Consider the following 284,220-nt stretch of genomic DNA (forward strand, 5'->3'; position numbering starts at 1 on the left):
ACCCAAAACTAGCGAGAAGGAAAGGGGTTGCGAAAGGAGATTCTCATTGCAGAGAAATAACTTAGAATCTATTAAACACAATACTTAACAATTTTATTCACATTTTACTGCTTTGCTGGTTCAACTAGCTAACAGTTAGGGTAATTAATGTGTCCTTTAACATGGCTTTCGTATTTGTTAAAAGGACAATAGTATAAAATTAATTGGGCTTAAAATAGTAAATCACTTATGGAATGATAACAACCACCGCATATCGATTCAAGTCATTTTCTCGAAAATCCAACAATTTATCAGGCCAAACATAGCCATTGAATTCCTGAGCACTTGAAGTTTTCCAGCACGACAACAGAATCATGGCTGAAATGTATCTGTTTGGATACCCCAGCCACTCTGGCGTCCACTTTAGATCTGCAACTGCGTATTTTGTTTGACATCATTGTTGCACATGCCACGTGCTGCAGTTGCACCTGCACCTGTGCCTGCAACATTCGCAACATTGCGGAAAAACGCCCCAAAAAGGCGGCAACATGCAACAGTAGGAGTCGCAAAAAATGCAGCCAGCTGCATGTGCGTGCATAAATTTACAGCTGCCTCTGTTTGGTTGTTGCTGTTTGGTTGTTTCGTTGTTTGCCGTTGCTGTTTGCATCCAGCAATGAAGACATGACACCAACAAAGAACGAGGACACCTCCTGCAATTGCAATGCTCCACTGGCCTTCAGGTGCACTCAGAATTCAGAGAATAACCATTGCATAGTGAATTTAATGCGCAAATTGCAAAATGCGGAAATGAGAACGAACCTTATTTATATAAGATAATAATATATGATCTAACAAAATGATTTGTTGCATGCTAATTAAATCACTTTATTATGCCTAATGATACATATGTAGTTAAAAGATGTTGTTTTAATATTTGGAAACTATATGGTAAAGAATGACTGATACCTAAACATAAAATATCATTTTCCTAAAGTTAATGTTCTGCTTGTTGTAATTCTACTGTGCCTGTAATTAACTGCAGTGCTGTGGCAACTTGGCCATTCTTCCAAATAAATAACTCACGACAAATGTTGCTATTGTTGCCGGTGTTGGTGTTTTCTCGGTGTTTTCCCATTGTTTGACGGAGGCAACAATGCGGCGGCAACAATTATGCGGGGCATTTGGGCAAACCGAAAAGCTGAAAAGACCAACTAATGCAAACAATAGTTGAATGTTTGCCAGCCATTTCATAGGGCGCATATATGACAGACAGCCCGAAAGGAGCAAACACTGAGGGAAGTGGAATCCTGTGGGGGGTGGTAAACATCCTGGGCGGCGGCAAAAAGGATATCGCGTGCGAACAAAAAATCACCATGTAAACACACATCGCACACAAAAGGCGCGATACTGGAGAAAGCTTTCAGGACTCTCGACTAACCATTCCTCCTCCCCTCCCCGCTCCATCCCACCCACTCATGGGCAGGGGGAAGGATACATGTGTACAATAGTCGCCTTCGGGTTGCAGGATCCTGTTGTTCCTGCGCTGTTTTGTTTTATTGTGATTTTTATGATAGTCGTTTTGTTTTGGCATTTTTGGCAAGTATTAGTTCCATACTCCTGTCATCGTCCGATGGCAAATGGAATGCTATTGTGTGCCGTTCGCTTTTCTCTGGGGCTAATAGCCATAATTTCAGAGGGAATTCAGAGGGACGTTGGGGGGTTATTGGATAGTTACACTGAAATACGCATGAATAGATTCGGGTTCTACAAGAACTTTATTTCATATGTTTATTAATACAGTACTATTTCTAACTTTTTGATTTGAACTTCTTACGATCAGCAAACATTAAGTTACAAAAGTTATATATAGTTAAAATTTGTTGAAATTACTCATGTCTTTGTTTTTCATTGTGTGGCAAGCTATTAGAAAACTCTTAATCGGTAGATAAAAATCGTGTTATTTTTCAGAAGATTCTTTGCAGATCAACATATATGAGAGTATTCATTTTAAGTTATTCCGAAAACAACAAGTAAATACACTGTTGCTTCCGCTTTCTCCAGCTTCAGCCTACTTTAATCTCATTATAGTTGCAGGAAAAAGCTATTCATAAATCCATATACTAGTTAGTACTGATGCGTAAAATCCCAACGAAGCGTTCGGAACTTAGGGCTGCTCCTCCTTCTCGGGATCTGCAAGTGCAAGATTATTAAATTAGATACGTTTTTGGTAAGCTTGTTGAGTCAATTATAAGCTAAAGGCAGAGACTGCAGTTCATGCAACGCAGACACAATAATTACAAGACATTTATATTAAGTTTAATTGCATACGTGCGGCAAGTATGGGCTGCCATCCACTACGTATGGAATATGTAAAGCGTTTTATGATTTATGCAACCCCACGAGCTCCTCAAACCCAGAAACAAAATCAACAAATCATTTTTCTGGCCAACGCTGACAGCTGCAATTTTTCACTGCTACCAACTGCGAGCCTCTGGAAGTCATGCAACATTTACAACATTTAGCTGGCCGAAGTGGCGTTCAACTTTAAAATGCATTCCCCAAGCCACCACAATAATTCCCGATTGAAAGCCACCCCGAAAGTGAGCTGGTGCACACAGACTCCCCCGAAAGTCCAAAACCGAATCAATTAAATTCAATTAGGCTCGGTAAAACCACAAGCCAAGTGCATAACCTTATCGGTCAGTGCAAGTGCAACTGCCATTGCAAGTGCAAGTGCAAGTGCAGGATACAAGGATATGAGGGCACACCCAGCGCCAGTTTGATCCCAGTTACACTCCCCGGGCTTAGCTGTCAATCTTATTCTAATTGAAACGCATGCAGAGAGAGCCCTGAAACACAAATTGCCTACGACTCGAATTTCGCATCACAAATTGACTTTTACGCATAAACAATTGATATTCTGCCCAGAATTCCGGTTGAGACTTAACCACCTTTCCACTCCGAAATGTACCCCTTTTTGTGGCAAAATCAACAAGTTAACTGCTCTGCCGCCCGTCATTCAAATGGAGATTGCGAATTTACCCCCTTGGGGGCTATTTGGCTATATGGCATTCAGTGTTTGGTTTCTCACTGTCTAATTGACTGGGAGTGCAGTTCGGAATTTGATTTGCCTCAGGTTGGGGAAATTTAAAATCAGAAAGCAAAACTCAAAGCTCAGGAAACACAATTTCAAATTCTGGCACCAGAATGGGGTTCTTCAATGACGGTTCGGTTTTCATAAATATTAGAGCAAAGACTCTGCATTGCAATAATTTTACACCTTGGGATCTTATATCTATCGATATTCCGATCAATTGTGTATAACATATAGGTTAAAAAGTGATGTTGCGTTGCTTCAAAATATCTAAAAACATTTTTGACAACGTTCGAAGCTTGTAACACATGTTTAATGCCGCAGTGGTGCTCACCTTTTTCAAGCCAAAAATTGTTCGCATTCTCTTGGCTCACAATTTTTGCATAATATTTTCTTTGCACCCCCGGCGCTTTCGTTATCATTGCCTTAATTAATTAAAAAGTTGTTGCACCTTTTTTGGGATCTCTTTGGGTTTTTTGGCGCAAAAAATGTGCACAATTTTTATTTCGCACATGCGAAATTAGCGCTGCTGGCCCCGGCAGCACATGCCTTGTTAAAATATTTGCAAATATTTAAATTGACATTTTTCCGTCATGTTATGACTATGAACAATGTCAATTTAGCTGGATGCCTTGAAGGCCCAAACGTTTTTCTGGTTCCTTTCCTTTCCTCACCTTTTCCTTCCTTTGGGCTTGCCCTTGTTTTGTGAGTTTAAAACTCCAGCGGCGAACACTTTAAGCTGCATTGGCAAAATGCCCGCACACACATCGAGCAACTAATCAAAACAAATTCAATTAAACGACACACGACAAGCCACGACTGGCATCGAATGGTCCTGGAGTTCCCGGAGTTGCGGTCCCTCACTATGTGCATTTATATGTGGAGTATTCCCCACTCCACACTCCCCACTCCCCACTCTTCGTTTCCGAGGCTCCTCCTTTGGCTTATCTGGCAGCACAATCCATTAAAATTGCACATCGTTTACACCAAAAATCAATTCGCCAAAGCATTTAGGCATTACAAATGCCAACCCAGCCACTGGAGCTAGTCCGCAGTCCACAGTCCAGGTTTTTCGGGATCCCGCTTCAAACTGAACGTTGATGGCCATAAATTTCGCATGGGGCCCTCACTCTTTTTTCTCTGTTTGTTTTCTGGCCCCTTGGTCTCTCGGAGTCTGAGTCTGGGCTTTTGCCGGGCTACCAGGCGATAAACGCAGTCCAGTTGGCATAGCTTTGAAATGTATCCGCCAGATACGAGTACTACAAAAGCTGCATTTGTGGAGAGCCAGTCGCAATCTGGGGCCAAGTGGATGGCCAGTTGTTGTCGCTGGTCAGTTGTGGGCAGAGGTGGAGCCGTTGGATACTTCTAGAGGGTTGGAATCTACACAACCACGGATCTACACCTTTTCATATGTTTAATGGCAAAATAATGGCCGAAAAGTACCCCCTTTGAGGCGCCACTGCGTGTGAGCTATGTTTTTGGGTCGTGTGTCTCCTCTGGAGCGGAGTTCTCAAAAGATTGGAGTAGTACTATTGCCTGGTGTACTTTCAGAGGCTTTTGTGGGTATCGCTACAGCAGTTAGGTTTAAAGATCAACTTACTAGGAAAGTTAAAATTAAATAATTAAATTGGATTTTAATTTATTTATTCCCAATCTAATTTGCCTTTTGTGGGTAAAAAAATTATTAAATTAAAGTATTTGAATTTAATAATATTAGGTGAAACTCTGAATATGTATCTTGTGAATTCCCATCCCTGAAACGTCAATCGTCCTCTGTTTCGGACCTTTTGTATGTCAGTGTCACCTCATGCCCGACAAGTTATGTCTATCGAAATCACAGAAAGCCTGCAGGAGGACAACCATAAGGAGACTCAAATCCAATCCGAGTATCGACGGCAGCACAAATGCATGTGGAGCGCCGATGTGGATGGATGGTGGTGTTCGGTGGCGTCCCAAGTGGTCAGTGGTTCGATTCCAGTGGTGTCAGTTCGTCGTGCGTTTTATTAGTGGCAACTCAAACAGCAAATTGAGATTAGAAGCCAGTCCACGACTGACTGAGTAAGTGAGGCCATGAGTTATGGGCTGCATTAAAGCGCATCAGAAAAATAAGAAACGTAGTAGGAGAAGCGGATTCCAAAATGCCACCCATTAGGTCCTTAAACTGGGTGACAACTGATAAGGAGTTGCGGATAGTACTTAAACGACGAACTACAGCTTTTACTATAGAACAAATATAGAGTTTAATATATTTTTCTTTAGAAATGTTTTGCTCTCAAAAACTCCTAATTCATTTATTTAATAGTATGCTACATTATGATTTCATTCAGCTTTTATCTTATCTGCATCTAGTTACGCGTTCTTTGAATTGAATTATTTTAAGCACCCATTTAAAACGCTTAGAGGTCTTTAGGCCACCCCAAAGAACTCCTTTCTCCATTCACAGAAATTTACATTTGATTGCTGTTCAATCAACTCTCATCGCTGGCGACCCACAGAGTTCAACATGTGATATCCTTGACATTTATGAGATGTTGGCTCTGTGGGACCCCGCTCCCCTATACAACGTAACATGTTAGATCAACAACACGAAATGACAGATATTATTTGCATAACACTGAAACATTCTTCATGATTTTTTTGTACTTATCCCTGTTGCTTCTGTCGGTTACTGGATTTTTTGTAACTTAAATGATAGCAATCTGAAATGTTTTTCGCTTTCCCCTCGCAACCCGCATAATTCACTTGATATTCCTCATCTGACTTTCACTTACAATCCATTCCAGCCCTCGATGGATGAAATGGAAGGGAAATAAAGGGAAGACAACATTAGGCCTTATTACATTTGACATGTTGCTGCCTGGAAAAGTTTTCTTTCATTTTCGAGGCAACCCACCCCTCGGCTACAAATCAAAAGATAAATTGTTTTTCTTCATGATTTATATATAACAACGTTCTGTTGACTTCGCACCAACCTCCTCCAACTTTCTTTCCTTATCATTGAGTCGGCGGCGTTGAAAGCGAGCTACAAATATTAATATTGTTTGTATTTCATGCGCTATCTGCTTTTTATTTCGTTTTCAATTTGGCCATGTCTGACTTGGAAGGGAAGTCGCATGTCAAATTTAATATAAATTATTGGCGAAAAATCACTGGAATGGGATGAAAGTTGTATCTTGGCTCTACTCACATTCCTTGGCCCTTTTCCAGGAGTGCGTGGGCATCGCCTTCAGCTGATTCTCGTACGCCTTCTTGGCCAGCACATCCTTCGCCTTCGGATTCGGCTTGTTGCAGTTCTCCGAGTCGGCAAAGTGGTCCAGATACTCATCTCGCTTGCAGTAGATGCACACCCCGTAGATATACTCCTCCTCGCAGATTGTGGCATTCGTGGATCGGGCCCAGTCCGCATTATTTTTCGCCGCCTTGAAGAGCTTGCCCACGTAGATGTGGGCAGTTGGTATGGGGGTGAAGGCATTCAGGGCAATGGTGGTTATCGGGTTGTGCTCCAAGTTAAGAACCTGCAGGTTCTTTAACTTGTCAAAGAGGCCGCTGGAAATGGGGGATTCAGAATGTCATTTTATGGTTAATGATTTTCTATTTGAAGAGTTTTAACAAAACTGTAATAACAACTAACCTCTGAATGCGATCCAAGTTATTGAACGCCAAGTGAATCTCCAGAATCAAAGGAGTGTTCCTGAACAGCTGATCGGGCAGCCTGGCGATATTGTTCCTTTCCAATCTCAGAGTAAGCAGCTTCTTTTGCACCTTGAGGAAGTCCTTGCTCAAATAGCTGATGTTACTCCTTATTCCAATGTATGCCAACTGCTCCGACATCCAGAACAGCTCGGTTGGCACATTGTCACCACAGTTAAAGAGCTCGATGGACTGAAGCTCGGTCATGTGCCAGAGTTCCTGAGGTCCAAAGGCGGACATTTCGACACTGCTGTTCTTGGCATCGCAGTCGATCATCAGATGCTTGAGCTTCGATTGCTTGGCAAATATTGCACCCGACACTTTGCCTAAATTCTTGACCACAATTTCCAGATGGGTTAGGTTTTTCAGAGGATGCAAAATGTTGCCGGGTAAGTCACTGCTGCCCTTTAAGGAGAGCTGTTGAAGCGCGGGCAGGTTTTCCAAGAAATTCTCAGGCAGCGTAGACTTGAATCCAATGATGGAGACTTTCTTGAGACTCTCGTGGTCCGTGTAGTGCTGCTGCAGGACCTCTCCTCGATCAGTTTTCTTGGGATCGAAATAGTTGAATATCTCCAGTTCGGTGTAGTTGCTAACACCCAGCTTACTGAGCAAGTACTTGATGCTTTGTGCATTTGGAATGGCACAGTTTTGAACGATAAGTGAACCGATATTGCCCACCTTAAGAGGCGGTATATAGCCGAATCCCCTGGCATCGAAAATGCTGCAGCTAATGCCGTACAGCTGCACATTGTCACTGTGCAGTTGAAGGTTTTCGCACTTGATCTCCTGCTCCTGGCACTCGCAGAGATTTGGCTCCTTGACCAGTGCCTCACAGCCCGCCTTGGTCACATAACTAGGAGTGATCACTGTGGCATTCTCCTGCCACGACGGCGCAATTAGGGACAGCAAAAGAAGTAGCCACCACATCCTGAGGCTGGCACTCCGAGCAGACTGATTGCTGTAAGGCAGGAGCAGAGGATTTTAAAATTAGTTTTTACGATCCAACAGCTGCTCCCGAGGCAGTATCTACAGATACTTTACTACTGCTATGTGCATCTTTCTCTTTGCGTCTGGATTTCCTGCAGGTAGCACGCATTTCCCTGGAAGTGCTGCTGCTTCTGCTGCTGCTGCGTTTTTCCTCCTGGCCGAAGACGCCGCCCCCCATTTTACACCCAAAGGCCGGCTGCCATTTTACACAAATTTGATTACCCGGGGCCGGTCAGGTAAACCCCCTGCCGTTTCCCTCCCGCCTTTCGCTCTACCTGCTCGCTTAATGGCCCATAATTTACTACGCAACTCGCCCGATTTGTGCATAATATTAAACCATTTTGAATTCGCCATGCAACAAAAATCGAAAAATCAAAAAAATCGAAGGCAAAAAAAGCGGCAACAAAATGACTTAAATTGCCATTTGCGCTGCCTTCGGTGGAGTTATTTTTTGACTTGGCGAGGACTTCGGGGTTTTTCGGGGAGTGCGAGATGATCTGTACGCAAAGGCAGCGGCGTGAATCCAAAAGAGTGGGTCTGATAACAGTTGAAAATGCGCGATTTTACATACGAATTGCAGGCCGCAGATGAAGAAGCGAATGGGAGCGATCTGAGAAGCGTTTAAGAAAGTGGGCTTGAATAGTGGAAAAATGTGCTGGATATAAGTTAAAGTTTTTGAATCACTTGGATCTAGAATTCTGATGTAGTATTAAGTATTCAATACGTAAGTACATTTTATATATTGAAAGAAAAATATGGCAAATAAATGTAAAGCCATCAAAAGATATACTGGATAATTAAGGGAATTTTTTAGAGTTGGTATGTTGACTTTGTGCAATTGCTAACCCACTGTGCCTCCTATCCGAGATTATTCATATCAAGCTCTTCCCACCTCATCGTCATCGCCATCGCCATCGCCATCCTCAGCCACAACCTTATCCCAAACCACTTTGAACATCCTGAAGTGCAATTTCAGTCCGGGGCGCTGTTGATCTTATTTCTGGTGCGCGAAACTGGGACTTCGACTGGCTGCTGCTGCTCGATTGCGAACAAATTACGATTCATTCTGGTTTTCAGTTTCATTACAAATGCAAAAATGCAAAATGCAAAATGCAAAATGGCAAGCCGGCCATTATCTCTGAGACCCAGGATGGTATGGCCTGGGTCGAAATGGTATGGGATGGGATGGGATGTCTGTCTGTCTGTTGATCGATGATCGCTGTGGCCGCCGATGATCAAGTTTTGTGTATCGTTTGAGGCGTACATGCGTAAGTGCCTTTGATCCCCTCCCCCCCCCCCCCCCCTCTGAGATCGGCCCTCCTCCTGCAGCAGTTGCATTCACAGATCGGGGCCAATGCATTTGAATTTGTCTGGCCGGCAGCCAAATCGATCGACAACCAATCAGCCCCAGTCCAGTTCGGTCAGCCATCATGCCAGTTTCGCAGTCTGCTCATGTGCACTCAGAGAAATTACGCTCTCATAATCATAATAAAAAATACTACTGAATTACAAATTAGAAATTGCAGTGAATTTGTCAAAAGATAAGTAAATGGGTAACTTATGTTTATTTAAACTCTTCTACTTTTACATCATTATTTGTTGAGGTATTTAAATAATTTGTTTCTTGGGCTTCAGAAGGTTTCTGTTCATATTAAATCATATCAAACATATATATTAAGTTAAGATATACCTTTTATGCATATTTATTTTATATCAGTGCCATTTGGAAGAGCTGCTTCTGCTGCTGGCAGTGGCAAACATTTCATTTTTCACGATCCACGAACAGTCTCTCGTATTCCCAAGAGCTAAATCAATAAATTACGTGACAGGCATGCAGAAAACCTGATGCCTCCAACTTTGCGTTGGCTTTGGCTTCAAGACCACTTCTTGATCGCCGTTTGCGTTTTGCTTCGTTTTGATTGAATCAATCAAAAACTTGTGCATTTATATGAAAAGTATTAAGCAGTGAGGACGGCCAGCAAAATGAAGAATGAATACCCTGAAGTGTATGAATAAATTAAAAAATGATATGTCAGGAAAGGCAGGATATGTTTGTGGAATGAAAAACGGAAGGTTATTAACCTCTTGCATGGGTGTAAGAATTATGTAAAGTGCTATTTGCAAGTAAATAAAATAAGGTGTTAAGCTATTTAAAGAATTTACATGTTTCTTAGCTTTTCCATCTGGGCAATCTATATAGTGTTCCAGTTTCAAACATGCTAGTAGTTATATTTATAATTTTATTTATACTTTTTTGAATACCTATTCTCTCATCCTTAATCAGAGTAGAGTATTGAATGCATGTCGGTGAGCATGGATCATACATATATCGTTTGCAGATCTTCTGGCGCTGCCATAACATAAGTTATTATTATGTCTTGCCCAATGGCCGGACCAGATATATTTTCCGTTCGCCATTTACCTCACTTTGCCATCTTGGTAAGTTCGCATTAAATTTGATTGGTTTCCATTTGTTGAGAGCAGGAAATGCTCAATAAAGTTCTTAACTCGGTTTAATTAACTTTGACAAATTGAACTCTGAGCAAAATGTTTTCCGAAAAGTAATCGAATTAAAGCCGAAGGAAAAGTCATTCTTCGATTTGCGAGTGCTGCTCTTTCAATTAGTAATAAATAATTTGGGTTGGTTGAAAAGTTTTACGCCAGCTAAGCGATGCATAATCCTTGAAAGGGCAGGGCACCAGCAAAGTTCAGGAAGCCAAGGACTCGGGCCCAAAAAGTCTCAGAAAGTGGAAACCAAACCGGGGCAGGACACTCTTTCTGTTAATACCGCTCCATTGTGCGCCAAAATCTTCATTGATTTTGATTTCTTGTACCGAGGAAAATCGCCTTAGGCCAAAACTTTCGCCCACCACAGGAGTATTTACCATTTTGCAGGACGGACAGGCAAATAAATGGTCATAATCCTGGCCAGACAAAGGCTACTGTTCCTGCTCCTGCTCCTGCTCCTGCTCTTGCTCCTCCACCTTAACCCACAGCCCATAACTCATGTCTGTGCTATTTTGGGGGAGTTCCTGCTGCTCCTGACTCTTTTATGCGTTTTACATTTGATTTATTCCACATGCAAATTGCGGTATATTCTCGCAGTACAAAAATTAAGTTGTTGGAAATGTTTTATTCCGAGAAACGTTTTGCGTCTCGCCGCGACTAAATAATAATTCGCCTCAAATTCAAATGCGCACGTTTCACAAAGAATACAGAGTACAGAGTACAAAAAAGCCATAACATAGCCCAAGGCGCCCCCATATCGTGAGTTCTTATATAAATGGGGGGTAGAACTCGCCCCTTCCCAAACTCCTTTGCCCCGGGACACAACCCGCTCTTCCCATCTCCCAAGTAAATGTAAATGTAAATGCATGAAATTGAATACCAGGCCCACAAGAATATTTTTGACAGAGTAACCGAGAACCATCATCTCTATTTGGCATTGTAGTTATCCAATGGCTCGGCATTTCTGTTTATTTATGTGTTTGCGCCTATTTATTTATTTTAATTAAAAGGGGCACGTGTTGCTGTTTTCTTGTTTTCTTTTTGCCACGGCAACATTACGCCCGGAGAAATTGGCGATGGAAAATCGGAAGGCATGTGGCTGAAAGGTGTGGTCCCTTTTTTGGGAGTGGGTGGGAACGGGTTGTGGCAAGTGCAACGCAGAGTTGTATCAATGACAACCCTGAACTTTCATCAATATTTAATACTGTTTGCGGAGGTACATGAAAAATTAATTAACCTGTGTTATTTGTCGAAGCTTTCAATAGAATAATAAACCAAGCTTATTTCAATTGTGTTTTTTGCAAATTTAAATTGTAAGAAAAAGAAAGAATCGGCTGCTTGAAACCTCTTTTATTTTGGCGGACTCAGTTGAAGACTTCATTTCATCACGTGATTTCACCCTTGGAAATCGAAACTATTAAAAGTGACAGCAATGACGACATTGTTTTCCATTTCACAGCTTTTCGAAAGGTCAGTGCTTTCCACCCCGTAATTTTGATCGCCCATTCAATCGAATAGACAACTGCCAACTGTCATTAAACTGCAGCAAATGAACATCAAACGAGTGTCAAAACAAACAGAGGTCCTTCGGCGTGGATAATTTAACTGACTAAGCCGAGAAGAAATGGCCAGCAAATAGTAATAAACAGGGGAAAAGCGACAGGACGAGGGAGCAGCAACAATCAGAACAACTAATTAAATGCCACAACCCCCACGGAAAACAAGCAGACAAAGTCGGAGTCAAAGTTTCTCGACTCGTTTTCATTACGAGTTAATTTGAATGTAAATGAACAGAGGAGTGAACGGCTCCACCGCTTTTGGGGAGTGGGAATAGCTAAAATGTTTGGCTAATGTTTCAATTAAGAAGACAGTGAAAAATTTAATTTTCTTTCATTTGGCCTGGCCTGTGCCACCCAAGCTAGTGCTAGAAGTTCTCCGTTTGAAGGCGGGCAGTGAATTTCATCTGGACTGTTGTTGTCCCGGGTGATGTTCACAAGGAATTTCAATGTTCCACTCATAATTTCATATAATTTCCATTAATTGTATGAAATTAATGCCGCTGGCTTTGAGGCCGAGTCATCTGCACAGAGAAAAACGTGGGTTTCAACAAAATTGGCACTACATAAATATTTACTGGGAAACGTGTTATTATTGTGGTACAGTACTGACTGTGATTTGCTCTTTAAGATATGTATTAATGTGTATATATTATTTTAATTGCTTTTTTGTATGATAATTTTAATTTTAATTATAGGGTAGGCCTCATTTAGATGAATAACATTTGTTCTAATGCCTTTAGAGCATTGTACCTCTGTAATATTTTAAATATCTCCCTTTAATAAATAAAGGCTTCTTAGATATTAGTTTAGAAACATGATACATAATAAACAAATGTCTACAAGTTTTTTTTTAATTTTTTCCGTGTGGATATTCAGCTGCATCGTGCTTTTGGCTCGTCGCTCGTTGGCCACTCCAGTAGCCATTTTTATGATTTTCTACGCACTTTGGCCATGGCTGGCTTGGAAACTGTCTATGCTAATTTCCCAGTTTTGATGACTAGTCGGCTACCAGCGAGCTACTGGCAACGGCTACCTTTCATTTGGCTGTAACCAACCGCATAACCACGATCACCATCAATCCTCCGATCTTGGGTCCTGAGCACCGCCTTTTGCTTTGCATAGATCACTCAAGGGCATCGCTACATAGCTTTTGTTCTGCTCGTGTTCGGTCGGGGTATCAAGGAGTATCGAGTATCGAGTATCCATCATCGTCATCATCATTTTCATCATTTCCATCAGCAACGTCCCCGTCTGGGCCATGGTCAATTCCCAGCTGAGGCCGCGCTGCAACATGGCTAGTTACGCCCCATTTTGACTGGGCAATTGTCATGGACACGGCGTGGAAATCAGACTGATGTGAACATATTTTTTTGAGTGGGTAGATGGGGAATGTTTCTTCGGGCTACTAAATGGGTTAGCAGAAATCGAGTGAAAGAGACAGTAAAATATTGGAAAAATGCTTCAGCTCTAAAAACGAATTGGGCTGTAACGATTCCAGGAAGATTAATCCAACTATTAAATAACGATGGCGTGTCCCTTTTCAAATGGTATTATTTATTATTTCCCATTGAAATCAGGTATTTATATTGGTTCCTACTCCCTTTATCTAATCCGGAGCTCAAGCTCCTTTGCAGTCATTTCCCTTCTGCACACTCAGCACAAATTGCAATCAAAGTCCTCCCCGTCCAGTAAACCCTTGGTCCTCTTCAGCCACCGACTTTTTAGCACTTCAAATTGGCAAACAAACAAACTCACGTTCAAATGAAATGTGAGCATAAACAGAAAATTTTTCACACAGCGCTGGCATCGCTTGCATTCCCCTCGTCCTTTTTTGCTTTTTGAAGCCAGCTCGTGTGCAATGGTAAACAAACTTGAAAAGCAAACCGAAAAGCAAAAGCGGAAATGTTGCGCATACGTCGTGTTGCACGTACAAGGAGATGAAGAGAAAGCAGCAGAAGCCGCTGAATAAGAGCAATGAGCAGAGAAATGCGAATCGCACAGGACGAAGGAAGAGGAATTGGAAGGAAGAGGACGTGGCATCACTTGACACGCAAATATGCATAAACAAGGCATGAATATTCATACTCACAGCAGACACTTCGCCCCGTCTCTCTTGCTCCCCGTAGCAGCTAGCATCTTGAAAAGGACTCGCGTCCTCGTCCTGGTGCCCATATCTCGTTTAGAGATGAAATGCAATGCGCATTGAAAAATTTGCCCGCAAAAAATGTTTGCACAAGCCGAGGTGAGTGAACCGAAAAGCAGAGCAGACTGCAGGCACAGTGGTAATGCCAAACTTTCAAGTTGGGAAAAGCTTAATGGAACCATAATATGAACTGTTATCATTCACTCATAAATATTTATCGTTGAAAGGTTCCTATTTGTACACAATTATTAGTTTGTTCACGCTATTCATAATTTTCTATGCACTGGTTACACTAATACCATTTTCATTTGTATCTATTTGACAGTTTTATTCACTGTAGGGTACATGTACTTTATAGAATTCTTTATATCAGATATTGAGTGACTACTGTTTGCCCACATAATATGCAATTTTCACACATTTGAATGAATGAGTGAATGTTTGCCAGTGTTTGTTTAGCCATTCACGAAAAGAGACAAAATGCAAGCGGGTCATTCACTTTGGTCTGCAACTCCGTCACCCTTTCCCTGCCTTTTCAGCTTTCCGAGAAGGACTTTAGAGAAATTTCAACTGCTTAGGCAACAATCATAAATCCCTGTCAATCACACTCGGCTGTCATCATCATCAAAACAGTCATCAGCGCTCTAGATAGGCCGTGTAGTTGCGACTTATCCTGCGACTTTTGTGACTTGTGACTTGGCTAAGCGGAACTGATTACGCCGCCTTCTGTTGCGACGTCATCGATTTGGCTGCGTGACAAAAATGCCGCCTTATTTTTTGTTTTCTGCTGTTTCGGTGTCATTTATATGATGCTCCGAATTTGACAGCTGCGTGGTGGATCGATTCCGGGGGTGCGAGAGTTATGCAACACTCGAACAGTTAATTTCTTTGGAAGCTTCCTATTGACAACAATCAATCATTTTCTCGTGTATATGCTGGGGGAAAGTTCGCAAGACCTTTTCACCGAATTGCAAAAGCAGTAAGCCAAGGTGAATAAAAGTTAGCCCAATACCTTAGAAGTAGAATACTGGTGATATATTTTTTTGAGGCGGAGACTTTTGTGTTACATCCCTCGTGTACTTTTAAAATTGTTTAGTATTAAGGGTGCCAACTTTCCAGAATAATTGCAGGCGTATAGCAATAAAATCTTATTGTTACTGCAATTTACACATCTTAACATCATCATGCGGATTTCAATCTTATTTTTATTTATGTAAATATACAATTATATATATATATATAGGAAAATGCGAATTATCTAAATAATTTTAGATAAGAAGAGTAAGTTTATTTTTTAGTGTATATTAATAGTAAAAAATTAAAAAATTCGGGGTTGCCTAATTTAAATACAATGAAGTGCTACAAAAAAATATATTGCCAGACAAATCGGGATACAGGCGTCTGGGCAAAAACCTAATTAAGTGTGTTTTCGTTTAGAGAGGAACGGAAGGACTCACAAAAATTTGCATACCTAATAAAATCAGAGTAGTAATAAAAAAATCAAATATCAGTAAAAAGCTGCAAAAACTCGTCCAAATCACCGGCTAAAACTAATCCCCCAAATCTGCGACGATTGCCAAGGCAAATCAAAGTCATGAAACCATAAAAAGCGAAAGAGCCTGGGGCAACAATTTAAGATTTACGCCACTTAGAAGACATTTAGGCGTGCAGCAAATGCAGCAACAACAACCAACAACCGAACCGGGTCCACATGCAAAAGGCCAAAGTCAAAAGCCGCCAAGAAGAAGTCGTTGTTGTTTCTGTTGTTGTTACTGTTGTTGTTACTGTTGTTGTTCTTGTTGTTGTATCCGTGCGTGCTGAGCTTTGAGCTCCTTCTTCTGGAGCTTCTTCCCAGCGATTCTTCTACGGTCTGCGGAGCCTGCCAAAAATCAAAAAGGAAAAAGGGTTTCTGCCTCAGCGACCGACAGTTTACAAGTCTTTCTCGTGTTTCGACAACATTAATTTGTTGTCTCTTCCATGTTGGGAACTTGAAAGGGCAGAGCCTAGCCGCATATGTTGCCAGCAACAAGTTGCCGGCCGCGGGAAACCGCAAAAAGAGAGAACAGTAGCTCTATGGCAAACAATAAGAAAAATTGTTTAATTTGAGTACTTTTCGGGGCCGGTTTATTTTATTCTCAACAGCAAATTGCTGGCCCTGGATGTGCTAAACAGAAACCAAAAAACCGCAGAATTTTACGAGCTCCTCGTCGCCCTTAACAATGTCTCATTGTCAGGTCTAAATCATTTTTAACGATCAATAAATGAACACGGTGGAAACAAAATATCGCGAAGGTGGCACCGTGAGTGAACGACAGAAGACGCGAATAATTTTATTTGTAAGCTTCAGATGTTATCTAATCTACATTCTGTACCAAGCTCATTAAAATGAGGCATTTCCTAAGATTTTTTTTCAATTGCATTTTAACTTTTTTAGTTTGTTAAACTGTTTCAAATATGTAGGTTTCATTTTGTTTAAAAAGTAATTTAGTTTCAAGTTAATAATGGGTGTGTAGTGTTCAGAGTGAAATCACCTGTCACGATCGAATTATATGTCTCAGGATCTCATCACTGGCAACTTCTCGTATTTCTGTTTATGTGGAACTCATCCCTCAACTGACTTTGTGTGCGGTCTCCTCGCGACTTAACTTGGAAGTCGGGAAGGTGTAAAGCTAATTGAAAGTCCCGCTCCGGGCGGCGAACTTGAAAGGTGCCACAACGACTTTGTTGCGGAAGCAAAGTCACTTCAGCCGGCGAACTATTGGATGCCAATCCCCCAGAGAATTCTCGCCCAGACGCAGACATATATCGCGCTATTTTATTGACAACTGCTTTATGTGGGTGGGAAAGTGGGTGGGAAAGTGGGAGGCAGATAGGGGAGCCACGTGATAAGCTGTGGATTGCACACATGTTTCGATATTTAGCCAAAGGTAAACAAAGCGACGAGTTGACAAATCTAGCTACAACACTGCAAACACTACTTTATCAGTCTATTACTTTTGTCTGTATTTACCAAACGCTTCAAACAGACAGCTGTACGCTGGCTGTCCACTGAATTTTGAAAATCGAAAATACTGCGATTAAATTGCAATTTCCACAACAGATGTTCGGGCTTTAGCTCATTTCTTTGTCTAATTGTAAGCGGATATTTATTCTCCATCATTTCCGCTCATTTGAATTTTTTCGCCCCTCTTGGATGGAAAAGGAAACTTATTTGCTAATAAAAATTCAAAAGATAAATACACAAATCAAAGTCATAAGCCCAAAATGAAACCGAAACTCTGCGAGACAAGAAAAACCGAATCAAATGGGAGTAAAAATGCGTAAAAAATGCGTAGAAAATACTCGACATTTTTGGGGTAATTTGCCTGGGTGGTTGATGCCGGATTATTAAAGCAACACGTGCGGGGAAATACCGCGAAATCTTATTAAACAAAATTAAACGACTTAGTTGACTTTGAGCGCTGAAAGAAAACGAGCACACAAAAAAATAAAACCCAATGGGAGATTTGCATTTGTACAACTGATTGCACTTACAAATCGTAAAAAACGAGCATCGAGCTGCGACAGCAAACATCCATTAGGCCCACTGTGCACAGTGGGAAGCAGCCGGCGGCGGTTGGGGTTGGCAGCATAATGCTCAAAAGGAAATTATAATAAGCGCAGCTTTTCCCCGTACGGAAAAGCGGACAAGAAAATTCATAAATAAAAGACGCCGCCAAGTAGGCAATGCAAATGTTGTCTGCAGCTTGTGTAATTTCCTTGGTTCGCTTTCCCAGAACTTTTACATATTTCACCGGCCTTTATCGCACTAATAAAAAGGATTTTCCTCGAACGCCGGGAAATTTTACTGAAAAGTCGTCGTCTCGCATTTCTTTGTATCATTTTACTGCAGGCAACGGGGGTTCTACCAGCGGTTGGGGCTCCGACTTCTGGGGGCCGTCCGCCTTATTTATTTACTAGTCCTGTCATATTGCAACAACTGACTTTTTTACTTTGCCTGTTGTCTGGCTTATTTTGTTTGTTTTTCCTTTTCCTTTTTTCTCTTTTTTTCTTCGCTTTTCCTCGCAGTTTTCCCTGGGTCGCTGTGCATTGTGCGACTATGCTACCTTATAAATGGATTATGGCAATTAGATGGTATTCGAGGGTTGTGGCTTGCAGATTGGGTCGCTTGAAATACACAATCCATGTTCTTCGGCGGGGTACGAAATCCATTAGAGTGGCTTAGGACTCGATTTGCTTAAAGATGAAATAATGATATGTGGCAATGGCTATAGTGAACTGGATAAAGTGTCATACTAAAGAGGGTTAGATTTGCTTTTATAGAGAAAATAATACTCAAGTGTAGGGTTCACACCCCTTTAACAATGCGTATAAGAAAGTATAACTAAATATGAGAAAAAAGGTGTACTTCCTACCATCAATCCGATGTTTTTTCCATCACTCAAAACCATTACAATTTCCAACAAGTTCTGTAACTTTTTATGCCAGTCATGCACCACCAACCGAATGAAAAACCAATTAAATGCGAAACAATCATCATTAGGCAGTGCCACAAAATGATAATTCAAATGTTTTCGGCTGAGTGGCCAAAGCGAATCGAAACCCGAGAACATAACAACTATAACTAAGTATGTACACCGTGAAATTGAACAAATAATATGCCAAGAAAGTAGGCGCCGAATAAAAAACCGAAGAGGAGATTGGAAAAAGTTCGAAACCAACTATTATTAATGATCTGATATATCAATCGGCTGGCAGATCAAAGAGGTTGAGGCTGAGGTTGAGGTTGGCCAGTTGTAAAATGTACAGATTAAAATTTGAATAGGGTAAATATTTCGGATTCGAACAGTTGGAATTCCTTGGAGCGCACAATATGCACAAAATGCCAAACTAAAACCCAAAACTAAAATTGGTAACCAAGTTGTGGGTGGAGGAGTTCTGTTAGTGGATGTTTGAGAGCCAGCCATCAAAGACATTTAAGCATTTTGCGGTTTTTTGTGTGCCCGGGATGCCTTTTGTCCTGTGGCAGGACATGTGCAGCAAAGTGTCGCATATGTGGCTCGACTTTTTTACATGATATCCTCGCTAGGAAGCTGGGATTCATCCCGCCGCTTTGGGTCGCTTATTGCCAGGCATTTATGAAATTTCGTGCGGAATTTCGGGGCGGGCGACTTGAAAAGCCTGAGAAACCCAGACAACTATTACCAAAAGCACAAGAACGAGACTGACGAGCTGAGGTTAACAAACTGCCAGCTAAAGACCGACCAACCTCCAAGTGATGTGTGCGATGTGAGTACTTCTCTCACTTTTTCTAGTTTTAATTTATATGTAAATTAGCCAGCTCTGTGGAGATGGTGAAAAAAGCATCTGCTGAATGAAGGCAATGAAGGCAACTATTAGCACAAAGCTGTAAGTAATGACAAGCTGAGTGCAATTTGATGACAGTTGCCAGTCAGATGGAGCAGCTTATCCCCAAGCCAGTCGAATCGATCCCAAATTGATGGGTAAAAATATATCAGCCTCATTTAGACCACAACAAATCCCACTCGGCCATGACAAATCAGGCATAAAATTGTACAATTTACGAACAAGTTCATCTATGGTCAGACATCATAAATTAAACAAAGTTTAATCAAACAGAAGTGGCACAACCACTTCGCAGATCATCCGATGTTTTTCCAATTTTCTCACAGTTCACTTTTATGATCCACAAATCACTCGGGGCGAAATGCGAAGAAGCCACCTCTCTGGGTTTATTTAAACATTAATTAAATGCCCGAACATGGGAGTGAAGTAGCACAAATATCAGGCGTGAAAGTCTGCATACTCGAATACAAAATTTATGAAAGCCGCCACAACATTTTAACGCCAGTTGGTAATCGACAACCTCATCGTAATCGCAAACGCAAACGCAAACGCAATTGCAATCATCCACTGACAGTCGTCATAATTTATGGGTCCTTCTGCTGTCTGCTCTGGCTCCTCCTGGTCTCCTCAAATAGCCCAATAACATATTAACTAAATTGATAAAAACCACAAAAAGCGACAGACGACAATCAACTGAACAGAACGGGAGCAGATTGTTAAGGTGTATGGGGTCATGGGTCGACTTGTTTATGTCCCTGCAAAAAAGGTAATGATCTCAAGCAGCAATTTAAAAAATATCTTAGGTCATTCCAATTTATATTCCAAAATTATATTTTAAATTCCAAACTATTTTAAATGCATTCCTTAATTTCTATGTTCAGACTTAGCTGGATGCTTCGACATATTTCCTTCTGGAGTCTATGAGTGTTTTTGCCCCATATCCCCGTCAGCTACAGGGTACCTACCGTACCAATTGGGAGCTGCTGACTGACGGCAATCGAAAGCTATGCAATAATAATAACAGCAACAGCACAAAGTCAGGAGGTGAGCCAACAGAGAACAGCTGCCAACATTCACACGTCATTTAATTTCGATTAGTCGCCCGAAAGGTCCGAATGGCCCGAAAGACAAATAAAGCGACAAATGCAGTGTCGAATGCGAATGGAAAGCCAAATGTTCTGTGGTCAATACTTTGTCTTTGGTAATTGTCGCCTGCGACCACGAAGAATGTACAAAATGCCTAATTGGCACTTGGATGTGCCAGAGTATTGCGAACGCGTCGTCTTAATTTTTCAATTCTCCCCTGAAAATATCGATCTTCGATCACTCCATCGGTTTTTTGTCTTTGCCAGCTTGCAGCTGAATATCTTGATCATTATTCGTGCTCGGATAGCAATCACACTTTTGAACTGCATTCGATTCTTACATTTGATTGATGACTGCATATTGCTCGCTGGGAGTTCGAAAGGTGAGAGAAATCTGTTAATGAACCTTGAATTGCATCCGCTTCTAGTTAATTTTTGGGAACAAACTGATTGACCCATGAGAAATTGCCCGGGGTGATGGAGCAGTGATAAGCTTTGAATTTGATTTCGATTGAATGGGAGTGAGAAAGCTATTTTAAATGAGATTAATTTAAGTTCAACAGAAAGACATTAGACATAGAGTTTTTAAATTGTTTATTGTACTAGTGCAAATATTCGAAATTAATTTATTCCAAGAGTTTGTAAGCAGATCTTTTACAGATCTCAAATTTCCATTAAAACTTGCTTAATCCACCCATTCCCAAAACATTCATCAAAGCGCCCAAATTGGGCTGGATCCAAAAATCCATTCCTGAAAACTCTACGCAATAGGCCCCATGCACACAGCAACAAAAGGCTAAAAAAGGAAAATGTTTTCCCCAAGCGCTTAACACCAGTCGCCAGTCCGCCCATTCGAGCCCCCCTTTCCACCCCTTGCCCCACACAAAGTGTGAATGAAATAAGTTAGGCCAACTCGGCAGCAACAATTTTTCGCTTTGAAAATGATTATTAGGTCAGTTGCTGCTGGCAGGCCAAGGAAAAGTGGGAGTGGCAGGTGGCAAGTGGGCAGCAGCTGGACAAACGCAGCCCAAGGCAGTGAACAGGACAAAGACCTCGGAAACGGGGGCAACAAGGGGTTAAGCCGGGCAGCAGGCACCTCGCACGAAAATAGCAGAGATTCCTTTTGAAGTTTACGCACAAGTATGCCTTCGAAATAGCCCCATGGAACTCCTGAAGACCAGGATGCAGGATATTAATTAACGCAATAATCATCGATGACTCGGTGGCAGGAGAAACAGGGAAAGCCGAGGAAAATGATTGAGAGAGGGAAAAGTGAGCTGGGCAGTGTTTCCAATCTGGCTATTTTCTAGCTTTAAATGTGAGAGCCGAATGTATGATACCTTTTATAATGTTACGTTTTGATTTTCATAATTCTGACTTGTTGTCGAAGTAAAAAATATTTACAGTATTTGATCGACAACACTAGAACCAAATGAAAGTAGCTTTGGTAAAAAATAATAACTTAAATTTACTATTAAAGTATTATTATTTTACGGTAAATATAAGTATCAGTATCTTATCAGTATTTTAATAAATAATATTTAAAGCACATTTAGAAAAACAATATTTTGTAATGCGTTTAAATGACGATTTGGCTACCTTTTTGAATCGAACGTTGGCAACACTGAAAGGAGGCTGAGGCCGGTCAATGCTAAAATGATTAACGCGCTTAACCCATTGGTGCTCAGGCATGCGCTCGGCACCTTTAACCCCCCTTAGCCGGCTTGTAAGTCCCCTGCAGCCTGCCCCTGCCTCTTCCCCACTTTGGCTAGCGCTGCGTGTGTTCATTTTGTAATTTGCGTAGGTGATGCCATGGAATTTGATTTTCACACGTGTTGCTTGCTACTGCCACACACCTGCTTCCCACTTTTCCACTTTCCACTTTTCCCCGCCCATCAATCCTTGTTGCTCATGTTAATGTTAATAATAATGGAAATGCTGGGTGTGTGCAATTATCTTCCATTTCATTGATTCCACACACGCGCCATATAAAAATAGAAAGCCTCGCGGGTGAAAAACAGAACTAGAGGCCTATCCGAGGCCCTTAACCCATTAGGAAAACGACGGCAGATGGATATGAAAATTGGCAGCTGAGTGTACTTAGAAGTTATCGAACAGAACTAGAAGTTTCGTATCGAATCGATGGATCACTACAGAGCTAAAACATTTTATGTATGTATGTATGTTATAGACAAATGTTGAAAAGGCCAAACGAATCTTGAATTCCCGCTCGACCAGCAGCTTACCTGCAGCAGCTAACCTCAACCTCGAATTCAATAACTTCTTATGAATTAAAGTTGCCCTGGCAAGTTCAAAGCTCACGAAACAGGCAATGGAGTAGAGAAGGATGAAATAGTAATAACAATAATCATAAATACAGCGAGACGATGACGATGACAACCCTAAAACTTCCCAGCGACTAGCTCTTGACAGGAAAAACTGCCCAGGCTAGAGATGGAATCACATGGAATCACAGGTAAATTGTGCAAGTCTCGTAACCAAAGAGGTAAAAGCCTGGCCAGCAACAGGAAAAGATGGAAAAAAAAAACGAAAAACGAAAAACTTGGGGAACGTGAGTGGGAGGTTGAAATGTTGCGCGTGCGCAGAAATTGAAATGAAAATTGCTGTGGCAGCGACGGAGTCATGAGAAGAACCTTTTTCCAGATAAGTCATGGGAAGATCTTGGCGTAGATCCCCTCTTTAATTGCTCAATTGTGTTGACAACGGCAGCCACACAAAATGTAAATATTTATATAGATTACATGTAAAACGAAAGATCAACAGAAGAGCACAACAAAGTGCAGCGGGGCAATTTCAGCGAAATGCAAAAATCACATTAAATGGCACGCAATTGTTTTCTTTTTGCACAAAGTCTTGGCCTTGTTTTAATGGCCAGATAAGCATCAACTGCCACATATGTACATATATATTGAGCCGACAGCTCTCTCGGCCATTTTGTCCAAACGAAATGTTTGCGTGTGCCGGGCAATTTATCAAAACATTTGATTTAGTTGTAAGAAAGCATTTTCAACTCAATTTCGGAGGGGTCTTACGTAATGGGGAAACTGGCAGCTAGCATGGTCGCTCCTGGAATTGGAAATTCGACCAGCCCGAAGGTCCTTACGCCGCCGGCAATCGCAAGGAGTCCTGGACTTCTGGTCGTCCAAAGTGAGCTGACTAACGTAATTGCCAGTAAAATTTATGTAGCTGGTGCGGCTCTTGTGAAAACACGTTTTAAGACCAAAAGAACGACAGAAAAATGTTAAGCTGTTCAGACCTCCACAAAATTGGTGGCGAAATAAATATTATAACAACTTCTTATAGGTGCAAAAATAATACAAAATGACATATTCCCTTTACTTTTATTCTTGTACTTTTTTTTAAATATTCTTATAAAGAGTATACTAGATCATAGAAGACCATTATTACGGAAATATTGGAAACATGCATGTACATACATCTCATTTAGCTTTTTTACCTGCCTTCTGGATATCGTATAATTTGAGCACCCGTAGCTCCCCAGCCAGAAAACTTCAGAATCTCTTGAGGAAATTATGATTGGAGTTCATCAATTAGTTCTCACATTTCCCATAATTCCACGGGCAATCAAATGCAATTAAACAACTCGACTGAAACATCGAAACGAAGCTGTTGTAGCATTTTGTAATTAAAACGTCTGATACAAAACCAGATGCAAATTTACCAACAAAAACTTGTAGCATTTTGCTATAATTTCTGCGGCTAATAATTTTATGCAAGGCCCAAACGGTGAGTAAGACGAGGGGTTAACCTCGCAGTAGGCCGAGGGGGCAGCAGTGGGTTAATTGCCCCGACACCAACAACAGCGACTAAGAAGACAATGTAAGCACCAAGAACTTATGAATTTCCGTCATTTTTGATTGTTGATTTAGTGCATATGTTTTATAGTAACCCAAACTCGAATTTTTAAAATGCAACTTTACAAAAATTTTCAATAATTAAGTTTTTGTCATAACAATTTCCCACTCTCCTTTAAGTTGCAAATAACGAAAGCAAGTTCAAGTCTTTTACCAGAGCTAAGAATCCTATGCAAGAAATGAAGAATAAATTATTAAATGTAGATACAAGACACAAGTTCTCACTAAAGACCTTAACTTGACCAGATTGCAGGGCATTGTCTTAAAAACTAAACTTAAACCAAATAAAGTGTTATCTCACATGTATGTACTTGAGCCGCTCCTTCCAGAAGGTTTTTGATCAAATTGTTCGAAAATTCAAAAATTTGGAAAATGTCCTCTTGTTTCTTCCCTTCTTGCTCTTTTTTTCTTTTGCTTGATTATAATTTGTTTTATTTGTTTTGAACACGTTTCGGGGATTGCTTCTGCTCACAACAAACAAAAGGACGCAATGGGAAGAGGAGAGCGGGAAAGCGAGGAGCATGGAGGAGAAAGAGGCGCGAAAAGGGGAGCAAATGGAGGCAGCGACGTCGACGCCGACTGCGCAGCAATAACTGTGCATTTGTATTTGTTTGTCATTTCGCTCTCTCATTGCGAGAATGCGAGTGTGTGTGCGTTTCCCTCTCTCTTTTTCTCGCTCTCTAGCTGTCTCGCTCTTTTCCATTTCAATTCCCATTTCAATTCAGATTGCGATTTCATTTCCATCGTTGAGACTCCGCCCCCAAGAGCGTGTTCCACTTGCCGAACGTTCCCCTATATACTGGCTTCCTTTCTTTGCGTTTGTGTTTGCGCTTGTGTTTTTGCTTTTCCCGTTGTCTTTGCCCTGCCATTTCCTTGGTTTTTTCTGCTTTATTATTTACTCAGCGACTTTTTGTGTGTTTGGTTGAGTTTGCGTTTGTGCATTTGTTTATGCGTCTCGTTTTACAATTTAAAGGCATTTCCTTTGTGCAAATTTCAGCACTGCGCACTCTCGCTCTCCCTCTCTCTCCCGCCCTCTCTCTGTCGCTCCCTCGGTATCCTATCCCCGTCCCGTTCCCTCGTCCATCCCTCAATCAGAAAATATTGTTATATTGAATAAATATTTTACTTACAAGGTAAAAACAATATTTTGGCTTTAGTCCCTGCTTAATTTTCGGGCCTTGTGGGGCCAAGGGTTCGCTAGGTCCTTTGACCAGGACTAATTTTAAATTTATGTTTTCAAAATTTCGTTGGGCAATTTCAGTTTGTCGGCTGTAGTTTTACTACCATGATAAAGAGGGCAAAATGAGGTGGGTTTTGGGGGGGTTAAGCTGGTCCCGACTAGGGTTATTTATAGAAAAGTCCTGCGCAACTTCTGCGGTATGTAAATTCCTTTATAAACAATTCATTTCAAAGAGGCCCCGAGAATTCAGGAAAAGACAATTTTTTTCGTAATTTGTTTTACTTTCAGAAATGACGAGGTTCTATGTCTTCTATTTTGTTTATAAATTGCAGATATTTTATTAAAAAGAAAGAAAATATATGAACAGGAGAAAACGATATTGTACATTTCCTCGACTATAAGATATTATTATTAATTGAAATACTTAAATTTTTGTTGGAATATTGGCATCTGGTTAAATAATCTTTAATAAAAAATATATAAACATATTTAGAGGGCGTGACAGCGATTTTTGGTTTCTAAAACAAACTTTTGCTGTATGCCTAATATTTCCTAAACGGACGATAAACGGACATGGTTAGATTAAATCGGTGGTCCTATTCAATAATACATATATACTTTATAGGGTCAGAATCACTTCCTGTTACATTCTCTTTAACGAATTCTAGTAAACCATTTTATTAAACTCTCGTTTAAGAATTCGAATTATTTTCCTTGATATATGAGTTGAGCATTTACTATCGTATTTTAACTGTTAATTGTCTGTTAATTAATTACATGTGTAAACGTGTAAGAATATAGAGTAATATTTTATAAAAATGAAAAATATTTTGTCCCTAACAATTAAATGTACAATTAAATGGAATAATTATTCATTTGATTTTAGCTAAACATTTATTTATCCCTTGCCTAGACTTCAATTAATTATTCCACTAATAATCAAATATATCAAACTCTTTCTAATTTTCGCCGACAAGTAATTTTCCCCAATTATCTTTTGTAGTTTAAAATTGAAAGATTAATTGCTATTGGAATGCAAAAATAATATCGTTTCTCCGCAAACCGTTTTCATTGTATACTTCCTTCCTTTAAATCTCTTTATTGAGGGGGGTTTATGTACAGTCCGTGTACATGGGAAAGTCGCTGCTCCTGGCCTTCGCTTTTCTTTATATCCGCCATTTTATTGCTTTTTCTCCGCCCCTTTTTTCCTTGCCCGCCCCTCGAATCCCCGGGAAAAGCTCACAAAACTCTCGACATTTCATTTGCAATTTTCTTTTCTTGCTTGCATTTTACGACTTTTTCTTTAGCACTTGGTGGGCGGGACAAAGGGAAGAATTTTCACAGGATTTTCCCCACGCCTTCAGCTTTTACTTGCCCCACCCTCTGCAAAATTGGCAACATCTGCGTAATGCAATTTTCCCTTTTGACTGGCAAGTGAAAATTTCTGCCTTCTTCGTTTCTTTTGTAGTTGCTGGCTTTTCCTCTATCATTCCCGTTTTTCCCCACCTTCATATTCTCTTTTCCATCTTTTTAATTCCTCATGCCGTGGCATTGCATTTTCCTGTGCCAAGACGTCCTGCAGGATTTATGCTGCGGCCAGGATCTTTGCGGCGGCCACACCCCTTTTTCTTGGAGCTTGGGAGTTTTAAGAGAAATAAAAGGAAACTCACCCCTTAGTCTTTGTTTGATTTTCTTCGCCTTTCCCCAAAGTATGCTACGAAAATTGTACAAAGTTTCCACATTTAATGCTGGCGTTTCCCATGCAGGATATGTCTGCGGATGAGCGTAATTTAGATATGAGCCCAAAGAGCCCGAAATCTTGAACATATTTTCCTATTTTTTATTACCCACTTCGATAATACTTTGTCGTGGAAAGGGCGTCCACGTATGAGAGGGTTTTCTGCTCAAGTTGCCCCAGCCTATGGTTTATGGACCTCCTGGCCATCCCCCTACCAGGACCTCACTGCTCCTGATGCTGCCACATCATTGTTGCCCGTGACAATAATTCAGGCAGGCCAGGACAAAAGCCAGGAGCACCTGGAAATTTATGGCCGACTCGTTCTCCTTAACCCATTCTCCTTCCAGCGGTACTACTTGACCCCTAACTACTCAAGCACGTTGAGAAATTATTTGCATTTCTTTTCATAAAAGTGTGGCTCTTATTTAAGTGTTTTATGTTATACTTATGTAACATATGCTTAATAGTTACCCATTTAGCATTAGCACCACTAAGAAATGCAAAAAGGGTTTCTTGTGACAATTTTTCCCAGTGCACAACTAGGCTAACTTACAGGTTTTGGAAATCTACTTTATATTTTTCGGCTGGGACATTTTATCGCATTTGCTTAGGTCGTAAATACCTGAGTGGATGTGAAATCCTTGGTCGAAAAAGTTATGCAAAGTTCACAACTTTCTTTTCTCTATCAGAATCTTCTGCTTTTTTATAGTTTCCTGCATTTGGCAATGTCCTGGCCACTCCCCTTCCGCCCATCCCTCCAACTTTATTATCATATTTGTTTAATATATTAGAATTTTTTCCACTTAGTTTTTTTTGCGGTTCAGTTTGCCACCCCTGATTTGGCTTCTTTCCTTATTTTTTTGCGCTCTGACTTGTAGCAACTTTGCTCAGCAGTTTTTGACATTTTCCATGATGGATTGCATTTTATGCTAATTGAGTTTAAACACAGTTACACTTTCCCCCACACACTGGCGTTCAATATTTTTTCTTGGCATTTTTTTTTCCACTTTTGTCTTATTTGCCCTGTGGCCAGAGGGGCAGAGTAGATGTAGATGTGGTCCTGCGATTGACAGACAGCTAGTGGTAGTGGGTTGGCTTAGGATTGGTGGTTTGGGACTTAAGTTTGAGTGATTAGCTGGTGGAAGCTGCTAACTTGCAAGCCAAATTGATTTAGAAGTAATTAGGTAAGACGAAACAGTTAAAGCATATATAACTTTGAGCTCAATGTAAAGATCATTTCTTGTAAGGTTCTAAAAGGTATTAGCTGTGTACCAGACTAATTTACCTTCTGCCACTTTAAATGGCCAAATATTATATCAGCTACCCAGCTGTATCAATAAATAAATAAATACCAACCCCTTCTTTTATTTTTCAACCCCTCAATCACTCATCACGTGCCAACCGCGTCCAATGCGAATCTCCATATGCATTCATTAAACAAATTAGCCAAACAGAACACAAAGGACAGTCAAGCGCCGAGCCCAAAATTATACAATCGCAATCGGAGAAACCTCAACAAAAATTTAGAGAAACATGTAGAAATACCCCCTACATTGGCCAATGATGATGATGTATGATGATGGATTGTCAACATAATTACAACGGCAAACAATGGCGAGTTGCATAAAGTACATTTGCCATTGTCCGAATGGAGTATGCAAAAAGGACTCGCACAAAAAGGACTCTCAACGTGCGACACATGGTCATGGAAAATGCTGAAATGCTGGAGAACGAGGGCGTGTGCTAAGGGCTGAGCTGGCTAATCTTCGGCTGCAATTGTTCGCCAGGATGTGGACAGGGCGGAGTGCCGGAGTACCGAACCCAAAACCGCATCATAATTACACTATCACATTCCAAACACACGAAATGAGTCGGGGAACTTCACGGCTAGGCTAAACCAGCTCACATATCCTGCATCCTTTTTCGCGCAGCTCTGTAAATTAGAATGTTTTTGCTTTTTCGCACAATTAAAGTCAACACAGGATGGGGAAGGACGTGTGTTTGGGTATGTGTGTGCGGATGGAGTACAATTAAAATTCCCACTTACCCAGCTAAAAAGTTTCGAGATTCAGTTATCCTGTGAATAGAGCTGTAAGTTCCATTAATTAATGTCGGCAAGGATAAAGACTGCCGGGGATTATTTACTATCTCTGACTTTCATGAGCCACTTCACAAAAATTCGCTACATCATTCCTCTAATTAGTGATTCAGTTAATCACCCAAATGTTTTTAACACTTGTCGTTTTAGAGGAAATAACAATTAAAATAGACTCACAAACGCTATAAACATTTAAATGTAGTTTTCCAAATTCTTTTTTTTTCTTTCCATACTTTTGTTCCTGTCGCTCAACTTATATTATTTTTGTTTCTTGAGACCCCAACCTTTTAATGGCATCAATTAAAATCTTGTGTACGTGACAGGAATTTTTAGTCGGGCTAAGCAAAAATACGAGGAGCAGGCAAAAGAATATGCTGGAAAATAAAACTTTACTTTTGATGTTTGGGGCTAAAGACGAGAGGCCCCAAGAACCGAATGAGAGAGATAAAATAATGAAAAAAAGGGGGCAGCCTAGCACAAAGTGTGGAAATTATAAAATGTCGAAGCGTAAAATTAAAAACCCAAAAAGGCAAACAGGCAAACGCAACGAATAAGAAATCCTAAGCCAAGATATTGAAACACAAGTGTGGAGGAAGTGGGGATAAATGACCCCGAGACCCTCGAAGGCGACTCTTCTTGCCTTTTGGGGGCGTGGCCCAGAAGTTGCACCGACAACGAAAGGGTTAAAGGGTCTCTGGGCCCGCAAAATGTGATGGAGATGATCTTTGGCCGTCAAAGTTGCCTCAGACTGAGCTCTCCAATCGATTCCCAGGTCGACTTTCTTTGAGTGTCTGCTAATTGAAGATGTGATGGATAAATTAATAGATACGTGATATAAGGCTGATCGATTAATTGTAAACTTGTCTGAAAAATCAGAAAAAGCATTGATGAAATTGAAGAACCAACTAAATTTGACATTTTTTTGAAAATTTTATTTATAGATGCTTTTTGAAATATTTAGTGTAAGGTATCAGTACAGAGCTTTGTTGGCATTCATGAAATACATATATATTTTATATATTTAGTCCCCTAAAAGGCCCTGCTAAGTTGCAATACTTCAGTACATTACCCCGCCCGATTGCAGACCATATAAATATATATTCGTCACCCCTTCCAATCGAATTGGCAAGCCGCAACGCATTTACTTGTGCAATGGTGCGTGAAATAAATGTCAACCGCAACTTAAACCGCATATGCTGATAGCGCCTAGCACACGCCCCTTCCCCCTAACGCCCCCGCCCCCATCACCCATGTCGCCCATATCACCCACATCACCACCTCCCGAGGGGAACGAACCGCCCGAGACCAAGACACATGGCTATAACCTCCCCCCAGACGATTCGCTTGCCTGGCTTTATCTTTTTATTGGCTGCCATTGCCAAAATAAAAAGGAATAGCCCAGAATCAATGTCGCCTTATGATTCCTTTGCCATTTTTATACCCGTTACTCGTAGAGTAAAAGGGTATACTAGATTCGTTGAAAAGTATGTAACAGGCAGAAGGAAGCGTTTCCGACCATATAAAGTATATATATTCTTGATCAGGATCAATAGCCGAGTCGATTTGGCCATGTCCGTCTGTCCGTCCGTCTGTCCGTCTGTCCGTCTGTCCGTCTGTCCGTCTGTCCGTCTGTCCGTCTGTCTGTCCGTATGAACGTCGAGATCTCAGGAACTACAAAAGCTAGAAAGTTGAGATTAAGCATACAGACTCCAGGGACATAGACGCAGCGCAAGTTTGTCGAATCATGCTGCCACGCCACTCTAACGCCCACAAACCGCCCAAACTGCCACGCCACACTTTTGAAAATGTTTTGATATTTTTTCATTTTTGTATTGGTGTTGTAATTTCTATCGATTTGTCAAAAAAATTTTGCCACGCCACTCTAACGCCCAAACCGCCAAGCTGCACGCCACACTTTTGAAAATGTTTTGATATTTTTTCATTTTGTATTAGTCTTCTAAATTTCTATCGATTTGCCAAAAACTTTCTGCACGCCACTATAACGCCACAACCGCCAAGCTGCTACGCCCACTTTTGAAAATGTTTTGATATTTTTCATTTTGTATTAGTCTTGTAATTTCTACGATTTGCCAAAACTTTCTGCACGCCACTATAACGCTACAACGCAAAACTGTGTTTAAGATCTCCTTCTCCTTCCTACTGAGTACGGTATCAGATAGTCGGGGAACTCGACTATAGCGTTCTCTCTTGTTTATGCTTAGCTCGAAAGGTAAATTTTCGACTGACAGTTATAATGTGAGAAATATGCTGTGGGGATATATGAACATATATGTACGTGCTCGATAAAGATTTCTGTCGGGGTGTTCTGGCACAGGAAGAAATCGTTATTGTTTTCAATAGTTATTTAGCCCCAAATATATATTTTCAGGCATATGAACTTCTTAATTAGAGAACTTAATGGTTTTAATATTTTAATCTTCTATACAATGCAATTCATTTGGACCAATAATAAGAAGAAAAGATTTAGCAAGATTTACAAGGAAAATGTAACCAATTTTTGTACTTTGATTAATGGCGGAATTAAAAGGCTGGACGGAGTTGTTCTACCTTTAATAATAAACTCCAGCGATATCAAAATGTTTACAGCACAGACCCTTTTTTACGTGTATGCGGAATAGAACCGGCTAATAAATTTCAAATGCAACAAAGTGTCGAATCGATAGACAGACATGCCCAGGGAGAGCGAAACGGGAGGAGGGGGGATACCCCAACAGAAGTGCAACGAAGATTGATCTAGCGGAATGAATGGGCGACCAAGTGGGGCGGGAGAATTAATGGGGGAGGGGAATTGGGGGATGGCAGTGGGTGGCAGTGGGTGGTCGGCAAGTGGAAACAAGCGATTGCGCCCGACTGACTGCGGACATTATTCATTGTTCTCCCTCGGCACAAAACTCCCCTCTTTCGGTCAAAAACAAAAACTTGACCAGACGACCACGAAGCGCAAATAAATTTACTCCCCGCCCAAAAAAGGCGGAGGGGGAGAGGGGAGGCAGGAAAAATTGAGGGGAGCAGACACTCGGTTAAACGTTTGTACAAGCCCATGAAATGTCCTTGCCCGAAAAATCCGAAAAAGGGGGAGAACTCAGTTGAAGCGTCGGGCAGCGGAAAAAATCTCTGGACTTCAGTTCGCCAGTGACGCAGGGGGGAATTTACTTCATGGATTTCCGGGGTAAGGGGGGCTTTGCGCATTTAGTCAGTCAATAAAACTTGTTAACGCCGTAATTGCCGGCAATTTATTTATGTGGGCTTTGTGTGGTTTGCCACTCGGAAGAGAAGAATCGAACTGAAGGACCTCCAACTGAACTATGAGTGAGTCTGCCTAGGTATAAATAGGTGCTTAGACTAGGTTTGGACAGTAATTGAAATATATTTTAATATCAGCTACTTAGTTACTTAGTAAAATTCCTTAAATACCATAAATATTAATGGGACAAGATCTGTGCTTGCAAACCATTTGGGTAACCTTTTCAGCCTATTAACTAAACCTCATTAAACTTTCAATTGCGATTGTCTTCTGATCGAATCTTTTCTGTTTGCTCGCAAAACAATTAAAAGTTCATTAGGAACGCACATGAAAATTAGTCGGGAGCACGCAACAGCTGAGGTTATCGCCAGTTCGTGAGGAGCCCTCGAGTGGGTGAAAGAATCGCAGGGTATTTAATGGGTGTAGTTCGGCCCAGCAAGTTGATTAATTTAAATTGGGTCTCTTGGTGGAAGCGGTGAGGAGACTGCATGATTGCGACGAATTAAGTTGTCGCAAGTGTTAAAGTCAGAGTTGTAGGTTGAAAGCCGCTTATTTATCGCTCGGTGCCGCCTTAAACAAGTCGGAAACGCGTTCCACTTGCAACTACTATTTTTCAAAGAGCTAATGAGAAGAGAATCCGCGAAGAACCGATTTTCCGAAGCAAGCATCGGAAGGTAATGAAGATTCTAATTGCAGGAAGAAACAAGACGCTTACAACAGGTGGAAAATTGCAAAATTTTAATGGTATGTTGTGCGCTATATATATGAAGAAAATCAATTTATTACACTAGGGATTAAAATAAAACTTCTTTCTTTCTTGGTAGTAAATATAATCTTAAATGTGGCCTCACATCAAATGAAGCAGGTTAACTACTGGCACTCTAAGCTCAAACATGTATTTTAACTTTTGTATTATTTCATATCATTTTTCAAGCGTTTTATGTTAATTTTAAATTCCATCTGCTCCTGCCAAAAAAAATTCCTTTCAACTCTTTGTTGCCCGAAAGTTCAAATGGCTACACAATGTTTTCACAGTCAAACGGCTGACAATTTGCATAAACGTCGCGCACCCAGATTTTCACCCTTTTCCCGAAAGGAAACCCCCATCGGGGAGGGGAAAATCTGAAAAGCTTTTCGAACGTATGTGTTACCCTTGCTGTTGTTGCTGTTTTCACACCCAGCTACATGTGACAGGAACAAACTTCCCCCTCCATTTTAAAAAATATTTTTTGAGGACCGTGGGTGGGAATATTTCAACTCATTTTGTTTCATGTGTCAAATTTAGAATGACAGCAAATTTAATCGATTTATGCCTTTGTTTTCCTTCAGTCGCAGATTTGTGTCGAAGAATTTGTGCATTTTAGGGACGTATGTATGTATGTATGTAAGTTTAAAAGCATTTTGGTTAATTAATTTATGCAGCTTTTGTAAAGTGGAAAATGGTTGGGAATACGAAAAAGTTGTTGCCGCAAAAGTTTTTCGATAAAAGGCGAAAGAATTTAATTGAATTGAAATGTCTGCTTGACATGATATTGTATGCACTCGGAAACAATTACTAGCCCCTTTTGACTGAAACTTTTTAAATATTCTGCATTTCGCAATTAAAAATTATGAACGAAAGGTGCACACGAAAAAACTATTTTGTATTTTTTATATTTTCCTATTCCTATGTATGTAAAACGGTAGCCACTTATGAGTTATCCAAACGAAATACAATTTATATGTATATCTGTTCAACAATCAACGTAACGAGTTGAATTTTCCTTTGCAGCGATTAAAAAATTAAAACTAAATTGCCAATTTGCATGTTGGCGCGTTGTTAGTGAATAGTGAATCGCCTGCCTTGCCATAACACCATGGCACATAAATATATATATTATACATATATTTTATATCAAATTAGGCGCAACAATGTCCGAGAGAAAAGGAGGCAACGCGGGGAGGCAAGTTCTCGGTTCTCGTACATTTTAATAAACATTCAAATAAGCTGCGTAGTTTCTGCCGCTGGATGGGTGAGAAATTAATTAAGGCCAGTTGGGAATATAAGGCGCTCTCACAGTTTTTAGCTGGTTCCGTTCGACCGAGGTGTTGAGAGACTTCAATTAGTCTTCGGCAGAATGAACCAGGCATTCTGCAGAATGCGGAGTGGGCACCTCCTCGGGGCATGCTGTTCTACAAAATTGCAGCGGTTCATAAAGATAAACTATGGAAAAAGATATAGAGACGTCAGCCCAAGGGGAAAACCGAAAAAAGCCACGGGATACTGTCACATCTAAATGAGAAATGTGACGTGCAATCCCTTATTCAGGTGTACTTTTCACTGTATGTATATAATGCAATATATATAATTCCTTTCCAAGGCACACAGTTTTTAAGTCTCGACCCCGTAGATTGGCTTTTTCCAAGAGTTCCACCCAATCGAAAGCCAATCCTTGAGATCTTATCCGAAACCCCGAACGAAAATATCAAATCCAATCACATTGTCTTTTCAAAACCAATTCCAATTGATTTATAAGCCTTCGACTTGGACCCATTGGATCCCTCCAACGTCCCCCTACAAACTTTCCAATCCCGCATCAGTGCAAATGAAGTTGCAAGGGCTCGTTCTCGGGAAAATTTGTGTGTTTTTTCGGCAGAGAGCCAGGCATGCAACCAATTTCTGCCTATGACAGCCGCACAAAAGTTCAACTGATGATACATCGTGCGGCAACTGCAGTCTGCCCACAGAATGGATTGCAGTTGCAGCAACGAGTCTTCATTGTTTCAGTTTTCAGTTCGTTTTGCGGTCGAAAAGTGTTGCAAACTGTGACTGGACGGACGGGGGGCAGCTGGTTTATGAAATGAAAGCAAAGATAAGACCGAAATGGGGGAGTGGTGGGTGGAAAACCTTTCGGGTGGCGGCAAATTGCATTTTGCAATGGGAAACACCAGCCACGGATGTCGCAGGTACACTGCGAGTAAAAGTCGAACAAACATATATAAATAATATATATTTAATGTCCTGTAATAATATAGAAACATCATTCAGTTCCTTGCATACTCATGCAATTCATTGCATCACGATATTGGAGGTATGTCTCTGTGAGCACTGTATGATTTTTTACGGTGTATGCACACCCTAAAGAAACAGGCGGTGGGCGAGGTGCCCGGGGCTTGTGGATTGGGGGAGTGGCAAGTTGACAATGTGCGAACAAATAATTCCATCAGCAGGAACAAAAGCGTCGAGTGTTTGTTTGGGTGGCGACGATGGCATCGGCTTCGCAATCGAGCTGCGAGCTACGAGCTACGAGCTACGTTGTCCTGGGCGAAAAGGACCAATGCACACATGGACATGGGCATGGGCATGGGCATGGGCATGGGCATGGGAGTGTGCATGTGCAATATGTTACACTTGCCGACTGGATGCTGCCACATCCCCATTCTTTGGCAATTCCCCTGCTGTAATCTCGCCCAAGTGCAGTCGGCAATCTTGCAACGCCCTCTTCAAACTCAGTTGCTCGATTATCATTGTTGAAATTTATGAATTGCATTGCTGCAGGAGCATGGACGTAGTACGGAAGGGGGTGAACCCCTGAAGCTGGGTGGGGTTCTGTTTGTCCATTGCACACAGACAACTCAATTTGGGCTCTGTAGATTACGCAGCTAACCCCATTTTTGGGGTAAGTAATGTAAGGAATGTGTATTCGGAGTCGATGATGTTCACCGCCTGTTAGCACGATGAGTTCTTGTGAAACAGAATGCTTTCAATAGCTTAAAATTATTGCACAATTTTCCTACAAATATTTTGGCAACATTAAAAGCTTAAACTAGCATTATATTCAGTGGAAATATTTCATTAAACACTAGTATACAGAACAATATTTATTTCTGTGGCAATTGGAATGGTATTATGTATCCCCATCACTTTTATATATATTATTTAAAATAATATTCTTTTAGTAGAGTAATTGCCAGTTACTGTTCCACAGGACATTTGGTGCTAGTACTTCCTCAAGTTCCCTTTGTTTACTTCATATCGCATCTCCTCGTCAGCTTCCTGGTGCATAATTAGTCGTATGTATTATCGGAACTTCATTACAAACGCATTCATTCATACGAATGCTCATCCAGACGATTCTCCCAAAAATAAATCACACTCCCTAAGCACGCAATGTCGACGCCCACGCGGCGTATGTGTAATACTGTGGGTCCGGATAATTTGCGGATGGGTACAGGCTACCTTCAGCACGTCTGAGCCCCATTTAATTGTCCGCTGTAATTTATACACGCATTAATTGCACATTTCTAACCGCCATAAATCTGCAGCTCTGTTGAAACATTTTCCTTTTTATTAATTTGCCAAAGGGGGTTGGGCCGTCGACAAAAGGTTAAAGTTAATGTGTGGGAAGTTTTCTTTTACCTACTCTAATGAGTAGAGAATTCTATTAGAGATGCAATATTCATTTATAGTGCACGGGGTTGCAAAACTTGTAAAGGAAGTGAAAACTGTGCGGTTTGTCCAGTGTTTACTAAATTGAAATCATTGTATTGAAAAATAGTTAGATATTGAAGTATTTTTCAATTATAAGCCTACTATTTTTGTATATTCATATGCTACAAAGATGTAATTGCGTAAATACAATTAGTGACTTGTTTAATTTGGTGTACTCCGATTTCTGATAGCTGATCAATAAATAATAACTTATAATTCGGCGGGTTATCCCCTGAAATTACTAAAAAAGAAACACATACGTATCCTGGTAGAATTGCATTCCAATTTTGATGTTGTGCCCATTTGAGTTCATGATGATGATGGTGATGCCGCCCATTGGCCAGCTCGTTGCAATTTCGCCGACCAATTCCGTGGCCCCGGGATCGTCCCCTTTTTTCCTGGCAACCGCACCGAAAACTGGCAGAAAACCCCCACTATATCATCGCCCCAATCCCATTCCCGTTCCCACTCCCGTTCCCGTTCCCGTTCCCAACTCTCCGGCCATTTGTCGAAAGCAATATTTTCTGCATGCAAACCAAAAAATTTGCATATAAATGCGAAAACGCATTCAAACTAACAACGACCGAAAGGAGGAGCGAAGTGCAGGACGCGGATATTGCAGTGGACTGAGAACTGGGACTGCAAATGGAGCTGTAGCTTCAGTTTCAGTTTCGGGGCATTCGGGGCATTCGGGTCTTTCGTGGGGCGGTTTGGGGGGCCATGCGGACGAAGGCTTCATTTGCAGTGAAATAAATAAAGATGGAAAAAAGGAAGTTTGCAGTGCGAAACGCGCCATCGAAAATGTACGAAAAAGTAATTAACTTGTGGGCCCGACCCGGCTAAAATGGCTTTTGGGTGGTTCGGGGATACCGACAAATGCAAATTTGGCCAAATGCACATTGCACTTTCAGTTGATGGCGGCCATTGTCGACGTCATCGTGGCTGGCCAATAGAAAACAGTGGAAAAAACACGTATATTGTGGAGAAACATTTCTCTTTAACAGTGAATCAGATAAATATTCAATCTTCTTAAATATATTTCTGTAGGAGCGGGAATTATTATAGATTATTTTCATTTTGCATGAAAATATGCAAACATTCTGTAGATCAAAGGTGTAATTTTCTGGAAAAACCATTGAACATTCCTGGAGTGTTAACTAATATGCCATAATTCAAAACCACTGTTTCGCGACGGCCATTGCCAACACAGACACACTTATGCACGGCACACTCGCACACCCAGCTCAATTGCATGCAGAACCGGCCACGCCCCCTACTCTGCCCACTCGGACGGCCTTCCCTCCCCCTTTCCCCGGGAAACTATCCCACAATCATACTGCCCAGCCCTACCGCATTGCCACCGTAACACCCCGCACCCCCCAAACACCATGCCCTGCACCACAGACACCGCATGGCCGACAAAATAATATCATTTGACGATCAAAGTAATTATTTTGCTTTGGTCTACAGCATAATTGCGGGTTCTACTCCGACTGCGGGGTTGGCCTAGGGTTAAGGCCGGAGGGGTGCTGAGGAGAAAGAGTAGGAGAAGGAGGAGAAGGAGGCGCTGGGAGGCGGAAGGGGAGGAGCGGTCTTGGTGGCTTGGGCATTGGACATCGCATGGCCGTCGCTTTGGTTGGCTGATTGCCCGCCCAAATGTACAGTGGTGCCCTCGATGGCGATCGTTCTAATTAATTTTGTTATTAGGGGTAGAAAAATAAATAATGATCACGGTCAATTAAGTTAATACTAAATATCATATCAACAAATACATTCTATAGTATGCACTCAACCGATTTTTACTTTGCCAAAGTTATGGCTGTAGCTAATAATGTAATATAGAAGTAAGTACATTTAAAGGATATATTTTGTAGTTTCCCCATATTATTAATTCATTATTTATTTGTGTTTAGTTATGAGTTTCGTACCACTGTGCCCTGGGAAATAGTCGTACTTCAACCGGTTGGTACTTGCTACTGGCGGCCCCTCGCCCAGTGATGTTTGCCTTTTTGCACATGGTTGACATTTTCAGCAACGCCATTTTGGCCATGTTGGCAGAGGGCTGGCGATGTTTTATGGCCGAGAAAAAGGGAAAATATTCGGGAAGATGGGGGAGCTAGTGGGCCTGCACTTTTCCGAATAAAATGTCGCGCACTCGCTCTTTTGCGGGCCAAGCCGATGCAGAAAATATGCAAATGCATGCAACAATTTCCCCGGCCAGACGCCATTTTGTGGCATCAACTTTTGTGCGCCGACCGAACACGAGAAACCCAAATAAATTTATGTCATTGCTCGAAACAGAAAAGGAGGAAAACAGCAACAAACCAGAAGCGAAATTGCTAAAATTTTGAAATTGCATGCCAAGCGGAACTCACGAAAATTGAGCTGAATTTTTCCTTATTATTTTCGCTTTATATACACAGCATTTTGAATGTGCGCAGGAATATATATTTGCAAGTGCTGCACAAGGCGAAATTTTTATATAACAATCATTTCCATTTGCGGCAATTCAATAAAATGCAACAAACTCAAAACATCTAGAACCACCTTTACTGTAACCGTAAATGCGTGAAAGATGTTTTAAAATATTTTTGAATCGGATGTACAAAAAATAGTACGGTTTTTCTCAATGTGGTACTGTGCGCCTGTTTCCTAATTACAGTTAAAAGCTCTCCCTCCACGTGGCCATTAAAAAGTTAGTCGAAAAGTTTTCCTTTCTGGCCAATGGTTGGCAAAGTGCTGAATTTTCGGTTCTTTTCAAAGCGTCGGAAAAATGCTGAACTATATAGAGTAGATATCTGCACATCTCACTCTATAAGCCACAAAAACTAAATCGAAACTTCCAACTGTCGGCTGAGCAACAGAAAAAAGTAATCAAAATGCAAAATGCGGAGTGGCGGATGCAGGAGCAGGAAATATGGCCCCGGGCCATACCGCCAAACTGCATTCCAAATCAACAACAGAAGCTAACACAACATGCATCAAGCCCATCAACATCCCCATCAGCAAAGGCAACAACAACCGACTACGACTTCGACTTCGACTCCGACTCCGGACCAGGCCAACAGCCAAAGAGCCCAACAGCCAACAAAGTAGCAGCCGAAAATGGACGAAGGTGGCAGCGGACTAACCTGATCTATGCCCAACTCTTGGCCAACTATTCTGCACAGATAGAAAAACACATCCGAATAGGTGCACATTTGGTTTGGTTCAGGCCTGGAACACTTTTAAGCATTAACTCACATAATTTTACATTTTAAGTCTTGTATTATAATTAGCAAATTATTGTATGCAAAAAAAATGGATATTTTTCATACCAAAGCATTTGTTTAAACGATTTATTAAGCCTTTTAAATCTAATGAGCCCTAAAAACCTCCTAAATTTATAAAATGTTTGTCTAGTACGACAATAAACATCTATCTTTGTTTAGAAATAAGTATACTGAGCGGCAAATGCTGAAATTTATATCAGATCTCCACCATGCTCCTGTCCAAAACTGACTTATTAAAGCAGAGGAAATATTATTTTCAATAATTTTTGTATTATTGCAATAGTATTTTTTCTGTGTATTTTAGACAGATAGGCAGGCAAACTATTATAGAGAGAAGACCCGACACTTATTACTCACCCAACCACTCCGAAGTTCGTAATGAACTTGGGGCATTTGATTGACTCGAAGACTCAAAGACTTGCAGACTCGAAAAGCCGCACAGCAACTCCGCGAATCGCGACTTCGCCATATTTGCTATGAAAAATCGCAGTCTGCCGTTGTAGTGGAGTGGAGTGGAGTGGAGGCAATGAATGAATGATGAATGCCAGTTATAGACGGGCTGAAGGCTGGTTCTTCATATCGGATCGGGGGAAACTTGGAAACATGGCAACATGGAAGCCGGCAGTCGCAGTTGCAGGCCGCAGAGCAACATCTAAATGTGAATTTTATGCATTTTATACAAGACGAAAATGGAGACGCGACACAGTGGGACAACATCAATTGGATAACAATGAAGTATAAATAATTTTAGTACACAGTAGAAGATGAAAGACAAAATGCCTTAGGTAATAAAAAGTGTTCCTATATATACGATCTACCACTCATTGCCAATCTGGATAGTATTTATATGTGAATATTACTCAGTCAAATCATCAACATATGTAAATAAAATTCCATACAAATTAAATTTATCGTACGGATTGACTTTAAACAATTATAATTAAGTTAATGATCTGTCAACGATGTTTCTAATTAAATTTTGTGCATCTACAGGACAAGTGCTTTTACTAAAATTGATCCATTTTAGAATTAAAAAGAACATTCCCACTGTGCCAAAACTGAGGTGAGGATGTGGCGCGGCTTGCGCAACATGTAATCCTTGATGCGGCATGGCGGCATATATACCCAATATATATATGTATATATGTGGCACATCAATAGCTATATATAAATGCGAATATATATAATATAAAAAGTGCTTTAGGCGCGGCACAGCTCTTTCGGCAGCAGAAGCAGCGGCAGATGGCAGCTGAAAGATGCAAAGATACAAAGATACATGAGGGCATCGGAGGATGATGACGCAGTCCTCGAGCAGGGGCGTTGCGGGAAGGGGGCGTTCAAGGGAAGAGGGGCGGACAAACCGAGGTGCAGACATTGCGCATAATTTCGCGTACGTTTTGTGAATTTGTAATTTTGAAATTATTATTGCCAGGGCGGCGGAAGCGGGAGACGAGGACGAGGACGAGTGAGACAAGGAGCTCCATGTGAGCCATGTTCTCGTCTTCGTGGCCTTCTCCTCATCTCATTGCGGTGCTGGTTGGAACAAATTGTGTCTGATTGGAAGTCTCTGCCAAGTTGTGCCATGGCTTTCAGCTCTTTTCGATTTGATTCGCTGCAGAAAAAAGACATTACCAGCAAGGGAAAAGAGGAATCTCGAAGGCGTTGCCCGCTTTTATGGAATTGGAAATTTCAGCGCATACATATATATTTTTTCTGAGAGGTGAGAGCTCCGCCACCCACACTCACACCTTTTTCTGTTTTGGGGGCCCTTTCACCGCATTTTCCTCGGGTAAAATCATTTCCCTCAAAAAAGTAAGCGTTCCATTAGGAGGGCTTTTGACCAATTTTTAAGCGACGCGCTTGCGGTTATTTACACATGAGCCCGCGGTACTCCAGTTCCTCGACTACTAGATACCCATTGCTCAGCTAGTGTACGTTTAATGTAGTTTTTGGCATATCAATTAAAATGAACGAGATAAATAATAAGAAAAATGAAAAGAATCATTTTTCAAGATTCTGACACCCGAGGAACGGGTATAAAAAGCAATAATAATATCAATAAATTAGTTTTTTAGAAATATTTTACACTGTACGCATCTGCGGACAGCATAAATGTATGGAAAAAATTACCTCCGCAACTCATCACCAGCGCAAGTGAACTGAACTGAACTGTCAACTGTTTACTCATGTAAATAATTAAGCAAAATAATGGCGCAGCAACAGCAACAACGAGGAAGGACCTTCGTTATGCGGCAGTGATTTTTCACACACGTATACACATGGGTGTCCAGCTGCGTGCGAGTGTGTGTGTGTGTGTGTGCCAACAAAAAGACAAAGTGACGCTCAGGTTCATTGTTGTGGGTCCTTTTTTGGTCCTTAGCACGCGTTGCCCTCAACTCTTTAGCCAGCATATATGTATGTATATATATACAAATATATATATCCCCTGATTCATCCTTGCGTGTCTGGCGTGTGAAAAAATGGTCAGCTTTATTTTTCATATTGTTAAGCAGGCACTCACACACAAAAGGGACCTCACGCAGCCTCATGCATTTTTTAACAAATTTATTGGGCGTAAAAAATGGTATTTAATTGTGTGTTTGGAATTGTTTTCCGCGCTAGAGGAGATTAAGGGAAAGGCGGAAAAGAATACATTGTAAAAGCGTTTCACAAATTCAGGTGCAAACAACTGGCAGTCAAAGCTAAAAGTTGTAACGATCTAAGACAAGTAAATATTTAAATATAGTAGGAACGTAGAGGCAGGGAATTTTCCTTAGCGTTTTCCAGCACATCCTATGTATGTAAGTGTGAAATCCTCCACCGAAAACCACCTAAAAACCGAATGCAAACCACTTTGCCTTCCTCCCTTCGGCCACCGCAGAAAAGTGCGGCCAAGTCGTCTTGACTCCTATTTACCTTGGCGCAAATACCATTTGCCAGGCTAAGAAGTGAAATTGTAAATGAATTATTGGATCCATTAGCAAAATCCATTTACACAAATTTAATGCCAAAGCAGCTGGCTACCCCATTCCAGTGCTGTGCGAAGAAAACTTTACACACTTCGTTGAACTTTTTGGCAGACGAAAGGCTAAAGTAGAAAGGCCGCAAAGGGGTTGAGTTGGGCTGAGGTGGAAATAAGAACTTAGCAATTAAAAAATAAGCAAAGCAAAAGAAAACATTTTTAGAATTACGCATAATGCGCAAAGGGGTTGTGATTGCAACAGAGGTTTTCCTCAGACTGGCCCAAAACTTCCGTTTGCTCAGTGAAATCGAGCGATTTGCATAGGAAAATAGACAAATGTGGATGGTCTGTGAATTTGGCCTCCAGCTTAAAGAGCCCAGACTTGTTCGAGGGATGGGTCTTGTCACAATATTATTTTAACTTTGGCCTTATGTAAGAGTTGGTGGTATTATTCGAGTTTCTCCAAAACGATTTTAGAAGTAGACTGAACTGTACATCCGATGTAGACAGCGCTGTTTTATGTGATTAGTTATTGGTTTATTTTATTAATGTATTGTTTGTGATCAACAGGCAACAAAAAATTGGCAAGCGCAGTTTATGTAACAATAACATGGCCGCAAATTTATTTACTTTTTTTACGCACTCGCTTTTCAATTTATTTACAAACCACTTAATTTGTTTTTATTTAATCAGATTCTGATTTAATTACATTCTATATGCCGCGTTAAGTCCGAAATTAAAAATGCATACGCTTCGATTCCAGATTTTCATTTTTTCCCCCAATTCCCCATCAATATTTATTGGAGTGTCCACGTGGCTCAGTGTTTTTTAATGCAATTACGGGCAATGCAAACAATTGGTTTTTATGGACTTATAAACCATTTTTATGACCAACTTGTCTGTCTCTGCTTTCACCCTCTCTGCCGAGATTTATATCCTGCTTTATATTTTTATATGCATTCATATTTTTTCGCAGCTCTGTTTGAATATTGTTGGTAGTGTGCATTAAGTGGCATTAATTATTATTTATGACATTGTTTTTGTCATTTGATTTTGATGATATATTTCAATGAATTATTGCCGCCGCGACTTTCTTTTGTTCCGTTCCAAAGAATACAAATTAATTAGACTGGTCCCAAACTTTTTAAAAATATGGAAATACTTAGTTCCGGCCATGTAAAAAACTAGTCATTATTTTGCGTTACTTGACACCTAACACCTATCTATCTCAAAGTAACAAAGTACTTCCCATTACGTTTTAGCCCTTTCCGAATAGTACGCCCTGCAGTAGTGCAAAAAACGCATTTTGATTGACCACAAAGCGGAATATTGATTTACGGCAACAGTTATCAGAAAGTGTAGGACGGAATTGGCCAGAAATGAGGCTTAATGCTGAGCCAGGGCCAACTGTCGCCAGTCGCCAGTCGCCACCGCCACTAAGGCTTCCCTTCAGCTTCTGCTGACACTTGAGCATCTGAGGGCCGGTAAATCACATGAGCCGGGCCAAGGGCCAACCGAAAGCCAGGCCAATAAGCCAGTCAGTTAGCTGCAACTGGTAACTCGAGCCCACAAAAGGGAACACATCAGGCTGGCCAAATCGACGCCAGAGCCAATTGAGCAGAAAACCAGAAGGCGCCATCGAGGAGAGTGAATCGGGGAATCGACGTGCGACGTGGTAACAATCCTTTTGGGCCATGGTATTTTGACACTTGCCACTCAACGACAACAGTTATTTGGGCTTATAATGAATATGAGCAACACACCGAAGGTCATGCTGCTCAAAGCGAAGTCCTTCAAGGTCCTCTTGGTTTTTTTGTATTTGGTATTTGGTATTTGGTACTTGGTATTCTGTGTTCTGTTTTCTGTATTGGTGACATGTGGCGCCATGTAGTCATCCGCAAAGCAACCAAACCAAAGCAATATCCGGACCCGGCAACGAGCAGGAAACCCAAGCTGTCAGATAGATGGATAAATTCCAAACTTACTTTGCGACCCGAAGTCTCTAATGAAGACAGCAATAAAATGTCCTCACCTAATGAATGGCAGTCCGGGCGATTTTTGGACGGACTGCCTCCTTGTAATGAACCTCCAGCCTCGTCATGGACACAGATAGCTCAAGAAGTGCTCTTTGACTCATTAAAAATTAAAAGCTCTAGGTGGGTTGTATTTTTTTTGGGCTGCACTCTATAATATCGACCATAATGGGCCACTTTGCTCGAAATAAGTAGATTACATCTAAAAATGCATTGCATCTTTGTAAGAGATGTTCCAGACGATTAATTTTTTAAAAATAGTGCAAATACTTAAAAATGAAATTAAGACTATAATTGAATTTTGCAATGCATTAGGAAGGGTGTGCCATATTCGCTTTTGTCATTAACTTTATTCATCTGCTGTTTTTCGCTACATCCATTCCTTTTGCGCTAGAATCAACAACAATTTTTAATTTCATTTTTCAAACGTCGCTTTGATACCTGCACGCCGCATTAACACCCCAGGTCCCTTAGACCAAAAAAAATTGAAATCCAAGGCTCGACCCAGAATTTCCTACGGATGGACTGACTGAACGAATGACTGAGTGACTGAATGAATGAGTGACTGACTACTGCCCAGCCCTCGCCTGATAATTTGATATGCCCCGGTCTGTTAATGCGGTGGCTTCATAAGGGCGAAAATGGCGTGGGGGCGCTTTAATTTTATTTGCACAAAAATGCGCGTCAATATTACCGAAAAAATACATTTAGACAAGACGGCGTTGCCCCGTGTTGTTTTCGTTTCGTTTTTTTGCTCTGTGGCCAAAGCAAATAAAATTCATTATGAATTTCTAATTATATTGCAGAGGCCACCCTCAAAAAAAGCCAAAAGTTGCCTCAAAAAAGTTTACATTTTTTCCAAGCCCCCTTTTGGAAAATGTCAAGCCGCACATTTGACAATGATGAATTTCCTGTTGGCCAGCAACCCCCAGAAAGGCGGCCAAAAAAATGCTTTAGATAAACTGATTAGGCACATCAATTGGGCAGAGCACTCGTCTCTTCTGGCGGCAATGGAAAGCGGTCGCCTAATGGCAATTGTTTTGTGAAAATTGAATTTTCCTCTGTTCTGGCGGGCATTGCATTGTCTGCCCGGTTACAAATACTTCGGAAAAGCGTCGGCTGTCTAATTAGAAATAAGAAATAAGGCAAATGCTTTGCGGTTTTCTGCACCTGCTGCCACAGATAATGAGGCTGAAGGTGAGCCTGGGGATGGCAAAGGTATTTGTTTAAATTATTATTGGACTTAATTATTGCCAAGCGGGATCCCAAGAATGCGCAATAATGGAAACCAATTTCAAGTTTTCCCGGCAAGGAGGTAAATAAAAATGTGAGAAAGGCTCAAGGGGATTGGAAGTGCTCAGTGTTCGTGGTGTTCGTACAATTGATGTTGATAATTTACAAAGGATTTCCAATGACTAAATGGTATTGTTTTGTACTTGTTATTAAGTTATTAAATAAGGCCAGGATATAAGGAAAAAGTAGAACTCTTTAAGAACGAAAGTGGTTTGAAAGAGTCTTATTTTCAGGTCCGACTTTCCCATATAGGTTTTATCAAACACTAAAGCTTATGTCCACACCACAGCTCAGCTCATAAGTGTAATTTAATCTGACCGTATAGCACGTTAATTCACACATTAAGCTATTTGGCATTGATTTCTATTTGCCCAGAATGGTTGACTGATTGATGATATCGAAACTAGCTGAAATAAACACACCAAACGACCCAAAAAGCAAATAGTTGGTAGATGGAAATGGGGATTTGTGGCTAATAGACAGTGGACATGGGCTAAGGTCAGAGTTGGTTGGGCTTATATCTGGGCCACAATCATATACATAGGACAGATATACATACACATTGTATGTGCGGAGGGGTAGGGTGTGGGGCAAACAATGAGCTGATGATGAGCCGGGCCTCCGATATAAATCAAACAACAATGAGAGACACAGATACAGATATGGCTGCGGATAAAACGCACACACAATCGAGGACATTTGAGGATAATGCCGCCTCTCATCACGAACACGCCTTTCAGACCTCGCCCCCCGATTTTCCCGAGTTTTCATTGTCAACGCTAAGCAGCGTGTGAGGATTATTTCGCATTCTTCGGCAAGGACCCGCCATGTCCTTTGTCTAATTGGTTGTGTCACATACTCGTAGTCGTACGAGAGTAGATCCCTGAGTACATCGGATCAGAGATCCATCCCCATCGCTTTGTTGTGACTGTCGTCATTAGCTGTCCCATTTCGACTTCTGCCCAAGGACCATCTTTCGCTGCTTTGTTTGGGGTATTTAATGCTTCAATTGATTCCTGATTTAAGTGCCTCCCCGTGTGCCCAAACCAGCTGCCGAAGATCCGGCAGCCCAGCAGGTTGTCCTCCACTCGAGAGTCGGCTCTTTTGGAGCGATTCGGGTCAGCTAATTGAAAGTCTTTCACCTTCATCAGGAGCCAAATGTCGACAGCGATGCTGATGCGTAAAAAGAGGTGGATCATGAAGTAGCTACGGCTATGTATCGAAGATATTGAATTCCCGTTGGTATCAACTGTATTAAAAGCACCACAACACAAAAGCACTAAAAACTGCGTTTTAATGATTAATTCAAAATAGTAAACCATACATTTTTATTGTAGTACTCTAAGAGTTCATATAAAAAAGATTTATTTAATTACAAAACCTGCATTATAACCTTCAATAATCTTCTAAGTTCTTGTCAATAATTATTATTTATAACATATAACTTTTGTTTATTTCAGTACCCTTTGCCAAATCCAAAACACTCGCTAAAAACGTGAAATATATTGCCATAAAAAAGACCCCTAAAAGTTGAGTCACGGCAATTCGTGAAACTGAATTAGCTGACAGGGCATCACAAACAAACGCAATAAAGTCGGAAAACATTGACAGGAACTACGTAATGCCTGGAAACCAGATAATGGCATCATCGGCAGAACAGTGAGATAAGCAAAAATACAGCAGCTGAGCTATAAAGCTTTTGAATGGGATTTCAGTTGCTAGTTATCAGCCATAAAGTCAGGACGTGGTCTCTGCCAAAAGATGAGATTCCAGTTGTGTTATTTACTGGGCTTGCTCAGTGTGACAAGCCTGAGCCATGCTGCCAGCAATCTGATTTGCTATTATGACTCAACCTCGTACTTGCGCCAAGGTTTGGCCAAAATGCATACCCACGAACTGGATTTGGCCCTGCAGTTCTGCACCCATTTGGTTTACGGATATGCGGGCCTGAAGGCCGGAACCCTGGAGCTATTCAGTCTGAATGTGGACCTGGACATGTTCTACTACAAGGAAATCACCGCCCTGCGACAGAAGTTTCCCCAACTGAAAATTCTCCTCAGCGTGGGCGGAGATCGCGATGTGGATGAGGCCCACCCCAATAAATATGTGGAGCTTCTGGAGGCGAATCGCACTTTTCAGCAGAACTTTATAGACAGCAGCATGATTTTGGTAAAGAGAAATGGATTCGATGGACTCGATCTCGCATTCCAGTTGCCCCGCAACAAGCCCAGAAAAGTCCACGGATCCTTGGGAACTTACTGGAAGTCATTCAAGAAGCTCTTCACTGGTGACTTTGTTGTGGATCCTCTGGCGGAACAGCACAAGTCACAGTTTACCGATCTGGTGGGAAACCTAAAGAATGCATTTCGTTCTGCCAATCTCATGCTGTCTCTGACAGTCCTGCCCAATGTGAACTCCACTTGTAAGTGTAATCCATTATATATATACATATATATATCCATTATTTTTCTTGCATGTAGTACAAACTATTATATTAACCTTTTTGCAGGGTACTTTGATGTCCCCAAACTGCATCCCCAGTTCGAATATATCAACCTGGCTGCCTTCGACTTTCTCACCCCAGTAAGAAATCCGGAGGAGGCGGACTTCACAGCTCCGATTTTCTTCCAGGACGAGCAGAATCGCTTGCCGCACTTGAATGTGGAGTTTCAGGTTAATTACTGGCTGCAGAATAATTGTCCCGGCCAGAAGTTGAACCTGGGAATAGCCAGTTATGGGAGGGCTTGGAAACTATCGAAGGGATCCGGACTCAGTGGAGCTCCCATTGTTCAAGAGACATGTGGAGCTGCACCCGGCGGAATGCAAATCCAGAGTGCTGACGGCTTACTCAGTTGGCCGGAGATTTGCTCCAAGTTGTCGCAGAACGCATCCGCTCAATATAGAGGAGAAATGGCTCCGCTCCGCAAGGTCACAGATCTCACACAGAAATACGGAAACTACGCCCTCCGACCTGCGGATGATAATGGAGATTTTGGCGTTTGGCTGAGCTTCGATGATCCGGATTTTGCTGGAATCAAGGCGGCATATGCCAAGGGCAAAGGACTCGGAGGAGTTGCCATTTTCGATTTAAGTTACGATGACTTCCGTGGACTTTGCACTGGTCAAAAGTTCCCCATTGTGCGATCAATAAAATATTTTATGGGATAGAAATTTTGTTAGTTATTGCTAATAGTCTTCTAAGATTTTAAATAAATTTTTCATTTGATGTACAAATATTAAATGATTTTTGCTTTACTATGTTTATGGAAAAACGAATTACTGAAACAAAAACGAATTTGATTTACTTTACAATAATGTCCAAATACAATTTGTGGATAATAGTTTCAAAAATACTTAAAAGACCAAAATAAAATGTTTTGAGCGGATAGTAAATTTAATTCTCAGACATTCTGTGTACGTACTTCAAAAACTGAATTATAAAGTGCGTGTGATAAAGTAAATCATGTTTTATAGACGGGTATTACCACCACATTTAGTTCTACATGTGTACTTGCGAAATAAATCGAAAATACTGTTTTCGGATTCTAATCAGCAAGCGCGTTTCAATGTTTTAAGATTAATGGCTTGTTTTTTTTTTTTTACTTTTAGAGGTCTCAACGTTTTGACCCTGCGTCTGCCTCGTCGCAATCGTCGTCATTAACTTCTGTGTACACAATTAAGTCATTGCGAGAATAAGTAAGGCAGCATGAGCTCGGTTTCAGATCGACTTCAGACCCCTCCTAAAGCTCTGCTCAAGCTTTTTGTCGTCGGCTGGGGCTGGGGTTTCGCTTTTGGTTTCGGTTTCCATTTCCATTTCGATTCCAGTCTCAGTTCGATTTCATTTGATTTGCTCTGCGGTCGTGCCTATAGAGATATATTCCTCGCACCATGAAGGCGTGGATCTGGCTTACGTTTGTCGCGTGCCTCTTTGCGGCAAGTACCGAAGCTGCCTCCAATTTAGTCTGCTACTATGACTCTTCGAGTTACACCAGAGAAGGTGAGTGAGGGGGTCGGAGTACTCCAGAAAGTGAATATGACAACAAAACATGCAAGTTACTTTAGAAAACGTAGATCACAAGTTGATGAGGTTCGATTTTTCAAGGTGTTGTAACATATTCTATATAGCACCCGACGTAGAGAGTTTACACACTAAAATGTTGTTTACCTGACTTAAATTTGCTCAATTAATGAAAACTGTACGGCTCTAGTTGTACGTAGTTGAATATAGTTAGTCGATCATCATTTAGACAAGCTGTAGAATGCCTTTTGAAAAGCTTGGAGGTACTCAACTTCAAGAAATTGTAGTAAAACCTTGTTTACCAACGAAACCACGTCTTGAACAGAATGACACAAAACGAGTAACGGGTATAGAAATGAATAGGGGAAAGATTGATATATAAAGCCTACCAAAATACAGCCCATCATTTGAGTAGCGTGTGCCAAATTTGCAGACGAACGAAAACAAAAGCATGCTAATCAAGTTACATAACCATTTCTGATTCAAAACAAAACTCGGATTTAATTCAATTCAGCTCAGCTTGCATTGCTTATCGCCTGGCGAGCGAAACGGAGAGATAAAGAGAGCCAAAGCTAGTTTTATAGAGGTCAGTGGCTTATCCGGCCAGTTTATTTCTTCTTCAAAATAAAACACAGAGACAGAGACTGGCTCTCCCGCAGAGTTTGGCTGGCAAAGCGATTAAAAGCAGCAATTGTGATCGCATTAACAAGCTCATTTGAGCGGGTGTAACTTACCAAAGAGTAGTAATGAATTGAATACTCGAAGTATGGCAATTAGTGGCTTTATTTGGTATCGGACGAGTCAAGTCTATATAGAGCCGATCCCACGCATTCGAAATGAAAACCAGAGCGTTCAACACACAGCGAGTCCAGCACGACAACTGCCCCGCCAGCGGACTCTGACTTGGCACCAGCGATCCGAGCAAGTGGCAAGCAGAGCACCAAGTGACTCAGCAGCGCTGCACAGTGTCCTGGGATGGGGGAAAAATGGAACGAAAATTAAATTGGCCAGCAGGTGGAATGGGGATCCCCTGATGCACTTAAATTAAAAAATCATTCATTCAAATATTCAAACGATTATTATGAAGTTAAAAGGAAATTAGTTTGAATATAAATCTTTTGGCGACATTACCGAAAATCTTAGATTTAGTTTAAAGGTAAGTACTTTTGGAGTAAGCATAGAGAAAAAACAGTTGTTTTTGAAGACCCTATGACTGAAGGTATATTGCCACGTATGCATTCCACCTTATTTTATAACGAATTTCTATTAAGCTTTAAACACATCGCGACCCACTGTGCTCTGCACCCGAGTCGAACAATAATAAACCGCTCGCTGCGCTCACACTGTTGGCGTTCAATTAAGCCACCGAAGTCGACGAGACAATGGATCAGCATCCGAGAGGGGGTGGTGGTCAGGGGGAGATCCGCCGATCTCCGCTCCCCGGTAGTTTCAACCGAGAGCGAGAGTGTTGGGTGTCCGATCACTGGGCGCAGATAGTGTCTCACAGCAATGACCACTCCGAGTCCCGGATTATTTGTCACTCGAGTGCAGCTTGCATACTAAATATGTCATCTTTCGCATATAAACTGTGCACTTTGCAGGTCTGGGCAAGCTGCTCAATCCCGATCTGGAGATCGCCTTGCAATTCTGCAGCCACTTGGTCTACGGATACGCTGGACTACGAGGTGAAAACCTCCAGGCGTACAGTTTGAACGAGAACCTGGATATATACAAGCATCAGTTCTCCGAAGTGACCTCCCTCAAGAGGAAGTATCCCCACCTGAAGGTTTTGCTGAGCGTGGGCGGCGATCATGACGTCGACCCTGAGCATCCCAACAAATATATCGATCTGCTGGAGGGCGAGAAGGTTCGTCAAGTGGGATTCATCCGATCGGCCTATGACTTGGTGAAGACCTACGGCTTTGATGGCTTGGATCTGGCCTATCAGTTCCCCAAGAATAAGCCCAAAAAGGTTCACGGGGATCTGGGATTGGCATGGAAGAGTATTAAGAAGCTCTTCACAGGCGATTTTATAGTGGATCCACACTCAGCCCTTCATAAGGAGCAGTTTACCGCCTTGGTGAGGGATGTAAAGGACTCCCTAAGAGCTGATGGATTCCTGCTCAGTCTGACTGTGCTGCCCAATGTAAACTCAACTTGTAAGTATTTCAAAATAATTGTTATATGTAATTATACTTTAGGTTGATTATGACTCTAGGGTACTTTGATATTCCCGCTCTGAATGGCTTGGTGGACTTTGTGAACCTGGCCACCATCGACTTCCTGACTCCAGCTCGTAATCCCGAGGAGGCGGACTACAGCGCTCCCATCTACCATCCCGATGGATCGAAGGATCGGTTGGCTCACCTTAACGCTGATTTCCAGGTGGAGTACTGGCTATCTCAGGGATTCCCAGCTAATAAGATCAATTTGGGAGTTGCCACCTATGGCAATGCCTGGAAACTTACCACGGACTCTGGTCTCGAAGGAGTTCCTGTGGTGCCGGAGACAAAGGGACCAGCACCCGAGGGCTCCCAGTCCCAGAAACCCGGACTACTCAGCTATGCTGAGATCTGCGGAAAGTTGTCCAATCCCCAAAATCAATTCCTCAAGGGCAACGACTCGCCGCTGCGAAGAATTTCCGATCCCACCAAGAGATTCGGGGGCATAGCTTATCGCCCCGTCGATGGTCAGATAACCGATGGCATTTGGGTGAGCTACGATGATCCCGACTCGGCCTCCAACAAGGCAGCCTACGCCCGCGTCAAGAACCTGGGGGGCGTGGCACTGTTCGATCTGAGCTACGATGATTTCCGGGGACAATGCTCAGGCGATAAGTATCCCATCCTGCGAGCCATCAAATACCGACTGTAAATCGAAACAAAAACATTTAATACTTTTAATAAATAATGATCACTTATATAGGAAGCCTTGATTTTTTTTAGTTTTTGAGCTTTTATCTCTATAAAAAACTAAGTTGCAGGATTGGAGTTTTTAATCTTATTACATATTAATATATTTTCGCAGTAGGTATATGTACACTATATTTATTTGGCACTTACTCGTTATGTACCACTTTTCATTGGACCTTGAAAACGAACAATTATAAATCGCTCGTGTGCATAGCAAACTCATCCGCAATCCCTTGAGCATTTCCAAGCCAAATATTTACACAATTTTGGGCATGAGTAACGAACAGTAGCGACCTTGCTAATTCGTCCACACCTTATAAGGTGCAGACTTATCACTACCCGTAGAATTAGCCTATTTAAACTATGAGTCGGTGGGCATTATCTCGAGAAAGACGTATAATCTGTCCTTTTTTTGTGTAAACTACCGAGCCGAGAGGTGATCTCATTGAACTCGATGTCAGCTGGCACTTGAGACAAACAATTTCGTTGAATTTCGTTGATAATGATACCCACGAATGGCGTTCGCTATTGTTCGCCTGGGGTTTTCGATTCACTACGGGGAATCGCGCGGAGGTGGTTCCACTGAAAAGCTCCACTGCCCATGTTTATTCCAATTCCCGTGCTAAGTGTCATTTCGAATTCAGTTTGGTTTCGCATCTCGCCGGCGACGGACCGCATTGCCAAGTAGCACCTCCAAAGTATATAGTATTTGTTTTGACTGCGTAGAGCTCTCCGGGTGTATCTCTGTACAAAGATGACTGGCTCTCTGTGGCTCAGTTTGGCACTCAGTCTGGCGGTTTTGGCTCAATTTAAAGTGAGTGCCGCTCCTAATCTGGTTTGCTTCTATGACTCGCAGGGCTTCCAGCGTCAGGGCAAGTATTCCCATTTGGAAAACATACTATTTGTATAGTTATCAACATGAGTATACCCCATTGCAGGCCTGGCTCAGTTCTCGATGACCGACATGGAGCTGGCCCTGCAGTTTTGCACCCATTTGGTCTACGGCTATGCGGGTGTTAATGCCGATAACTATGAAATGCAGAGCATTAACAAGCGATTGGACCTCGAGCAGCGCCATCTGGCCCAGGTCTCCAGTTTGAAGGAACGCTATCCCCACATCAAGTTCCTCTTGAGCGTTGGTGGAGATGCCGATACGAATGAGGGTAACCAGTATATAAAGCTCCTGGAATCCGGGCAGCAGGGCCACAGGCGTTTCATCGAGTCCGCTCGGGATTTGGTGAGGCGTTATAATTTCGATGGTCTGGACCTGGCTCTCCAACTGCCAAGAAATAAGCCCCGAAAGGTTCACGGGGATGTGGGCTCTGCCTGGAAGAGTTTCAAGAAGTTCTTCACCGGTGATTATATTGTGGATACTGATTCGGAAACGCACAAAGGACAGGTGACTGCTCTGATCAAGGATTTGAGTGCCGCTCTGAAACAAAATGATCTGCTGCTCAGTCTCACCGTTTTGCCAAATGTTAACTCAAGCTGTAAGTATTCTAGCAACGGGCAATTAGTTTGTTCATTCCGACGATCTGGTGTAATTTGATGAGTCAGAAAAGTGCTTTATTTGCGTTGGGTATCGATGGAACCTACTGATATAACCAACTTTGTTTAATTGTTAGCTCTCTCAAAAGCAGCTGTTAAAGCACAATGTTTTAGAAAGTGTTAGGGAATGAGTTATTATATAATGAGTATTATAGACTTTTCATGCTTTCGGAACAACTTTGTCAGAACAAGCTTTCATTTTCCAGGGTACTACGATGCCCCTTCGATCGCTCCAAGCCTGGACTTCATCAACCTGGGAACTTTCGACTTCCTGACTCCGCAGCGCAATCCTGAGGAGGCGGACTTCTCGGCGCCAACATACGAGGCAGTTGGCCAAAACCGTTTGGGCCACTACAATCTGAACTTCCAAATGGAGCACTGGCTACTGCAAAGAGTGCCTGCTAATAAGATAAACATTGGCATTGCCACCTACGGCAGGACGTGGAAGATGACCAAGGACTCGGGAGACTCTGGAATGCCAGTGGTTCCCTCTACCCAGGGACCTGCTCCCGCCGGACCTCAGAGCAAAAAGGAGGGTCTGCTCAACTGGGCCGAGATCTGCTCGCTGATGCCGAACCCCGGTAATACCAATGCCAGAGGTCCCAGTGCTCCAGTGAAACGGGTTCTGGATCCCACAAAACGTTATGGCAGCTACGCATTCCGTGCCGCCGATGAAAATGGAGACCACGGACTTTGGATCAGCTACGATGATCCGGACTCCGCATCCAGCAAGGCCATGTTCGCCAGGGTAAGGAATCTCGGAGGAGTGGCTCTCTTTGATCTGACCCAAGACGACTTCCGTGGTCAGTGCACCAACGATCGCTTCCCCATGCTGCGCGCCATCAAGTACCGACTTCTCTAAGCCGCCTTCTCTAAGCCGACTTCTCTAGACCAGGCCATAAAGACATCTCCAGCACGCAAATGTCAGATGAAAAGTTGGGGAAGCGGAGCTGGGAGGGAACAAATGTCACCCTTTCGGTGGCTAAAGGCCTCCTTCTGTGTCTGTCCCTTTTTGCAAATTAATTACAAAGTTGTAAACTAAAATGCACCGCAAATTAATTCGATGGGCTTGGTCCTGAAATGGGAAGGGGAGTAAAGGAAAGAGTTATGTACTGAGAGAAAAGAGGAGAAGCCAAATGAAAATGAACAAAAAATATTTAAGTATTATGTTGTTATCTCTGTTTGTAGTTATGTTTGCCTCTCAAACTATTCATAAACTATTTACGCAACCAAAAAGGTTTAAATATTTACTATATCTTTTGGCGCCCATGGTAAATTAATTCGCAAAGTTCATGATGATTCCGATAATACCAATTTAATTTCAATTTACCATTAGTTTCAACACCATCTGGGTGCCCATATTTTTTGTGAATGCATCGTTACCCTGCTCTCCCGTTTAATTGCCCCTTTGCATTGAATTGCTTGGCGCCCACGTCTGGGCGAATCGGTCGCTTTATCATCTCGGACCCATCTTGGTCAAATGGCATTTTGCGGTGGTTTTTCTGTGCCGATTTTCCCCTCTTTTTGTGCCCCAGCGAAGACTTACAGATTTCGCCACTGAGTTCGAACTGCTTGACTTGGCTTTGTGTAATTGGCGCTACAAACGCGACTCCGAAAAACTCGATCCGCGATCCAAATGCGTACTCCACCACGGCTGGACTTGCCCCCTTTGGGCCGTGTGTCCCCTGTTTACAGAATTGCTGACATACCACCATGCAAAGGCTGCCACTACAGTGAACTGTGGCCACAAGGACCCGGATCGGGGGTGTCTGGGCCGACTGCCTCGACTGCCTCTACTGCCTCAACTGGCGACGACAGCAACACGATGTAAGACAACTAAATTAAGTTATTGTTTCTTGGTCAAAATCCACGAGCCTAATAACTTGGGAATACCCTTCTATAGGGACTGGAAATAGGAGATAGGATATCCAATTATTCTCCATGTCAAGGTAATGCAAATAGAGATTTCCTCTTAAATTTATATATATTAGGGTTATGTTAGTTATGTAGGTTTGTTTTCTATATGCTGACAAGAATTTCAGTAATGAAAAAACACTTCGAATTGAATCAAAGTTAAACTCCATATTTCAATCAATATATTTTTCTAAACATCTCTCTGAGATATTAAATCAAAAAGCACGACCTGACGTATCAAACTGCCCTCTCCGTTTATCTAATAATCTCTGGCCAGCTGGAGAACTTCCTTCTTATGAACACGCCGTGTGACTGGGTCTCCCACACTTACCCTAGCCACTGTTAACCAAATTCAAACCCTTGGATCTTGGAGCTTGGAGCTTGGAGCCCGCTGGAAGTCCTAGTTGCTATCTAGGCGGCTTATCTGGGAATCGTGATCTTATTAAGCTGACTATACATTCGGAATTATTTGCAATTGGCGCAATGCCTTATTGGAATGCAAAATATGCCATTAGTGGCAGAAGTCGAGACTTGGCCAGCCCGAGGCAGCTTCCCAGACTCCGAGTTAAGGGCCCAAAGGGCATGTGTTTTGGGTAACTATATTGGCTAGATGGTGACAGGGAAGGGGGTGGGCAGGAGCATGCCACTTGCATGGCTTACAAGTTGTAAACACGGCATTGTTTTGGCCACCGTTCCATAATGTATCCCCAAACAGAGCTAAGTCGCAATGCACTGGGAAGAAAACCGAATAGAATTGCAGCTCTGTACTACACAATACGCTCTTATGCTTTTATTGAAATAACAATTATCTGTGTTCTTGCTGAGCAACTGGATAAAAATAATGTACTTTTAAGAAAGCATTAACATAATTGTTAATATTAAAAAAAGCTTATATTTTCGAGTGTAAGCAACTTGCATATATCGATGATCGTGTTCCTAGGCTGGGGACGGGGACGAGGACGGGGACAAAGCTGCGGACCAGCTCCCGGATTTCTTTAGGCTTGTCGCCCCATCTAATTAAGGAGCATTTGGTCCATGGCGGCGTCTACAAGATCTGTTCATGATTATTGCCCCGGGCCATATCGCCGCCTGGAGCTCCCTGCGAATGACAAATATGCTGCTTGCACCACGGATGCCAACTGGGAACTGGGAACTGGGAGTCAGGAGCGTCAGGAGGGTCAGGGACTTCTGTTGTCTTCCAAGGAAGCCAGTCCAGTCGCTGGCTGGTCTTTAAATAAAGATATTTTCGCCCTCATTACGCGCTGTGTCCTTTTGTTTATTTCTGTGTTTTCGTTTTCCCCACTGCGCCTTTTGCAGTTTGCTTATTTAGTTTATTTTTTTGCTGGTCGATGAAGTGTCGCTGATTGCGCGTTGCATTGTTTTGGCCGGTTCGAAAAAGCGATGATGGCGATAAGAAAATGCATGTGGACTGGTCAGGGATTTGGGTTTGTTAGTCACCGATATGATAAGCTGACCGTGCCGATAAAGATTTCCTTGGAAAAGTTGCTTTAGTTTTTGCAATCCCCTGAATTTGGTATTAGAATGACTAAGTATCACAGACTGCGGCCGCTCAATTGGCTTATACCCACAATGAACTTATTTTACTGCAGGCCATTTCCAGGTCTCATTCTCCTCTTTCTCCCACATTGTTATCGCCCTCTGCTTGCCTTGAGTTTGCATTTTTATTGCTTTGTTAATTTTAAATAAGCCACTCGACTTTATGTTCGTATATGAGTCCGTACAAGGCATTCGTCGTTAAGGGACTTCGTTAGAGAAACTGAGACCTGAGAAATGAGAACTTGAGAACTTGAGAGCTCCAGCTCCAGCTTCAGCTTCAGGACATCCCAATTGAGCTGTATTCTCCTGCTGCAGCTCGTCCCGAAGATCCTCCACCAATTGTCAGCGGGTTGTCACACAAAATGATTTACAGATGACGATCATTGACGTGGACCATGGCCAAGTGGCGCCACAACATCGACTGAGACTGGTGGGGGATGCTGGTAACATGGTTCCACTTAAAACCAAAGAACTTCAGATGCTCTGCATTGAAACACAAGCGAGTTTAAACCAGGTTTATAATAATCCTTATACTACGTTTTCGAGTAATCAGAGCCCTTACTTATATGAAACCTATAGTAGAGCTGAGCTATTAAAACCCCACACTTTGCTAAGTTTTTATTTTCGAAGTAAAACTGTAGGGTATCCCCCTAATTATCTTGTTCACTTTGTAAATATACCTTGCACTTCCATATAGGGTATACCGTCAGCATCGTGCAGAGCAGAGATACGTTTATAGATTTTTAACGCCCAGATCGTGAATTCGTCTGACCACAATTATTTTGAATGCCAAAATAAAAGGCCTCAGCTTTAGCTGCACTCTGCGCCTTACTGTTTTGCCTTTGTTTTTTTTTTTTTTTTTCATAAACAAGCGACAATAAAAATGTGCCATAACAAGTTAAGGTTATTCTTGTTTAACGAAATAAACAACTCATAAAATTATGCTACACAAAAAACAAAAGTTTTGTTTATATTTCGCGTAGTTTTCTGTTCGCACCAATTAAATTCAATTAGCTGTCAGCAGCAGAGGCGACTCTATATAGTCCGATGTGATAACCCGACTCCCCGACATACATATATGTATATATATATACATCGTTGTGTGTGTCTGCGGCTAGATGTAGCGCCACTGCCTCATAAAAGGTTAGTTTAAACAAATAAACACGTGGAATTTAATGAAGAAACGTGTGTGGCTCCATGAGTTATATGGCTTTCGATGGGATGTGAAAAATGGTGGAGAGCGATCGAAGCTAAGCGTTATAAGTTAATGCTATAAGTGGGCACATTGGCTCTATTACAAAAAATTGGTTAAATCGGTAATAACTAAGAGGTATGCATTTGACAAATAATAAGAAATATTAAGCTGAATTTAAACACAGTAATTCCGAAATATTTAGTTTAGTCATTTGAGTTTTGGATAACCTGTTTTTTATATTTAAATACTTCAGGTATAGTCCTCAAGGTTCGACTTGGTATTTTGAAACACTTAAGTTGCAATGAATTTCCTACATATTTCATAGATCTTTCTTGCGGCTTTCTGAGGTATTTACAAATTGGACAGTATTACAAACTAAACAAAATAGGAGCAGCAACAGAAATAACAAACAAATTGCCAAAGACTTGTGGTCACCGAGGAATGTGCATAAACATTTGCCAAACTTTTGATTGCGGCACTAAAATGCCAAAATTAAGAAACGTGTGAAATTGCATTTGAATCGAGACAAAACTGGAATATGGGGCTACGAATTGAAAGGAATTAGAGGGCGACGGGGATGACGACGCGCCTAAAGCAAACAAATAAAACGCTGCAACTAAATGGCCAACTAACAGCATTAACGCATCAACATCAACATCCACATCCACATCCACATCAACATCACATCAACATCGCATCGACTGGCGGCACGCTTTGGAAATTTAATTAAATCGTCAGAGAAACAATAAAAACTTCACTACAGCACACACATCGAGAGTCGAGAGTCCGGGCCGAGGATTTTTATTACGCACTGTGCGCACTATGCGCAATAACTCAAAAAATACTTGCCCCGTGTATCATTAAAATCAAAAACCACCCACGCTGGGTGGGATTCCGATTTGGACTTCCAGGGGCCAACTGGCACTGTTCTCGGGCGGATCGTGCGATTTGCCATTAAAAATGTTTAGATGCACAAATAAACACTAAGCGGGCAATCGTTAAATATCGTAGATATCGTCCGTCCGTCCCCCAAAAGGCAATTCCTCATTTAGCTTGTAAACATAGCCGAGATGGCAGAGAATTCGCTTTGGGGAGAGTTGGTTTCCTTGATCTACAAATGGAATAAGCTCGAAAGAGAGCTCTTTCTTTAATTTTGATTATCATATGTACATATGTGTGAAATAACTCTCGAGCCAAATATATTAGGTCTTAAGTAAGAGCTAATCAAATAACTGCAAAATGTAACAAGCATTTACTTCCGAGGAATGACTTCTTGTGGCTTGTCGTAAATTTACTCAAGTTGCAGAGCTTATGATACATAATAAAATCATTTCCCATAACCCATCAACTGCTAAACTCAATCAGTGCGAACGCATTCTTATCTCTCCCTTGGCAAGGCACCAAAAAGAAAATGGACCAGCCCATACCCTTATTTTCCATTCAGGAATTGGAATTAGTATGCAACCCTTTTTTCGCTGATACCAAAAAACGTTAATGTCAAGCGTGGTCTAGCGATACGTCATCGTGATTTGGCAAATTTGACAGGCGAAAACGCCGAGAGAATGGGAAATCGTATGGGAAAGGGGGAATTGCTGTTTGCATAAATTGCTTAACAATTGGGCAACGTACATATGTATGTATGGTTATCCTTGATTCATTCAATCGCTTTTCCAACTGACAGCAGCTGAGAGATTACGGCAATGATTTGCCAAAAAATCAAAGTCTACAGCAACTGCAACACTTTGACATCATCAGTTTCATCAGTTACTTGCCAGGGGTCTTATCCCCCACATTTCTGCTCGGGTTGCGTGTCCAGAAGAGATTCCTCATTTGGTTGCAAATCGAACTGCCAACTTGCCAAATGGAAGAGCGTGTGTGCTGTTGCTTTGTGGGCCAAAACAGTTGGACAAATTGAATCTACGGATTCTCAGGTATTCCCCCCCTCCCAGTCAGCACCGCAAAAAAAATTGAATTATCATTTGCTGGTGCATCACATTTAATTCGTTTTGGCGCTGTACGCGTGCGCACGCAAATCCCCAAGTCCTCAAGTCCCCAACTGAATGCCCCTTCGAACTCCACAATGGGTACAAAGTGACCGCCTGCTGGGTAACAAACACAAGCGACTGACATAATCGTGATATATTGACACGCAGCCCAGTTGCAACTTCGTCTTTTTTGTCAGCCAAACGAAATCGAAATCGATGAATTGTTAGTCTCGGAACTTCATTATGCCAATTCCGTGAGAATAAGTGTGGTTTGCAATTTGAAACACTTTTGTTCATACATATATATCCCTTACAAAACATTAAAAAATCTAGGGAATCAAATACACGCATGGGAAAGTGTTCTATGGTCTTGCTATAGTTTTTATACCCGTTACTTGTAAATTCAAAGGTTCTTTTAATATTGTGTAAGGCCTAAAAGAAAGCGATTTTAACCCTATACTCAACGTATATACTCCTTGCTTTGCTGCAAGGAGCACGAGCGAAGGGTATCTGATAGTCGAAGAACTCGATAGATTAGATAAAAAATGTACTGATTTGGGTTGCGGTTTTCCTTCGTTAAAACTTTGTAGTATACTATTAAGATTACCCGAAAAGTTAAACATCTGAAATAAACCCTATTACTTTCTTTAGGCCCGTCAGTTTGACATATTTTTTATTGGCCATCACTAGCGCGTAACACTTTCAATTTAAATTAAATTTTGGCTCTAAGTCCCCGCTACCCCGCCCCCGGAAAGCCATCCATCACGCACACACTCTCACGCGCATATGGCAAATAAAAACGTCATCGATCAGAAGCTGGCAGGGCGCCCAATGCTATGCAATATCCGTGTTTTAGTTGAGGAAAATAAAATTGAAAGGAAAATCGCTGACAAATTAAAATGCAGAGCCAAGTGTGGAACTGGCGCAATGGATTTTCAAAAAAAAAAAGAACAAGAACAAGAACAAGAAAAACCGATGACGAATGCCGAAAGAATTAAGATGGATCACATGAATGGATGACGGCTAGGAAAAATAAAAGGACAACGACAACTGCAGGAGGAAAAGGAAAAGAATCGAAGAGTTGAACTCGCGCACAATGGATAAAAAAGAAAAACCAGAAAACCGAAAAGCGAAAAGCGAAACAGAAAACAGAAAAACATCTTCCCGATATGTACAATAATGCCATTTGGCAGTCCGTCGAATCGGTGATTCAGCAGTTTAGCTACCTACTATATAGTCATGGTCATGTCACTCACTCAGTTTATAAATCCCAAGTCGGGAACATCAACGGCAGAAGCAGCGGCAGCGGCAGCCGCCAAAAAGAGTTTGAATTTCAAATTGAATTGAAACGAAGTAAATGACGTTGAAAACTTAAAAGCGGGGGGGGGGGGGGAAAGGCGGCGTCTGGATTTAAAATGCCTTAATGGTTAATATAGCAATGAGTCGTCTCGGGATCTTGTAAAGTCATGGCGCCACAAGAAAGCAGTGCCCTTCGCATCGTTTCCCTTCCCTTCCCTTTCCTTCCTTTACTCGCAGCAAGAAACTTAAACAGGATATGAGCGTGGCAATGAGTAGCATGTGGCAAATCATTTATAATGTTGAAATTTTTAATAAATATTCTCGCATGGGTTGTTCTAGATGTTCTGGCCCTCCCAGCCGAACCCTTTGTTGGCTGCTTCTTTAATCAGCACAGGAATCTGATACTTGTACAAAAGGATTTTCTTTGTAAACACACTTCCTGAACTTTACCCAGCAACCAGCGGGCCTTACCCCCCTGGTATTGTATGGATTGTGCGCATATTTACACATATGAAAAACATGTTAACCAGAAAATTAATTATAAAATTTTCAGAAACCTTAACAATGTCTACAATACGGCGTTGATTTTACTCAAACAAAAACTAACTAACTGCCGTTCGACAATGGGTGTGCAAGAGCACAAGATGCTTGAACTAGTGTTAAGTTACAGGATCCTTGAAATGGCACCTAGTAAGCTTGTAAAAATTATTTATACCTTTTAACTTTAAGGGCAGTTTAAAAAGTAAATATCTTACTTATTCATTTCATATTTGCCTTAAATTGCGCTACACAGTATATTTCCTTCAACAGACCAGTTCACTTAAATTGAAGTATAAAAACTACGATAAATATGAGGACGTATTTGAAATTTTCCTCGAATATACATTTCAAGCTGTATCGAATTTTTTTGAACAAAACCAATGAGTCTGTCACCCTGTATTCCCGGCAAACAAGGACTTTATTCCCACCTATAAGAGTTCAGCAAGTGAAAGCCATACACAATACACACTCCTACACTTGCCACATATCTAGTTATAGACATTGCTTGATATGGCAGGACACAAAAACGGCAGGGGGATGTGGGGATGTGGGGGAGGGGCCTTCTCCAACAAAAGGCAGAAAAAGTGCTCGTAATTCAAACTTCCTTTACGAAAATTTACAATTTCTTTTCTCGGGCAAGAAATCCTCGGGGCCTTCCACCACACCAGCTCCAATATTCCGCCCGCAATCCAGCGGCTAAGCAGGAAGGATATGGATATTGTGCTCCTGCGAAATTAGACAAGGAACAAGGGGACAGGGAGCAGGGGACAGGGGGGCAGGGAGTGTCGAGGAGTAAGAATGCCAGGGAAACGTGCACAAGTTGCGGTTCGCTTTCTTGAGCCGGAAGAGGCTGGGAATGAATCGAAAGTCTGAGTTTAGCGGATGCAGATCTTGGAATTTTTCAGCATGCGGGCAGATTGCGCTGCTAGTCATGTAAATAGCGTTTAAAGTGGTACAAATAATTTAGCTATAAATATATTCATAAAAATCCCCAATGTACGAGTATTGTAAAGCAAAAAAAGAGAAATTAAAGCCTACTTAGTCTTCCCAATTTGACCTAAACCAATTGCTAAGGTCCTTTAATGAATCTGCCTTCCCCATCCCAAGCTCAACCAACTGTGCCCCACTGACAGCTGTTGTCACCTGTCTGCGACCTCAGAAACTGTAAATCACGAAATAAAAAATAAAAATAAATTCAAAAGTGTGGGCGTAGCAGCTTTGGGCGGTTTGTGGGCGTTATAGTGGGCGTGGCAGAAAGTTTTTTGGCAAATCGATAGAAATTTAGAAGACTAATACAAAAATGAAAAAATATCAAAACATTTTCAAAAGTGTGGGCGTGGCAGTTTTGGGCGGTTTGTGGGCGTTAGAGTGGGCGTGGCAACATGAATCGACAAACTTGCGCTGCTTCTATGTCTCTGGAGTCTGTATGCTTAATCTCAACTTTCTAGCTTTTGTAGTTCCTGAGATCACAGCGTTCATACGGACGGACAGACAGACGGACAGACGGACAGACGGACAGACGGACAGACGGACAGACGGACAGACGGACAGACGGACATGGTCATATCGACTCGGCTATTGGTCCTGATCAAGAATATATATACTTTATATGGTCGGAAACGCTTCCTTCTGCCTGTTACATACTTTTCAACGAATCTAGTATACCCTTTTACTCTACGAGTAACGGGTATAAAAGCAATGAAAATAAAGATGGTATAAAAAAGACAGGCAGTGCCAGGCAGTGCAGTGAAATTATGATTAACATAATGTGTGGTCTGCGCCCACATAACGGTTTATATTCGGTACAGGGAACGACCCGCAGACCATACTATCCATATTATACATATTATGTGGCACATAAATAACGGATCAGATTGCATTCACATAAAATGCGTATTATATTATATTTTTTTCGCCAGCAAAATGATCATAATAAGAAAAATCATGAAAAATTATGCAAAGGACCGATGGGGTAGGAGAGAGGGTAGGTAGGTACCCGTTTGCTTGAAATAAAAGTATCGAATTAGCGAAATAATATCGGATAACCGCTCGCCAACTACTACCACTACTACTACTTTTACAAAAAAGGAAGAAATCTGAAAAGAAATATGAAAATAAAAAAATTCCACTTGAATTGTCAGCCGGCATGCTGGCGCTCCTTCAACCGAAAACCTAACACGAATCTTAGGGAACCTCTCTGTAATCATTCGGTGGATAGTTTGCAAAGTATCTGTATCTGTGTCAGCTGGGTGCGAGCAAAAAAATCAAACCGCATCCACGGCTGTTATGTAAGCCTTTCGCTAATCTTTTTTCCTTCGAGAGATAGTTGCATGTTGTTGCCACATTTATAAGTAGTTATCCCTTCAATAGTACACAAAGGCAGTGCCAAGAACTCCCCTCGTTTCTTGCCTGAGTGCATTAGAATCGCCGGAGAGCCACTCAGGGATTTATGAAATAATTTTTTCCATGTTGCCCCTGCTGCCCATTCTTTTCCGCTCTTAAGTAACAAAGAACCATCTTTTTTTTTGTAACCAGCGGATTTTGGTTGCGGCTTCTGCGGGTTTCCTCTGTTCTCGTTTTTTCTGTTAAAATTGCATTCGAATTGACAAAGAATTCGCAAGACGCTTGTATGAAGGTAGATTGAACGGCAACAGGAGCACCTGTCGATATCGTGCTGTTTAGGGGGCATCCCTATAAAGAGGGGATTAAGTGGATAGATGTCTTTGAAGAAAATCCCTGACTATTGGGTCCAATTGTTGTTTATCCGACTCCAATACAATGATCATTACGGGCTGCTTGGTTTTTGATAGTTAAGTGTATCTTTTTAAATACCACATAACATTTAATATATCATCCACCCACTTTAAGCACCTGATTTATCTCATAAGAACCCGACGTACCTTTAAGCATTGCCATTTTCCATTCGTGCCATTTGCTGACCCATAGCCCGAGAAATTCCACCTGCTCACCAGAAATCCCCACCCATTTCATTGGAGTCCACCCTCCGCCGCCCTCATCACACCCACCTAAGAAATGGAAAACAGAATTAAAAGCACAAAAAATGATAAGCCATAAATTGCCCGCCCAAAAGTCTTAAAACAAATACGAGCTCTCCTCCGCAGCGAAGCAATTAAAGAAGCGATGAGGAGCTGCTTGCCAAGGAGACTGGTCTACAACCACAGCCATAGCCCATAGCCAACGGATTGGATTGGGAGGGGTCGGGGTGAAGATACAATTAAAAGTACGATTTTTCATATGCATTGGCAATCGGTGTGATTGCAGCTGCGTATCTGTTGGGTTAATTCGTATCTTGGCAATCGATCGAACTATTTGCGGTTCTTCGATTGCAAAAAAAGTTTCAATTAGAAAAAGGCTAGTTGTAACTATTATAGGTGGATATCGAAGTTGAAGTGGGGAAAGGGGAGTTGGCTTGGCTTTGGGGGTGTAACCCGTAATCTTTGTTATGAAATTAATTTTAAATACCCTATTGCCAGAGGGCTTAGTGAAACATTTGCTTGGTAGAGAGAGACAATCATATGAGGATATAAGAGGATTTTGTTGGATATTTAAAAATGTTTATAATTAGTATCACTGAATCTAAAATTTCATACTTATTTTCCAACCAACAAAACCACCTATGTATATCGGTCCTAAATGATTTGTAGAAGTAATCTTTTTAAAGAAATAAAAGAGAGTACCAGCAGTTCTTGCAGAGCCCTTGAATATTTACTCTGAACCAAATGCCAAAGTTCTATTTGGCTAGTTCCGCTCGCGTGTTGCCAGCCTCGAGCGTTGGCAACTAATTCGATTTGTTTGGCCGGCCATTAAATGCATAAAGGATCATCTCGCTGCAGATCTCGCTTTGCGGTTTCTGCGGCCCGCTAACATATGTTGCATTAATTGTTCATGTTGGCTCGAAAGCAACTCGTGTTCAATGGGTTTTATTGCTGCTCGACACACACAAACAGCGAAACAAAACATTATTATTTTTTTTTTTATTTCAGCTTCTTTTCGCAAGCTGGAGAGGCACGATACGAATGAAAAGAAAAATTGCGCACAAAGCATTTTTCATTACGTGATTTTCGAGCATGATGCTGGCGAGGGAAAAGGGCAGGGGTTCTGAACAGCCAAACAGCCAAACAACCGAACAACCGAACAACCAAACAGCCGAACAACCAAACAACCGAAGTGGCGACAGCCGGCAAAGTGCCATGTATACAACATGCAACAATAACAACAACAAATACAACAAGAGCGAAGGGGTTAACTTAGCAGCAGCCTGCTGTATAAGGATCGCCTCGAATGGGATCGTATGGGCCGCTTTCGAAGACCGAGATTCGCCTTTGCATTCCCACACGCGATCGCAATCGCAATCGCAGCCAAAAGCTAAAGATCCAAGCCCCAGCGAACTAAGCACCTAAGCAGCAGATACAAATGTATCTATGAGCTGCAGACGCGACTCGCGACTCAATTACAATTTATTAAAAGCCGCGCAAACTGATTTATAACCAGCGACTCATCGGAGGAAGATGCAACCAAGGGAAGCCTAGTTTTATACCCAGTCTTGCCCAGCACCGTGGGTTCAGCATACACTATTGGTAAAAAAGTTTAAGATGTGCAGCTTTGTATCAAAGTTAGGCATAACTTTCTTTATGAAATACGTTTGCCAAGTATCTATTAGATTTCCGTTTTCAGATATAATAAAAATAACATAGTTATGATCATTTTAGGAGGGGAAATGTATGGTTAACAACCTTAACGGACTGTATAGCAATTATTATTTGCTTTCCATTAAATACATATGTATATAAAATATATTAAATAAATCAGTTTTACAGTAAATATGAATAAATTGCAGAAAATGCACTAAATTGCTATATATAAGGAACATTTTTGTTGTGTTTAGTTTTGGGGAACCATTCCACAGTGGCCGTGCTCACGTGTCTGCGGAGTTGACGTAGTGTCTGGCGGGTTTCGCTCGCCTTGTTTCGGCCGTCTGGTCTAGGGAGTATCTGCCCTATGGAGGGGGCCAAATTGGCGGCTTATTTGTGTGTGGAAATTGCCTGCCAGGCAGTTGGGGCCGCTGTACTTCTGGCCAGGGTATAAGGATGGATTCGAAGTTGGGGGATGCAGGCTGAGGTAAAGGTGGAAGTCGAAGTGAAGCTCCAACAATATGGCGCCTGGGCCGCTGGTGGTGACAGTTGCTTGTCAACAGTATACACGATCCACGATCCGGGAGGAGAATCATGATCTATGAGGCCTGACAAGAGCTACAATGAAAGTGCTGTTAGATGTTCCAACGATGATCTATGGCGGGTCATGTGGAAGGTTCTTACGAGAGGGATTAGTAAATTAGATTCAGGTGGAAGCAATCATGCTAAATGAAACAAACAAGATTTTAAGGAATACTTTTGCGAGAGATAATGACTACAAGCACTTTCAGTTTGCAGTTTTGAATGCGTTTGTATTGGAACACCCAAAAACCCTCGCCTTATTAGGAGTGGCCCCATGAGCGGTTTCCCCAGCGTTCCCATGATTAGCCCAGTTTTAACTGGTCGAAAAGACGCCCGGCTAATAAATCTGATTTATTGTCAACCAGTTCCCGCAAACTGCAAACTGCCGAAATAACAGTTATATATGGGCGAGGACCCTTCAATAAAACAGAAAATGAATGCATTTAACGCAAAATATGATTGCCACAATTTAGTGGTCGGCTGGAAGGGCCAAGGAGCAGCGGTCCGAATGGGAAACCCGCAATCAGCTAAACGCTGCACGTTGCCAGTGAGAAATTAACGAGAATTAAGCGACCTGCCCACCTAATGCTCCAGATCCAGCGACACATACGAGTATCTCCATCTCCATCTCCCATACATTGTGTGTTGCCCTTTCTCGGATCGGGACGAACATAGCAATCAACAGCATTCCTTTTAATTTCAACTTTTTACTGAGATGCGCCCCGAAAATCAAAAAGTCCAAATCAAAACCAATAATAAAGTTAAATCGATAATTGAGGTCATGTCGGAAAGGTATTTTTGGAGTGTGTTTCGCAGTTCGCAGTTTGCAGATCGCGCGATCCGGCGAAAAGATGTTTCGGGGCCTTTGGCGTACATACGTGATCGTTTAACTGTAAATTAAATATAATTTACCAATAATCATAATCACAATATGCAGTTTCTGTTTCTGTTTCTTCGCGCCACTCGCAGATTGAGAGCTGATCCAAAGTGATTTGATCCCCTTGAGCCAGACGCATAAATCATCATCTGGCGTATACATTTTATGGATTCTGGATCGATAACTGTCCAAACGCGCGCCTCGCAGCTGATGGTCAGATAATAAAAATAAAAAAGGAAAAATAATAAAAAAAAACACAAAAAGAATGCGCGAGGTTCGCTGATCTATTGGTGCTCGTATCTCTACTTTTTTGCGGGTATCTCACGCTCCTCTGATGAACGACTGCCTGGTGCTATAATTAAATGCTAAAATCGCATAGACTGGCATATGTTAGACCAGATTGAGGCCCCGCACACAACGAATTAATCTGCGAAGCATAAAGCCATTTCTATAGACATTCTATAGACAGCAATTAAACAAAGATACATCCTAAGCCAACGATTTGGGATCATTAATTCAAGAAATCAGCAATATAAGCGCTTCCTGTTATGGGAATTACACTGCCCGTTTATTATTTAAATTCTATTTATAGTCTTCTTTCCTATCATGAGCAAATTACTTGAAAGGAATTTTACCCTATATGGTGCACATTTCAGGTTACTTACCCCTTGCCAGTGGTATTCATTAAAGTTCCTTTAAAATATTTCAAGCTTAAAAGGCTGTACAAAATATCCCACAATTTAATACAGCATTTAACCCATTAATTGTGGCCCACATTTTGGTGGAGCTACAGACACCTCCAAAAATAAATAAAAACACTGTTTGTCGCTCTATTATTTTTGCAATAATAATTTATTATTATATATTATTTTTAAACTTTTTCGCTTGGATGTTGGTGTTGGTTCTGTCTGTCTGTTCTGTCGGTTGTCGGTTGTCGGCTGCTGTATTATTTTAATCGTATTTATTATAATAATTTCTGTGTTTTCACTGCGAGCGGCGAGATGTTGCACAATATTTGAATCGTTATTGTTGTTTGCTGATTCGCGGAATTATTTGTTCTTTGACTATTGTTATGACTAAAGTTAATGTGTGTATATATATAGGGTGTATATATAATAGCATATGAAGCGTTTAAATAGTTTTTAATGTCAATTTTTGATCATTTTTCCTTCATTATGTTTTTGTTTTGCTTTTGCAACGGGCATACAAGTTTGTTTTGTTTAGCATTTATTTTTAATATTTTTTTTATTTGATATATATAATATGAATTATTGTTTATCGCCTAGGCAAGTGAAATACTTGAAGTTAATTATTTTTATATGCTAATTTTTAGTATTACGGACTTACTGCACTCCTGCTAGGCTAGTGAATAAATTAAAAGCTTATCATTAGAAAAACTACATCGTAAAATAAATCAATCAAACTTGCTTCCATCATTTAAAACACTAAAAAGCGGCTCGTAAGATTCATTTCTGTACTCCCTAAATATCTACGTATTACTTTATATATTATATGTATATTTCTGTTACATTCATATACTCGAATTGAAGCTATATCGTAAGGTTTATAAGCAATGCTAAAAATGGTTTCTTTTCGGGGAAGTTAAATGCTAGGTATGCCAACTGCCTACACGGGTTTTCAGCTTATCGTTTTTCAATTCATTAAAAAGTCTTTCGTATCGGCTGCTATATACAACGTTACTATAAGCTTACAACTGCTCGCTATCGCATCTAAGCACTCTATATGGGATATCGGAAGTTCTGCATCTTTTCACTACGTCCTTTTTCTCTATGTACAAAATGGCCGCTGCAACTCCTGCAACGCTTGCAACGTTCTCAAAACTCGAACTCTTCATCTTCCATCTTAGGTATGTACACATTTTCATTCCATTTCGCCCATCCACTCCCACTCAAGAGCCGCCGCCGGTTGGGATTGCACTCTGAGATCAAATAAGTCCTCGCCACCAGACCATCTCACCACCTGACCACTTGACCACCTGACCCGCCCAGGTGTTTAGTTGGCGCTGCCGTAGAGCACGGAGTTCTTGTAGTAGGTCGTCGGTCGCTCCGACAGCGGACTTTTCACATCCCGCTCGGCGTTGGCGGCGCGGCTCTTGCGCTCCATTTCCAGCTCTTGGGCCAGGGATTCTGTAAGGAGAGCAGCGGGAAAGAGGGAACCTTCTTTAGAGACAATTTAAGGAGGTAACGTAAATTTAATAATCATCAATCAATTCGATGCCCAAGACCAATTGCATTTAAAATTGAATATGACAAAGTTATTTTTTAAGGAAATTAAATTGAAATAATTCTTTTCAGGACTATGAGATCCTTTATAATGCAGGATTCAAGGTTTGCGTATTACTTAACTGACTTTACTTTAACCCCCAACCTAACGTAATATAATATGTTTCAGGGTGTCAACTCACCGGAGTAGTTCTGCCAGAAGGCGCCGGTGGCCATCAGATCGATGCCCGGGTAGCTCCACGGACCCTTTCCGTTGCTGGCTGCTGCTGCGGCTGCTGCTGCGGCGGCCGCTGCTGCAGCAGCCAAGCTGCCCTCTGCCGCAACAGAGGCAGCTGATCCGCTGGGCGGTCTCTCATCCCGATCGCGACTGCCGCATCTGGGAAAACATAGATATATGCAAAATATTATTGTAAAGTATTGTATTAATTGAATAATATATGATTTATAAAATATCCTTCACAGGTAATGGAATTTTTATGTTTTCAAAATGGCCATTTCACCATTGATGCAATATGAACTTTGCGAACGCTTTGATAATGGAGATTCCACATACCTTTTTGAGTTATCCTCGTCGTGGGCGGCCAGTGAGGCGGCTGAGGATCGTGGTTGGCGCTCCACGGAGCCCTCGTGATCGGAGTGCGGCTCCCGTTTGAAGTGGGTGGGGGAATCCGGGCAGTTGAGGCCGGCGGAGATGGAACCGGAAACGGATCCAGCCGAATGTCCGGCGGTCACATCACAGGAGGAATTGGAGGCCAGCGACTTGTCCGATTTTTCACTGCCAGCGTCGTTTTCTACGGAAGATGGTCAATAGAAGAGGGCGCTGTGTTGGTTAAAAAGCGTAGGGTGGCATTTTGGACGTGGGGCAGGTGCTGTTTTTATTTTGTGTTTTGTGGTTTAAGCAATTTTTCAGCAATGGCTTTATTTTAATTGTACTCTAGATTCAAAAAGTATTGTCTTACTTATTTACTGGGCAAAGTTATACTGGTTTGTTGCATTATTTTGAAGAAGTATTTAGGGAACTTTTAAGGAATCTAGTTGAATTTTTGCTATTATTCAATTAATGATTCAGTTCCATTTCGTAATCAATATCTGGTTGGAAGAGGTGGTTTTGGGGTGGTGTGTGTGTTTTGGAATGGGTAATAGGATCTGTTAGCCATGCGTGGTGCGTGTCCTTGACCCTCGAAACTCACCTTTCATTGTCTCCACGTCGCCGCCGTGACTGCTGCTGTTGCTGTTGTTATTGTTGTTGTTGTTATTATTATTGTTGTTGTTGTTGTTGCACTTGGCATCACCGCCACCGCCGCCACACGCCTCCGACTCACTGCACGCGGATCCGGACCCACCGCCCCCGCTCCCGTTGGCATTGGGACTGCCCTTCACGGCACCGCTGCCACCGCCAAGTTGCTGCTGATAGCGGATGCGGATCTTCCGCTCGCGACGGAAGCGCTTCTGGTAGAGCACTAGAATGGGCAGGAAAAGAGAGAGATATACTTAATGAATATATGATTTTTTGCACAAGTTAGCACTAAGGGGTGCAATTTAACAGTAGATACCCCCCATAGGAATTATTTCCTCAAAAATACGTTAATGCCGAATGGAAGAGAAGTATTTGCAAACTGACAGATTGCTATCACTGACCCACTGATCCCTGCGAAAGTACCACCATTCCGCACAAGATCATGATGCGAACATTAACACGAAATTCCTTCCGCGGAAATGTCAGGAGATTGGAAAAGAACAGCAAATACTGAGCCCCAATGAGCGATAGATAGATCGTGCGGCGATCTCTGACTGGTAACTGGTAATTTGATCGATTCAAACGATTCTGGGTCTCTCCGGCGCTGGTTTTCGATCGGGCTTTGGGTTTTGGTTTGATTCTGGTTCTGGTTTTGGTTCTGGTTGTGGCCTTAGTTCTCTGGCTTGTTGCCTGTGCCAATTCAAGTGCGCATCCGGCCGTGTGTGTGGGCGCAATTATGTTTATTGATCCTGACTTGCAATCATTTCAGATCGCGAGCCATAGAAAAAGTGCACAGAAACAAATAGAGGAGGTGGCACTTGTAAGAAATAATAAAAATTTGAAACAAGGCTTTTACAAAAAATTGGTTTCAAACAAAAGTTGCTTCTTAAACAAGCCAACATAAGCTTCTAAGTCGGCCAAATTTTCCTATTTATTTTAAAATATATTCCCTACAGTTTATAAGTTTGCTTGATTTCGAGAGGAATTTTCGGTTGGTTCAGACAATTTCTGCGAGTGCACCTGATCGACTGCATCGATGTGGATGGATGCGATGAAGCGTGGTGACAGCCGTTTTGAGGTTTGAGGGTGGAGCCACAAAATCAGCCTCAAATCAAATCCAAATCTGTTGCAGGCATATTGAATTTCAGCGAGGATCGGCTGATGGCATTGCCCTCCATCCGCAGCTCCATCCGCAGCTCCATTCCATTCGATTCGATTCGGTTTGGCGCTATTCCAAAACGCCACCACCCACGCTCCCCCATTGCAAATGGCCAATTGTTGCCATGTTCTGAACTCGAAACTCGAAGCTAAAATCTCGAAAAGTGGAAACTCAAGCCCGTACATGGCTGCGATTTTTATCGCCGGCGTTATTATTAGTTGCAATTAGATGTCTATGTGCCTGTGTGGCATTTTGCATAGTTGCATGCAATTTTTTCGGTTTTCGTTTGCTGATTTATGTGCGGCATTTCCCTCCATAATTTTCCCACAAAGTAAGGGGAAAGGCGGAGATTAAGTTATGGCCGGGTCGGTCAGTCGGTGGGCAATTATAGTCTGCCCTGGTTCCCTTTGTTTTCGCATTGTAATTCTCCTGTTTTCGTTTCCCTCATGCTTTTTTCTGTTTTTTTGATTTTTTTTGGGTGGAGCTCAGGTTTTTTGGGTGGCTCAATGGCGGCTTCAAAATTTGAGGGTTGCAAACTTCAGTAGTTGTTCGCCTAATGAATTGCGATCATTGATTACAAAGTGGGCGCCGATATGTGGATCAAATTTTGAAATGTGCAATTGAAAAATTAACAGGTACAATTGCACATAATTGGGACATTACCAAATTACTTCAAACTAGTTCATTTTCTATTTTTCAAACTTCAAATTTGCCCTAAAGCCATAGTTATTGTTTTTAAGTTGAAAAAGACATTACCAATAACCCTTTCAATTCATATAAAGCTTCTTTCAGCTGATGTTTGGTTAATTGGTTGAGTGGATTCTGTTTTCTCAACTTTTCTCTCAATTAGGCTTAGTTCTTCACCATCGCTGCCTTTTCGAGAGGTAATCAACCCTTAACCCCTGACAACCCTTTTAAGGTCTTTTCAAGAAGTCATCACAAGGAAACGCCAGAGCAACAACCAATTAAAGGATTTCTGTATGTGCAACTCGGATTCCAGTTTCCAGCTCCAACTCGCTCCATATTTTTGTTTGGCTACTTTTTGCCAATCATTGGAGTGTAACTAAATAATGAAATGATATTAAATTCATTTGAATTGTGATTTCTGTTGAAAAAGGCCCGGAGACAGAACGGCAGCCTGAGCCTTCAAACCCCTTATACCTCTTCCTTTTGCCCGCAACCTGGCGACGACCACCAGAGTGGAGGGGTTAAGGGGGCCCAGGGGGCCACAAGGGGTTAAGAGGGGGGCATTTGCAGACAGTCGGCATATCAGGTGTCATTGTCATTTGAGTCAGATTGCATTAAGTGCGGCCGATTGGAGTCGGAATCGGCATACGGCGAGCGAAGGAGCTGGCCGGGATGTGGGTATGAATCTGAATCTGGAGCTAAATGTGGACATGGATGTGAATGTGAATGTGAATGTGGCGCACTGTCAGGACTGATTTGGTGCGCCAACTGTGGATGGATCGCCACTCACAGTGAACTGACGCTAATGTGGACCGGTTTGCCCTTCAAGAAGATTTCGAGACGCAAATAGAAAAGGGGTAAATATTCTAAAGCTCAGGCAGCGGACTTATTTAAATGGTTAAAATTATGTTTTCCTTTTTTATTTTAACCAACTATTTATTTCTTTACTCACCTCTCAGTTTACGTTCATCAACCAGCTGGCGTTCCAACGAATCTTTCACTTCGCGTTCCCTCAAAACATCCATCTTGAGCTCAGCTAAAAGTATATGTAAACCGAGATTTATAAGGATTAGTATTGAACGCAAAATGTTGTATTATTTTTTTGCAGTCATACTTGGGAAATAGTTATTCTTTTGTTCCAAGTGGGACTGCTATTAAGATACGCATTTCTAGATTTTAAAGCTAACGAGTATTTGAGACTCACCCTTTTCGTAGCTGATCTGCCGCTCCTGCTGCCTGGCATTATCGGCGGCCACCTTGAGCAGGCTCTGGATGTTCCTGAGCAGGGTTTCCGTGGAGCTGGCCGGCACGGCGGCATGGGCATCGATGCCCAAGGGGCCCAGGGCGAGTCCTCCGGCCAGGGCGGCCGCATCATTGGCGGCCAGTAGCGCGTCGTTGGGGGTAAGGGCACCGCCGCCGCCGGTGGGCCCGTTGGCCACCGCACCACCGCCCACTGCCGCCCCGTTGGCCACGGCTGCAGCTGCGGCCAATTGGGAGTAGTTCAAGGCTCTTTGGTGCTGAAGCGCGGCTGCGGCCGCCTCCGCCGATGAGGGGGAGCCCCGCTGGTGTGGGGGCACCACGCCCAAGTGGGACAGACCCACCGTTTGGTGGTGGTGCGAGGCGGCGTGCTGGTGGAGCTGGTGTGCGGCTGCTGCCGCTGCAGCCGCTGCAGCGGCCGCCGAGCCCGTGGACAGATTATCACGTTCCGTGTCACTCAAATCTGTCAGAGAAGACACGAATTCCGAACGGAGTCAGTCAGAGAATGTCACATTTATCGTTTATCGCGCACATTGTGCACCGCTTATCGCACAACTGGGTTCGGGTTCGGATCAATGTAAAGTCCACTCACCTTCGTCATCTTTGGCCAGGCAGCGTTCATCGACTTCGGATTGGTTCTCGTCGCTCAGGTTCTCCTCTTCCTCCTCATCGTCCTCGACCCCGATTATGCCGCCGCCCACATGGGAGGCCACGCCCCCTCCGACGCCACTGCGACTTCCCTCGTCCAGGCTGCGGGAGCCCCCTCTTCCCGGGGATCCTGCCACCGAGTGGCAATCACTGCGCTCACTGCCCGCGTCGCAGTTGCTTCCGCCGTGGTCTGTATTCCCGCCGGACTTGCTCAGATTGAGCACCGGACTCTGGCGCGTGGGAGAGCCTGGGAAAATGAAATTAGAAACACCATTTATAAACGTTTCGGGATCTTGGGTACTATATGATCCCGAAATTGGCAACTTGCGTGTGCAGTTCTAGTTATATTGTTTTATACGAAAAATCCAAAAAACCATAGAAGGAGGATCTTAATTATTTGTGCACTACAGTGCGTTTACTTACAATTCCGGGAGCTGAGATCCCTGGGCTTGTGCTCGGCCACCATCACATTTCCCACCCGATCGACCACCGCCCCACCCACTCCCATCGCCTGCTGACGCTCATCCGTCCGCTCCTCCCGCAGTCGCTCCAAGTGCTTGACGATGTCCTCGTAGGCCGCACGGCAGTTCTCCCAGATTCCGGATCTGGCCAGGGCGTCCATATTGGCCGCCGACATTCCGGCGTTCTGGGCAGCGGCCTTGAGCATCTGGCTCTCGGGACGGGCGTGCAATCCGTGGGGCGGCATTCCCGGCGACATGAGAGCCGCCGCTCCCGGGTGGTGGGCGTTCATCTGCATGAAGGCCATGTGGTTGATGGGCGGCGGATTGTAGCCGTTGGCCAAAAGCGGCGATTTCATATCTGGCCAAAACAGGAACACAATATTAAGAGCAATGTAATAAACCAAATTGACTTAAAATGTAGGTTGTTATGATTAGTCTTCCTAATCTTTAAGTGATCGATGTTCAAGTATTTCAAACTATTACTATAATTTAATTACCCAACTTTAAGTACTTGCCAGCTTAACGTTAATCAATACTTTCATGCCTCTGTTCTGAGCTCTGCTAAATATTTTAATTTCCAAATTACATATTCACTCGTCCATTGGCCCATCCTCGCCAATATTTGCCTTTCATTTTGATGGCTCACCCAACTGACACCTGTTCTTGTCTGCGTCTGCCACATAGTATAACCTATATGTTTATTATACTGTATATACATATATATTTATACCTATACATGGCCTGTCTATTGTCTGAGCGGCCAGACTAAACACAACAACTAAATGCACCCACACACGGCAAATATACAGATGCTTTTCTATCTGGCGTGTGTATCTGCGGCTGTCATTTGTTTGCACTATACGAGTATATGTATACTCGTATATATATACTGTCATGTGTACATGGACATATGCATTTAGACAGTTTAGTGGGCCATTAAATGCTTTAAAATTCACTAAAGTGTTAACATTGTACGTTGGCAAAGATTCGTTGGCATCGGAATGCAATTAAACGATGGCTAGTACGTGAAAATGCAGTTAAAAATTTATAGAAATGCCCTGTGCACTTTTTATTAATAATGCAATATCACTCAAGTATCAACGCCCCATAATTCACTCAGGCAACCTTTTCTTTATGGCCATAAATGACGGGGCGAAAAAGAGCAAACAGTTTTTCAGACCCATCCTCGTTTCAGAAGGCGCCGGCGGCGCATGGTTCTAAAGAAGGAGATTTTGAGATTTCATTCGATTGGGCTTTTGTGGCGGTTCGGGTATCTTTCAATATTGTGCGTTTCGGACACGTTAATAGAAAGAGGCGTGGACGAGGTTGTCAGCTCGGCACTCTCTCTCTGCTTCCAGCGATCATAGAGAAATATGTAAAAATCAATTAAATATAAGTCCGCTTGTGCTTATCATAATTACATACACAGATACAATTCAAAAATTCAGCTGAATGCGATTTCCTGTGCCAGCACAAATCACAGTGTGGAATTCGACTTGATTGTGGCTTTGGCTGCCATTTATCTGTGGTGGCCCTGGCTTTAGCTTTGGCTGGGAACGTAGCCAAAGTATCTGTATCTGTAAATGTATCTGTGGCAGTGGCTGTGTATCCGTTTCGTTTTTGTTCGTTTGGCTGTGCTGTGTAAGCTGTAATCAGCCAACAAGCAGCGACCACAAATCACAAATGGCGGCAGCGACGATCATCGATCGACTGGGGAAGCAAAGTACAGAAATACAGAAACACCACAGCCGCCGATCCCCGAAAGCGAGTTATGTGGCCAATCTGGGAATGATTTCATTACAATTCGAATCCGAATTCGTGGCCCCTGCGGCCATGCCACTCAATTGTGAGAGAATCGCAATTGGCAGCGGCAAGTGGGAACTTGAAGTGCACCGGAAAAATAGTGGTGGCTGTCTTCGTGATTTTAAAGATCAAGTTATGAATTGGGTACTGGGTACTGAAATATGAAAAACATAAAGGCAAATCAAAAAAAAATCTCCGAAATTATACGTAATTTTCTACATAAAGGTCACACTGCCTACTATATTAGTGATCATATATATGGTCCAGCTAAATGAATGATATCCTGCTTACTCGTACACACACTGCATTCAATTACTCACCACTTATGTGCCCATTTTCATAGGCATAGTCCCCGTTGTCCAGGCGATGCTTCTTCAGCTGCGGATGCTGCGATAGATGAGTGGGCGGCAGGGAGAGCCCCACGGGTCCCCTCTTGGGCGGTCTACCCGGTCTGGAACTGCGGAATTGCAGAGAGTTACTGTTGGGTTGAGAGCAATGGACAATATCCGTGGTATCAGTACAAAAAAATGCCAAATGCCTCAGCACAGTGATCACAATTTATGGCAGCTAAGTCATGTTTTGCATTGCGCTGCTGCACTTTCACGCTTATGATTAGATTTATTTGATAGAACGCAACTTGAGAGCTTAAAGTGGAAATTAAAAAAAAAAATAAAAAAATGCCTTCTTGTACATAACCCGTGGTAAATATTCCATTACCTCTGAATTGCCCCAGTCAAGATTTATTTGTGCCAGCCCATGCATAATATTTAAAAATAATATTGTTGTAAATTATTTTGTTTTATTTGCTTCTGTGAAAACCGAGCAGTTCCTTTAGCAAAAAGTGTCTATAATTTTTGATAGCCTGTATCGCCATAAACGCATCCATCGCGGCCTAACTATTCCGAGAAATCTCGCTGTTTAATAATTTTCCCCTCCGAAAAATGATATTTTTAAGCCATATTCCCCACCTCTCGCCCGCAAGTTGCATTGCCTAATTAAGCTTCAACCAACTTTAGTGAGCGCCCCGTTGACTTGAGACAAATAAAAAGCCAAAAACGAGTAGAACGAAACGTGCTACCATTTTAATTATGTGCCATAAAAAAATGAACAACCCAAAACAGCAACAATAATAAAGCGAGCCCACAAAGAGGAGAGGGCGAAATGGGAAAAAAGAGTTGAAATAAGTAAGTTTTTCTAGTAATTTATGCCTGCAATTGCTGATATTTGTATAAAAAATATTTAAACAAGCCGTGGGCAAATACTTGACGCAGGTTCAGCTAAATAGTTAACCACCAAAAAGGCATAAACAAGTTGGCGCAGCGGGTGGAAGTTATGACAAACAAGAGATAAAAGCCCCAAAGCAGCGCGGGGGTCGGATCCAAAAAACCGAAAAGTAAAACTGACTACAGATGTAGGTGCAGATGGTGCAGCAGCAAATACTACGAAGGGGAGCCGGGTCTTGGTCAAATAGAGAGACCCCTCCATTCAGATGGTACCTCTTCCTAGCAATTAAGTTATGGAATCTTCATTCCATGTTTGCCGCTGGTACACAGGTGTCCCCTTAGAAGGCAAGCAAAAACAAAAAGACGACGACGATGGGCAAATAAACACAGGTAGCAATGATCGTGTGCACGATATAATTATGCCAAGCATACGCCGTACACATATGGCGAAAGTCTTGAACAATTTGTAATTGTGCGTTCTTCGGATAACGATAATAATTCTTCCAAATATTTACAGTTACATATTGCCACAACCAATATTTGCGGCTGGATTTTAATTGTGCTCCATTAAACGTTTAACCACAAACAGTCGGAGTTGTTGTCTTGGCCCCCTTGGGTCAAATAAAGAGACTCCTTAGCCATGAATCATTCCGAGAATGAATGCCCCGGTCTCCCAGCGAAAGTGTTTCTGGGTTCTAATCGGAATCGGAAGGCCGTTTGCCCCAGCTATGACGTGCAAAAAAGACCGAGACCCGTGCGCCTGTCAGTCAAGTTGTATGAATTTATGGAAAGTGAGTTGGGGGCTTGGAGCTTCAGAGCCTCGGAGGTTGGGCGGGCAACACTTTCATTGGAAAGTTTTTGGATCTGCCAGGCTGACATGTTTGCTGGTTCAGAACAGTTGGCTAAGTTTCGGGGAAGATTGGATAATTGGGTCGAGAAATATACGTAATGGTCGCATGGTGATGCAATATTTACGTTCTGCGAAAAGGTTTGACTTCTAGAAATCCCTCATTTGCTTGCTTCAAGGACAAAACCTTGAGCGATTCTATTGTAGAGTAACTATTATAGTTTTCCGTACAAATACCAACTAATTAGTTTATTTGGTTCAGCAAAGTAGTTTTCCCTAACCGGATAAGCCCCAACATAATTTTGTGTTAATTTGCATTCCGAAATGTTTAGTGGTTTAGACCAAATTGCAATCTGTCGCGCAGAGAGCAACTGCCATTTTTGCTAATTTATGCACCGTTGTCACTAGCCGTAAATGTCATTTTGCATTCAACATTTTTTTCGCGCAGCGGACAAACGTTTAGTCAGGAATAAACAACAATTTGTCAAAATAGTCGCTGTGTCCAATGCCTGTGGCCGAAAACAAGTAAAACATTATAATAGCAGTCCGTGGAGGAGGGGAAGTATGAGGAGGAGATAGGAGGAAGGAGGAACCGGTTGCCAGCACTGGCCACTCAATTCTCCAACCAGTTTGCAGCTGTCTCCTTGCGTCTCCGCGACGATCGTGCATATATTTCAATAGTCAAGGGATAGCTGAGTTGTTAATTATTGACTTGTGGCCGGGACGCTTGAGAAACAGCCGCCAAAATATGCGCCAAACTGCGCTAAATGTGCCACTGCCACTTCACTTGCACTCGCACTCGCAGTTGCAGTTGCAGTTGCAGTTGCAGTTGCAGTTGCATAAATCGAATCGGATCGAGTCTTACCAAATCGAATGGTGCACATCGGACTAGGGAGGCGTTCCCGGCATTTGTCAGCGAATCCACACTCCCTGGGCTTAACCCACTGCCCCCGGCGATTTGGTGTGGCGTCCAGAAACTGGGGCTAAGCTGCAAATTGGCAAATCAATTATATTTATGGCCAAGTTGCCACCTTGCGACCGCTGTAACGCTGCAGCGCTGCAGAGCGTGCTTGCCGGCAACTAAATCAATGCAATCCCAGTAACCGACAATTAAATGTGGGCCTGCAACACAATTTCCATATTTGCAATTACCAATGCCGAGTGCTCACAGAGCAGAATGTTAATTGAATCCATAGCCTCAAATTGAATCTCGCCCCGCGAACCGCTGCCATTTGTCTGAAAGCCGTAAACCCGACAATATGCTTTGGAAATTCCCAGAAAGAAGCCGGGAAAGAATACCCCTTGTGAGTTGGCGCTTGAAGTTGGCTCGAATTTCTTTCGTTGTTAACAATAAATGTTATTGGAATTTGCATTGAGCTCAACAAGACAAAGACAGCGCTGACTTCAGTCGACTTTCGTATTCATTGTTAAATGACATGCAAATGAACGAATGACATGGCATTCGCCAAAGAGTTTTGAAAGGGGGCCCCAGATCCACGGGGCAGGTCTCAGCGAAATGTTTCCTGGCTAATTGTGGGTTTTACGCCCTGTACTTCTCCAAATGATCAAGTACGTCATTTAATGGAAGCCACTAACAATTGTAGTTGTAAATTATACAGCTCGAACTACATTGGTTACTCTCAATGGAGAGTAATATTAGATTTCTGTGCGAAATTACAAAAATCTATGAACTAAAAATATTGTGTACCTTGTTCGAAGACTTTGTATAAAAATGTTTATGTACTCAGATCTGACAGACTTGGGGAATTCTCTAACATAATTGGCAGCATTGGCAAGACGAAATAATTTTGCATTGGCATCATTGGCAGAAAATACGCTTCTTCTATTTAATTTGGAAATATTTTTGGGAATCACGTAGAATAGTGTTAGTATGGTTAGCAAAGGACCTTTTTCTATGCACATGCTTCGTAAAGTCAAATATTTAAATAAAATCACATGCTGATTAGCAATTTTGGGTGGCCTTCTTTCCTCCCCAAGTTAAAGCCATATAATTTCTGCCAGCGACTTGCGATTTCCACCTGACCAACAACTACAACTCCATATGTGCAGTGCATTAATGCAGATTTCTTGGCAATTGTTTTTGCATACTTTGTTTTTTCCTCACTCGCTTCAATTTCAATTGGCGTGCTAATAACTCATTTAGTTCGCAACAAAAAAGCAAAAACCGAACAGCGGGCCACAAAAAATGTAGTTACAAACATGCCACACCAACAATGGATTGGATGGCTACCTACCCAAGATCGCCCCAACTTCCCTTTCCTTCAATTGCGACTATATCGCATCTCATGATGCTGAGAGAATAGTCGACTATGCCGACTGACTTTATATGTGTGCAGTTTTGTTTTAGGCTCTGTAATTATTATAAAAATAAATTGAACTATTGTTGCCTCATTTAGATTGAACAGAGAGGCAGCCACAATGTTGCTTTTGTTATTCCGTTACACTCAATTAAGCTGCATTTGCAAAATGCAAATGGCCCGAATGAAACTCACACCTCGAAAATCATAGACTCGAATTATTTTAGAAATTTAATATAATTATATTTTGTTTTTTCTTTCTTTGTGTGTTTTTTTTTTTTTTGTTTTCTTTGCAACACTTTTCCGCCTCTCATTTTGACAGCCCGAGGAGTTCGGTTGGTTCAGTTGATCTCTTGATTGTCAGTCAGTCATTTGTGATTAGACATTCGACAGTTGCCGCTATTGTTGGATGGCATAAATTATAGTCTGTCTCTACAACAAAGCTGTGCTGTGCTAGGAAATCCACATAATAAATCAATGTGCTGTCGTAATTTGTGTTAAGTTATTTGTAATCAATTTGAATTCTCACTCCCTCCTCTCCCCACTGTTGGCGAGATTTATGGGAATATTTTATTCATATCGCTATTTGTTGGAATAACTTTTTGGGTTTTTCCGACTACAAGTTTTAACTTCACGGCGGCAAAGTCTAATGATGTGCTTCTTATTTTCGTTATTACGACTGCTTGAAAATATTTTTAAGAATGTCCCGATAGCACTCCCTTATACATTTATATTTTGACTGTTTAATACCTCTCATACACCGAACTATTTAGGAAATCCCCCCTATTATTTCCACAAACTCCTTCACTTATTGAACTCGCTTGCACTCCCCGCCATCTTCACTCGAACAAATTTAGCAACAAATTAAACTCAAGTGAAGTCAAATCAATCGCTGGCTTTTCAGTTCGTTTTTCCTTCTCTTTGGCCCAACATTTTCCACTTGGCCCGAGCGTTTTGCATAGTTGTGGTCTGCAAGTCCATGGCTTCGATCGGATCTGATCGGTTTGGCTGGTAAGTCTTCGGCGGAGTACGGCTTTAGTCCAATTTAGTGGAAAGGTGTGCCCACCAGCTCGGTCACAACACACAGCTCGTTGCTGTGGCTCATTGGAGTTTCGCCTTTGCCGCGTTCGCTTTTGAGCCGTTTGGTCGGTGCCGCTTAAACGCCGTTTTAGCCAAGTTAGGTGAAAAATGCCAAGGGAGTGAGGAGTGGAGCTGAGCCGAACTGTCAACTGTGATCAAAATCAATTGTTTGCCATTTGCCAAACCAAATTGACGGAACCAACTCAATGCGACTCACACAAAAATGCTGACAAAATGATACGAACCCATGAAATGTCAGTGTCAATAATTTTTGTAATTATGGGAGCATTGAGCTTAGTACATAAAAAAAAGTTGTATATTTTAAAAAATCATTATTTTGGTTGGCTGCCATTGGAGAAGCCCCCAACAAAGGCAAACAAATATAATAAAAAATTATTGCAACGTAAGTTTTGATTTGAACAAAGTGTGTATACAATTGGATGAGCTCAAGAGTGTTTTAGAGTGAAAATGTGAGGATCATTCTTCGCAAACAACTAACAGAGGTATGTGTAGGTCTCAAACATTTTTCAAAATATTACTCATTTCAAAGTGTAAATTCGGTTTATTTGTGTGTAACTAGCCTATCTTCTAACCATTTCTTCTGGACGTTAAGAGTATTTCCTTTCATATCGTTTCTCCAAAAATCAATCCACACACCTGTTTCATCTACCGTTAACACCGTTAGGCCCCGCCCCATTTTCTTATCCAAATAAAACCCTTTTTCACGCTCTATTTATAGCATTCACATTCTTTTTTGCACTTTTTAGCTGGCATATCCTTTCGACTTCCGCCATTCGAGGCTCGCCCAATTTCCGTTTCGAGTTTAATTAATTTAATAAACAAATTCTTTTCGCTCTAAAAACTCTCAAGTGTATCGATACGATGCGTTCATTTTTTTCCTTCGTTAAATAAATAATAACAAAAAAGAACCAAAAAGTAGGAGGAGAGAAATTATTGCCATAGTTTTTTTATTATACTTGTGTGTTTACCTTTCTGGTGGCTTGATCGATAGGCATCTGCAATTAAAAAGAGAAGAAGAAGATACACGTGAGGCAAAATTGTTAAACGTTTTGTGTAAGCTTTAATGCGAGAAACAAGTACGGCAACATAACGGAAGGAAATACGGCTTAAATTCGGGGCACAAATGCTGAAAGGGAAGTTTTTCATTGACGGCTTCCTTCTGACGGACTTGCATTTCGGCGGGCAAGCGGGTGTGAAAATGCACACGCCCCGAGAGCCCCCCTTCCACCCCCTTGACCCCCTTATCCAGCCCACCGGCCAAAAACAATTTGTAATTATCCACAGAGAGCGCTGCCTTCAGCGGTTTCGCATTTCCCCTTCCACCCTTCCTACCTCCCTCCCTCCCTTCCCCCGCTCACCCAACTTCATTCAATTTAGCGCAAAACTTTTTCAACCTAATAATAGGTTTAACCGCATTTTTAACCGTTCCTCATGCTCGGTCCGGTCCGGTCCGGTCCGGTTCGGTTTTCGAAACCGGGAATCGTACTTAGACCGGGTCTCTTATTTCTGTTCTGGCTCTCCGTTCAACATTCCATTGAGAAAAAAATATCTTTACTTTTTCCAAACAATGCACTATGTTCTATTAAAATAAATAAATCTTACTTATTTGAGTGGATATACTTTAAATATTATTATTCAATCTTACTTATTTGAGTGGATATACTTTATATATATTCCTTATACGCGAACCTATCAAAATACCACTTTTGCTTAGTAGCCACGATAAAAAAGAGTGGAAAAACTAACATAAATTGAACATTTGAAATAAAGGTAATCTAAATTTTAAGATTCAATATCCAAACCGAACTCAGTTTTTGCCTGTGTACTCAGTTCTCTGGACAAAGCGCATGTGCACTTTGGAGCACACTCCATACATGTGGCTCAGCCCTTTTCCATAATTAACTAGATGGTTTTCCATCGACTTCATTGTGGTCAGCGGCCAGTTCCACCCGTTCTTCACTGCAACCGGGAACTGTAAACAAAAACCCCAGGACTGATGTAGAGGCTTACAAAAAAAAATTAAAACAGAACAGGGCCCAAAAAATGGGATATTGATATACAAGGTTGTAATCGTTTCCACTGTTGATGTCTCAATGCATGGGCAGTTCTGTTTGTGAATGTTTTTTAAAAGCTTTCGAGCAGGGGATGTTTAAATATCCATGAAATATTGGCATCTCCTAGGGATCAATCGCAGTATTAGCCCTTAAGTGGGTTGCTCTTTCAAGCTAAATTGTATCCTTTGGGACCTGAACAAGTTTTATTTGTGCGCAATACAATTTGTAAATTTCTAGATATATTTGTATAGTTCTACAGCATTTGAAGTAGCTTTTCAAATTTTTTGGCTTAAGGTGTTGCTAAAGAACTGTAGTTGTTTAGATTTCATAATATTTCAGGTTTATTGTTTAAAGATTTCAATTTCCGTAGTTTGTAAATCGGAATTGGCTAGCTCTTTCTGTAACTTTCTGTAACCAAGGACAATAGCACTTGCATAAAGTTTTATTTAAAACCATTAAGAACTTTGGAACCACTAGCTCCTAGATCCCCCTCCACAAATTACACAAACAATAAGAAAAAAGAAACAAAACCCATTTCTACTGAACTCCGTTTTTGCTTGTCGTTTTTTCCACTCGAACGGAAATGAGCTGACAGGGCACCGCACACGTCGATTGCAGAAAAACATCGGCTGAAGGAGGAGGAACAGTTATACAAGGTGGAAAACTGTTTCACCAACTATTGTTAGAGGCGTTCAAAAGAATTACGCAGCTTTCGGTTAGTTAGCAAGGGGTCACGGGGAGCGTTACGTTTGCATTGCGTATTTCCGCTAAATGTCATCGGAAAAGGCAAAAGGCGAAATGCGAAACGAAAGTTTTTTGATTGGCCGCGTTAATCGATATCGATGCACAAACTATTTGCATTGCAACCGTTGCAATATCCAAGAAGTTAGGTGGCGGGCGGGGTCGGCATTCGGCGGGTGGAAGTTGAGTGCGTAAGTTGGCTAAAGCGGAAACAGGAAATGAGAAAATTTTGCAGAGCAAACCCCGAAGTGGAAATGCAACTAACTGGGCGCATGCACTTTGCAAAATCAAAGGGCAGAAATTCGAAATTTTAGTTTAGCTTAGCGACTTATCTAATCCGTGACTTTTCTTCGCTTTTCAACTACTATCGATTGCTATCTCTGCTTTGTAAAAATATACAACATAAATAATAAAATCGCCGTTGTGCTATTCAGCTGTGTACCGATCAGTAAAATGGAAAACAAAGCCTTGAAATAACAAAAACCCCCCAATTGCGCGCGGAGCTGCCCCCAATGCGTTTGCTTTTGCTTTTGCTTTTGCTTCGGTTTCGTACCTGGCCGTGGTGCAGTCCCTGTAGAGGATGTCGAAGTCCTTGCAGCAGAGCAACTTGCAGCGATTGACGCCCGGCTGAATGGCGCCCAAGCCGCGCAATATGCGCACCTGTTCCACGTTGCAGACGAGCGGTACGATGTCCAGGCGCTTCAGTTTCGTATAGACCGTATGCAGGCCGCCGACCAAGTGCTTCAGGAAGAGCTCGAAGGCCTGCGGCAGGCAGAGCATGGTCTCGTTGCTGATTATGAATGCGGCGACCTTCTGACCCCGGTACTCCACCAGCTTGCACTCATTGGCACTGGGATCCGAGGTGGAGATCGGCGGCGGCGAGTTGTACGACCTTGGGGGCACATGGTGATGGGCGGCGGCCATCAGTTCCAAGGGGGAGGCATGGTGCATCATCTGCAGGGAGTTGAGGAGACCCAGCGAATGGGGCGGCAGTCCATGGGGCATTCTGGGTGGCAGACCCGTCGGCAGTCCGTTGCCCGATGGCATTCCATGTGGCGGGGGGCTGAGCTGATGGTGTTGCTGCTGCTGCTGTTGCTGCTGCTGTTGCTGCTGCTGCATCTGCTGCATCATGGAGTGGTTGAGGGAGCTCACCGGACTCACGGCACTGGGATGACGACTTGGGGAGCTGGCCGGTGAGCAACTGGATCCTCGTCCTGTGTGCGAACTCCGGCCATTCGGACGATCCTCGTTAGCTCCACGCGAACTGTTGCTACCGTCGCGTCCATTGTGTTGCTGCTGGGCTGCTGCGGCTGCTGCTGCTGCGGCTGCCTGCTGCTGCTGCTGGTGATGCATCAACATGGCGGTGGTGTTCATATTGCCCGCGGTTCGTTCAATACCACTATTTATTGCGTGATTATTATTTATTGCGCCCGCTTTATTGTTGTTATTTTCACTCTGTTCACTTGTCACAGAATCCATACTTCATCATGGCCGACACTTTTGTTTGTTTACTTTTTAATCGATTCGTTAATTTGGCGTTTTTTCTATCGTGACAAAAAATTGGCACAGAGTAAGGGAGAAATAGAAAAATATGGTAAGTGGAAGATATATAATTAATGAACTTTTAATTCATTTTTAATTATTTATTAGGCCTCTCTATGCAAATTCTAAATGACGGTGCCTCGTATATTCCCATCCGCCTATTATTGGCTTTTGATTTTTAATATTTCTGTATGTTCTATAATATCGAACTTAAATTCAGATCTGCAAAAAATGGTCAAACGTTTGGAAACTTATGTTGTTTTATTTAGCCATTAAACTTGAAAAGTTTTGCGGAATATGAAAAGCCTATTTTGCGTTATTTTCGTGAAACAATATAAAAATGCTTTGAGTTATAATAGATACATTTTTCTAATTTGATATGCCAAATTTTTTTGGATTTACAAAATTTAATAGAAAACGGGGAAAAAAAATGTATTTTTATTATTCGTTTAGACAGCATTTGAAATCAGCTGAATGCCAAAAGTATTACCATATGAACAGAACTATCGTTCTGACCCTTTAATGAATTTACATGTGTGAAAAGCAAGACAATAAAATTAATTTGGATCCTTGTTACCCATTTGCATAAATATACCTATGTCTGTCCTATTTGAAAAATTTGATAGAGAACATAGATTTACCTTTTAGGAGGTCTAAAAGTAAATTTTAAAACTCAACAGCACTGACACAAGACACTCGCGCACTTTGATTTTTGAATTTTCTCTGGCGATGAAATATACTTTCAATATTTCGAGTTATTTATTCCGATTGCCCGCGTGTGTTAATCGAGTTCGAATAGCCGTTTTCGTACTGGAATTTTGGAAACCGGAGCTGTGTCCGTTTTCGAGTACCGTACCGACGGATTGTCACTCAGAGATTGAGAGATGGCAGCTACTCCGCTGCGACGGCGACGGTGGCGTCGCTGCCTCTGCTTCTTCGCCCTCGACTGGTTCCCCTTCCCCCTCTCGTTCGCGAATCGGAGAAATCAACGAAACGAATTGCATTCGAATGGGAATCGACTGAGAGTGAGACGGCGCGAGGCGAAGACTGCGAGTGAGCGAGCGAGCGGGCGCTAACGAGTGCTATTTTTTTAGCCCACCCACACACACGTACGTACACACGAAGCGCTACCGTTATGTACTGAGAGAAATGCGCGCGCAAAAGTTTTATTGCATTACCTTCTCTTGCGAATGACAAATTCGTAATGAAAGGCGAGTTTCAATTCGATTCCTTTCGGATTTTCGTGGCAGCGACGCTGGCAGCGCGGTCGGCCGAGACGGGTGTGCATGCATGTGTGTGTGTGCATACATATCTGTGCCTGTGAGAGCGAGCTGGTGTATCTGTATCTGCGATTGTGCAAAACCAGAATACGAATACGAGTACGAATACGAATACGAATGTCTGTTGCCCGTCCACGTCTCGCATTACACCAATACCAGGCCAAAAAGGGGAGTGGTATGTGCGATTGATCGGTGTATTTGTATCTGTGTATATTTCTCTGTGCAACCCCGAAAATACAATGACAAACGTAATCGCTCTCTCTCTCTCGCATTCGTTTTATTTATTTTTTCAATTCGTTTGTGCGTGTTGTGTTCTTCAAATCCTCCCGCTCTCTCTCTTGCCCATTGGAAAAAAAACTGTTTTTCATTTCAATTTCATTTCGTTTCAGCCTGAGCCCTCTCTCTCACACTATCTCGTCATCTTTGTCGCACGCTCAGGTGGGCTGCAACCAATAAACATGAGCGAGCGAGAGAGCAGCATATTTGCATAGCCAGTCGTATTGTTTGCGCTCTCGCTCGCTCCCATGGGCAACGCCTTATATAAACAAATGACAATTGTTTTGGCATTTTCTGTTGCAAAGTAAATTATAATAAATGCATTGCCAGATATGAAAAGTACAAAAAATGCCTTTACTTGGAGTTTGCGCAGCTGTCTTTGACAAAAAGCATTTTAATTTCAATTAAAAGTAAATGACAAACTTTCGACGAATTATACTTTTCGGGGCAGTGTTCCTATCTCTTTCTGTTCCAAGCTTTGATTTTTTGTTGTCAACCGTTTACGTTTCCCATTCGTTTCCATTCGAGTCCCGCTTATTTGTATTTCTTTTTGTGTTGTTGATTCGGAGGAGAGCAGCACTATGGCAGGGCATCCTTCTTGCACTTACATAAAATGCGATCATGGGGTTTTTTTTCGCCTGAGGGGCGTTCGTTTTTCGGGTTCTTATAAATAGCATTGCTTATAAATTCAGGCATCGCACCTTTGCCACCTCTATATGTTTATGTACAATATTTCTGAGAGCTCGGTCATTTTTCTATTATTTGTCTTCGTTTCGCCTTCTGCGATTCTTTTTCATAACGATTGCCATTCCGTCGCCGAGCCAATCGCATTACGTTCTCTCCATTTGAGAGTTCCATGTACATATTTCTTTCTATATGGGAATGGAATACGTCTTTATGTATTGTGTTTGCACATGACGTATGAATTTTTCTTGTTGGTTTCGTTTGGGGCTTTTCTTTTGTGGAATTCCTCTCCTACTGTCTTTTAGGTGAGAGCAACCATTTAATATTAAATTGATTGCAAATGCGGAGTTCCAAGAGCTTTTAGAAACTGATTTTGGTCTTTAAGAATTTAAACACAAAAAGTATTGTAATTTATATATGTATTTTTATTATTAAATCATTTGGATCCAAAGATATCATAAAAAATCCATTTTTTGTTTAATTAATTTTAATACAAATATAAATATATACAGTTAATTTTTTTATTTGTGGCAAGTGAAGCCCCAAATATCTTCTTAAATTTATAATAAAGTTATAATGATTTTTTACAACATAATTTTAATGATATACGAGTTCATTTTAGAAAAAAAACTGCAGTTTTTAAAGTCTGTTTATGAAATGCAAATTAAATTTATTTAAGGAATATTTCACAATATATTTTTATATTTTGCTCTCCGATATACATACATATATATATATCTATTTTTTTTTATTTCAAATTTACCAAATTGAAATTTGTATTCAAACAGCAGGAATATATTGCATATTTAATCTGGCGGGAAATCTCCCCCCATAGTTTGACCACAAAAAGGTAACGCCTCTATCATTCATATATTGTGTCTGCACATGTCATAGCAACCAGCTATTGCCAGTGAAGAATAAGTTATACAACATGCAGCTTTTTGAAGCCGTCGGTACTGTGAGCGGGAAGTTTGATTTTGGGCAATATAAGGCTTCGCTGTGAAATAGGGTTGCTTCATTGATTATATTTTCTTTATACAGAGCAATGAAGTTTGATTAATTTATATTTCCGACGAGTTTGAGTTACAGGCTCGAGTTGGCTGTCAGTCAGTCGTCTGCCTGAGGTCGAAGGCCTAAGTATAAGTAGTATTTCTGGACTTTGACGCCACGGACTGTTCCATAGCCTCGGATTATCAGCTTTAACTTCACCATATACATATGTAGCTTTCTCCTGAAGAGTCGAGATTTGTATTATTATAAGACGACTGGATGGCCTGAAGTTCAGTGCGCTCGTAACTATTATGTGGACTATCTGCATTTTGTTTGTGCCCCTTGTGGCGGCCAGCTCCAATACAAGACTTCTAAATGGCATCCTTAATCATGTGGACAAGGAAGCCAGTCCCTGTGAAAATTACTACAATCACGCCTGCGGGGAATACAATATTCGTCACATCAACGACTCCTTTTTCGATATTATACAAATGCTGGATCACCAGGTTAACCAGAACTTGGTAAAACTAATGGACGAACTAGAGCGAAGTTCACAATCGCCGCTCTTTAAGGCATCCAGTGTAGATGGCAAGATCCTTCGTTACTACCTCAGTTGCCGTGGAGCACCGCGAAATATGGGAGATTTGGGCCAGTATCTGAAACTAGTTTTCCCAGGCGAAGGACTCACATGGCCCCAGTTCATCGCGAATGGTAGTTCTTGGCCTCAGAAAGAATTTAAATGGCTTGACACCCTGGCTCATCTGCATCGCTACGGTCTAACTAACGTTTTTTTTAACCTTGACATCGTGCCAAACCCACGAAATGCGAGCGAGTACCTGGTCGAATTAGATATTCCCACATTTGTAGATGAATCCCAACTGCCGAACAGTTTTATTGAAATTCTATCCATTCTCTATATCATGAAGGTCCCTTCCAGTGAAATCATTCCTCTGGCGCGAAAAATACGGAATCTAGAATTGTCGGTTAAAACGATAATCAATCCGAACGACGTATTGAATGCATATATCAATATTCGCGACTTGGAGAGAGAATCCGGTCACAACTGGCAGCGATTCTTTGAGATTTTAATAGGTGCCAGCGCATCCCCAGAACTCCAAGTGTTGGCGCGCAAATTTGGGTACTTTTCTGTCCTCAAGGAACTAATAGACAAACAGGATGCCCGGGTGGTGGCCACCTACATAATGATCCGATTTGCAAGATTTCTATTTGATGAATTCACGAACGCCAGAGAATCCATGGATTGTGTATCCCATGTGCGCCGCAACTTGAATTTGGCTGCGAGCATGCTCTACAAGGAGCGATTTATTGAACCCTCCGCATTCAGAGCCAGCTTCGTGGAAATTAACAACATGTTCGAGGAACTACGCCGTCAGTTTCTGCTGAAAGTCGATCAAAATCATCTAGAGTTGACCGCTTGGCAGAAGAACTTCGTCGTTAGAAAGGCAGAGAAAGTTGAGATCAACGTGGGGAATTTGCCAAAAACCAATGATCTCCGCAACTTCGTCAGCCAGTACTACCAAGACCTGAAATTTCCCACTGGTCAGCTAGATTTCCATCAAGAGCACCTCAGGGTGCTGCAGTTTCGCACCCAAAAGATGTTGGCCCAAATCCAGGAAAGCGCACTGAGAGGAGGAGGATATTTTCACATACTGGAGCCGAGCAGTGCCATTGCCTCCACCTCGTACTATATGTTGCGCCCGAATGTGATTATAGTGCCACTTGGGCTGCTGCAAGAACCATTTTTCCAGCCGGATAGCGAAGATGTTTTCAAATACAGCCTGATGGGATATATTTTGGGACATCACTTGATAAGCGCCTTTGATACTGAAGGCATTACAGTTGACACCGACGGAAACGATCAACAATTTAGATCGCAACGTTTTGAAGAAGGAGTCACTTGCTTGTCACGCAATGGAAAGAACATAGATGAAAGCATGGGGGATATTGCTGGTCTGGAACTCGCCTATTCTACATACTCTAAAAAGGCGAAGAATCGAAACCGTTTGGACTTTACCCATGTGCCACCGGAGCAGATATTCTTCCTAAACGCCGCCCAGTTCTTCTGCGGCAATAGCGATATGTTGGATCAGTACGAGGAATATGAAGTGCGTTTACAGAGAGCTATCGACGGGTTTGAGCCATTTGACAAGGCTTTTGGATGTAGCCGAATTAAGCCTCAGCACGAGAAGTGTCGGTTGTGGTGAATACCCCGTATATAGGCTGAGAAATACACATTTTTTTATAGTACTCACATTATTTGAAGCATTGTATTGTAAAACAATCAAACAATCACAACAATCTGTATTTAAAAATAATATTTATATTGTTTATCTCAATTTACTAGCTGAGTAACGGGTATCTGATAGTCGGGCAACTTAACTATAGCGTTCACTTTAGTTTTATTGCTCCTTAAATTAGTTTTTAACTATAATACATATAAGTATAAGGGTTGTCCGAATCCTCGTTATCAGGATTAAATTCTATTTCGTAATCTTCATGGTTTTTTTCGTACGAATAAGAGACGTTCAAGATCGACTCATCAATATCATCCACCTGCAAGAATACCATTTACAATAATTTAAAAAATTCTGTTAAACGTGGATTACTTACATGGATTTTCGGGTAAATCGATCCACTAAAAATACTTAGTTGTAGCGGCTTCTGATTTGCGGGATCTCTAATAGATTTCAGAACATTGTTTACTTGGCTGACTAAATTTAAAGCCACCCCATAATAAAGTCCCAAATCGACCCGATCTAGTTTTTGACAAGATCGAAAAATTTGCAAAAAGCTATCGGTATTTAATTTACATCTATAACCGACGACTATACTCAACGATTTTAGGTTATTTAATCGACTGAGGTCTGATAAATTATCACACATTTTTGTCAAATCAATATTTAGCGTTCTTAGTGACTTAATCTGTGATATTTCCCGAATCTCATTAGAACATGTGATAGGAGCTTGAAGTTTCTCCAACTTGGAATCACATTTTTGGGCAAATGCACGAAAAAGATTACTAAGCGAATTTTCAGAAAGATGTATAAATAATTCTTTAAGGTTTTCCATATTGGCCAAATGATCTATGCCCGTCTCATTACGAAATGAACATGTTAAAGATTCCATTGTTTTGAAATGAGTCAAACATTCACATTCGCTGCCGCCAATAAAGTTGCATAACTTCAATTTTTTGAGAGTCGATGGTGACTTGAGTGCTAGAACCCTTAGAGGATTTTCCAAAGGAGTTTTAATAAAGCCAATAGTAAGGTCCTCTAGTTGAGGTAATCTATTTAATATTTGCGCACACTCCGAATCAACAAAACTAGCACATAACCTTTTTAGTCCTGTTATTTTAGTAACGTCAACCGTTTCAAAAAAATTCAGTGTTTTGTGCCAAATATCAAAAAGACCAAGTTGCTTTGCCCTTATCGTAGAAAACAGAGAGGGTGTATCCCGCATAGAGTTATTATATTCCAAAACAATTAATTCTTCGACACTGGAGTTGGCTAGCTCCGCAAAGAATTCGAGACCATCCTTGTCTGATAAACGACACACCAAAGTTTTAATCGACCTCATTTGGGTTATCTTTAAAACCTCTTCGTGGGTGAGTTTTCCAGTACTTATACATTTAATTGTATTTTTCTCAGGAAGTTTTCTGAAAAATTCGATGAGATTGCCACCTCCGGAATGGTATATTTCCAAATTCTCTAATTTGTTTAGATTTGCTAATTTCTGAACACCGGTCACATCTGATACGCAGCATCGAAGTGACCTAATGGTTTTAATTTCGGTCACTTTGGAAATATCTTCAAACCGTAGGCGTTCTAATTCGGAACTATAAGGTTGCAGATAGAATAAATCCAATTCTTCGATCGTACTTAAATTGGCTGCGAAAGCATCGAAGATCATATTTAGATAACCCAATTCCTGTTTTCCTGAAATCACGAGGGTGTTAAAACCCTTAAGCTTGGCAAGGGGAATAGCAAAATCGGTGTTTTCACAATTACACAAATGGATCTCTAAACGTTTTTCTTTTCTCCATAGGGTAATTTTAACAGCTTCGCTAAATATGGTTGCTAGCACTTGGCAGTTGCTAAGCAAATTATGGATTATATTTGAAGTAATGTGATTAATATTTAGTCTGAAATCCAGTTTCATGTGTTGCAAGTTTGTCATTTGACTGAAGTTGATATCAGGCCCGTCGTGTAAGTGGCATTCGAGGAATCGAAGTGACGTTATTTTCGCAAGCTCTTCAGTCTCATTTCGATTTAATAGTCCATTTAATATTCTGCATGACTTTAAAGCAAATGACCCGTTTGGAGCCATTGATCTGAGGAATTTTGCGAAAGAATCGGGATATTCTAAATTGTATGACTTATTTTTTACTAACAAGCGAGTAAAATTGGGCAGTTTTGATAAAGCTCCCATTTCACCAATGTCTGAATAATTGTGTAACTTTAACTCCAGTATACCTTTAGACCTGATAAACTTGATCTCAACACCTTCACCCAATCTAATGGTGGCAAGAGAATCCTCTATTGAAATGCTGTCGTTCTCCATTGCAGATAAATCGTACTCGGCCTTAAAAAATGAATATGGTGGATCATAAAAAGAGAGGGATTCGTTCACATGCAAACATCGTAATGAATTGAAAGTGGCAAACGTTACAGGTCCATGAATGTCGGTTAGGTTTTCTTCGATTTTTAGTGTCAAAGGTGGAAGACTCGGTGGCCTGTGCCATTTTCTTAAATTGCTAAAAAACAGCGGTTCCGACTCGCTTCTTTGTAAGCCAGTAACTAAAATGTTTTTCAGATTGGGCAAGTTTACTAGTGGTTCATATTGGGATACCACGTCTTCTGCGTTCATAGTGATTTTCAGTTCTTCGAGATTGGCGCAATAGGGTATGATATGAGAAAGACTACCATGCACTTTAGTGCTTTCAAAGCTCAACTTGGTTAGATTTTTGTTGGAGCGAAAAATGTCACCCAATGCGTCTGCAGTAAGCGGGAAGTCAAAATTTAACGTCTCGTGGTGTGGGCTGCCCGATGAGATGCCTTAAAATACAATTTAAATGCAATTAATTTAAGTTTAGGGGCCTTTAAGAGTTTAAGATCGCTACTTACCTGTTACTTTAATATGTACGTATAAGCCTTGAAAAGACAGTTGAAGATCGAACGGACTTTGTTCACTGACTGATTCCAGAAAAGATCTCCAGAAAAATCTTTCGTTGTTTGATTGCTTATTCACTCGAAGATCTATAAGCAACTTTACGGTCCTGCACGCTAGTGCCCACTCAAGATCCTTGTAAAGGATTTTGTGATGATTCGCCAGCAATTCGACGAAGAAGTCGTGGGCCAGAACAAAGTTTATTAAGTCATTGTAGACAAGAGTACCCATTTCAACATAGCGCTCATTCAACTGGCAATCAGTAATTACGTATTTCATTATTTCCAAAATACAGTCAGCATTGAGAATAAACATGCCGTTTTCGTCCATTTTTTGTATAAGTATACATACATGTATGTATAACTAAGCGATAAGGTAGGTTTGGACTGAAATGAAACATAGAATTTCAGGAACCTAATTATGATTAACTAATTATGATGGTCTATAATTGTAAAACTTTTTTTTACTTTGACTATTCTTACCACTTGTTGAACGGCGTTTTCATACCGAATGAGTGCAAACTTTTTTGGATGATGAAGCAGAGTTTCGGAATTATGTTATAAATTTATGATTAGTGAGTATAAATACCTTTGGGATAATAATAGGGAAACCGATTTTTTGTTTAGAATCCTCACAATCTACGAATATAGACAAACTATTGGAAAAAACACAAGAAGTCTCGAACACTGTGCATTCCACAATAGAAACACAAAAACAAGAGACATTAACTCTTAAGTTGGGTAAACGCAAACACACTAAATCGCCACTTGGGAATCAGCTGATAAGCATGCCCGCGATAGCTGAGTTCACATCCACCAGATGCTCAGCTTAGCAGGGTTCCAGCCCCAACTCATAACGGTCTTAAGTGATTCGACCGAATCTAATTTCGATTTAGCTCCAACACGCATTGCTTCGCTTCACTCAGTTTTAATTAAGCTGCATAATATATGATTCACTAATGTTAGTGCGCTTATAAGAAACATGAAAATAAAAATATTTATTTATCGGAAGTATATCGATGTATTTATACTCTTTTGCATATTGCACACCACTATTTCGGTTCCACCACTATTTCGCATCGTTCGGCTATTCAAAATATTAATTTCAATATAACCAACTAATTAGGCGATTAGCAATCTCAGGAGCAGGTTGTGCAAGCGTTTGGACTCGTTTCCAAGAAGAGATAGCTTCCTTGAAGCGCCAACACCTAGTCATCAAACTTAATAACGATATGTAATTAATAACATATAGTTGATTTCTGTAACTAGCATGCCGCAAGGCAGTTTCTGCTTATTTTTTAAAAGGCTACAGCCTTAAGGAAGCTCGGATGTACCGCTAATGGATAAGTCATTTAATCTCGGTATGTAAGAAAGTACTCCACAATCAGGCATCATTCATTGCAAGTGTGCAATAAAAGATTAATAAGACAAATTTTCGAAAAAGCGAAAGAAACTAAAATTTCTTGGAATAGCGAGCCCGCCGAAATTTGCCCGTCATCAAAAAAGAATAGCCGAATAAGAAATAGAAACATAAGTGCTCGAATAGTGGACGAAAAATTCAGCAAACACTGGGAATCGCGAGTTCGCCAAAATTAGGGAGTGTGAAAAGGTAATCCTTGAACGCACCAAACTTTTTAACTCTCGGGAAGTCTATTGTGGAAAAGGAAGAAGGTAAAATTCTACGATAAGTGGAAGGAAGATACAACAAATATTGGGATGCGAGAGCGCGCCAAAACTCGGAACACGCTAAAAGTGAATAAAGAAAAGGCAAATTTTAAGAACAGTGAAGGAAGCAACAAATACTTGGAATCGCAAGCGCGCCATAATTCAGGTCACTCCGGAAGAGACTAGTGGGGAAAAATATAAATAAAAGAAAAACAGTGCGCCAAAATATTAAAAGATATTAGTTTCCCCAGGCGAAGGACTCACAAGGCCCTGGGGTCATGTAAGTAGTTCTTGGCCCCATAAAAAATGTAAATGGCTTGAGAGCCTAGCTTATCTGCACTGCTACGGTCTAAATAACGTTTTTTGAGCGTCGTGTGGAACCCACGAAATGCCACCGAGTACCTGGTAGATTTAAGTATATTCACTTTCGAACCGCAAAACAGTTTTATTAAAATTCTATCCATTCTCTATATCATGAAGGTCCCTTCCAGTGAAAACATTCCTCTGGCGCGAAAAATACGGAATCTAGAATTGTCGAATAAAACGATGATCAATCCGAACGACAAATTAAATACATATATCAATATTCGGGACGTAGAAACAGAATTTGGTCACAACTGGCAGCGATTCTTTGAGATTTTAATAGGTGCCAGTGCATCCCCAGAACTCCAAGTGTTGGCGCGTAAATTTGGGTACTTTTCTGTCCTCAAGGAACTAATAGACAAACAGGATGGCCGGGTGGTGGCCACCTACATAATGATCCGATTTGCAAGATTTCTATTTGATGAATTCACGAACGCCAGAGAATCCATGGATTGTGTATCCCATGTGCGCCGCAACTTGAATTTGGCTGCGAGCATGCTCTACAAGGAGCGATTTATTGAACCCTCCGCATTCAGAGCCAGCTTCGTGGAAATTAACAACATGTTCGAGGAACTACGCCGTCAGTTTCTGCTGAAAGTCGATCAAAATCATCTAGAGTTGACCGCTTGGCAGAAGAACTTCGTCGTTAGAAAGGCAGAGAAATCTATCGACGGGTTTGAGCTATTTAAACAGTCTTTTGGATGTGGCCGAAGTAAGCCTTAGCACAAGAAAAGTGGGTTGTGTAATATATATGGGCTAAGAAATATACAGGCATGCTTCGGTAATCGTAAGTTTTTTTCGAATTCGATTTGGGCCAAATCGTACGATTTCGTTTTTAGGTGCTCTGATTTTCGTAAAATTGTTGCTATCGGAATGTTTCGTTTATCATCGTTTCTTACTGTTCAAACAACTTTTTTCTTTAATCACAAAAAAACTACGTGAAAAAATGCCTTTTGTATTTGCCATTGCTTGTTTTGAAGCAGAAATTGCTGGGCTTGAGAAAGTCTAGGCATCTAAGATAAAATACATGTGTTTTTAATATATCTGACAAAAGGACAGTCACATTTACAGATAATTGAACATTCCGCGAGTAACTTTTTATTTTTCAGCTTTGTTAATTCATATAGGATTGACAAGCATACGTTCAAAAAGGTTTTGAAGGAAGTAAAGCCACATTTGCAAGTGACTAAATTGTCAAACTCAATTCAATTGGCTTCTGTGTTGTGGTACCTGGATACTGGCTGCTATCAGCTATCAGTGGCCAAGGACCATCATATAAACATTGGACGCAGCACATTTGGAAAGATTCTTTGAAAGGCTTCTCTGTCGGAATGCTATATCCCTCCAAATGCAGAAATCTTCCGTAAACTTCTTTACAAGATATCAACTGCCAAGAATAGTTGCCTGTTTGGATGGAACTCATGTACGAATTCAGAAGCCTGTAAACAATTCCTGTTTTCTTTAATAGAAAGGGTTATTACCATTTGGTGGTATGTACTATGTCTACATCTGCTATAGGTACATAAAAACCTTTTTATTTCCTAAGGTTTGCAACGACAATATGGAAATCATCGCCATTAATGCCACTCACCCTGGGTCATGCCATGATTCTTTCATATGGAACCACTCAAGCGCGAGAGAATTCTTATCCACCATCATAGACACTTTGTTTTGGCGGACTCCGGATACGCGCTTGAGAGCTTCGTTTTAACTCCCTACAGGAGCGCGGAGATTGGAACATATTAGCATACTTTTAACTTAAGGCATGCTCGAGCCAGAAACATTGTCGAACGGACTATTGGATAAAAAAACTTACGATTACCGGAGCATACCTGAATACTAACATTATTTGAGGTATTAAGGCAACCATTCGCAAAAAAGTTATATATATATTTATAATTACAACGTTGTGTGATACAAAAATACTTTTGTATTGATTTTTCCAATTTTAATCGAAACGTCAGAAAAATGTTGACATCTTTCATCCGCACTTTCACCAGCTGAGTAAGCGGTAGCTGATATTCGGGGAACTCGACTATAGCGTTCTCTCTGTTTTTTTTTTTAATCAGATTTTGTGTGTTTATTTTCTAAAAATTAGTTGTTAACTATACATAGTCAAAATAAGCCGAACCGTCTGAATCCTCGTAATCAAAATTAAAGACAAACGAATCCGAATCGTCTAAATCCTCGTTATCAGATTTAGATTCCACTTCGTAATCACCCATGTTTTTTCGTATATTTAGCGTTTTTAGTGACTTTATCTGTGATAGTTCCCGAATTTCACTAGAACATGTGACAGGAGCTTGAAGGTTCTCCAACTTGGAATCACTTTTTTGGGTAAAGGTACGGAAAAGATTAGGAAGGGAAGCGCTTATACGGTGGAATAGTAATTCTTTAGGGTTTTGTATATTGTCTAAAAGATATATGCCCGTCTCATTACGCAATGAACATGTTAAAGATTCCAATGTTTAGAATTGAGTCAAACATACACATTCGCTGCCACCAATCCAGTTGCATAGCTCCAATTTTTTGAGAGTCGATGGTGACTTGAGTTTAGAACCCTTAGAGGATTTTCGAAATTAGTTGTGTTAGTAAAGCCAACAGTTAAATCCTCTAGGTGAGGTTGTCTATCTAATATTTGCGCACACTCCGCTTCAATAAAACCAGCACAAAACTTTTTCAATCCTGTTATTTTAGTAACTTCCACCGTTTTAAAAAAATTATGTTTTTTGGGCCATATATCAAAGTCTTGTGACTTTCCCTTATCATAGGCAACAGAGAAATTGTAACCCATATTGAATTATTATATTCGAGAATAATTAACTCTTCGATACTTGAGTTTGCTAGCTCTGCGAAGAATTTGAGGTTATTCTTGTTCCATAAACGACACACCAAAGTTTTTATCGACTTAATTTGGGTTATCTTTAAAACCTCTTCGATGGTGAGTTTTCCTGTACTTATACATTTAATTGTATTTTTCTTAGCAAGTTTGGTAAAAAGTTCCAGAATGGAATATTTCCGAAATCTCTAATTTGTTGAGATTTGCCCATTTCTGAACACCAGTCACATCTAATACGCAGCATCGAAGTGACCGAATGGTTTGAATTTCGGTTACTTTGGAAATATCTTCGAATCGTGGGCTTTCTAATTCGGATAAATCCAATGTTTCAATCGTACTTAAATTGGCCGCGAAAGCATCGAAAATCATATTTTGATTACGTCTGCAGTAAGCGGGAAGTCAAATTTTAACGTCTCGTGGTGTGGGCTGCCCGATGAGATGCCTTAAAATACAATTTAAATGCAATTAATTTAAGTTTAGGGGCCTTTAAGAGTTTAAGATCGCTAGTTACCTGTTCTTTTAATATGTACGTATAAACCTTGAAAATACAGTTGAAGATCGAACGGACTTTCTTCACTTAATGATCTTCAGAAAAATCCTCCGTGGTTCGATTGCCTATTCACTCGAAGATCTACAAGCAGCTTTATGGTCCTGCACGCTAGTACCCACTCAAGATCCTTGTAAAGGATGAGATGCCTTGAGATGCCGGATTGTGATGATCCGCCAGCAATTCGACGAAGAACTCGTGGGTCAGAACAAAGTTTATTAAGTCACTGTAGACAAGAGTACCCAATTCAACATAGCGCTCATTCAACTGGCAATCAGTAATTACGTATTTCATTATTTCCAAAATACAGTCAGCATTGAGAATAAACATGCGGTTTCTGTCCATTTTTTGTATAAATATACATACATGTATGTGTATAACTAAGCGATAAGGTACGTTTAAAATGAAATGAACCATAGAATTTATAGTTTTAATTTATAGTTAGTTATGAATCCATTGAAGGTGCATACGAAAGTCTATTCTTACTACTTGTTGAACGCCATTTTCATACCGAATGAGTGCAAACTTTTTTGGATGATGTGACAGAGTTTCGGAAATATGTTATTAATTTATGATGAGTGAGTATACTAGATTCGTTGAAAAGTATGTTACAGGCAGAAGGAAGCGTTTCCGACCATATAAAGTATATACATATATACATAAGTATGTACATATATTCTTGATCAGGATCCGTCTGTCTGTCCGTATGAACGTCGAGATCGCAGGAACTACAAATACTAAAAAGTTGAGATTAAGCATACAGACTCCAGAGACGTAGAAGCAGTGCAAGTCTGTCGAATCATGTTGCCACGCCCACTCTAACGCCCACAAACCGCCAAAGCTGAGACGCCCACACTTTTGAAAAATGTTTTGATATTTTTTCATTTTTGTATTAGTCTTGTAAATTTCTATCGATTTTCAAAAACACATTTTGCAACGGCCACAAACCGCCAAAAACTTTCAGTGTTGAAGACTCTTCTTCGCACTTCCACTAGCTGAGTAACGGGTATCAGATAGTCGGAGAACTCGACTATAGCGTTCTCTCTTGATTGTTGTTTGTTTTCGGCGAGATAAGCTTTACATAATTGTCAAGTGCTGGATGAGGAGGCGGTGATTATGATTAGTTTGCAGATTTTTAACTTATTGAAATTCCAGGCGTCGTCTGTGCGACTAAATTCGGGTATTTAACTTATTTGTATGCAAATCACATCGCGTTTTTCGACCTTCTATAAATACGAATATCTATGCGGCTATATGTGTGTACATGTGAATATGAATAGTTTGACTAAGTTATTCACGCTGCGATTTGCATTCGGTGATTGAGAATGCAGTTTGCGGAAAACCCAGAAAGTAAATGAATTTCAATTTAAGTTGACAAAACTAAACGGTAAATTACGGCGTAAATAAACCCAGGGAGAAGAACTGCGGCAAGCACCAATAATATTGAGTCCAAGAAAAACTCCCAATCTAATTTAACTTTTTCCACAGAATCCTTATAACATTTGATGGGATTAAGAACGATAAAGTACTAATTTAAGAGCGATAAATGAACTGCTTTAAGTTTTGGGAAATACTTAAAATAAATATTAAAAATACTTGAACCAAACTCGTCCAATTTTAATATGTGCATTACAAATGCACGGTTTAAGTTGTACAATTTAAAACTGAAGTATGAATATTTTTATTTTCAGAGCAAACACTTTTTAAGAACGAATCATATTTATTGTTTATTTACACGAATTTAATAATTTCGTTATTGTTCCTTATATATATAGTACATATATACATACATAAAAACTTACATAACTTTTTTCCTAAAAATTAAATTGTTACACTTTTCTTAAAGTTCTTACAGCTAAACATATTTAACGAAACGCACTGTCAAACAAAATAACAAATAAAAAGTCCTGGGCATCTATAAAAAACGAGGAAAGACAAATATAACAATAAGTAAATATAAATTTTGGCATTAGTTATATTACCTTCACTGCTGAGATGGTTTTTAATCTTCCTATCGTAAAAAGGAAACACTGTGCTTCAGGTCGTCCTATTTTGAAACCAATGCATGCTCTTTTTCTGGGCATATTTCTCAGAAGTCGATTTTTAACTGTAAATATTACACATTAATTCATAGATTTATTTTATTTAGAAAATTAAGTAACATTTGGCAACACAAAAGTTATATACACATACATACATACATACATGCATACGCATATACATATGTGTGCATGCAAACACGTGCGCAGGCCACCGACGCACTATAGGGTCAACGACCACCTTATGTGAAAAAAACCCATTCTTTAAAAGTCGTTAAATAATTTTTTTTTTAAATTGGAATGTATTCAAAAAACATCAATCTATCATGTTAGGTACTTGAAATTTTAAAAGAGGGCGCCACTGTTCTGTGAACAGCTGTTTAATCAGCTGTTTCGTTTGCGCTACTACACCGATAACCGAATTTTTGTAAATCGCAGAAAAATCTTGCAAGTTTGACGTGACAAAAAGTGCAAAAACAATTATCAAAAGTGTTACTTATAACATGCAATCCAATCCTTGTGGGTTGTAATATGTGTTTGTGATCGTATATTGTTGAAATTAACTGTGGTGTCCCAATAATCTTCTGTAAGTTCTAACCCTAATAAAACACAACTTTTGTAGTGTATTTTAATTTCTCCGGCTTTAAAACCTATTATATGCTGTAGAGTAATCAATTCTTAGTATATGATATTAATATAAATGCATACTTTTGCATACTTTCTCCAAAATTTAACTTTTAAGGGTCTAACCTCAAAGTGAAAAACTGCAAATTGTTCGAGAAATGGATAACAGAGACGACGAGTAATGCAAAAAATAACGCGATTTTTAATTGTTTTAAAGCTTTAATTCGTGGTCGACGATGAACAATAGGTTAGAAACATAAATATATTTATTACAATAAAATTTTAATTCCTTAAATTTTAGGTTTTTTGGGAAACATTAGTTTTACAAACATATTTATGCTATTTTTAAGAATAAAAGCTGTGAAGCAAGAAGTAAAATTTCGATATTTTTTAAAAACATGTTAAGCAACCCCCATTTTTTACTTTATTGGTTTATTTTAAGATTATATTTTTTTACATTTTTCAGATCCAAAAATTTTTTTTTTGTACACTGAAAAAAAACTGTGTGGTTTTTTTTTGTTTGAAGGCTGGACCACTCCCATTTTTCATTAAATATATTATATATCATGAACATAAATCAAAAATCAGAACTTAAATATGTTGCTTGGTTCTCGAGTTATTAATTAATTCCACAAAAAGTGGTCGGTGGCCCCATAGTGCGACGATTTATGTATGTATATACATACATTATTTAAAGATTTGTACTTACCCTGTAGAAAAGGGAACTCACACACCGTGCCCATTTCCTCTAATGCCGTTGTAAGCTCACTATCTGATGTGTCTACATTTTCACTTACCATTTTCACTTTATTGTTCAATTATTTCACTTAATTCACTTTGTACTTGTTACTCCAGGAACTTTTTGACACTAAATGAGAGCCGTGTTGCAATTATCGAAAAAACATATATGTTTCTTCAACAACACAGAAATGCAATTAATATTAACAAGTGTAAGTAGTCGAGTGGCTGGATATTTTTCGATCGCGTAAATTTTGGCTTAAACTTCTTATATTTTTTGTGTATATTCTTTTAAAATTGGTCTCATAAAATGATCAAGGAATATACATACATAAATGAGTAAAGATAAACCTTTGTTTTCCATGAGTATCAATAATTTCGCTTTTAAATTGTGAAATTGGAGTACAACTAGTACTTATTCTAAGTACTGTTGTCTTAAAAATTTTAAGTACGGCAGATAACATTTTTAAGAACGTTCTTTCTCAAATTATTTGTTCTTCAGTTTTCTGAGTGTATTATTTTCTTGAATTTAAACACGTTTAAATGTGCTTTGCTTTTAAGCGATTTGTTACTTTTATATATTCTTGAGCACAGGCCCTTTCCAAACCGAACTCAACCGGACTGATTCCCGACTCACTACACTGTGAGTCCAAGGGGTGGTCAAATCGCCCGACTGGAAGAAAAGTCGGGCGAGAAGCAGAGGAAACGCGCTCAGAGCTGCCTGGTGGGAAATGGTATGGGAACCTTTTTCTGCGATGCCAAGTATATCAACAAAAGACCTAGCTAAGTTCTGAAAAAGGTGTACCGAAGATTGACAAAAGACCTAGCTAAGTTCTGAAAAAGGTGTACCGAAGATTGATGCAAAGTATCTCAAAAACAGAAGATTCATGACTAAATGATTAAAAGACCTTTAATTTTTACAATATACTTTAAAGAACGTTGAGAAGTTATACTAAAAATATACAATTATAAAATCTTACTTTGGTAGAGCCTTATGTACACAACTGACATCCGACCCGAAAATCTTATTATTCAAATTTTGTAAAATCGATCAATTTTAAAAGTTTTTCCTGGCCGTCCCGATGAATACAATTTCCATCTTATTTAAATTCCCTGTGCCTTTGCCACCGGGCATTTATAACTTTTCACAAACGCTCATTATTCATGATTATACTTTTGCTTTTGTGCAAAATTGTGCAACTACCGCCGCAGTCCTGGCTCACATGGACTACTGGCTGTCTGGTCTGTCAGAGGTTTCCCATTATTGCGGAACTCCCCACCACCGCTCCCAGTACCATTCTCAAACCCAGTCCAGTCGTTTGAAAAAGTGGGTGATACATCTTTAACTGGTCAGCTAATTGCATCAATCACAATCTGTTTGAGAAACTGCATCGACAATTAAGTTAAATGTCGGGCATTTCCCAATGATGAAGTGCCAGACTAAAGTTTTAATCAAGTTGGATGAACTATATAAAAAATTTCCCACCGAACGGTGAGCTCAAACGACTTGTAATTGGCATCATCGAGATAGTTTCCGGATACCCTATCTGCCATAAGCACAAGCTTCCCTTGCTTTTTAATTACTTTTCCACGTAAAGCTTACCATGAGCTCGTCCTTTTTGTAAGCTACGTTCTCGTATGATTATAAATTCTTCGGAAACAATTATCATAGTTTTTAACCGGGGAAACGGAAATGAAAATGGACTGGTGTAGTGACATTGGTGCTGGTAAAACTCTGTTGGCGAATTTGTGTTTACGAAAACCGGAAGGACGTGGATTGAAGTTAGCAATAGTGATAGTGGCAGAAGTAGTAGTAGTAGTAGTAGTAGTAGTACGACGAATACTATATTACTACCGCGACCAAGAGCAACAAAACAGCAGTAGCAACAGCAGCAACAGCCGCAACAGCCGCAACAGTCGCAACAGCAGAAACAGCAGCAGAGTCCAGAGTGCAAACCAATTGAAATTAATTTGCATATTATAATGTGAACATTAAGCAATAGAATGGAACCGAATCCACTTTTCACAGGAAGCTAATTCTGGGATTATTCACAGTTTATTGAACATAGTTTTCTTGCACAAAAGTTCTGCTCTTAAAACAGTTTTCCTCTTCCGACCTCACACTTTCTGCGCTTTTCTTTTCACATTTTCATTTAGCATTTGGCGTTAATTGCATTGCATTCGGTTTTATTAGTGGCTTGTTTAAATTTTCATTGAAACTTTTAGCCAGTACTGGTTTCACTGAACTTTATTTTTCCGCTCTAAGCAGTTTGCGTGTTGCTCTTTTGGCAAATGTTGCGTCTGTTGTGCCGGAAAATTGACTACGGATGGAGAGCTTTCGTCTTGGTGGCGTCGCTTCTCTGTGCTTTTTGTTTACTGGGTAATCGCCTAGGGTTGTCAGGCTTCCTATACATATATCTAACTTAAATTTTAAGGGAATGGTTCTCGATTAGTAAGAGCTTCATTCAGAGCAGTATTTATTCAACTCTTTTAGAACTTATATTAGCGAATTTTATAGAGAAACACAACAAAAGTGAACCAATGCCTCGCTAAAACGTACATAAGCTCACAAAGGTAAAGTTTAGTCATAAAGCTTATACTTACAGCTAAGAATCGAACCATGTATGAGTTTTTACACCTGACGTAAAAGATCTGTAGTCTACTTTCTTTACAATAATGAGTTACGCAAAGTGTAACCGTATATAAGCTACAGTAACTTGACATTTTTTAAAGAAACGTTGCGGCATAATATAACTTATATCTATTGCTGACGGGCGTTGAAATTTAAAATAAAGTTTAAAGCGATTTAATTTAAAAGAAAAGGTTTTCATTTTCTTAATCACAAGTTACAATTATTAATAAGAATACAAATTTATTCGTTCTTGAAGTTAAAAACAATTTTAAATTGTATATCGCTTACTTTCCTCTTCGCTTGACCGCACATTGTCCGTTTTCTCTCCGACATAACTATTTTATTAAATTAATCAAGCATACGCCTTGTGGACTTCACACACACACAGGTGGGATAACAAGGCATTAACACATCGAACAACACTTGGCTGGCAATTATTAACACATTAACAGGTAGCTATTTGGCTGATTTATTTGCACAATTCATAATTATAATATGCAGGCTTTACTGGTAGGTGGCACGTGACAATAAAAACAATACATAAAATATGTGCCAGCAATTTGTTTGTGTAGTGAAAGCAAAAAACAATGAATACATAATAAGAAAAAAATTCGAATGGCGCCCCATACAACAACAGTATTAAATGTCAAATTAATTTTCATGCCATTAAATGCAGCAAGTACCACCGAAAGCAAATATAAACAAAACAAATATAGAACAATCAACAGCAAGGACGCCCAATCAATGCGACCGATTCAAGGTTTTTCCAAACAAAAAGAACAAAAAGAAAACAGACAAAAAATGAAGAAAAACACAGTGCACAAATGAAAGCAAAATACGAACCCAAAAAATGTGCATAAATATGCCGCAAAGCTTAGGAAGCTACTGGCTTAAAGTCTTAGGATTCGTCTGAAGAGTGCACACATGGGCAACGAATAAATATGGCTGTACCATTTATCCTTACGAGAGTTTTCACTTCGAAGCGAGAGTCGTTCTTTTATTTGGCAACATGTATTTACATAGATTTACATTGAAAACACTTTAAATGCCTGGCAATCAACACTGGCCTGCGTTGAGGTCCTGGGCCCAGGATCTGAGGCCGATTGTCCTGGCCGAAAACAAAAGTGCAACGAGGTCGACCGAACACATATATGTACATATACATAGAGTAAAGCAAACTTTGTGGTTAAAACTAAAGTGGCCTTTTTAGCATTCAACAAATACAAAAAAGGTACAGAGAATACAAAAACAAAAGTGCCGAAGAAGGGGGCTTCGAAAAATGTCCGAAAAGTTGAATGGAGAAAGAATTTTATTGCCGCTCATCTGCATTTGGCCACAGTTTTCACAGTTTTGGCCTCTTTTTTAATATTTCAACACAATTTCTGCATTGCGTGGCAATGGCAATGGCTTTGGCCACCAGGAGCCGAATCCAGAGGACTTTGGTCTTCGTGCCGCTTTTCAGTAATTTATGCATGCTGTTTGCCTCCTCTCGACTGTTGACTTTTGTTGGTTATAAAATAAGTAAGAGATGTCACAAAAATGCTTTGACATACCTGTACCCCACCAGAATAAATACAAATGTACTATACTTGAAAGACGATGCAGGTAAGCCCAAATGCTATAACGGTTGTACTATTATAAGTATAAGCATTAGTATTTAAATGTGGAATGGATATGAATATGGAAATATCCCGTATGTTTACTTAAATAACTTGTTATCTTGAACAATTTTATACAATGTCTGAATCTGAATTCTTTATCAAAATAAAACTATTATTTATTTCTACCAGTTTGCTGGGTAACCCTAAGGGAAAATGGCTCAACGCATTGGTATTATCCTTTTCCGTATTAACTAAAATTATCACCAGTAGGCCACGTTCCAAGGCCATTTTAGATGGCCTTTAGTTGGCTTTATTTTGGGGTAACGACTAACTCAGAGTGGGTCTTATCACTGAATTGGCAGTTAGACTTAATTGAATATTCAAATGGGTGCAGGCTAGCACATAAAAGAGCTCTTTGGAACTGATGAAGCGCTTGTCCCGTTTGGTTTAATTTAAAGCAAAAAACTTTTGGTTTGGACTTAAACAAACCTATACAGCGCTTTAAAATGTATATGAAAGTAAAAAATGTTTTTTTTTCGCATTAAGTATGACTGTCGTTATTAAATAATGTATGCGAAAAAACAGGCCACTTAAGTATGGAAAATTTACACAAATAATTAACATAATTTGGTCATGTATTGTGGGCTTTAAGAGTGAAAAAGTGCATTTAAATTGCGAAATGTACATACAATTAATTTTAAACGCACATTGCACATTAGTAGTTGACTTATGCAACACTTTATCAAGTCGTATAAAATATTAATTAATTTCAAAAAAGAGGAACAGGAAGGAGGATCTCAGTCAAAATATGTTTGAAATTTTGTTTCTACAACGCATTAAATACACCGCTAGCTCGAGATATTCATTCAATTCGTTTTATGTTTTTTCTTGTGGGATGGCTAGTTTGTCCTTGCTGAGTGGCTTAATGAAAAGCGTTCAAGTGAGATTTACTTAAGGGGGGGGTAGGGTTTTGAGGGTTCAAAAAAAGTGATTTTTTTTAATTGCATATTATGAAAGTATAGTAACTCAAGATTGTTGTCTGTAAATAGGAAGTCAATCGGAGCAAAACTCACAAAGATATAGCTTTGGAAGTAGGCGGGTCTCGAACGACAACCAGAGTAATCCCTCAGCAGGGAAGACAGCAACAAAAACTTTAAACACGTTTTTCTCAAATCGATGTTTTTTGAGTCGGTGCACTCTGTATCTCAAAATCTATTCAACCGATCGTTCTCAAATTTTTTACAGTATTTCCTTACATAATTTATGAGGTAACCCTGTCGAGATTTTTTCGTTTTTGATTTTAATTTTTTTATTATTAACAACAATAGTCATGAACTTTGGCCAAAAATCGGTATTTTCACTTTCAAGTTTTGTAAAAAGTTCAAAAATTATAATAAATGGAAAAACTCGACAGGGATACCTAGAGGGACATAAAAATTGATGGAAAAACGTTGGGTATTTCATATCAGATTATCCAGTGCTGAGGTATGACGTGCACCGCAAAATGTATTTTTTCTGAGGCGCCTACGAAGAATTGCTGCCATTCGGTCAATTTTCAATATTTTTCAACCATATTTCACAGAATATAGTTCAAATACTACTCTTTAATGTACAATAATCAGAAATAAATTTACTTTTACCGTACGCCCAAAAAAAAATCTGTAAAAATCTGTTTTTTTCTCCCTTTAAAACCCTACCCCCCCCTTAAACAAATTCTAAGACACATTCCCCAGGCAGTGACCAAAATGGCTGTGAGTCTGATGTCTTGGCTCCCGAGGGCAGCTTAGGATTCTGATTCCGTTGCAGCCAAACATTTTATTTGCATTTCCACAGTTGTCCTTCACTCGCTTGGCAATTGAGTTTCTCATTTGTGTCCTTTTTACCCGCCTTGAACAAGCTCTGAATAATGGAGGTGGTGCTCGCTTGTGCAAAATGCTGTGATTTAAATATTTAAAAAGTTGGAGAAATGAAATGGACGACAGCTTTTGTTTAAATGCCTTTTATGTGCAATATTGAGCCAGCAGGCAATCGAGCAATAAATCAATGCAAAATAATGCATGTGCATATCGAAAATATTTTCATGTTTTGGCTTAAGGTTGTATTTTTTGTTTATCACAAAATGGTTTAAGCACCTTTCTATGGCATCTTCAGTTAAATCGTCTTTTTCTTATTCTACGCAGACTAAAGATATGGTAGGTTTACTTAAGTTAGTTTTTTATTACAATACGCCAATTATTAAATTGAATTATATTTTAGTTTTGCCTTTGTGATTTTATTTGAATTTATTCATTGATAATGTTGGATGATATAAGTTACCCTTGAATATCTAAAATATTTATATCAAACAAAAACGCAATAATAATAACAATTTTCGTTGGTGCATATCAATTAAATCATTTCAAACATAGTAAGCACTTTCCTTGAAACCAAAATGTTGTACCCGTAACTCGTTTCTATTTGTTAAATCGTTCCCAACGCGGGCTTTTTACGTCGAGGCACAACAAAGTGTTGGAGGGCGGTTTCTCCGCCGTGGCATCCGGTGGTCGGCGACCGGAAATGGCATTAATGCCTAAGCCCGACGCCCTTTGCGCCATTATAATTAAATGCGCTGGCGACTTTCTGCACTCCGCCTGCGTTTGGTTCGCGGAAAAGTGCACCCAGCAAATAATTAGCACGGCTCGGAATCCTGTGAGTAATTAAGGTAAGTCAGCTGTTGCCTCCGTCTCGAGTGGCACCAGAAAACGGAAAGAGCAAAAAGTGTCGTCCATTGTCAACGGAAATTAAAGTTTAATGGAACAACGTTTTTTTTTAGAATTTGCAAGTGAGAAATAAGCTTGTCCGGCTGTTTTTACGCTGACCGAATGTTCGTAACATTTCAAGCTATTAAACTAGAATTTTACCAACTTGATGACACACACAAGTGTGAAAACTGTTTTAAAACATGGGAAATTCTGAGGGAGTCGTAGTTTTTCCACCAGTGGCATGTGAAAAGCAATTACAGAAGTGATTTAGAAAAATGCAAATGTGAAAATATTTAGAAAACTATTTCCATGGAGAACTGGCATAGTTGAAAATTCGTTGGATTTTACTTTTTTCAAGTGAGAGTGCAAATAATTTTAATAATTTTGTGTGCCAAACACAAACGCAGATGTAGCTTGCGGCACCACTTGCTTTAATAAACAATTGCCTTAAATAATTACTTTTTCATTCTCCATCGAAGCCGTTATTAATGAATTTTTAATTAGTGTGCTTAATTTAATTAGTTAATTGATAAGGGAATCTTTTTATGTATTCTGCTTTGTTAATCTCTGTTATGCATGGAGCTTTAATATGTCACTTCAACGTTTGTCCTTTATGCATCGCCAAAAAAATGCGTATTTATTTTGCAGTTAAATGGCTCGAATTCATGGTTCAATTCATGGTTCTTTTATTTACTTTTGTTTACCTATCTGACCACTTAAATGAAACAAGCCTTTTATCTGGCCACCTTGTTTTGCTCTCTAGATAACGTTCATTTATGGGCTGTAAATAATTAGTTAATTGAACCTGAACTATCGGGGAATGTTTTAAGCACTGTCTAGTCAAAAAAGAAACACATGGATTTTATGATTTTCTTCTTTACTTTGAACTTATTTTAAATCATGATTTTTTGTTCTTAGCGCCTAATCAGTAAAGTCGCTTCCTTTTTAGTTAAGCTTTGCATTTGTTTGCACAACACAGTTCGATTGCCACCGTTAGAAAATAAAACGTATTTCGTTAGTGCGATAACGCTCCGAATTAGTCACGACTTGTATTATTTCACCGCACTTTTATGGACTGCACCTCCAGCCAAATCATCACGGCGGCTATAGCCACATATATAGCCACGATCATAAAGATCTGCAGGGGACTGGCGGTGAAAACTTGGACCACCAGCATCACGGTTCCCAGGATAAACACCCCGGACAGGAAGCTGATCATCAGGATGGTGGACCAGTTGCGGAACCAGGCATGTTTTTTATCCGGCGGCGGTACGTAGATCGGTTTCAGCGGGCTGTACTCCTTGCGGTACTGAGTCTCGTATCCGCTGGTGAAGTCGACCTCATCGTGGTATGTCCCCGGACCCGAGGTTCCAGCTTTTGTCTCATCCGTGTCCATCTCGAAACGCGTTCTGCTCTCGACTAAAGAGCGATTCGCTGGTCTCCGGGCATTTTCAGCGATTTTTTCCTTCCCTTTTTTCTTGATTACCAATCAGTTTGGGGTCTGCGTTATTATCGCCACGGCAGAAGGTGTTAATTGAAGCAACAACAAGGCAAACAGCGAACCGTCAAAAGCTAACAATCTTCTTTTTGTTGCTTGTGACTCAGATAAGATAACTATATAAGTCTGAGAAAACCCGTCAAAAAAGAGCGGAGAAGAGACCCAAAGTGACAAGAAAATCACATTGAAGTGAAGAGAGATCACCGTAAATAAAATGTGTTCTTTATCAATTTATGGGTACTTTCAAATCGTCGGAATCTATCAACTCTGATAACAATCTATTAAATGCGATAAATGTTTTACTGATATTAGGCATTTTAGTCCCCATATACCTGTATATATGGCACCCTGTTCCAGTACGTAGAGGTTCTCTTTAAGGTTGTCTCTTAGTTTCAGTCAAACGATCTGGTAGCTTGGGTTTTAATTTTATTTAATTATATAATACTCCCAGGATGAGCTTGCTTAATAAAAGTATTAGGTAAAAAGATCTTGTTTCCTATACTAATGTTAAATATTAAGATATTGGATTGACTTGTGATTTCAGGCATCGAACTTCTCCTATTAATGTTTATAATATTTAAATCATTCATTCTTATAAATCTTATATACTTATACTTAGGTCTGTAGCTATTCTTAAAATATGTCAATCAATTCTAATCCTCCTTTTTTAATCTTGAGCAAGCTGCATACAACCCGAAACATCTTTTTTCAGTGTGCCTCAATTATTTAATTCGATTTCCTTGCATACTTTTTCATGTATACAGTTGAGTGCCGCGAGATACGGCTCGTATATTTGAATTTCTCAGTTTATCCAGAGCCTTCAAGCTGACAAGATCAGAGTGCCTCCAACGAAATGGGGTATAATACCTTTTTAAAATATATTTTAAGATCAGTAATGTGATAATTTTATAATTTTAGTGAGGAAATGTCTTATGTCTTATTGGAAAATGATAGTTGCACCATCAACGGGATGGACCAAGAACAACCTGATGCGATTTGCAATGATTCCAAAATGGAAAAATTTACTAAGGAAGAGTCAAGTCCATATACATTTTTGCAAAACTGTAACTTCGTTGGCTTATGGATGTGTGTTCTTTATAATTTTTGCATGCTTTTAATAGTTGTGTCAATATTCATGTACAAACGCTGGAATTAAAAGGATGACGGCCAAAGAGATTTTGTGTACTTTTCAAATTTTAGTTAATTCGATTGTATAATTTATTCCCTTAGCTGGGCTAACTTGTTTACATCAAAGGAAAACGAAAGCTGCTGCTTAAATGTACTTAAGCTTCGCTCCACTTTGTTGCCACCAAACAATTTAAGTTGTTGACAAAGTCATCAGCATGCATCAGCCATCTGTTTTCAAAGAAGTTGCTGCATCGGCAAAAAAATATGAGACAACTGTTTGGAGTTTGCCTCCGTTGCATTTTTAGTTGTTTTGGCGCATAAACAAAACTTTTATTTGTGGCTCGGCCAACTTTGTTTCTTGTTTCCCGATTGTGCAATTCATTGAATGTCAATCTGCTGGATTTACAAAATCGTATTATAAATAGCCAACAATAAATCATACATATGCTAATGTTTTTTATGGAAGATTGTTGCATTTATCTTTTGAATGTTATGTTGAACTCATTATATCATTTTAATGCAGTTGAATTAGGCAATTACTTACCCTGTGTGAACTTTTCATATCAATCCAGCTTATCTAATCAAAGACAGTCATTGGCGCTAGCTATTCCTCAAACGATTTTGGCCCAGTTCTTCGCACCTAGGCCAAGGCGCATTTTTCAAGCCCAAGACGCAGATTAAAGGGAACGCGACGGAATGACTGGCGGAGTGAAAAATGCAAAGAAAGAATCAAAAATTCATGAGACGGTGCGCGCGAATTATAGCGACTTACTTGATGGTTTAAAGGCGCCCTTGCCGCGGCTATTCAGCTTTTTAGCTTTCCTGTTTTGCCCGCCAACATGCGTTTGTTGTTGCAAACTTTTTCCATCAAAAGTTTCGGTTTTCGATACGCCTGCTGCTGGCAGCTACCGATCCCCATTCCCCATTCCCCATTCCTCATTCCCCATCTCCCCGTCCATTCTGGAATTCCGCTCCAGCTTCAACTGGGAAAAGTGCCACTTCCGCTTTGCGTCAGTGCACACGGCTGCCGAGCACAAAAGTGTGACTGAAGTGGCTAAAGCCAGCTCGATTTTCCCAGCCCATTTCCCGCCCACTTTGGTGGCGGCTGCCGGGGCTCAGGTGTTAATTAACTTGGGGGCCGGCACTAAATTTTAAAACTGCAACTGGCCCAAAATTAATGAGACTGACGTTTGTGCGAGTTACGAGCGAGCTGGAATTATAATTTCAGCATGTCGGACAAACTGCAGAGGAGGCTAACTTTGAAGTGGTCGGAAGTGGAAAGGATGCCTGCAGATCATGAATATTCATCAGGACGAGGCGCAGAGTCCAATGTTAAGCCTTCAGCTATTGGCCGTTTCTGTCTGTCTACACGTGCTTAATGACATCCAAGCCTTTGTAAGCAATCTTGAATTCGGATAATAACAACTACAGAACAATGAACATAGCTTAGAAGCAAAAACTATTAAAAATGGCTTTCTTATACGAATCAGTTGGGATTTGAAATGCATTGGCTCGACATCCAACAGATTTTTATATGGGTATATTAGATTAGTTGACAAAATGTTAACAGTTCAATAATGTTTCTTGATCAGCATAATTAGCCGGGTCTATCTGGCCATGTCCGTCTGTTTGTTAGAAAGTTACTAAAGTAATAAGATAATCGTATTACCCGAATGTAAAACACATATTACATTTTTAGCATATATATAATTCCATTTCAAGTGCTTTCCATGTTTGCCTGGGTGTTTGATTAATGAAGCCCCAAGTTAATTACGCAACTGTTTGAAATTCACTTCCCGTTGATTTCTGTATGCCATCGATCTTTGGCCGTAGAGTGTCAACGGGGAATGTCGGCCAACAACTGAGGAGGAAGACGTGTACAAGGACGAGTACAGCTGCCAAATGGCAGAAGGCAAGTGAACTGTTGAGCTCAGTGCATGACACTAAATCAATTGGGCCAAGTGTCTGTTGTGACATATTCAACTAATGATGACGGATCTGGCATGCGAGGCACTGGACTCAAACACATATGGACGGCCACAAGTCGGAGGACAAAGGATAGTTCTGAGCCCTGGTTTTGTTCTTGTGCGACACCGTAACTAATTTCCCTGCCGGTCGGTGGGTCCCTTGTTGTCTTCAATGCTGAGGATATCAAGTTAAGCTTGCAGGACAACTTGTCACGGCCACAACTCCACTTCTCTGCTGAGTTTACTCGCCATGCCGGTGTGCTCATTATTTATTAATAGCATTTAATACTGATGTAAATTACGCTTAGCTCGGCAACATATTTTGCCAGCGGACACTTGTTTGACTGGTATTTAAATCACTCTAAAATCACTCGCCGCTGGTTTTTCTAAACCGTTACTGCACCTAATTGAATTTGAACTGATCGTTTATCTCATAAATTAGGCGTAATAATTTCCACTTTTTTTTCATTAAAAAACATAAATAATTCGGCAAGCAAAGTGCGGTTTCACGACTTTCATGAAATGTTAGATTTTAATTATCATAATTGGCAAAGCGGGCCGTAAATGTAAATTATTCACAAATATGTCCATTTACATAAATCACCAACTGTGCCAAATTCTAGTTGTTATTTAATTGAATTTAAATAAAATCGGCAGACGCAGGCGTCCAAAATAAATTAGTCCAAAATATATTTAGACTTATCATATCATAACCATTTCATCGAAAACTGATTTGGTGAATTGTAAATAATTTACAGGTGCATAGAAATATAGAACCATTTAAAATTATTTTGAGGGCAGTTAAATAATTTTCTCATGCAGTAAAAAGACGAAACATTTCACTGGTTGCACAACATTTATCTGACGTGCCATTGCAGTCATACGTTTTTTATTTGCAAATTACTTTTGCTCTTTACAACATGCACGCACAATCCGCTTAGTCTCTAATGCTCATTAAATGCAATTAACTTTCCAAATATTTATTGGTGGGTTTTTTTGCAAAAAAGGTAGAACAGCTGAACAATTTTAAAGTGCGTATGCATTTTTTCGCATTTTATGTGCTGACAAATTGAGCATGAGGCTTGAAATTAATTTAAGGCTTTTTTGACAGTTAATGTTTTCTCTTTGGATTGTTAGTTTATTAAATTAAGCGGGCATTAAGCGTGGTTGTGTCGCAAATTTGGGTCATCGGTGGAAAGGCAGCGAAAGGTCTGGAATTTAATTAAATGCGCGCATAAATTATGCAATATTATGGCAAATGCACTCGCATATGCAATCGCTGCCTTGGGCGAATTACGCGTCGCACTCTGCAAGTCGCATAATTATTTCCAAATATTAACTTCGGCCCCGAAAAGTATGCAGCGAAAGTGCCAGTCGCCTCTGTTGTTCCCGTTCGTCCATCCTACGATATTATTCATGTAATTTACCCGGGATATGGGGCGGCGAAACTGCAATCCTCCAGAGAGGACCGTGTTAATTCCTGTTAAACATTTCCCATGTAAAGCCGCAGACGACTTCGTTATTTTTGGGGAAGAGAATCACTTGGTAAAAAATGTTTGATAAAACATGAGCGGCTTCCTTTATAATGATCTCCAATATCGGTTGATGAAATCTAAATTGCTTTATAAAAATGAATTTCAACTTAAGGTTAGTAATCAATAGTTTCCTAATATTTTAAAAACAATTTTATTTTTATGTGGTTAATAGTGAGATCAAGAAACTCGATAGAATCACCACAGAAATTAAGTCATAGAACAATTTTACGCCTAATGAACTATTGTCCGAGTAGTGACACAAAAGTAATTAATTTCTTAAAACAATTGCGACCGAAATAAATGGATACATTTAACTCCCGATCGCCGTCTGCATTCGCCGGATGCGCTGGCAGTGGCAAGTGGTAATGGGCGTGTCAGGGCTTCAATTTACATGCTGCAGTTCACACGCTGCCCATAATTCGCACAAGAGCAACAATATTGCCATTGTGGCTGGTTGTTATTCGTGCTGGTGCTGCTGCCACTTTCCGTTTCTCGTTTGTTGCAAAACATTTTGCACATTGTTGTCATTAAGGACAATCGCCGTTGTTGCCGCTCATCTGTGGGGGAACAATGTCATTGTTTATGTTGTTCCTGGCCTGGCATTAATATCACAGTAATTTCAATATTTAGTCAACCACTTAATAATGTGCGGCTTACTAATGATTATTAATTATTGTTGAATGTGCGCCACGATTTTGGTGCAGCTTATCCCAGATGCGGTTATGCATAAGTTGGTTAGCCGCATATTAGGTGGTAATTACGAATACTTTATTCCTTGCCCAGTGTAGTTGCTATTCATCACCATCTGAAATTACCAAACTTCACCTGTGTAAAGGGATTACTCGGTGTCTGAACGTATTCAGCACATTATGCACTTCATTACCAGATTTTCGATAAGATGTGCGTTCGTTTATTACGTGGCCCAATCCCATTGCCGACTAATTACGAGCTTGGTCAACAATTAAAAGTCATTCATTATCTTGTCCGCGTCCTTGGCAATAGCAATGAGTTATGGCCACTAATTAAATCAGCAAATTACAGGCACGCACATTACATAAATTGTAAATTGCAAATGAACCCCAAGAGAGGTGCATATCAATCTCTTCAGGTGACTCTCTGAGGTGTGAACTATTCCATTTAAGGTAATATAAATGGTTCAAATTTGTTACGGTGCTCGATAGATATCATAAAATTATTATTTTTATCGGTAACACATATGTCTGTCAATAAAAAATGTATCCTTTTCATATTAATCCTGGTGTTCTACACTAAATTTAAATCTGGTCCTGGGACTCTGAAAAGGGCAACCTTTGACCTAAAAATTATGTTTGATGTAAAAATGCTTTCATTGGACATTTTAAGTTCAGTATGTTTATTTTTGTCCCCCATGCGTATGTACATATGTGGCCTTGCATATGGCTTATATATACGTATAAGCTTTTTTCTGAACATCCAGATGGCTGCCAAACCACAAACGACACCCCAAGGCGAACTCCGAAGCCAAGTCAGCTGCTCCGAGCTCAGATACTGATTTTCCCGCAGCTCCTGGTGCTGTCAACACTCAAAACTCAGGACTGTCTATCACAAGGATATACGGCAGCAGGTACTCGAGCTGAAGCGACCTGCCTGTCCTGGCAAGTAGATGCCCTAAGTCCGATCCACAGGTATGTGCATCGGAGCATCGGCACTCGAAGAAATTAGTTTTCAGTGGCGAAAATCTACAGAAAATTGAGAAAACTACAATAAAAATAAGCCAGCTAAAACATTTCAGTGAAGTGTCTAACGAACTCATTTAGCTTACATTTAAAATATGCTAAATAAATTTGCTCAATTTTTGCTCACATATACCAAACATAATTAAAACCATACGTAGTAATAAATTATTTAGATGTTTTCATTGTACGCTATACGTCATATATTTCGAGCTGATTTCTCTACTCACTCACTTAGAATTCAAAGCGGAGACAGGTGGCCCCAGCATTTCACTCACTTTCCGTTGGAGTTTAAAAACAATTTATGAAGCATTCTCTGTGGTGCTGTGGCGATGTGGGGCAAGTGCATATGGCGGGTACGGCGGGGATAGTGCGCTACGTATATTTGGCAAGCGACCCCGGCATGTCCCGAAAAAGGAACCACTCTGGTTGAAACCGCTCCTTTGGACTGGTTTCTAAAATGGCTAGAAGCAGTGACAGCAGCCAGTGCAAAATACGCGTTAAATGCGCAAAGCGTGCGGCACGCGCTGAGATTGCCAGGAAAAAAGGGGAAGGACAGGCGAAATGGGCGGGCCTGTTGTGTGTGAATATGTTGTCAAATTCTCGTAAGGACCTCGGCTTTTAGTTGTTGCCTTGTGTCTTCTATGTTGCCTTTTTTTGGCTGAGGAAGGCAGTCAGCCAAGAGCCGTCAAGCATATTTCAAAAACTCAACTCCTGAGTGTGCTAAGTGCCTGCTTACAAATACATTTGCGTAGTAACGTCTTCTGCTCGCACTCGGCCCCCTTTTGTATATCACTTTTATTTGAGTTTGCGTTTTGCATTAGGCATATTACGCATACGCCAGCGTGCCGCACGTCCCATGCATTATCCTAGAAGCCCACCCCACTGCTGGCGAAGTGAAATTAGGGGATTATGATTTTTGCCTCGCTGCTAAGCCCAGATAATGGCTAAAGCTTCTGTTTTTCAGCACACTTTCCTCTCGAGTTGTCTTAAAGATTTAAAAAAAAAGCAAAAACTAATTTCCGGATTTATTGTGAGACTTTACATTCAGCCCCGGAACTTGTTGGCTCAAGTTGAAGCTGTATTAAATTGTATCTAAATTCATTTTTGGAAGTTAATGTTATTTCCTAGTTTGCTTACTATGGTTGGGCTTATGGGATTTCACTATTAATTTTTAAAACCATGTGCTTAGAAGACGTTGAAGTGGGCAAACGCGAGATTTGTGCAGCGCGCTGCAGCGGAATGGCAAAAGACAAAAATAATGATAGTCTGCTTTTGTGCTTTTAAATTCTATCCCCATTTCCATTTGCATTATTTTTATGATGTCATGGCAACAAAGCATGGCAATACTAGAAGAACTCACATTGAATCTGTTGTTTTTTATTTTGCAGTTCATGATGGCAGTCTGCTTTGAGTTTTCTTCAGAATTTTCCATTTCCCATATTAGCCTCTACGGCAGAATACCAATATCGCATTTTTTGGGGATAACTGCTTGTAAAGAATTATATTGTTGCCTGTGGGCCATGCATCATTTATGGCATTCAAATACAATCAAGAAATGCATTTTCCTGCTGCTGCTTCAGTTGACTTACACATGCTGTGTGGAAAAACTGCACTTTCACACTCAAACACCAATGTCAATGTTTATTGATGCATAACAAGATTTTCCCGCTGACTGCAGAGAAAAATAGCAAAGGCAAGTTCTTCCGTTGAGTCGTGACTTCTTTTAATCGGCTTATGTTTACGTTGACTATACAACAAGTAACGTCAATGAAACATTTTCTAACAATTTACAATACATAAATACCATAAATATACTTTAAAACCTCTTATAGAGAAACAACATTTAATATAAAAGAGAACACATTTTCCTAATGACTCACAAAATAATTCAATATACATACCACCACATTAAGCAATAAGTTGACTAGGGACAAAACAAATACATTTGTACATATATGTTTCTGTAAATATTTACAAACATAAAAATAACCTTCTTTAAAATTTCCCAACCGTTTGAATAAACAAAGTGCTGCAACATGAAATCACTACTACGCAACGCAAAGGACTCCAGTTTACATTGGTTAATGGACTTAAAATAGTTTTAGACTGCCTTGCAACAGGTTAGTTTATCACATTCTATTACAATTTTCTTACCCCTGCCTCAAATCGCAAATGATGCCTGCAGCTGCAACACGAAATCAACACAATTAACAAACTTTACAAACAAACGGCAACAGAGAGTGAGACTTTCATTTGCACTTCGGAAAGACAAAGTAATCATGCTGAAAACACCGCAGTATTTGAAGCAAACTCACCTGTGCAGTGAGGATAACTATTTATTTCTTGAATAGATTAAATTAAAATATTTAAATATTAAATACATATTAAAAGCAGTCTAACAAGATTAAATCTATAAGCATATAAATAATAAAGTATTAGTATTTAGTATTTAGACTCACCAAATTATCTTTCTTTTTACTCTGAATGGAGCAAACAGATATGTATATATTACTTTTTTGCAGCAATAAAAGATTCCTCAAATTCGTTTTTCTTTTTTCAGTGCAAAGCCGCTCGTAATGTGTTTCTAAGGGGTGAGGCAGGAAGACAGCTTTTAATTGCGAACGCTTTGGCAAATGCACTGCAGGTTGCAGGTTAAATGTAGCACGTTGCAGGTTGGTGGTTGGCGGATACCCACCGAAACCCGGTGACTGATTCAAAGTTTTATTTGGCAGCAAGTGCTGCGCTTAACCAACCCGAAAGCAAACCCCAGCAGCGGTGCCGAGCATTAAAGCCAAGTGCAAACATGACAATGACAGGCAACAGGCGACGGGCAGAAGGGGAGGGCACCAAGGATGCTGGGGATCCTGTGAAGGAGGCGACAAGCGGCAACAGCCAAAGATTATTCCTGGTGCTTAAATTTGAACGTCAGGCTGGCTGGAGACGTGAGTGAGATGCGTGTCATGCTCTAATGCTCATTGCGCAATCAGTTGGCCTGAGCTTCTTAACTTGGCTTGAAGCGATGCGAGCGTGACACACAAACACGCCTTGATTCGAGGCTATTGGTTTAGGCAAAATCTGTTGATTGCGGTGGGTGGGAATGAGGGTGGAAACCTTATTTGTCTCCAAATAAATACATTGCACAATACTTAATCTTAATTTGACTGTGTAATTTAATATTCATTTTTAGAAAAATATTTCGTGTACTTTACCTGTTATAAGAATTAGTATTTTATTAGCTCCATTGTTAATAATGTTAGTTTTAGTGAAACACGTTTATCTATTTACATAAAATGGATAACATTAGGAAATTATAGTTGAAGTGAAAGCTTAGTTAACCTGAAGGTAAACCTAATGACAATCTTTTACCATTTTCTTAACGCTGCCTCAAGTCACATTCGATGTCTGCAGTTGCAACTCGATATCAAAACAATTAACAAACTTTTCGAATATTGAAGGGATAACTTATTGAGATTTAAGTGATAGATTTGATGGTTATATTTATGCCACTTTCTATGTAATTATAGTAAGTGATTGCAAAGTGTAAAACACATATAAGTAGATCATAATTGTGCTTAAAACTGAACTGTTCTGTCTGAAAGCACCGAAGTGGCTAGCCCACAGCTTAAAGCCAGCCTCGCAATCAATCATGGCACACGAAATCAGTGCCACGTGCAATAATTTTGCATGCGATGAGGCAAGATGTGTGCTCGAAATTATTTGTGGTAATTGTGGGTATGTGGGTTTGTTGGGTGAAAAGAGTTCTGCCAGTTTTAGGTAACATTAATGCGCATTTAGCATTCGTTTTGCCCTGGCATAAATGCTGATTTGTTGGCACCGGGGGCGGTAAAGTCGATGATGCTCGTCTAACGTGCCTGGAAATTTGAATGAGAGAATATAAATATTTGGGCGGCATTGAAAATCAGTTCCGTGTTCAACACATGTTTAGAATATTAGGGCTTGCAGTAAAACGAAAGTCAAATTTCATATGAATTATTTGGAAAATGCGATGAGTTGTTCGTTGGCCGAAACATATTTGACGTCGGTAAGGCTTTCTCTTATCATTCTATATGAATTATTATCTGATTTCTTATTTATGAAGGAACAGTACTCTCATTATGTTGATCGGAGCATGATAATCGCAATATTTCTAAAAACTATGAACATAATATGTAATAATTAATTTGTAGATTTGTGTATATTTTATTATAATTTTAATTTAATCATAGACAAGCCTGCGAATATGATATCTATTTGAGGCATCCTATACCTTGGCTAACCTTTTCTAGACACATACGGCATTAACAAAGGCTTTAATTCAGCGTCTTATTGGCACGAAAATGTATCTAAATAGCAGTTGATTATTATTCATTGTCTGCTCATTTTGGCCGACTTCATTCCCTTTATATTTCTGGATTCTCTTCCTCCAGCAAACCGAACACGGGGCGTCAATTATGCTAACAACCTCAAACACTCATAATCACTCCACAGGCAATCGTTTAGATAAGAGCGCGCCCGTCGCGTTAAGTAAACGCTGCGGGATATGCGATGGCATTAGGGAGAAACTCCGTTCGGAAAAGCGGAAAAAGTCTAGGCGCAGCATTGGGAAACAAAAGCACGATAAGTGCCATAAACAAGGGCGAAACTTTCGCTAAAGGAGGAAAAGAGGCAAAAGTCCAATAAAAGTCACGCAGTCCACGATACAGAAGAGTCAGCAGAAAAGTCGGACAAGTCCGATTCGCCGGACAGGAGTTTATAAAATAAAATGTAGCAGCAAAACTGCGTGATACAATAATTGCTTCAAGGAAACCCTTGCGTACAATTTGCAACTAGGTGGCAACACCAAGTCGCTTTTCCAGCTTTTCCTGTTTTTTCCCGCTCCTGTCCGTTTTTTGTTCAACCGGTAACAACTCTCTGAGGACGAGATTTATGCGATTGCCGATAAGGACACTCGGCCAAGGAGTCGTCGAGTCAAGTCCTTTGTCGTGTAATGGCATTCGTAAGCGTTCCCAACGGCAGCTCCTTGAGGCAATCACATTGTCCTTATTACTCCTTATTACACTCCCCGATTTTCAATTGTACCGCTTTGCTAGTTGCAAAATTTCCATTGCCATGGCGAGTTTTTCCTCAAATTTATTGTTGCTTAAGTGCTGATTTTAATTAACATTAACATTGAAAAGCAAACAAAAACTCGTGTTTATATTAATTATTCTGTAACAGTCTCGACAAACCAGCCCTGCACAATGCTTTTTGTTTTCGCATTCACAGAGTAGCTTTTTAATTGGCCTATTTCGATTGTTTTTTCCAGTAACATATTTATGATAATGTCTTTAGTTGCTTATAAAAAAAGGAGGCATAAATTGTGGGGCGTGAGAAGTTGTCTGTACGCGGCGAAAATACATATTTATGAATGTTTAAGTTTACGAGTTGCCATGATATTAGCTTTTATCGATAAAGTTATTTTTGACATTGTCTAGACAAGGATATTTTTGCATTGATTTGCATTGCATTAACTTAAGTAAAATTCTATACCGTGAGCTCTACACTTTTGCGTTATAAATGAGAGCGATTCTTCGCAAAATCTGTATTCGTTTATCTGGGTCATCTATAAAATAGGTAAAAATCGCTCAAAAAAGGCGATTGGTTGAAAAGTTTCTCGCATAATTTACAACTATGCTCTACTTAGCATTCCCATTAAGATCTCGCAGCCAACTTGTGCTGACCCGTGGTATCGAGTAGGGAAACTTCACGGTGCCCAAGTTAATGCGGCTACAAATTCGCGCTATCATCGCGAAGTGCTATCGGCGTCATTCATCATGCGCTGCCAAACAATTGACAACAAGGACGAAGACGACGAAGAATGCGAAGAGGACGGTGAGCCGCCGGGACACTAAAATCCTCCGAGTAAATCCAGCATTTACCTGCAAATGAAACTTTTGAATTTTGATTGCGTTGGCGTTCGTATCGCGTCGGTGCTGGAGTTCATTGTTATGTTAAAGTGCTTTCTTTTTATCTGCTGCTCTGCTGAGCCAACTGCGTCGAACTGGGTCGACAGCTGTGATGGAAAAGGTTACGATGGATAAATCAGTATACAAAGTGATCTATGGAACCTATGGATGTGGTCTTCAATGACAGTATACTTAGAGATATATAGAGAATAATTGATGTTCTGGAATCATAATTTACTACCTCGTCAACCTGAAAAATAAAGTGTATATAAGCGATTTATATTTTCTGAAACTGTTGTATCTTTGTATTTTGTAAATAAAAAAGTAACATTTTTAGTGGAACACATTAACGAATGTTTAACATTTCACCACAGAAACATGTTCTCAAAACTTTCATCTCTAATAGTCAGGGTGAGCTGTCAGTTCAGGCACTTCATATGCAAAGTATGATCCACCTAATGCGATTTATAGCACTACTTCTTCGCTTAAGCTGGCACGGAAGGGGTGCAAGTAAATATATATTGGGCACAGAGTGCTGAGTAAACGAGATGGGAGTGGGTCTGCAACAGCTGCGAGCCGGGTACGTCTCCATATACGTCGGGCTCGTTTGTTCCGCCTGTCATGCCCATCATCTCCGGGCATCCAGCCATACTACCATCCCACCATCCTACTATCCTACTATCCTGCCATCCTGTCAAGCGTCAACGCTGTCGCCCCGTCCTTTGCCTTCGATGATGCTGCGCTTTCGGTTGGGGCGATTATGCCGAGTATGCCATTGTTGCCGCAGCCTCAGGAAATCCATTTCAAATCCCCAGTTTAGTGTAAATTTATACGAAGAAAATTCGCTGTTCCGTCTCTGTTTTTCTATCTGCTTCAGCTGCCCTCTTTATGCTTTAGCTTCCTACATAAACTCGCTATATTTCGGTGTTTTAATTTAACGCCAGCGGAAGAGAGCTGGTTGTGTTGAAAATCACCTTCTTCGAATATTCCCCATTTCCCTATTTTTACCGACGCTATTGTAACATAATTGTGCAGGAAAGCTTCCATTTAAAGCAGATTTTCTCTTTTTTTCGGACCTCAATTCGATGGCTGAAGCCCTGGACGACGGCCAAAGCAAACTCGGGCACCCGTGTCGTATACGTAATATTGTTAGCCATTGTTCTTCGCTCCGGTATTCCCCATTCCCGGGGAGTTTTTACTGACGAGTGTGTGACCTCCCGCGGAGGAGAAAAGTGATGTAGAATGGCTGCGTTATGCAAGCATATTTAAACACGAGTGCCGGCAAATGCACGCAGATTTCTTCGTGTCTCTGCAGTTCTTGCACGGAATGGAAATAAAAATTATTTTGGCTTAACCATTAAAATCATTATTATATGTCCCTATCTATGCGCAGCATTTTATTTAAACTAACTTTATTATTGTGAAATTAGAATGAGCAGTTCAGCTGTCGTCAGAATGTCTCTACAATTCGAGAATAAGTAACTGATTCATAAAAATATTAGGAATAAAGCTAAGCGTTGGCGTAAGGAAATGGTCTCTTCAAAGTTGTCCGCCTGCAAGTTAGCGACTCATTAGCAGCTACTTAAAAACTACTCGAGTAACAGCTGTCAGGTATTCGTACTCACACTCGCGATTCAACCCTTGCCACATCCTCAACTCGAGCAAATTGGCTGCCAGGTTTTATTCAGAATGTCGCATGACGGTGCCAACATGTCAACTGAACTCCATCCAGGTGAACTGACAACTTGGGTCTCCGGGGTCCAACAACTCGGCTTCCCGGTTCTCTGGCGGTTAATTAAAAAATGGAATGCCGCCTGTGCGCACACATAGGAAAAAGTGTTGAGGTCTCACTGCTGGGAATAGCGAGATTTTTGCTTAAAGCTGATGATAAATATGGCATGTGCTTTGCTTTAGTGGAGAAATACACTTCATTTAGTCCTGGCTCTCTTCAGTTTTTTGCTCAGCAGTTCTGCACCTGTCAATAAGCTCATCAAATTGCCATTTAAGAAGATGGTGTAGAGGAAATGGAGCTTCTGCCTCACTGATTACCAGCAAGTGCTTAAAGTACCTACTTTTATTTTTCTTTCGCTTCCAAAGCGAAGTTGAACTGCATTTATAATTAAATGGGTCTGAAAATTCACTTACTTTACTTTTATTATTTTTTTTAAGTCGGGGGAATTATTTCTGTGAAATGGTTAAATGATTATGGTCTGTAATAGATAAGAAGTTGGCCAACTTTCTTTATATACAGTTGCAATTCAATTGGGAAATGGTGTGAAATGATAACAATTGTGTTTACATTGTACAAAGGTAGTTCGAAAAGAGTGGATTATATGTATACTTCCTTTAGGTTTTAATTATTATAGCCGAATTAATTTTGGTGCAGAACAATGAAATGAGTATGGAAAAACAGCTTTAAATTGGTAAAAAACTCTTCAAATTTTCAGTTAAAGTCCAGCATTTAAAAAGCAATATTCATTCTTTTTCGTTTCTGATATATAATTCCCTGACAGACCAATAAAATTGTCACATTTCGCAACGTGTCCCTGACAGTTGTTTGTGGCCATAAGCTTCGTCTCCATCTTCTTCTGAGCCCGGCTCAAACTGTTCGGTGGGTTTGTTCCTTATTGTTTGCCGGGACGGGTGGGCACCGCCCGGTCGATGTTGTTTTTGGGATGCATCATGCATCATTGAAATATGTTTTTCGTTTACAGCTGCTGCAGAACAAGCCGAGGCCGACTGCAAAAATATTTTAGCAGCGGGGGCAACGGCATCATTCTGCGGTCCAACCACCATACCGCAGCAGGCGGCCGAGCCGAAACCAAACATTCATAAAAAAGGCGAAACACCAGAGGCAAAACCTTCATTAATCTTATTCAATGTCCGGCACATACTTTAACCCATTCCGGCCAGCATACTATACATACTCGTACATATATGTTGTGTGTTTTTCGACCGCAGAGGGGTCGCAGTATAAACAATTTGCACATTTTAAGTTGATTTCTTTGGCATCCTTCGACTCACATCCTTGGATCCTGGCAGCAGTCACGCGTTGCATACGTGTGTATTAAGTATACGCCGTGTGGTGTCCTGCGAATTGGCTTTACGGCTTCTGGGGCACGAAGCAGCAACTTTATGTGCATTACGTGCACACAAACAACACATAAAAACGCAATCCTAGCGATTTCGAGTATCTGCAGCACATCATTGCAAATTGTAATTTTAAATTATCGTGGTAAGTTCTACTGCCCTTCTGAGTATGGGCCAAAAAACAAACAATCGGAAAATTTTGCGAAAACCAATTGTCCAGGACTTATACATAAATAAATAATAGTTGAAAGCCTCTAGTAGTCAATAGTGCAGTGGCTGCACATAAATTAGCATAGGTGAGGCCTCAATACACCTGCAAAGTATTCGGCCAATATTGACATTTGCACACAAGTGTGGACCAGCTGCGTGAGCTTAGATTGGCCGGGAAATACTCACAATGATTTGTCCACAACGTTTAATAAACCGATGTTAGATTTAATAGCCAATGACTACTTAATGTTGTTTAGTTTTCGATTCTGTTTAAATGGTAAATACCATTCACTTTAGAAATTGTAAATTTAATTAGCAAACACTTCAAAGGTGTTTCTTATGGTTTTTCGTATACTTCGCTAGTAAACAATATAAGTGATTATAAATATTTTTTAAAATTACAAACAGAGGTTTACTCATCTAGTGAATACTTTCCTAAGCTCGTCAGATCTACATCGATGCTGGAAATGCTTGGCGATAATGTTGTAGAGCTCTTGTTGCAGGAAAGACCATCGAAATTATAGGGCTGTACTATGCGGGATGTTGGACGATTCAATATACCAGCAGATATTTGATCTGCTGTCCACTTGGCCAGTTTAATTATAGCAACTTGGGCCACAAATTGCAGGATCATTGCACCGAAGCCCTTGTATAGTCCAGCAGCTCCCTCTGAAATTACTGTTACCGTGTAGCAATCGAAAACTCCACGATAGTCTGTCAAAACCGGGACAACTGAATATCCAGTATCAAGATTGTCTATTATTGTCCGCGTACCCTGCAATTCTAGACGATGCAGAATGGTTTCGAGTGGGAAGAATACGACCTCAGTGGTAAGCGTGGCTATAAGTCCCGCATAAGTTTCTGCATTTTGGTGTTCCAGCTTAATGTCGCAGTTCTTTTTATACCGATTCTCTTGAATTCTCCTCTGCATCATTCGAGTGGAAACGCCATGTATTAACAAGTTGAAAAGATACTTTGTAATGCCAATTGAAACACTAGGACCGATTAATGCCCAAGTGGGTAGCATTCGAGTATTTTGTGGGGACCTCCATGAGAACAGGCGAGCCCCTCCTTCCCGAAGGACATCAAGAAGTCCTGTTTTTTCGCTGGCAATATCGCTTTGCACTGTCTTCACCAAGGAAACGGCGTGGAAGGGTGAAACCAGAGCGATGCTCACACATTTCAGAAGGACATGCTGGCCAAATCGCTTTAAGGTCGTTCGACTATCCAGTTCCTTGGGCCAACTGCTGAGTTTCGATATTACATCGTCAATGGCGCAGGACATTCCACGCACAAGCAGGCAACTGCCCATTCCCTTCCATAGTGTCGTTAGTCCCTGGCGTCTGTGCAAATGGACAATACAGGGCAGCAGGGTGAAAGGATGCAAGTGGTAACACTTGGAGGCATTATAAACCTGACACTGCCAACGCAATACTAGAAACGGATGGCTCAGCACATGTTCCGTAAGCAGAGAAACCCAATGAACTCCAACGACCAAATACTTGCGAAGTGATGCATCGTGCTCGTGATTATGTAAATACTTATCCAACTTGTCATGTTCTAAACTAAGATATTGGATTTTGGCAATTGCATCTTGGTCTGCATTTATGTTTTCCACAATTGACTTCTCGCGGCAATCAATGATGTTTTCCAAGGGATTTCTAGGGCTCCAAGATGGGGATAACTTGCATGCTTGCTGTTCTTTTTCAATTTCCTTATCAATTTGTTCACTATCCGTATCGAGTCCTAGGTACTTGCATTCCATTTTATTAAAGATTAAGTAATTATGTATAAATTATCTTCTGGGTAATGCTGATAAACGTGTTAAATATACCTAAATATAGAACACAATTTTTGTTTGAAATTGAGTGTGTAATGACAGATGATGTTGAGACTTCTACTTCCCTTTTGTATAAATCAGCTATGTAGTAAAGGGGGATCTGCAACAAATGCATGCTCATTTAAATGGCAACACATTGAAGAACCCTACTTCTGTGAGCATCATATTTCATCTCTTTGGGAGGCACCCGCGCGGAATTTAAAACATTTCCCCCCTTTAAGCGGTGTGTATTGCTTTCAAATCATCCTCAATCTTGTGGCTTGCGGTTGGCTTTTAGTCTGCGGAAATCAAAGGACACATTGTGCGCCGCCTGGCATCAAGTGCATCATGTGGCAAGCAAAGCCGGCAACAATGTCATTGTCTCCACCAGAGACCAAGGGGAATGAGTAGGGGGTAAAGATTGTCATGCACATTATGCGGGTGTAGGGCTTCGAATGAGGGGAAGGAACTCGGTTGGCGCCCAACTCCGAAGTCACAAAGTCAATTCATTGCTTCTGCAGACGACGCACATAAATAAGCCAGGCCGAGCAAAGTTGGCCCAGAAAAAGGCTTTGACGAATGGGTGGCTGGCAAAAGTGGTTTTCGGTGGCACAGTCCGCTAGTTGATTGCGCATTAATTTGTGAGCCACGCTCTGGAATCCCTTAACCATTAGCTCTAGGTTGTCTGAGTTATTATTTGCTTAAAGTTTTCTCCACCCAGCTGGGAAATGCCCAAAAGCAGAGACTTCGAGATGCACTGAGAGCGGGAGAAAACTTTGAAAAGTAATAACAATGGCCAACAGACAGAAAGTTTAATACAATGATGATGTTGATGGCTGCCTTGCATTAAATTAAATATAAAGGAAAAGAAAGCAATTCAAATCAACAACGAGCGTTGCTTTCGACTGTTTTATTTGCATGCAGTTTCTAGTTTGTTTTCCTCTCTTGTCAACATCATCCGGCAAAACTGATATATACATACATATATACATATATATTTATATTTATAAGCGTGTTCTCCAGTTCGCATTTTTCATTGCGAGAAATAAAACTAGTTTCAAATGATCAAAATATTTTAAAATAAAATAAAAGCTCCTCCTCTATTTTAAATACATAGATTTCCATCAAAGCACAAATGTTGGTTTGGGGCAAGTTCAAGTTTACATGCCAACGCGCCCCTTAAAGTGTGCAACATACATTTCCAAGACCCGAAATTCCTTCCCAGAACGTATCCTTTCGTTTGTAGCGCTCTTAATGCGATTGCATTTAAATTTATAGCGCCACCAACAAAAGTGATGCATATTCCAGCATATTTTTTCGGTTTTCTCCTCTTTTTGGCACTGCAATCAGAAGTGTTTGAGTGCCGGAAACAACTCGTTTTTCTTGACGGCAGCAGGGAGCAACACGTCGCTGTTTCGCTGCCTATCTGCGCGGTATGTTTATACTGTAAGTTGCTGTTGTTGTGTTGCAATTGTTGTTGCCGTTGCAAGTTGCATGCATTTGCACTTGATAAGCAAACACGAAGAAGAGGGCTGGCAAGAAAAATCAACACGGTCCGGGAAATATGCATGTTCTTGTTACCGGTAGATTTCCATTTTAGATGGCAAAGTCGTCGCCGTGGCGTTGTTTATATTTATGATTGGGGCGTGGCCAGCCCTTCTGCCAGGGATGACGAGTTGCCGTGCCGGCTGTGCATTATGCAAGCCAATCGAATGTCACTTAATTGGCTTTTTATGCGGCATATTTCAGTGATAGATTCGATCAGGCGGTGACACAAAAACTGGAAATGCACTTTGCAGTTGCAAGGACATTGTCATAATATTTGTATATTTGTAAAAAGTCATCAGCAATAAAACTAGGAAGGAACTTATTGCTCTATATTCTCTATATTTAAAATAAATATTAAACTCATACTTTATATACCCAAATTGGGAATGTATTGTAGACTTGTGCTTGATGACCCCTGTTGGTGATGTGTGTTTCCATGCATTTGACGTCAGCACTTGTAGTTTAATGTCGTTTTCGACTCCAGCCCACTTCTGCAAGTTCCCCATACATCTTGAGTCCATACAACAAAACAAGTTGTTGATCACATAAAGCTGGCTTCAGTCGAGCACAGAGCACGGAAAACAAGGAGCTGAGCCAAGAGCCTCGGCGCGAACCGAAACTGAACAGGCGTCACATCTTGTTTTTGTGCCGGGGGCTCAAAGGTAACGCAAATGTGCACGACATGCAACCAGGGCCGGATAGGGGCGGGCAGGGGCGTGGTTGTGGGTCGAAGGTGGCCAGGACCGCCAACAACTAAAACAAAACATTGACATAAATACGTGAGCGCTGCTGTGGCTGCGGTTACAACAAAAGTTTGTGTTTTCCTTGGTTTTTTCCTTTTTTTGGCTTGCGAAATGCCCTTGGAAAGTAGGTATTACAAATTGCTGATGAAGTCTGCCGGGAATATATGGCTGAGTGAGTGGGTATGCAGGATTGGAGGCAAGTTTTTCTGGTGTCCTCGGGTATGGTTATAAAACTTATTTAAGTGTTTTGGGGTTGGTGGGTAAAATGGTCTAGATTTTTGGGGAAAATTTTTTCAGAAATTATTCCAACAAACTTTTGATTTTATTTTATATGATTTGTTACAAGAAAATACAATTCCGCTCAAATTTGGTTTCTTAAAATATCCGACAACAAAATTTTAAAAAATATACGTTATCGAAAATTGAAGAAGCTTGAAAATGTTCATCACACTTTAAATAAAAAAATATTAACCAAAGGATAATTCACAAAAACTGTGGATAACCGAAATAATATTAACTTAACATAGTTAAACCAGTTAACCAGTTAAACCAAAAATTTGATAAATATTAAGTAAAGAGCATACCCTCTTCAGGAATAACCCTGATAACTTTTCGTCTTTATATTTTCCATTTTCCTTTCTGCAAACTACGTTAGTTTGCTCACTTTTTTCACCTTGTTTTTGCTTATTAGTACATAGTTTTCATTTTTATGCGACGGCTGCACGAGCTTTTTTGTATTTTTATATTTATTTCTTCTGAAGGTTGCCTGCCGGCTGGCTTTGTTTTAAACTGGGCTTGTACTTGGGCCATACATTTTTAAAACTTGATCGCAAATGTGTGCCACGGTGTGCATTGTTGATGTTCTTGCCGCACTCGCAGGCCTAGAAGTGCAGAGCTGAAAACTCGCTGCGAACCATTTTCCGCTGTTTTATGATATTTTTTGTCGTTGTTGATATGTTAATCGGGCTGTGCATGCAATTTTAGTATTACCTGGCCATTTGTTTAATTTTAACGCCACCTCGGCAGTATTTTTTGTCACATGATACGAGTAAAGCATAAAATTTAATAGATGTTGCCGGAGCCTTTGAATTTTAATTATAGGGCGGGAAGAAAAAATGGTATCTTATGCCGCAATTATATATTATGTAAATTGGTAGCTGGGGGCATGCTCTCCACCTTCTTAACACAATCAAAGGTATGCTCATATAAATGCCTCGAATTTTATTGTTTTACGTGCGCTGAGGTCCTTTTCGTAGCGTGAGTGTGAGTGTGAGACCTCATAAGTGTTGTGGGGGCCATAAACGCCTCTAGACCTTTATCATAAAATGTGCGTAAAACTTCCTTGTGGCATTTATTGATAAAACGTTTGGGCAATGAATTCCTATTTGAAAAGAAGGCTTAAAGCCGAGGAGAATAAATGTTATCTGCTTGAAGGTGAGGGCATAAACTGGAAGATTGCATGCATACCTGGCATGTCTTTCCGCGCAGTATTTATTCGATAATTATTACCTAGTTAGTGGGGGGTGATAAAATGGGTTGAGGGGAAAAGTGATTGGAAAGGGGTATATATATAAGGGGTATAAGATATACAAGATAAGCCTCTAATAAATAAAATGTTTAAATAAAAGTCAAGCTCAACTTAATTACTTTAAATTAACATTAATTTGCACGACAATTTATGAAATAAGGCAATTGAAACATTTTATAAAAGTCTGCTATACCTTTCTACTCTACGAGAAACGTGCCGCTTTTATAGTTGTTACACCGAAACTGGAAAATTCTAAAAGTTCAAATGATTCATTCATTTAAGAAATATGCTCCAAATACAGATGGTACATTTATTTAAAATAATTAGTAGACATTTCAAATTGAGCAGCAGCTTAGTAATAAAGTGCGAGATATTTTTTGCACTTTGCGCTGAATCAGCGAAGTTTGCTCTGCTTTCGTTTACCAAAAATTTCATAGCCACGACATGGAATTTCCAGGGACGCATCGCTGTCCAAATTCTTTATCGCCGGCAAACATCTTTGGGGTCTTATCGTCGAGTGTCAATGGCAGTTATCTGCCGATGGATACAATTGCTCTCAGAAACTGATATAAAAGCGCTGTTCAGCGAAAATTTCCCAATCGAAGCGCGTACCCCCCATCGAATTGGACCCAAATGGATTTTCACCTGCTGATGATTGCACTCGTGCTTGCACCAGTTTTTACAGCTGTCCACTGCCAGGTGGCCTGCAATGCGAGGAGCGGCCCTGTCCGCCAGAAACGCATCGTTCTCAGCAGCCCGGGAACAGGTGCGCTGGCCGAGCTGGACACTTGCCAGTACCGCGTGGCGCCGTGGAGCGGCCAGGTGTGTCAGGTGCGCGTTGATTTCGAGCGCTTGGAGCTGCCGCAGCCGCAGCTGAATGCCAATTCCGGAGTGCTGGAGTGCGTCGATTTTCTGCAGATTCAGCGTTTCCGGCTGTGCGGTCGCAACAGTGGTCAGCACTTGTATTTACCGATTCGGCAGGGTCAGGAGCTGAAGCTTCTGTTCCGGCTGGCCACGTCCCTCGGCAGGCAGTCCACCTGGCAGATAACTCTCACCCAACTGGAGTGCCCCAGGGACCCCGCCAGAGGTTTAAGTACCAGGCAGCTGGAGGTGCAGACACCAACTGTGCGACCGATTATGCCCTTTTTGGGCCACTTCCTGCCGCGGACCATCTTCGGTGGACAATCTGGAATCGGCTCGGGTGCCGGTCCCGCTGCTCAGCTTATCCATTCGCTCACATCGCCTTCAATTGCGGATCTGGAGATGCTGGCTCCTCTGGGCTGTGATCAGTACTACAGGACCACCACTGGCGGTATAGTGAGCTTCAATTTTGCAGGCGGCGTCTATATGCCCAACATGAAATACTCAATTTGTGTCAAGGGAGCGCCAGACAACGAGATAAGGTGAGTGACTCATGAAACTTCAAATATATGGTGCATAGTGTGGGTACTTCACACGGTATTCATTGTGTTTTATAATTGGTGTTCATTGCTGAGTACTAATGGTTTTCGTATTCCAAATGGTTGGAATTTTACATAATTTACCATATTGAACTGGTATGTGCACGCGAGATATTCTTATTAATAATTAAATAAATTATATAAACTTTGCCTAACAAAACTTTGTCCCCAAAACAGCTACAAGATCTCACACTTTGAGCTCTCCAAGGCGAACTCCGAGCAGCCAGGACCTGCCTATGACACCGATTGCCGGAGTACAGTGCTGACCCCGTTGCGCGTATCCGACTACGTGAGCGTTCCGGATGCGTACATGGTCGGCCGGCCAGAGCTGCAGGCCACTTACTACTGTGGCAATGGATTGGCTGACCAGGAGCTAGTGGCCCGGCCGCCTTTTGTCCTGCGATTCGCCAGTGATTCGCAGTCCAGTGGATCTGAAACGGGCTTCCAACTGACCTACACGGTCCGCCGGTCACAGGATTCCCCAGTGTCCACAGATCTGTAAATTGGCATAAATGAAGCCGGCAGTCTTAACTAAATCAACGCACACAAGTCAGTTGGAATTGACATTATTAAATGCAGCAGTGATACTGGCACTGTGAACCAGGACATTCCCTGGCCACGGATTTGCCTTAATTAAATGCCCGGCTCCGGCATTAAGTCACATGTATCTATATATACAAATAAATTATGGAAAGCCCACTGGCATAAATGGCATGTGGTTGACAATTATGGCAAAATGTGTACGGGAAACGGGTTCAATGGAATGCGGATAGAATTTCATAGTTGATTATTTTGATATATGCTTAACAATCAGAAGCTGGAGCAATTCATTGTTCTGCTCTCGAGCTGCGCAAGAGAAAACAATGCGGAATGGATATTGTCTTGGCGCAGGGCTCGAATTGCATGAATGTGTGCAGATATTTAATTGAGAAATTTAATGGGCGTGCCATTTGACTAGTATCTGATTTGTTGCATAATTTGTAACATAATTCCCATATCACTTCCCAGTTTCTCAGTCTTAACGAAACTTAAATGAAATGTCGCTGCTTTAATAGAGAGTTAAAAATGCTTTTATTAGAAAGATATTCTTATAGTTCAGGTACTGCGCAAAAACATATCAAACATACCTGTTCGAAAACTAAGGTTTACTTTCCCAACATTCTTCGAAATATTTCGGAATCTCCCTTGGTAACTTTAAATAAAATAGCAGCGACAACCACACGGATATTTACATTTATAATTGCAAACTGGTGTAACTTGCTTGGATATTCCGGTGGAGAGACAGCCATTCGCCACCCCCTCAAACTTTTTACACACAGCTGCAGGAGCGGATGCAAATGCTTTTCGGGGGAATGGGATCCGGAACGCAGTGACATTTTGATGCCGACACAGCTGCCACAATTGCCAGTCCATGTATTTTTAATGAAAATTTAACAAAATTTCTGCGGTTTAAGTGCGAAAATTGTCGAAAGCGCGTACAGCAGGTTGCTGATCGATACACATACATGTATACAACACAGTATATACATATATTCGGCGGAAACGAACGCGGAAGTGCGAATTTTTGCGATTCAGTTGATGGAACACATATGCAAGCTGCTGCAAAATGTTGAGCAAATAGGGCCTTAGGCCAAACAGATATGAAAGGGATAAATTCAGCATTAAAGGGGACACTGTTAAGTGTCTGGTAAACAGAATGAAATTGCATTTGCATCGATGACCAGAACACTGGGGAAATTGCCTTTCAAATATGCATAGTCATACGCTCCGACACGATGCCAAACAATGTGAGCCAGCTCTTTTGGTCCGACATCAACATCGGCATTGACATCGACATCGCCTTCGACTACTTTCCCTCTCGAATTTATGTAGTCTCCTTTTGCTCTGGAAAACACTTTTGCTCGCTTAACGTTTCTATCCTGGGGCAAATTGTTTTTACCCACCAGTCGACAAAGATGCTCCAGCATCTTGGACCATCTTCCTTTGGGCCACCTTTTGCCACTGGCTTTCTGCCAGCTAAGGAGTGAACTTTAAGCCTGGTCATAACCCAAACTGAAAAGCCAGCTGGGGAATGGAGCCTCCATTTCATATGGCAGTCGGGCTTAATGGTCACTTCATAAATGCAGGCAATTTGGACGCTCAGCACACACTGCGTATGCGTACTGAAACTTTGTTAGTGCAAAAACCATGATTGTTGGCCAGGCGTAGTTTTAATTGTGGCATTTTTTGAAGGCAGTGAATAACTGCGAAATTTCATTATAAATTGGCTTCTAGCTAAGTAGCCGCATATTTGATTGCATGCTGTTTTTCAATTAACACACATCTGCTATCAGTTTACAAACTTTATATTAATTTTAAAACTATACTAGCTGGTTTTCATTTCACGTTCGGACATGTTAGCCAACAGAAAACTATAAGCATAAATTGTTTGGTTGCCACGCCAACCATAGTCAATTTTGGGAGGACGGTGAGGGAGTTAAATTCCAGAATGTTTTTTAGATTGAATTTTTAAATTTTTTCCCTCAACACACATTCAGAAATTTGTTCTCTTTTGTTTTGGTGTTAGCCCGAAATGGTCTATGTTTATTTAAGCATTTTCTCACTGCAGATTTCCCCCTCTGATGCTGTCAACTTTGTAACATCTGACCCAACGCCGAAGGCCCAATGCAATTTACGCTGCTAACAAAACATAAAAAAAGAACAATATTCGTAGCACATGGCATAGAAAATTGTAACAAACATTCCCCAAAATAAAAATGCCAGATGCGGTTTCAACATTGTAGTTACAATGTCACAAATTATTAATTGCTAACGGATTTATTTATTGGTGGGCTGGCAGCTAAATTTAACATACATTTTTCACAATGCTTTCATAAACTACTTTGGGGGTTTGCGAAGCTCTATGAAAACGTAGACATATTTTATGCAGTCACTTCTAAAGCAATAAGCTGTAAATATTTGATGGAATTGTGTACTGATTACTTAAAGAATACTTAAATAGGGTCAAATATTAATTTAATGTTTGCCTCATCGCGGCTTAAAACGCAAGCACTTTTACACAAACTTAAATGCCTATTAAGTAAAATTAAATTGTGCGAAAAACGAACGACACACAACACGTCCTTGAGTCGAGGGAGACTGTCAACAATGAAAAAGGAAAAAAATTAAGCAGCTAAACAGGGTTTTATGGACGGCGAGCAAAAATAAACAAACAAGTCGCTGCCAATGGAACCTCCGGAAAATCTGTAAGCCACGGCAACATGACACTGGCCAGCTCACACCCTAAAACACACTGGACTTGTCCCTCATACAAAGGACCAGGCCCAAACCCAATCCGAAGCCAAAGCCAAAGCCAAAGCCAGAGCCAGAGCCAACAACATAATCTACGGGTTGTCAGCAGCCCAAAAGACCATAAAGGCAAGGCAAACGAGCTGAAGGTCGCCGGACGGGGGGGCACAGTCAACTCACCCAAAGTGGGTGGAACGGGAGGAGCAAACAAATTAGTATGCAAGTCAGGCAGCCGATTAGGACACTGAAGTTTTCGCGACATAAACGACGGCAGGCCACAATGGAAACATCCCATTCCATTACATCACTTCATGCCTTTCAAGCCCCTTTTTTTTGGTTTTTCGGACTTAGCCAAAATAATGAAGTCGCTCACTGACGCGATCTGTTGCTTGTTATGCCTAGAGAAAAACCGCAGGAGCACAAAAAATGTTATGGCAAACACAGGTGAGTTTTGATTTCTTGATACCCAAGTCCCCAAATCCCCAAGTCTCCACAAATTGTTATAATTCAATTTTTGTTATTATAGTTAAAAATAAAATCTTTATTAATTTATTTGTACAGTAAAATAATACGTTGAGGATTGCTGGTATCAATCGGGAAGTGGACGTTATCAAAAATAAAACTCCCAAGGAACGCTTATTATATCGTAGGTATCATAGGCATTAAAAAAGTATTAAAATGTCAGTAAGTCTGCGCACCTTGACAACCAATTTCCAAAATTAAATGTTCTTGTTGTTGGTCACCATTTTCTTTAGCTAAAAGACTGCCTTTTTTTGGTCTATTTCGGGTTCTCTGTCGCTTTTGGGCGTTGGTTAAATATTTCATTAAAAATTCCACGCACAATTGCACATTGCTGTGGTTTCTTGACCAAGCCTAGAACAACCAATGAGGAATAAGTCCTTATTCAACCTTTAAAATTACTGCGTCCAGAGAATGCTACTGAATTTAAACTGAATTACTGCCAGAATATGGCAACTGTAAAGCATTTAATGTCAAAAGAAAATGTTTCACACGAAGAATGTAGTTATATTGGGTAAAAGTTTCACACTTGCGTAAATAAATAATAAACGACACAAGCTTAGCTGTAAATCAAATGCTTAACAACAATTTAAAGAATATAATCTAATAAAATGGCATATTTTAAGGCCGAGCTCAGAAATGATAAGCTACGTTTGCTGTAAAGTAAATTTTAATAAAAATGCTGTGCATTTCTTTCATTTAACCTCTGTCAATTTGTCAACACATTTTTAAATTAAAATGCAAACGCATTTGAAAACGTTTTATTACTAAAAAGTATGTATGTTATGCGAGCATAAATTTCACTTTAAATGCAATTCTTACTTGTTCTCAATGTATAAATATTAGAAAAGAGTAAGGATAATTTATTGAAATATTTCAAAGTCATTTTATTGATATGATGCCAAATAAACACCTAAAACTGTTTTCAATTAGTTGTATTGGGATCTATATTATCATTAAAACAGTCATATTTAAGCCGGCTCTTTATTACCTTCTTGCCCCGACTGAGATTTCGTTAAAGTTATGGCCGACACATACTGGCAGTCATATAATTTTCATATTTTCATACATTGTTTAACTTGTTCCTTCGCCCTTTTCGTGGGCCACAAACAATGTGTGTGCAAAACGTAAGTTTGCGTGCTTGGTGCATATAAATTAGTCGCTTATAATATTCTTTTGGCATTTTTCAAATTTCCAGTTCGGTATTTGCCGGCTCTGCCTGGTGAAAGAGTTCGTACGCCATAAAGTATGCAGCTTACGTGCTCAAGGATTTCTCCCTTTCCGCCTTCTTTGCATAGCATGAAGGAACAGCAAAAAACAATTATTAACATATTAATAAATTTTAGCATATTTGAAAGGCCATAATTTAGTGTAATTCTAGATGCCTGCAGCTGGGCAACACCTGGGGGAAATTGGATAATCCTGCCAAGCACGTAATTTGCATTTTTTATGACCAGGCCTTAAAGAGCCCTGACTGATTATGGCCTTAAACAATGCCAACATTTTCGTAGTGATTAGCGAATTTATTGCTTGGTTAGCCTTAACAGTCTTATCAGGTTTCACTGCATTGGACTCGTTTTCTCGGGCCTTTGTTCGTTGTGCCATTTGTTATTTTTTGTGATGAATATTCCAATTACGACTATCGAAATTCCAAAAAGAACTAAGCCAATTCCTGTATACATTCCTATATTCGCAGCATTAAGCGCTAGCTATTAAATAAGATATTGCATTTTGTTATTTGTTTATTATTTATATATATTGGCCATCCTACCTTCAAGAGTCTTGTAAGCCCCTCGTCTAATTCCGCATGCATTCTCATTGTAAAAAGGGGTGCATAATGATCATAGGCCACGTTCTTGAACAAGCTAGAAAAGAACAATTAAAAAGATATTAAAATTAAATATTAATAGTTAATGATTTCTTTGTCTTTAACCTGATACAAAATTAGCCAAGAGACAATTACATAGGTACAAGAAGGTACATATTTAATGACAGTTCCTATAAATGCGAAATTATTTGTGATGCTTTATTAGTTAAAAAGGCTCAGTCAATAGTACTTTTCATAGTACAATCAACACAGGTACAATGTTTGTGTTTTTGAGACTTTGCATCGTCAAATAAGAAACTCACTCAATGGCCTCGTCGCGCACCACTTTCGTGCTAATCATGAGCTGCCCCCTCAGGCTCAGCGGAATTCCAAGAGTGGGCTCCATTATCACATACATGCCGTGCTGGGACTCCACGGGCTGCAGGCCGGTGGTGTTCTCCCTGTACATGGGATCTGTGAGGAAGAAGTGCGGATGCGACATGTAGAACGGGCCATTGAAGGCGGGAGGACCGTAATCCAGGACTCCGTTGCGCGGACACTCGCGATTCTTGAGGCAAAAGCACTCAGTGTCCGGCGACAACTGGCCATTATCGAGGGTAAGATTGGTGGACTCAAAGCGCCAGACATCTATGCCGTCGATGGTGAGGTTTTCCTTGGGAAACAAGTTCAAGAACCGCGCAGCATCTGGTAGGAAAATGGTGGTGGGCTGATCCCACTCCCTGTACGGCGACCAGAGCTCCCCCGTGCTGCCATTCACCTTGCCGCATTCGCCGGGATAAAAGCCGGTTGTGTTCCTTCCATTCCATAGGAGCAGATCTCCCAGCTGGCTGAGATCCCCACGGCCAGTGTGCACTGTAAAGTTTCCCTCAGCTGTCTTGGAGTTATTCCTCTCATAGAACCAGCCAAAGGTGTTGTTGTAAACCGGGAGCAGAGGCGAATGCAGCTGCTCCACGAAGTCAAGCAGATGGTCGTAATAGCCATCAAAGAGCCATTGGCCAGCTGTGTGGGTCATGTGGGTGGCGCCGCCCTCGCGATTGAGGGCAAAGTTCATGACCTTGCGCAGGATGCGGCACAATTGACGCGAGTACAAAGCAGCTGTCTAAAGCGGATAGCGTGATTAGCGAGGATTAGTGGATGTGGCGACAGATATTCGGCCAGAGATTCGGAATAAAACAACAGGATTCTTTTCAAGAAGTGCAGCAACATGACATTAAAAAGGTGATGACTTTTGTAAAACAAAACTACATCATTCCTTGACTTCAGATTAAATGTAGGATTATTTGACAATTATTCACTTAAATAATTGAAACTCTTAATTTATTTTTTAATCAGACTTACCAAGGATGGAAAGTGTGGGGCTATAACTACATCCTCCAGCGATCCATTTGACTTATCCGGCAGAAAATGCCAGGTGCGTTTGCCGAAATAGGTCACCTGGGGCTGATTCCATTCCAAATCTTCCTTGACCTTAAAGTCGCTGAAAGTGTAAGGACCCAGCTGCTCAAAGTGGGGCTTAACGCCCTCTGTATTCAAGTCCCCCGGATTAGTCCAGTTAAAGAGGAAAACTGTGCTATATAGCGGCATGGGCGTGGTCACCCAGCGATTGTAAATAAAGGAGTTGGGAGCCAAAGGCAACAGACTACGAATCCATTGCCGAGATACCGCGGGCCAGGCTGCGGCCAGAAAAATCCCAACCGCCAGGATCAGGCCCCCCATGGAGAATACCCAGATCTTTTGCTGGCGCACACTGCAACAACCACAACACATCGCCTCCGATCGATTTCGCTACTGGTACTTCAAGAAATGTAAGCGGTGGTATTTATAGGCGAGCCCACTGTTGGGATACATTGATGTTCAATAATGGAAATGCAAGATTAGATTTCAAGAGCAAGTTTGTTCCTCTATTTTTATATTTGTTTTGAAATGTCCACTTGGTGCGCTCCTGATAGGCTAATCTGCAAAAGCTTTTCACAATACAGCTTTTCAAGAGGCTTGTTTTAGGAGCAGAGTTAAATATTATTGAGTATTTTAGTTTTCTGATTATTTTTCGTTTCACTCATTAGATACACTGTAAAGAAGGAAGTACATTATACTTCCCTAAATCTAACTGAATTCCGAATTCGCTTTAATTTCACTATTACTATTATACTATACCATTTTGTTATTATACCCTTTACTCGTAGAGTAAAAGGGTATACTAGATTCGTTGAAAAGTATGTAACATGCAGAAGGAAGCGTTTCCGACCATATAAGATATATATATTCTTGATCAGGATCAATAGCCGAGTCGATCTGGCTATGTCCGTCTGTCTGTCCGTCTGTCCGTCCGTATGAACGTCGAGATCTCAGGAACTACAAAAGCTAGAAAGTTGAGATTAAGCATACAGATTAAGCAGCGCAAGTTTGTCGATTCATGTTGCCACGCCCACTCTAACGCCCACAAACCGCCCAAAACTGCCACGCCCACACTTTTGAAAAATGTTTTGATATTTTTTTATTTTTGTATTAGTCTTGTAAATTTCTATCGAAAAAAAAACTTTTTGCCACGCTCACTCTAACGCCCACAAGCCGCCAAAAACTGTCAGTGCTCAAAACTCTATCCCGCACTTCCACTAGCTGAGTAACGGGTATCAGATAGTCGGGGAATTCGACTATAGCGTTCTCTCTTGTTTTTGATAGTCAATTATACATTTTAATTAAATAAAATAATAGTTTTTAATAATTAGTTTTTTTAATTTTCTTTTTATTTTGTGAATAACTTGTATGAGATCTTTGTAACTTAATAATAAAACTAAAATCTAAAAAAAAAATCGAAAAAACGAATTGGTAAATTAATACTTTTGAAGTTTTTATTAATATAAAATCAAGATATAACATTTAATTAAGTTTTCGTATTTTATTAATAAATTTATTTTTTAGATATTTTAAAGCTAGAACAAAAAAAATATGTACATTTTATCACATAACAGTTTTTGAAAAATTGTGTGCTGATCATCAGTGAAAAATGTTATTAATAAATTACAAGTTTCATTCAACCACATTGTCCGCTATTTCCGGTTCATCTGGAGTTTCCTCGTTATCCTTGAGAACCAGTTTGTCCATCTCTGCCTGACCATACCACTTCCTTTTAATGGTAAGTAATACGCCAACTGCTATAAGAATGCAGCCCAGGCACAGGAATCCCACTCCAGTATATCTCCCTATAGCGGGCAGATTGAGCGCCAACTAAAAAGGAACATGAAATATTTAAAATTCAAATGACAGTGGTTCAACAATGATGTGCTGGAAAACATACCCTGAGTTCTGAGGCAAGAGCTTCATCGATTTCGGCTCGACTAGCAGTGGTGAAAAGTGGTGCATAGAAACTTGGAAGGTCCTTCAGTATGCTAGGGGAAAATAAAGGGAAAATTACCACTCTAAAATATTGCATACAAAGATCATTGAAAGTAATTACTCTATAATGCTGTCTGGCTGTATGTACAAGGTAATCATCACATTGGCATTGACCTTCAAAGGCACTCCCATCTTGCGCTCCATGATCATATAAAAGTTATTCTGATCATAATTGGGATTGAATCCGTTAATCGTGCTGCCATAACTTTCGTCCGCGTACATAAAGTGATCCGCAGATAGGTACATGGGAACTCCACTGGCACAGGGTCCTAAGTCAGTGGCTCCGCTGGCAGGGCAATTATCTGGTTGGCTTTCCAAAGGACACCAGCACCTCGCGTTACCATTGAGCTGTCCATTGTCGAAAGTGCTCGGTGTTATTTCGTACTTCCATCCCTTGATGCCCTGGATCGTTTCGCTCTGTCCTGTAAACTCGAGATTTATGATCCGACAAGTGTCCGGAATGAAGATGGTCAAAGCCTTCTCCTTGGGCTCATCGGGCACAAAAAGGTCTGTTGTGCTGCCATTGAGACGTCCGCATTCTCCTTCGTACCAGCCCGTGTGATTCTGACCCTTCCAATACTTAATTTCGCCCATCTCCTTGATGTCACCCACTCCGGTGTGGACAGTGAAGGGACCCTCGAAGTCCTTTGACCCATTACGGTTGAGGAACCAGGCAAACTCATTCGACTCGATTTCTGGGGCCAATGGGTTATTCAGTGACATGGAGTAATTCAGAAACTCGTCGAAGAAACCTTTGAACAGCCATTCAGATGCCGTGTGGGTCACAAAGAGATGTCCCCCATTCGCATTTAGAGCCTCGTTGAACATGATTTTCAGGAAGACGTTGCTGTTCCGCATTTGGTTTGAAGCAGCCTGTAAAAAATAAAAATACATAAGCAAATTATTTTTAAAAACTAATTTTTTAAAACTAATACCAAAGAAGGCAAGTGTGGGGCCGTAATTAAATCTGTTTCTTTGCCGCCGGAGAGCTCCTCCTCCCAGAACCAAGTTCTCCTGGGGTTAAAGGTCACTGTTCCGTTGTCGTGCCACTCAAGATCCATCTTCTTTCTCTCCTCTCGATAAACATAGGGTCCTAGTTGCGCGAAAGCAGGTTTTACTCCATAAGCCTGCACCTCTTCGGCATTGGTCCAGTTCCAAAGATACATGTAGACATACACCGGAATGGGCAGCTCCTCCCATTTTTCGAAAGTCTTCGAAGTGGGTGTCAGCGGCAAGGCCTTTTTAATAAATCGATTAGTACTCCTCAATTATTTTATTATTATACACCGCCTCTCACCTTCATAATCTCCGAGTCTATAAAGCCAGGCCAGCATATTATTGCCAGGAGACCGAAGACCGCGAAAAAGGTTCCCAGACCGAAGACCCAGAACTTTTGTTGGGTCACCCCACAGCAGCTGCAGCACATATTGAGACGAAACAAAGGCTTTAGAGCGACTGCGAAGTGGAAAAATAGCACCAGAGTTTATATTCATGCACCGCCTTATAGATTATCCACTAGCAAATAAAGCAGCGGCTAATCAGCATGTGTACTGTCGTAGTTAGCTTGGTTCGCTTTGCTCAACTGATACAGGGGTGGGTGATTGGGTGATAAGTGTGTGTTTGGAGTACGGAAAATCCTGATAAATGCAAAACGCTGCACTTAGTTTATTATTCTAACTATTGCTTTTAGGTAATCAGCCAGATTAACGGTAGTAGCTACTTCAGGCTGCCACATACTTGGTGTATATCACTTGGTAACTAAATCAGATTTAGAGATACATGGTACAAGGCGTTAAGGAGTATCCAAAATCTAATATCCGAAGTTCAATAAAGACGTTTAAATACATTAATTAAGTTTTTATTTTATTTTAGAGATACAGTTTAGTTAATGAGTTTTAAAGTATTTAATAATTCGCTCTATAAATTACATGAAACTAGCTGATTAGACTATTAAAGCGGTCAACTATTTTTGCCTTGAGTCTCGCCATCTTATCGGTTATATAGCATGTATGCTTAAAGTAGCATTTGCAATGCAATTTTATTGTCAACCACTATAAAAGATCAGTTCCCAAGACGACAATCTAATCTGCCTACATAAAATTCGATTAATCCCCACACTCAAAACCATTTTGACTAATCAGCCATTTGGTCTTTCAATGTGTGGGCAGCGTGACTAGCAACTCTTTGAGAAGTATTTCAACCATAAAATGTACCCTGACTACTGGAAAATAATAGGAGGGAACGGCGTTATCGTAAATATTGGCATATTACCAAATCAAGTGTGTTTGCTTACATTTTACACTTTCAAAATCCAGCCAATAACTTAGCATATTATATCAAATTTAGTTTACTAAACTTCCTTGAGCATAGTTACCAAGTATTAGTTATACTGCTTCTCGGCTCCTCGGGGTAGCAATAATTGGAATTACTAAGCCACAAGAGCAAGACCCACTATTAGTAATTGAATAGATTGCACTGGCTTCTGTTGATTTCCCCATTGCACTTCGATGTACATAATCAGCAGACATTGCAAGATATCAAACACTAGGAAATGCCTTGGTAAGCACATTATTAAATATTAAGTGCGCATTCCATCCAAACTTTCAATGCAGCAATGTTTTGAGCTGGAACATTTTCAAATATGCCGTGCTAAACTCAATACAATTCTCCAAAATACATAGATAAACTCTGTTCATATTTAATTGTTAGTTGAGTTATAATTATAATACACATACACACATATATGAATATTGGATTTGCTATATAGGAAAAGTACGACGACTGCAGTTCAGAACATTTCAGCAACATCAGCATTTTTTAAGATCTTCAAAATTCGGTTAGACTTGTAGAAACACGCCACTTTTTTCATTGGTTGAGGTAGCCTTTCAGTTTAGGCCTCAATGGAGCCCTCGGCTTCCAGTTGGGCCTTGCGACTTGGCTGCAAATGATTGAATGCCTTTCAATAATGTTTCCAATATTTGGCCAGACTTTTTATTACCTTCGGGTGCATCAGAATAAATGGCAGCTCAGCACAGAGCTCGCCGCCCAAGGCGCCCAAGAAAAGCTTGACCTTCACAGCATATGAAACAATTATGCCAAAGGCGTCCCTCGCGTCCTGACTGGCAATACTGAAATGAATTTAAAAATAAATGTTAAAAAGAAAAGAATGGTTAGTCACTATTAGTCAATAGACAAGGTTGTATATTTATTGTATTTCTACACTACTATACTCACAGTGTTGTCGAGGCCAGAGCCGTTTCCTTGCGCTTAATATCCCCCTCAACGGCGATGCCCGCGCGGTCACAATTGGCCACCAGAGTGGGCACCAGGTACATGACCTTCTGCAGGCTGGATCCCGGATTCAGTGGACATCCCTCGCTCGTCTCCATGAAGGCGATCGTGTTGCGGAACTGACCGTTCTGGAACAGGACCACATCGACGCCCTGCTGCACCATGGCCTTGATCTTCTTGACCACCTTGTTGGAGTTGTTGCGCACGCAGATGTTCACCGAGATCTTCTCGCCGTGGTGGTACAGCTGCTTGTCGAGGGTGACCTCCAGTTCGAGCTCTCCGGGCGACAGAAGGAAGTCCTTGCGGACGACGGTGCAGGGCTGGATGCCCTGCTTGGTTGGTGCATATTGCAACTTGCGGATACCCAGGTTAATGGTGCTCCTGCGATGCGATCGATCGCAGTCACTGTCCCCGGTGAAGATCTTGACGAAGTACTGGACTCCGCAGGGCTGGCTCTCGTCACTGGCCTTCTGCTGGAGAACCACCGAGGCCGGCGAGCTGGGCGGCATCTGCATCACGAAAGGATAGGCATTGGAGCCGAGCTTCTTCAGCAGACGCTCCTGCATCTTGGTCAGCTGGATGTCCTGCTTCTGGGGCGGGCACACCTGCTGCGAAACCAGGGTCAGTTCCTTCTGGAACCGCAAACCGATCATCTCGTCGTCCTCGCGTCCGTAGCGGAAATTGCAGACCAACTGCACGAAAATCTTGCGGTTCTGGCGCACGTACTCATCGTCCAGCACAACAATTCCATCTGCAAGAGGATGCTAATTAATTGGAGATTATTGTACGCAAATGCCCAGCCTCGTGGATTGTTTGCTCACGTAACCGATAAACCAGGTTAGCTGCTAGTGCGGCCGACTTACATACATATGTATGTACATAGGTTGCTTAAATGGAATCTGAATTCAATATCTAAAGAAAGTGGAGTTTTAATACCCTTTACTCGTAAATTAAAAAGGTATACTAGATACGTTGAAAACTATGTAACGTTTCCGACCATTTAAAGTACATGTATTCTTGCTCAGGATTAACAGCCGAGTCGATTTGGACATATCTCGTTGTCCGTCCGTCCGTATAAGCGTCGTGTTTTCTACTTCTCTTGTTCCCTAGATCAGATGGGCATTTCAGTTTTTAGAGACATACGGATAGACGCGGCGGAACTTTGTTTTCTGATGTTGCCATGCACACTCTTTTTTGTGCAAATTTTGTAATTTTATTATTTGTCTTTCCAATTGCAATCGACCTACCAAAATATTTTTGCCACGTCTATTCTATCGCTAAAAAGCCGCTCAAAGCTCCCACGCCCACACTATTAAACGTGTTTGTTCGAATTTAGCGTTCTGTCTAGTTAATATTTTAGTGTTGATTTGATTTCACTTTCTAGACCATGTTTAAAGAAATGTTTCAGAAAAAATGTCTTTATAAAATGCGGGTTTTCAACTAAATCAGTTTTCCCAAGTCTGTGAGCTTTCGTATCAGTATTTAAGTCCAATGTAATAAGTTGGAACAAAAGTTACACAACATTTCCAAGCTGAAAGATAGTTTAATCCAATTTGGGCACTTCTTTATGCGATTACTTTTTTGAATAGACTTCCTCCTTTGTAAATCCCATTCCTCAAGGGTTTCGGTCTGTGACACCTACCAATGGGCTCCACCTGAGTCACGGAATCCACAAAATCACGCCTGTTCATGTAGAGCGTGATCATGTTGTTCGGGGAACACTTCTTGAACACCTTGAAATTGACCACCATTTTGAAGCTGTCTATCTAGAGCCGTCCGGAAATAGTTTAAATTTTAGATGTGACTTTAACGTTTCGCGCTCGTTCTCGATGGGATACGCCGCGTTGCGTGGTCCACTAGGCTATTAATTAGCGCTCTTTGGCAATCCGGCATTTATACCTGTCGCCCCTCTAAATTCAATTAGCCGCACAGCAGAAATTCAGCAATTGCACGGCGGTAAACTACTATGGCTTCTGCAACCTTGCTGTGCGCAGTGTCTTTGATATTGACATTGTACCACGACATCGACATCGATGGCTCAAACATTAAATAACGAGCGAGCAACACGGCGTATTAGCAATGCAGGACAGGCAAAAGTACAGAAATAGCTCGAGAAATCGATTTGGTCTGCGTATTTTGGTTTGTTGTTTTCCGCTTTGGATGACGTATATGAGCACAAATATTACGTAGTGTGTTTTCCTCTCCCATTTACGTAATTGTTTTTAATTTAATTGAGCCTTATGACATCCATGGCTTGGTACTGATAAGTGGGTCTTTATTGAGCCATTTACAATAGCTTTATTTTTACTTGACAACTACGAGTTATAAAGACGCTGTACTAAATATATTCCAAGTATACCCTTTACACAAACCAGAATTTTAAATACAGGTTTATTTGCTTTGAGGCTGTTCTAAATAATCATCTGATTTAATTTATCAAAGCGTACAATATATATTAAAATAGTATTAGGAGAGTACGTTGAATCATAAACATATGAACAAGTTTTTTCCAAACAAATCTAGACGTTATGTGTATATAATGACACATAAGCACTCAAACTTCACCAGTAACTGTCAGTTGAAGGACCTGCACATTCAATTATGTAAAAATATTCTATGCAAAGCTGCTGGCCCTCTCACCATTTGCCGTTTCCATTTTATGCTATGAAATCACATTAGCATAAAGTAGCCTACTTAACAAAGTCAATGAACGTAATAATTATACTCCTGACATTAAAAATATGAACAAAGTTGTGTGAAATATATTGTTCTTTATTGTGTGGTTGGGGGCCGGACAGTCAAGAAAAAAGGGGCTACACTCCCCCTATTCGTGTGTGAAAATGTGGAAAGTGCGGAAGAGTGCCGGCGGACAGTCGCCAAGGGTCCAACAAAACCGACAATGAGGCCCTTAATAATAGCAAAACTTTTGCACTCACGACGTGTGAGCCAGCAGGAAAACGGCGCTGGTTATGGGCTTGTGTCTCATTTAAATACATTACAAGTGAACTTTCCGGGCGGCATGGACACGGTGTTGTCCCGAAGAATTGGCAATATGTTGTTAAATGAGTCGCTCTTAAGATTCTGTTAGAAAAGCATTAGTCAGTATGGTCGGAATTAAATCAGAAATCTTTGAGCACTTGTCTTGAGAGCTAAATTATTGACACGGAAAAATCAAGACAAATAATGTTGCACTTACATTCTAAGAATTTCTTTAATGTACAACGTATTAAATCCACAACTGGGACACTTTGGGGTTTATGGGCTTGCATCACTATCTAAAAATCAATCTGTGGTCTGTTAAGGCATTCTTTAGGTTAGCTTGTCAGGTTATAGCCATGCAATACAATTGCTAGCGACCCCAAAGGGGTGGCCTTATTATTTGTGCGCAATTGAGCTAGCTGCGGGTGGTATTGACCCGTTTTCGAGAGTGCCTTTCAGACCTCCACAATATCCGAATTTCCCTTTAAGCCGGAGCGATTTAAACAGCCACGGAAGCAGTTTGCCACCATTCTTCTCTCTTGGCCCACTCGAGAGCTAATTTGGGCAATTCAATTGCCTGACCAAGGCGAGACAAAGTCGTCGTCCAAATTGCATTGCACAATCAGCGCGATTGCCACGGTCCAAACGGCGGAGTTTGGCCAAGAGCCCAGAACAGGCATAGAATCCAGTGCAATTGTCGTTTGGCAAAATCGACGGCCAACCGGAGCCAGACTTTTGGCCAGAGTCAGACTGCAAGAAAAGTGATCAACTAGAAAACATTTAAAACTTTAGAAAATAGATTTTCCCAAAAAGCGAAACCTGAGCAAGTCCACAAACAAGTGTTAAGGCAACTTAATATACATATGTATACTTGCAGATCCTACATATCGTATGCGAATGCATTCTACTGACACAAAATCTTTTTTACTGTGTCGCATTTTAAAACGAAAGCTAAGCCAACAACTTCAGGTGGTAACTTGGCCCGAACCACCTTGATGCATGGCCGACATCTGCCATTGAAACGTGCGCTCGGGTAGCCACAAAGTTTTAGGCCAAATGTCGGTGGGCGGCAAGTGCTGTGTGACTCATCAACCCGATCAGGTCCAATAGCACGGAAAATTGCAGCGAAACCGAAATTGTTGTCTTATGAAAAGTAAAAGCAAACAGAATTGGCGCCCAGCCTTGGCGCGAGTTGCTGCCATTTCCAGTTACCATTAGCCGGAGGAAGGACATGTCGCACCCTCTGCGAGGGCGTACAAAAAGTGTAGGAAAAACTGGAGAAATACACAGGTCCTGTGCTGCATGAGCGGACTTGGCAGCGATGTCGTCGCCGTCTGACGATGTGCAAACTGGCGAAGTGACAGCAAATGGCGCGGAAACCGTGTGTGCGCCAACGTCAACTAATCGTGGGTGAACGAATTTTGGTATATACCGTCATACCCATATATAGATATACCCATGGAGTCAGAGGACTTCGATACCTGGGCTCCCGGACAGGTAGCCGTTGTTGTTGACGCCAGTAGATTGCAGGTGCCCTGCCTGTGGGTATTCAGGACGGCGCACCCTGATTTGCTTTGACATCTGCATCGGCGATGTGCTTTGTACAACAGTAACTCCGCCAAATGGCAACAGTTTTATTTAATTGAGTGATAACTAAGTTGATGGAGAGGTGATCTAAAGCTGTCAGATATAAGCTGGACAATATATACATATATTTACATAAGTATATATCAATGTCTTAAACTGATTTTACCGAAAACGAATTTATTTGAAGGGACCATCATCTTGCCTTATTTCCCTTTCATACCAGATATTATGTATCAACCTCTTGTGTATTTTTGTTTTCCGAACTAAAATAGGTATTAAAGAAATAATAAAGCCGCTTAGGAGAAGTAAACCGCACCAATTTGGGAATACCAAACCAACACCAGCAAAGCCCTGAGGTGCATCATTCGCCCACCATAAGTGCAATGGTGGTAAGACATCCGAGTGCATCGGATGCAAAGAAAGTGGTCGGAAAGTGCGAAAATATGCTTTCCAGCGGGCCAATTCGTTCCGAATGTTCGTTCCATAAGCTCTGCTGTTGGCGTTGTCCGAAAAATACCACTATTGCCGGCTAATTTCCCAGGTGCATGCTTGCTTGTTAAATTGATGTATAGCTTATGGCATACAGTATAGCGCAGTATCAGGCCAAGTACGAACCCAAGTCCATGTCAGGGGCGTGTGGCGAGAGGGGGCGGCAGAGAGGAAGGGAGGCAACGTGGCCAAAAGGGTGTTATAAAGGGAGGTTGGGTGGATAGGAGCATAACTGAAAATATTGTGAAAACGGCATTGGCCTCCGCACACAACAATGGCTGCAATGGAGGCACCTGTACAGGTCCCTCTCCTCAGGTCCAACATCCAGGTCCTGTATTTGCGGTCGGGTTTTTGACACAAATTTTGCCGATGACATGTTCAATACACAAAGCTGCGTGCTTAAGTTCGCTCATCCGTATTGTTGTACCATCGAGCCCCGACAGCATGTAGTCCTCGATATTTGCAGCCAGCACGTGTTTAGGGTTGCCACAGCGCCGTTGTACTCTGTGTGCGACCTGGTGGCGTAGGAGTGGGTTGCCTACTTGTCTGCTTTTGAGCCAACAGTGGGAATGCTTTATATATTTTTGTGAAGTGGGAAGCTTTTAATTTTAAAGTTCAAAGTCTATGCTATTATGTGTGCGTGGTAAGGGTTGGTAATATTAATATAATATTTAATAAATTTAAGCAATTTGAGTTTAAGTACTCTTTATATTGTGGGAATGGTCTAGCAATGCAGAATGACTAATCTAATCTAACGACGACGAGGAGGAAGTTACTACGAGGCGACGAGGAAGTAGAATGCCTGCATTATGTACATATTTATAAAATTGTTTATCCTGATTTGACCAAGATTTGCAGGCACTGTTGTGACTACTCTGTGCACCGAGCTCTCAACTTCATTAATCACGTTCAGAGGAATGAAACAAATACACAGCGCCATAGCCTCACTTTTCCGATGCTGTCTTCTCTATTTAAAGTACTCTGGCCGGTTTAAACTTGCGTTTCAGGCTGTCAGCGGGTGTCAAATAAATTTGAGAATATATACTTTTTCCCGTTGCCTATTTCCGTAAGCCACATTATCCTATTAAGGGATTTAATGGAGTCACACACGCGCGCAACTTTGTCTCATCATAAATCTGAGAAGCCAGCACAGCGGGTAATTCTCCCTGAAGCGTGAAAAATGCCGGAGGACAGGACACAAGGACAGAGGGGAAGATGGAAGCCACAGCATTGTTTGATATATTTACCTCATATCGGATATTTATGCCTTTCACTTACCAGGTAGCGTATGGATTTATGCCACAACGATTATGGCCAATGGCCAAAGTTGCCACACAGCCAACTTACCAAAATCCCTCAAATTAGCCGAAAGTTTAAGGAGCGGTCGGGCAATACGTATTGCGTTTAAATTATTTTATCTGCACCGCAAAAATTTATGAATTTGTAAAACTTTGTAATAACACCCGAGGGACCGCTTTTGGCCGCGCTGCCAGTGGAAATATATTGCCGGCCATTCCGCAAGCAAACTGTTTTGCTTCCTTGAGCCATCCAAATGTTGACGACGTTACATCGTGTTTGCTTTCCTCTAAAAATGAATTGGACTAAAGTAGAGTTTTGTAAGTTTTGTGTGTTCGCTGAGTAAAAAAGTTGGCTTCTGTATCGGTGGAAATCGAGCGGCCATCAGACTTTGCGTAACTCCTATTTAAGTCGGCTTGAACTTAAACCACTGGAGACGGTTTAATTGGTTGTGCCATAGTTGCGGTCTCTTCTCTCCATTTACCCCCGATTCCTTAACCCCTTAATTCATCCGAGGGCCATAACATTCCATAGCCACCATACTTTTTCTGTTCGGCTTGCAGTGCATAGTTTTGCATGTCGGCTTACCACAAAAAAGTCTTTTCGATTTCGAATTTATGTTTTCTTTTCCCTGGAGTGCTAATACACGGCGAGGAAAATGTGGATCCTTCATAAAAACTTATTTTAAAGAGCTTTACAAAATGGATTTTAAAAACTAAAAAAGCCAAAGTTTATTATGTTGTGCAGTACAGCAATATAAGGCCCTTTCTTTGTTTGCTATAAAATAATGTTTGTGTTCGTGCCACATTCGTTTCCTCTGCATAGCAGCAACAGATCTGCCATAATAAAATTCGTGTTCTGACATTTCTCAGCAGGCTGTCACACGTGTCGAAGCGTTGCAGAAATCTCGGCACCCCTCTGGTTCTATTTCCCCTTTTTTATGCCGAGCCCCCGTGGGCAATTCAAATTGTTCATTTGCGCTCTCTATACAAGCGGCGTCCTCCTCGTTTTTATTCCTTGCTGTCAGAGGTTAAAGCCTAATGGTTTTTGCTTTGAAACTTTTGCAAATGCTTTGAAAAGCAATTAGTACTGACAAATGCGAGCCTTGACATTGCTCGAACTGAAAACAGTGCCTGTCAATGCGTTCAAACGATTTGTCATGACAGGGAGGCGAAAGTTTAATAGCCGGACAAAGTAGTGATTGATGGGCTTCAGAGGCAATCGACTCACAAATAGTTTAAACAGATTAATTGTGGAAAAATAATCAGATTATTTATATTTGATTTAAAAGTTATACATTCTAAGAAATTCAAATCTGATTACATTGGAGAAGATGTATATACCAAGCCACAGAAATTATTTTGCCACGCTGATCATGTTATCAGCTGAGAAAGGCGGTTAACCTGGCTGAAATTTAATTTAATTTCGACATTTTTGCGCACTCAAGCTAAGTAAACCAATAAAGCGAAAGGCAGGTGAACAGGAGCCGGCTGAGACAGAGGCGCAGGATCCAAGGATACAAGGATCCAAGGGTTCCTCTTCTCCTTGCTGCACTGCACCAAAGTTGAGTAAGCTGACTGATTAAATTTACACATCGAACCGCAACTGTTGCACACTGGCATACGAAAAGTAATAAAAAAGCAAGGAGCCGGAACAAATTTTATATCCCCGCCAGCAGCGGGGAACAAAGCTGAGGAAGTCGAAGTCTGGGCTTCTGTGCATTAAAGTAGGAAATCAATTGATGGTTGCCGAGCAGATGGGAGCCGTTTTCCTTCGCCAATTGCTTGTAAGTGGGTGGTTGTAAAAGTTTTTATATCCCAGCCGAAGTGCACACTGCGTATGAGCAATGCCAGCTGCTTCGAATTAAGAAAGATTGAAAAATGGTCAAACTTCATATCGTCCAAATCGAATATCTCCAGTGGCAATTTAGGATTTTTCTATGGCCTATCCAAAGCAGGGATCGCTCACTTCAAATGTTAATCAGAACCGGACAGGCAGGACCCTTCTCCTGCGTCCTCTTACATCCCTTCCCAATGTGTCAAGTGTAGCAATATTGATGTGCAATCTCGAGAGCTGCAACCGCACTGCTCAATTTGCATGCGCCTGGCCACTCGACTGCTGTGCAATTTGAAATGCATTTTCAATGCTCCAGCCGCCCTCCCGAGTGGAAACTCCGGTTGCCGGAGTGGAATGGAGGGGCTTTTACAAGCCCTATGCATAAATTCAAATGTTTTCCCGGCCAATATATGGAAACGGACTCGCCCTGGACATTGTCTCTAAGATATATGAATCGGCAAACAAATGGTAAGCAATTTTTCACAGCGCCGCATAATGCATCGAGTGGTTTGCGATCAATAAGCTCAGTTTGCACCATTGGATGTGGCACATCCTGTGCAAAGGGTTTATTAAAATAATCCTAAATTGAATGTTGGCAAGGCCATTTTAGGAATTGATCAACTGTTTTCCTTAACAAATAACTTAAATTAATCATTGATTAAATAGTATTTAACATTGTTTTCCGTAATAACCAGATATCTGCATAACAATAATTGATTGGGAAATTAAAGGAAATATTTTTAAAGTATTTTATTAGAAAAATGTATACTTTTGGAGAAAGTTCCTCATTTGATCTATAAATTTTTACAATGCGATCTCCTTAGATTCTTTTAAAATTATCTTGCAACAAAAGAAAATTTAAATTCTTAGCCATACCTCTCTTCGCCATTCCACATTTTTAACTCTAAGCCGTGACTCTAATTCACCGACTGAATTTACCAAATGCATTCATGTTATGCCAAATATTCGACTAAATTAATCGATTTTACGTCCACTTCAATTACTTTTAAAGGGATCTACAGTCGCAACCCCCGACCCCTTCGGCCAAATCAGAGTAAACTGATGCAGCGGCAGCTTGTTCACAATGCAATCAGCAACAATAGCAATCCGAGTGCCGTATCCTAGCCACCGCGGAAACGGAAGCAATTTTCATTTGCGTTGAGTTTGGTTTTAGCCTGGTGTCGTCCTTGCGGTCGCTTAGGAAGCGCTGCTCCGTCTCGGCGGAAAACGGAGGGGCGGAAAATGGGCGAGGAGGGTTGGGTGGGGTCGGAAAAGCCAGCACATGCTCGGCGACATGTTACCAACATAATTTCAGATGCCACACAATGGGATAAGATAGATGGGGTGGCGCAGGGCCAAGAACGGAAAACCGCAAATGATGCAAGTGTGCAGTGCAGTAAATGTGAATTTTTATTAAATAAATTGCTCGCAGGAAGACCTTACCATTTTTGCGGATTCCATTTTTGGTTTCAAGAATGACACGTATCTCCTTTGGTTTCATAAACAGTCACACTTTATTATGGATTACGGTTATTGCTGTGTAAAATAAATACAATTTTCCGACTTAAGGATACGTGAAAATGCCAAGTTCTGTTATTGATTCGAGGGAAGAACCGAAAATCGTTTGGGCTTCTAGTTGGGTTTCATTCAAATGATTGCCGACTTTTGCTTCTTTTGCTTCTTATGCTGTTGGGCTTGAACAATATACTTTGACATGCCTTAATGCTAGTTCTATATAGGTTTTGTATGTGTCTTGGAAATCTATGCCACTAACTACGTGCTATATTAATGTTTACTTTTAAATTCTCAAACAGCGGCTGCTCAATTTTGAATCGCGTTGGCCAAATATACAAGTTTCTCTTTTATCCCTTACAGATTTTACACTTAGTTTTTATGGTTCGCTTGCCTTAATACTTATTTACAGAATACGCTCGGTTTTATCACATTCGAAATGTGTCGAAATGAATCGTGTGTTATACTTTACCTAAATTTAGACCAACTTTATATACAGATGCGCATATAAAAACATTAAAATTAAGTTACAAGTATCTTAGTGAAACACTGGTAAAGTTCGTTAATTGTGAAAATGGCAGTATGGAATATTGGCGTATTCCTTTGGGGAAAGGCCAAATTTGATGATGATCGTCTGGAGTGATTAATGAACTTAATTGCGAACTCAAATCCTAATTACTGCACTTCAATGTGACCCCGCATGGCCATTAATTATACGCCCCGTCGTCCCGTTGCAAACTGCAAATCCAACTCTCCGGCGACTTACGTCGGTGTCGTGCCAACTGTTTGCTGGGCAAACTTCGTAGCTGATGAGGACGCGGTGGCTCCCGATGGGCCCCTGGGTCAGTTAACGCTGACCAGCGGCTCCAGCGTGCTGCTCAGATGGACCAGCTGCTGCTGCACCTCCCGCAAGCTGGCCAGGCTGCCGTCCATCTGGTGGTGGTGCTGTTGTGGTGGTAGCGGTGGTGGGGGCAGGACCACAACCACAGCCTCGGCGGGAGTGGGTGTGGGCGTGGGCATGGGCGAGTGGGAGTGGGAGTGGGAGTGGGAGTGGGAGGGGGCTCCTGGCGGGATTACAGTCGCCGCCGCTGCCACAGCTGCCAGGGTTGTAGCCGAGCTCGGCGAGTGAGACACACTGTACATCAGGCTGCCCATATTGGGATGCGGATGCTGCTGCGGAGGTGGTGGTGGTGGCGGCATCAGCTCGTCAATGGTGCAGACGCGATCGTCCACGGGAAAGGTGAAGTTGATTTCCTTGCCCTTGTCCTCGGAGACTCCGTGAACGGGCGTGCTGCCGTTGGCAGGACTTAAGCTCAGGCCCTGTCCATTCGTCTTCGGACCATTTGGTGCTGCCGGGGGGGTGGCCAGGGTCAGCGTGGTCGTCGTGGTGGGCGAGTTGCCATTGCCCAGCGTTGTAATCGTGGTCGCCTCCAGATTTTTTTCCAGGCACTTGCTCTCGCCTGGGGAAGGAAGAATAAAAGGAAAGGGACGAGAAACAAATGAGAACCAGCTATGCCTTTCAAAAATAAAATTGGTACATATATAGTTATAAAAGCTCTTATATACTCGATCAAATTTTAAAACATACATGTAAAAACATATAGAAACAAGATAAAATTAACATAAAGTTCAATTATATTTTAGTTTCAGTATTGGTTATTTTTAATAATTTTTTTTACAGTGCCGTTGTGCAATCTAGGACAGAGAAAGGCTTCGGCGGCGTCACAGTTTCGCACTTTTTTTCTAAAGAACTCCACGGGATGTATGGGTAGGGCTAGGAGTTTTTGTCAGCTACCAGCTGAAATTTTTGACTATTTTTTCCATGTTTTCCCTGCCCGTTTATCGTGGGAATCGAATTTTTGTGTGCGGCAAAAAGTTTTCGTTGTGGCTGGGCGACTGGTTCTAAGGCCATTTCATTGTTTGTGCAGATATGCTACAATTGCGTAAATTCAGAAGTTTGGTTTTGTTTTCTTTTTGCCGACCCTCTGGTCCTTTTTTCCCTGTATTTCGGCAAGGTTTCCCTCGAGTGCGTTCTGCTGAATGGAGGATGCCCGAAGGCCAACTTCAGGTGAGCACAAACATTAGCGCCGGCGGAACTTGGTCAGTGTGAAATTTATTTATTCCCACATTACGCTGGGAGTGGGAAGCGAGGTGCTCGGCATAATGAAGCACGTCCTTGTAATTAATTAAGTGCGGCGACTTTTTCCTTTATTTTTAATTTGGTGAATCATGCGCGTGCCAGTATCCGGCACATAAATTTCCGGATGTCGTTTTCCCCATTTTTACTTCTGCGCCTGCACTTGGCAATTTTCCCGGAGTTCGGGGCTTAAGACACCTCATCCTCCCGAACTGCAATCAAATTTAAATTCAGGTACTAATCTGTACTTACTGCCATTCAGGTGGTCCTCCCTCGTGTAGTAGCGAGCGCGATTTTTCGAAAAGCAGGCAACCAAGGATAGTATAATGACGGCAATTAGCACAAAGATGATGCCACCCAGAATGGCCAGAGTATTGAGACCACCTGTCGGTTAATTAACAGAGATTTAAATGTTAACGTAACTGCGTTTGCACTTTGAATACTCTTTTTAATTGTATTAGAAGTAAGGTACAACAAGATGGAAAGCTGAAGTCGACTATAAGGTACCTGCTACGCGCACTTCCTGCGGAGATAAGAAAATCGACTGTTTCTGAGAGTAAACAAAAGCTACACCTAGCTTTAGATAATGGAATTGCTTTTAACTGTTTTACAATTGGATAGTGATGCACTGCTTTTACTTGACAAGTAACACATTTGACACACAATACTCACGAAAAGATATTATTTAAGAAATGAATCCACTATTTGGTAGCAAGACCTTTACAAATTTCTGACTCGATTGTTTACATATTTACTTCCACATGCTTTGTGAAAGTGTTTGAGTCAAGTACGTGCACCAAACTAATTTGATACCATGAAGTATGTATTCTGTATTATGACCTTACCGTGCTCAAGAAAGTTATATGATGTGCTTGCTGCGTTTTGCTCCTCGTCGGTGATGAAAGTCAAGCACGTGTGCAGCCCGTTGATATCCAAATTATTTATTTCTGCGCCTCGTAGGCTCTTCGGCAGAAAGCAAATGGGGTAGGTGTCCCATTTCCACTGAAGCTGCAAGGATGAAGCGAAAGTGAATGAGAATGGTCGTGTTGGAAGACGTCATCAATCAGCAACTACTACGACGAAACCTAATTGAAATGGAATTTTCCCTGCCGATAGCATTTATTTTGTTTGCAACTGCATTTTTACTTACTTGGCGCACGACATTTATTAATTTCCCCATGTGGCACTCGTCGCATATCAAAGGATTGTTGTCGAGTCGCACGTTGCGTATGCCTTGGATCCTGAGGGCCGTGTCCTCGCTGATGCCGTGTAATTGATTCCGAGATAAGTCCAAAAACTGTTGGCGAACAGGGGCCGGGAAAATGGCCAGAAAAGTTCAATTAAAAGTGCATTTCGAGTGGATGGACAGAGGGGAGTGGTTGGTAGACAAAAGTTTCATTTTTATTGGAAAACTATTCTGTTTAAATGACAATTAGCTTAGGAACACGCACGGCAACACTCAGAGATTAAGCTTACCCCAATTTTAATTTTTGTATACCAATTGCATGTATTAAAAATTATTAGGATCTTTTGAAACTAATTGTATTTTAAAAACCGTCATCTTCAAGCTCTTAATTAATCCCTGTTAAAATTCGAACTAGTTCACCCAACGCGAAGAAAAATATTTATTCGTGTGTAGAAGACTCTGAGAATCAAGCAAAACAATTTGGTAATTTTTGGGCCAGCCACAATAACAGTACCCAAATGGCTTGAGTGAAGTGTATACACAATTAAATTCAATTAAAATGAAAGGCTTAATGGCTATAAAATGATTGTTGTTGCTCGGGCTGTTGATGCTCCTGCAGCTTTTGTTGTTGCCCAATACATTTGCCATAGAAAACGGCAACAATAACAGAAAACTCGATGGCAGGACTGTGGCAACAATGGATCCCCAGCACGGCACCGAAAACAATCCGCAAGCAGAGTGCAAGGACACCACTTGGTTGGATATAAATTGGGGTGTAAAAAAGGAGCTAAAGAAGAGGGGCTGACTGACATGGGGCACGTACAAAAACCAGGGTGACATACAGACGGATGGGACATGATCCTCCCGGCTGGTAAACGGAATAAGGCCACGGCTTTGGCCCGTTGTCAGAAATGTATAAACAGAAACGGCAAACGGCAAACGCTAACGAAAACTGCAAATATCCCTTCCACCACCCTCAATGCCAGTGATGGTACCTGGCTGCCCGAGCTTCCCTCAATGCTTTACAATGAAATATTCTACAAATTGGCCAGAAGGAATCAACAGTCCAGGATGCAGGACAATGGATCTCGGGGACAAATGTGTGCGGCATTCCAGGCTGAATTATTACCTAGGTCCTGCATCTGCTGTGACTGACTTACCTCCAGTTCTCGACACGGATCGATGACCTCCAATGCCGTGTTGTTCAAGGAATTGCCGGAGATATTGAGATATCTCAGCTGCTTGAAGGGATGCAGCAGGCCAATGGGCATTGTGCCCATGTCCGCAATCGCCAGGTGAGTTAGCTGGGGAATGAGCTGAAAAAATAGTTTGGAACAGGTATAGAAAATAATATATCAATTGCCTATGCATGGAATTTTTCCGGACTATGAAATAAATATTTTAATCTGTAACAATTCAAAAGGCCACCTCACCTCAAAGGTTTCTCTCATCTCCCTGAGATCCATCAGCACATTGCCACTTATGTTGAGCGTCAGTAGGTTGCTCAGACTTCTAATGGACTGTGGCTCCAGCCGAACCAGTTTGTTGTAGGACAAGTCTAGGAAGGTCAAGTTGGTCAGCTGTAGAAACGAGTCATTGGGTACTTTGGCCAACCGATTGTACGACAAATCTAAAATGGTTTCAGCAAAAAACCCAAGAAAAGGAAGGCAAGTAGAAAGCAATTTAGAGTTTTTAAAAGACCGTCGCGGAGTGAGTATAATGTCGATGACGCACCCAAATGATTAAGACTCTTCTGCATGCGAAAGAGTTGGTCCACCACCACGGACAATTGATTGCCATCCAGCAAAACTTTGGTTAGTCGCTTCACATCACGGAATTCATCCTTGTCGAGAAACTTGAACTGCGCGAAAGAAAAAATAATTGGAAAAACTCTTTTGCGAGGGACAAATAAATGTGGCCGAGACAAACCTCGTTGCGTCCCAAATCCAATTCGCTTAAAAGCGGCAATAAATTGTACATCTGCGGATTGATTTTTTTCAACTGGCAATTGCGACACTTGAGCACTTTGAGTTCCTGCGACAAAACAAATCATCAAGTTTCGCTGCCATAACAAAAGATTAAACATTTCTATTTGTAGACGACTCACCGGCACATCGCGAAACACATCCGGCTGTAAATCCTGCAGCGGATTTCCGCTAAGGTCCAAATACTTGAGTCTACTCAGCATAAAGAAGTTGCGCTGCACGAGCTCCACAATCGAGTTGTCGGCCAAATTAAGGCGACGCAGATCCTTTTCGGTTAAGAGAAGCAATTTAGCAAGTTTATTACGGCACGCACTGAATTAACAATGTTTTATGATCAGGCACTGCAGCTACGGCTAATAATTCATAAATCAGGCAAATATTACCGGGTCCCGGAAACTGCCAAAAAAGTTGCAAACGCTGCACTGGCTTTTCCTGGCAGGGGGCGGTGTGGGAAAGCGGAAAAGTGGAAAAGCGGCAAAGGGAGGCGGTAGAGGAAGTAACTGGGGCGCAGTGCGCAGTGCAAAACAAAATCGAAAGCACATTGAAGACAACGAAACTAACTTCTGTGCACTTGCACTTCCGCCGGCTGCCGGGAAAATTGGGAAAAGTGGACCAGGAGAACTTGAATTCAAGCACGTAGAACTTTCTTCTTTTTCGCCCCGAAAAGTAGTCAACAAATTTGCAGCTGCAACAAGGCTATTAAAAATGCCACACAATTTATTACATGAAGGCCAAATGCAATCAGCTTTGAGACTAAGACTGACAAACTATTGCTTAATACATGCTTATCGGAAACTTACGACTCATTCATAAAATCGGAGATTGCTATTGCTTCCTCCCTACGTGCACAAAAATTCCTTACTGAATGAGCCATTTCCCTGTTATCCGTGGTTGTAATTAAACAACTATATGGGTAACATAAGGGTATTCAATTTTAAGCACCGCACAACAGCAACAGATGCAAACATAAGGCTATTAATCTATCAATCAAAAGTCTGTTATGTACTTACTGTCAAATGGCGAAACGTTGAACTGGCCATGCGTAAAACTTTATTTTTTGATAAGTCCAATTCCAGTAGATTATCCTGTCCTCGAAAGTTATTCTCTGTGATGTTGGTTATATTGTTCTTGGACAGGTCTGCAACAGAAATTAATAGTGGCATGTATTTTATTGTCTGTTTTCTACCAAAATCAATGCGTCAGGACAATACGAATGAGCAATATGAAAAACTATGAATGCAAAAATGCATTTAACCCGGTTTTCTAGATAAAACTTATTTAAGCAGCTCAGTACTCCCTTGGTTTTGACGCAGCTTAAATAAACGCAAAACACATTACACATACGCCCCATTGTCTAGCACAAAACCAGTGGCAACCACGCCCCCCTAAACATTCTGCAAAATTAATTTAAATAGAAATAGGAAAAGGAAAAGGAACAGCCAAGCCAAGCCAAAAGAAATGCCAATTGTTCCGTGCTGCTCTTTGCTGGCAGACCGGAAAAAATCCTTAACTGCAGTGCAACTCTGTTTTTGTAGCTCGTGAAACTCCTGACAAGCGAATGAAACACCAATGGCTGAGGGGGCCGAGCCAAAAAAATAAGATCCGAGCATGTAAATAATTGGAGGGCAGTACCATGGCTGTAAACCGCCAGCAGGGGGCGCTACGGCACACATAAAGCACAAATAAACAAGTTTAAAGCCCCAACGATATCGAGCATTGCTTTCGTTGGCTTTACACTTGCTTTCTGCCGCCACCAGTCCAATCCCCTTTTATTTTTATTTTTCGGGCGCTTTCTGCTGTTTGGCGCATCAATTTCAATTTTATTGACAAGACTACAAGCGTTTGGCAGGCTCAAAGCGAAGTTTCATTACTCTTTTATGTAGATTTCGTACCATCTTTGCAAACCCGATTTCGCTACACAAAGGATTCTTTACTATAAATCGGATGTTAAAGTATACTAAAGTTAATTAACTTTTAACCAGTATAAATGAGAATGGAGTTAAAGCTGTTATCTAAACTTGCAACTTAGTTAATGTGCTTGTAGTCAATTAAAATGAATTATAAAGTGATTTGTAAACAAAAAAGCTCGTCGAATTATAAATCAAAAATGAGAGCTGATGAAAAATGTGAGAGACCCATCCGAACATTTTAAAATCAGCGTTATCCTGCGCTGTCCTTTCTCGGCCTGCTCATTTAACGTCGTGCGACGCGTCCGCTCCTTTATTTGCCTTTTCGTTTGCGTTTCGCATTTTACGAGGCTGCAGGACAACCGCATCGCTGTTATTCCACCCGCTCCTTTTTCTTCCGATTGCTCCGTATTATTTGCATATCAGCGAGTGGGGTTTTAAGAGCGCGCAGCTGCTTAAATTGAAATCGCTGCCCCTTTTGAAATTATATGTTCAGGCTGAATTTAAGAGCCTCCGCGCTCGTAAAGGCTTTGATTACTCACCTAATATCCGCAGATATTTGAGGCCCCAAAACGACTCCGCGCCTATTGCCGGCAGATTGGAGTCGGTGATGCGAAGGATCTCCAGTTTCATGAACTGCCTCAGGGCTGGTCCGATTGTAATGGAATTCCGGGGTCCTCGGATGATAATAACCTTTACATCGGCGTCCAACTCATTTGGCGACAGCAGTGAATTCAAGCCTCCTGTAAAATAAACAATAAAACCACAACAGTTAAAAGTAGTTGAGGTCAAGTAGTTATGTCAAGGACACTTGAACTAATTTTATGCAGCCGACGGTTGTTTGGCGGATTTTGCAGAGAGGTCTGCGATCTGCGGTTTAAATAGAGAAATATATTTATTAAATCATTTAATTTATCAACATTTTCCTACCAAGTGCCTCTAACTATATTATACTATACTTTTTATGGGATTATCTCTCAATGTTCCTGTCCTGGCCAACAAGATCATTAATTGCATCCCCAGGGGAGTCCGCCTTGTATATTTGTATGCCAACAATGTCGGTCATCTATTTAGAATTTGCCGAGCAACTGCGAGTATTTTACAACCAGGCAAACGGATCCCAGTCACCATTAACATCGCATTTGTATGCAGCACAATTTTTACTCTCCGCTCAGTTTCATTGTGTTTTTCGGTGGGGCTTCGGATCTGGGCTTTATGCACTTTGCATTTTCCGTGGCCGTGCTCTATGGGCATGTGAATGTCTAAGGGGCGAAGTTTCACTATAATGCCCTCATTGTATTCATATTCGACGGGGTTGGCGGTTGGGGATTGGGATTGGGATCTTGTTGCTGCAGCGGTTTTATGTTGGCTAAGCACGCTGCGGGAATTTTCATAAAAATGCTGAGCATTAACACTGATTGTAACATATTTTAACGCGCGCACCCAGTTTTATTTTGTTGTCCTCATTCTGTTTTTATTTTTCCTCATTTTTGTTCACGAGCTTTTGTTGGGCTAAGAGATAAGGGTTGCTCATTAGCTTAGCCGCGGAAATTCTAACAAATTGCAGCTTAGAGCAAATTAGTCGAATTTATTATCGAGGTTTTTGCAGCGTTTATTTAATCCTATTAGAATAAACTTTGTACAAAACAATATTTTAACCATGTACCTTGACTTCAATCCAAAACAAGAGAGAACGCTATAGTCGAGTTCCCCGACTATCTGATACCCGTTACTCAGCTAGTAGAAGTGCAGGTTTGTGGGCGTTAGAGTGGGCGTGGCAAAAAGTTTTTTGGCAAATCGATAGAAATTTAGACGACTAATACAAAAATGAAAAAATATCTAAACATTTTTCAAAAGTGTGGGCGTGGCAGCTTTGGGCGGTTTGTGGGCGTTAGAGTGGGCGTGGCAAAAGTTCTTTGGCAAATCGATAGAAATTTGGAAGACTAATACAAAAATGAAAAATATCAAACATTTTTCAAAAGTGTGGGCGTGGCAGCTTTGGGCGGTTTGTGGGCGTTAGAGTGGGCGTGGCAAAATATTTTTTGACAAATCGATAGAAATTTACAACACCAATACAAAATGAAAAAATATCAAAACATTTTCAAAAGTGTGGGCGTGGCAGTTTTGGGCGGTTTGTGGGCGTTAGAGTGGGCGTGGCAGCATGATTCGACAAACTTGCGCTGCGTCTATGTCCCTGGAGTCTGTATGCTTAATCTCAACTTTCTAGCTTTTGTAGTTCCTGAGATCTCGACGTTCATACGGACAGACAGACGGACAGACGGACAGACGGACATGGCCAAATCGACTCGGCTATTGATCCTGATCAAGAATATATATACTTTATATGGTCGGAAACGCTTCCTTCTGCCTGTTACATACTTTTCAACGAATCTAGTATACCCTTTTACTCTACGAGTAACGGGTATAAACATACGTCATAAGTTCCCACGTTTCTCTTTGATTTCAAGCTGGCTCTTCTAGTTGTAAACTTAAGGACTTGGGTTTGCCAAATATACGCAAACACTTAAAGCTTTTTTCCATGGCTTTATTTCAACACGATTAAATATAAATTTCGTTTTCCCAATTCCATTTCTGGTGCTAGATCTAATCCAGTGCAATTATTAAAAGCCCAACAGTTTTTGAAACGAAATTAAAACGACGGAAGCATCACATTCAAAGCAATTCGAGGACTTACTATATGTGAGTGCTGTCCAAACAAGCGTTAAATTGAAATTATAGATTTTTGGGGGGCGAAAAGCAGAGGAGCAGATGAGCTGGTAGGGGAATCGAAGTAAAAAATTCCCCAGCCACTGCGACGACGGCAAATGACAGTTGAACAAATTGAAATTGTCAGACATTTAAGGGAAATAAATGGCGAGCTTTAAAAGTAATGTCCGGGGAAATCCCCACATCCGTAGATTGCGTGTGAGCAGGGCATTTTCGCATCACTGCTGGATGTGTAATTATGATAGTATCCAGCAGTGAAACACCTTATCGGTACTCAAGACAACCTTCTTCTTTTTCTTGCATAATTTCCGAGCATTATGTGGGGTTTTTCCAGCTTTCCCGCACCCTTACCGTATCGGTTCCGCCTTTTGCATTTATTGCGCCACTTACCTTTTGTGCAGATGGCTTGATAACGATCCAAGTCGTCCATGCTGCATTGGCATTCAGTGGGGCATTTCCTCCTCGTATTGCTGAACATGGCCGGCATTATGCACAGGCTGAACAGGAGCCACTTGAAAAGCATCTGTCCAGGACGAGCCGCAGAATGGATAGGGAGAAAAATAAATGGAGTTAGTTTAGCATCTCAGTCGGTGGTTAGTGAATGCAATTAGTGGTGGCCTGTTATGCTAAAAGCTTAAGAGTTCAGCAACATTTTCTCGAGATTAAAATATTAAAATGATTATTTAAAACGCTTTTGCACTCGATTTGGGGTTTCCCTTTTTTCAAACCTCAAGTCCCAACGAATGCTAAAACATTGCTCTAATTATCCCTAATTCAATTACATTGCTCGACGATTGAACGACTTGCTGAACTAGTTTACGGTTTCACCTCTGCCCTTCCTGCTTTCAATTGCCGCAGCTGCTAATCTATATATAAAACCACGCAGCCACATACTCCACCTAACAGCCACCGCAGACCCATTCAAATTGAAATCAACGTGGTGTCACATGTTGACATGGTTTCAGCTGCTCCGCCAGTTGTTTTTGCACTATACTATATTTTTTGTTTTAAGTTCAGTGGTTTTGTTACATACTTTCGTTTTGTTTGGCTCGGCGTGTGTGTGTGTGTGTGTGTTTGGTTTGGGGTGTGTGCGTTGCGTATACGCCGTGTTGACCTCGGTGATTTGTGGTCGCCAGCAGCAGGACACTAGGACACAAGCACGCCGTGGCCAGCGATAAACTGTGGCGCTGGTCCTGTGGTCCCGAGGTCCCGATGCAGTCTAACAGCCCAACGTGCTGCATAAATTAGCCGCAGCACATTGTGGTTGCAACACAACAGAAAAAACAAACTGAAAATCAAAGATTACAGTGGGAAATGCGTCGGGAAGCTACACAGAAACAAAAGCAAAGACGGGTACTTTAATTTATATTTTCTCTAGTTTTTTTCATTAAATATCATTAAAATATCTAAATTATGAAATTATATTTTATGAGTCAACAGTTATTGTCTGTCCATATTGTAGATTTTTTATTATTAGAAAAGATAACTTTCTTTCTGTGTGCCGTGTAAACCATTTCCAATTTGCTTAAAGGCCACGTCCGGCGAATGCATTGGAAAATTAAATTTCAGCTCAGGGAATTTTTGGCTTGGACGCGGCGGCTTTTCCTTGCAGACGTTTGCCGGGAACACGCGAAAGCAGAAGGATTTATGCGCAGCATACTTTTCATTTTACATATTTGCCTGGATCGCAGTAGTGGCTCTGCAGGATGCAGGCTGCTGGCTGCGATGGAGAAACGCAAAGAAAGAGTTGTCTGGCAACCGGCAACCGGCAACTTGACAGTTGCCGGCTCATAGTCGGCACCTTATGCATTGTGCTTGCCGGATTTGTTGTCAGGATATTGCCTCTGGGCCCGGCTGAGTAATATTCCCGCAAAGTTGGTGCGGTAAAAGTGAAAAATTGCGACAGCCTCCGCCGCAACTTCGGCGTCAGGACAGTTTTTTGCACTCAAGTCGGCGAAACGTTCCAAAGGAGCACACTCTGGGCTCTTTATTCGCACACGCACACCCAATTTAACATGGCACATTACTCACAATAAAGTTCCCAAAAATGCATTCAAAAATGTAGAAGTTTCGTGAAATACGCAGTGCAAGTGGCACCCTAGCCGAATATAAATTCTTTTTGCATGCGAGTTCCTCAAGGCGGAAATTTAAATTCAAATTGGGTGTCACACCTGGGAAATAATGTTGTGGATTTAGGGATAACAAATAAAAATTTAATCGCATTCTCGTGTTCTATGGCTTTTTAGTCCATAAAGTTTGCCCAACGATAAACAGTGAAGAAATCAAATTATCAAATGGAATATATATATTTTAAAATACATTACTTGATTTTAAAACTTAGTAGGCAACTTACTGCCTGGCAGCAGCATACTTCCAAAGCCATAATCCAAAGCATTAGAAGAAGTTCACATTTAATGCAGACCAACGTTTCCCACAGCCAAAAAGCTAAACTTAATCACTCTGTTCTCAGTAAACCGGATTCGTTTGAAGATGGATGGCCAGAAATCAGCATCTGTCTGAATCGTTGGCCCACAAACTGGAAGGCGGATGGGGCCACACACTCAGGAGTAGAGCAACAAATACCCCGAAAGCAGCTGACGTCCTACACGCTCCACTAGGACTTTTGGCCAACTTTGCGCCGACTGCAGATGGCGCACGCGAAGTGGTCGAGTGGCGAAAAGTTGTGGTTCGCGGAGGCGGAATACTGTCCTGAGTAGATGTTGATATCGGCTTTCAGCAGGGAAAACTGTTTGTTATTTAAACATTGGCAAATTTGTTTGGCACGCTGCCCACTTCGGAGGACAAACAGAAGGCTGGAAGAAGAGGCAAAGATGGATCAAATTGGAAAGGGGCTGGGCACAAAGTTACTCGTACGCCTCTTGGAACAGCGCCGGATGTGGCATTTAATACGTTCGCTACTTTTGTAATTGAATATGATAAATCAAAGGCAACTCAGCCCAGAAACACTGAGCTTAAGCCAAAACGGAAGTGGTTGGAGCATTCCTTTCTCTCGAATTACACACACAATAAACTCTCATTTGCCGGCCAACTGAACGGTATTAAATTTACTCAAATGAAGGAGGGGTTGAGCCAAAAAGCCGGTTCAGTTCAAAACCAAATAAATCTCAATTCTAGCCATGGGAGCGAAATCAAATTACGTTAAATTCCCGACAAGAGGCTAAGGTCCCCATGAAACGAAACCAAAAAATAAGCATCTGGCATAACATTATGAATTATGCCCGATGGCGGGCGTGGCCGATTTGCGCCTTTCGCTGACCGACGAGGGCAACATTAAAATTCATGAACACATTTATTGCCAATTACTGCAAGGACCCGGACACGTTTCCTGCATATACGTGTACTATATACACGAACAGGACCGGCGAGCTGGCAATGAAGGCCAAAAACCGCAGGTCACAGCCACAAACAAAATAAATTTCGGACTCCGTTTGGTGGGGACTTTTGTCGGCTGGCCTTGCCAAACGTTTTTTTTACTCCCCGCTCACATAAATTGATAAATTAGATTTACGCTCGAGAAATTATATTACAATATAATATATATTTTGCGACCGAAGATTTGTTTTTTATTATTTTGTTTTGGCCAGACCTTTTGCTTAACGCGCCACCAAATTATTTTAAAGCCCGCGTGTATTTCACGCATCAGTTTATACGTTCATTCATTTCTTTTTTATTGGCGGCGGCTTTTAAATTATGGCTATCATTTGCGCGGGCCGAAGTGGAAGTGCTGGGTGATTTACTAATCATAAAACTGTTGATTTGGCGAAATTTTATCAAAAAAATTGTATTCAGCTGCAGTTCTATATGGCTGCCATTTGTTGCCATATTTGGATATTTATTTCACTTCAAAAGTATTTCGCACACAAAAGCGACTTAAGCAAGGGTTAAAAGAATATTTCAGCTCGGTTGATGTTAATCGTGAACCACTTGAATATTTAGCACTTTCGTTTTGCTCGGCAAATTAAGCCATTTGGAATCCTTACGTGTGGCGAATGCAACAAACATTCTTATCAATTTCCAGCCGCAAATTCGAGGTTCGCGCCTACCAAGTAAGCTGCCGGGATTGAGCAAAGTGGCGATGGCGATGCGTGATTATGTCCAGCAGGAATACACTTAGCAAAATTGTTCAAAAATAAAGTGGACTTTAAATTAAAGCCAAAAAATAGTAGTATTCTTGTACTTATTTATATCTATTCTTTGAGGCTTGGTCCGAGAACCCGTAATAAGAATCTAAAGTATACATTCATCTTTCTGCGGAGTGTAGCAGGCCATGGAGAAGCAGCTCCACCACAATGATAGACACAATGCTGCATGGTCACGAAAGTGTTCCTGGCTGTCTGCCTTCTGCCAGCCTGCCGAGGACTTGAAGGACCTGAGCGATTAGTTGCAGGACGTGCGGTGCATGAGAGCGAGGAGTGTGCCATGTCCTTGGAGAGGGATCAGGATCAGGAACAGGACCTGGACTTGGAATTGGCCACGTGCTGTATGTTGGCCAAGCACATCGCATGCCGCCCGCCCATAAAGCTAAGCCCAGAAAACCGCCGAGGAGCTTTAAGCCACGTCGACCGCTTGGTGACCTTCTAGGGGATTTACATGAGAAAACTAAATTGCCGTTTATGGATACACTGGGATACATCTGTATCTGGGCGATATTGGAATGGAGAGACAGAATGAGAGAGAGACCCACCTCACACACGTGTAATTGTTCTTTACAAGCCAATGGCACGTCCTCCGCGTCCTCGGTCGTGGGTGCCACTTTCCTACAAAAATAACGTATTTTCCTTGATTTATTTTCACACTCAAATGTGAGAATTTTCATGTAATTGCCCTTGTGTGGACACCAGCAAATTCATATAAAATTGCCAGGATAACCTCTGGGTGTGTGCAATCAGCTGCAGATTTTGTCGCTTGTTTTTTGGGTCATTTGGTCAATGCGATTAGTTTCGGCCACACCCACAGAGCCCACAGACGGTCTTTCTTTGTGTGCATGTGTGAGTTCATGTATCGGTGTGTGTGTCTGCGTGCTCTAGGCGGAAGTGCGGAGCCAACGAAGTAAATGGCGGAAGGGGGGCAGGAAGCCAAAGCGGAGGGGATGGCATTAAGCTGACATTGGCCAATTAGGCACGGCAAATGAACAGCAATCTTTTGAGGCAATGATGCCTAAAACAGGGATTAGTGTCCCCTTACTCTTGCACACCCACACCCACACCCACACTCACACTCACACCCACACTCACACCCACACGCACGCACACACCTTGACCACCGATATTGACAGCAGAAAAATGCACTTTACAACAAAATCTCGTTTACACAACCGCAATTAAATTAGGTTTAATGAAATCACTGGTTTCCATATGCTTAATTTTGCTAATCCCAAAAATTAATATAATTAACTTGAAACGCTTTTAAGAGCAGCTAACCTATTTATATTTGTAGTACTTTTTTAAATTAGCTTATAGTATTTTTTTCAGTGCAACCCTTTCTGCTTCCCTCTTTGAGATATTGATGCCAATTAGTTCTTCGCCCTTATTGATCTTCAGCGGCATTAAAGAGCATTTCCGATGATTCCATTTACCTTTCACCTTCCCGGAATTGAGCAGCTGCGTGTGGTCAGCTTCTCTCAGCGGTCTTTACACGACTTGGGACTTTAAGAACCCTTCACTTCCACTTACGGATACACTGTGTTATGTTTCACTTGGCCGAGCGTTGCAAGATATTAACTTTCAGCGGAGCCAAGCGACGTCGTCATCGTCTTGGCCGCGGTTTTCTTTCAGGCGGACACAAAAAAGACAAAAAATCACTAAAAGTGGGGCCAGTGGATACAGAGTCGTGGCACCTGTCCGGCTTTAGTTCGTACCTGAAGTCTGGTCATGGTCACAGTTACGGCTCCTTTTGTGCGCTTTGTTTGCCCTCTGATTGCATTTTTAACGCTTCACGCCGCGTGAGTGCATTGTTTTTGGCCCACTTTCAGCCTCACCTTAATTGAATTGCAAATGCTGCAGAATGATGCTGAAATGCTGAAGAAGTACGCAGTGCACGAGGCACAGGATTATGGCGTACTAATAGCGCGTTGATTGAATTAAGGGATCTCCTCAAATGTTCTTCCTTCAGCCCGTTTAACTTTTAATTATCCAGGCACCTGGGCTCCCAACTCACTGATTTTAATGCACTTTATGTGCGGCAGGAGGAGCTTTAATTTAAAATGCACTTTAATTCCACTTAAGCTGACAGAGAACGCAACACGGAATTTATTTTTATTCAATTGCCAGCGGGCCGAATGAGTTTTAACAGGTAATTCCGTAAATGGTATAAATATTCGTTTGCGGTGGAGAAAATGTCATTGGATCTTGGCAAACCCGAATGCTGGAACTTTCTCTTTTTCCAGCACAACAAAATAAAGTTGGACCTTTGGCGAAAGTTTTTGATTTGTCAGCTTTGCACTGGGCAAAGGCGCCAATTTGTCGATTACAAAGGAGTTCCAATCCTTAGATATTTCCCTGTTCCGTTTGAGTTTCCGTGGATAAACTTTTCACTGGCCTTAAATTTCGTAAAGTATGTTTTCAATTAAGCTGCGGAGCCCAGATTCTTGAAGGGCACTCGAGACTGTCTGCGGATGCACAAAAGCCGTGGGGCAACGGCAGCCCAGGCAGAAGATGTTTCCATTTAAATTTATCATTTTTTAATGAGACTCTTAATTACAGACCGGGAAACCGGGGGGGAAGAGATTCCCAAAAGGCACGTTACAAATAATGCTACAACGCTAATTGTTTCCGCTTGTTCATTTGGCCACCGCTCCCCACAAAACAACACTCACACACTCACACGAACACACACAAGCTCATTGTGGCAGGTCCTGCAAAAGGACACAAAAGGAGCACGCTTGTGTGGTTGGTCCACAGGCTAAGTCCTCTATCTCTTTGCAGCACATGCGACAGCCTCTTCATTAGGTTCGTCTAATTTAACTGATTTGAGTCACTCCAATTAAATCCCAGACTTTAAGTTGGATGGCTTTTGATGGTCTGGAAACCGACATCAAGACTTCTGTCTCTTAATGGTTGAGTCAAATGGCTTTCGATTCGTGGGTGGAAACTCATTCTTTGCTCGAAGGACAATTGAGAATGTCAAACATGGAATGCTTTTCACTGGGACAAAAATAAACCTGTTAGTGTAAAGGCCGAATCCGAAGCTAAAATCTTAATTAATATTGATGGCTAACCCTGGGAATTATATTTAAAAGTTGAGATGCATTTCAAACGGTTTTCAGGGCTCGTAGAAGGAAAACTGATGTATTACCAAATAGTCTTAAAACAGATGAAAAGTGAAAAGCTTAGTGAAAAAGTTTTTTTTTGATTTGACATTTAGTTTTGGTTGAAATTATACACTACAAAATGTTGGGAATGTAAAAGTAGTATAAACGTATTTATTTAATATAAACGATTTGAAAGTGTGTGAATTGATCCTGATCAATATATATATACTTTATATGGTCGGAAAGTATACCCTTTTAATCCACGAGTAACGGATATAATAAAGTCTTTTACTGGTGTAATTAAAATATTACCACACCATCTTCTCTATGGCCCCCTTTAAAGCATTAACCGTTGTTAAAGAAGCCGATTTCTTCATACCAAATTGCCATCCCTATTTCAATCTGTGACTCTTAATGGAATTGACTTGTTTAAACTCCATCAAATCAGGGTCTATCTTGACCGATCCTGCGACCCACTCAAAGCAAATGAAGCTGTTCCATTTCATCGCCACACGTTTCAATATTTATTATTGCCTATTGACACTGAACAGGCCGATTGCCGTGAGTTGATGGCTCCTGGATGCCGAATGAAATGGAGACCACGAGTTCTCAAAAGCAGAGCAAACACATGCGGAATTTTGCGATGCGGAGGCCAGCGGTTGGGAGTGCCGAGCGCAAACATATTATTGACATTTTATGGTTGGAAATTCATGGAAAAACAATCAAAAGGGGTGAAGGGTGGCTGCTCAGCCCACGCACGACTGAGATCCTGTGAAGGGAGTGCCCACTCCTGGCAATGGGCCACAAGTCGATTAACAGTTTGATTGAGTTTTCCTATATATCCGATGCGGTATTTGCGGTTGATGTGTTTAAAAGTCAATACAATGCGACACACCCACATCCACACACACACACACACACGGAAAACGGTACGGAAAAAGGGGCAAATGGTAACGAAAAATCTTAATGGAAAAATGCCTCGTAAAAATGTTATGCGGCAAATATTTGAGCGGCAAGAAAACGAGTTGAGGTCCTGGCAATCGGAAAATGTAATTAAAAAGCCGCTCAGAGACGTACCCCTTTGGCAGAAGTAAAATGCGTCCGAGTGGCCTTCAGCTTTTGTTATAAATATTAAACGACGACACAGTCCAAGTACTTACTTACTTTACCAAGTACTTTGCTTACCATTGCAAAATGTTTGCCAGTGATAACGCAGGCATTTACGGGAGCCACTGGGAGGGAACTGAGAGACGAGAAAACATATTTTCTTTTCACGTCAATTCGAACAAAATGCCAAACGCATGACCAAGGGCAATGGGATGACAAAAAGCAGGTCATCATCGGTTCACTGAATCTGCTGCTTTGCCCTGCTCTCGGTTCATCCTTCCGCAATTGATTGAAATAATAAGCCAGGGCAGCAAGTGGGGCAGTAAATTGATGAATGCAAATTTAAGGAGCATTTTCCCGATACACTCAACATTGCTTGCTTAGTTTTTAGGTGCGGGTGGACACCCAGAGTTCAATGAATTAATAACCATTTTGACAAGCACTCTCGATTGAACCGAATTGTGACAGACCGAGAATAAAGAGCAGGGACGCTGCGTCATTTATGGCATTTCAGATGAATAAATTAACGCCAACAAAATGATTAATGGGCTCACTTCAGCGGGAAAGTGGACAAAATACCATTTCAATAGCATTTACAAGTTCTTCTGTAGATGGCTTCATTAATTTTCTTTTAATTACTAATTATTATATTCATTTTATAATTATGATTATTATTTGAGTCTTAAGACTTATTATCACGCGACAAGTGTTTTCCGTATTACTCGTTTTGAGATCGCACTACTAAAACAATTATTTTACTGTAAGCTGGCAGACGTAATGCGGACTTCACAAAAAAAATCGTATTAATTAATGCTAGGTTATGATTAAGCGCAGGACCCTTTTCTTCCGCATCCGCTGGCTTTGATAACTAATTTACACACATTTATTAGTCGCTGTGCAGCTGGACAGATAAGCCGGGCCCGAAGGCCTGGTAAATGGTGAATGGTAAATGGCGAATGGTAAATGGCGGATGGCAGCGCGTTGCTCATACGCCATGTGGTGCCTGCGGTGTGCCAATAATGCTGGTGTCTGCTCTTCTACGTTTTCCCCATTGCGAGCGTGTGTCTGTGTCAAAGTGCGCATTTAAAGCTTTTGAGCTTAGATGGGAAATTCTCCCCGCCATTGTTCATCTCGCTTTTGGCTACTGCAATCTCAGATGCGCGACCGAATGGCAACAACCTCAATCCCTCCCCATTTCATATACCCTACAGTTAAAGCGTCTTTAAACCGCTCAGTCGCCTAAGCTGGTTGCTCAAAGAATATCTCAGAAACTGGGGGAGAAAGTGTTAACAGCGCTGGCTGTAAACTGGCCCATTAACTAGCTGCTCGTTTTAATTAAAAACTACATTTCTAGTCTTTGCCGTTGTTTTTTCCTCCACTTTCGCTGTGCAGATTCCGTGAGCCAAAATGCTGTGATATATGCGTGTAATTTCGTTTTATGGCTCACTCGCACACACTCTCGCTTTATGAGCTATGGTGTTGCTGTTCGCATAATGATTAAAAATTCAATTTAGTCGACGCCCGAAATGAAATTATTTATGAGATGCTTGGCACACGAATGCGGGTCAGCGTCGGAGTATGTGATAAATGTGTCAGAGTTTAAAAATGGCAAATGCCTGGAGAGATAATAAAAGACCACGACAGTCTCATCGATTCAGCAAATTATTTCTCTTTTTTATTAATTAGAAAATGAGTGTTTTATCGACCCACTTTTTGTCATTGATTCACCACTAAAGCCACGGTATTTTTTCAAATGTGTTTTTCCTTTATTTGCATAAAAGCTCATTAAACAGAAAATTAAAACTGTTGCAAATTAATTACTTTACTCTGACAAATCTGTATTGCCCTCTAAATTTCTTGCTCGAAGCTTCAACTGACTCATTTTTCACCTGAAAAGCTACTGGGCAATATTTTCTAATTAGCAAAAAGGGATGCCAGAGTCTTGGAACTAAAGGCACGTGAGGAATCCTTGACGGTGGACTCACTCACTGTCTCTATCTCCATCTCCAAGGATGGGATGAGCCCTGTCCCTCTGCCCCTGTCACTGCTCATTTTCCGCTCACCAGTTTTCCGCCCTGCACCTCCCTTTTCCTCTTTCAACGGCATTGTTTGCATGCTTTTCTTGCTTTCCAGCGTCGACGTAAACTCATATACTCAAAGCCTTACACTCGGGGGCCTGCACTTCAGCTCATTCATCAGTCATTCAACGGCCACGGGAACACTGGCAGCCCAAACACAATCAAGGAGCCTCTCGCTCACGCCAAGGATGGCAACATGTTTTTGCAATTTACCGATTTGCGCTGTAACCGAGGCAGACAGGACTTTTTTCGTGCTCCATTTCCCGCTTTTCCCCACCGCCAACCCCCTTTTCAAGTTTTTCTTAGCACAGCACAGAGTTGTGCTGCGTCTCTCCGATTTCCACTACTATTCTCGTTCGTTGTCATCATCAGTGCGCAATTCAAACGGAATTTCGCAAAATTTACTTTGACGTCTGTGCATCGCGCATACGCCTCGTGGGCCATACTTTTTGCTCGGGCGAAATGCAACGAGGTTGCCGCTCCTTGTCGTTGGTCCCATATTTGATTAGACATTAAAAGCCACTTGTCAGACAATCAAAATAATGTGTCGATTGCGCTTTGATAAACAAATTAATGGGAATGTCCCAGATTTATAAGCTAACGTAAATCATTAATGTATGTATACTTTAGTATATAGCTGTGGACGGCAGAACGCGTAGTGACGAAGCGCAACACGACAGTGTGCGACGGCGAATACTGTATGCACAAAGTAATGAAAAGCTTCTGTGTTTTTGCAATTTATCGAGTGATACACAAATAGAAAAGTTGCTAAAAACTGAAGGAATACAAAATTAAATTTTCTTTGGGATCTTCTGTAGAACCAATAAATAATTTGATGAAGAGTGCTGAATGGGTGTCAGAATGACATCCGTGCCTAATCATGTTAAAGAGGTGTATTGGTTTGATAAAGTCTACGGCAATTCCACAAGGTTGGCAATTTAGTCCTTTAGAGCACAAAAAAAAAATGCATTGGCCCAACTGTTTGTTTTGGCAAATCGTCAAAGCAAAGTAACGCATATTTGATTAGATATAAGAAGCCTCCACTTGCCGGACTAAATAATCTGTCAAGTGTGTATGATTGGATGTGTCCTCCGTCGTTTTAATTGTGTAAGGAAAACCACAAAGTCCTTGAAGCAGACTTCGGCTGTGGTTTTATGAGTCCCACAATCAATTAGCTTTGAGAGCATTAGCGATTCCATTCCGTCAAATATTGGATATCCTTATTGGGCTTCCTTTTGATGTTGTCACATCCTAAACCATTTACGCTCAGAGACATTTTCGCCCACACGCACGGGTGAGCTGTGGCAGAAGCTGATTTTGTCATCTGGTAATTGAAAGTTAATATTTGTGAGTTGATAGAGCAAAAAATTGGCTAAGTGCGGTATCGATAATTTTAATGTCAGCACAAACTCAATTGCCAGGCTGAAAGACACACGACACATGTCCAGACTGTTTCAAATTAATACGCCTAATGCAGTGTTCCTTGGAACTTAAATCAAGTAGCGAGAATTCGTCTATCCGGCCAACGCAACAGTTTCGAAACAGATACTTCTTCCGTTCGCTTTGCCTCACTATCACTGAAAGAAAAACCTACCCAATAGCAATCTACAGAAAAGGTTTGCGGCCCTCAAAGTTAATTTGGAAATTTAGATTCACATTTTTCTATTACTCTATTTTCTAATCTTTTTTATAAGCTAAAAAGTTGTTATTGTAGTATTATACTTTCTGATCATAATTTTGTCCTTTTTCTTTTTTATAGTATTTATGCAATGATACGAATTGGCCAAGGCTATTTTCCCCCTGTGTCGACACACGCATATGTGGGAGTTTGTTTTTTATAGATTAGCCGCTGGCCATGTTGGCCATAAGCAGGAGCCCAATAAAGGCACACAACACCGTTCGTTTCCAGGACTAAAAGCTGCGAGATTCTCAAGCTCAGTCGACGACTCAATGTTTAAATGTTTCGAATTGCCGACAAGGGATTTGGCATCATGGCATTCACGCCCAGATAAGCGCCAGTAGTGGGCCTTATCTTTAAGGATACTCGCATTTTTCCGCCTGGCCCCGTTTTCCGTGAGTGGAGGCCGAGATTTATTACAAGCCATTTCTCTCGCACAGGACCGGGATCCCACAATTAAAGCCCGTTTTTGCTTTTATTTTTCCGCCTCCGCCACTCAAATAGTTAGTGAAATACTTTCGAGTTGTTAGCCGTCGGGTTGGGTATGCAAATTATTTGCCTTTAATGTGTGCTGAGAACTCTGGCAAAGTTGCTCTCAATTTAGTCATTAGGCTTTGGGCCAAAACTTTTGCTTTCTCTGCGGGTGTGGGGGAAAAACCATTTTTATTTTCCATTTCCTCTTTACTCTGCAAGTATTAATGTAAGCAGTCAACTTAAAATATAATTAAGTCGAGCTTGAGCCTCGGATGACAAAGCAAACACATGGCCAAAGGAAAATGCCTCAGAGTGCAAGAAAATTCGCATAGTATGCGAAAGTGGAAAGAAAATAAAAGAGCCCGAGTACAAAGAAACTTGCAGCATGTGAAAGCCGGAAAAACAGCACCGGAAGGTGGGGTCGACTTTTGGATACTGAGTGCAATCACTTTACATCTAAAGCATCTACCGATTGCTTAAATTGTTTTTATACCCGTTACTCGTAGAGTAAAAGGGTATACTAGATTCGTTGAAAAGTAAACAGAAGAAGCGTTTCGACATATAAAGTATATATATCTTGATCAGGATCAATAGCCGAGTCGATTTGGCCATGTCCGTCTGTCCGTCTGTCCGTCTGTCCGTCTGTCCGTCTGTCCGTCCGTATGAACGTCGAGATCTCAGGAACTACAAAAGCTAGAAAGTTGAGATTAGGAATGCAGACTCCAGGGACATAGACGCAGCGCAAGTTTGTCGAATCATGCTGCCACGCCCACTCTAACGCCCACAAACCGCCCAAAACTGCCACGCCCACACTTTTGAAAAATGTTTTAATATTTTTTCATTTTTGTATTGGTCTTGTAAATTTCTATCGATTTGCAAAAAAACTTTTTGCCACGCCCACTCTAACGCCCACAAACCGCCCAAAGCTGCCACGCCCACACTTTTGAAAAATGTTTTGATAGTTTTTCATTTTTGTATTAGTCTTGTAAATTTCTATCTATTTGCAAAAAAACTTTTTGCCACGCCCACTCTAACGCCCACAAACCGCCCAAAGCTGCCACGCCCACACTTTTGAAAAATGTTTTGATATTTTTTCATTTTTGTATTAGTCTTGTAAATTTTTATCTATTTGCCAAAAAACTTTTGGCCACGCCCACTCTAACGCCCACAAACCGCCAAAAACTGTCCTTCGCACTTACACTAGCTGAGTAACGGGTATCAGATAGTCGGGGAACTCGACTATAGCGTTCTCTCTTGTTTTATTCTATAAAAGTGTGCCAATTTCAATTAATTCATTGTTTTTTCCTCATCCTTGGCGCCTCATCCTTAAGCTTATCCGACAAGGAAAGTGCGAGGAATAAACGATGCCAAAGCCAGGCGCTGAATAACTTTGCAGTTTAGTGAAGTTCGCGCCATGAGAGACATAATTATGCGTTTAACACTTTAGTGCTGGCAAAGTGGAACGACCAGGCCTGCGGCAGCCTCGTCCTGGTCTTCGTCCACGTCCACGTCCACGTCCACGTCCTCGTCATCTCATCAACCTCATCCTTGCTGGCTGCCCGAGAACAAAAGGAAGCTGATGCCAACAAGAAAAGGAAATTTGTGCTGGAAGTGCACTTCCAGTAAAAGTGAGATGCGGATAACAGGCGCGACCACAGCGCGATTTAATGAAGCTGCAAGCTACTAGTAGATCCTGGGCTGTGGGATGAGAAATTAGGGCCCGCCCAATGCAAACTGATTGCAGAAAATGGCTCATTTGCCGGGAAATCAAATCGCTTCATTTCTAAGTGGATAAGCACACAAATGATGGCAAATAGCCATGAATGCATACCATCGCCAACAGCCGACGGAAAGGCACTCCGGTGACCTGGTCAAAACGCTGAACGAATGAGCGAAATTGAATGAAAATTATGCTGCCACTCGACTCACTGGGCAGCTGGGCCTTGCCCGTGCCTGCTTCTGGATGAAAAATAATTTTATAAAATAACTTGGCCCTTTTTTGCAGATCACTGAGCTTTCTGAGCTCTCTGCCTCCCGAAAAGCAGGGGAGGAAAATTTCTTTGCTAAACAAAATTGAATTGTATTCTGACTGGCGCCGACCCTCAAGGCCCTATTTTGTTTACGTTCTTTTTATTTTCGGCAGCCAAATAAAATGGACACATTTCAAATAGAGTTTTTAAACAGCTCTTTAAGTTTGCATGGTTTCCTTTCCACGGATGCCAGTAGATTACTTTTAAGTTTACTCTTTCTAATATCATGTTATGTCCTTTGAAGCACATTTAATTGTATTCACGACGTCAAAAGTTGAAAATCAATTTTAAATATTTGTATAAAGTTTAAAGACATCCCAAGAATACAATAAAATGGTAATTCGATATAAACAAACTTTTACACTCACACAAAAATAATGCTATATATTGAGGATACGTTGAAAAAAGAGGAAAGGACTCGAAATGGTTACAAATTTTCATGGGCCAACCAGAATCACCGCAGGCATCGTAAAAATGAACATTTGAAGAGCCGAAAGATGTTGAAATGTGCAAACATAAAACTGCCACCAATTGATTGAGATGTAATCAAAAAGGCGACCCAAACAAAAAGCAAAAGGATGAGAGATTTTCTTCGGTTTTTTTTAAAAGCGACAAATGTGTAAGGGCATAAAAATCATTGCCGAAACGGAAAAGGAACGAAAAATCAAATTACGCATACGCAGTGCAGGCCAAAAGAGAATGCCCATGCTGGGTTATCCAACACATGCCTCATTCCGTTATGGAAATTCGCCGGGAAAGCATATGGGGCAACTTACTAATGCTAACTGGGGTTAAATGTGACTGCCTCTGGGCCACATACATCAACGCAAACATAAATTACTCGCCATATATGCGCATGACTAATTTGCGACTCATGTCTGGCCTTTGATGCTGCCGCCCGCAAAGTTTTAGCATTCATATTTTATTAGCCACAAGTCAGTAAGTTAGTGTTCTAAACAATTTATTAATCAAATGGTCCAGCAAACTATGCTCCGACCAAAAAACCAGGCCAAAGTAACGTCACACGAACTGAATGCGAAGCTGAACCCGAAACCGAACTGAAACCAAAACCAAAAGTCCAGTCATCTCCGACTCGTGTGTATATTTAATTTATGTGCCCTGTGTGTGACAAATTGTGTGCCGGAGGCCAAGTTTCGGATTTTGTTGTTTGCCTTTCGGATCTCGCAGGGATATTGCCGCCAAATAGAGTTGTCATTGTTTGGGACGCAAATATTGCTAAAAATTCCTACGGAATTGGTCACGCTCCATATTAATTGGGGAAATATATCGATACATTTTCTTTCACTTCTATAGAGCTTCACTAAACTTCAACAATTTTCTTTATTGGAATCGAGCTTTTAATTTTCGATTTAAAAATAAACATACCAAATGTAATAAAAATGAAAAATATTTACCTTTGAGCTATAATCGTGATGAAAATTTCTCGAAACGCAATTCAAATCTTTCATAAATCGAAAAATTTTTATTTATAAAGTTTTAGCTGCTGAAAAAGACGGGTAAAGTTAGAGTCTTAGCCGACTTTTCAAGATTTTAATTTGTCTAAAATGACACCTAAAACTACATCACTGGCGTCTGCTGGCACTTTCCCTTGTCCTTTTCCCGACTCCTCCTTCCACAACACTGCTCGTCATCTTGTCTGGATCCCCGCAAAAGTGTTACAAATTTATGACATTCTCCTTTTGCATTCGTCGACCCTTTAAAGCAACTCGCAGCCAATGTCTAAATCCAAAGCCAAACAGCTTCGAAAAAGGTCAACAGAATGCTCGAGGTTAGAGACGCTGGCCAAAAAGCAAAAAAAAAATAAAAGGAAGTAGTAAAAATGTTGTTTTCTTCTCGTTTTACGGTTTTGGGTTGGACATTTACAAAAAATCCTAAAAAACTGTGGAGATGCTGGAAAACTGTAATGGGAGGGAACGAAACCAAGACACTAATGTCGCTCATCTTTTATTAATATTTCTTTGAGATTTTTATGCTGCTGTTTTCTTGCCGCAGGGTGAGCCGAAATTTGCGGTATAGCAGACAGTTGAATGAACTACGAGAAATATAAATCCAGCCAATATTTTCTATAATTAGATCAAACAAACAAATATCATGTTTCTGTAGCTAGCGAACTTTTCAATGAACTTAATACATCCACGAAAATGCCTTTCTTTCGCCTATTTCCAGCGTTTTAGAACGCTGAAAATCAATAGCCTTTATACTGCGCCTTCAAGTGGCATAAAGCATTCGCTAAACCGGAGGAGTTTGAACCCTGTGGCACTTGATTTGTTACATAAGGCGTGTGGCTTACTTTTACTGTCATACTTTCCTTTACGCTGCAAAATTTCATAGCAGGAAAATTTCTTCTCAAGTCAGGTCTGCGATGACTTCCTCCCTGTTCCTTCCTGCTGGCGAAGAAAGTGATTTAGCGGAAATTGTTTTTTAATGTGGCAGACATTCCTGAACTATTTAACCTGGAGTGGCAGAGTCACTCTCGCCGAGCCAAAAAATGTCAACCATTTATCAATGGATAATCAATAGACCTTAAACCATTTGTTCGTTTTGGGTTGGGTCGGTGCCGAAGGTTACATTTTATAGTTTAGTGTGCAGAAATTCAGTGTTGTACCCGAAATAACTGCGTGGCATGCGATAAGGCTCAGGTATATACATATATGTATGTATGTTAGAGTATGTAAGTATATATCCTCTTAGGGGAGAGGAACACCCTTGCCCCACGAGCTCACCCATGTCCGCACATTTGCCTAAACATCCGCTGCAGCATTTTGACATTGCGGATTACAATAAAAGCGGTTTTATTCGTTTCCATGACTGGCAGACGATCCGAGAGTGACTGACAGATAGGTGAAAGTTGAAAGGGGCGGGACGATACGTACATTGCTCGTATATAGTGCCTGACATTCATTAGCAACTGGCATGATGTCGTTACGTGTCGACTTCCCGTTTAACCCCAGTATTGATTTTGTAGCCAAATACTGTTTGTTTTTAGCTGCATTCGCTGGGCTTCCAAATAGTTTTATACCCTACATACTCATTATGCTACAAATTTAAGCTAAGCTTCAAAATGTTCCAAAGAGCCGCCAGCGGCATTTCAATGTAAATTTAATTTGCCCGAGTGGAGATTATTAATTTGTGCACATGGCCCGGGTGCGTATAACTCGGGCAAATAACTTAGTAATCATCATCAGCAGCACTTGCAGGATCATCAGCATTTTGCCAGGGCATTATAATTACATAAGAATGCGCCTTTTGTGGCTGTGTATGTGCCTCTGCTCTTTACAAAGGAATAAAAAAATACTAAAAACAGGACTCGACGGCAGTGAAAACGCGCCGACAGCTTACCTTTTCGTCCTGTTTATGACAGCTCCCAGTCAGCACACACCGAACACTTGCAAGTTTTACGATTTTCAAATGATGTACGTACAAATTCATAGAATTTTATATTGCACAGCGCCCAAAAGCAGGCCACTCCACCTGCGTGTAACTCGATTTTAGTTGTTTTCAGAGAAAACTCTGTTTTTGTGGCAGGCAGTCATATTTCATTATTTGCCGCTCAGTTTTCTGCACACTCGCATTAATCAAACATTGCGAGCGAAATAGCCGGTTGCCTTTCCGATGTGGGCATTAAAAACTGTTGCACAACTCATTTGAGACTCATGAATATGGTTGTGCTTTGGCTACATTATGGTAGAAAAATATTAGATCCGTATTTCCTTCTTGCCAGGTCGTGAACCAGCATGACAAGCTCATTATAATCGAATGCCGATGCCCCGAAAAACTTTTTAATTTAGTTAGGAAAGAAAATAATATACAAAGTAAAAGCCATCATCATCATCATCGGCAGAAGTCTTTTCCAGCTGGCTGCCAATGTATTCGTGTAGGAAAAACTTTTTCCTGCCTACTTTTCCGCACATTTATTCGCCCACTAAATGCAAATTTGTATAATTTGATTTTGTTACATTTCGCAGGAGCCACGAGAAAGCGCTACCTTTTTGATACATTTTTATTTCTTCGAATGAAATTCCTTTATAGCCGCAAAATTAATCAAGTAAAAACACAGAGAGCAAAAAATGGATTTTTAGAAAATGTTTTCTTAAATGGCATATTTCCATTTCACAACGAAACTCATGCGGAGCGGAGCAGACGGTATTTATGGAATTTTATGTGCCGTTTTATGGGGCCATCAAAAAGTGCGTTCAATTTCTAAAATTGAAGAATAATTGCGACGAAAGTGGATCAGAGAAGCAAAGGCGGGCGAAAAATCTTTGCTGATTATTGACACTAATTGGTCTTTGGCTTGAAGAGCCAGATGCTCAATTTAGCTTCTAATTAGACGGGATGAAATATGCGTAAATTAGATCATAAATTGAAGGCTCTTTTACGTAATAATGCCATTAAATTGAAGTCACGAGAAAATTAAATAAAAAGAAACACAAAGCGATTAAGAGCCATAGCAGGATTAGAGTCTTAATATATTTATGTGGTAAGTGGTAATCAGCTGAAAGCTAGTTTACCTATTGATATTATACTAATTTCTCTTGTCACAACATTTATATTAATTCGTATCCAATTACTCACCTTTGCTATAGTAACGATGTCCTGCAAAGAAAAAGAACAACCTTCATTAATAAACTTGTTTTCAAGTCTCGTAAGCCCTGTTTCAATTAGCAAGAGAGATGTGCGTAGAAATTATTTTCTTATTTCGAAGTGAGCCCTCTTGACCAATGTTCAAGTGCTGTTTGAGGGATCTTAGCACATACATATGTACATGTATAACATACACCATATATATTCTAAGGCCAATGAGAGCAGTTTTACCTTGACAACGCCTTAAATTCAATGGCAAATGTCAATCTTTTCAGCCGTATAACCTTTACTAAATATACTGGAGCTTAAACTGCCTACGGGCAGTATCATTGAGTGAGTGGGATATGTAACATGTATGTGTAAAAGAAACATTAATTCCAATGGCATACGAGCTACGGAAGAATTTGTTTGCAAAGGCTTTTGGGATTATATCCAAACTCGGCATACTTGTGACATAGAAATTGAATTTTCCGATTTAAAATGGGAAAATGAAAATTCTTCTTTCCACCTTTTCTGAAAACTACTCAAATTTTTGTTTTTTAATATAATGTAAATTGAACCAACTTGGTTTTAGTAGGATGTTTGATTGGATGTCCTGTAGAATGTCCTCTCTTGTTTTCATATAAATTCGCATACATATTTGCTTATAAATTCTTTATTATAAAGCCATTAAATAAGCACAAGGGTTTCTTTCATTTTAAAAACCCTGACATGTGTTTCAAAGCGCCGCTATTTTTCATGGAAAATTGCAGAATTAGCCGAGCGACTAACTGGCTGCCCAGTTTGTTTATCCCATTGTGGGCGTGGCTTCATTTGGCGTAGCCGCCAAGGGGCGTGCCGGTATAAATGGCCTGCACTAAAACTAGAACCAAACTAAAACGCAGGGTTTAAATGGCATCACAACGACATTGACGCATCAAGCAAGAGCCCTTGGCCATAGTATCCATATGAAGGATTTAAGAGCGAGCTAGATGAAGGCTAGATGTGGGCGTGGCTGGCTATAAAGATTTATGCTGACACTTTACGCTAAGGTCACCACTTTTGGTTAAGGGCCGTCCGAGGAACTGCAATTGGGCTTTAATGCAACTGCAAATGCAGCAGGCATTCCATTAAAATTATAACAGTCATCAAAATGCCGCCGCTGCACAAACTATCGTTAAGCAGAAGGAGAGATGCGAGTTTAATTTCTATTGGACGCTGCACTGCGCTCGCAAAATTCAATTAGGAAGCCAGTATTCTGGGCTAAGGACTCTGGGCCAAGAGCTCGAGAAGAGAATCAAGCCAAGCTGCCGAGAGTTAATCAGTTTTGCTAACTTCATTTGAGCAACTAACGGCAGGCAACTTTTGTGCAAGGTGGGTGGCATCCTGCTGCTGAAGTTGGTCTTAAAGCTCACTCTCTGCCAGCCAATTACACGTACTGCAATCATTTACAAAACTTTCCCACCACTACACCGTACTGAATCGTGAGTTTGCAGACCAGTGCTGGAAAATAGATTTAACTAACTAGAGCTAAAATATTAATTTCATGTAGATGGAGCGGAGTTCAGTTAATTTGAAATTAATTTATTTATATTCTGGCAGAATAGCCAATGAATTAAAATAATAGCCTAAGACTTGAAACACATGCTAACTTGCAATAATTCCAAATAAAATGTAAAATGGATCGTTCAAATGTTTTGGTTCAAACGCAAAAATATAGGACAAGATCTACGTAGTCATAAGATCCAGGATACTCTAAGAAACAGTCAAAGTGATAACACTGTACCATTTCCTCGACTGGTAGGCTTAAAGTTGGCTAGACAAATGTTGCACTTGCATTTCCTGCCCGTTAGAGAGGAGATTTATGGCCGGGACAAAAGAGGAATTAAAAGCCCAACTCTGAAGCACACATTAACCCACATTTCGCTGGGGATTTATGGCTAGCCAAATAGGTCTGAAAATAATGCTGAGTGAAACGTATGCTCGATTAGCTTTCAGAGATATGCATGCATAACTAATTTAGTTTATTATCCGATTACCAAGCGCGTATATGTCAGAAAACAAATATTTATCTCCTGCACATTTAATGTGTTTCTGCCTTTGTCAATTGTATTCAATTTCGAGTTCCGAGTCGACATTGTATCAGGTGTTTGAAACATTTATGAGCCCCGTTTTTGGGTCACTTACTGGCAATCAATCAGAGACGGGTATTTGACCACCAATCAATTCGCCCATAAATCAGGGCTCTGTGTAAAGTCTAAACAATTACAAAACAATTAAGTTGTCACACCACACCGAACTGCGAAGAGCAAGCCGAGTTAAGGTTAGAGACGAGGGGAAAGCTGTGCTCGAAGGAAACGCGCTATCTTTTCGGCTCCTTCCCATTCGGCGCTTTTCCTTTTTCTTCTGGACATCCGACTGCTGCTCAGTCGACACGTTTCCGGACCAGTGTCCGTACACTTTCACAAATTATTTGCCATTCATTTTGAAGAAATTAACTCTTCTTTCATGTGCTTAGCATTTTACATTTTAACGCAATCTCTATGTTGGAGCTTTATAAATAAATTAGTTACGAACGAAACGTTAAAACTTTAAAATATATATATATAAACTACTATCAATTTCAGCAATAAAAAACATTTTTTTTTGTGCTTTTATCGAAAGTAAACTTTTCCCTCAGTGAAACCATTGGGACAGTAGGAGGAAATGGAAAAAGTGCACAACTCAAACACAATATAAACTTCATTGGGCGCCAAGGCCAAATCGAACTGGCCAGCTCAACGTCTGTTTTTATTATTTATTTGCAGCAAATTAAGCCCGGCCCCTCGAATAAAAAAGGGCGAGCAAACAAACAGCGAAAGGAAGAGCCGAACTAGCAGGGCAAGTCAAGTCAAGTGTCAGCATAAATGAAATTTCCCACCACAAACTTCCGGGAAAACGAGGAGCAGTGTGGTGGTCGGTGGATTCAACCCTCTGTTAACAATGCATGTGCATAACAAAGGGCAAATGTCGGACTGAACTTTTCACGGTTTCACTTTTCCATTTTCCCTTTCCCTGCGGAATTCGGACCTCGGACATCGACACACTTGGCTGGCGCCATTAAGGTGCAAACAAAATGTGCATACGGGAAGTGCTTCCAGCAGGTTTACTTTGCACTCGAACCCTGTTATTTCGCACAATTCAATTGCACAGTCATTTCCGGTTTCGGCGACAACCCCCAGAAAAGCCATTCGGAGCCACTTCGATTGGGGTTACTCCGTGTGAGACGAAGGTGTTCCCACAATTGCTAAATGAACAGGATATTGCATTGATAGCTGCCTTTATGATGTGCAACCTGGATAAGCCCGGTGCATTTCGATAGCGGTATGTATATTGTAACAGCATTTCAAAATGGTTAATGGTACACGTATTATTGTTCGATTTTGGATGGAATCCAATGACATTTGAAACACGCTATTGGAATGCTAGCATGGGCAAGTGGAACAAAGTGCTCCAAAAAGCCAATTCCTTTGACTGGTAACTTAATTTAGAAGCCTTTATGATCCGAGAAGGAGTTCTTCGAATTGGAAGCGTTTACCAACTGTCCTCCCCTTAATCACTGCATTTGTGCCACATCCTCAGTGCCGCCACCATGTTGTGGTCGCACACAAATGAGCCGCATCATTTCCGCTTCTCCCCTTGGCTTTGAAGGTGGGCGAAATGCTGAAACATTCAGGGACTACTGCAGATAACACAGTATAGTCGGGGTAGGAAAAAACTACAATTTTGCCATGTTCTGGTGAAGCGTTACATTTGTGGGGTTCCGTTCGCTTGAGCTTCAATCACCCGGTTTTTGCCTTTTTCTGCTGCTTTTGTGCAAACTTTTTTAATGAACTTGTTGATGCTGCGGGAGTACGTCGCTGTTCTTGCTGATTTTTTTGTACTTGCTGTATGTTTTTCGCATTTTTTTGCTGCCGCTGCCGGTTGTCTGTCAAATAATTTGCTCAAGTGCGGCGGAATGTTCAGTGCGTTTAAATGGCTTTTGAACTCAAACACTTGGCACTTAATTAGAGCCACCAATTGCACTTCTTAATCTATGTGCAGCAGCAAAACCAAGTCAAGGTTAATTTCCAAGAAATCAATAGATTATTCGGTTACGTAAGATTCCCCACATTCAATTAACTCTCAATTCTTCGGGACTTTCAACAGTGTATTTCACTCTGGTTTTAATATGTGATGGGTTTATATTTTATGTTTACCACTTTAACTTAAAATCGCCACTAATAGAGGAGTTGTGTTTTAAGGGGGTTGTTTTTAAGTTGAGTAAGCTTCAAGTAATTCGCAGCTTGCAATATTTTGCAGCTGTTCCACATCTTTAAGCTTTCAAATGCCTTAGCATTAATTCATCCAATGAGTGGATAGCACACCCCTGTAAAGTCGTGAAATATGCAACACACTTTTGGCTTTACATTTTCGGCAGCCCATGAGCACCCTCTCCCTCGACTACCAACGACGGTATTATGAATAATTAATTAAAATTTAATTAAAACTGTCTAACTCGGCACAGGTCTCCCCTCCGTCGTAAAAACTAATGCGGCCTGCGAGCTGCCAAGTCGGGCTAATAAATCAAGAGCGCGTTAACGAAACTGATATGTCATCTCCGCTACAAAAAAAAACGAAACAAGTACGTTGGAGATGAAAGTCCCCTGATGAGAGGGTAAGCCAAAACTTGGTGGCCAGCCAGGCGTTAAAAGCGCAAGCGACGGGCAAACTGGAAATGTAACAATAATGTCATCAGCTTGCAATATCAACAACGGTAACAGGAGTCAAATAAACAATGGCCACGAGTGGTTAACAATGCCAAACAACGTGGCCAACTACAAAATGGTCCAGTGGTCACCCAGCTTGGCCAAATACCAGATAGAGGCACATCGGGGCGAGTGGCTTCTGCGGCATGTGTGCTGTTTGCATGTTGTTTTAGCAGGGCGGCAATGCAGGCTGCATAATTGTTGACTTGTTCTGACTAATTGTCAGGCGAGGGGGAGTATCAGAGTCAAATAAAATCAAGCTGAATAAACCGGGAGAGTCAATCAATCCGCTGGAGGAAAGATAAATAAATGTTTGTGCAGAATAACTATAGTAGTCCCAAGAAAGGGTTCATATGTTACTATGCTACTACAATTGAACTACTCTATTAGCTTACCAAAGGCAATGCTGTCCATCAAAGATTCTTTCAATTCCAGAAGGGCATCGAGACTATATAAACGGCATTCCACAGCGCTCCCACACATAAATAACTGACCCAACTAATTGTTTCTCAAGCATTCCACGCAGAGACCCAAAATACCCGAGTTAAATGACCGAAAACTGTGCCACATTTTCTACTCATTTTCCCGAGCAACTGGCATATAAAAACGAGGCTAACTCTTAGCACTAATTAAGTCAAAACCTTAGCATTTACCTTGGGGCAGGTGCTTGTGGACCAAAAAGGGATTCATCTTGGGAGCTGTGAGAAGGATGTGTATTAATAGGAAACCCTTGTTGCGAAGGCTTCGGGGCACATAAAAATGTCATATGTCAACTACAGGTTGCCTTGTCAGCACTCATTAAGCTCTTAACCTCGTTCGAGCTAACGCACACAGCCACACTAGTCCTTCTCACACGGACCAGACATACAGCCCCACTCACACACACACGCACACACACACACACGGGGGCACTCAACATCCTGGACAAATGCAAGTGAGCGCTTTATTACCAATGTCGACACGGCTGTACGGAAGAAAGCAAACTGGCAGGACAACAGAGTTTTCAGGACTGTTGTCCCGCTTGAAAACCGGGTTCATTGACCGGGTCGGGCATCAGTACTTATAATGCTGGGAAAGTATGAATACGCAGGACTCACGTAATTGGTTTTTTTCTTTCGCTGCCTTTCAAATTATTAAACTCGCTCTGTGTTGGGTCCTTCGCATTTCCTTGGCCCGAATGTATGAAATCAAATTAATTACGAAGACGACGAGAGCTGATAGAAAAGGACTCAGAAGGATACGCCGCTTCCTTATGCACATGCATGAAATTTTCTTGTAATAATTAATGCCTCTGCTTCCATCTTCTCCCTTTCGCCAGTGCCATTCATTTCAGGGCAATTCCCAGGCGAATCTTATCTGGCCTCTTTATCATTATCAACTTCATCAGTTAGTTAGGTAGAGGGCGAAGACGAGATGGGTAAACACCTCGAATGGGGCACATTAGTAGGGACGATTCCATGCGTCACACATAGGATATTTAATACAATACTGATAGAATCCATAATAACTGCATAAAGCATCTCAATATTTTTGAGGAAAAACCTAAAGCACACTACCTACTTCAATTTTGGGTCTTATATTTTCATTCCCGCTTCTGTGCATATGTCTCCAGAATTCTTTATGGAAACTAATGTTTGCCTGGTTATAATTTGATTTCTCTGCCTTTGTTTGATTAAGAATGTCCAACACACACCACGAACCTACACATTCAGGGAAAATACGTTGGCAGTCGTAGTCTTAGCTTGCAGTCATTTTGGGCTTAGATATTGGATTTCAGTTCGCATTCCCTTCATTCCTTCATTCCTTGACATATCGAATTTATCGCCTTTGAAACATGGTCAGCATATTGTTAAACAAGCTTCTATTGGACCGTCGATATCCTTGCCATCATGCTGTTGGCAATTTTGAGGGACCGATATATTTGTCTGCCTTCATTACAATTATTTTCCCCCAACGAAACATAGTTGCATTGAAGCTTTCATGGACTGTGAAATGAATTTATGATTGAGCGCAACTGTCAAAGCACAGAGATCTGTCACTGAAAGTGAAAACAAGTTGGAGAAAATCAAATATTTGCGAGAGAAACTTACCCTTCTGTGTGGGTTTATTGAACTTTCAACTTGGTCGTCGTCTGTCTGCAATATAGAGTTGAATATATGTTAATTAATATGCATTAATCAAGGCGAATTAAGCGTATTTAATGTTGACAAAATCTTAATCAGGGCCAAGTTATCTCTCTACTTAATTAGGCAAGTAGCAATTCAATTAGTTGTGCTGGCAAAGTTAAAGCCAAAATCACGTGGGAATAGGATCAGCGTGTAACCAGTACACAGGTGTGCTAATAAAGACACACATACATATGTATGTATGTACATATATACTCGGAGAATTCGGGGTGGGGTCATGGTGAGCCGCAAAATCAGAAATGTTAATTAAAATCACTGAGCGTTGAGGCTAGGCGACAGGCATGCTAAGCAGGCCCAAATGTCTGCAGGGAGCAAGAACGGTGTCTCCGGGGAAAAGGGAGCAGGAAAGCCGGAAAACCCCTGACCACAGCGGTGAGGAAAGATAAATGTTGCAGATAGCAATCTGCCTGGGTTTATTAAATGTGGTGTAAAGATGACAAATTCATTTGGCAAAAGGTAAGGATTAAAATGGGAGGGAGTATCAATGTTCATGAAAAATATTGATCATATTCATTTTTGGCTTTGGACGAAACCGATTTCATTTCAGAAAATACCCATAAGCCTTGTTTTTAGAGATATTTACCAAATATTGCAAGCCATATTTTCCCATTTTCAGCATTAATTTAAAATGATACTGAAAATTTTGCAAGGAAATTTTTGTTTTGATTTTTAATAATTAATTTTAAATAATCAAACCAATTTGTCTGAACACGTTAATTTTATTCAACTCTTTTAGAACCTCAAAGCTGCAATATAACGTGCCCCGTTGCCAAAAATGGCAGACAAAAAGACACAGGGCCACAACAAAACAGAATTGCATTTAAAATTCGTAATGGACGTACCGGAAATACAGAATTCCGATCAGGAAGCACGGGGGTCCGGAAATGAAGTAAAAAAGTGCCGCAAAAAGCACGAAAAGCCAAAGCAAAGCTCACAGCACGCAAAAAAAACATAACGAAGGTTGCAAAATAAACAAAAGAACTGAATATAAGTATTGTATATTGATAAAATGCAGCGCAAAGGACGCGAAAAGAATGGTCGCCCTTTTCTTTGATCATAAACTGGGAATAATAAATTTGAAAGCAATAAAGAGGCAACTGCGGCCACCTCAGGGCCAAAACAATTAATGTAAAAAGCCGGCCCTAATGCACCTGCGAAATTCCTTTAAGTTGCTCTGGGTTAAATTGTTCGATTATTTGAGATCCGGTCTCGGCAACATGACTCCCGACAACAAGTTGCATTTAAGCGTATGCTAACTTTCATTAAAAGCCACTTAACTAGAGCCAGGACAACGGAGACCACACCATGGCACCATAGCACCATCCATACTCTCCACTTGACCAACTAACCACTTGACCCACATGACCCAATGTGGCAGCAACAAAAGCAGGCGATGGCACGTGGATACTGTGAGTCCGCCCTCCAGGATTCCTGTTAGTTGGCTTTGAGGACTTAGAAGTGGGGCTTGTCTGCCGCCCCTGAAAGGGGGCGTGGCCTGCTCCGGCACATCGTTAGTCAAATATATTTTTTTTTTCACCAGGCAGTGCAAACTTTTTGGCAAACAGGAAGCCGGGAAAGAGATATTTTTAATTAAATTAAATAATAGTGCGTACTGGGAGAGCGAATGAGGGGCGACTTGTGGTCTTTAGGACGAAATGCAAAAGTCAAAACTGCTGCATACTTATGTGGTCAAAAGTTTTAGCCAGATTAGAGATTTTATTTAAAATCTTAAAAGCAAAACGCACGAAGGGACTGTGCCACAGAAAGTTCGTGCAAATATCGTAGTACTACAGGGATTACTTCAGCAAATTGAAAGCTTCGCTTTATTAAAAATATTCCTCCATTTCAAATACTTTTCTGACTAATTGTCGTGCAGTTCAAAAGTTTCTGCAGTCAAAGTTCCAACCTCCACGATTAAACATACTTTTTATAGCACATTGACATGTGAAAAGCAGGCATACGCTGTCACATTTCGATTTTCGGTGTCAACGTTCGCTTATTTCGATTTCATTAGCTGCTATTTTCCTTTAATTTTTTTCCGCCAAACAAACAAACAAAGAAACCACAAAAAAGCAGTCAAAGTTGAAAAATGGCAGCGCCGGGAAAAACTGAAAAAGGCCAGAAGCAAAATAAAAGAATGGGGGCACTGCAGACAAAACTTGAAAACTTTGGCGATTCTTTTTTATTTTTGGGCCAACTGTTTTCTTTTAATGCCGAGGCGTGAAAACAAAACTTTTTTTTGCCTTTCACTAGGCACTTTCAATCGGTGTCGCTAATAGTCTGAAATTGAAATGGATTTTCGAGCTGTGCAAATATGTTGTGGACTTAAAAACAAACAAAATCGAAAAAGTTTACCGAAGAAAGTCGTGTGCATTATTAGTTAGAATAAGCAATAGATTTTATCCAAACTGAAATTGGGTCAAATGAATCTAACCAGCTATTAAAAGTAAACTTATTTTAGTCTTTTCAATTAAAACTTATAAACTAGCGTAATTTGTTCCTTAGTTAAAAAGGAATTAGAGCTAACTAAGTAACTAATATCAAATAATTTACCTTTTTAAAATATTTAAATCATTCTGCACTATACATTTTATAAATATGTTTATAGAATTTCAAAATAATTATTTCTACAACAATGAAATGCAAATTGAGTGACAGCAAAATGATAATGTTGTTTAATAAACCATTTTCCTTGTTTGTTTTATTCGACAAATAAATATTTTTACAATCTATACGGTATTTAATTAACTATGCGCTTTCAAGCTTTATAAAAAACTAAAACTGTTGAATTTAGCAAGTGCCAGGAAAATATGCAAATCAAACGCTAATCAGCGACTACCAATGAAATTCAATTTTGATATGTGGTATCTATTACAAATGACTCCCAAACCAATTTGCTTGCTTGTTTGTGTGACCCAAATAGAAGTTTCCCCAAAATTCAGCGCTCAATTTCCGCAAACAAACAATCGAACAATAGCTATCTGTGAATGTGAATATATATATACCACGAAGCTCTACGACCCAGAAATTGTGTGCATTTTGTGCCGTTCTTGTCCAATGCAGTTGAATATCACCAGCGGCTGGCATAATTAAAATTAGTAATTCAAAACGTCCAACAGATACACAGCGAAGGGGAACTTTACACCTAGTTTACCTCTAAAGCCCCGGGAAATCTATCAATCTCACCTGCCTCTGCTCCAAATTCAATTTTCCGCAGCAAAAAGTTGCTAATATCGATCGATGCAGTTTATGGATTACTCCGCAGCCAGACAGCTGAAGCCTTAAACAGAAATTGATTGCGTATTTCAACTGTTGCGAAAATGTTAACACATCTCGGCCACAACTCACTTTCCATAAATTTAATTCAATATTTTTTGTCATTCTATGCAGATTTTTGCCAGCATCTTTGGTTGCCAGAAAAAGCAGTCGAAGGGAAAATATCAACGAGCCAACGAGATCGAGCCAAAAATTCTCTGGGTATTTGGGTCAGAAATTAATTAGAACGTGATAACTAACGGAAATGAATGGCTTCAATGCGATTTGGTCTGCATAAATATTGTACCAAAGTTTGTCTGCCGGTAAACTTTTGTGGTCAACGGTTCGGCTATCGATATTATGTTGAGCTCCAAAGAAAGAAAATCCGAGTCCGACGTAACATCAAAACTCTGTATATGGCCATCTTTGATTTTTTGGTCTCCGCAGCGCCAAAGATTTTCAGCATTAATTGAATTCGGTTCCTGGCAAATTCTGTTTTCCTTTCGTACGGGTTCCTTGGAAATTTAGCACTTGTGGTGAGTGCGGTGAGCAAACAACGCGGCCAAAAATGTCTAAAGAATTAAATTTTTGAAGTGTTGCCAAGGACTCAAGGACAGCGATGCCGCAAAGTGATTTAGTGCTTGCAGATATTTGGCACAGAAATAATGAAAAAATTAAAATTCTATTTCATAAAAAACTTAAAATAAGAAAGTAAGAGGAACCTTATATGTGATTTGGTAGCTAAGGACCGAAGGCCTTAATTTGTGAGTAGCTTAAGAAGAATTTATTGAAATTTATAAAAAAATTAAACTTTTCATTAGGAAACATTTATTTTTGCTATTTTTTCAGCAAAAGTATTAAGCCCTCTCAGCCGAAATTGGTTGACTAGTCTAGCCTACTGCAGTGCCTAATTCGCATTAGCTTTAGTATAGCGCAGTTTCATTTTCCTGGTCGAAGTGTTCCTGCTTCGCTGCTGTGCACTCGTGCACTTTGTCGGCTGCCTCATAAATCTTGAGTGAAAATTTTCGTTTGGACCATAAAAAATTAACAATGCGTAAAGGGGCAGGCCGAAGTTACGAGGCGTACTACTGTGAGGTTTAAGCTAAGCCACGATTCCAGGGAAGGCTAGCCAAGTATGTCCCGGCTGCACTTAAGAGCCACATGCACACACACATTGCACCCGCACACTTCGGTATGCCAGTGTGTGTATGGACAGCCATAAAGGTTTGTGCCCAGTTGGGCAGACTCCTTGGATGACAGCCCCTCATATACGCCTCATCGCCCTCAGAAGGGCACAGAAAAAAGTCTTCTACTGGGGAGGAGGAGCTGATTTCTGAAATCCAACTCATTAAAATGGATATCTTCTCAGCCTAAACGTCAAGCAAATCATTTATCTAAAAAATTACATTTAAGTAACACACATCGGTAGGCAGCGACTAACATACTTGGATATAAGACATATTAATTTACATTTAATTTAATTTACTTTTAGTAAACATTTTTTCTTCCGGTGTCCTATCGGTATTGGGCCCGATATTTGCGGTCAGTTCTTCGACTCTGCATTAAGGAAGCTGGAACATGAGATTTTCCTCCACTCGTGTTTAATTTTGTATGAACTGGCATTGGAGTGAATTGGATCCTGGGATTCCGCCTTTGAGTGTCTATCTGGATGTCAGTCAGTCCATTGCTCGTAAGTGCATTGGGGAGCCTCACTTGTGCACTCCACAAGAAGGCCTTAATTGTGAATATGTGTTAATGTATTCCCTTTAGCACGTTAACATTTTATTTTGCCATTTTAAATACTCCCAATCTGGCTTTAATGCCAGTACAAGAGGAAGAATGGGAAAGGACCCTTGTCCAACGTGACACTGAACACGTTTTAACGCTGAGCAGCTTCTGGCCCCAGTCTTCATAGCTTATGCCCATAGATAAGGACGGCAGGACCTCCTTCAGTGCTCCCTTCTTTCGTCCTTGCGGTTGCTCTGCACGTTTTTGTTCTTCCTTTTTTTCCTGCGGTTTGTCGGAGGAATTTTTTGCTGGCGGGATGGCAGTATCCCCTCTTAATGCTGCTGGCCATTTAAGCAAATTATGAAATTTTCATAATTCTGTATTGTAATTGCTTAAAGCTTAGGCGGAATTAAAAGCGGAAAGTTTTCGAAAAAAAATTGTTAATGGCAAATTAATAATTTATCTGAATACCAAGCGGTGTCCTTGACTTCGTATTTACTTTATTTTTGAGCTTTTGCTCTTAAATCTCTTAGTAGACTCTTAGTGGAAAAGCCTAGTTTCAGTCAATTTCCCATCAATCTGGACCTAATCTCCTGGGCAAACCACAGCAATGAAATAGCTCTGTGATGCCAAAAGCCTTTTGTCTGATAACCGCAATCGGGGCTCCACACATTGCGACCGACCAGGCTTTATTTATATTTAATTGTGCTGACCACATTGTTGGCACGTTACACCTCAAATTGTAATTATATCCTTGATGGACTCGGCCACTCAGTTCACGTGCCATTAATTATGAAAATATTGCAGAAACACTTCTGGGTGAAAAGACGCTTTTCCAGCTACCTCTCTCTGTCCCTCTTTATCCATTTCCTCACACCTCAGTAAACAAATACAACCAGGAGCTGGCTTTTCCTCTTGCCGGCACTTGCATTAAATTTAAAGTATTTACCACAATATTTTCGCTACACTTGCCTCAAATTGTATTTTCAGTTCGCCATTTGTAACAATGCGCACTCACACAGACACATATCAAGGATGCCTGAGACTGTGTGTAATTTATAAAATGTATTGTGCTTTTCGAGTTTTCGTCTGGGCTGGAAAACTCTGCTTTAGGTCCTTTGTGGCTTTCTCCGTGTTTTTTTTTTTGGTACATGTTTGTGGGATTTCACGGTAGCCAAAGTGTGATTTTTACTGGATTCCAAAGGTCTATTAGTTACATGATTATAAGTCCCTAAAAAAAAGCTTAAACAGGTAATGGATGTTGTCACTCTATAGAAATAATAATAAATACTGGAATACTAGAACACTGGTCATCATACAAAAAGTTAATTAATTCCTTTCTAACATTAATCCCGATTATTTATTTTTAGTCTCTGGGTACGTAAACTCGCATAAAAATATTTTTTAGACACGAACATTTGATAGATACACGTCTTAATTTTCCAAGTAAATTCAATTCAAGAACTAATTTACTCTACTTATTCTCCCTTCCAGTCAAGTGCATGTAACATTTACTGAACCAAATTAAGGACATGAAAAATTCTTGCCAAATTTAGAACGAGGCAGGATGGAAACTGAAATTGAATAACTTGGAGGGTGGTAAGTGGGTGAAAAATGTCTTAATGAAAATTAGGTAGCCAGACGATATTTTTCGTGGGCCAACTGGCAAACTGATTTGGGTTTGACTTCTTAAGACGCCAGGACACGTAGGCAGCGGCAGCCGCAGGACATTTAAGGCAGTTAAATTTTTGGCCACCGAATAGGCCCCCAAGAACGTGCAATTATTCAAAGTACGGAAAGAGTTTTTGCATTAAACGTGTAACTTTTGCCGGAATTTAGAAAGGGGTCCAAGAAAATTGTTCATAAGTTGGAGACAACTTTTCGTTCACTTCTTGCGGCTGAAACGAGCCAAAGAAAACAATTTCATTTCCATTCCAGTCAGCATCTAATTTATTGCCGCAATTTGCCTAGCTGCCGTTGTTTCTGCATATTAATTTAACATAAACGGCTCACAACCATCACCAAATTGCCTCCAAAATGATTACACGACACTCAGCCTTGTTGTCCTTGATATCCTTGCTGAAATTCCGACGATGTTCTGGATTTGGCAACGCGCCGCAGAAGATCAACATCAAATTACCCTAATCAAATTGTCATTACGCATATTTTAAGTAAATGAGTGCGTGAATTTAGATCTAATTAGCAGGCGTTGGCAACTGGCTGACATTCAATTTACATGTGATTTTCGGGGGTACATTTTTTACGAGCTTCTCGTACAGGCAAGCTAATTTGGCTCATTTAGTTTATATTTACAGACGAAGGCAAAATGCCTTTGCATCTGAAAAAGTATTTGTTTTATTAAATAACATTTTTAACGATACAAAAAATTTTGTAAACGTCTGATGACAATGTTTTCGAATATATTAGAAAAATTTATAGGTTTCAAAGCTTAATATATTTATTTACAATTATTCTTTTATATTTTTTTGGGCCAAAAATATAATCCAGTTCCTGTCATGGGCTAAAGATTAAAGTTCAACAAAAGCACGATCACAATGTACGTATGCCAAGTTAATTATTTTTCCTGCCACAAGTGCTCCCTACACTCTTCACAGAAACACGCGGTGAAATATATCCTTCCCTGCCAACTTCCAACTTTCATCTTCCGCAAGCAAAGCCCAGTTTTGTTGAGTACTGGAAATTAATCAGGAACGGGTTAACCGCTTGGCTGTGGAGGTGCTTAAAGGCTCCCCCCACTGGGATGCTCGGCAAACAAAATAAAGCTTAGTTAGCAAGCAGTTTAGAAAAGTTGCTAGGAAAAAATAAGTAAATATAGAGCGGAGCATATAAAACTACTAACAAGACATAAATGGACGAAGAATAAGCAAGGATAACTGAAAAGTTTCTTCTATGGAGAGGGAGCATTGTGGAATAGCAGCGCATGCAGAGAACAAAAAGTTCTGGCAAAACACCTCAAGAATCGTAGGGATGGGTTGAACTTTCCACTGAACTGAAGCTGAACTTTTATTTGTTTGACTCGTGAGCAACAAACTTTGCCTCCGGCTTCTTTTTACCCGTCTAGTCTTTTTTTCTTTATATGTAGCTGTAAGACATCACAGTCAGTGATGCTAAATGTTACATTTTAAGAAAGCAAAAGCAGCTTCGTTCGTAATGGGAGTGTATAAACCTTATTGATTTATGTCTTGGTGGTTTAGATAATAATAATAATTCATGAACCCCAAGAATATCTTCCCCTGAAAATGGGTTGTAAATACTTTTAGTTTTATAATTAAAAATAGCTAGAGTGGCATTAAAAATCGCCAAGTTCGCAAAACTCAGCAAGGGGCAACCCCAAGTGGAAGCGAAACCGCTCGCCAAGTGCACTCCAAATTACTCGAATGATACTTGATGGTTGCAATCAGCGAAGAACCCCAACCGGCAAGCAGACTTCATTATTTTGATAGCAATTAGCAAATTGAGTTCTATAATATTTCTGTTGTCCACTGCACAGCTCTCCCTTTGAGTTGTTTTAATTGTATTGTTGTCTCATGTGTGGCGAAATGTTGTCAAGCAATTAGTGCAGCACGACTGCGTTGGCGAACACTCTGCGTATGCTTGATATAGGAGCAACCACGTAGGTGAATCCTTTTGTGATCTCGCTTTTTGTGCGGGCACTTGGCATTTGAAATTAACTTGGTGCATCCAAAAAATATCTGACCCCGAGTGAAAATTCAGCAAACGACTCTTTTTAGTTGAATCGCGAGCAGCTGGTAAAACACAAACAGCTGTCGGTAGTGAACACATTTAACATACAATTACTTCCAAATATGCGAAAATAAAAATATGTGAAATGCATTTAGTATACGGGAATTGGTGCGTTTCTCAAGTATAAAATAGTTCATAATATGAATTCTGTAATCTGAATAAAGTTACCATTTACAAATTAATGTTTAAAAACATGCAATGCCTTAAAAAACTATTCATAATATAGCTTATGACTGAAAGGAAGTAACATATAGTCTTCATTCTTGCCATCAATGCAATGGCTTATAAAGTTTACAAAAATTCAAAAATTGAAGTATGCATTTTTTCCGACAAATGATATTTAAATTGGATAGTTTCCGTGGCAAAATACATAGGTGAGAGTTTGTTACAATTTGCGACAAGCCGTGGGATTTTGCAAAGTTAGCTTACATATGGCAACGCTTAGGCGCGATTTAGCTAAGCCGATGCCATTTGCCCATCTACACCCTCTTTAACGACTCAATTATGTCTGCAATTGTTATGTTCCTGATCCATTTAACCTCATCGCTGGCGAATGAGGGCCGCAGCAAGCCAAATGAACTGGAAACACAATTTCTAAGCGCCTGATTTGTCGCCTCGTTGTTTCCCACACACACTCACCACTCACCAGCGGATCCCGGCGATAATCCAGATGATAACATTATGAATATGAGGGAGAATATGATACTTTAAGCTACGATACATTGTGTTTTATGTTTATTTGGCAACGGTTACACAACCAGGCTACAAACCAACGACAAAGCCAGTTGAAAGTTTGGCACCGCATTGATCCATGTTCACAATTTTTGGCGGGTCGCGGAGTATAAATAAAAATGCCAAGCTAGTCGCATACTTTTACACTCGGTTGCTCATCGCGTCGTGTTGTGTGGTCCCAAGCTCCAAGGACTGGGGACTGGGGAAAGGAGATTTGTTTTCGGATTCGTTGCCGAAGCAGTTTATTTTTATTGCCGCCCGGCGCGACTTCGATGCCATATCGACGGCGATGCCGCCTGGCAAAAGACAAAAGGCAAATGCACCCATTTGTCATTTGGACAACGAGCTGACAACAGTTCAGTGCCACTTGTCACAGCTGAGCCGCGGAAAAAGAGCCCGGACAGCAGAAATCCCAGAGGCAGTGGCTCTTTAAAATATACAGATGCCAAGCACCCCTTTCATCAAATTATGAAACCTTTTTTTGCGTAATGGACTGAACACACAAAGTGCTTTTAATTAAGCATCGATATGTGCTTAAATGTGAAACGCCCTTACATATTTAATTAAAAGGAAATGGTATCCCGCTGCCATCTTCAAAGAGACTTTGTCCTCGTATTTAATTGCGCATTTCATGCATTTTAATGCGACTGGCCACATAAAAGATAGCTCCCATAACCCGAAAGAAAATGTAATGAGCTCAAAACCAAAAAGAGAAATTTATACAAGCCAAGCGAAAATAAATAATATAAAAATGCAAACAAATTAAAAGCAAGGCAAACACATAAATTTTATATGGTTTTCCGCCGAAAAGAGCTTTCTGGCAGCACATTGATATGGAATTAAACGCTCGGGCTGCTAATCAAATTTAAGCACATTTAATGTTTAAATAAACAGAAATGAGTTGATCTGGCGCAAATAGAACAGGCGCAATGAAAAGGACTAGACCCTGAAAGGACCAAAGCTGGCCTAAGCCTCAGTCCCAACATTTTTCTTTGATTAAGTCCCGCATAAATATTTATGTGCAGGAGCAACAAAAATGCGCATTCATGTCGGGCAAAGTGGTATTTAATTGAGAAGTAAAATATAAGAAGCACGTGGCGGCAACGAAATAAAGATTGTGATTTCCATTCGAATACGAAATATCCTAGGTAAAATTATTTATTCCCAAAAATTTCAGAAATTCAAAAAAAACATAAAGGAAATTAATTTTGATTGTCTCCTACATTAAGTGAAATGCGACTGGCAATAAAAACCAAATAACAGAGTACGATAGCGTTATTAAACCTGTTTCAATCATCAACTCTTTAATTCCCCTTTTTTTCCTGATCATAAAACTGTAAAATAAACTTCAATATGAAAGCAAACACAAGCGATGTGAGATGCTTCTGTTCCCGACGAGGACGCCACTTGAAAAAATACCATAAATTGTGTTATTGAGTTAGCAGTGGGGCTCTCATCACCGAAAAAGCTGAAACAAAACACAAATACGGACCACGAGAGCCACTTTCAGACTTGGCAAACAAAACAAAGTCACCAAAGACTGAGAATTTGTGGGTATTTTGGTGGGGATATGTTTGTGCCTCCGTTTTATTTCTTTTGAAGTGCCACCCAACCAAAAAGAAGCACACAGCTTAGAGTATCTCTGCTTCTTTCCTTCTTGCTGCTTCCCTTTAAAAACTTTAACGATTTTTAAATAATTTTTTATTGTCAAGAAATTCGCTGGGCTATGATTGGCATTCAAGGAGTTTTAAGTGCCAACATCGCGACTGTGCGCAGAAACTTTATTTACGTCTTAGTTTAATTTCTGAGTTTATTCGGATTCTTTGCAAAGTTGAATAAACGGTTGTGCCCATAAACCGAGCTCTGTGAGGCCAACGAAAACAATCCACTTGCCATCATTAAATTAGCGACATAATTCCATTATAGCCAGAGTTGCGGCAATATGCGCAATTTAGCCTATAAATACACGTGCAAAAAACATGGACTTCAAGGACACTCCCGACCTTTTTGTCAAGTTAATCCCATTGTTCGCCAATATTGCATGGCAATATTTTTAAGCCGCACTTATGCGTTCGTTTATATTTAATTTGCATTCATAAATTTACATAGGTCACCATTTCATTTCGACAAAAACCAAAGGAAAATAAACTTGTGCGTTTGCAACATTGAAAACTGAAACACTGCAAAACCAGCGAAGTAAATGGCGATAGGCAAATAAACTGGAACTGGGATTGAATTGTCGCAGCTGCAATTTTTCAAATGTCAAATCAAAACAGAAAACGAATTACTTTCGATGATTAATTACCACATTCTGAGGAACAAATGCTGCAGACCGCAGAATGATTTTGATTGCGAACTGGGCTAACAATTCGTTTGATTTATGATGCGATCAACCCTTTGCTGACAAGTCCCCGAAGTGACGTGGCACTCATCCCAAATCCCCAAAGGACCCGCATCCCAAAGTTTCCTGAACTTGGTCCTGCGACATGAAAATCACCTTAAAATTCATAAGTTACTTTGGAAGGGGGACGAGCGGGAAAATGTACTAAGGGATTCTGGGGGCGACAGGTAGTAACCGCAAGTAAAACAGCAGCTGCATATCATTAAATATATGGGCTCCCGTCGTAATCCTCACCACTTGGCCCCGCGCAACATGGCGGATGCGTAACGCGACCAACTTTTCAGCGCTTCATTTCTCGAACATTTAGAACACCCAATTTTTGGAGCATGTGACACCTTTCCGCCGACACTGCGTTTTATTTAACATTTTTGCCTATTTTTTGCCATCAAAGCTGCAGATTATGCGCACAATAAGCGACAGTTTATGTATGAAATTATGCAAACCAGACCAGCAGACGATAATGATGGTGGTTAGGAGTCCTGCGGCTGATGATGATTATTTTCAACAGCCAGGACTCTTTAACCCCGTCAAGGCCGTCGCAAAAGTAAAAAAAGAGTAGCTTTGTTCGAAATGAAAGTGTTTTTTTTTGCGATTTAATGATTCAAATTAAGGGGGAATTGTTATATGGCTGCATGGAAAGTGCATATTTTAATTACAACTTGCTTCGGCCGTAAGTGACCCAAATTTAAATGTACTTGCATAAAGGAAGAAAGGGTTCTTTTTAACCCTTTGGCCACCGACAGTGTCCTCAGCTGCATGCCTGGTTGCATAATTATGATGCCCAACTGGTTCGCTGACCAGCAAGAAAAACCCTGAAGGAGAAAAAGAACCCTAAAAGTCGAAAACCCAAGTTACTTGAGCATGACGAATGGCTTTGTTGAGTTTACCACTTTTTCAGGAGATTTTATTAAAAATTCTTTAGACACAGGTGCTGTTTTGTAAAAGTTTTCAATTCGCCTTCTGCCAAATAATGGGATGGGTGCTTGAAGTACTCCTTGTCCTAACGCTGGTGAAACCTGTTGTCGAGGATTAAATATTAAAGGCTCCCATTAATATCATCCACGGCCATGCGAAACCAATAAAATTTTCCTAATGTCGCGATATTTATTGGCGCTAACTTATGCTCGAGAGAAAGGAGCCTAAAATCGAAAGCACTGTATTCAGTAATTTATTCTACTCATCCATTGAAGGTTAACTTTTTCGAAGAAGACGTTTAAGGCGAAACCCTCTAAGAGCGGAAGTATACGGGATATGATATGTTCGCGGGTCCACAGGTAGTGTTTGACTTGCGGTTTCTGATTGTCAAGACATCCGAGCAGGTGTAAGCCAATCTCAGCTCTGAGGTAACTACTCGTGTGCCTTGGAAAGTAGAAGCAAACAACATTATTCGTGGCCTAACGGAACGTTTTTAAATCAATTAATAAATGGTTTATTAGTTGTACTTCGAGATTAGTGTTCAAATATATAGTGCTATTCCTTATTTATTATCATATGTACATATGTCGTCATATTACTATTACTTTTAATATGAAAAGTAACCAAAGGATAATAGTTAATTAATTGACTATGAGCAAATAAATCTTGGTATCCCTCAGAAGCTTTTTTAAGCTGACACTTTGAAATTTAAAGATAAATAATATTTTAGCTAAAAATTCGATTTTCCAATTTATTATTAAATATTATTATTATGGGTTATTATTAAGGTGCGGATTCAAGTTTGACCTCTTTCTCCCCTTATTCGTAGCAATAAATTACGCATAAAATTAACTCCAGGTAATGGCATACAAAGTAAATAAAATCCGGGGATCCTTCGTCAAACTTACCCAATGCACAACGGCATGTAAATCGAAAATTACCAGAAATTGTCACTTTACATCACGCCTGCTGCAGGACCTACATATACACATATGCTCGTATGATGCTGCACACACACTTTTACACTGGCGACACAGGAGCCGCAATCTGGTCTAGTATTTTGGCAGCGCAGATCCTTTCGTGTATGAGTGTGCGAGTGAATATTCAAATCAGTTGCTGGCTGCCAATAACTGAAACTTGCCACACATCTCACTCACTGAGCGCACACGCACAAGCACACAGTGCCCAAAAACACACTCTTAAATAGAGTCGGGAAATTCGAATGGTCCCGTGTATTTAGCAAATGAACCGTACTTTCTGTCTATTTTCCCGGCTTCTGTTTTACTTTTTGGCAACCCGCACTAACCAAGTATTTCAGACTGTAGCACGGCAATGCGATCGGCGAACTGCAATCAAGCCAAATGCCAGATGAATGGCACCGTCATTACGACATCCGCAACTCTCGGGCTGCCAATTAACTCGCCCGAAAATTGAATTAGGACTAGGGCCTCCAGGACTGGCTCCTGATGTGTTGCCAAGTCTTATCTGCCAGATCTGCGGCAGAGCAGATGAACTCAGTCCTACGGATGAATTACGCCAAAAGCACTGGGCGAATTAAGCCGAATCGAACTGCAAACCGCACTCTGCGCGACCCAAACGTACACTGAAGTCGGTCGAAAGCGCGCTGAAAGTTAAATCGGAAGTCGAGAACGCGGCTCGAGCTTCCAACGGCTCGAGACAATCCGAGCGGCACTTGCAACATGTTGCAAGTTCGTTGCCGACTTCGGGAATTCTATGTTGTTGGGTTCGGACTTTCGATCTTTGAATTTCATTCCTTGCAGGGAGTTACTTTTTTCTTAGAAATTATACAACCTTATGATAGGATACCATAAAACTTAAGGAACAAAATAAAGCGTTACAAGCAGAATATGTATGTGTCCAGCCTTCCTTCTGCCTGTTACATACTTTTCAACGAATCTAATATACCCTTTTACTATACTTTTTTTGTAAGCGTAATTTAAGAGGGTATACTAGATTCCTTGAAAAGTATGTTACAGGCAGAATGAAGCGTTTCCGACCATATCAGCTATATATGTATGTATATTTTTGGTCAGGATCAATAGCCGAGTCGATCTGGCCATGTTCGAAGGACGAGATCTCAGGAACTATAGAGGCTAGACCGTTGAGATTAAGCATACAGAGTCTAGTTTGTTTACCAATGTTGCCACGCCCACCCTAACGCCCACAAGCCGTCAAAAGCTGGCAGTTGTGAAATTTGTCCTTCGCACATCCACTAACTGAGTAACGGATATCAGATAGACGGGGCACCCGACTATCAGGGCCGACGACACAGTTTCATTTGGGGTGTGGAATTGATTGGCTTGAACACTTTTTTGCCTAATCATTTCAAATTTAGAATCTCGCGCAGTTTGCAAAACAAAGTAAACTGCTTTAATTTTTTTCCACGCTTATGCTAAATTCGGTATTTTGCAGATCTTTGTTGAGAATTTCTATTCTGTTTTATCTATACAACATACATATGTATAACACTACGATTCTTTCGTAATTTCTGGCGTGGGGAATTCCCCACCCGCCTGAAATTCGGGTATGGAAACCGCCAACCATGTGGACTATATCAATATCTTGTTTTTTATAGGCGTCGGTCCCAATACAGTAAATATCGAGGAAAATATATAATGGTAATTAAAATCTAATTTTGTGTCAAACAAGCTAGTAATTAAGTAAGGATTAGAGATAATGTGATAAAGTCTATTATAATCTGAACAGAAGTGGTGGGTCATCAAATCTCATAGTTGGATTTACAATTATTTAAAACGAGGGGTACGTAGTTTCTAGAGAAGTTTAGCCGACTAATCAACTTCACTACGAATAAGCTTACAAATAAAGACTGTTCCACGCATCGTTCTACGGTTAGCTAGGGAGAGTAAAATAATTAACATTAGCAACTAGAATAAGTTAGTGTAAGGTTTGCATCCCTGTTTAGGCGCAACGTAAAAAGTTTTTTGAACCTATTCAATGCGATCCGAGTGAACTTCACATTGAGGTGGTTCATTCTCGAGAATCGGACAGACTAGCGAGATGAACAAGGATTTAGTCATGTAACTATTTTCAAATTCCTTTGACCACCTTTATATAAAAACAACACAAAAACGATTTATGATCTAAAAATGTAAGTTTAGGGTCCAGAAGAACACAAAGATCATGAACCCGTGGTACTCTGCCCAAAGAGCGACTGACTTGACACGACTGAAAGTCATTACTTTACACTGAGAACCATTTAAGTTTAGTAATTTATCACGGCACCTTTTTTAAAAGCTGTCGAGATCGGATAGTATTGGGAATCCGGAGTCAAGGAATGTAAAGAGAGTACTTTTCATGGCAGTGTGACCGTGGGGAAAAAAAATACTGGTATTGTAAACTGGTACTTTCGAGATTTTTTGACAGCTTGTTCTGACAGCTTGTTCTGACAGCTTGTCCTGCAATTTGTGCATAAAACTTAAAACTTCGTAAGCCGCTAGGCTGAATTCATTGGTAATATTGACAATATAATATTCGAACACAGGTGCGTTATCAGATGGAGGACTTCAGCGACTCAGACTGTTCTAGTGAATCGGAGCAGATCCATAGGATCATGGGGTCCATAGGACCCGTATTCAGGCTCCGCTCAAGCATCAGCACATACAGCAGTTCCGTGGTAAGTTCATGCTCGCCCAGCTCCAAATCCAGATCCATTGGCTATACACTTCATTGGACAGGTGGAAATGGCTATGGAGAACTGCCGCACCTCGAATAATTATGGGGTATCAGAGCAAAACCACAGCACCGTCTCCGTGCTTGCTGCCAGTTCCAGTTCAGTCATCGGTTCCCCTGTAAGTATTTGTTAGCCATCTCGTGCCGGAGTCATAATATCATCTGCCAGAGTTACATACGAGTTACATATTACATCTTGATCGACTAGGTTCAACCACCCAACGAGAACTCCGGCGACTCGGACAGTTCAAGCAGCTCCAGTTCCAGCGCCAGCCGCGCATCCTGTGTAAGTTCTCGTCCCGTAGTTGCCAAGTGGATACGGAATCCATGTGTTATAATAGCAATTCTTTGTACAGGTGCGGCGTATTATGGAGTATTCCAGCGACTCGGATCCGGATCCGTTCCGTGTTTATTCCAGTGAAACCTCTTCTTCGCCCAGCAATAGCTTCAGCTTGGGCTCCAACTCCAGCTCCAGCTCCAACATAGCCTCAACTTCAATGGGGAGTCGTAGACATAATGAACCGAAGTCAGATGAGCAGGACTCTGATTCTAGCGAGGATTCTCCTCCGAGCAAACGGACCAGATCCGATGCCGGGGAGTCGTACATGCCCTACAACTGCCCTGTGTGCCTGGAAGACGTCCGGGAGAGGGAACCAGTGTCCACTACTTGTGGCCACGTTTTCTGCAAAGACTGCATTGAGCGAGCTGTCGCCACTGGGAGGATGTGCCCATTGTGCGGAGTTGATGAACCTGAATTTCATCGAATTTTCTTGTAAGACGTGATATCATAGAGATATCCAAATATCGTAGTATGATTGAAATCATACTACGTGTTATTTAGTAATTGCTAAACACGTAAAACTGTGCACTCTTGCTTAAATTATAATCTAACTTAAAGGAACTGTTGCTCCTTCATAACACTTATGGAAGGCAACATCCCCCAGAAACACAATGCAACCGCAAACTAAAACTCAAATATAAGAAGGCAGACAACTTTTGCCATAAAACATGGCGCAAGGACACACTCATACTCGCAGGCAACCCCAGAAAAATGGAAGCACTTCTACAGGGGTGCCCTCCCCCCCCCCCATGGCAAAGCAATGAAAATTCCGACCTACCGCAATAAATTCCGCGGGAAAAACAAAGCAAGCGATGCCAAAATAAGAGTGAAACGGCCAGCTGAAACACACACACACACACATGAATTTAGAGAACTGGAATCTCCACCTTAGACACGGCGCTGTAAATCGCGCTTATCCAAAACACAACATGGCATCAGGAGGCAATGGAGATTCAGTTTCAGTTTCATTCAAAGATTGAATAGGAAAGGGGGGGCGTTCCTCCCCTACATCAACAACCTTTGACCTGACACAATGCTCTACATTCTATGTTTTTGTTCGAGTTGCGAGTTCGAATCGCGACTGCGCAATGATCCTGAGGCCCGAACAGCTGTTCAACGCAAGACCTTACCTAGGACAACATGTGCATCCTTATGGTCGTGCGCTCCTTGCAGCCTCAACACCGAATAACTGAGGCAGGCCATCCATGTTTTCATACGTAATATGCCTGCCAGGTTTGATATATTCTGTTAATTTTGTATTTCAATTCATTTTATTACTGAACAGCCATAATAAAAATTCTTAATGTATGCGAGAGCTTGGGTGTTTCAGCCCCGGCCAAGGAAAAGGATTTCTAACACCAACATATTCCTCCAGCAGTCTTTGACAGAAGCTTGATCCCGGAAGAAGCTTATTACCGCATGCAGCTTAGTAATGCCTATGAAAGCGGTTGGAGACCATTCTTTTCTTTTTCCAGTGAGCGCTTCACCAGCCGCAGGGACACGAGCTGCAGCCACCACAAGGACCACAGCAAGGACTACAGCAACCTCCACAGGGACCGCATCCGCAGTAGGGAGTTCCCCCCATCAAAGGAGCTAGGCAGCCGGGTGGGCAGGGTCCCACGTAGAAGGGATCGAAGCTGCAGCAAAGCATCAGAACCATCTTGAATGTTTTGGATTTGGCTAGGAACACTCGCGAATCACTTCTGGAATCTGCAGATCTGCAGGCTCAAATGGTACAGCTGCAACTATTTAAAACGGGTTTTAGATATTACACATTTTTTAATTATCGAATTCTACAATTGGTATAAAGAACAAAACAATTTTTTACAAATGGTTGTATAAATTGTAGTTATTTTTTATTCAATTTTAACGAGCTCGAGCGTACCTGTGATTTTTGTTTGCTGAAGAAATACGTTGAAGCTAGTCCTTGGCTACGAATTTAGAATTTTAGTTCAATTTTTCATATTACTTGTTTGTGTTCTATTGCACGAAAGAGAAGCGATCAGTCCAAGCTGTTCAAAATGAATGAGCTCGTCTGGTTTCGAATCACACAAAGCCTACAAAAAGAGTGAAGTTTATTTCCAAGGCCAACTAGAGAATACTAAAAATTTTATTTTACATTCTGATAGTCTTCCCATTCGACATCATTGCTGGCCAGATCCTACTCCTCTTCCGATAAATCTGCCGCAGGCGGAGCTTCCTGTTTTACTACCACCGGCTCCGAGTCCATTTTATCTTTTTCGACATCCTTCGAGGAAACCTCGGAATTCCGTTCAGTCGGAAACTTTGGTAGCAATGGCCCTATCAAGGCACACGCCTTGCCTCCAATGCTTTGTACCACGGAACAGGCGCCATCCATGCGGTCGCCCTCCACTAGAGGAGTTTCCCCTTCGACGGCGGACAGCTGATCCGCCACTGGACCACCACGGCTAACAAGGTCAGCAATCGGAGCACGGGACTGGTTTAACACCATGCCACCTACTTGAGTTACCGATCGGGTCACCACCAAGAACATGGCCACTATGCCCGCAACCCCGATGGCCGTGTGCACCGTTTCCATGTCTTCGGCGAAGGAGCAGGATCTTCTGGGGGATCAGGAGGGTCGATGTTGGATTTTTGGGTCGTCCACGATGACAACTAATTCTGGGGCTACTCTCCAGCGATCGCCGAGATGGTATCATAGGTCGAGCGGGCCAGATTTCGGATACTTCGCGAAATTCCATTCATCAGGACGTTGATGTCATCCGAATTGACCACCGGCTCCTGGTCGACATGGTACTCCGGCGTTGGATCGTTCACAATCAAGACTATTTTACGAACGGGCTGAATCAAGCCAGATACATCGATCACGGGCTCCGACTCCTGGTGACCAACTAGAAGCGCCTGATGCATTATGATCACCAGTTTGCGGATAACTGGCACCACGCAATCGAGGACGTTGATTGCCATTGGGGCCAGTACGTGGTGTACCACGTGATCCACAGACGATGGCATGACCAGTGTCGATGGTCAAGCCAAGACACTTAAATTTTGAATTTAGAAAACTATTTTCACACAAATTATGATGCGAATTTGATATTAAAATCTAAGTCATTTCGATTGGGTTACGTTCTATTTCCCCCGCAATTTTCCACAGTTGATGGTGAATCAATTTTATTTTTGTTGTACATATCTGTATGAGAGGAGAACCGGTGTGCGGCGGTTATCATTGCATTTTCGTGCATTTGGGTACTTGTCGTCAATAGCTGCTATAGCAACGACTATGCCAGCCACCGGGGGTGTATCCTTTATAAATGTCGAAGTCACACGGGCAAACTGCGCATCTCGGATAGGGGGCAATGTAGAAAGGGTTTACGGCGGGAGTCCAAGGATGACTTAAGTAAACCATTTTCAGCACTCGAAAGATGTCTGCAAAGCTTATTTTTAAAATATATTTCTACATTTTCTCTTTCAGCAACTCACCAGAAATGCAAGAAAAATATGAGAAATTAAAACGAATGTTTGGCCGAAACAACACGTGTGGTGCTTGAATATTGAATAAAGAAATAGAAATAGTATGTTTTTGTGTTATTTGGTTGACATTTAAATCAGAAGTGCTGATGCAAACTTATTTAACTTTATTAAGGTAGATTCTACCGAATATATAATAACAAATGTGGCCACTCTTTTTGATTGCCTTTTATTATACCTGTTACTCGTAGAATAAAAGGGTATACTAGATTCGTTGGAAAGTATGTAACAGGCAGAAAGAAGCGCGTCCGACCATAGAAAGTATATATATTCTTGATCAGGATCAATAGCCGAGTCGATCTGGCCATGTCCGTCTGTCCGTCCGTTTGTCCGTCTGTCCGTCTGTCCGTCCGTATGAACGCTGGAATCTCAGGAACTACAACAGTAAGTTGAGATTAAGCATACAGACTCCAGAGACATAGACGCAGCGCAAGTTTGTTGATTTATATTGCCACGCACACTCTAAGGCCCTCAAACCGCCCAAAACTGCCACGCCCACACTTTTGAAAAATGTTTTGATATTTTTTAATTTTTATATTAGTCTTGTAAATTTCTATCAATTTGCCAAAAAAACTTTTTGACACGCCCACTCTAACGCGTCTAAACCGCCAAAAAACTGTCAGTGTTGAAGACTCTCCTTCGCACATCCAATAGCTGAGTAACGGGTATCAGATAGTCGGGGAACTCGAGCGTTCTCTCTTGTTTTTCAATTGCTGAATTAGAAATCTCGTAATTTGCTTAATTTAGACTATTTTTATCATGTTAAGGTGTTCATTTTACTTTTAACGTTGCTTTCCAAAATAATAGGTATAATTCGTTTTTTTTTATAGAAGGTAATCGGTTGAAATCAAGATGTTGGAGATATTAGCAAATCCCCAGAGGACTTGTGGTCTGTATTGGGAAGTTCTTTGCAGCACAGCCTTTTCTTTACTATTGCTGCTCCTGCGGCTTCGGTTTTTTTTCGGCCTTCTGTTCCAGTGGCTGCCTCGCCGTGTCCTTGTTGGGTTGTGGGGCGGGATTGCATCGGGGTAGTTGGGACTCCGGGCAAACTCCGCACTCCGGAACCGTGCAGTGGCCCTCCTCCAAGCAATCCGGGTCACAGCAGGGTGGATCGCGTCCAATGTAGCCAGGATTAAATATGCAAGGCATGCTGCAGCACCTCCACTGAAAACGAAGGTCGAGGCAGATGGCAGATGGCAGTGGCAAATTGGGTCCTACTTTATAGATTTTGTGAATTTACATAGATGCTAACTGGGTGCAATTTTCGGGCCGAGTGTGGCTCATAAACGTTCTCATTTCCTTGGGTATTAGAACACAATGGAACGGGCAACTAGATGTCCGAGTTGCGCAAATCTCTGAACAAAGCTAGTTAAATTCGTTCGAACATCGATGCAAATAACTCCTACATTGAACTCTGCCTCCCAAAATCCGAATCAAAGCCCAATCGACCCGAAAATCACCGGTTAGTGCGTGCAGAACGCTTATAATTATTTCATAATCGGGCAACACTTCAGTTTTATGGTGACAAAAGCCTGCGGAAAGACAACTGCAACTGCGGGCCATCGAAACTGGGCCACCGCAGCTGAAATGGCTGCAGCCACAAATATGAAATTTAAGTTGAAATTAATGAATAATTAAGCTGCTTTGGGCAGACACTCGCAGCGGAAGTACAGCATTTGCATAGCTAACACAATGAACTACATACGGCCGGCCGGACAAGACTTGGCCGTTCATAAATTAGATATGCAAATGCATATGCGAATGTGAATGCGAATGGAAAACTAACGGCTATTCCTTTGTCAATTAATCAATCAATCAACGCAGCCGCTCGCTGCGATCCAGAAAGCGATGCGGAAATCACTTGTCCCACATATCTCCGCCCCCGCCTAGGAACTCCATCCATGTTGCACTTCCCCCTGGCCTTCAACTGACTGCATCTCGCTGCATCTCCATTCATCTACATCACGCATGCCAATTTGCTGCAGCACGGTTTTTGATTGCCCGCTAAGTTGGGAGCGCTGTGAGCCCCCATCGAAGCTTATCCCCCGGTTTTAAGGCGATGGCAGAGTCATTAGCATCAAAGGGCCACATGACCAGGGTGACTCGACCAGCGCTCCTGGCCGCTCATCTGCACAGTGGTCTTTTGAGGGACCAAAAGAGTGTATATACATATATACAACTAAGAAACAAAAAGGGATCAAGGTTTATATAATGCACATACAAACACATTTTGTTTTCATTTCGGGTTTTACCCCAAATGTCTAAAGGTGCTTACTTCCCATTCGACCCACTGTGCAGCGCAGCGGCGTTCAATGTCGCCGGCTGCAGCCATCAAAGTCGTGTGCACTATTTGTGTAATTTATATTCAAAGCGTAACGTGGTGCGGCGAGTGCGTGTGTAGGTGGGTGGGGAACTGGGTGGTCAGTGGGCGTAGGGGCGGGGTGCCAGGGGGACGGTCCGCTTGGTGGCTTTGGGACCGGTCACTCCGAGCGAAAGAGCTCTCCCTTGGGCGGCGGTGCTGCCAGTGCCACTGAACTAAGTGCAGTCGCGCGAACTGCTTTCAAGTGGCGTTGACGATGTTGGGCGGCGGAGGTTACTGGCAAGCGGTGAAGTGTGCGGGGAAGTGTATTGGGTTTCTCAAGTTAAGCAGAAGAGCCCACTCCCTTTACCACTTATGATCTTGAATAGTTATGTTTTTATCACTCATTATACAATTTCTATAAGTGAAATATAAACCAGATACTTGCAGACTTGTAGTTTGCAACCAGGCTGTCATATAATATCACCTTCAGCAACACATTTCTCCCAGTGTAGCCCTTAGATGGCACCCATCCACGCTTCGACATTGTCTATCCGACTTCCGTTTGTCGGACGTAGTTCTATTACTTCTTGGACTCCGTTTCTGGTTTTCATAACTCAAGTTCGAACCCAAGTAGGCACACGCGCTGGAGCCACTTGTCCCGTCGTAACTGTTTGAGAAATGTATTGGAGGCCTGACAAAGTGACCGGAAGATGATACTGCAATAAAAATTGAGCACCCACACAGCGACAGGGAACACCATCTAATGTTTGGCTTGGAAATAGAAAACCAAGTGCTGGAAACGAACATGAACCGTGTTTTATATGCTCTGCGAGTTGTTGGATTTTCACTACTCGTGGTTTTTTGTTTTTTCTGTTAGCCATTTATTTACAAATGAACAATATTTATGGCCTCTTTCTGCAAGAGTTCCGCGTTCTGTGTATATAGTTTGGGTTCCGATGCGATGGGGTCAGACTTCCGTCACAGCCAAAACATGGAAACGATCTCTTCATACTGCACATACTGTACATAGTAGTGTGTATTATTTTGTGGTTTTATTTCGGTTTTATGCCCGCCGCATACCAACCATCGATTATGAATTACAAACTCTGCACGGATGGCAATCAGAATGGGTTTTGTTGAATAAATAATTCTAATTTGCCAGCAATTATGGACTGTCAAATACGATTGTCCACTGATATGTTTTCGATGGTCGCGGAAAGTGTGAACTGAAGAACAATTAATAATTTATAGTTTTGTGGTTTCCAAATCGAGTATAAATGAATATCATTTTGAGTTCGGTTGACGCGTTTGTCTAAGCCCATTACAATTTAAATTTGCCTACATATGCCACCCAAAAAATAAATGTTTGAACTTTGTTGTATAAATTTAGTGTAGAAAGAATTTATTTAAGAAAACTTCAGAGAGACTCGCTTGCGTAGGAATTCATCAATGTTAATCTGGCAAAATATTCATGGATAAGAAGTCTAGATCTGTGAAAGCCAATTGGATTTATTGCTGCATAAGTAGATGAAATTGTTCCCAGCCTCTTATTACTTCCAGCAAGTTGCAATTAGTGTTGTCATGGGAAGAATTTATGAGGAGCAATCGCAGAGGCTAAAACAGGAACCCTAAACGACGGCACTTAGGCGATCATAACTTTGCCCGTGATAAATCGAACTGGAATAGCCTGTAGAGATTCCAGATTCTGACCATGCAAAGCAACTGGCCAAGAACACAAAGGCGGTAACAAAGGGGGACGGTGGCCCAAAGAACTTGGAGCAGCTGCTGCCGCTGAAAGGCGAGACCGCTGAATGAATTGGGCTGTCGTTGTCTTGGCAATCAGCGCTACCGGGCATAGAAAGTTAACACACCCGAAACCGGCTTCGGTTTCAGTCGATGCAGCCAGTTGAATTCGCCAGTTGGCACACTGCAAAAATGATTAGGCTCCCTAATATCTAAAACTTGCATAGATAAAATCCATACTTAATGGTATTTGAGGAATTAACTATTAAATTAATTAAATTTAATAGAAAATAAATTCATTGGTTGTGTAGCAGTCGTTTTCTCAGTGCTGAAAAGTTGCTGCTTGCCAGTCACAAGTGGCAGGTTGCCAGTTGTCGCTGCCGCAAGAAACTGCAGCGGATGTGTGTTCCTGGGGATCAAGGAGGAGCACGTGGTGGAGAGGGGCCTCTAAGCGTTTAGCTTGGCTTTTGCCTTGGTTCGCTGGCCCCGCGGAGCGCATCCAACTTCGAATTGCCGCAATTGCGTGTCGACCACAATCTTAACCAGCTGAAGAAGCGGCTGAAGGAGGCGAAAAACTTTGAGCCAACAAGGGTACACTGAAAGACATATATTCCAATTTAAATTTCGCGCTTGATTTGTGACTTAAAGAATATCGCCATTGAGGAGAACTGTAGTCTTATAATCAATTACCGTTCGTTTTCATTTGGTTATCAAACATGTTGTCACTTAATTTATCTTTTTTTAAAGCCATGTAATTAAACGCGAATGTGAGCTTTCAGTGTCCACTTGAGACTTTGTGGGAATCGGGGTGTTGGCTGAGGTTCCGTCCCCACTTGAAGCTGTTTTCTATATTCTCCTGCCTGTCCCTGTCTGTTTCCTTTTTGTTTTTAATGAATAAGTTGGAACACCTGCTCGTCGTTCGTCTCCTGTCGAGATCTGGTTCTGCTGCTCAAGTGTGACGTGACGGCGCTTATGTGTTCTATCTCTGGATCGGACTTGGTCATTGTTAATACCCCTTGACTCAGGTAGAGTACATTCGGCTGGCAAGTAAGCTGAAAACTGAAAACTGAAAAACTTAGAAAATCTGTGCTTTATTGGGGTACAAAAAATTGTACATTTATAATAGCTTTATTTGAGAAGATGTAACAAGATGCAAAAATAACAGTCATTATGACTTCACTGTGTTGCCACACTATCACCAGATATTTTTTCTAATGACTCGTAAGAATCGTAACTTTAATATCCCATTCGATATATTACCGCGGAACCGGCTTGTCTGCATTTGATGCTTTAATTATCCAGTTGTTTGTCGAGAAAAGCAAATAGAGTCAGCCAAAGCTAAAGCTGAAACCAAAGACCCAAGACTCAAGGCTTAAGTCAATAAATAACCTGTTTGAATATCATTACGCATAAATCTGATCCAATGCATAACCCCTGCAATCTTCATTCATTAAATCGGACTCACCTGAAATCGAGTGCCGAGACATTGACACCGGAGGAAAAGGAAATGTGGGGGGAATGGGAGTCAATGCCACGACAAGTGCCGGCCACGTCAAGTGGCAAAATTAAAACCAATTTCCCAGAGACTGCCGTATCACTTGCTCATCAGGAAGAAATAAGAGAACCAAGCAGCGAAGAGTCCTCCACACACGAGTGCTGCAATGACGTCGGAAGGGAAACAATGCGAAAGGAGGCCCAAGAGCACAACGAGATAATTGTAATAAAGAAATTCGCAGCATAATTGATGGAGGAGGGGCTCCGTAGCTCGGAGTAGCCGGGGAAGTTCACATACTTGAGCACTGATGATGCATCGACAGTCGTGTAAGCCCATCACCAGCCCATGACTCCATAGCCCCTTAGCCCCATCATACACAGACAGCCCCACATTTTCAGCCGCCCTGAATGCAAATTGCATTTCTCGTTCGAGAGCTAAAAGTAATTTCGATTGCAATTCTTTCTTTGCCACTGGCTGCCGTTGTAAGTGAATTTCATATGAAGGTGGCTCGACTTATATGGCATTACGTAAGATTCAATTTGCCAAAGCTCGTGCAGTGAGAAAAAATTAAAGGTTCATGGACACACATTCGCGCTTTAATTGCAGTGAAACACCGTTTCTACAAACATTAATTACGCTGTGCAAACAAATATGAGAAAATAAATTTAGCAATACAAAATAATCACATAAATGTCAGTTTGGCTTTTAAGTTTTGTTTAAAAAATAAACAAGCTGATAGGTTCTATAAAACACAACATTAAATATTTGTTATTTGCCTTCAAATGTGTGAGATTAATTAAGTTTGTTATATGTATATATATTTTTTTTTGTGCGCATACGCAGTCCTGCAATTCCCACTTGATAATGAGCTTTCCAAGATATTTAGTAATTGAAGGATGTACCAGTGGTAATTAAAGAGGCGTGCAGTCAATTCAATGTCGGAAATCAAAGCACTTTTACTGTCGCACTCTCCTTACACAATTATGTGGCACGACATGCACTCTCGGCTCAGCAAGTTTCGTGGCAAATAATTTTCTTCTGCCTGCAGTTTTCATCAGTCTTTTTTATATATACATATAAGTATTTATATAAGTATTTTGAGTTCCTTTTTGCTGCCACTGCAGACATTTTTAATAAGTTGCCTGGCAGCCGTTGCACGTCTCACTCCGGCAACAACAAACAGTGCAGCTGCCAAGTTGAAAATGAAATTCGTGGCACGAATAGATTTCCAAACATATATGAGAACGAAAGAGAGAGCACGTCGGCAATGACAGAAATTCGAAAATGAAGCAATTTACTTGTATATTTGATACAATCCCCCGTCCTCGGACAGTTGTCAGCGATCTGGGAACGCGAGTAGGAATGGGAAAAGTGGGGAATGGGAAAATGGGAAATGGGGCGGCACTGGCCAGTTGGCGGGCTTATTAAGTGGTTTCCCCAGCCGGCCAACCACCCTTCGTGGTCGGATAATTGGCAAAGCCTTCTCTGGATTCCAGCTTAAATACCAGCTTTAATGGCCTGCAAACTGAGTTCAATTAGTGTTTGTTGGCTATAATGGCATGCATGCAGGAGAAAGTTGAGTATTCAGTAATCAGTAATAAATTATAATCATCTCTTATTTATCAGCATATCAGTGGACACTATTTTAGATTTTCCGGAAAGAGCGAAATTCAATTAAACTATCTTCAGTACAATTAGAAAGCTATTTATGCAGGGTCCGGGATTTTATGACTTCGTATCCAATAAACCAATACGATAGAACAAGGTTTCCGCTCACGCCGCTAAAACTAACCTAGCATGTTGGTCCTTTCCTTTGCGGCGACTATTAAAGTTGATGGCATCCAGTCGAAAATTTTGTCACTAAGAGAACAGAAGTGAACCCTTTAGACCGCCACGAGCCAAACTTGTTGAAAGTTTCGGCTGCATGGCCCAAGAAACCAATAAAGAAAAGTAAGGGAAAAGTGCCGCAAAAGCTGCCATAGACCTACTGCTACGAGTATATACATCTGCACCATATACAGTATATATGTATACCTTGGGCAATATGGCAGAAGGTTGGCTTAATGGCTCGATGCTGGAGACCGGGTCTTAAAGGATGGCACAAATAATGAAAGCGCGACGCTAATACTACGTGCAAAATGGTTCTGGCTGCACACGCTGCGTATACGTTACGTTGGCGGGCTTATGCAATGCAATTTTCATTTACATAAATTTTGATGTTGTCTCTGCGAATTGCTTGGTGTGCGGGCGTGTCGGTCCCCGAAAAATTAAACAACACAAGTTTTAGCAGGCAAACTTTTACCCGGCTCACGGTCTTTTATGTCAATTTGCTGGGAAATTACCTTTTTGTTAATAGTGGAAGACGCGAACTTCCCGGCGGAGCAAACATTAAAACTAATTCAAATGTTGGAGCGCCACAAACGCTGCAAGCAGCTTAGTGTAGAACAACAATAAATGCTTATTTAACTAATTTTGCAACACGTATGCAAATATTTACAATGCAACAGCTGCATGCTTAGAGAGGGCGGATTTCAACATTTTTTCCAGACAACTTTTGATAAGATTATAGATTGACGAAAATTTTCAAAATTACTATGAAATTAACGGAGTTCCGACATTTTTTAATGTATATAAAGAACGCGTAGCGACTTTCAGATTCATCTTTGGTCACCTAGTGGGAGTGTTACAAAACTAGTTACAAAACTATTTTTAAATATCGATACCAATTGGCAATATTCTGTAGTGTTTATAGTTCTTGACATCGCGGCAATCATACGGACAGACAGAAATGGACAGAACGACTCGGCTCGTGAAACTGATCATTAAGATATAGTATTGGGGCTGAAATGGGGGCTGAAATGGTTAAATACGCCTTTTTCACCAAACTTATTGAAGTTGTTTATTCTGTAATAGTTAATAAGCCCTTTAAGTAGTATAGTAACCCACTTATGCCATAGGCAACCCTCGCTTTTGTGGCTCGCCATGGGATGTCTGGCAAACGACTGCCATTAAAGCCTTTTGTTTAGTTTTTAGCTACTTCCCACGTGAGTTTCCCATTTTCACAGCGCCCACCTCAACGGAAGCCGGAAAACCGCGTGTCGGCTGCGGGTGTGAAAAATAAGAAGAAACTTGGTGGGTGGTGGGGAAAACTTTGCGTCTGACACTTGGGGGTAACACTTAAACGTTTTGCTTTTATGGACACTTTTCAGCTGATTAATTGCCAGCTTCGACTTAATGCCTAATTAGCGTTTGTTTGTCCGCCGATCAACTGAAGACCCGCCATCAACACCTGATATGGGCGCGAAATTTCACACTTTCGATGAGGAAATGCAAACAGCGAGCGAGGCACTTAATTAATCCTTGCTTACTTACAGAAGAAAAGTACATAAAGGCCGGCCGGCGGAGAAATAATCGAATACTTCAAGTGGGGTATTTTTTCAGCACATAAAAGCCATGCGTTATATGAAATTGTGTGATTAAGCTTCTGGCAGGACTTCCCTTAAGCATCCTCCTTGATCGCGTATACGCCATGTTGTGCCTTTGTAAATAACTGAAGCCTATTAAATGTCTTCGCAGGACACATTTAATTAACAGACACGAACAACTTATAATTGCCACTCACTGAACGTTGCAGTAAGGTAATTGTTTCTTTTCAAGACTGAAATACTGAAAGAATAACTGACTGAGTGACCAACTGCCGTTGCGTGCGAATATAAATATTTTGCAGGCAGAAATATTAATTACCGCAACATGCGATTTTCCACCGCTCTCGGAAGGCAACATGCCATTAAGGGTTTCTGGCTGCCCGAGAGTGCGAAAATGCATCGAACACTTTTCGAGTGGGAAATGCGCTTGTCGCTTTATGTCGGAGAATAATTAAAAAAACCACTCCGACAGGGTCGTCCTTTGCATTTTTAAAAACCAATTTAAGCCCTCCGTCCAGGGTCACTAATCAACAAAAGCTATTTATGGTCAGCTTCCACTTGAAGCGGTTTTTCAGGTCAAGGACAAAGCAACGTGGCCAAATGGGCTGCCAAAAAAAAGCGAATCCATGCAGAGAGCACTACCAAACAATCTTCGCCACACAGACATTAGAACATAACCAATGTCAGATTGTAGTGCGAAAAATGTTTAAGCAACGTATTAATAATAGTTAGCTTGGTCTCTGTTTGGAGGCCAGTTCGAATATTTGTATACCCGTTACTCGTAGAGGGCAAACTATTATTTTATTATTATTGAGAAATTAACGCATGATTAAAATTATGCGGAATTTTGGATTAGAGGGCAAACTAGATTCGTTGAAAAGTACCTGTTACAGTAGAAGAAAGCGTTTTCGACCATATAAAGTATGAATATTCTTGATCAGGATCAATTCTTGTTAATTTAATTTTTGGTTCTTTGGTTTTAATTTTTCTATCAATTTTCCAGAAAAATGTCAAAAATCAAATTCGAATTCTTGTTCGCGTTTTACTAGAAGGCTTTGCCAAAACAATTGGACAGCTTTAAAGACCCCTCGATGTTTGAGATTTTGTTGTTAGTCCTCCCGCGACAAGTGAGAGGTTTGGTTATATTATTTATATGTTTAATTGCAATGTTATGGTACTAGTACTGAAACTAGCTGAGTAACGGGTATCTGATAGTCGGGAAATTCGACTATAGTGTTCTGTCGTGTTTCTATGTATACATATGTATGTTGTTTATTGCTGCCTGCTTTCAGGCGTCGTTGGTCGGTTAAAATCTAATCAAAGCAGCACTACTCCGTAGTGCAAACTTTGCTGTTTGCTTTAATAATTTTAATTAAAAAGAAAGCTCTTGTGCAAATAAGGAGCTTGACCAAAAGGACCGCAATCAAATGCCAAGTGTCCAATTCGCGGGTCAGTGCCGTGAAAGGTCTCTCTGCGTTTGAGAACATGCACTGTTGATTGCAGAAGACCCGAATCGAAATCAAAATCAAAACTAATTAAAAACCGCAACCACTCGAATGCAAACACACCGTCTCTGTCTATGAGTATCCCTAAAATCCATATATTTCTGTCGCACTTGTGCGGATTTCTAACCCCGTAGCTAATGAAGCGTTCGTGTTGATTATAAAAAGCCAAATTTGTTTGCCATGCACACAAGTAGAAAATGCACAGAGTTTTATCCAAATGGAAGTGTTTAATTAAAAGGCCTGCTAATTAGCATGTGGTCAGATATTCCGTCCATAAAGTGGGCTTAATGTTTAAATCGGTATCAAACAAATGATTTGCATAGATTAGCAATACAAAAAACATAAAATATAAAATGATTTAAAAAACCGGAAGTCCCCATCTGAATCATGTACATGGAGGTAATATATTATATAATATTATATATTTTTTAGATTCTGTATCTGACTACTCCTCACTTAAGCCCACATTCCATTTGAACATTATTAGGGCGGAGTGGTTGCAGAAGAGACAACCAGATTACGAAAATATTTAAAATAGTAATTTATAATTAGGTTTTTCTTTTTAAACTGATAAGATCCCTTCTGCGATTTCAGAAGACAACTATTGAAAAAAGGATCTTTTGCATAAGTTTGGCTGACTCTAGCCGCCAAAAATTTCAATAAACATATTCTGCGCTAATACCAACCCAAATCGACGGGTTGCCATCGGGCCCATTTCAATGCCAATTTCCCTTTCATGCACAACTTGGCAGAGCTTATTGCTTTTCACTCTTCATTGCGCATAAATTTAGCATGTACATGTACGCAAGAGGCCAGGGCCCTTTCACGGCTCCCCAGTTTTTAGGACTCAGTTTGCTTTATACTATTTTATGAGATTTTTTCTACCCTCATTAGAGCTACGCCAACTTCAGCCCCAAATGCAGGTAATCTGCATACAAAGCGCCAGCTCAGCTGCATTGCACACTTTCTGCCGGCGAACACGTTGCACACAAGGAGATATTGTTATAATAGAGACAGGGAAAAAACAGCAGGGAAAGCGGAGAGAAGGCGGAAAATGTTAAGGGGAAAGCATAACAGCGTTTAAGGCAAACTAAATGAGACCCACGTAGCGGTAGTGAGCATGAAATTATGCATATGTGTGCCGCGCTTTTCCAACCGCTTTTCCACTTTTCCCGCTGCGGCAAGGTAAAGCATTGCAAAAGGAAATAATTCAAGTGCAATGCAAATCATGGCCCACCACGCGCAGGTAATTGTGTGCTTACCCAATGACTAGCGGTAGCAGGAAGTACTGGCAATGCCAATGGCAATGGCAATGCCAATGCCAGGAGCAGAGCAATCCGGACGGAAAACGGAAGACGGGCAAACTGACAGACGGACAAAAAGGCAGACAAATGGGCGGAGGAATGGAGAAAGGACTCGCCCCGGAGAAAGTGTTTAATCGAAAAGAGCAAACACATTTCAGGGCTCAAAGCCAGTAGTGTGCCAACGAATTTCCAGGCCTCCTATATGCGAAAAGGAAAAATTTAAAAGGCGATGATCGCAAAAGAACTAAATGCAATTATAAATTTCTATTTTACAAGCCCAATCAGAACATATTGAAATATATGTAAGAAATAACTCGAAAAACAAGCTCAGGGCCAATGAAATATAAGCTAATCTTAGCTTTAAAGTAGTTTTACTTTGAATAGGCACTTAGGAACACCATATTTTTTGCTTGTATGGAATTGCAATCATCAATCGAGCTGCCTGTGTTGGCATAACTTGGCATAATAAATCGACAAAAATCCGAATGCATCGCTCAAATATTGGAGCGTTTATATATGCGATCCGAATTCCCCGACTTCCGATGACCAACCTTATCTGAACGCTGCAGTTGGAGGAGAGCAAACTTTGTTTCATTTAATTCAATTCAATCCTTGAGAGTTCAACGAATGCGAGTGAAGAAAAAGGAAACGGCGAAGGAGCGTGCATTTATTTGGAAAATAAATAAATAGACAGGCTAAGGGGATGGGGGAGCCAAGAGATAGTGAAGTATAAACAAACCGACAGCCGGACAAACAAACTTTTCCGAGAGCATAAAAATGGTGTAAAAAGTACTGCGCCAAGGAAAATCGAAAATGCGCCACATTTGCCCAGCCAGAACATCTATCAAATTTTGCGTTTATTTTCACCCATTCAGGGAAATCAAATGAAATGTGTGAACCAAACCAGATAAAACTACTGGAGAAATACACATACGTGTTTAAAATGTAGTTGAAATCCTATTTCCATGTCCGTGCATCCTTTGGGTCGGTGGCAGGTCCTTTTCTTAAGTGGATTCCATTGGTAGCTTTTTGGCTTTCGGTGATTTGCAAAAGGGGTCTCTGAATAATCGTCCAACTGACGTTTGAAATGGAAACCAGTCCAGAAACCAGAAAGAATCCATAGGTGAATGAGGAAAGTCCCAGCAGACCAAAAAGTATCATTCCTAGAAGTTTTCATTTTATTTCATTTAATTTCCTTTCAGTGCTCATCATTTACAAAAATGTCTTCGTAAAATTAACATAAATTTGCGATTTTCCAGTAGCTTAGGCGAGTTTTTCACATCAACAATCAGAGCATTGCCATAGAGTCAGGAAAACAAATAAAAAGACAAAAGAAAAGCAAAGTAGGATGAATAAAAAAGCGCGAAATATGCTAAAGTTGACAGCTTAGGGCCTTTTCGAGTCTTGGCGGCGTCAGAAGAATGATAACAACCTCAAGCTGTCAGGACTTATGTTCTTAAGGTAAAGTGACCTGGCTAGAACTGAATCGGTAATCGAAAAGTGCAACGCCTTTAATGAGGAAATCTGTTAATTTGAATCCTTGGGCAGCAATTGAAATTCAATTTATCAGCGCCTTAGAGCAGAAACCAATTTCAATTGAAGATTATTCAGACAGCTAAGTGACAAATTTGTTTACGTTTGAGCATGTGGAAAATGCAAAACTCAAGCTCAATGCTCATATCAAAATTGTTTGCCGAAGCCCAACTTTAAGTGCTTAACGGCAAGCTCAATAAATTTCCCAACTTACACCGAAATAAGTTTTGCCAAGAGCTCGGAAAGTTTTCTGTTTTTTTATCCCCTCTCGAAAGAGAAAATAATTTTGAGTGTGCTAGAAACAAAATTACAAAATTTGCCTCTCCGGCAAACAAACGAAAAACGTGAGGATCTGGAAATCACTCTTTACACTCTACACATACAAGTACAGTTTGCAGTTATATGTAACTACAATGTAACGACTGCCCTGGGAATCCCCCTACGTACTATAATCTTCATGTCTGTTTGCAACTGTTTGCGCTGACAGCTCGGGTTGGTTTTCTGGGCAGTGTTTTTGGGTGGGTGGGTTCCTTCTCGGGATTGCGTTAGGATGCGATGCACTCCCCTTTGTTCGCTTGCAGCGTGAAAATTGCACAAGATTGCATGTGCTCCTGCCCGAAAATATTTATATTTATAATATTTTTTGTAGCTGTCATTTGGCCGTGTATCTGCTGTGTGTTGGGGTCTGTTTTTTTATTCGTGTTTTTGGGCTAACACAAATTACGGTTTGCGGAGTGTTGCTGAGTGGCGGCATCGCCTGCGGTTGGCAGGAGCTAATAAATCTGAAAATATAAAATTCTATTTGTTCCATATTCTCCCAGTGTGGGAGAAACTTAATTGGAGTTTCAACGGGTTTTGAGTCGGAGTTATTTTAAAATATGTGTTTTCTTTGCTTACTTAAGCTCTAAGTTATTGATCCATTCATATAAATTCTTTCAGCTCTATTTTTACCTATAAAAATGCTACCAGACTACACCCTCCTGCTCAAAGGATCTTCGTAACCATCAAAAAACACAGCTTTCAATTTACGAATAACCGTTCAATCATCGCGGCTAATCAAGTGTTTCAAACAGGGAGCGAACGCCAAATGGAAATTGTTGCCTCCGGTGGCAGCTTTGGGTCCAGCTTCCCACATGCAGAAGGTCCCATAAATCACTTGCAAATTACCAGGGAATCGGGAAATCGGGGAATCCCAGGAAGGAGGTGGCGTTGGCCAAGAGAATCCATCCAGGCCACAGCCATTTCTCAGTGCCTATAATAAGCAAGTGAATGCGAATGTGGCTATGAATGTGACTGTGAATGCACAATTATGGCCGCTTCGTTGGTCGTAAAACAAGAAGGGATCCGGTGCCCTTTGACCCGCCTCCTAGCCATTTAGCCATTCCTGAATCCATCCTCCTTCACCCAGTTTTCCCCTAACCTTCTACCTACCCCGCTGCCGACTTTGTCATGGTTGCCTTTGCCTCCAGTTGCACAGGCAAAGTCAGCGGCAGCGACATCAATAAAATAAACACTGACAGAGGGTGGCAGAGGGTGGTGGGTTGGTGTGGGCGGTGGGTCGGAAATCAGTGGGTGGTGCTTTCAGGAAGGCCGAGCAGGCTGGGCCAACACAATTGAACACGCGACATTTGGCCAGTGCTTGCTGTTTCCACGATGTTGTCTTCACTGTCGTCGTCTCCACTTTGACTTTTATCTATTGACATAATATTTTTTTATGCTCCTGCAGCTGGAGGCGCTGGTTTTTTTGGAGGCGTGTCAAGTATTGGTGCGGTGACTCACTGAAATAAGACTTTACATGTTAGCTCAGACAAAATAACATATAATACCCCAAACGTAATCATAATTCATTTCAAGAATGAAATTAACATTACTTTATATCTTTAAAAAATTAGGGATACGAAAACAATTTGAAAATATTTACCTCTCATGTTCAAATAAGCTCCCGATTCTGTCCAGTGCAGCGCTTTGGTTTTCGCACTTCAGTCACCAAGTCACTCAACGAGTCCCCTAATCCAATGGCTTTGTGTCGGCGGCTTGCTTAGATTTAAGAGTCACATTTGCAGCATAGTAAAAGTGAAGATCCAATGTCATTAGGCTTAGAAAAGGAGATGGAAAACAGATTAAAGAGACTGAGAATGAATTTAAAAGTGAGTTTCAATCCTATTTGCCTACATTTATATGTAAAAAAAGGGAACTGCACAACAAATTTCTTTAATTTTTAGAGTGCTGCAAATTTCTATTGTTCCATCTTTTTTAACCCTTGGGATCCGTACCTGGGCTCGTTTTGATTGCACCCCATAGAAACAACGAGGTGCCCACGTGCTCCCATTCTCGGGATTCTCCGAACCGTTCTTTCAAATAGCTGCGCTTTTTATAACCCACACATCCGGCGAGTCGTGGAGATATCTCAGGCCATGTCCGTTTATGCAAGTGTTAAATAAAGTATCCGCCGGCCATTGTAGTTTATGCCCAGTTCAACCGAGCCGCTGACATTTATTGCTTGTTTCAAAATGGGTTAGGAAGTTGAGAAGGGAGCAAAAGGACCGAATGACAACATTTATTACGGGCCGGGCACATAAAACACGACCAGCGGAGTTTATAGTTCAGCCGGTTTATATCCGCCTTCTAGTCCAAAAGATAATGATAAACGTTCTTTTCAGGTAAGATACTAATTAGGGTACCAAATGTGCATCATCACACTTAGAAAAGTAGTTCTCCTGCTCTTATCTAGAAAAATTTGGAAATAACTTAATAACCATTAAGTGGTAAAAGGGTATGTGACAAAAGTAAGTTTTATTTTAAAATAACCTATAAAGTTAGAATGATTTCGTTAAACTCTATTTTGCAAAAGTTAAATGGAAGCTTTTTGTGTTCAGTAAAAGTTATTCATGCTTTTCTTGGTGATTAAAATTAATAAACTCCTCGAGCTTGCATTGTTATATTTTATTCTTGTGGCAGAAAAAATCTCTTGCCTGAAACTTCATTTTTCAATTTGATGTGTAGCATTTAAATTGGTTTTATTTAGTTATGTATTTTTATGCAGAGAACTTTGGCAAATAAACCCATTTTATCGCGCCGGTGGGATTTGTAATCCACACAAGCGTTATAAGTGCTCCCTCCACAGATCTCCGTCCCAACCCCAAAAACCTGGAAAATATCTGGAAAGAAAATCGAAAGGGAGAGAAAAGAAATAAAGAGTTTCAGGGACTTTTGGTCCTATCCTCGCAGCATTTCAAATTAAAAGCACTCGCCGCGTTTTATTGCTGTGCCTGCATTTTTCCGTACTTTTCCTGCTGCCGTTTTCTCGAGTTGGACATACAAATTTGTATGTCCATTTGGCCTTATTTCACACTTTCTTGTTTATTATTGCTGCTGTTAACCGGGTCGAGAAGCATGAAGCGGGAAAAATTTAAGTATTCGAACCCTTTTTCACTCCACGCCTTCTACGCCCAAATAATGCTGTTGCCATTGATTTATTCAGGGACTTTTGTTAACTCCTTTTGGTGTCTGCTCCTGTCCTTTATGCGACTTAAAAGCCAACTTAATTGTTGTGCCAATGCCCAGAAAGGAGGCAATTTACTTATTTTATGTTCTCCTTATTGGGGGCGAGACCCAACCTTGCATATCAGAAATAAAAAGTGGAAAAGAATCGGAGCATTCCATTAGGTCACTTAATTTAGCGCAAAATGATTAGCGACTAGCATTTTTAATGGTCGTAAGGGTTAAAATTCTTCAAGCGCACTAAAATTGGATGAACATTTAACAGAACAGTAAACAGAAGGCGCACTAATTAAAAACGTGTAGGCAAATTAGAAAATAAATAAGTCAGCAACATTTATTGGATGGTGTTAACTTGGTAAAATGCAAAAGTGTTTGTTTTTAACGTGATGTTTTCGTTTCAGTTACACGATGGTTGCTTAAAGATTTTAATCATCAGAAGCTTGTTGATTCTTCCCACCTCCTGAGTACTTCTCATGCAGTTCCTGGCAGTCTTTATTGGCCACATTTCTCCAGTTGTCCTGATCTATGTGATACAGTCTCACCAAGCCTCCGGAAAATATATCTCTCATGGTGGCATGATACACTGCGCGGAAGGCCAGGTCGTAGGCCTCATTATCACTGAGATCCAAGCGGTAGTCAGTGTCCAAAATTCCCAGGGCATTGGAGGCTCCACTGCCCACGGCGAAAACTTTCCCATGGAGCCGCAGGCCGTCGGAGTCCACGTATACCAAACTGGATCCTTCGGGCGACCAGCCGGCCAACATCATTCCCATGCAGAGACCCATTCCCTTGTACTCCGCAGCCACGTTGCAGATAAATCTGGCGGCAGACCGGACTGGTAGTCTCTCCTTATAGCGAAGCTCGTGCAGTCGGCACTCCCTGGTCAAAGCTCGATCCCAGTAGGTGCAATCCGCGGCGCCACCTGCCATAGTACCCAGCATATACTGGTTCACCTGCACCACTTTCTGCAAGCTCTGGGATCCAATGAACTTTCCCGACGTGGTCCTGGAATCCACACACAGGATAATGCCACCCTGGTAAACAAAACCCACCGTGGTGGTTCCGTGGTCGCAATCCATTTGCACTTCACTTTGGGCACTCAGTTTATTCACACTTTCCCGAGGATTTTCAAATGGCGGAGCCATTATGGTGAGGGGATTATCCATGTTACTCGATGCGAGTCTGATTTCTTCAATTGTTTGCTTTGAGGTGCGGGATCCAAAGCTTCTCATAAATGGCACCTTATCCATCCCACAAATGCTTTCTAAGGCCATAGTGAGAGCCACAAGCCTCACAAAGCGCTTGTACAAATTATTCTATTTAAAGACTAACTGCAGTGGCTTAAGCCTTGGGTATACACAATGTTATGTTGAATTCCTTCATTTCTGACTAATCTTTCCTGGCATACATGAAATAAGTTATTTTTTAGGACAGAAGGCAAAAAAAAATCTAAACAAGTAGAACCATTAACAATAGTAGAAGTTCTCTAAGAAAATCATGAACCCAAATAATAAAAAAATAACTGCAAAATTAAGCGATATATAATTTGGCATATATAAAAATATATTCACGAAACCACCAAAGCGGAACTCAATAAAAAGCACGCCAACAATTTTGTATTTACAATATCCTCGTGATAAATTCACGCTGCTGGATTGTATTTTTTTCGGTCGGTTTTGGAAGCATTTACCATGTGCAGATTAAAAATATGTTAGCCATGGGTTTTATGAGTTTTTCGCATTTTATGAGGTTCTCAGGATATGCCCAAGAAATGGAAGCCGAAAATTGAATATTAAATAACCTCAAGCAATAAACAGAATTACAAGGCGTGCGAATGTTGTGTAGTTGGATGTGTGAATTGTTTATGATATTAATATCCGTTTATTTGTGCAATCATTTAAAAAGGATTACACGATTAGCTTGGGACGGCGGACATTTATAAACGCTTGAGGCGATGCGGAAATTGTCATTTATATTAATTTTCCTGGATAATACATAAGTTAAGTAGCTGCCAAGGTGGATTAAATGATAGCCAGCGTTGAAGAGGAAACGCTATGTTATGAATTTAGAACTTATAAGTAAATGTACACCCTCTAATTAGCAAGTAATATTTTAAATATTTTGTCTAAAGATATGGCAGATTTCTATAACCTTGCAGACGGTATATTGATTTCAGTCAAAAGTTTTCCTTTTCCTTTTCCAAAAGTTTTTCTTCTTATGCAGATAGTATATATATTATATATGATCGGAACGGGCCGGTTCTGAAATAAATAAATTAATGAAAAAGGTTTTTCGTTAATCGTAAAGTAATAAGGTAAACTAGATTCGTTGATAAGTATATAACAGGTAGAATGAATCCTTTCCGACCATATAAAAGTGTATATGCGGACAAGGTTTTTTCTGATTCCTGCATATATATTCTTGGTCAGGATCTTTACCCGAGTCCACCTGGCCATGTCTGTTAGTCTGTCCGTATGAAAATCGAGATCTCAGAAACTATAAAAGCTGGGAACATGAACTGATGTTTATTGACATTTCCACGTTTCGTTTTATTATAAGTTTTATTATTAAAGCTGTTACCCGTAGAGTAAAAGGGACTCCAGAGATAGAGACAAGGCGCAAGTTTGTCGATTTATGTTGCCACGACCACTCTAATATTAGTCTTGTAAATTTCTATTGGTTTTTTTTTTTATCGAAAACTTTCTGCCACTCCCACTCTAACGCCCACTCTAGCGCCCACAAACCGCAAAGCTGCCCACAATTTTGAAAGATGTTTTGACATTTTTTCACCCATTTGGTAGTCTTGTAAATTTCTCAATCAGTGTTGAAATTTTTCCTTCGCACTTCCACTAGCTGAGTGAAGGGTATCAGATAGTCGGCGAACTCGACTATAGCGTTATCTCTTGTTGTATTATTAGTCTTGCCAATTTCTATCGGAATACGAAAAACATTTTGGCCACGTCTTTTCTAACGCACACACACCGCTCAAAACTGTCACGCCCACACTCTTTTCAATTTATTTTCGATTTATTATTTTTCTGTCCCATTTCTTCGACTTGCAAAAAAAACCCACTGGCTGAGTAAGGGTATCTGATAGTCGAAAAACTTGATTTTAGCGGTTTTCTTTAATTATAGTATTCACCAGTTTTTGTAAATCTTGATTTCAAGATAAAAACTTCCTTATAAAACTATATTTTTCTGTATGCATGCAGATGGAAACACTGAAGTCCTAAGAGCTTGAAAATCCAAAAGTCATCCATTAGCCAAATTGTTGGGGTAATCAATTTTATTGTTCGACCTGACCGTAGGACCACAAAATGTTTAACAATTGAAATGTGTGCGGCCTGTCAAAGGTTAAAGGCGTTTTGTTGTATTGCCAAATTTGCTCTTGACCAACGGCGAAGGCGACAAAAGTGGGTGGACCCCGATGAGGACCACATTGTCAATCAGGAATTCCTTAAACACAGCAATGCTCCGCACCGTTTAGCCTCTTCCTCAACGATTCTCTGGGTTATTTGCCAAAGTCGCAATGGCAAACACTTGGTCTAGTCCTCCGAATTGGGTTTGTGTTTGGGTTTGGGCTTGCCACCTGGTCCAGGCCGGCTGCTGTGTCGAAATTTATGTATTGCAGTTGACTTATTGGGGTCACTACAGCCCCCTTTGGAGCCCGACCCCAACGAACTGTGCTGTTGATTCGCTTTGATTTGGCCAGAATGCCCCTAAGCTGGCCAACTGTGTGTGTCGATGCTGCGTTTTGTATTCGGGCTTGGCCAGCTTTGGGGAAGTACCCTGTTTAATGAGAGCTAATTATGTTTAACTATTCATTTGGGTTGGTGACATTTCAGATTTGGATAGAAGGAGCTCTTCTTTCTCAGCTTGTGGCAGGAGAAATACTCATTTTCTGGCAAACTAAATCAATTAGGTAAAACACTTGAAAAATAAATTACAAATAATTTTATTTCGGTAACAGCATTTGTTTAATAATTATTTTTGTTATGTAACAATATCGTATATCTGGGAGTATTCATAAGTGATCACGGTGCAATGTAGTTTAAAAAATAACGGAAAAAATACAATAAGTTCGGCGAGAAATAATATTCATTTCATCCAAAAGAAAAATGCGTGCTTTTGAGGGACCTTTAGTTAGGTCAGAACAGGTTAGATTATTGTAAAACAAATCTTCGGATTGATTATCAAACTGTAGTTCATGAATTGAACAAAAATGTGCATTATTTTTTAAGGCCTTGCTGTGCTATAATTGTACAAAATTATAAAATTGTAATAAGAATTCATGTTCACATATTGAATTCCACTTCCTAAATATTATGTCATAATATCTTGCACAGAAAAGGTTTTATTTTTGGTTACTTTGGATTTCATATCATCAGTCTCTGATTGATCAAAGGAATCATCAGGATTTTGACCATCATTGCACACATCGACTGTAATCACCGTGAAAGATCTAGCTGAAATACTAGATTTAATTTTTTCCTTGCCGGACTCAATTTCTATATTGAAGTTACAATTTTTATTTTTTAAGATATGATTTGATCTGTTTTCTGCACAGATTTCCTCATTCACGGTGTTTTCAAGTTTACGGTCTCGTAAAAGATCAGGAAGCTTATATAATGACATATTATCATTCAGATTTTGCAAAAACTTAAATTTATTTGACTGTTTTTCAGTCGGATCAATATTATTGGCATCACCATCGATTGGACTCTCTGCTTCTGTAGAGTCAAATGAGCTTAATCTTAAAATGTTTCTTATCGTCTTATCGTCTATGTACTGGTCCACGTCAGACTTCATTTTTAAAATATCATTAAAAGGAGGACGGGAAACCGCGTCATTTTTACATTTGGACTTGCACATCCCTCCAGAGGATTCATTATATTTCATCATTATGTCTGGTGCAGATTTCTTTTGGGCTTCACTCGTCGATCGATCTAGACTTCCTTTGACATCGCACTTTAATGACTTGGTGCATTTTAAGTAAGTTTGGGTTCCATTAGAGTTTTGCTTTGAATTGACTCTATTGCCACCGGACTCAGTTTCCGCCTGGATTTTTATCGGTTGTGTTTCTTCAGCCGCAAAAACATTTTCCTTTCTCTCTAAATCAATTTTAGATATGGTGATTTCATGAGCAGGATTTATAGCAAAATTTATATGAAGAGAATAGTTCTCACTAGTGTTAATATTATCGCTAACACTTACATGGTAACCAATTTTATTTGTAACGCTTTCGTTCGAGATAATTTGATCTGAAAAGTTGTCACTCAGATGAATGTCACTTAAGTCGCTAAGGCTCGCTTGATTTTTAACTAACCCATTTTTAGTGCCACTGTTTCTATTTGATTCATATTCGATCAATTTGATTTTAATCTTTCTAATATCCATCAAATCGACTAGAACCATTTCTGATCTGTGCGTTTCTACAGTAGGCAACAGTTTCTGCATTATTTCCATATCCTTGAAAGAATGTTTCGTTTGGGAGGTTTTTTTCGAAATATATTTAGTAGGAGCGATCTTGGTCGGACTTCTTTGATTGTTGGTGGTTGAGTGTTTAGCCGTCTCAGCTGTTATGTTCTCTTCTCCAAATCTTTCCAGGAGCTCGTCTATTTCATTTTTAATACCATCAACTATTGAATCTGTCAACATTTTAGAGTTGATGCTCGTAAGTTTATTTAACATAACAAGAACTTCATCTGTCAAATTATTAATTAAAGCTCTGTCCTCTTCTGCTCTTAGCATAAATGCCTCAAATTCCGATTTCCTATGATTCATGAATGCCGTAGGATCTTCAGGTTTCTTTTCCACATTGCCATTCACTTTGGTCTGTCCCACTGTACCTATTGCGTTTTGAGGTTGCGCTTTCCCCATATTCATTAAATATTTTTCCGTCGAGTAGAGTTTTTCCTGTTGACTACTCACATAATTCTGATCAAGGTCGATTTTCGTTAATGATTCATTTAGATCAGCAATTATCTTTTGAATCCACTCCAGGCCGTCGGGCAAAGTAAAGTCCCTCAGGTGGTAGCCGTCATTTATTTTTATGCACTTTGATTGGGTGGGCGTGAACGTGATAGTCACAAAAATTTCATTTTCGTTATTTTTAACATCAAAAGTAGTCTTGAGACTGTTGCCTTTAATCGTTTCTCGAACTTTTTCTAGAGCCCTTTCCCACAGTTTAATCTCGGTTTGCGCTCTTAATTGGGTCTTTTTTAGAACCTTCTTCCAGTTATCATAGTCACTTTTCATAGTTTCTATGGCGCTGTAGAGCTTCGAGCAGTCAAATACCTTTAAATTCATATCTTGCACGGTTTTATATGCAGTGGTAAGACTAGACTCCCTTTCCGATTTCAAGGCTAGATTAATTTCGTTCTGTTAGCAAAATACTTTATATTACTTATTGATGGGCTACTATTAAAGTATTACACGCCGAGTATATTTTTTATTTTTGTTTTATCAGCAAACAAATTTGTTTTTTTATAGAATTCAACTTGCCGGATTACAAATTTTAACTGAGCACTTTAGCTTGTTTTTTTTACATAGAACTCAAATGTTTCTCGATTCGGCTTTTTTCTTCACGTCTTTTATTTCCTGGAAAAGGTTGCTCAGACTAACAATAGTTATTTATAAAGTAGCTAACACATCTCGTATGTGTGTTTCCCATAGACAATTTGTGAAAAACTCATGAACTTGAACGTCATCACCAGAGTATCCGAAGCTTGAGAATTTGCCCACCTTAAAGGACGAGGTATATTCCACAGAAACGCTCCAAAGTATGCAGCAACAATTCATCGCCAGAACAAGGCTTTTAATCAAGCCAAGGACTCAGCCACGCTTACAGCCGAGTTTGTATGTAGCACATGAATGTTAACATCTTCCTGCACACATATGCGCTCCTGGGAGACAGAGGCAACATAATCACATGCGTAGCTGCCATTTCCGCTGCATATTTACAGGCACCGTCTCCTTGGACCGCCCGATGATATATAACTGCGATTCGCAGGCTGTAAATTTAGACTTTCAATGCGAGCTGGGAATTTGACATTTACTAATTGCCGGATTATGCGGCTGAAGAGCCCCTCGAAGATGCAAGGACTCGAAGTGCATGCTTCAATCGAAAAACTCTCATTTGTGTAAACTGAATAGCAAACATCTCGCAAATGAAACAGGTTAAGCTGTTCTTCACTTTCCTGCCGAAGGTGGTGGAACCAGGAAACTCGACTTAGTTCTATTTCCGCTTGAGCGGAGGAAGCTCCAGCATCTGTCATCGGCATATCGACAGCATTAATTAATCAACGTTATGCATGTCAATCGAGGAGTGTGCCAGCCATCTCTCTCTAATGCTCGCTGGCATTTTCCTTCTATCCTCTTTTTTCTTCCGACCGAATATCACTTTCGCAAATTGAAGTTGCCTTTCCTGTTTCTCGATTTCTGTTGTTGCATGTGTGGCATGCTACATGGCAAGTCATGCATATTCATTGTTTACAGACGCACAAGCACCCACAAACATAAACAATCACTTGGCAATTTTACCTGATTTTGTTTTCCAAAACATCCAACTCAACCCCAATTAGCTTCCACTTCTCTTCCTGGCTTTGGCTTGGTTTGGAGGCGTGGTATTTGTAAATCAGTACTTTATCTATTGCTTGCAATATAATCAGTATGTGCAATTAACCGAAATATTGGTTACTCGGAAATCAGAATGTTAAAATGGATTGATTCTACCTTATGACAAGTATTTTGTGATTGATACTATGAGTTTTGGCAAAACATAACATTGTAAGGGATTCAAAAAAACAAATAGTTAACCGTATAATTCCCCACAAGTATTTTAAAGTTAACTCCTTTTTATTGGCAATTTTAAGATATTTGCCTACCAACACCAGATGCACGTCTCTTGCTTTCAATTTATATTTATTTATTGGGTTGGACATCCATAAATTCGATGTTGTAGGGCCCATAACAATCATAATCTTCGATATAATTTCCACTTTATGGCTGCCGAGCTGCTAGGCGATAAAAATTTACACATTGATATGCTTTTATGGTAGCAAACAATAAAATACGGGAAGTAAACAAATAAACAATGTATGGAACATCAGAGAGCAATTTCAATGCAAAGAGCCTTAAGACACACAATCACATGCTAGGCATTCTTCCCATTTTCCCACTCGTTAGAATGCAAAAGCCCTCAATGTGTTGACAGTTTATAGACAAAAGGTTGGTCGGAAGAGCTGGCTAGAATAACTTGTAATTTGACAAAATCCATAAACCATAAATTCCTGGCCAAACCAGCACTGAAATTGCCACATTCCCCAAAGGAAAGTCCTCCATTGTCTTTGTCAGTAGATTTGTGCAAAGACCCCAAAAGAAAACTGACTCGTAATCGCAGGCAATAAACAAGCAGAAACACATAAAATATTATCGAGTATAGTAGAGCGAGTAGTTGGCAACCCTGGGAGTCGCATAAAAATCCCCCAAGACCATAAATCGCCATCAGCCAGAAACCATCACGACTATTAGGTTAAATCAACCAAATACCCAAAGACACGAGCCGAAATCAGCATTAGATGAATTTAGTGCCTACTTCTGGGTATTTATCATGCAATAGTCGGTTCCCTTTTATGAAATGCCCATTTAAAGGGCTCGTTGTGTGATTCCCTTATAGGAGCTTAAGCTCAAATGAGCTGCAGATCATAAATTCGGAATGGAAGCGGTTAGGACACTTTTTCTTTTATTTTAAAGGAATTTTCGAATCGAATTGATATAATGTTAATACAAGTTTAAAGCCCTTTGGTTAATTAAATGTTAGTTAGCTAACGAGCACCTGTGTTCAAAAAACTATGAAGAACGTAAACGTAAAGTGTAAATGAAATGAAAATTACTGAAGTCGGTCATAGCTATTCAAGTGTTGACAAATGTAACGATATGCGTTTTTTCCACCAAAAGGTGTTATTTCTTAAGCAGCAAAATATGGTTCTCGTGTTCTTTTCCCTTGAAACTGGCAAACATTTCGGCACTTTCTGCCTAAAACACATGCAGGCAGCTTTAGCGCTTGATGCTTGGCTTTTCCTCAGAACCACCCTTTATCCAGAGAAGCACCCATCCTACCCAGACTGCATCGGTTATTAAATTTGCGTGGAACATCCCTTCGGTACTGAGCAGGTTGAGCCTTCGCCTGGGATGTGCGGTAGCCAAGCTCATAGTTTACGGAGTTAGTTGGCCTAACTAAGTTTTGCACCAATTTGAAAAGTTTAGGCCCAACTTGGATCCCCCAGCTCACCGAAAATGCGATTGGAATCTATAGAAATTTGGCCCAAGTAGTAATAAGAATAGAGAAAATAAATGGCCGGCAATTGAATGTTTAAGAAATTTATTTAAAACCGACACAGGACTAACACAAGTTAGTTTATGAAAATACTTATGTTTTAATATAATCAAAAGTAACACACATAGTGCTCAATTAAATGCAGTTGAATTTACTCGAAGTTAAGTTTGTTTTAAATCTTTATTGTAAACAGTTAAGTATTCCTGATTAAAATTGCAGATCCCGGTCGTAACATACTTTACCATTAAACTGATCACAACACCAAATTATCAAGTGTCACACGTTGGCAAAGTCCCAGGGTTGACTCCTGTCGATGCTGGACATGTTCCGAGTTGTGAGTCCATCCTCATCTTCGTCCTGGCTGTCTGGGAAATGGCATTTGAGCACGCCGGCAAAATTCAATTAATGGGCATTCAAATGATATAAACCTGCTGAGGCATTTTTAGTGCAGCCGGTCAGTCGTGTGCTCCGTTTCATTACCAGCCGCCCCGAGTGGATTGAGGTAATACCAGGGGATGCATGGAAACTACATCTAACTCCCCTTCCTGCTCACAGGACCCATGACAACTAGAGCACGTGTCGCATAGCCAAAGAAAAACAACAGGTGCGAGGAGAAAAACACGGCAACATCCTTGGTAACAGAAACTAATGCACTAAGAAAAAACAAGGGACTATGCTATAGTCCAGTGCATGGACACCCGCTTGGGACAGCCATATCTCCATGGAAATGTTGTCAGCTCGTATGTTGACAGACATACTGACAGACATACGGACAGACATACGGACAGACATACGGACAGACAGACATTCCAAAATAGATTCAGCTTATTATTTTGATGAAGAATATATAACAAGAAATTCAAATATAGTTCGTTCACAGATCCTTCTTTCGATATGACACAAATACAATAAGCGTACATTCTTTTCTTATAATTATTTTATTATACCCGTTGCTCGTAGAGTAAAAGGGTATACTAGATTCGTTGAAAAGTATGTAACAGGCAGAAGGAAGCGTTTCCGACCATATAAAGTATATATATTCTTGATCAGGACCAATAGCCGAGTTGATATGACCATGTCCGTCTGTCCGTCTGTCTGTCCGTCCGTATGAACGCTGTGATCTCAGGAACTACAAAAGCTAGAAAGTTGAGATTAAGCATACAGACTCCAGAGACATAGACGCAGCGCAAGTTTGTCGATTCATGTTGCGACTATAGCGTTCTCTCTTGTTATTATTTTAATATTTTCCAAAACATTTGAAACTTTCTGCAGTGTAAAATCCACCACCTGGGGTAACATTGAACGAGTTGCCCATGGCAACCGAAAAGAATAACAAATAGTTAGGCTTTGGAAAAGTGAAATAGTTTCGGTGAAAACTGAAAGTTAACAAAACGCGTTGAAGGCTGAAAATCCAAATTAAGATGACCCAGCGCACAAAATTTATAATAAATACATCCGGTAAGCAATGGAGTGTGTAAAATATATTTCTTAACTACGTATTTCCTCAGTCGAATACTTTTCCGCCCGTTTGCCGGGTTCGGAACTGGATGAGCAGACGGCTATGATTCTGGAGTTTCTGGAACAGGAAGAGCTGACGGTTATCTCAGCGGTGCACAGCAGACCCGATGGCAAAATCCGATTCCACCATCGCATTCCCAATGAAGAACTCTGCCTGCTCTTCTACAAGGTGCCGCAGATGGGGCATATTCACAAGGAGGGTGGAAGTGAGCCTCTGCTGGGTATTTTAACACTAGAAGGGGGCATGGTCAAGTCGATTTACAATTCTGTTTCTCGCGTATTCTCGCCCTCTGCCAACTCGGCCCGGGTAAGTCTAGCAGCATATCATGTGTACCCGATGTGTGTTGGCCAGTGTTTTGTAGTGCAGTCTGGTGTAATATTCTACCTGGCTAATGCTCTCACTCGGCTTAACTTGCCCTGCTCTTCACTACGCTCTCTGCAGTCTTAATCGCATTTGGGCATAATTCAATTCAGTATGCAATTTCATTTTGTCAATTATACTTTACCCTGCCGCTCCTTTGGCCTGCCATCCAATTTCTTTTTCCAATAGCTTTATGTTCATCCTGCCCTTTGCCTTGCTCTCTAATGCTTAAATATATTTTCAGCGTAGCGAATATGGGCCCGAGTTGAGCGGAATTCTGGAGAACTTGCACCAAAACTTGGGATCCAGCTTGGGATTACCACAGAGCGGTGGGTTTTTTAACACAAGCCTGCCTAATGTTAACATGACGAGGAAGATGTAACAAAATATCTTTAAATTGATGTTTTTTCGTTGCACCAGGCATTACGAGTCTGCGAGACGAGATTAAATATTGGCAGCAGAAACTAGGCCAAAAGTCGAGTTCTCGATTGGACCGCGAGGCTGCTCAAGTGTTCATTGGTGTTTTGGAAAATATAGAAAAACAAATCAGGTAATGTTGAATACAAACCCCAACTTAAATGTATCTAATAGCGCCATTGCAGCACCATTGACGGGGCCAATCCGAGTGGCACAATTGAGGAGTTCCTCGACCATGCCCACAGCAACCTGGACGAATTGTGGAGGCTTCCTTACAACTATCCCCAGCAGAGGATGACGGACCTGTTGGACATCATTGGAAAGCGACTGTTGGAGGTCTGCTTAACTCAATTGCTGGCCGAAGACGTCTGGAGCCTCAATTCCAGTCATGTTAACAATCTTATGAGCCAGAGCATCGATACTGTGGACGCTTGGATCCAGCTCTGCGACTCCCTCACCCGTCTATTTTGGCCAAACTACGTGAAGCACCCGTGGCTTGGAGATTCGCATGTGCCTAAGCGAGGACAACTGTTCAAAGAGCGGCTTAGTGAGATCCGGAGCATCAAACAGCTATACAAGCAGATTGCCACCTTGCTGGAGGATACCGAGCTACAGGAAATGTTTCAGGAACAGGCTCCCTTTACAGGTGAGTTTTAACTAAACATAATTTTGGTTTGAATATTATCAATAAATGTTCTTTAGAATTCAACATTTTTGACACATCCTCGTTGGGGCAGAATAAATGGCATAAGGCTCTGCAGCACTTTGAGCAGGTTCTGCAGCCAATTGATGAGCGAATTGCCGCCGCCCTTAAGGGGCAGTTGCATAACCACCTGAGTAATCCACGGCAGGTGATCTTCATCTTCTCCAAATACGAAACTCTTATCCAGAGACCTGCTGTCCTGGAACTGTTGACCATCGAAAGGGAGCAGTTTTTGCAATCGCTGCACATCCTTTTGCAGGATCTACGCAAGGCGATGGTGGATTCAAATATGGAACCCGATACTGGTCATCTGTCAGTGATATGCAATGAGTGCCGCTGGTTGAAGGTGGTTCAACATCAGATCCAGGAGATCGAAAAGGTTAGCCATTTGATAAGTGGACGGGAGGGTTTCGACAAGATCAACAAGGCAGTGCAGGAAATCAAGGAGGAAACCGAGTCCCTGCTGCGTACTAACTTCGAGATCTGGTCAGGACAGTGCTCCACGGCTGTCAAAAGCGGTGAGCTAAGGTGGGTCCCGCAATTTTGTTAATTTTAAATTGTTCAAAAGCCAACATTGTATAACCATATTAACACTGCAGACTTCGTGACGATCAGGCGGTGGTAAAGTTCGAGAAAGAGGGTCGCCAGCTGATGCGGGTAACCTTCAATCCCAAACTGGTGACTTTCTGCCAGGATGTGCGCGAATTTGAGAATCTAGGCTACAATGTTCCCCTCGAACTGCGAGCCGCTGCCACCCATGCAGCCAAATATATGTGCTATGCCCGCCGATTGCAGCAGATCGCCACTTTCCATAACACGATCGGCGATCGGATGATCCCCTGCCAACGGCCCATTATGTTGAAGAATGCCTTGGAGCTCCAGCGTTTGGTTCAAAGCGAAACGGTCGCCTGGCAGGACGAGTCCTCCGTTCAGCGCTATGTTGATATCCTACAGGCGGCCGTTTCTAAACTGTCCTCGGATAATACACTCCTGGTGGCATATCACGAGCAGGCCAAGAGATCAGTAGGTTCTTGATAAAAATGTAGGAATCATTCACTGAAACCATTTGTTTTAACAGGTTTTGAAACTCATGTCCACCGATCTATTGACCCAAAACCAAATTTGGAAGGACGAACTGCGTCACCTTCGTGAACTGGTGGCCACTTTGGAGCGCCAGGGATACACCCACTTGGATGCCTTCAAGCTGCACTGGGATCACCAGCTGTACAAAGTTCTGGAGTACCAGTACATATTGGGCTTGCTCGACATGAACAACAAGTTGCCAGACATACACGTAAAGCTGGTATTGCGGCAGAGAGAACTAGTCTTCAGTCCACCGGAGGAGGAAATTCGGGAGTTGTACTTCAGTCAGCTGAGACGCTTCATTGAGAGACCCTGTAATTTCCACGGCTTATCTGAACACAGTCAGGAGCTCTTCAAATCCATGGTCACAGTAAACCGTCATCACTTTGGACCACTTTACCAAAGGGCAGCTGAACTGTTTGACAAGTTGGAGGATTTCAAGACCATCTGGTTGCCCTGGATAGCTTTGGGATGTGTGGATGTGGATCAGCTCTGTGGGATTCATTTAAACGAGGCCGGCGATTGGGATCGTAACTTCAGATCGTGCAAACATTTTAGCCAACAGTTGGCAAAGCTTCAGCAGGCAGAGGAATCCATCGATTGCATAGTGATCAATGTCCTGCCTTTGAGATCGGATATTGAATATATTAGCAGACGGTACTGGGAGTCTCTGGCAAATAGCCTGCGAACTGCTATCATGACGGATGTGAGTCTGATCCAGGAGTTCCTCCAAAGTGCCCTGCAGTTCCTGCAAAATGTACCCATGGACGAGGGTAGCATTAGTCAATCGGGAATGAAGTACGAGAAGATAATGAGTGAGTTGCCGCAAATCGAGAAAACTTTGGATGCGGTTCGAGCAAAGGATGCCTGTCTGGCGGGCTGGTGCAAGGAAAGGGTCACAGCTCTGTCGGGAATTCTGCTGCAATGGGAGCAGTTGCAGCCTCTTCTCGAGAACCATGCAGTGATCCTCCAGCGACAAGTGGATATGATCAAAAACCAGGCCGAGACACAACTCCAAAACCTCAAGAACGAGGCCGAGAAATTTCTACTCAGGTGGGAGTCCACAATATCCGAACTAGAGGCCAACGAGCACTCCACTCTGGACGTATTCAAGGAGCGCAGACTCCATTGGCAACAATTGCAAGAGAAGAAGACCCATCTGCTAGAGGAGTGTTCCAAATTTAACATGGCATTTCCATCAGAGATGCTTATTCCCTTCTCGGAAATCGAAGAGCAAATGGAGCAGCAATCGAAGCAGTGGCAGGTCTACGACAGTTTCCTCACCGAACTGCAGCCAATTCTTCAGGAGGATTGGGCCATCTACAGGCGACGTCCCTACGTCCTGAACGAATTCATTGGCAAATGGGAGGGGTCGGTTCATGCCTCGATTGATTTGCCCTCCAAGAGAATTCGCCAGCAGGTGGAGCAGCTTCAATCGGCGCTACCAATTCTGCAGCAACTGCAATCGGATTCTTTGAGTGAACGGCACTGGGCTAGAATATTTCAGCTCCTCAATCACAAGGAATCCAAGCCACTGCATTCCATACTCCTCCAGGATATCCTACAGGACTTTCAGGCCCTGCAATCGGCTGCTCAGGAGATCATTAGTATAGTTCGACAGGCGTCGAGTGAACAGATTGTGAGGCAGGCTTTGATTGAACTAGACCAGTGGTCAGTCACGGCCCAATTAAAATTGATCACTAGGACAGATGCCTCTGGTCAGAGTGTCTCTTTGATAAAGGACTACCAGGAGGTGCTTAACAAGATAGGGGACAACCAGTCTCTTTTGCAATCAGCCAAGAACTCAGCTGCCTTTGAAAGCTTTTCGGATCAGGCTGAACTTTGGGAAAGTCGCCTAAATACGCTAGATTCCCTGTTAAGTAGCTTAAATCATTCTCAGAGACGGTAGGTCACGACGAGATCCCTTAAATATGTGTATTATAAAATCCTATGCTTTCAAGTTGGGTTTATTTGGAACCTGTCTTTGGGTCCGGGACCCTGCAACAGGAGCAGGCACTATTTAAACGCATCGACAAGGACTTTCGATTTGTTATGCGTGAAATCGAGATGGATCCGCGGGTCACTTCGCTGACGAAAATAAACAACATCACCACCATCGTCAATGCTCTGGAGACCCAGCTGGCCAGGTGCCAGCAGAACTTGATGAGCTATATAACCGTGAGTGGCTTACGCAATCCCACATATATCTCATCCATCACAATGCTTAATCCCTTTCGCAGGACAAGCGCAACTCATTTCCCCGCTTCTACTTTCTGGGCGATGATGATCTACTCGAGCTCCTCGGACAGGCCAGCAAGGATGCGGAGGTCATCCAGCGGCACATCCGTAAACTGTTCCCCGGTTGCCACCGTCTCAGCATCCGCCAGGTGGGCCCTAATCCAGCCACATCCTGCGATGTCAATCAGTACAGTATTACATCCGTGCACAGTGCTGAGGGCGATGAGCTCAAGCTAAGTCAGCCCGTCGAGATGAAGGGCGACATCGAGGTGAATCACTTCGCCAAAACCGATAATCATTTTTTATTTAGGTACATGTATTATTTGCAGAGCTGGCTGAATCAACTGGTGACTGTGGTGCAGGATACTCTGAGGGACCAAATTTACGAGTGCTACACCAGCACCACCGGCGGAAGTGATAACCTCGACGAGAAAATCCTAAAAAAGTATGCCAGCCAGGTGTTGGCCACAGCCAGAGCCCTTCACTTCACCCGCCAGGCGGAACAGGCAATTGGGGGCATGTCCCTGGGAAAACTAAAGCAGCAGTTAAAGGATGAAATCACCCACCTCGCTGCCCTGAAACACAAGTCCGAGAACGGAACGCTGATCAGCCTCAAACTAAGAGCCCTTCTCCTGGACTTGGTGCACTACTCCGGTGTGACGGAGCAGCTCCAGAAACACAATGTGGTGCACACCAGCGATTGGCATTGGCTGTGTCAACTCAGATATTACCTGGGAAAAATGGGCGGCACATCGGGCGAAGTTAATGCCAATCGACAAGTTTGCGTCCGCATGGTTTATGCCGAATTTGAATACGCCTACGAGTTTCTGGGGCAGGCCAGCAAGCTGGTCCACACACGGCTCACTCACCGCTGCTATCTCATCCTCACGCAGGCGATGCACATGGGCCTGGGCGGTAATCCCTTTGGCCCGGCTGGCACCGGAAAGACGGAGTGCGTCAAGGCCCTCGGGGCCATGCTGGGCCGCTTGGTGTTGGTTTTCAATTGCGACGAGGTGAGTGGGGGGGTGCACCAGAGCTTTAAGATTGCCTCACTTAACTTTAAAAACTCTTATGTATTCCATTCAACTTTAAGGTATTTTTCATTATCGCTTTAGAGCATTTACTAAATTCCAAGTTCTATACCAAAAGCAAAAATGTTTACTTCCTTTTTGCCGAGTGCATGGTCATTCCCCTGCTATACGTCATTATGCCATGGATTGTTGGATTGTTTGCAGAATGTGGACACCGAGTCGATGAGCCTCATCCTCACCGGTCTGGCGCGCTGCGGAGCGTGGGGCTGCTTTGACGAGTTCAACCGGCTGCAGGAGGCCACTCTGTCGTCCATCTCCATGCTTATCCAGCCCATCCAGAGTGCCCTGAAGGAGCGGGCCAACAGCGTTCAGATTGGCGAGCGGCAGGTGAGCAGGATGAGTTATGGAAGGGTCGAAGTTGAAATTGGTGTGACAGGAATTATGGTTTGATTGGTTGCTTTGGCTCTTAGCTAAAGTGGGCAGTTTCAGACGTACTAAAAACTCAGACTCCCACAACCACTAAAACTTTATTTATAAATTCCTAATAAAGTTTTACTCAAATATTAAGTGGCGGAGTCATGACAATTTTATAGACGTTTTGAGCACACATCCTTTACGAACCATATTTGTACCATTAAGATATCATCGTTACCCTCTCTCAGATACAACTCAACCAGCACTGTGGGATCTTTGTGACTCTGAATCCCGCCGGAGCGGAGTACGGTGGTCGTCAAAAGCTCCCCGGGAACATCCAGGCCCTTTTCCGACCCATTGTGATGCAGCAGCCGGAGCCAGGCGAAATCGCCCGGGTTATGCTGTTTGTCGAGGGCTTTTCCGAGGCCTCCGCCATCGCATCCCGCATCGTGGAGCTGTTTGAACTGAGCGGCAAGATGCTGTCTGCCCAGCGGCATTACGACTGGGGACTGCGGGAACTGAAGACGGTGCTCATGGTGTGCGGAGAAGGTTTGAGGGATCAATTAACCAGCGAGGATAACAACCAGTCCAGTGCTAGCTTGGAGATGTCGGTGGTGGTTCGATGTTTGCGTTCATCCACCATGTCCAAGCTAGCCCCCCACGATGTCACTAGATTTGAGATGCTGCTCCGGAATGTTTTCCCAGAGATTGGCAGCTCGCCGGCGCCAGAAACCCAGCTCCATCAATCTCTATCCGCCGCCTTTGCGCAATTGGGCCTCTGTCGAAGCGAAAGGCAAATTGAAAAAGCCTTGCAACTGCATGAGCAACTGCAAAAACGAATGGGAGTTGTGTTGGTGGGACCGCCAGGATGTGGGAAATCCACCATCATGGCACTCCTTAAACAGGCACTGAGTGGAACCCAGCTGAAAGTGCACACCATCAGTCCAAAGTCAATGAGTCGGATTCAATTGCTGGGACGCCTGGATGCCGATACTCGTCAGTGGCAGGACGGAGTACTGACCCACACAGCGGTGGCGGTCAATCAGGAGCCATCTCAAGTCCACTCGTGGATCGTTTGCGACGGCAGCATCGATCCTGAATGGATAGAGGCACTGAACTCGGTCTTGGACGATAACAAGTAAGTGCATTTTAACTTCTCTTTGTTCTTTTTGAACATTCATTCAATTGCCAGAGCGAAAAGATAAAACCTTCTTGGCATACGAACAATTTAAACTCCAAAAATATGCTTTATCCATTACCCATTTATAAACAGCTGAATTTCATTTTCAGCAATCGTTTGCTGTTTATATTTCGCTCTTTTCTGCGCATAAATTCGTAATAATTATTTTGCGGCTGGCCATACTATATCATATATCATATCATATAGGTATACAGTTATCGTTATATCGTATTGTAGATCGTATCATCCTAAACTCGCAAATATTGTGTCTCTTATCACTTAGCTAAACAATATACGTACAGATCTATAAAACAGAGAAATGCTTGAAACGATGACGACATAGAATCTTATGACGGGGAAGCCCTTAAGCACTTAAGAAACGTAATGCGCATTGCGTAACGCAACTTAATACGTATCGGCATTTTTCAAATGGCGTCTACTTAACATACATTAAAATAAACATGGGTGTGTTTCAGTGCGAGTGTGTGCGTATGAGACCTTGGCACACATCCTTTGGAGTTGTGACATAGTAGGAATAGGTTTTGAACCAAGTCAATACAATTAGGTTCAAAGAAGGTTGGGAATTAACCAATGATCTACCAACTTCAAATGAATAAGGAATTACAAGAAAATTTAAAGTTTTTCTACCTGCACTAAAGCTTAAGGTGCATTTTATCACAATGTGTTTTCAATCCAAAGTTTATGAAATATATTATTTATGCTGACCTTTATCGAGAATGTTGTTATGTTTAAAATGGCAATATTTCCATCACCTTAAAAATGGTCTTTTATCCAGTTGTATAATACATTTGAATGTCGATTTGCTGTGTCCTTTGACAAAACTGATTTCTTTGAGAGAAATATTTCACTTTCTAAGCTAAAGAATAACAACAAGTTTCACTTTGGAAGTATAATTTAAAAAAAACTTCCCTACTGTTCTTAGCAAGAATTCTTGTTAGATTCGTAATTACACATACCATTTTGTACTCGAGTAATTATGGCAGCGTAATACATATAGTCAAATGGAATTGTAAATCACATAGCTAAATTGATCACAACTCCAGGTGTGTGTGCCCTCAAACTTTCGGATGCGTTTAGCTGGCTAGAGGGTTGAGCTTAGAACTACAGGTGAGAATCTCTCACTGCGGAGCATGTTGCAGTTGCTGTGGCGGCGCAGGTTGCTGTTGTTGCTGGTGTGTTGTAGGTGGCGGGGGCGGCAAGGTCAGCGAGGGGGGCGGCGGCGGAGGAGGCAGTGAGCGCATGTGTTGCATGTGCGCCTGGGGGGCCATATGCTGGAACATGTTGCAGTGTTGTTGCTGCTGCAGATGATGTTGCTGCTGCTGCTGTTGCTGCTGCTGGTGCTGATGGGCGCTGAAAAGATGCTGCTGCTGCGGAGGTGGCTGGGCGGGATTTGCATCGGGACCTGTCTGGAGAACTATCTCGGGTTCGAGACTAATGACCATTTCCGAATCATCCTGTTGCTGCTGCTGTTGGGGATTCCTAAGCGAGGCCAATGCCGCCGCCTGAGCGGCAGCCATCGCCGAGGCGGAGATATCCTGTCCATACTCTTGCTTGATCCCATTTGGTGGACCTGCATACAGAGTAGCACTGAGATTCTGATGCAGGATAGGATGGCAAAGCTGCGGCATCAGCGTCACTCCAGCGATAGGTAAAGCGGGATGGCCAAAGCTGCGTGGCGGGTACAGTTGCTGCAACTTATTCAGCTGCTGCAGGTGCGAGGCATGGGCGGGGGGCGTGGCCAGTTGGGTGAGTTGGCTTGACATCATTCGGTTCCGCTGATGGGCGAGCTGGTGACTCAGCTGCTGCTCCTGCAGATGCGTGGGCGGAGGTTGCTGATGCTGCTGCTGTTGCTGTGGCACCTGCTGATGCTGCTGCAATTGTTGCTGCTGCTGCTGTTGCTGCAGCTGGGGCGTGGGTTGCTGCTGGCCTGGGGGCGGCACTGGTGACACACCCACTTCGGGCTTAACCACAGGCACTGGCGGTATCATGGCTGCGAATTCCGGCGGCAGCTGCGTCGGATCCGTGACAAGCAAGCCCTTCTTTCGATCCTTTCGGATCTTATCCCTTAACTTTTCCAGCTGCCTAAAGGCCTCGTTGGCTCGACGAGCCTTCTTTCTATCCCTGTCACGTTCCTGTTCCAGCCTTCTGTACTCCGGATTCATTCGCTTGATTCGTTTTCTTTCCCGATCCCGCTCTCTTTGGATCATTTTCAGTCGCATCTCCTCATCGGGGGTCAACTGTAGGCGTATATAGAAACAGAATGGGGGAAAACATATTAAAGCACAGTGTTTTAGGCCACAAAAACTGTGGGAGTTTGTCTGGTTTGGAGGGTTCAAGAAGTGTCAACGGTCCTGGGATCTTCTAAGCCCCTACCCCCTAATCTCTCAAGCCATGTGAGTGTGCGTGTGTATGTGTGTGTCGTGTGATTCGAGTGTTCGAGTGTGGGATTATGTTTATAGATAATATAGAATATTGGAAAAATGCTACGTTAGCACGTCGTGCCTTCTTGCGGAATCGATCGCGCTCGCGTTCCATTCGCCGGTACTCGGGATTGAGGCGCTTGATCCGCTTCCTCTCGCGATCCCGCTCCCGCATGATGAACTTGTGGCGGGCCTCCTCCTCGGGGGTCATCAGCTGAAATTACAGAGAGAGTGGTTGGTTGGCAAACGGCAGTCAGCAGAAGGGGTCGTGTCTCGAGCAGTGTTCTTGTGTGGCTAAACGTGGTCTTATGCGGTAGTATGATCTCCTCTTATTTTGTCTTGAAACCAGGGTATTGCACATCTTAAAAACTTCTCAAATTGCAATTTTTCTCGCAGGCTCCTGACCTTGCCTTCGGGCTGGAGGATTCAGTTCGGGAGCAATGTTAACTTTATTTTCGAAACAGATGATGTGAGGCATGCGTCTCCAGCAACAATTTCCAGAATGGGCATTGTCAATATGAGGTGGGTTTTGACTTTAAAGTTATAAAGAACAAAGTTTAATCCTTTTTCAAACTATGATAGTTACGACTACTATCCTGCGGACGGGATTCTTAAACATGAGCTATCAAAGGAACCATATGGCGACCTGTTGCAAAGTTATGTGGAAGGGAATTTCCAATATGCTGTCAATTGGCTGGAAAGTCAACTTTTATTGGCGTGAGTTGCCTATTTCACATTAAACATCAAAACGTCAGTCAAAAACTTTCATTTTCTGCAGTCACCTGCCTGGTATAAATCGGGCCCACCTTCTGCGCTCTCTACTGCTACAACTTCATGATTGTCAATCTCTGGAGGAATATGGAGCAGCCACTCTGCGTGCTCTTTTCGGTTACATACCTAACGATCGACAGCGGGAGTTTGCCCAACTGATTCTAAAACACGCCAATATTTACGTGCCTAATCCTAACTACGCTGAATTGACTCACTACGAACGCAATAGAAATTCCCTAGAGCAATATCCGGTGGACGCAATCGAGACACCAGAAAAAGGATCCCAGTTAATAATTACATCCTACATGAAATCATACTTGGACATTCTGGAAACCCTGCTGAAATCTCAGGGTGCAAGAATAGCGCCCTTTATGCTCATTGGTCCAAGTGGGTCGGGCAAAACCCTGCTCCTTCAAAGAGCGGTGCTGGAGAACTCAGGCTATCAGTTGGCCACCATCAATTGTTCTACTCAACTGACTCCCAGGTATATTTTGCACACATTAAAGATGCACTGCGTCACAGTGAGTGGCATCAAGGGAAGGGAGTACCGCCCGAAGCAAGCGAGACTAGTGCTGTTCATGAAGAACTTAGACCTCTGTCAGCAGGATTCTTGGGGAGCCTGTGAAGTAGTGGATCTGCTACTCCAATTGGCTCAACGAGGAGGCTTTTACGCCGAAAACCTTGAATGGATTGGAGTAAGCGGTCTGCAAATATGCGCCTCTATTGGCGGAAACACCGCGAAAATCGCACCGCGCTACTTTGCCATCAATCAGTTTGTGCGAGTTTCCCGACCCACCAGCCAGGACATGCTAGAAATCGTCCAGCGGCGATTGGAACCTCTTTTGGAGGAGCACTTCAGGGGATCGGAAAATCGGGGAAGGTCCGGGGTTAATTTGCAGCACGTCAGCGAGAGCCTAATGGACTGCTTTGAGAAGGTTTGTACCCTCACCTCCTATTCCATTTGGTAATTCATCATCGCAGGACCTGCTAATTGACTTTACCCTCTTTTAGCTGCAAGCGACGTTCACCAACGTGGGAGCCAGGCAGGCACACTACCAGTTCAGCCCCAAATGCATCATGAAGCTGCTGGATGCCCTTGTCTTTTATCCTGCCAATTATTTCAATGAGGTATGTTTTGTAGTGAGAAAAACGGCAAGACTATACTTATAAAGGTTTCGAATTGAAATCTCGCCACTGTATGTATCAAACATAATCCAGAACTATCATAATCCGAACTCATCAGATAAAACATTTTTCCCAGTTTAAGAATAATCTGATTAAAAACCTCTGTCCCTTTGCAGGCTCTAAACTGCGAGCTATTAGGCATGTTCCGTGACAGATTGATTAGCGAAGAGCATGTCCAGCAGTTCGAGGGTATACTTAAGCAAACGATGCGCAAATACTATGGCAAGGAGGTAAGTTCGCTGTAGGATTTGCAAACTGAAATCAAGCTAATGCACTGAATCCTTTCAGAAGGTCTTTTTCGTTCCTAAATCTTCAAAGTCGCGGGGTCATCTACACTGCCTAACCCATGACGAATGGATGGAAGAGGTTCAGCGACAGGTTACTATTTGCAGTGAGTAAAAATGGTTTTATGTTCCTGTTAGACCCAAAAGATTGTTAGTCTAAGTGCAGCTCACGCATCAGTTGCAGTTGCCCGCTGGTAATTCCGCAGTTTCAAGACAAGAGGAGGAGATGGGTGATAGTATGGGGTAATCGGGGATAACTACACTGGGCCTGGGCGTCAGTTTGCGGAACCGATCCCTCTCGCGTTCCATCTGCCTGTACTCGGGATTCATGCGCTTGATCCGTTTCCGTTCGCGGTCTCGCTCCCTCATGATGAACTTTTGCCGCGCCTCCTCCTCAGGGGTCATCCACTGAAAGTACACATAATCATTATATTTCGTCAGAGCATCAGATTTATACAAACAGTACTTAAGTAGCAATTTAACGTCAATGATAACTTATGAAGGGACTTATAAATATAATATTGTGTTTAATAATAAATACCAAATCTCCTGACTAATATTGGATTATAAATTGCTAACCTAGAAAAAATATTATTATTTTATTCCATCAGATAGCGAAAATTACACCATTCCATCACCCATCACGGAGGAACTTCTCAGTCACGTAGCAAGAATAACCCGAGCTCTGTCACGAACCGATGCCCACATGCTCATTTTGGGGCCATCAGGAGGACGTCATCTGGATGCCATATTCGCGGCAGCCACATTTCAGGAGGCCAAGTTGGTTACTCTGCAAGGAGGACCGTCCTACGATCTCGCCGACTTCTACAATGATCTTAAAATGGCGATGCAGACGGCTGCCTTGGAGCAGCAAATGAGCTATCTGCTTATCGAGCATTGTTGGCTAAGTTATGTTCCGGATATATTGAAGCCCATAGAAGCTCTGCTCGAGGGAAGTGAGATCCTAGAGCTTTTTGGCGAGGATCTGGAGACGGTGGCGAGTACTCTAAAACAGGCGGCACAGCTCGAGGGATACCAGGAATCCATGGGGTCATACTTCCTAAAGCGTAAGTACATTCTACAGCGTTTTAATTGCTTGAGCGAGCTCTAGGTATGATAATCCCCTTTAAGGTGCCCGTGAGTATCTCCACATTATTATTGTCTTGGATCCCAGTAGTGCCAAGACACATGACTACTTCAACAACTTTCCTGCCCTGCATCGTCAGATGGATTTGCTTTATTTAAGAGGAGAATCCAGAGAAACTATTGCCATTCTGCCCAAACAATATATTGAGTTGCTAAATGAGACAATCGCGGGTGGAGGAGGTGGGCGTTGCAAGGTACCGACTTGCAGTCACTTTGCAGATATATTGGATGAACTGCCTTCAGAGGAAACATCACAAAGATTTTACCAGCTTATCCGTACGTACTTCCACATGTATAACGATGCAGCCAATGTAATCGATCAGAGATTGGGTAAACTGCAAATGGGAGTTGATAAGTTGGCCTCTGCACACGGCTTAGTGGATACCCTAAAATGCAATGCAGCAGCTCAGGAGCAGGCTTTGGGGGAAAAGCGACAACTAGCCAACGAAGCGTTGGAGATGATTTCCTTCACGATGAGAAATGCCAATGAACAGAAATCCAGCATGTTGGAGCTTAAACAGCAAACACAAAAGAGCAGCGAGCAACTAAAGATTCGACAAAAGGAAATCCAACAGGAACTGGCAGAAGTAGAACCAATTTTGGCAGAGGCCAGTAATGCAGTCGGTCAAATCAAATCGGAAGCCTTATCCGAAATCAGATCGCTAAGAGCCCCACCAGAAGCTGTGAGGGATATTTTAGAGGGCGTACTCCGGCTAATGGGCATTCGAGATACTTCTTGGAACAGCATGAAGACTTTTCTGGCCAAGAGAGGTGTAAAGGAGGACATACGATCTCTGGATCCAGCGCGGATTAGTCCCGAAAACTGTGAAGCAGTAGAAAGGCTGCTTCTGGCCAAAGGCGACTCATACGAGTCCAAGAACGCCAAGCGCGCTTCTGCAGCAGCTGCTCCTTTGGCTGCTTGGGTGCAGGCTAGTGTCCGATATTCCAGGGTCATCCAGAGCATCAAGCCCCTCGAAAGGGAACAGAATGAATTGAAGAAAAATCTTAATGCGGCTGAGGACGAAATGCAAGAGTTGGCCAGTGGACTGGACGATGTGGATAAGCGGGTCAAGCAGTTGTCGGCCAAATTGCAGACGTACACTCAAGAAGCAGCCGTTTTGGAGCTGAAACTCCAAGAGGCAAGTGGAACCTTGCAGGCGGCAGAGCTTTTGGTGGAAAAACTAAGTGCAGAATACGCCACCTGGAGCCATCAGTTGACGGAGCTCAAAAAGGCCCACAAAACACTGGACGGAAAGACTCTGTTGATAGCCATAGCTATCAATTACTACGCGGGTTTTGGCCTGGAACAGAGATGGTAAGTAAACAGTGTGTTTATATCTCCATTTCAGGACTTGTTATATGCTCTTACTCACAGTTCATCCCTCAAACGTCTGGCGGCAGATTTTCATTTGCCCGACTTCGACCTCCAGAGATCACTGCTCACGGAGCAGCAACAGATTATTTGGGAGAGTCAGGGCCTGGCGCGGGATGCTCAGATCATTGAAAGCGCCGCCCTACTCAGGGAAATGCTTTCTCTGCCCTATGGAGCCTGTCCAATTCCACTGCTTTTGGATCCCACACAAACTGCGGCGGCTTGGTTAATGGCCCATCTTAAAGGAAGTGGAAAACCATGCGAGTTAACCACTCACGGAAATGAAAGGCTATCCTATCAGTTAGAGCTGGCTGTTCGTTTTGGAAAGACCCTATTGGTCACTGATTGCGAGCAACTACGTCCTCCTGTCCTGCAACTTCTGCAGGGCCATGTTTATGTGAGGTTCAATAAGCGACAACTAGCCATAGGATCAAAGTTGGTGGATCTTCACGAGAGTTTCCAGTTGGTTTTGATAAGCAAATCTCATCGTTTGGATTTGCCAGAAGAGCAAAGGAGTCAACTTAATATTCTGAGATTTACTGTTACAGCAGCTGGCTTGGCCGATCAATTAATGTCCAAAGCCATTGTCTTAAAAAATGGGGAGTTGGAACAGCAGAGGGTAGAGTTGCTACAAAAAGAAGGACATCTTCTGAAGCAGCGAATGGAAATGCAAGATAACTTACTGGAACAACTATCAAAATCAGAAGGCGATATACTAAAGAACGAGCAACTTTTGCAAAGTTTAAACGAGATCAAACAAGGCAGTGCTCGAATAGATGAGGCCCTTAAGCAAAGTGGGCAAATAAAGGACACTTTACTAGCTCATTTTGGTTCCTTAAGAGAACTCAGTACCAGGGCCTCAACATTTTATGCAGGCCTCATCCAGGGTTATGAATTATCCGCTCTAGTTTACATTGAACTATTTTTGGGAGCTCTTTCCAAATGTGACCGAGATGAGTCCAAGGTCTATGAATTCCTTGTAAGAAGTGTTTATATGAATTTAGCCAGAGCTACTTCCAGAGATAGCCAGCTATCCCTATCTCTGTGGGTTTGCCATCAGGCATATCCCGATAGATTAAGCCCAAAGGAATGGGAGCTGTTTGTGAACAATTTCATGGGCAGTTCTGATGGCAGTTTGATGCTTAGTCAGTTGGGAAAACTGCCCGACTGCATGCCTAGGGAAGCGCAATTAAAGCTGGCTATGTTAGTACAATTGTTCCCAGATTTGCGAAGCAAACTCCAGTTGGAGAAGGACTATATCTGGCGCGGATTCATTGAGGCTCAAGCGGACGATGTGCTGCGTAAGTTAAGAAATAATTTAGTTAATTTCATCTTTTTCAGATCTAGTTTCCAACTTACAGCTGCCTTGGGTTCCAGCTTCCAGCGTGTGCTCATTGCTCAGATTTTCCGACCCGACTTGATGCTTCACCAACTGCGAAAAGTGAGCAGCGATCTGCTGGGAATCTCCGCAGATGCCTCCACCCAACCTTCTGTGGAGCAGTTGCTGCAGCAAAGCAGCTGTGATAGACCGATTTTGATGGTTAGTCATGCGGAAAACGATCCAACAACTGAATTGAGAAAGTGGGCCAATCAAAAGTACAGGGAAATGGCCATTGGAAAGGGTGCTGAGAAAAGAGTTATCGCCGAAATGCGACAGGCTGCCATAGATGGCCATTGGTTATGCGTTAAGAATGTCCATTTGGCACCTGAATTTCTAACCCAAATGGAAAGGGAATTGAGTGAAATTCAAAAATCAAAAGATTTTCGGTTGTGGCTGCTGTGTGAATCTACCAATGGCTTTTCCGAAGCTGCCATTTATAAATGTCTGAAAGTGCGTTATGAGCAGCCAAAGGGACTCAAGCAGATTGTAAAGCGTTTGCTCCAGAATTTCGCTGCTGAACCGGATCAAAGGCTTAAAAACCAGCCGAAGAGTCTCAAGATGAGACTCGTTTATTTTGTTCTAGCAGCTGTACTTCAACAAAGGCGACAGTTTATACCCCAAGGTTGGTCGAAGTACTATGAATTCGGTGAGGCAGATCTAAAAGCAGCTTTGGGCATCCTAAAGTTGATGGATCAGCAACTTAATTCGGGAAAATGCGATTGGTTGCTGCTCCAACGTCTCAGTGAAGCGCTTGCTTTCGGCGGAAGAGTAAATAATCAGAGGGATTTGGAGATACTCAGGAGCTATCTGAAGCAGTTTTGTTCAGCGGATGTTTTAAGCAGTCGTTGGTCGCCCCTTGGATTAACCCTATCCATACCAACCAGTGGTCAACTGCAGGACTACTACGCTGCATTGGAGAAACTTCCTGACACAGATGAGCCCAGTATGTATGGTTTGGCCAATCAGGCACAACAGCAACGCGAAATTGAAGAGGCTAAACGAGTTATAAAGGAACTCAGGGGATTGCATTACGGAAGAGGTTCGGCTAAAGATTCAGGAGGACCAGGAGAGTCCAAGGGAAGCAATCAGCTTACTAGTCGTCAGAAGCTGGAGCAGCAAATTAAACCCTTACTGAATCTGTGGAGGAAATTGGCTGCATCGTGTACCATAATCCAGACTATGAAGGAGGCAAAAGCCGATGTCGGCGAATCTCCATGGGCCCTTTTTGTGCTGGCTGAACTGAAACTGGGGGCGGATCTGTACGGCATAGTTCACCAGGCCTTGTCACAGTTGCATGCCTGGCTAAAGGACTCGCAGGATGTGGATGGCAACACTCTGAGAGCTCTGGCGGAACAACAGGTAAACAATTGGGATACAGCAACTTAGCTTGCAAATGTCTAATGGACTGAAATTCGTAGATTCCTGCCAGTTGGCTTAAGCTGTGGTCTGGCCCTGGCAGCAACAGTGCCGTGGACTTTCTAAGAGCCCTAATCGTTCGAGCCCAGGCTGCCGAAAGTCGATTCCGCGAGCAACTGCATCTGGATTTTTGCGAGGAAATCAATTTCGTCCAGGTGTTTAACTGTGAGAACCTTTTGGCCTGTTTCAAGCTGTTGCAGTCTCAAAATCTGTCAATTTCCACTGAACGTCTGGAGTTACAAACTTGCGGGTCCTCAAGCTTGGAAAATGATTCATCGGATACAATACTTAAGCTGGCGCCTCTAAAGGTGAGTAAGAATTAGTATATTAGTCTTTAACCGATAAACTTACAAAACCAGAAAACATATAGTATTTTACTTACTTATGTTCAAAAGGTAATTTCCTATTCGTTAAGGAACGTACATATTTTCAAACCAAAACTCGGAAATGTAATCAATCTCAGGATAATCAGCCAAAAAATATTGACCAATTCCCATTAAATATTCCATAACTACGCCTCTTACGGTAGATGGCGCTTTGGTTATGTTCGGGACACCCATTAAATACCCTAAAGCTTTACAAAACAAAGTTAGCAAAAAGCATTATTTCTGACCACACAGGAACACACTTTTCGAACAGACACCATTTTCCGACTCCATTTGATGAGTTAGTATATCAGATATAATCGGAACTGAAGATACTTCGTGCATCCATTAGTATTAGTATTAATCACAAAACTCTGCTATGGCTAACGTCACAGTAGATATGTACACATGTACTATGTTGCTAGTCCCGAATTGGTTCCCCAATCCGAGATCCCAAAAGATATCTATTTATCTTTCGGGACCAAATCTGATGACATCTTCTCTCCCTCTTCCCCGTTAGCTTCTTGTCTTTGTTCCTCACCTTCCCCATTTTGGCCATAAAATGTGTCTCCATCGCCGTCTCCATTCTGGCCGTTTCCATGGCTTCCGATTCCGTAATCCTGCGCCTCCTGTTTTCGGTGCGCCGTCGCCGTTCAATGCATCGAAATTAAGTTGCAAATGTGCACTGGATGCCCGTTCTTTTCAGTTTTCTCACGCCGCTTTTTTTGTTTTCATTTGATTGACATTCCGGTACAAGAGGGGGAATTAGCGATGGCACCCTGGTCGATGGCTATCGATAAGCAGACCACAGACAAGCACAAACTTACATTTTACTTACATATACCTTACATTTGTGTACACGATTCCAATCGATAACTATTGCAACTGAGTTATAGCGAGGTTTAGACGCCGACTGAGGAGGGTGTACTCGCTAAAGCTGATGGGTGTACTTGCTAGAAGTAACACTGTACAAAAAATAATGTTATTTCTTTTTATACCCGTTACTCGTAAAGTAAAAGGGTATACTAGATTCGTTGAAAAGTATGTAACAGGCAGAAGAAAGCGTTATATATATTCTTGATCCGGATCAATAGCCGAGTCGATCTGGCCATGTGCGTCTGTCCGTCCGTATGAACGTTGAGATCTCAGGAACTACAAAAGCTAGAAAGTTGAGATTAAGCATACAGACTCCAGAGACATAGAAGCAGCGCAAGTTTGTCGATTTATGTTGCCACGCCCACTTTAATGCCCACAAACCGCCCAAATCTGCCACGCCCACACTTTTGAAAAATAATTTGATATTTTTTCATTTTTGTATTAGTCTTGTAAATTTCTTTCGATTTGCCATCTGCCAAGAAACTTTTTGCCACGCCTACTCTTACGCCCACAAGCCGCCAAAAACTGTCAGTGTTGAAGAATTCTCCATTGCACTTCCAATAGCTGAGTAACGGGTATCAGATAATCGGGGAACGACTATAGCGTTCTCTCTTGTTATATATAAATTAAAGGACGTGGATTTCAGCTTCGCAAAATGTCTTCCTGCTTTTATCTTTTCTGTTGCTTTCAGCACCTGTTTTAACAATGGCAATAAAAATAGCACTTGATGATTAATTTTATATATTTAAAACAATATTTTAAAAGAATATTAATAGTTTACTCAGTGGTAAAATAACTAAGCTTGCATGGTGCTTCTCCTTTTCCATTGCAGATTGATGGCGCCCATAGTGGAATGGAAAAGTCGAACCCTTTCTACATCAAGTACAAAATAAGAGAAGATGTCAGTCAAGCGACTGCCAGTTCCTCAAAATACGGAAAAAACTCGCTGTATCCCACCCAAAATGCAGAATCGAAGCCAAAACTGCCTCTATATTCTCGGAGCAGTCGCGACAAACTGATTTGCCACTTGAATGTTGATATTGTGACGGGAACGGCGGAGCAAATTCTCTTAGCTGGAACTGCGCTAATCGTCGAAGATTATTAGAAAGCACTTATTATTATTCTCTTAAGAATATACTTGTGTAGAAACCAGAATAAGTTAGACTGACACTTGAAAATTAAGCAATTCACCTTCCCAAATATCAAATAAAATTGAACCAAACTCTTTCTAACATGGTTGTTCCGCCCTTGAGAAGCCCATCACCTAATTCTTAATAAATATTTAAACAACCAACAATTAGGCAGTCAAACGCAAACAGCCAATTGGGCCATTAAGCATTCAAGGCGAGGACACAGAGTGCCAGGAGGTAATTGATTTCCATATGTCTCAGTGTCTGTGTTTATTCGGGGATGCCCCCAAAAATTAATTTGCCACTGCCGAAGGGATTTTGTTGCGTCCGTGTCCCTCATAATCTGTTCATATTAAACTAATTGCCGTAAATTTCAACAACAAACTGCCATAAATGTCGGCATACTTTTAGTTGCCAAGACATCCCCGGCATCCCCCCGGGCCCAAAACCATTTTAGCGTCAAAAACTTGTCTTAACTTTAATTAAGTGGCATTATGTTCAATTAGGCAAAAGTTTCCAATATGCAAATTAACACAATTTGAGTGTAAAGTGCTTCCCGGTGCCGAGGAAGGGGCGTGGCAGCCAGCTTCTATGGCATATAAAGTGCCCTACACACAAATCAAAGTGCCTCGAATCGGTGGGCGTGGCAGTTTGTTAACACATTTTGCAAATTTAGCTATGCAAGACTTCTCAGATTTTGTTGTACGTCTTTCCTAACTTCTTGTGCTGTCGGCTATTGAGAATAAATAATTTAATGCGCTTCAAATGGCAATTTAGTTTGGCATTAAGGAATTAAGCTGCGCGATAAGGCTGAAACGGGAAATGGGTAAGGATATAAAGCTAAGATACATAAATTCCACTCCGAACTTCGAATTTAATTAGCTACAAAGAAGAACAGTTTAAAGACCTCCTCCCTATGTACTTTCCTTTCATAAGGACAAATTTCCAAAATACTCGCAAGCCGCAACCACATTAATGAGGCCCTTAAACTATTTCACCCGCCGCAATGTTGGATTACCAACTTAACCAAATAGTTCATCGCATTTAATGGTAAAGGCTTGTGGTCTGCTTGATTCCAATTCGCATTGAATAATCCCCACAAAGTTGCAGCTTAATTATTTGCCCCGCCCCAAAAGCCCCCAAAACTTGCATTGACGATTATATTTCGAATGTCTAATTTGCAGTTGATGGGCAGGCGAATCCGTACTTTACACTCAAATGCACAAATGTATATCGTCCTTTTGCCGGTTTTCTGTTTGACAAATGTCGGGACCAAGCGGACACATCCTTGTAATCCTTGCCAGCCTACAAGCAGCGGCATCGCCATCTAATTGCAGCCGCCTTCAATGAGCTGGGATTAGAAATTAATTAAAGTATAAGTATAAGGCTAATGTGACATTTGCATGTGTTTTCCGCCCATTTGCTGGTACGCTGGTACATACACACGAATATGTTCCCACAACTGCCATAAATGTAAGCCCACCAAATGTGATTAATCAGTTTGCACTCATGCCGGACTTTTGACTTTGCAGCTGGGCCTCGGCCTTTGTCAAAGAGTCGTCTTTGACTTTGGCTCCTCTTCGGTGGCACCTAATGACCCGGGCTGCCATTTAAATGGCAATTCCCCCTTACCATTCACTTGAATGCATTTGAATGACCACTTACTCCATTTATTGGGTACCCCTTTGATGGGGATATTTGGCTTTATGATCATTTAGAACCAAACTGTTCAACGACACAGAAATGGGACTTAAGCGTAGTTGTTGGCTATTTTTGAATATTTGATAATGATAAGTCTGTTGCTTTCGGTATAATTTTGCATATTTCAAGATATTTATTTTTTTTGCCTTCCTGCACAGATAAAAAATACTTTCAATTGTTTTTCTCTCTTTACATTTCACCAAGGGTAGTCTCACAACATAGAGTTATCATAAAAGCAATATTTTTAAAATGTTGTGTAAACTTTGAAGCTTCAATGGAATTTGGCAATAAAGTTCAGTGATCTACCCTCTTTTTTCTTCGATTCGCTTGTTTCAGCAAGAAAAGCTTCAGCCTCCTCTGTCTTTCCTGCAATTTGATACATTCGCCCTATTATTTGAGGGTAATCCTGATTTATCTCACCTCGCCTGCAGCGCCGAGAAAAGCGAAACATAGAGAATATTTCATGCATAATGCGGAGACAGAGGTGGGAGGGGAGCGGTGAAGGATGTAGAGTCAACAAAATGCAGATAACGCGATGGCAGCTGTGACTTTCCTTCGTTTTTAAACAGGCTTTGCTGTCAGCGGCGGCATTTCCGGTTCCGTTTGCCGGTCGCTGACTAGCGCCACCTGGCGGCCGCTGCTGTCGCTCTCCCTTTTTGCACATTTGGTACGTGATATAAGATATTTTTTCGTTTTTTGCACTGGGCCGGCAATAAATAGCATTTTTGTTTCGGCAGCCGCATTTCATATTTGTATTTGGGCACTTGCACTTCTCTGCCGCTTTTTTTTGTCTTTTGCCTTACCATGGAGCCGTTCTTCTTGTTGCAGTAGCTGCTCTAACCATGGCTTTGTATTTATTTGCGTGTAAATTCAGTCACGTTCGCTGGAATAAAAAAGGGTAAAACGCGGGTGAAACACGCTGCAATCAGCGTTTTATGCATTCCAGCCGGGGAGTTGAGAGTTGGGAAGTCCTATTCAAAAGGCCGCTGCTTTTGGTGGCTTTTTTGCCAGTCTCTGTATTTTTACCCCCTCCAGCTCTCTCCCCTCCTCTTCCGCACAAATGTGCATAATTTTAGTTAAATTTTTGGCATTTTATGCATGGAAACGTTTCTGGGTTAATTTACGTGGGCATTCGATAATTGCGTCGCCCCCAAACGAACCCCCTTGAATACGCGCTGCATGGCGCAAGCAGAATGTGAGAAATAAAATTGAATCAAGAGCTAAATGAAATGGAATTTATGTCCCACGTGTGCTGGAACTCGGACTCACCGTTGCCCAGGCAACAGGTCCACCATCCCACCACCATTCTCGTGCTGCGGAATTTCGAAAAAGAATGCACCATAAACTAGCAGATGCGGACGATGTGCTGCTTATGGCAGCCCGAATTTAATTGAGTCTTAAAATACAGACATATATTATAACGGGTGTTTTTTTTAGAGGTATAGAACTTTAAGTTGGCATTACTGTTCAAGATGGCGACCGATTTAACAGCTGTCAAGTGATTTATTCTCAGTTTGGTTTGGCAATTCGTCATGCGTGCTTACAAAATCCAACTCGTGCAAGAATTGAAACCAAACGATCATCAAGCAAGGCGTAGATTCGTCGAATGGCCCAAAACGAGATTGCTGTTGTTCCGATTTTCATAAGCCTCCAAGATCTTGTGATTTAACACCGCTAGACTACTTTTGTGGGCTATGTAAAGTCATTGGTCTATGCGGATAAGCACAAACGCTAAACCATTTGGAAGACAACATTCGCCGTGTTATTGCCGATATACGGCCAAATGTTGGAAAAAGTCATTGCAAATTGGACGTCCAGATTGGACTACATCCGAGCCAGCCGTGGCGGTCATATGCCAGAAATCATATTTAAAATGTAATGCCACAAGATTATCTTTCATGTCAATAAAATTCATGTCAATCGAATAATCCATCGTTGTTTTATTGCAATTTAAAGTTCTATACCTCTAAAAAAAACACCCTATACAATCATTAAATCTATCACGATTTATACATATAAAGTTTTATTCGTTCAACTATAGTTAAAAGTCATCCTACACTTTTTGCTGCCCCAGAGGTCAAGTTGTAATTAGTTTTCCAATTGATTAAGCTATATTGAGTAGCCAGAAACCCTCGGAGTGAAAACGAAACTACATGAATCGAGACCGAATTTAATGGAATGAAACTTTTATCATTGCTCCCCTTGCTTCATATGAATGTCAGAACAATTAGGCAACAGTTATCTGTCCATTACACCAAGAAACTCTCCGGATAGATAGGACTCCATTCCCTTGCCCCCATGTACCCCCTTCCGCCTGTCGTCATAAATTTTGCGGCCCAAGGCATTAAACAAACTAGCACAAAACTCATTTGGTAAACAGGCAGGATATGCAGGATGTGCGCAATGGCTGTTTGTGTGTGTGGGATGTGGAGTATCTGTGTGCGGGATTAGGCGAGTGTGCGTGCACTTTCAACACACTGCAAGTGTTGCAGTTGTGAATCTTGAAAGTTTTCGGCCCGGTTTGTTCAAAAACTTTTCGTTACCGCTGCCTGCTGGTCATGTTGCCATGGATTTTGCAGGGAATTTGCAGCTATTTTTTTCAAGGGACTTTGCATACACAGAGGTCCTTAGCCTTGGCAGCGACTTTGCGCCGCAAAGTTATGGTCGGAACACATCAAAAGCCACGTTGCCCCAGGTTTTGCATGCTCTTTGCCCCTTTTTGCGGTCCTGCTAAGAACAAAGTGTTCCGGGAAAATGCTGCGAAAACTGTGAAATCTGCGAAAATGTGTTAATTAACCGAATGCGAGCGTGTGCTTTGTTTTGGGAAAATTAACACTTGGATGCGTCAAACGCAAGACATCTAATTAGCCTGCTCATGATAAAGTGTGAATCTAATGATATCAAAAGGCCACAGGGTTTATTTCGATACGCAATTTGATATTGGAGATACTCAATACATAATGAATTGGTAGCAACCACCGGTAGGTGGCGCTAGAGTGCCTTGCTGCTTTCATGTTGCCATTTTTTTGTGGCAAGTAAGAAAGCGATGTAATTTCTAAAGTGCAAGAAATTCAATTTAGCATAAAATATCATTACCCTTACAAATTTGAATGAATTTAAATTTTTTGAAGCAACGAATAAATATGGTAAGTGCACTGACTAAGAGCCACTCATATAAACACCACAAAGACAGTTTAATTGGTTCAGCGCTTCGTAAATTGAGAACCGCATTTGATAGTTCATTAATCCAAATTGTGAGCTCTCCACAATTAATGATGGTTGCTCTGGGATCCGTTGGCTCCTTTCTTATGGCTCCCATATCCAACATTCCACCTAGTTGATTTCATTTGTTATCATCATCATGTCGAGCTCAGTGGGAATGTGTGGGTTTTGGTCTCAATTTGCGTCTGCTTCTGATTTCTTGTTTGGCTAATTTATGCGCTTCGCTAGATAATAAATTTTATATTTACGTTAAACACAAGGAAAAACGAACTGAAAGTCACATCAGACTAACCATATGTTGCCTCCCCTCCTCCACGAGTTTTCTGCCCCGACCATATGTCATTTGTTCCTAAACTCACCAGCGTCCTTCGCTTTCTCCCCACCTCCTCATGTATAAATATATTGTATATATCCCCTGCATTGTTGTTGTCTTGATTCCGAACCATTTGTTATCGAATTTGTTTGTGCTTATTTCGTATGCCAAACGGCACAAGAGTCCTGTTCCCCGTTCCGATTCACAGGACTGGCGGGATGGGACTCTCCATGGGGCGACATGTGTCCTTGTGGGCTCTGCACGAGCTTCTCCATCACATCACATCAGATCGAGTCGCAGCGCATCGCATTGCCCAGATATATGCATGTTAATTTGCTGTGATTCAATAGGTTCCCATTGAGTTATGGAGACACTCGGCACGGGAAATCCTCCTGGGATGAGCATTCGTTTGCATGTGTTTTGGGCCCACTTCATGGTTGGATGGAGGAAACGAATTAACTTTAAATGGGCAAGAATTATACAAACACATTTTAAGCCGCAGAAGAAAGCAGGAAAAGCCGTAAAATATATGTGTTAAATAAATCAAGGTTTAAGCAAAAAACAAGAGGGATACCCGTTTCTCAACAAGTGGAAGTGCGGACAAGTGGCATTCCAGTAGAAATTGGGAAACGGCGTGGCGTCATCAGGACTCAAACTTGCGCTGTGTCCCTGTCTCTGGAATCTGCATCTGAATCTAGTCCCAACTTTCCAGCTTTTGAAGTTCCTGAGATCTCGACGTTCATACGGACAAACGGATGGAAGGACTAACAAAGTCGGATCGACTCGGCTAGTGATCCTTATCAAGAATATGTATATACTTAAAATTGCTTGTAACATATTTTTCAACGAATCTTGTATACACTTTTACTCTACGAGTAACGGGTATACAAAAGCGAAAAATATGTTCATCAACTTTTTTGTGAGTAAATTTGTTCAAATATTTATTGTCAAGTCAACTGGACCCAATAATTATGGTATATACTATATACTCTCCTGTCTAAGCAAATTTATTTTCAAAGTTTCATTTGTCACTTTTCCGATGCTGATAGCGAACTTCTCTGGCACTTTTTCATTACACAAATTAAGCAAACTTGTTTCGGACAACTTGAAAATTTCGGGACGAAATTCATTTACAAGTAACTTCAATTGATTTCTCTTGTCACATTTCCCCAGAAGGCCTCTCCATCCTGTCCCTTGGCATAAAATTATGTTTAACATGCTTTCAAAGGAAATTCTTATAAATGTTTATGCATTTCCGCTGCGCATCCACAAACTGCTTCGATATACCAGAAGCTTATTGAAAACTTTTACAAACTGTTGCCCGATTCCTCAGGGGCATTTTATCTTTATGCCAACACAGGCCAACCGACTTTGTTCGGGGTCATGGGGTTGAGGTCGAGTTGGGAGGTTGGATGTTGGAGGCTTATTCCGAGTGGTTTTTGTATAAAAGCTGTTTGTTGGATGCCGAGATTTTTCATGTTTCTTCGCCTTTTGGGGGCGGCAATTGGTCGGAGTACTCTTCTTATTGACTACTTACGAGTACTTACTTATTCAGAAACATGTTCCGACCCTTTTAAGCCTAATATAACTCATCAGACATGTTTCCTGGAAATCACAGAAATCATTTTCACTTATTAAAGAAAACGAAAAGTGGAACTATGTATTAACACAGCAAACTAACAGAATTGTATTTCAATTTTTAGTACGCCCCTGTTGGGTGTTTTATAGAAAAATAGACCGACATAAACTATTTTCACACATTTGCATTAACATGCAACATATGCTACATACAGCATACAGCATACAGCATACATCAAAAAGTTGCATATTAATTTTCCTTAGTATTTTTATGTTACTGTGTCCAGCTGGCTAAAAACATTTTTGTTTTTATTAATTTCCACTTCAAGTTGCAGGAGCAGGATACCCTGCTCCCCAGTTCCTCCTCTCCTGCGTCCTGGCAACGTAAACTTTTGCTTAAAACAAACAGGCAACGTCACGTGATGGACGGTCAACAACTTTGGGAGCAACAAGACAAACAACATTGGAGTTGACGGTCGGCTTGATATGTAAATCATATAGCCAGATGTGCTCAACATTTGCAGGGCCGTGTTCCCATGTTGATAAATCATAATATGCCCAGTGAGTGTTCTTCTGTGCAAATGTATAATGCTTTACATGGAAATTTCTAAATTTATTAAGCATCATTTTACGTTTGTTGGCATTGCAGTTTGAGTAATGAGAGTGGTATATTTTAAATGCTTTAGATTAGCAGTGTGCTTAAAATGTTTAAGTATGGCGTTGATATAAAACATACTTGTTAAATAGTGATAAGCCACAAAAATGTCTGTGGATAATAAGTATGGTACATTGTACAAATTTTCAAAAGTAACTAAGTCACTTTTAATTTTACATTTAATTCTGTTTTAAATGTGCCCTTTTATTCATCTCATTCAGCATCATAGACCTACCTGCTCAGTGAATGTTTTGGCAGGAAGACAGGTTTTCGATCTGCGTTGATTGGTCATTCGTTCACTTTCCTTTGCTCTCGGATGCACGGAAGTAGTGCGTTTGGTGCTTCATTTCTTATTCGTGGCTCTGTCGTGCTGAATTCTTTAAAATTCACAAAACCGGTTGGTCCAGCTGCGCATCCTTTTTGGCGTCTGCTCCTCTTCTGCCGCACAGTCGAAAATCCGAAATCCGACGCTTTATGTTTGCGTTAACGTGTGCAAAATCTGATGGTTGGCACTAACTTGCGGATTTAGGTGTTGAAAATTATGTGTAAAATGTGTCACAGTTAAGCTCCGCCATGTTCCGGGCCAAGTTTGGCAGAAGGGGCGGCCAAGTGGGTGGGCGTGGCGGCCACGCTACGTGGCGAGTGCTAAATGTCGCCCAAGGCCAGGCCAAGCCCCCCCCCACCAACCGGCCCCTAAGCTGCCGCTTGCAAATTTCCCCATTTTCCTGACTGCGCAGCCAGCAGGTCACATTTTCGAGTCATAGTTTTCGGCGCTTCCATCGCTGCATATGCAGATGAGCGGGACACACTCACACACAAAAGACAGTGGAAAATCGGGAAAAACTAGGAACTAGGTGGGGCGGGGGGAAAGGAGGGGAAACCCGGGATTGGATGGCAGAGCGTGTGCATTATACAAATGAGTTTATGCAATTTTCGACTCAACTTGAACTTTTCGCAGTTTTTGGCCAACTTTCGGAGTAAACTTTCGTTTCAGATTTAATCGTTCGACTAAAAAAAATATTTAAGAAATTTGATTAATTAAAATAACATTTTCTACAATTTTGCAAAGTTTCTTGATTAACACTGCGCTTAATGTATTGCCAAAAAATAAATTTGAAAGTTTTCTGGGCCATGTGCAAAACTAATTTCTGAAATTTAAAGCTAACTTTATGGCTATTTTAATGAATTGGGAACTCGAATAAGTGTAGATGTCTCTTTGTGCCCACAATGCTTTCATTTTTAGGGGTTTATTTATAACACTATTTCGCAATTTAATATTTTATCCCATTTGTCTATCATAGAGTAAAAGTTTGCAACCAAACTACTTGAATATATGGAAAAGTCTTTGCAGGCTTTCCTTTCAGGCAAGGCCTCCTCGACTTTAATTTTCATATATCATTTTCCATCAAAGCCTGTGCGTGGTGTGTCATTAGGCTGCATATACTACTTTGGCCTCGAGCCCTTTAGACCTGCATGGCACTCGAATCTGATCCACCGCATTCTGTGCTCCTGTGTATCCTATGCAGGATGCCCAGCCTTTGACCCGGGTGAGCTGGGCTTCTTAATTAAAATATTTATTAAGCACTTTTGGCGCAGGCAGGAAATTAATACCAAGACCCTTGCCATGTGTCATAAGGGCCGCAGAGTCACGGAAAAAACCAATATACTCGTACAGAAGAAGTTATGGGCACGTTGAATAATTTTGTACTTTTTATATCTGAAACTGGCTGCAGTAGTTGATCCAATGATTTTAAAATGTATAATAACATGTGCATATGCGAAGTTGTCAAAATAACTTCTACATTAAGAAAACACGTCGCTCAAACGTCGTTAGTATATGAAGCAATTAAAGAGCCTCGCCTTTCAACACATTTCGCTCTGTGCAGCAATCCGCAGCTTGGGCTTTTTTACAGGACCCCTTATCCTGGCCGGATCCTCCCGTTTTACCCACCGCATTGCTGTTGCAACAGCGGCGTCAACATTGCAGTTGCCGGCTGCCAAGTTTGGCCAACTAGGCAGAAGCTACACGGCCAGAACGGGCAACAATCCAGTTGCCAGTTGCCAGAATAGGCCTTGGAAAAATGAAACTGCCAGCTGGTTCAACCCTTTGCCATAGCAGATCCCCTTCAACCACACCCGCACCATACCGCTCCCCTCGAAGCGCACCTACAAAGTCTGGAAAAGCGTGGAAAATCTAAAATATTTATGCGGCCCGGCTGGCGGCATCCATCTTTCTGCAGGCGCTTCCTGCTTGTTGTTCATCAAAAAGTTCGAGTGGGCGAGGGGCGCGGAAAAGCAGCGGGGGAAAAGTCATACAAACTCAATGAAAAATTGAAAAACTATTAAAATTGTAAATGTAAGCAAATAAGAAGTTTCGTCTGACTAGCTGGAATCGTAAGTAACGCCTGGCAGAAGTCGGCTATCTCGACTACTAGATACCCGTAGGAAATGGAGGTAGCAACTCTTTCCATCTGGCGGAGGCTACATAAATTCCTCATTATTACCATTCTAAGTGAATTCGAATAATTGTTGGCATGTCCATGCCCTGCTAATGCATTTTGCAACCTTTCTGCCTCTGACAGACTCTATCGGAAATTGGGCTTGTCGAAGAACATATGCACTTTATTGAATCAGAACCGCCAGTTACATACGCCCTGGGTAAATTAATGGGTAAACTACTGTGCGGTACACTCAAAAAATGTTTTATGAACTTTAACAGCTAACAACGGTTTTACAGGAACTAATTACAAGTTATATGCGTATATGCGTTATATTATTACAAGAGATATGCTTATGGCAATTTTCAGGATTAAAAATTACAATTTTTTGGAAAGAAAGTCCCGGCTGGCTTAGCTCTAAAATTCATCAAAATTAAAATGCTAATATTTTTCGTTTTTTATTTGTATTTTGGCACTGCTTCCTGTATATACATTCTTGAAGCTCGTTCTTGGGACGCCTAATTTTACGAACCAGGTGAGATGACAAGTTACTTATATTACACATAGTAGGTAAATAAAATAAGGCCTTAAAACGCAACCCAATATTCAATTAGTTCATTTTAATTGACCAGTCAATTTCTCAGCTTAAGCGCATTAAGGATAATTGCAATTTGTATTATGTAAATTGCGAGCGCAAAAAGTAAAAGTGGAAAATAAGCCGAAGGCAACAATAATAATTTGGTAAAAAAAAAACAGTTAATAAATTTAGTGCACGTCCATCGCCTGAATTCTTTTAATTTTAATTTACACTTTTTCAGAACTGTGATAATTGATTTCCAATTGATCGAGCATAAATGCATTTAAGTCCCAAAGTCAACCATTTTCCAATCCACTTTTTTAACTCACATTTCCTTCAATCAACGCATATAAGGTAGCTATTATTTGGCTTTGGAAAATCCTTATATGGGTTTGTAACAAATCAGTTATTGGTCGAACTGTTGCATTAGATAATTGGTTTTGGTGATTTCATAAAATTGTAATGCAAATTGAAAATCGAATGCACACTTTTTTGGTGTAAAAATGGACGCATTGGGAATCTATCTTTACCAGTTGCTTCCGCTTAAGCTTAAATAAATTTTAAATCTCATAATCCTTTTGATTTGCAAGAATATCCAGAACAGACCGTGTCGTTCCCCCATCACAAACATTTAGAGCTGTACCCAAAATTGGGTCGGCATTTGAGTATCTGAAGCGTTTGGCAGCAAAGAGGGCTGGGCAATTGAAACGGCCTACCAACCTGGCCGACACCCATACACGTGCAACTGGGAAGGGGGAAGGGGGCTCACACGGATAGGCAACCGCACGGTCCCTACACGGTAATTATCTAACAAGATTACGCAAAATGTTCCTCCCCGGCGATGGAAACGGAAGCAGCGAGGGGGAAACGGGGGCTGCGTTTAGTTGGGGCCTGGGAAAGTTCGGTGGAAGGCGAGGCGGGGTAACAACGCCCGCTGCCAGTGGACAGAATGCAAAATGTTGTTAAGTCGCTGGCAAAACGCTCCGATGCACAAGTGGACTGTTGGGTTGGTGGTTATGGCTGCAAGGGCGCAACATCCGAACAGCACCGGATTGCAGCAGGCGGAGGCGTTGGATTACGGCGCTTAATCCTGCGAATTTCTCGCTTTGCAACTGGCTTAAAGAGAAAGTGTGTCAGTCTCAGGTGTCCTTGCATCTGATGACGAATTCCGCTTCCAGTCGGTCGGATCAGCCACAGATGCTGGAATCATTTGCAATCCCCATCGTGAGTTGGATGTTCGGCACGCATCACCCAGGGGAAGTTGAATTGGATGGCAACAAACTGATGTCGGACTGCAGAAGCCTATAAACATATCGGGTATCTGAACTAATTACGTCTGAATTAAGCCGAGGTAATACAAGGGCATTGAACTAATTACGTCCGGCTTAAACTGATGTAATTCGAAGGCAATTGAAATGAATATTAAGTGCTTTTTACAGAAAAGGATCATTTTACATTTTTGAAAGTCTGTTCAAATTATTAAAGTTGATTTTTCATTGTGACTCTCAACCATGAGATTTCGTTGAATAGTTAATGGCATTGTCACCATATTTTTTCACTCGCTATACTTAATCGACATGTTTTTAATTTTGTTTCTCACCGAAGTAAATATATTATGTTAGTCCTCTGTGACTTTTAAAAGTTTAAAAACACTTTCCTTGTTGCCGGTCGAATTTTTTGTTCAATGCAATTTTTATGCACTCCAGATGCACGTAGAGCTCACAGACTGCCGTCGATATTTTATGTATATTGTTGAGGGATTTTATTTGTTTACGAGAATGTGCTTTTTGCCCAACCAAGGTCTGAGCGTTCTGTATCTGTGGGTGTTTTTCTGGGAGAGGAAAACGCGCATCAAATGCAAATTTGTCCCATCCTTTGTTTGCACTTTTTATTCATTTTGGCTGCTCTGCGCTTCTCCATTTGTTTGCCATGTGTCTGCGTCGGGGGATAATCTCTATCCCTACTTGGAGCAAGTGCACCTGCACACGACCGGATTACTCGCAAGTACTTGCGTGTATTTCGAATATGTATATTAGTAGCCCAAAGTCAAACAAGTGCAAATGCGACTTGTAAACAAGGCACTGGGAACATATATTTCATTGCTAGCAGTGACTTAAAGTCGGTACCAAATCGTGGATCCATCTCTTACAAACTTTTACCAAATAGACAGCAGATACAAAAATACCCCTCTTTTCCTAACACATTTGTATTCACACTCGAAGTATCATCTATTCGAAACAATTGGCAGCCCACAGAAGCTGGCCAATATTGACACGATCCGCGTTGGATTCCCACATAGGTTTGTCGGGCTGCTGTTTTGGTGTTTAGTAGCGAGTTTTCAAATGTTTTTGTGTTATATTTCTGCGGCAGCGATTTGCGGTGGCCGTGCAAATGTTTTGTTATCTAACGCTGCTTTTAATTGATTTTCCATGTGCGGTCTGTAGATTTGTAATGGCTGTAATGAACTGCAATTAATTTCGGCCACTGCCATTGTGAAGCACCGCAAAAAACATTAGCGGGCAAATTGAATTAAATTCAGTTTCGAGTATGGCATATACAGGATTTTGTGAAACAAAGTTTGAGTTTTGGTAATTTGATATTTTCTGAAATCACTTTAATATAACTTCATGTGTCCCCAGATTGATTGGACGCAAAATAAAGTGAAATGAATTCTTACCCAACGGTTTTGGATTAACTTTGTTTTTTAGGTTCGCTTTTGTAGCTTAAGCCAGTACAGAAAACGTGGGCAATTCCGCTTATAAAATCCCTTCTACTATTTCAGATGCCCTCTGAATTCATATGCTGCCAAAGCAGGGAACACTAAATCAAGGTAATCTTGACAAAACCGCTTGAGAAGGAACCAAGTCAAGGCCAAAAGCTTTTCAAGTGGGTGCAAAGCATCAGCGAAGGCAAACCGCATCAAAATCAAGTCAAAACCTAGACAAGCACACTTGTTAGCTTATCATGTTACCCATGTTAAGCGTATTAATGGCAGAGAAGACGGCGACAACGATGACAACAACGACAATAAAAGGGCGTCAGCCAGGCACACAAGCAAACAAGCAAACAAGCAAACAAACAAACATCGAGGATGAAGTAAAATATTAATAGCCAGCTACTAAAATAGCACGAGCCTGAATCCAACACAAAGAATCAGCATGGGGGCCAAGAGGCCAAGAGGCCAAGAGGCCAACGAGTTTTGAGGTCGCCCAAAACCAGAGGAAAGTGGGTGGCTGGCCAACTGGGTGGTTAAGCCACTTGGTAAGTCCTGGCTCAGACAGAAGACAGAACTTGGTGCGCAGCCAACCATGAAGCCATCGCCCACATGCCTGTTTCTGGAACTCTGGCTTAACCTCAGAAATGTGTGCGGATGCCTGTTAATGTGTCATCTGTGCTGATGCCTGGCTGCGTAATTGTTACCTTAATTTATGCGGAAATAGTTTGTTTCGAAATTGAGAAGTATGCCTGCTACCTATAAGGTCCTGGGACGGCCAACTTTGTTTGTTACAATAGTCTTGAACTATCGTAAGTTAATTAAAAACGAAGAAATATGGCATTTCATATCGTAATTATCATTGAGGTATGTGTAAAAACCGCGTTTCCATTTCCAACCTGTGAGCTTTGTTAACATATTTCAACTGACATGGCATGCGGCTCTTTCTAAACATTTTCCATAACTTTTCAACCATGTTGCTATCGCACGCTCCTTTGTTTCTTTGTTTGGGATTTTAAGTATGTATGGGCATAAATCGCCATTCATTGACAACACAAGCGTTAAGCCAGGGGGCGTGGCCATTTGTCATGTTAAACGTTAAACACAAAAACCAAACAACGGCCCAGACTATGCCATATATTGACATATTGCCGGGCTTTAGTTTCCTGTTTTTGATACGACGGACTGACTGGCCACCAAGCGACCGCGCCATAAAAATAATCAACATAAATTGTGAAGAGCCAAACACTGTTGGGGGAAACAATAACAATAAAAATAATAAAGCAAAACAATGCCAGAATATTTATGGCCACTGCGAGAGAAGAGAAGAAGAGGTCCTGCGAGCGAAAAAAAGGAAAGATTGTTATGTGCCCAAATGACTGTGAAAAAAAGCTCCCCTCCATTTCCCCGTCTAAATATACTTTTGACTGCGTCTGGCGGCGTAAGCAAATCAACCAACCAGCACTGGGCCAAATGGTGCACTGGGAATAGGCATCAGCAAACATGGCTCACACAGATACAGATACAATGTGCTCACACAGATACCCACCCACCCACACACACACACACACACAAGCATCGCAATGCATCGTTAGCCCTAATGCTTGGTTACCAACAACAGTTAGGGCCCGATCTCCACGCCATGTGGCTCACCATAAATTTTCCACATTTTCGCTGCGATATTTATTTATAGAGGAGTTATCTTGGGACAGCTATATAATTGTGCTGAGTTTAATGATGAAAATATTCAATTTTAATGTTTCCTGCGATTAAATCCATCCTAGTTTGTATGTCATTTAAAGTGCTCTGGCAAACTACAGAATGAATGAGTTAAAACTTTATTAAATTTAGCATACCTTTCCAAGGTATTTATTTATTTTAAATAAGTACAAAGCAATTATCGATTGATATTATGTATATGTCTATTACAGTAGGCCTCCAAATGGTTTTTATTTTCGCTTATAATCAATCAATTTAATTTAAGCGATCTGCGAAAATAATGAATTAATTTCAGACAAATTTAATCATACTCAAATATTTGCCTAAGCTTGTTTGACCCGAATCGAGATTCAGCGAAGGTCCTGTTCTGCGGGATCCTTATCTGCTGAGCTGTTAAACATGCAAAGTCACTTTGTTGAGATTGTGTGTGTGTGTGTGGGAGTGGGAGTGTGCTTATATGTGCAAACAAATTAAGGCAAAAGCCAAATATACGGAATATGCAAATGTTGCTGCTCTTAATGTTTGTTGCCACTTCAGCTGTGGAATGGGGATTTTTTCTTGCGGTTTTTATTTTGATTTCAGTTACATTTTTTATTTTGTTGTTCGTTGATTCTTTGGCAGCCTAAAAGTTTCTCTATGTAAATAAGAAATTTATTTTTATGTATGCGCAAGCCTAAAGTTGTAAAATTGTTTGTTGCCGCTGCTATTCGCTCGGCTTTTCCCGCTTTTCTCAAGCTCCTTCATCTTTTGTGGGCCGGTGCTTTATGGCCGGGTTCCTTAATTTAGTAGTTGGCTCTGAAGACGTAACTATACATTTGGGAGTTGGCCCTCTTTTCTCTTGTTGCAATATCTTATGATTGCCGGCTGGATAATGTCTATAATTCCACTGCTCTTCTCAGTTGCTTGAGCTTTGCAGTTTAATTTACATTTTTATGTTGCCTGATTTGAGTGGCATAAGTGAGTTTTTGGGAATGCTGGAATTGAGAGCGTTGTGCAAAGTCTTTTGAAGTATTATGGCATTCTTATGATTTTGGGTCAATATAGAAAATAAATAACAAACGCTATAGACACAATCATAGAATGTTGTCTTGAATTATTACTTTACGTTTTTTAGCCAGCGTTTGGAGATATTCCGTTTTGTAATACAAATTTGGTGTACATATATGTACCTATGCTAAGCACAAAATTATAAATAGCAATTTAATATCAGCCCCCATTATGCATTAACATGCATTTCATGACTAACCCACATATGCCGGAAACCATAAAATTTTGTTGCCTACCTTTTGGGGCAACTTGCACGCAAATTTTCGCCCATCGAAGCAAACAGGAAACGGGGAAAAAATAATAATTTACAGGAAATCAATATGGAAACGGGCGCAACATACTGAAACGCACAATCAGGGGTAAAGGAGAGACAATTGGCACTTCATCACTTAAGCACCTGAAAGGCATTTTTCACTTTCAATTTCGGCGCAATGCCCCATAAAATCAAGAAAAACGCTGATAGCACGCACACAAGTGCCACCCCACCAATACATGGACAGGGTCTGTCAATCGAGCAGCTGCTGTGCAATTTACACGCACGGCAGCCAAATTGACAACCGTCTGACAAGAACAACAGCAAAAGCAACAGAAACAGAAACAAATTCAAATACGCGGGCAACTGAGGAGATATCCAGCGAGAATTGTCAAGGGCTGTACGTGTGCACTTTGGTCGCAATCATAAAAAACAATTGAAATGTAAAATATAACATTTATTTCCCTTTTTCCATACGCCCTGCGAGGCGGGCTATATGACAGCCAATAAAAAAACTATTTCCAAGCTTTTGGCATTGCCGAGATATAACAACTGAAGACGTAGGAAAAATATTAAAATATTTATAGAAAACATTAAGGATACAAAAATATCATACTATTATACTATTTATACTTGGAGAACTAGCTTCATTTTTCTGTATATTACAATTACAATTAAATTTTAACTAACAAATTATTGTGAGCATCAGTTTATAATAATAAGCTCAATTATTGTCGCTTGTTAAAAATTAATAGTCTGTGTCATAATTTTTTTTAGAGAAACCCCTTATTCGCATTACATTCTATTGAAGGCTTGGTCTATAGCAACTCCAAATCACCTGGCACCAAAAGATTCCGTGGCGTTGTTGTAGCTATCGATGCTTTCAGGAATCGCGCGTTGATTGCGTATACGACGAGTCAGCCAAATGCACACACAGCAATTTCTGTTGTAAATTGTTCACATTTCTCACACAGGCTCAAACAAAAACAGCGTTGAGAGAGCACAGAAGCAGGAGCGGAAAATATAAAAGTATAAAGGCAGGCCAAAATCGTCTTCGTCATATTTTCAGCTCAAGGCTGGCAAACAAATTTCGGTCACAGCCCTTTTGTCTTCACCTCCTGTACTTTTTCCCATCTCCGCCCCCGACATCTTGCGTTTCCTTCTTTTTTGGGCGCCTGAGGCGTTTTGAGTGAAAAGGAAGTTGCGGCGACATGTTGTCAATAAATTGACAGCAATTGAAGGTTTATAAAACACTTTTTGGCCTTTTCCTTACGAGACGGTGGAAGAGTGTGTAACAAATATTTGACGGAAAAACAGAGCCGAAAGCAATAAATTGTACGGTTAAAGCGATTTGTTCAACCTATTTCGCTGTCGAGTAATTGGAATTTTATTGAGTTTTTGCCAAGCATCTTTAAAGCTCCAGAACTCTTTAAAAATCGAACATCTACTTTTAGGGAACGCCGAATCGCCTTCCCTACTTTTGGCGACCAAATCCAATTTTCCAAGAATTAGCCTCTTGTCTGAAATTAGAGCTTGATGCTTGGCGTAAATCAAAGAGAAGCCAGCTTCCTTTCAACCAAAAAATCTCCCCCTGGTGCCACGCACTCAAGTTGTAATAAGTTTCCCTCGAAATTAACATGTCACCGCCGAGAGACATTTGTGGTCACAGAATGGCGGCTTAACAGAGGTCCAAGTGGAACCCATGTGGACTACAGGTTGGGGTTTTTACCTTACAAAGCTGATTTTCGAACAGTATTCGTACCCCTTCTGCTGCCCCACAGAAATGTTATCCATTCGAAAATGGTTCTCCTTCGCATTTTAACAGATTTCCCCTTTTCTGTGCACCGGCAACATGTGGCCCATCAGCACTTTGATTGACATTATGGTAGTTTTACAGTCATCACTTGAACTTGGTCAACTTTGGAAATTGTTCCGAATATTTGATTTTAATTTGAAGTGCTCCCTGTGGGTACTTTGTTGCAAGTATAGTAGTTATAAGATGCAGCTAGGAATGGTCATTCACGATATGTTTAGTATGTACACTCTAGAGCAAGCTCAAAAGGGCTAGTTCATTTAAGAAATTATAGAAAATAAAAAGTAATAATTTAATGCTCTTAAAAAGGGCGTAAAGGAAATAAATATTTTACTTAAATATGTAAATTGTGTGCTAATGTAGAGCAGTCACCCATATTACTGCTAGGGGAGAACAGGAGTTAATTGCTGGAAATACCTCATTAAGTAATTGAACATATATAGATCCTGGTAATTGGCAATTAATCTTGCATGTGTTAAAGAATCATATCCAGTACCTCGGCAGTGCTTACAATTTTATTTTTTTCGATCACTAATTGGCAGGCAAACAATAGAAAAATCGGCATGTAATATGGAAAAAAAGTTGAGAGCTCGGAGTCAATGTGGATGATTAATTAAACACATAAATGAAATGCGAATTTGCCTTTTCTATTTTAGTCCATAATGAATGGGATTCAAGAGCGAGAGTGTTGTGTACACATGAAATTTTGATATGTGTGGTGGGTTCGGGGAAGCCATACAATGCGATCAATGTCCTGAATAAAACATGAGACTCGAGGTTGTTTTGAGACTTTCGGTCTACAAAATTGGATTCGAAACCTAAGTGGCTGCCTGCTGGTTGCCTGCTCCTCTGCCTTTGCCTCTGCCAAATCGATGCGAATCAGAGCCACTTCAAATTACACCTGTCCCAGACTTTTGGCTAATCCCGCAGGCCAGACAAACAGACACACCCAACAAGGCGAATTATTGGCAAGTCGAGCAACAACAACGGCTTTTTGGCTGTGGACAGTAATCTAAGCAATTGTGTTGCTCTATTTGCATGCCACACTCACACGCATTCACCTGCCGAGTATCTATATATGCGCAGGTTGTTTGTTATATTTGCTAAACGCTTACTACAAGTACAGACACACAGCGGTAGTCAAGGGGCACAGTTTCAGGGAAAGTGCCCACCCACCGCAAGTCATTTACATAAATATCATTTGGAAGGCCTGGAAGAGAAAACTCCAATTCCAAAATGGGAATTAAACGATTTTTCCTTTTTGGAAATCTATTTTAAGTGCTGCGGTCCATTAGGTATGATTTTAGGGCAATCTAAATCCGTTAAGAGGGATTAAAATAATTTGTTATAAATTATAATTATTCAAATTACCAATACATAAAATCCTTTTTACATATTTTTGTGTGATTTATTAGAAAAAACATTATCCACTTAAATGAAAAAAATATATAAATCATTTTTGGGCAAAAGTGAATAGCAGCGGAATAAGAGAATGGTATTTCTTTTAATTGTTGTGCTAAAACTCTAGAAAAAAATCAATATAGTTTATAGACTGTAGTATGATGTATTTGCCAGAGTTGTTTAGTTATTTGTAGAAAGCATTAGTATGTCGTGAATAGACCTCTCGGAACAACCTTAATTATTCTTAAATTTTGTGCTGGCAATGTTTTGGCTAGTGGAAATTGCCAAAACTCCGGCGTCCCTGCGTTTTACACTTTCTCTCTCCTGAAATTTTGGACAGGCAACGGTGGAGCTTTTGGTTCTTTCCGTTGTCGCCCAGTGGTTTTGTTTGGTTTGTTGTTTAGTTGTCTCTGGCTGCTGCTCCTGTTTGTCATTTGTTTGCAGATTCAGTGTAGATTCTGTGGCTCCTTTGGCGCTGGCTTAGTTTATTTATTGTTCCCACACCAAGTCTCGGGAGGTCCAAAAGAAAATATGTCAAGGTGTGCCGCAGGAAAGCCGAGCTTCTGTTACCACATCCCCTCTCTTCATTCCAAGCCCGAACTTTCTATCATCCCCATTAAGCTTGACTAATGTTTGCATCGGCCTTGTGGCTGGTGTTGGCTCAATTTTTTGGCGACATTGTAAATAATGAAGACTTTAAGCTGGGTGAAATTAGTGCTGTATTGCTCTTTGTGTGGCCCCCTGTTCGTCCGTCGACACAAACTAAGCGAAGGCGTAGGCCAGCCACCGAAAACTCAGTCTAATGAGAATGTGGTAAACACATGTGCATAACTTGCCATGGAAAACCAAGCCCCTTTGTTTACGGCTCACTAATGGTAAATAATAGTTGACTTGATTAATTTTGCATAATTGCAAGAAAAGAAAGTGTTGGCTTCTTTTGGTTGATTATAATAACGCGTTTAACGCCCTATGAATATTTATAAACAACTTGTTGATTTCCTTGCTATAAAATCACGGAGAATTAAATATTGTGGAGACATTTTTGAAACATTTTACCCATCAAAGGGGAGTTCATCCTATTTTACACTCTTGCATTCAAATTTCAAATGCCGTATTTTATTTTCCCCTTAGTAACGTTTACGTTCTTACGTATCGTTCTTTTTGCCAATCCTTTGTCGAGTATAAAGGGATACTAAACTCGTTGGAAAGTTTGAAACAGGTAGATAAAGCATTTGCGACCCTGTAAAGCATATATATAGTCTTCATTAGAATCACTAACCAAGTCAATCTGAACATGTCTGCGTGTCCGTCCGTTTGCCTGTCTGTCCGTATGAACGTATGAACTAAGCATGCAAATTGTAGAGATATAGCCGAGTAACACGTATCGGATAGTCGAGTAAAACGACTATAA

General features: G+C 41.3%; 23 protein-coding genes, 6 long non-coding RNA genes and 1 pseudogene across 42 annotated transcripts in view; 9 read left to right on the plus strand and 21 right to left on the minus strand.

Annotated features, from left to right (window-relative positions):
* Window positions 1–1,731: 1,731 nt before the first annotated feature.
* Window positions 1,732–51,647, minus strand: LOC120447231. 2 transcript variants are annotated; one of them, XM_039628757.2, is made up of 4 exons: window positions 51,373–51,638; window positions 6,705–7,721; window positions 6,261–6,619; window positions 1,732–2,169 (listed from the first exon to the last, which is right to left on the minus strand). In XM_039628757.2, exons 2-4 carry the CDS (start codon window positions 7,688–7,690, stop codon window positions 2,144–2,146), a joined length of 1,371 nt encoding a protein of 456 aa, XP_039484691.1. In that variant the 5' UTR covers window positions 7,691–7,721; window positions 51,373–51,638; the 3' UTR covers window positions 1,732–2,143. The 2 variants fall into 2 exon arrangements, with proteins under 2 accessions (XP_039484691.1, XP_039484690.1); XM_039628756.1 differs by lacking the exon at window positions 1,732–2,169 and adding an exon at window positions 5,995–6,095 and having other exon boundaries at window positions 51,373–51,647.
* On the plus strand, window positions 48,334–56,142 carry LOC120444793. Its single transcript, XM_039624742.2, has 8 exons — window positions 48,334–49,042; window positions 49,130–49,785; window positions 50,491–50,617; window positions 52,240–52,797; window positions 52,857–53,508; window positions 54,268–54,422; window positions 54,489–55,040; window positions 55,305–56,142. Exons 1-8 carry the CDS (start codon window positions 48,382–48,384, stop codon window positions 55,958–55,960), a joined length of 4,017 nt encoding a protein of 1,338 aa, XP_039480676.1. The 5' UTR covers window positions 48,334–48,381; the 3' UTR covers window positions 55,961–56,142.
* Window positions 56,143–70,532: 14,390 nt separating this feature from the next.
* LOC120447225 lies at window positions 70,533–90,182 on the minus strand. Of its 5 annotated transcripts, none has more exons than XM_039628747.1 (12): window positions 89,662–90,182; window positions 88,032–89,022; window positions 85,652–85,678; window positions 79,515–79,645; window positions 77,354–77,749; window positions 76,875–77,177; window positions 76,230–76,745; window positions 75,978–76,061; window positions 73,133–73,402; window positions 72,496–72,733; window positions 72,125–72,318; window positions 70,533–71,846 (listed from the first exon to the last, which is right to left on the minus strand). In XM_039628747.1, the coding sequence occupies exons 2-12, from the start codon at window positions 88,955–88,957 to the stop codon at window positions 71,713–71,715; spliced, it is 3,219 nt and encodes a 1,072-aa protein (XP_039484681.1). In that variant the 5' UTR covers window positions 88,958–89,022; window positions 89,662–90,182; the 3' UTR covers window positions 70,533–71,712. The 5 variants fall into 5 exon arrangements, with proteins under 5 accessions (XP_039484681.1, XP_039484680.1, XP_039484678.1 ...); XM_039628746.1 differs by having other exon boundaries at window positions 79,515–79,651; XM_039628744.1 differs by having other exon boundaries at window positions 79,515–79,672.
* Window positions 78,436–79,358, minus strand: LOC120447245. Its single transcript, XR_005615925.1, has 2 exons — window positions 78,817–79,358; window positions 78,436–78,739 (listed from the first exon to the last, which is right to left on the minus strand). It is a non-coding gene; the product is annotated as an uncharacterized LOC120447245 (long non-coding RNA).
* A 2,379-nt stretch (window positions 90,183–92,561) lies between the features above and the next one.
* LOC120444794 (membrane metallo-endopeptidase-like 1) lies at window positions 92,562–94,475 on the plus strand. The gene is given in 3 exon segments (XM_039624743.1): window positions 92,562–93,878; window positions 93,880–93,952; window positions 94,006–94,475. Coding segments are annotated over 3 exon segments (1,860 nt in total).
* Window positions 94,476–94,620: 145 nt separating this feature from the next.
* On the minus strand, window positions 94,621–98,197 carry LOC120447227. 2 transcript variants are annotated; one of them, XM_039628751.2, is made up of 5 exons: window positions 98,026–98,197; window positions 97,920–97,958; window positions 97,395–97,823; window positions 94,882–97,325; window positions 94,621–94,824 (listed from the first exon to the last, which is right to left on the minus strand). In XM_039628751.2, exons 3-5 carry the CDS (start codon window positions 97,765–97,767, stop codon window positions 94,693–94,695), a joined length of 2,949 nt encoding a protein of 982 aa, XP_039484685.1. In that variant the 5' UTR covers window positions 97,768–97,823; window positions 97,920–97,958; window positions 98,026–98,197; the 3' UTR covers window positions 94,621–94,692. The 2 variants fall into 2 exon arrangements, with proteins under 2 accessions (XP_039484685.1, XP_039484686.1); XM_039628752.2 differs by lacking the exon at window positions 97,920–97,958.
* A 1,450-nt stretch (window positions 98,198–99,647) lies between these two features.
* Window positions 99,648–101,371, plus strand: LOC120444795 (annotated as a pseudogene).
* Window positions 101,372–101,381: 10 nt separating this feature from the next.
* Window positions 101,382–108,549, minus strand: LOC120447244. The gene is made up of 3 exons (XR_005615924.1): window positions 107,232–108,549; window positions 102,815–103,045; window positions 101,382–102,745 (listed from the first exon to the last, which is right to left on the minus strand). It is a non-coding gene; the product is annotated as an uncharacterized LOC120447244 (long non-coding RNA).
* On the minus strand, window positions 104,727–107,095 carry LOC120447246. The gene is made up of 3 exons (XR_005615926.1): window positions 106,223–107,095; window positions 104,833–104,957; window positions 104,727–104,765 (listed from the first exon to the last, which is right to left on the minus strand). It is a non-coding gene; the product is annotated as an uncharacterized LOC120447246 (long non-coding RNA).
* Window positions 108,550–114,085: 5,536 nt separating the features above from the next.
* Window positions 114,086–114,662, minus strand: LOC120447239. Its single transcript, XM_039628767.2, has one exon. The coding sequence runs from the start codon at window positions 114,619–114,621 to the stop codon at window positions 114,283–114,285; it is 339 nt and encodes a 112-aa protein (XP_039484701.1). The 5' UTR covers window positions 114,622–114,662; the 3' UTR covers window positions 114,086–114,282.
* Window positions 114,663–115,487: 825 nt separating this feature from the next.
* On the plus strand, window positions 115,488–115,927 carry LOC120447240. The gene is made up of 2 exons (XM_039628768.2): window positions 115,488–115,581; window positions 115,642–115,927. Exons 1-2 carry the CDS (start codon window positions 115,577–115,579, stop codon window positions 115,877–115,879), a joined length of 243 nt encoding a protein of 80 aa, XP_039484702.1. The 5' UTR covers window positions 115,488–115,576; the 3' UTR covers window positions 115,880–115,927.
* Window positions 115,928–124,969: 9,042 nt separating this feature from the next.
* LOC120447247 lies at window positions 124,970–125,703 on the plus strand. Of its 2 annotated transcripts, none has more exons than XR_005615927.1 (3): window positions 124,970–125,110; window positions 125,168–125,237; window positions 125,295–125,703. It is a non-coding gene; the product is annotated as an uncharacterized LOC120447247 (long non-coding RNA). The 2 variants fall into 2 exon arrangements; XR_005615928.1 differs by having other exon boundaries at window positions 125,024–125,110; window positions 125,174–125,237.
* Window positions 125,704–130,565: 4,862 nt separating this feature from the next.
* On the minus strand, window positions 130,566–132,195 carry LOC120447232 (solute carrier family 25 member 46). The gene has a single exon (XM_039628758.1). The coding sequence runs from the start codon at window positions 132,076–132,078 to the stop codon at window positions 130,726–130,728; it is 1,353 nt and encodes a 450-aa protein (XP_039484692.1). The 5' UTR covers window positions 132,079–132,195; the 3' UTR covers window positions 130,566–130,725.
* Window positions 132,196–136,584: 4,389 nt separating this feature from the next.
* On the plus strand, window positions 136,585–137,988 carry LOC120447235. Its single transcript, XM_039628760.1, has 2 exons — window positions 136,585–137,354; window positions 137,589–137,988. The coding sequence occupies exons 1-2, from the start codon at window positions 136,585–136,587 to the stop codon at window positions 137,911–137,913; spliced, it is 1,095 nt and encodes a 364-aa protein (XP_039484694.1). The 3' UTR covers window positions 137,914–137,988.
* Window positions 137,989–142,232: 4,244 nt separating this feature from the next.
* On the minus strand, window positions 142,233–144,813 carry LOC120447230 (protein croquemort). Its single transcript, XM_039628755.1, has 4 exons — window positions 144,385–144,813; window positions 143,349–144,145; window positions 142,990–143,083; window positions 142,233–142,927 (listed from the first exon to the last, which is right to left on the minus strand). Exons 1-4 carry the CDS (start codon window positions 144,811–144,813, stop codon window positions 142,778–142,780), a joined length of 1,470 nt encoding a protein of 489 aa, XP_039484689.1. The 3' UTR covers window positions 142,233–142,777.
* Window positions 144,814–145,958: 1,145 nt separating this feature from the next.
* LOC120447229 (protein croquemort) lies at window positions 145,959–147,901 on the minus strand. Its single transcript, XM_039628754.2, has 5 exons — window positions 147,737–147,901; window positions 147,375–147,677; window positions 146,501–147,312; window positions 146,342–146,432; window positions 145,959–146,271 (listed from the first exon to the last, which is right to left on the minus strand). The coding sequence occupies exons 1-5, from the start codon at window positions 147,863–147,865 to the stop codon at window positions 146,074–146,076; spliced, it is 1,533 nt and encodes a 510-aa protein (XP_039484688.1). The 5' UTR covers window positions 147,866–147,901; the 3' UTR covers window positions 145,959–146,073.
* A 1,202-nt stretch (window positions 147,902–149,103) lies between these two features.
* Window positions 149,104–151,537, minus strand: LOC120447234 (phosrestin-2). The gene is made up of 4 exons (XM_039628759.2): window positions 151,373–151,537; window positions 149,674–150,481; window positions 149,438–149,567; window positions 149,104–149,377 (listed from the first exon to the last, which is right to left on the minus strand). Exons 1-4 carry the CDS (start codon window positions 151,479–151,481, stop codon window positions 149,330–149,332), a joined length of 1,095 nt encoding a protein of 364 aa, XP_039484693.1. The 5' UTR covers window positions 151,482–151,537; the 3' UTR covers window positions 149,104–149,329.
* A 7,879-nt stretch (window positions 151,538–159,416) lies between these two features.
* Window positions 159,417–209,947, minus strand: LOC120447228 (insulin-like growth factor-binding protein complex acid labile subunit). Its single transcript, XM_039628753.1, has 15 exons — window positions 209,270–209,947; window positions 195,470–195,514; window positions 188,605–188,625; window positions 169,762–169,894; window positions 167,187–167,387; window positions 165,748–165,875; window positions 164,860–165,003; window positions 164,682–164,786; window positions 164,487–164,613; window positions 164,186–164,382; window positions 163,913–164,068; window positions 162,717–162,863; window positions 162,412–162,574; window positions 161,819–161,950; window positions 159,417–160,889 (listed from the first exon to the last, which is right to left on the minus strand). The coding sequence occupies exons 4-15, from the start codon at window positions 169,892–169,894 to the stop codon at window positions 160,273–160,275; spliced, it is 2,250 nt and encodes a 749-aa protein (XP_039484687.1). The 5' UTR covers window positions 188,605–188,625; window positions 195,470–195,514; window positions 209,270–209,947; the 3' UTR covers window positions 159,417–160,272.
* LOC120447236 (putative protein TPRXL) lies at window positions 202,118–213,957 on the plus strand. 3 transcript variants are annotated; one of them, XM_039628764.2, is made up of 5 exons: window positions 202,118–202,147; window positions 211,885–212,016; window positions 212,078–212,191; window positions 212,281–212,358; window positions 212,429–213,957. In XM_039628764.2, the coding sequence occupies exons 2-5, from the start codon at window positions 211,897–211,899 to the stop codon at window positions 212,846–212,848; spliced, it is 732 nt and encodes a 243-aa protein (XP_039484698.1). In that variant the 5' UTR covers window positions 202,118–202,147; window positions 211,885–211,896; the 3' UTR covers window positions 212,849–213,957. The 3 variants fall into 3 exon arrangements, with proteins under 3 accessions (XP_039484698.1, XP_039484697.1, XP_039484695.1); XM_039628763.2 differs by lacking the exon at window positions 202,118–202,147 and adding an exon at window positions 211,712–211,730; XM_039628761.2 differs by lacking the exon at window positions 202,118–202,147 and adding an exon at window positions 211,756–211,828.
* Window positions 213,665–214,452, minus strand: LOC120447241 (male-specific sperm protein Mst84Db). 2 transcript variants are annotated; one of them, XM_039628769.2, is made up of 2 exons: window positions 214,298–214,452; window positions 213,665–214,157 (listed from the first exon to the last, which is right to left on the minus strand). In XM_039628769.2, the coding sequence occupies exon 2, from the start codon at window positions 214,070–214,072 to the stop codon at window positions 213,896–213,898; it is 177 nt and encodes a 58-aa protein (XP_039484703.1). In that variant the 5' UTR covers window positions 214,073–214,157; window positions 214,298–214,452; the 3' UTR covers window positions 213,665–213,895. The 2 variants fall into 2 exon arrangements, with proteins under 2 accessions (XP_039484703.1, XP_039484704.1); XM_039628770.2 differs by having other exon boundaries at window positions 213,665–214,151; window positions 214,298–214,438.
* Window positions 214,328–214,972, minus strand: LOC120447237. Its single transcript, XM_039628765.2, has 2 exons — window positions 214,532–214,972; window positions 214,328–214,469 (listed from the first exon to the last, which is right to left on the minus strand). Exon 1 carries the CDS (start codon window positions 214,970–214,972, stop codon window positions 214,574–214,576), a length of 399 nt encoding a protein of 132 aa, XP_039484699.1. The 3' UTR covers window positions 214,328–214,469; window positions 214,532–214,573.
* Window positions 214,973–215,061: 89 nt separating this feature from the next.
* On the minus strand, window positions 215,062–215,557 carry LOC120447238. Its single transcript, XM_039628766.2, has one exon. It carries the CDS (start codon window positions 215,404–215,406, stop codon window positions 215,062–215,064), a length of 345 nt encoding a protein of 114 aa, XP_039484700.1. The 5' UTR covers window positions 215,407–215,557.
* Window positions 215,549–216,032, minus strand: LOC120447243. Its single transcript, XM_039628771.1, has 2 exons — window positions 215,875–216,032; window positions 215,549–215,820 (listed from the first exon to the last, which is right to left on the minus strand). Exon 2 carries the CDS (start codon window positions 215,798–215,800, stop codon window positions 215,651–215,653), a length of 150 nt encoding a protein of 49 aa, XP_039484705.1. The 5' UTR covers window positions 215,801–215,820; window positions 215,875–216,032; the 3' UTR covers window positions 215,549–215,650.
* Window positions 216,033–216,655: 623 nt separating this feature from the next.
* On the minus strand, window positions 216,656–217,237 carry LOC120445607. The gene has a single exon (XM_039626116.2). It carries the CDS (start codon window positions 217,069–217,071, stop codon window positions 216,853–216,855), a length of 219 nt encoding a protein of 72 aa, XP_039482050.1. The 5' UTR covers window positions 217,072–217,237; the 3' UTR covers window positions 216,656–216,852.
* A 1,365-nt stretch (window positions 217,238–218,602) lies between these two features.
* Window positions 218,603–220,116, minus strand: LOC120445597. The gene is made up of 2 exons (XR_005615761.2): window positions 219,309–220,116; window positions 218,603–219,244 (listed from the first exon to the last, which is right to left on the minus strand). It is a non-coding gene; the product is annotated as an uncharacterized LOC120445597 (long non-coding RNA).
* Window positions 220,117–233,038: 12,922 nt separating this feature from the next.
* LOC120445486 (proteasome subunit beta type-5) lies at window positions 233,039–234,111 on the minus strand. Its single transcript, XM_039625933.1, has one exon. It carries the CDS (start codon window positions 234,002–234,004, stop codon window positions 233,156–233,158), a length of 849 nt encoding a protein of 282 aa, XP_039481867.1. The 5' UTR covers window positions 234,005–234,111; the 3' UTR covers window positions 233,039–233,155.
* A 2,576-nt stretch (window positions 234,112–236,687) lies between these two features.
* Window positions 236,688–239,231, minus strand: LOC120446674. The gene has a single exon (XM_039627747.2). The coding sequence runs from the start codon at window positions 239,037–239,039 to the stop codon at window positions 237,054–237,056; it is 1,986 nt and encodes a 661-aa protein (XP_039483681.1). The 5' UTR covers window positions 239,040–239,231; the 3' UTR covers window positions 236,688–237,053.
* A 4,257-nt stretch (window positions 239,232–243,488) lies between these two features.
* Window positions 243,489–263,456, plus strand: LOC120445211 (cytoplasmic dynein 2 heavy chain 1). Its single transcript, XM_039625462.1, has 25 exons — window positions 243,489–243,525; window positions 243,576–243,892; window positions 244,191–244,275; window positions 244,367–244,496; window positions 244,549–245,009; window positions 245,066–245,594; window positions 245,666–246,089; window positions 246,145–248,054; window positions 248,111–248,327; window positions 248,390–248,656; window positions 248,717–249,400; window positions 249,623–249,805; window positions 250,081–250,970; window positions 253,850–253,975; window positions 254,036–254,170; window positions 254,232–255,159; window positions 255,236–255,352; window positions 255,526–255,639; window positions 255,698–255,800; window positions 256,305–256,760; window positions 256,825–258,154; window positions 258,215–259,512; window positions 259,573–260,951; window positions 261,011–261,316; window positions 263,082–263,456. Exons 1-25 carry the CDS (start codon window positions 243,489–243,491, stop codon window positions 263,352–263,354), a joined length of 12,699 nt encoding a protein of 4,232 aa, XP_039481396.1. The 3' UTR covers window positions 263,355–263,456.
* Window positions 251,111–262,149, minus strand: LOC120445212 (putative mediator of RNA polymerase II transcription subunit 12). Of its 4 annotated transcripts, none has more exons than XM_039625463.2 (4): window positions 261,915–262,148; window positions 255,955–256,101; window positions 253,521–253,667; window positions 251,111–253,270 (listed from the first exon to the last, which is right to left on the minus strand). In XM_039625463.2, the coding sequence occupies exons 1-4, from the start codon at window positions 261,972–261,974 to the stop codon at window positions 252,152–252,154; spliced, it is 1,473 nt and encodes a 490-aa protein (XP_039481397.1). In that variant the 5' UTR covers window positions 261,975–262,148; the 3' UTR covers window positions 251,111–252,151. The 4 variants fall into 4 exon arrangements, with proteins under 4 accessions (XP_039481397.1, XP_039481398.1, XP_039481399.1 ...); XM_039625464.2 differs by having other exon boundaries at window positions 253,536–253,667; window positions 261,915–262,147; XM_039625465.2 differs by lacking the exon at window positions 253,521–253,667.
* A 10,231-nt stretch (window positions 263,457–273,687) lies between the features above and the next one.
* LOC120446416 overlaps window positions 273,688–284,220 on the plus strand; it is a 13,832-nt gene continuing 3,299 nt past the window's right edge. Inside the window, exon 1 of the long non-coding RNA XR_005615851.1 lies at window positions 273,688–273,821. This is a non-coding gene — a long non-coding RNA (uncharacterized LOC120446416). The remainder of the gene's footprint in view (window positions 273,822–284,220) is intronic.

This window comes from Drosophila santomea, chromosome 2R (genome assembly GCF_016746245.2).
Source record: "Drosophila santomea strain STO CAGO 1482 chromosome 2R, Prin_Dsan_1.1, whole genome shotgun sequence".
NCBI lineage: Eukaryota > Metazoa > Arthropoda > Insecta > Diptera > Drosophilidae > Drosophila > Drosophila santomea.

What these genes read in the sequence shown, in the direction of transcription:
- LOC120447236 (XM_039628764.2), top strand. Translation starts at nt 211,897, where the DNA reads ATGGAGGACTTCAGCGACTCAGACTGTTCTAGTGAATCGGAGCAGATC. An exon ending in GTTCAGTCATCGGTTCCCCT is followed by an intron (nt 212,192 to 212,280) that starts GTAAGTATTTGT and finishes TTGATCGACTAG; the next exon opens with GTTCAACCACCCAACGAGAA. An exon ending in GCGCCAGCCGCGCATCCTGT is followed by an intron (nt 212,359 to 212,428) that starts GTAAGTTCTCGT and finishes TTCTTTGTACAG; the next exon opens with GTGCGGCGTATTATGGAGTA.
- LOC120447228 (XM_039628753.1), bottom strand. Translation starts at nt 169,894, where the DNA reads ATGCTTTTCAAGTGGCTCCTGTTCAGCCTGTGCATAATGCCGGCCATG. An exon ending in GAAGAGTCTTAATCATTTGG is followed by an intron (nt 164,383 to 164,486) that starts GTGCGTCATCGA and finishes AAACCATTTTAG; the next exon opens with ATTTGTCGTACAATCGGTTG. An exon ending in GGAGGACCACCTGAATGGCA is followed by an intron (nt 160,890 to 161,818) that starts GTAAGTACAGAT and finishes TTCCTTCCCCAG; the next exon opens with GCGAGAGCAAGTGCCTGGAA.
- LOC120447229 (XM_039628754.2), bottom strand. Translation starts at nt 147,865, where the DNA reads ATGTGCTGCAGCTGCTGTGGGGTGACCCAACAAAAGTTCTGGGTCTTC. An exon ending in CAGCCAGACAGCATTATAGA is followed by an intron (nt 146,433 to 146,500) that starts GTAATTACTTTC and finishes ATTTTCCCCTAG; the next exon opens with CATACTGAAGGACCTTCCAA. An exon ending in CTCTTGCCTCAGAACTCAGG is followed by an intron (nt 146,272 to 146,341) that starts GTATGTTTTCCA and finishes GTTCCTTTTTAG; the next exon opens with TTGGCGCTCAATCTGCCCGC.
- LOC120444793 (XM_039624742.2), top strand. Translation starts at nt 48,382, where the DNA reads ATGAGATTCCAGTTGTGTTATTTACTGGGCTTGCTCAGTGTGACAAGC. An exon ending in CGAGCCATCAAATACCGACT is followed by an intron (nt 53,509 to 54,267) that starts GTAAATCGAAAC and finishes GTATTTGTTTTG; the next exon opens with ACTGCGTAGAGCTCTCCGGG. An exon ending in GCAGGGCTTCCAGCGTCAGG is followed by an intron (nt 54,423 to 54,488) that starts GCAAGTATTCCC and finishes ACCCCATTGCAG; the next exon opens with GCCTGGCTCAGTTCTCGATG.
- LOC120445607 (XM_039626116.2), bottom strand. Translation starts at nt 217,071, where the DNA reads ATGCCTTGCATATTTAATCCTGGCTACATTGGACGCGATCCACCCTGC.
- LOC120447234 (XM_039628759.2), bottom strand. Translation starts at nt 151,481, where the DNA reads ATGGTGGTCAATTTCAAGGTGTTCAAGAAGTGTTCCCCGAACAACATG. An exon ending in GACTCAGGTGGAGCCCATTG is followed by an intron (nt 150,482 to 151,372) that starts GTAGGTGTCACA and finishes ATCCTCTTGCAG; the next exon opens with ATGGAATTGTTGTGCTGGAC. An exon ending in TTATTCTGATGCACCCGAAG is followed by an intron (nt 149,378 to 149,437) that starts GTAATAAAAAGT and finishes AATCATTTGCAG; the next exon opens with CCAAGTCGCAAGGCCCAACT.
- LOC120447241 (XM_039628769.2), bottom strand. Translation starts at nt 214,072, where the DNA reads ATGGTTCTGATGCTTTGCTGCAGCTTCGATCCCTTCTACGTGGGACCC.
- LOC120445486 (XM_039625933.1), bottom strand. Translation starts at nt 234,004, where the DNA reads ATGGCCTTAGAAAGCATTTGTGGGATGGATAAGGTGCCATTTATGAGA.
- LOC120447230 (XM_039628755.1), bottom strand. Translation starts at nt 144,813, where the DNA reads ATGTGTTGTGGTTGTTGCAGTGTGCGCCAGCAAAAGATCTGGGTATTC. An exon ending in CCCCACACTTTCCATCCTTG is followed by an intron (nt 144,146 to 144,384) that starts GTAAGTCTGATT and finishes TATCCGCTTTAG; the next exon opens with ACAGCTGCTTTGTACTCGCG. An exon ending in GTGCGCGACGAGGCCATTGA is followed by an intron (nt 143,084 to 143,348) that starts GTGAGTTTCTTA and finishes GTTCTTTTCTAG; the next exon opens with CTTGTTCAAGAACGTGGCCT.
- LOC120445212 (XM_039625463.2), bottom strand. Translation starts at nt 261,974, where the DNA reads ATGGAAACGGCCAGAATGGAGACGGCGATGGAGACACATTTTATGGCC. An exon ending in TTATGGCCAAAATGGGGAAG is followed by an intron (nt 256,102 to 261,914) that starts GTGAGGAACAAA and finishes GTGTACTTTCAG; the next exon opens with TGGATGACCCCTGAGGAGGA. An exon ending in AGAAGGCACGACGTGCTAAC is followed by an intron (nt 253,271 to 253,520) that starts GTAGCATTTTTC and finishes ATACGCCTACAG; the next exon opens with TTGACCCCCGATGAGGAGAT.
- LOC120447239 (XM_039628767.2), bottom strand. Translation starts at nt 114,621, where the DNA reads ATGGACACGGATGAGACAAAAGCTGGAACCTCGGGTCCGGGGACATAC.
- LOC120447232 (XM_039628758.1), bottom strand. Translation starts at nt 132,078, where the DNA reads ATGGAATGCAAGTACCTAGGACTCGATACGGATAGTGAACAAATTGAT.
- LOC120447227 (XM_039628752.2), bottom strand. Translation starts at nt 97,767, where the DNA reads ATGGACGAAAACGGCATGTTTATTCTCAATGCTGACTGTATTTTGGAA. An exon ending in CGTACATATTAAAGTAACAG is followed by an intron (nt 97,326 to 97,394) that starts GTAAGTAGCGAT and finishes TTGTATTTTAAG; the next exon opens with GCATCTCATCGGGCAGCCCA. An exon ending in CGATTTACCCGAAAATCCAT is followed by an intron (nt 94,825 to 94,881) that starts GTAAGTAATCCA and finishes GTATTCTTGCAG; the next exon opens with GTGGATGATATTGATGAGTC.
- LOC120447243 (XM_039628771.1), bottom strand. Translation starts at nt 215,800, where the DNA reads ATGGTTTACTTAAGTCATCCTTGGACTCCCGCCGTAAACCCTTTCTAC.
- LOC120447238 (XM_039628766.2), bottom strand. Translation starts at nt 215,406, where the DNA reads ATGCCATCGTCTGTGGATCACGTGGTACACCACGTACTGGCCCCAATG.
- LOC120447231 (XM_039628756.1), bottom strand. Translation starts at nt 7,690, where the DNA reads ATGTGGTGGCTACTTCTTTTGCTGTCCCTAATTGCGCCGTCGTGGCAG. An exon ending in AACTTGGATCGCATTCAGAG is followed by an intron (nt 6,620 to 6,704) that starts GTTAGTTGTTAT and finishes CCCCATTTCCAG; the next exon opens with CGGCCTCTTTGACAAGTTAA. An exon ending in CTGGAAAAGGGCCAAGGAAT is followed by an intron (nt 6,096 to 6,260) that starts GTGAGTAGAGCC and finishes TAATATTTGTAG; the next exon opens with CTCGCTTTCAACGCCGCCGA.
- LOC120447237 (XM_039628765.2), bottom strand. Translation starts at nt 214,972, where the DNA reads ATGGAAACGGTGCACACGGCCATCGGGGTTGCGGGCATAGTGGCCATG.
- LOC120446674 (XM_039627747.2), bottom strand. Translation starts at nt 239,039, where the DNA reads ATGAATTTAAAGGTATTTGACTGCTCGAAGCTCTACAGCGCCATAGAA.
- LOC120447235 (XM_039628760.1), top strand. Translation starts at nt 136,585, where the DNA reads ATGGATTTTCACCTGCTGATGATTGCACTCGTGCTTGCACCAGTTTTT. An exon ending in GCGCCAGACAACGAGATAAG is followed by an intron (nt 137,355 to 137,588) that starts GTGAGTGACTCA and finishes TCCCCAAAACAG; the next exon opens with CTACAAGATCTCACACTTTG.
- LOC120445211 (XM_039625462.1), top strand. Translation starts at nt 243,489, where the DNA reads ATGACCCAGCGCACAAAATTTATAATAAATACATCCG. An exon ending in AATATAGAAAAACAAATCAG is followed by an intron (nt 244,497 to 244,548) that starts GTAATGTTGAAT and finishes GCGCCATTGCAG; the next exon opens with CACCATTGACGGGGCCAATC. An exon ending in ATGGGCATTGTCAATATGAG is followed by an intron (nt 253,976 to 254,035) that starts GTGGGTTTTGAC and finishes AAACTATGATAG; the next exon opens with TTACGACTACTATCCTGCGG.
- LOC120447225 (XM_039628744.1), bottom strand. Translation starts at nt 88,957, where the DNA reads ATGGATTCTGTGACAAGTGAACAGAGTGAAAATAACAACAATAAAGCG. An exon ending in TGAAAATGGGCACATAAGTG is followed by an intron (nt 77,750 to 79,514) that starts GTGAGTAATTGA and finishes TGTTTTGGCCAG; the next exon opens with ATATGAAATCGCCGCTTTTG. An exon ending in CCTGGCCAAAGATGACGAAG is followed by an intron (nt 76,746 to 76,874) that starts GTGAGTGGACTT and finishes CTTCTCTGACAG; the next exon opens with ATTTGAGTGACACGGAACGT.